The sequence below is a fragment of the Venturia canescens genome, chromosome 7 (assembly GCF_019457755.1).
Source record: "Venturia canescens isolate UGA chromosome 7, ASM1945775v1, whole genome shotgun sequence".
Taxonomy (NCBI): domain Eukaryota; kingdom Metazoa; phylum Arthropoda; class Insecta; order Hymenoptera; family Ichneumonidae; genus Venturia; species Venturia canescens.
The window spans coordinates 10,450,686-10,669,002 of record NC_057427.1 but is presented as its reverse complement, the minus strand read 5'-3'; the positions used below and the strand labels follow the sequence as shown (position 1 = coordinate 10,669,002).

The 218,317-nt window shown below is 42.9% G+C and overlaps 11 protein-coding genes and 1 long non-coding RNA gene across 19 annotated transcripts; 4 read left to right on the top strand and 8 right to left on the bottom strand.

Annotated features, from left to right (window-relative positions):
- Positions 1-11,702: 11,702 nt before the first annotated feature.
- LOC122414228 (uncharacterized) lies at positions 11,703-15,844 on the bottom strand. Its single transcript, XR_006261722.1, has 4 exons — positions 15,529-15,844; positions 15,125-15,425; positions 12,264-12,336; positions 11,703-12,114 (listed from the first exon to the last, which is right to left on the bottom strand). It is a non-coding gene; the product is annotated as an uncharacterized lncRNA (long non-coding RNA).
- An 810-nt stretch (positions 15,845-16,654) lies between these two features.
- On the top strand, positions 16,655-131,567 carry LOC122414227 (furin-like protease 1). Of its 4 annotated transcripts, XM_043425291.1 has the most exons (14): positions 16,655-17,148; positions 19,913-20,098; positions 108,023-108,241; positions 108,484-108,612; positions 108,839-109,004; positions 109,180-109,352; positions 112,688-113,105; positions 113,487-113,604; positions 113,879-113,960; positions 114,141-114,351; positions 116,496-116,711; positions 116,766-117,338; positions 120,159-120,452; positions 131,073-131,567. In XM_043425291.1, the coding sequence occupies exons 2-14, from the start codon at positions 19,940-19,942 to the stop codon at positions 131,528-131,530; spliced, it is 3,216 nt and encodes a 1,071-aa protein (XP_043281226.1). In that variant the 5' UTR covers positions 16,655-17,148; positions 19,913-19,939; the 3' UTR covers positions 131,531-131,567. The 4 variants fall into 4 exon arrangements, with proteins under 4 accessions (XP_043281226.1, XP_043281224.1, XP_043281223.1 ...); XM_043425290.1 differs by lacking the exons at positions 16,655-17,148; positions 116,496-116,711; positions 116,766-117,338 and adding exons at positions 18,515-18,590; positions 18,707-19,039; XM_043425289.1 differs by lacking the exons at positions 116,496-116,711; positions 116,766-117,338 and having other exon boundaries at positions 16,657-17,148.
- Positions 131,568-134,131: 2,564 nt separating this feature from the next.
- Dcr-2 (Endoribonuclease Dcr-2) lies at positions 134,132-144,415 on the top strand. Of its 2 annotated transcripts, XM_043423674.1 has the most exons (25): positions 134,132-134,284; positions 134,385-134,541; positions 134,888-135,065; positions 135,483-135,722; positions 135,843-136,131; positions 136,267-136,343; positions 136,430-136,533; positions 136,631-136,769; positions 137,062-137,192; positions 137,330-137,570; positions 138,200-138,454; positions 139,374-139,646; positions 139,756-139,929; positions 140,033-140,237; positions 140,320-140,635; positions 140,727-141,097; positions 141,199-141,344; positions 141,421-141,834; positions 141,931-142,146; positions 142,353-142,553; positions 142,645-142,726; positions 142,856-143,076; positions 143,251-143,422; positions 143,500-143,575; positions 143,785-144,415. In XM_043423674.1, exons 2-25 carry the CDS (start codon positions 134,396-134,398, stop codon positions 143,942-143,944), a joined length of 4,827 nt encoding a protein of 1,608 aa, XP_043279609.1. In that variant the 5' UTR covers positions 134,132-134,284; positions 134,385-134,395; the 3' UTR covers positions 143,945-144,415. The 2 variants fall into 2 exon arrangements, with proteins under 2 accessions (XP_043279609.1, XP_043279610.1); XM_043423675.1 differs by lacking the exon at positions 138,200-138,454.
- Positions 144,416-149,362: 4,947 nt separating this feature from the next.
- On the bottom strand, positions 149,363-152,092 carry LOC122413575 (microfibrillar-associated protein 1-like). Its single transcript, XM_043424011.1, has 4 exons — positions 151,686-152,092; positions 150,492-151,174; positions 150,113-150,279; positions 149,363-150,019 (listed from the first exon to the last, which is right to left on the bottom strand). Exons 1-4 carry the CDS (start codon positions 151,774-151,776, stop codon positions 149,584-149,586), a joined length of 1,377 nt encoding a protein of 458 aa, XP_043279946.1. The 5' UTR covers positions 151,777-152,092; the 3' UTR covers positions 149,363-149,583.
- A 2,811-nt stretch (positions 152,093-154,903) lies between these two features.
- LOC122413215 (microfibrillar-associated protein 1-like) lies at positions 154,904-158,190 on the bottom strand. Its single transcript, XM_043423405.1, has 4 exons — positions 157,689-158,190; positions 156,452-157,134; positions 156,074-156,240; positions 154,904-155,980 (listed from the first exon to the last, which is right to left on the bottom strand). Exons 1-4 carry the CDS (start codon positions 157,777-157,779, stop codon positions 155,545-155,547), a joined length of 1,377 nt encoding a protein of 458 aa, XP_043279340.1. The 5' UTR covers positions 157,780-158,190; the 3' UTR covers positions 154,904-155,544.
- Positions 158,191-158,252: 62 nt separating this feature from the next.
- On the top strand, positions 158,253-164,406 carry LOC122413213 (non-lysosomal glucosylceramidase). The gene is made up of 13 exons (XM_043423403.1): positions 158,253-158,565; positions 159,446-159,537; positions 159,920-160,106; positions 160,235-160,512; positions 160,648-160,881; positions 160,967-161,096; positions 161,500-161,745; positions 162,097-162,341; positions 162,508-162,766; positions 162,963-163,105; positions 163,249-163,355; positions 163,431-163,622; positions 164,085-164,406. The coding sequence occupies exons 1-13, from the start codon at positions 158,429-158,431 to the stop codon at positions 164,286-164,288; spliced, it is 2,454 nt and encodes an 817-aa protein (XP_043279338.1). The 5' UTR covers positions 158,253-158,428; the 3' UTR covers positions 164,289-164,406.
- A 400-nt stretch (positions 164,407-164,806) lies between these two features.
- On the bottom strand, positions 164,807-169,540 carry LOC122413214 (cytochrome P450 CYP12A2-like). The gene is made up of 8 exons (XM_043423404.1): positions 169,337-169,540; positions 168,389-168,632; positions 168,106-168,302; positions 166,418-166,619; positions 166,048-166,216; positions 165,696-165,947; positions 165,329-165,544; positions 164,807-165,152 (listed from the first exon to the last, which is right to left on the bottom strand). Exons 1-8 carry the CDS (start codon positions 169,527-169,529, stop codon positions 165,045-165,047), a joined length of 1,581 nt encoding a protein of 526 aa, XP_043279339.1. The 5' UTR covers positions 169,530-169,540; the 3' UTR covers positions 164,807-165,044.
- A 467-nt stretch (positions 169,541-170,007) lies between these two features.
- LOC122413593 (uncharacterized) lies at positions 170,008-178,817 on the top strand. Of its 3 annotated transcripts, XM_043424034.1 has the most exons (4): positions 170,008-170,239; positions 170,327-170,371; positions 177,516-178,163; positions 178,466-178,817. In XM_043424034.1, the coding sequence occupies exons 1-4, from the start codon at positions 170,171-170,173 to the stop codon at positions 178,715-178,717; spliced, it is 1,014 nt and encodes a 337-aa protein (XP_043279969.1). In that variant the 5' UTR covers positions 170,008-170,170; the 3' UTR covers positions 178,718-178,817. The 3 variants fall into 3 exon arrangements, with proteins under 3 accessions (XP_043279969.1, XP_043279970.1, XP_043279971.1); XM_043424035.1 differs by lacking the exon at positions 170,327-170,371; XM_043424036.1 differs by lacking the exons at positions 170,008-170,239; positions 170,327-170,371 and adding an exon at positions 174,793-176,758.
- A 3,177-nt stretch (positions 178,818-181,994) lies between these two features.
- Positions 181,995-185,999, bottom strand: LOC122413595 (pro-resilin-like). Its single transcript, XM_043424037.1, has 3 exons — positions 185,771-185,999; positions 183,628-183,950; positions 181,995-182,884 (listed from the first exon to the last, which is right to left on the bottom strand). Exons 2-3 carry the CDS (start codon positions 183,946-183,948, stop codon positions 182,615-182,617), a joined length of 591 nt encoding a protein of 196 aa, XP_043279972.1. The 5' UTR covers positions 183,949-183,950; positions 185,771-185,999; the 3' UTR covers positions 181,995-182,614.
- An 8,480-nt stretch (positions 186,000-194,479) lies between these two features.
- Positions 194,480-197,984, bottom strand: LOC122413175 (uncharacterized). Its single transcript, XM_043423348.1, has 5 exons — positions 197,684-197,984; positions 197,346-197,605; positions 195,085-195,153; positions 194,913-195,002; positions 194,480-194,644 (listed from the first exon to the last, which is right to left on the bottom strand). The coding sequence occupies exons 1-5, from the start codon at positions 197,982-197,984 to the stop codon at positions 194,570-194,572; spliced, it is 795 nt and encodes a 264-aa protein (XP_043279283.1). The 3' UTR covers positions 194,480-194,569.
- A 2,513-nt stretch (positions 197,985-200,497) lies between these two features.
- LOC122413401 (pro-resilin-like) lies at positions 200,498-202,885 on the bottom strand. 2 transcript variants are annotated; one of them, XM_043423719.1, is made up of 3 exons: positions 202,797-202,885; positions 201,407-201,538; positions 200,498-201,050 (listed from the first exon to the last, which is right to left on the bottom strand). In XM_043423719.1, exons 1-3 carry the CDS (start codon positions 202,806-202,808, stop codon positions 200,802-200,804), a joined length of 393 nt encoding a protein of 130 aa, XP_043279654.1. In that variant the 5' UTR covers positions 202,809-202,885; the 3' UTR covers positions 200,498-200,801. The 2 variants fall into 2 exon arrangements, with proteins under 2 accessions (XP_043279654.1, XP_043279655.1); XM_043423720.1 differs by lacking the exon at positions 202,797-202,885 and adding an exon at positions 201,637-201,709.
- A 617-nt stretch (positions 202,886-203,502) lies between these two features.
- Positions 203,503-206,644, bottom strand: resilin. Its single transcript, XM_043423192.1, has 4 exons — positions 206,542-206,644; positions 205,204-206,445; positions 204,572-205,130; positions 203,503-204,115 (listed from the first exon to the last, which is right to left on the bottom strand). The coding sequence occupies exons 1-4, from the start codon at positions 206,548-206,550 to the stop codon at positions 203,901-203,903; spliced, it is 2,025 nt and encodes a 674-aa protein (XP_043279127.1). The 5' UTR covers positions 206,551-206,644; the 3' UTR covers positions 203,503-203,900.
- Positions 206,645-218,317: the final 11,673 nt, after the last annotated feature.

Sequence of the window (218,317 nt, the reverse complement as noted above, 5' to 3'; positions counted from 1 at the left end):
ACAGAGTTGAGACTTTCTGGGCCTCGACGAGACTTTCATGCAACCGCAAACGCTTCGGTCAACCATCGAGGACGCCGCCGGTCGTTTTTTAATGCACTGAGAAATAATACTTTTGTTGCTTAGTCTAACGTCCCTTTGTGATAAATAAGGAATAGTTCATTTGTGCGAATCACTACATTTTTTTTTATGTGAATTAACTAAACGAGTGAAAGCAAATCTTTTGTTCGAACGACTCGAAACATTTGTTTATTTCTACTTAATTCACCTACACTTTTATGATATATTTATTTGAATATCAAGTGCTGAGGTATCCAAACGGTTTTGTTGAGAATGATAAATATTTTGTAAATCGAATCATACAGGTCAGTTTAATATAACCCAAAATTTGTTGAAATGCATTATTATATTAACCAACACTATTTGTGAAAAATAACAAATAATTTTGATCGAAAGAAAAGTTCAGTATATTTTATATCACTTTGTTAATTCAGCTGTAGCTTTTCCTACCACAACACAATCTACGGAGATTCGATATACAATTATTTTCGTCGTAACGAAATTGAACATTTTTCAAGTGTTTCAACCAAATTTTTGTCTCGGTGTGCAAATAATCACTTCGGACCGTAATTTTCACCGCATATCGAATGAAATGAAGCAAATTCAATCGATCCTCGGTGTGGTTCACTCCGCGAAATAAGCAAAGCCTATAAGAATAGTGGATGATTAAGATAATATTTTGCAACCGTTTCATACGCATGTTTTGTGCCCATCTTTACGTCGTTTGATATCAGGGAGCGTATTCACTTGCCAATAAGTTTTGCTACCCTCGGGAAAACACATGATGCTGGGACCAAGGACGAGATACGAGCCGTACGGAGCAAGTTTCCCGGGTGTACTAAGGCCACCAGAGGGCGGAGTTTCCAGGCACTCCCCGGAATCTCACCCGAGCCTCCCCCGATAACACTATAGCACAATTATGTTTGGCGTAGACGAGAGAGAGAGAGCTCGCACGAATCGTCGTGATCCCAACGAGTAATGGACCTGCGAGGAGCTTTAAAAAGGCAGCGGGAGAGAGAGAGAGAGAGAGAGAGAGAGAGAGAGAGAGAGAGAGAGAGAGAGAGAGAGAGAGAGAGAGAGAGAGAGAGAGAGAGAGAGAGAGAGAGAGAGAGCGAGGAAATGTAGGAATGGATCTATCGCGGGGGGAACGAAATGACATTGGGATACACGAGTCCCCCGGGAGTCGTGTGTACAGTTGATGGCATAAAAGTTGGCTCCGTGCGCCGCGATGTGAAAGGTTCGTGAGGTCGAGGCGGCGAACCCTCTGGCACTCGAGTTTTTCGGGTTCATTCGCTTGCGCGCGGGGTGACCTTACTTTTGTCTTGTCTTTTTCCCCCTCCCTTTGATCCTTCCTCGAAACGGAAAGAGAGAGAGAGAGAGAGAGAGGGAGAGAGAGAGAGAGAGAGAGAGAGAGCAGGCTCGGGGTGAATAAATCGATTGCTGCCATCTTTATTTACCTTCACTTATACACACTTTCATTTGGCACGTCCCCGCTACGTCGGGACAAAGAAACCAGAAAGTATGTTGTGCGATACGAAATAAAGAGAGAGTCATAAAAAAAAGGGAAGCGGAAAGTGGGATTGAGCTCGCGCACGGTGCTCCAGCCGAGAGGCAAACTCCCGACAAGTTTTTCGATCTTCTCTCGCTGTATCGCGAATAGCACCGTCTTTATTTCCTCTTTGGTTTCACATCCCCCGTACCCGTGCATCTTTGAGGTTTATGCGCGCGAGTATGAGGAGCGAAACGGCGAAGAAATAGAAGCGGTAAATACTTCATGAGAGTCCTTTTCCTCGCTCTCTCGTGTGGGTTAACTCCGCTCGCACAATCGAGTCGTCTGGCAAACTACCAAAGCCTCGCTCACTCTTTCGCCTCCTGCGCGATCGTGCTCTCGCTAAATGAGGGATTCAACTTTTACCGCGCGTTTCTTGAAGACGCGCATACCCCGACGACGAGGACTCCACGAGGGAGAGACTCGACGATGCGAGACCCTGGAATGAAAAAAACCCCAAAGTTATTCGGACTCTGGTGCTCCTGCAACGAAGCGATGAACGCGGCGAGAAACGAGATAAGAATTGTCGTGAAAAACGCTTCGGAAACGGAGAAAAAATTCTCGAGGTTTTCTTTCGTCGTCTTGACAAAATCTGAACTGATGAGCTTCGAGAATTTTTTCAATCCCGGAGTTTCGCTTCCCTCGCCAGAGTTCCATCGGCGCCCATAAAAGCACGACTCTCCTCGCCCAAACACCGAGCCGATCCGTCCGGCCACCGGTCCCGCCGCAATCGCGACTTCGCTCGAATGAGCCCTACTTGGGAGATCGCCAAAGTTGCACGGGCGTCGCGACCGCGACTCATTTTCACGTGGTTTTATAACAAACGTGCTGCTTATTTTTAGCTTCAGCTTAAGTGGAAACGATTGTTTCGTGAATGGTTATAGTCGGGGATGAAAGAAGCGAGTTGAAAAATTATTTGGCGTCTCGTGCGCGCCTTTGTGTCTCTCAGTATATACAGGGATTATAAAAAGCCGCGCGGAAGCTTCGTAACTCGTTTCGTTCGTTTCTCTCCTTTCCGCAAAATCACTCGGTCCACCGGAGACCCGAACCCACACACGCGCCTTTTTTCCAACTTTTAGTGTCATTCTCCACTCCGAAGCACCATATAAATAGACCCGCCACGTACCTACAAAGTCGGTATATGTACGCGTGGAATAAAATAGCCGTGAGAACGCTCGCGAGGCAGAGACCTCGGGGTAGTAAGTTGCAGGGAGTTTCTTTTGTAGCGAGTCCTCTCGCCAAGACCACCCCGGAAGTCGGGCGTTTATGCGCCCGAGTTTGCCTCCACCACCAGCCAAAAATGTAACTCGCCCATAAATTTTTATACCGAAACATCAGCACCGTGTACTCGCTACTTTACAGCGTCATTCCTGCTGGCGAAAGAGTGCAGTACTAATTATCGTTGAAGCATGCGAGGAGAGTGAAAATCACATCAGTGAAAAGCCTCGATTCCGATCGATAGTTACTAAAACCCTTGGGCCACTATTGACACACAAATTATTTCGGTCAAAGCGGCCCGCGCCAGGGTTACTCGAAACGAGGAAAGTTGATGCAGGTCCCCGCCTAATTTGCCACTGCGTTAATGATACCGTCGTTCCGCATACCCGTTTCCGGTTACATCCGAGCCAGCTCCGACCTTACCACGGCAATACAGTTTCCAAGCCTTTGATCATTGTGCGCAGTTCGCCACAATTGTACGTTTCGATTCTCCGCGCTCCGACTCTCTCCCAGTCGCAGCCACACGTCCAGCGATATTCCCGGGGGAACGAAATTGCACGTGGAAGCTCACAGACATCGAGATCGTATATTTAGAAAAATAAATACGAAGCTGCGACGAAAAGACACTGCGAAAAGTACCGACCAATGGAAAGTTTTGACCATCGATCAATCGCCCTCTCGCCGCATGCAAAATGCTGACGAGCCTCTCGCTCTCTCCCGTTGATACATGCGTTTGTGCACAGCAACGAGCCACTCGCCTCCAAACGCTTCTGTCCTTTCGCAGAATTTGCGAGGGAGAGAGAGAAGCTTTTGGAGCAAGCGAGCGTCGATATATGCGCCGCAACTAGCAATATCTATGCACGCGAACGTTCCTCATCGTTCTGCCTGCATGCGTTCTACCGAGTCTCTATCCGCTGCGCGACATCAAACGCGGCAATGAGCCCACTTCGCATACAACATCGAGAATAACAATAATCGTCGTTTACGAATTTGTAGAACGCGTTTGTAATTACGCGAATTCACGAATCCGATTTCCAACGAAATCTACGGCGGGGGGGGGAGGCTTTTTACTGATAGAGACGACGCTCTTTTCTCGGTGGTAAAGTGTCTTTTAAAAATCGACGAAACTCCGACGCGAGGCGTCCAAGCGAGAAGGGACGCTTCCGAACTCGAAGCCGCGAGCGAGGTCGAGATCGCGGATGCGTTGCCGGCACTCGCATTTTCGATTCGATCGTATCGAGTCGACGCAATTTTTGTACGCTGTGACGTTGCTTGCCAGAATTGGGGGAATTAAAACCGAAAGGTTGAGCGAGACCGAGCTCGACGATCGGACGAAAGTCTAAAAAAGCTTGGAATTCTCATTGAATTGGTAGCGCTCGAGAAAGAAATATGTTATTGGAAGTAATCCGGAGATGTGAAAAAAGTAGATAAATGTGTCGAGTACAACGAGAGCGTAGCGCGGGCGAGAGAAAACAAACGAGGAGTATAGGCAAATGTGCATCGCGCGCGTGCGAGGAGGGTGAGTGCAGAACAAACTTGTATTTCGAAGTGTAAGCTTCGCTCAAACAAAGTTCATTTGATTCACGGTTTAATTGAGGAATATTTGCTCGCAGAGCTCATCCGAGCTTTGAATGGAGCGCCGCCCCGGTGCATCGTGGTTTGTCCGGATACTTGATGCGTGCAAATGCCTCGCTCCCGCGCTCTCATCAAATCTCGCAACTCCCCGGCCTTCGTCGTTAGGCCGAATCTCAATGTCTCTCGTGTGCGTATGCTTCGAGAACACATGCTACGAGTTTGCTCTCGTGTTCGATGCGACTCGTGCCAAACAGTGGGGCCTTGGAATGAGAGGTGCGCCGAGGCCCGTGAAACGAAACGCCGCTTCTCATATGAAACACGTTCGACATCACTTTCCGCGGGCCCAGGTTCCTTTCATTTTACATCACAGCTTTGTTGTTACACTGGCAACGAATGCATTCGAAACTCCGTTTCTAGAAATCTCGGAGTAAAAAAGTCCGGTTGTACGCTTGGCTATTTATAGCTCGAAAATTATGAAAAATTGGGGTAATTCCGACCGCCTGTGGGAAATCTATTAATAACCAACCACACGATGAAATTACTAAATGAATTATCGATCTGTTTTACTGCTTGATATCTTGTTTACGATCTCCGATGTAAATTTGAACGAATAGATGAAAAGATTGCTAGATATTTAGCAAAAAACAGCTGAATTTTCGTATTTTTCAAAACAAAAATAACTTTTTTCTTTTCACATCGTTCGCTGCTACATTTAACCACTCGATATCCATACGTTGCTCTTTACGACGTTACTGAAGTTTGAACAAAATCAATCGACATGGGGTAGGAGCAGAACGTTCGGAATCCCCCCAAACGAGCCGTTCAAGGTCACCCCAAACTGCGAAATTTCACAAATTAATGAATAATTAAAAAACAGTAGAGCAAGCCCAAGTTTGAACCGCGTTAATGATTCTTATATGAAATAAGGATAATAAATTAACTTTTTTAATAACACTGTGACCGTTTATCCCGTAATTTAATCAATTTAATTTATGGGCAAAAGTAGATCAAAATGTACGAAATTTTATGATCGGTCTTGACTCGAAGAAAATAAATCGCTTCGTCACGCGAACATCGCGCACGAGTTCAAGTGCGCATGAAAATGGGGGTTTTGGAATACAAAGATACTGCGGTGTCCGGAATTATCTCACTCTTTCCCACTCAACGAATTTCAACGAGTCTCTTTCTCTCTCGAAATACGGAAAGCTCAAGATTAAAGTTCGACGTAAGATTGGGTAAAACGAAGCTCAGCGTTTTGTATTCCGGGGGATCGTTGAGCTCCTTCTGTACCGATATTCTGATCGACATCGAGCAAAAAAGTTTGAGAGGCCATAAAAAGCGCGAATGTCGGCAATTCTCCGGTCGAAATTTCGTCGCAGTTTATTTGACGATAATTTTGTCGCTTTTTGTTGCATCCGCTCATGCTTATAGTCATCAAAGACAATTCACGGTTTAATAAACGAGGCGATCGATCAAGCGCTCTTTCTTCTCCTGCGGCAGTTGGTGTGCGCGCCGGTGGAGGAGGGAGGAATGATGGACGAAAATAATTTCGAACCCGTTGGAAAGTGGAACGTCGTCTGCTGCTCTCGCGTTGCGTCACGTACACGTAATGCTGCGAATACGCGCGCATACGGGCGTCCCCGTAATTTTCTTTCTCTATGTCGCTCGCCGCGCGATCCCCGGCCCTACCCCGCCCTGCTCCTTCCTCCTCATTATTTGAGTTGCTCCATACCGGGAGAGTGAAACTGCGAGGCGGGGATGAATTATTTTATCTCGGGCCGCAGACGCGGCGGTGACGTTTCGATGGGCCAGCGGCAGATGGATTCGGTAGCGCGAAGTACGAAAACTCGCGGGGACGTCTGATCGGGAATGAAGTTTCAGTGAATAAAATATAATCGTCCGAGGCCCGAGCAGCGCGCTTTTCCAGGTGAGTTACGGCGACTTTTACTCTATGCAGAGCGAAACCGCCGTCGCGACGGCGAGCGGATATCTCTCGTGCGGATGTGTACGAGGAGATGACAGTTCGCAGACGTATACACAGCGGCAGAGGAATAGACGTTCGTCGACGTTGCGGCGACGCCGAGGTCCGCGAGATCGCCTCGACGACGGAAACGACTCTCGGTCTGCTCGCTCTTCCCTTGGCATATCCTCGGGCGCCGTTATAATGCGGGCTCCGCGGCGCAGCTTCGCGAACAATCAGGACGATGAGGGCACACAAAAACGTACGAAATTCTCAATTTATGGACACTTTTCTCCGCCTCGCGTACTCCCTTCGTACTTTATTCTCATTTGCCGTTGATTTTTTCGAGGCAATCGATCAAATACGCGGCGACGAAGGAGTGCCCCGACGCGGAGAGTACTTGAAAAATGGTCTCAACGACGAAGCAAAATTTCATCGTCTCCGAGACGTTTGCTCAAGAAATTTCGCATTTTATTAATTCACTCGACGCACTACTCCGAGCTCAGAAGAGTTTCGAGTGATCTGCGAGCTTCGGAGGGGCGATTATGGATTTTTGCGCTCTTTACCATCGTGAGATACCACGAGGGAACCAACCGTGGGTAAAGCAGGCCCAGGGCTTGGATCTTGTGCAGTTGCGGTTTTATTATTTTCTTCGTCTCGCATTGATTCGCGTTATTTCAAATAAGGAAACGCGGGCGATGAAGCGATTGATGTTTTCGGGAGAGCCGCCTGGAAAATGAGAAAGAGTGGAGAAGGCGAAAGTGCAAGAGTCGGAGCGAGGGCCGGGGAGGGCAAAGACGAAAAGAGAAAAAAGGCGAATCGCTAGGATCGCGGCCCCCCCAGGAAACGAGCAAGACGCATCGCGGTTGCGAAGAAGCTCAGCTTGCCACGGCCGAGAAGAGGAGGCACGAGACGACGAAGAAAAAGTCTCCTCCGCGCTCGCACGCAAGTGGCGAAAATGTTGTGGAGTAAGCTCAGCGAAAAGTGTGGAGAGCGAGACAGAGAGGAGGGGAAGGTAAAAGAGAGCGAATGCGTGAGAGCGACGGTGTGTGCACTGCGAGAAAAAAAAGAGGATGGAAAACGTCGTGGGACTCGCGCGCGAGTCCGGTGGTGGCGCGAGATGAAAGCGGAGAGATGCTGCGCTGCAGCGGAGCGAGCGAAAGGGCTTTACAGACGCTTCGTTGCGCGGTGGGGGGAAAGGAGGAAGGGAGAGAAAGAGCGAGAGCACCGCACCAGCGGCCCCGCCGCAGCAGCAGCACCGAGCGAAAGAACGAGAAAGTAAAATACTAGCTGCGGTATGCTTCCCAACGAGACTGAAATTGCGTGTAGAATAGCCATGCAGCAGCCTCAGTAGAAAACAGTTATACGTGCTCCGCCGTGGGTGTGCGATCTCACCTTCTTCCTCGCCTCGCGATCCTTTCATTATTTATTTCGTAAGAAAAGCGGCGAGTGCAGCTTCCCACTGCTCTCGCGCTCATATTTCCGGCGTCCTTCTCGCTAATGATCTGCCCATTATACGCGAGGGAATTCGATCAACGAGGAAACAGTTACGGAAATACGATCATACGCGAAGCGTCATTCCATCGCTCCACGTGCACTGCTTCCGTTCCCGAGCGCAGAAATAGCGACGCGGTCTCGTCTTTCCCCGTGTCGTTGTCACACAGGCCGAAGCTCCTACACGCCTCGCTCGTCGAACCGAAAATATGTGACGTTCGAACGACAATATAACTCGTGCTCATTACCAGTACTTCCATCGCTGCTGCTCGTGCTCCGGGGCTTCCGGTTTGACGATCGAAAACAGAGCGATCGACTGTGGCAATGTTTCGACCCGCTCGACCGGATTTTCCACCTTTTAATTAAAACTTGCGTTTATGGAAAGTTCGGGGACTCGCGAGTCAGAAAAATGTGCGCAGTGCCGAGAATCCCTCAGTGCTGATCCGATCGAAGATAAATAAAGGAGGGAAGATACCGTTTCACCAGGTATTCAGTTTTTCACGCTTGCTCAACCCAATTCGATCGATGCTTCAAACGTCCTGCCGTCATCCTCAAGAATTAGAATCCCCTCATTTATTCGTTCGCCTTCCAAGTGCCATATTTTTGGGAGAATTCTCTCGCACCGTAGCCGCAGCCTCCGCGAGCGTTGGTGGGTTCGCTAATGCAATCGTTTGCTTTTACAATCCGCGATAATGTTCCGTCAACATTTTTTGGCCTCGAGAGCTCATAGAAGCGTTCATTTTGGCATAAGAGTCTTCCACTCCCTCAAATAGCTCTCAACACTTCCGAGTCTGTTACTCGAACACAGTTATTTTTATTCTCCATTCCTCGAGCAATGAATCTTCCAAGATTTGCCATTAAATGTCGACTGTAAAAGCATCGAAGAATCCCCAAACGTCGATTACTTTTCGTCCATTTTATTTTCCAAGTTTTGTCCGTGCTTCTGGAAATCTGGTAACGCGGGGAAAGATTCCGGCGTCGAGCGATGTTTAGAGCGTCAAAAAGCGCCACCTCGGAAGTAGGGGGAGAGTTATATAGAGCGTGATCCATGCTCGCCGCGCGCGTACCCGTCGTCAACTGCAACTGTGCACGCCCGGCGTGCACGCTCGTATATTTTTGACAGAGTCGAGAGACACCGAGGAAGAGAGATAAACTTTACGAGCGACAGGGCGAACGTAATAGTCCCGAGCGCATATAGACACAGGTTTGGATGTTCTCGAGACAAATTTTATACGCGCATACGAACCACGTGTATCGACGTTGACACAAAATTGTACGCGATTCCGTAGTGCTTCCGAGTTCTCCTCTGCACGCCTCAAAAATACGTTTCTACAAAGTTTGGAGGGTGTGCAAAAAATTGGAACTTTCGTTTGGCAAGAAAGTCACGTGGGAGGAAAATATTATTTTTGGTGTAATGGAAAGAAAATTTTTCTCGCGAAGAAGCTTCGTTCGAGCTTCACTCTCCCACTTTTCAGTATTTCAAAATCTTTAAAGATCCGCGAATATTTATTGATTTCGATTTTCACTGAATCTCTTTCCAAAATCCGAAATTAATTTCAAGTTTTTTCACCAGTCGATCGTTCGCTTTCGTTGAATTTTTATCGAAATATTTATTCGTGCTCGGGAAAAATCTGACAAGCCTGAACGAATCTCAGGATTTTTGATGTTTAAAAAATCCAAAGTCGGAATACCGCGTCGGCCGTACGTAGGATCACGCGCAGCGACTGATCCGATTAAAACAATCGAAGAACAAGCCTCGAGGAATAATGACCGGGGTGCAGCGGAGCGTTCACCCTTCGCGTGTGTTTCACTCGACGAATAAAACTGCCGAGAGTTCTCCCTTTATCTCGGGGTTTCTTTGGTTCGTATCCGCGCGCCGAGAAGTCTTTTGCTCTCGTACTCCGAAGCCCGGATTCGGGCTTCGCAGGGAGGATTGCCTATTAACCCCTTTGCCTTTGGGCTGCCGCGGCGCTGTGCCAGCTGTCCGCGCTGCTGCTCCGGGCCTCGCGCTTCGACTCTCAGCCTCGCGGCATTCGTTTTTTACCCCCTTTTCGTTCTCCTTCGAGTCGACTCGCTGCGCGGCGTTCAGTTTCCTCAATATTTTCCACACGTCGTACAATTCTCTCGGTTTCGCTGCTACGCAATCAGCAACGGTGTGCGAGGCGTCTCGATGTCTCAGTCAATGACGAAGTATCCGCGTGGAAAAATGAATCGTTGCAAATCGCTCGCGAGGATTGTAGCTGGATGACAATGAGAGTTTTGTGGAAGCGTGCGGGCGAAGCAACTTTTCCCACGTCGACTGCGCTCATTGTCTTACGCGAAAACAACAATATAAAGCGAGTTTTAATTGTAGAGGAAAAACACGAGCGGAAAGAGCGGCGCTGCGTTGCGAAACGCGCACCGCAGATCGTGACCCATCGGAAATGCTTTCGGGAGCAAGAGCAGGCGAGCTCAAAGAAGCTGGAAAATAAACGAGAAAAGCTCGATTTCAACGTCGCTCCGACAGGGGGAACGCATTGGTCGCGGGATCGCAGCGAGAGCCAATGTCCCGAGGCCTGCCTCGAAAGCGTTATTCCCCGCTTTTCGAGGCCCCGATCTCAACAGATTCGCACGAAATCTGAGTGTTTGGCGATCCGAGAGGCGGCCTCCACGGGGGGATTGTTGACTCACGTTAATCGAAATCCGGCCAACAAAATGGCGCGTGACGATAGCTCCGGCGAGAGAAAAACCCAATCGGGCGACTCGGGGAGTCTGTCTTTTGTTCGGGAAGACTGTTGATTCGGGCGAGCTTAAGCACATGCACGCGCAAACACCCTCGTGCGCGGCGTGCCCTCTCCGAATGTGTGACACAGTTTGTCTGTGCACCGGCATTGTTGACAACTCGAGGGGGATCCGTTACCGAGCAGCGTGCTCCGCTCTCGATTAAAGCTGATCTATCGCTCGCTCTCGCTGTTGCGCCGGAGTGCCAAAGAGACCGAAGTAGATTCTCATTTTTATTATTCGAGCCACTAGAAACTTCGGGGGGGTGGAACGAGTCTTCCCGTTGCTCTCCGACTTTTCATTTTTCTCGACAAAAGTCGTGCGCGAAATCGCAACTTTTCGGGCCCTTTTGATTCGTCCTCGGTCATAGAGTCCATAAATTCCTCCCAATTTCTTAGCGAATCCTCGAATGCAGTTGACGCCATCAATCAGTCTTTTGTAACCTCCCTCGATCCAAGAGACGAAGAAAGTCCCCCGCGAAAAACGGTTTCGGCACGTCCCAAGTTAATCGTTCTTCCGATCGGCGACGTCCGAATCTCTCGATCACTCCCGATCGTTTCGCGGCCTCGAGGATATCGACGAATATTTCCTCGGAAGAGATTTCAACGTGCCACAGCACGCGATTCAGACATTTAAAACGCTGCGTCGGCTGAGAAAAATGGTTAAATAAAAAAGAAAAGAACCCTCGAGCCGGTCGCTTCGTAAATCTTCCTGTTTAAGGCCTTTTGTTAAACAACTCGTTCTCTATCGCAGACGTGCGATCGCCTTAAACACACCGGCCACGAATGCACACGAATACATAGGCCAACGGAGCGATCCATGGGCGAATACCTCCGGACAGGAGAGTAAGTACGGTGCACGCATAAAGGCATGACTTTGCTCTCCACGGTGCGCTGTGTACGCGAACTCTCGGCGCGTGTAACAACCGTCTCGGAGTCCGTGACCTCGCGTGTTCTCTCTTCCCCCCCCGCTCGCGTCTCCTCCTCTCGCCTTTACCAGCCCACGATACTAAAAAGATGGTGTGTGTGTTTTATAAATGAGAAAACCTAAGGAGGGGAAACCTTGGAGCGTAACCGCGCGAGGAGCAGGTTGCGTGTGAGTTTCATATTTATTCCGTGGAATGTTAATTCGAACGATTTTTCGTGTCGTATCGATCCGTCGCATCGCTCCACGGCGAGTGCTGTTGCGAATAAAACGAGCGTTTCCTCGCAGCGGCACATTCCTTCTCATCTCTCGCGCTAACCCCGTCCGTACTGTCATTCTTTCTTTATTTCTGTGTTCAAATAGGGTCGATGCCTGTGTCAGGGAAGCGACACGGCGGCGGGGAGGAACGAACGAGGCAAACGGATGGAACGCGCGGAGTTACGAATGTGCGGCTCCGATAGGCGATCGTAAGGCCACCGATGTGACGCCCGATCGATCCCAAATCCACCAACTCAGGTACGCGGTTTCGTTCTTCATAAATTATCGTTCAACGCCTTGCGTACGTCGCGAGCAGTGCCTGAAACGCGATAAAAGGAAAACTGTTTTTAGAAGAGATGGCAATAGAAAATAATAAAAATCATTTTTACACGTTGTCTATTAGAATTTAAACTTTGATTAAGATTTTTTCCGTTTTTTTCATTCAAAAATTACTTGATTCAAAATCACCTTCCCCGAAGCACTGCGAAAAAAAAGTTGCTCCACGGTTCGCATCGGTTCTTCTTGAAATGTTGATAGATATCTGGAAAACGTAAGAAAAAATGTTGTTAAATAACATTTGTAATAGTCCGTCGAGCCGGATTTTTGAAATTCGATCAATTTAGCAATTTACGGGAGTTTTAAAAAAGTTTGCATTTCCTGTAACAAATGCCACGCTTTAATTATCTTTATAAAATCTTTTAATCGCAATATCACAAATCCGACTGGACAGACTCTAGAGAAAACACTTTCGAATATTTACGAAAAAAAAGCATGAACAAAATACTAAAAACTGTACGAGTTATCCTGCAGACCGTGCCGGAAAAAGTAGCTTTGAGAAAAACACATTTAAGAAGGGAGGGGAATTTCAAAATGATAAGAATTTAGTAAAATTTGGCAAATGCATTCTTTTAAAATATATAAGACAATATAAATTTTTCAAGATTTTTCTACCACATAGCTTCGAGTATAATGGAACACTAAAGTTCACGTGCACAAGCATAGAGTTTCTACATATATACAGTTATACACCTCGTGCCTAAGAACTTGGATTTAACGCTCGATTACGCGATAACCATGTGGTAAAAAAATTCGAAAAAAATTGCATTTGTATATATTCGATGCCGAAGAATGTTATCACGAAATTTTATAAACTCCTTAAAGTTTCAAGTGCGCTAAAAACTTTCGATCTATCGAGAACTTTAACAATCGACTTTCGCAGAAATACGCCTAAACCTACAGAGAATAATGATCCGCGTAAAAAACCGATTTTTTGAAAATTCTGGACGCAAGGCCCTGAGGAATAACGGGGAGTGGAAACGAACGCGGAGGCATTAAAACGAATGCGACGTCAGAGAGGAGATTTTAGAACTCGGCAAAAGTGGATAAAAAGACTCGTGCCCGTCGCTGCGCTCCGATCCAACGAATGCATCGAATTGGAGAAAGATACGAGCGCGCGCCGTTCCCAGTATAGAGAGCTCTGAACCGATGCTCCGCCGTGACCTTTGATTCGAACGCTCTTGCGAGAGAGACTCGAGCCCGCATTTGTTTACCTCTGAAAAACTCGGCTGCCCGCGCGCGGCGCGGCCTCCTGACCGAATAATGAAAATCGAAAATGTAGGCTGCGCGCTGCTGACTCGGACACGTACCGGGAGTCTCGAGAAGTCCGCCGGATTATACGCAGAGCCGGGAGTTACAACGTTAACCGAAAGTGCTGAGGGCGCTCGGTTCCTCGGAACTTCCGGTTCGTCGAGGAGTGAAACCGCAGAACGGAAGTAAAATTCAAAGTTTGCGAGAAGGCGGCCAAGACGGGGGGGGGGGCGTCGCGTTACTGTTTCGGCTCGAGCGAGGCCGCGCGATCATCATAAAGTTTACGAGCTAAGAGACAGAGAGAAAATAGTGGAGTATGCTTGAAAATTATGATCGAGGAAAGAGCGATAGGTTTTACTTTGAAATGAGGGATATTTGGAGTTCCCGTCAACTCCACAGTCTCGAGAATATTCATCGAGATCTCGATTACCCTCAATGGATCCGGGATCGCGTTCAGCGCCCCACGGAGCAATCGATTCGCTCCGCGCAACTAAAAAATCACCTTAAAGAGGTCGCGCGCGCATTGTCGGAGGCAAAAAAAGCGGAGGAACGAGCTGAAAGGAAGTATGGAAAGCTGAAAAGACTCCGAGAGATTGAGGGCTGTCGTGATTATTTTGTGTGTTGAGAATCTCTCGATCCCCCAAGCCCGCTATGTCGGAATATAGAGTACAAGATCGAGCCACTGCTATGCGCATACCTCAGTCATCCGATACGCGTATATTCTACTGCGCGCTCAACGAAATATTCGATACCTGCACGAGAGCAGTATACTAGGGACACGAGTGGCATGCTCGACATCCTTTCAACACCGACGCGGCGGCATTGCTTCGAGTCGTTGCGTTGATCGGTTAATCCTGCCAATGACGGAGTTCGACACGCGACGTTGTTCTCTCGATTTTAATCATTTTCACAACGTTACGAAAGTTTTTTTCATTTTTGCCGAGCGAAGATTCTCCTCCGGGGTAATTTCGCTCCGCGACGATCGTCACGACACTTTGGCTGTGTTTCGAGCAGGAAATCTCGCAAAGTTGAGCCGCGGTGGGGCGATGTAAAATTTTTCATCCAGTGCGCCCCTCTCAGCTCGGAGTTTCGCAATTATTGGAAATTATTCACGCTCTTATTCCACAGAGTTCAAGTGTCCGATTGCCGTTAGCACTCGACGCGTCTCAACGTCCCCGCAAGCGTAAAAATCCGCACTCCCGCGAGGCCCCAGAGCCACAGTCCGCTTCGAGCTTCCGTCGGGAACTATTTTTTTTCGTCGAGTTTTTCTCGCTTGTTATTATTCACGGAGGATTCTCGTCCCAACGGGATCGCTTCCAGAGCTGTGGACAGGAACGTAGCTCGGATCGGGCTCTACGAGTATACGAGCCGAAAGGCGCACGGAAAAGCAATTCGAAACCTGAGAGTACACATAGTCTCTACTTTGTTGGGCGCACCCCCACGCTGTATGTACAACTGGCCTTTCCCGGGGGAACAAAGGCGTGCGGAGCAAGTCGCTCTCGCTCTCTCGCTCTCGTTTCGTTTTCAGCATTCTCGCGTTGCCGCCTGCCTAGATTTTTCACGAGATTCTCATTCCGCTCGCCCACTGGCCGATCGCACACTGGACGTCGTGAAGAAAGTGAAAGATACAAGGAAAGCGAGGGCAGAGGAGAATGGAAGAGTGAATAAAAAGACGAGTCTTTCTGCCATTAGACCTTACCGCTCCATCCACGCACCTTTTTCGCTTCATTCTCCGTCCGTACCTTGCCTTGCTTCCTCTGCCATCACCGTCCGTCCTTTGTCCCCCCTCCCCGTCGCTCTTTCTCTCTCTCTCTCTCCATCTCGGACGAAGCATATCCCGCATTCCCCGTAGCGCGCTCGTAGACTCGAGTAGACTCTTGGAACACGCTGTGCGAACCATTCGAACGTACTACTGCCGGGGGCCAGAAAAAAGAAAGAATCCCCTCCTTCCCGCACCGACAGTCGATGCCGGACATTCCATTGCGGAGGATAAGCGCCTTCCTTTTCATTTTTCTCGCTCAAACACATTTCTTTCGTCGATAACTACGAAAAGTTGTCTCGTTCTCGTTTTTCTTTTTCTTTGGCAATTTCGTTGGAAAAAAATCATTCGATCTAGCTGTGGAAACAAAAAATTTTCTTTCAGTACCGTTCGCTATTGGTTGCCAGACTCCGTGCAATGAAATGTAATTCCATCGAGTTCCTCACATCGAACTCTCCTCGCGTCTCAATCGTTATTGATAACCAGCACCTGAAAATAAAGGATCAAATATTTTCAAATTTAACAGCTTTTTCTTACCGATAGGAGAAATGTGTGCTCGAGTTTCGTTACGACGGAAAATCAATGCGAATAGTTACGAGGGAGGCGAATAAGAGGAAAAAAAATAGTCTCAAATGATGGAGCGAATGGGATCGTTGGCGCAGCCATTATAATGTTATATATATGTGTGTATATATAGTTCATATCGACGTGCATCAAGGAACGGTCGAGAGAATTGAAATGCACTTCGCTTCTTGTCCATCAATTCATCTGCCCCCCCCCCCCCTCCCGCCCCCCATGCCGCTTCTCGTCGTTCTTGTACATATACTGTTCTCCACCACCAATCCGTTCGATCCTATATAACAAGCCATTCATCGACTCGGAATGATTTTTCCTCAGAAAATCCCAGTAAACTGCTTGCAGTCTCAAGATTTTTTACATGCGTCGAGAGTTTCGTTCTTGATAAACGCGTCGCACAATTGAGCTGAGAGAAATGAAAGGTTATGTCGGTTTTTGTACGATATTTTGCTCGTACGCGCAGTACTTGATTTGATTACGAACGCTGTCTTGGGTCGAAAGAATCGATCGAATCACTGCACTGTTTCAGACCGTTTTGTATTGATTTTATTAGCACTAGTTCACTGCTTTTCACGAAATAAAATAGCTGGGGCGAAAATGCTCTTTGTCTTTTTTCCAATACGTTACGTGGTTACGTTTTGACGAATCGTCGCGAATTATTCACTCTTTGATACTCGGTGACTCAAGCATATGTTAAGAGTAATAATGTTACGCGGCATCAATCAAACGCGCATGAAATAGTGCGATGTAACGCTCAAATATTGGAACTCAATGATTCGCGATAGCAACTTGCGTTTTTCAATGTGTATATATACCAAAATGCGAGACGGAGAATACACGGATCCGTACGAGATGTTCTCTCGTGTCGAGCGCACGCGCCCTCTTACGCTTCGCCACTTAACCGTCGTTAACGTGAGCCGTGCGCTGGCTGCGCGTTTCAGTTCCCGGTCGTCGGGCGCGTGACTAACGTCAAACGGCTCCGCTGGCCAAACGCGTTGCTCCCGTACGAGCAGCGCGCGTGTGTTGCTTACGTTTCTCTCTCTCTCTCTTTCGCTCTCTTTTACTAGCAACTCGCATCACTTGTTATTCTCAATTATCACGGTCGTTCGCGCAAATTAATTGTCGTGTTGATCGAACATTTGCACGGACGATTAACAATTCGATAAATATACACGCGCATAAACGTCAATTTGTTTCTTCTATCATGTTACGAATACAAACATTATTTGACAAGAGTTGAAAACTTTTTATATTTTTGGATACGCGATGTTAGTCAACACACGTTTCGAAAACGTTTTTCTGAGGTTTTCTATCGATAATGCGAGTTTACTGCGTAAGTGCTACTTTTCCAGTGCTGTTGATGATTCTTCGAACGTGTTGATTTTCGTGACAGCATGCTGACGAAATACTACCGTTGAAATCGAAAATTCGGTACGTTTATCCTCATTCTATATTCGAAAAAAATGAAATTTTCGACAAGAGAACGTCAATGATTGTATCAAGACGCATCACTCATTTTATGATTTTTATCGCGTTATTTTAATGCCTCAAATTCGATTCCGTTATACAGACGAGGATATGGCCTTCGCTCTCGTTCGTGTAGTGTAGTCGTGTTGTTTTACCGTGTTTTACCTAGTGCCAGGGTTAATTGCAGCTCGATATCCGCAGACAGTTTTTTCCGCCAATCGCGCTCCGTTTGTTTTAGAAATTTAGCCATGCACGCAATTTTAAAAACTTTTAAAATTTCGATGCTTTCCCTCACCACAGATTATCGTCAAAGTGGGATATGAATTTTAGAAAAAATATAAGAAGCCTTTGTCAGCAGGTCTCGGCTCCAATCACGATTTTTTACTGCTGACTTGGTCATTTGAGTTTTATTCTGTAATTAAATTCTCTTTCTCCAATAGTGTGCGCGTCCGATTTGTGACTTGATTGGTATCGCGAACGAATTGAATAATCGAAAAAAATCCGATTCAGGCCCGACATATTTTTCACAGTCTGAATTCCAAAAACTATTGCATCATTTTTAGGATTAGAATTATACCGTTTATCGACGAACCAAACAAAATTTCGGTTTCATGCTAAAGTGTGATAAGAGGTCAGCGAAGCTTGCTGATAACCCGAAAAGCAGACCACGTTATCTCCCCTTGAGCGCGATATTCGTGACTTCGCAAAAAACAATATTTATTTTCATTATTGACATGTATCTTTTGAGCGATTATACACATTTTTTCTTTGTGCATAAAGCTGAAAAGCCATGTGACACGGTTTGTTTTCTTCAATTTTCGAGTCTCTTTCCAAAGTATCGAGATAATGTAATTCTGAGAAGTGGAGGTTAGGGTGCGACAGGTGATGTGATCGAACCACCAAAGATAACAAACTGCGCTCGCGAGTAGCTTTTTCTTGTACTCTCGTCATTTGAGTTTGCCCGTAATAAGTTTTAGCGTCGTTTCGTTTTATCGAAGATCGCAGGAGATTGTACCCTTAGAGGCCGCGCGGTCGTCTCGAGACACCACGTATACAGCTAAGAAAAGGTCTCGTGTTTTGCGAACGAAGCGTCAAAGAGAGGCCTCGCGCGATCATTTTGCTCTCTATAGCTTCCACGGCGCTATAGTCCGCTCTGCTGTAGTACCTCGATATAACGTCGCTGCGCCAGCGCCATCTCTTCTCGATTCCCTGCCCCCCCCCCCCCCACTCGTGTCTCGCGTGCTCCTCTCCTCGTTCCCTCTTGCGCCGTTTGGCGTTCGCCGCTAGTGCCGCACGCGGCGGTCAGTAGTTGTACGCGGACCGCGGGCTCGTTGTGTTCTGAGCGTAACGGAATACGGAAGTACGAGGAACGAGCGCACTCTTTCGCGCCTCGAATAACGCTCGGAGTACGCGTATTGTTGTACCCGTGATTTTTAATACGTTTTTTTTCATTACGAATTTCATGTGCACGTGCGCGCGCAAATGGCTCAATTTTATCGTCAATTTTTTTCCTATTTTATAGATGACGCGTTTTTCGTAACGTGGCGCGATACGTGAAATGCTAATAATAATTCATTCGCCTTCCGACCCAACGTTTTCGCGAATGTTTCCTCGACGACGTGTATTTTTCTCTCTCAACCACGTGTGCAACTAATAAGCTAAACTCGAAGATACCGTTCCTCCTCCGATCCATTTCATTCCGAGGGAATATACACCTCGATTTTTTAACGTTTTTTCGTCAATTCGCACCAATACTTTGTGCTGTTCGATTGATCAGTTTCACTGGAGAAAACAAAATTGATCGGTTTCGTCGGATATATCGAGAAAGGATACTTTATTGTGTAGCGAATGACAGGCAAATATTTTTTTTCATAACTCTAATTATTACTATTTTTCGAATCAACCGAAGGATTACACGATTTGAGAAAGTGAAGTGATCCAATGAGAATTTTCGGTACCTCCAATGGGATAAAGAGATTTGGAAAGATTCCAACGTTTCCGGGATATTGATTTTTGTTCGTGCATTTTTTATTTCACTCATAGTCTCGTCGGGTCTGCCTTTATCTTCGTTTTTATCACCATTTTCACGTGATTGAACTAGTCACAGTTCGATGACCTTGAAAGGTGTTCAGTCCGATACACGCGACTCGTGCGTAGAGATAAATTCAATGATACGAATGCTTCGCAGAATAATTTATCGGCTTCCTCGTTAATATTCGAATTGAAGGAATTAAAAAATCATTTCGATTCTGCGCCTTGGCACGTAACTCGAAAAGCAGTTTTTATATACGATCTTATTGAAGTCGTAGCCATTGCAACTTGGAAAGTGTTTATAATGTGGAGCGTTTTTACGTAAACGTGTATATCCAAAAATCACGACTTTCACTTGGCTCGGAGATACTGGCAGCTCTCATTGCTCCGAATAGAAAAAACTTTCCGTCTTATTTCATCATTGTCTCGAATGATTAATCACCTCGAAAGAGAGAACTCTTGTAACGATGCATGCGGATTCGATCGTATTATTCATCGAGTTGTGTCACCAACGTTCTACGAATTTCTCAATTTTTCATTCGATCAATTTTTTTTCTCGAATCGTTCGCGTACGTTAAAAATTCCTTAATGATTATCGATTTCAAATGAAACCAATGAAAATAAATAAGCAGGTGTATAGAAAAATGAGTGTTTAAGTTAAAATTAAGGTGTCGAATGACCGGAACGTTCATTTCAGTGCGGTTGTTCTCGTATTACAAGGATCATGTGCGTCGACAAGTGGATTTTGACTTTTGGTGTGGTCGCGTTCGGGATTCTCGGACGTGCTGAGGCCTGGACGCATCAGTGGGCTGCTCATATCGAGGGAGGTAGCAGAGTCGCGAGACAAGTCGCCGAGGATCATGGATTTATTTATGCCGATCCGGTCAGTTGAAATTTACATTTATTAGTCTCTATTTTATCGGTCTCGTTGGCGGCGATTCGACCGTTTCATTATTCCCCAGTGATTATTTCATTAAATTCTCTTCAAAATAGCATCGAACTTCATTTATCATTGGCGGAATAAAAAAAAAAAAAAAGAAACATTCTTTTTTGAATACTTTATGAGGAATATAAAGCGGCAATGGAATCATTGAATTTCTCAACCGTTCGGGGAATTCGTGGTTTTTTTGAGTTCGAAAACGCAACGACTTTCGTTTATCTTTTCAAACCGTTGAGCAGCCTTGAGCCGCTATTCCAAATAGAGGCGGACGCGCCTCGCAATTGCCGGTTCACCGTTCCGCGTCATTTTTCGTCCCTTTTTCCCTTCTTATCCAATATTAAATGGCAAATAAGCGGTGAAAGATCTCTCGCGTCGGAGTTAGCAGTCTCGCGAAATTTCAATCACTCTCGGTCCCCCGACCGCCCCTCTCGCACCTCACTCGTCCCCCCATCGTGCTTTCGTATATTTACTCGTTTACTGTAAATGGATATCTCAAGTGGCTGACGGATTCGCAACTGCTCTCGTCGCTCTCAACGCGCCAGCAGCCACAAATTCGTCAAAATTTAGCGCCTCGCGAATCGCGCTAGAGGTCGCTCGTGACCTAAAATTCCCTGCTCTTCTCCTTTCGTCCGTTTTTTCGATTCGTTGTCGTTGAACAATGAACTTTCGAGTCCGGCGTTACCGCTCGTATTTCCCAGTCATACATTCTATTGTTCCCACAAATATTTTACTCTATTTTCCCTCATTTTCAAAACTCTTTATCCCGATTCGAGAACTCTTTTCGCGCGTAGCTTTTGCGCTCGGCAAATTCTCGCAATACCCTCCCTCGGATTTCATCGTTTTTATTAATAAATACGTAAAGAACGAATCGACCGAAGCGTGACAGGGATCGCGGGAAAGGGCGACGACAGACATTTTAAAAAATGATCCGCCTCTTTTGTACCCCGGTGTGCGGTACAGCCGTTTTATTACGAAGACTTTTTCAACCGTCGAAATGAAAACAATGCACGACAGAATATATTATGAAGCCAAAAACTCATAAAAATGAGCATAAAACTCGAAATAACGTAATGCTCGTTTCAGGGAAACGAATGAATAAAAAGCATCGTCAGTCCTCATTACAACCGGAAGTACACCTTGCTGCGCCATAAAAAGACGCTGAAAAAAGTTTATCCAAAAATAACCCAATAACTTTCGTAGCAAAGGTCTCTCGGTACTTTTGTTTTTTCCTCTTTTTTTCCAGTCTAATCTTCAAAAAAGAAGGAAAAACTCTGCGAGATGCTATGAGTGAGCGGCGGCGGCTGCGGGCGGGGGGATAATATTTATTGGCTGGCGATACACCGTACGTGTTACGGGCGTTATTCATTCCGACACTTTTTGCCGGAAGTTGCCAGGTTGCGTGAAAGATTTGCAATCACGGTAGTTTGGAAAAATATTCTCGCGGTTATCGAGGCGCGATACACACGAAAAATAAGAGAAAATCCTCAAAACGCAACGAGCTGGGGCGAGAAGGAGGGGAAAAAACGCGTGAAGATGGAACGAATGAAAAAGCTGTCCGCGCGCAATAACGCGGACGTGTTCGTAATGAAAATGATAAAAAAAACGAAAGAAGAGAGAGAAAAAGATACTGAGACGACGCGAAACGTACGTCCTGTCGGTGGAACGAGCGGGGCCTCGAGCAGACTTTTAACTTCCTGTTCGTGAAATGATTTCCTCCAAGCCCCCAATACGGTCTCGCCGAAATTTCGGAGTTTCAAGTATTCGGCAAAAGTAGGGGAGGAGCGAAGAAACGAATGAACGAAAGGAGGCAACGAGCAGCGGCCGATTGTTTTTTCATTTTAACGACGTATCGTACGAAAGTCTAAATAATTATAAATTTATCAAATTTCGTGATAATGCTCTTCAACGTCAAGTGCGAAAACACAATTTTTTTCAAAATTTTCTTCTCCTTAGATATCGAGTGATTAATGACACTGAAGTTTGCAACGTTCAAGTTCAACGAAATTATGTGAAAAAACTCCCCAACAATTCCAGTAATTCTCTAATTCTGTTGCCTGCTTAATTTGCAACTCGTTGATTTTCAGTCTACACCGATGATTCGTGAAACTAATAACTGGTCAATTGCAAATTATATTTTCGTTTATTTCGTTGGACTTGAGCGTTGCAAACTTCAGCGTCGTAGTAATTACGCATTAAAGCAGATTTTTTATGCCCGGAATGCATATATGGAAACGCTAGCTTATACACGTGAACTTTAGTGATCAATTATTCGATAACTGTACAGAAGAAAAGTCTTAAAAATTTGTATTGTCAAATTTGGCACTAAAGAATTTTATTAAATTCTTATAATTTTGAAATTTTTTATATATTTAGCATGGTTTAGCATGGCAACATTGTAAGCCCGTACCCAAATATTCTTAAATATAAAAAAAACACTCGAAATTCGGCGGCTCGAATGGAAACTCGAACGAGGCTGTGCGGCGCGTGAAAATTTCTATCGATCGGCTAACATGTTCGGGAAGGAAAAAATGCAATCGTAATATTATCGCATGAGACCTTTGCTCCTTCAAGTTTATCGGTGAAAAAGCCTTCTGTATGCATGCGTACAGTCGGGAGTCAAAGTTCCTCGAATCGTAGCCGCTCATACATTTATACGCGCCGTTTTATGCTCCCCCCTCTCCTCGCTCTGATCTCTTCCATCTTTCTTGACGATTTTCCGGACGCAGGAAATCGAAGTTCGGATTTTCCAAGGGAGGTTCCCGCCCTCGACTCCCTTCGCTTTCGTACCTCGAATACACCCACGCAACACACATTCGCACGTTTTCTATGATACGTTTTGAGCGTACTCCCCGCGTCCTGCTTCGTCCTTCGTGGACTTGAACCACCACCACCGAGTGCGCACACACGACTGAGCACGGCGAGAATCTCTCGGCCTTCGTTAACGTCTTTCAGCTTTGGCAGCAACGAAATTTGGAAAAATCCACGTTTTTCGGAGGATTCCATTGCTGCACGAGATCTCGATGGAATTTTCATGATTCTTCACCGATTTTAAGACATTCGGATTATCAGTTACGAAACGGTCCGAATGCTTTCGCGCGTTAACGACTCCGAGTTCCTCGAGTTCGCACGTACATTTGTTTTCACGATCGTTGTACTCGCTCGCGCCCCCGTCTCTCATTAACGCGTTAAATCACGCGCCTAAATACAAATAAGAGCGGTAAACTGCTCCGGAGAATTTCCTGTATGAACTTTGTTCCCGGTTGCTCCACGAATCGTTATATTTTTTCATTCCCATACTCACGTTAATTGGAATACTCAAGAATTTCCAAAGTTTGCCCTACCTAAAAGCGTTTGCTCTTATTTTTAGAGTTCCTCGGTACATTCGTGCCCGGACATTTACACGATCACTTACACCGTTTAACTCCTCTCTTTGAGTCCTCAAACTCGCACGCGCATAATCGCTTCTCGCGAATTCATCGTCGTCGCGCGGTTCACTCGAAAAACCTCAAAATTCATCGGTTTTTACAGCTTTCGTGGAAACTAGATTTCTCGAGTGAAAGGTGACGATGCGACGTGGAAAGTTTGTCGGTGACGGGGCCAACTAATATTTTTTTGCGACCAACCAATGTGTCCAGATTCATTATTTTTATTTTTTCATTTTTTCACGTTTCCGATCGTGTTTCGATCAAGCTGGAAATAAAAATAATGAAAAAATGGCGTGTTTGACAGAATTTTATAATCCGCCGTTGCCACGCGAAATGAAAGATTCAAAAAGCCCGTTCGCCCGTCACGAATTCGCGTTCGCCAGTCGATTTTTCCGCGTAACCATTTCACCGGGACAATTACATGCTGGCGAATGCCGAGAGCAGCGATTGCTGACGGGAGTGTGTGCGTCCATGGGCTCGGAGCTCTCGAGGTCAATCCACCGTCAATTTGAGTAATTACCGCGGAGAAACGCGCACTGTTATGGACGTGTGACCTATTAGTTAGCCGCACATTATTCGCGAACGTGAATTACCGGCGGGATAGCTCACGAGAAAAAATCTAATATTCGAGGGGTTTGATCCGCTCTCAGTCGGAATAAAATTCTTTTGCATCGTCGTCCAACAAGTGCCAGCCATTTTTTCTCCTTCTATTTCGTCTGCGTTCGCTCCGCGGGCGAGGTTCGCGAGGCGAAAAAATGGATTTTCGTCTTCGTTCGCGAGCCGCGGCCGAACCGGGTCAAGCGGTATCGCGGGCTCGTATTTTTTAATTCCCTCAAGATTTAATAATATAATGAAGGATAAAAGCGGAGTTCGCTTCTCGTCTCTAGGCTTTGACCCGCTTTGTTTTCCTCCGTTGTCGCGCCGCGGATCACTCGAAAGGTCATCCAGGACATCGGCACGCGCGACATTCCTTCAATTATTTCATACCCTCGGGAGAGAAGCTCCATTTCTTTTGCGGAGTAATATTTTTTAAAATGAGAGAAAACCTGATCGATTCGTAGAAGCTTATTCTGTCTTCGGGATGCTGCGCCTCGCAATTTTCATCTCATTTTTCAAAGCATCCGGCATCCTGGATCGTTTCGAGCATCCTCGAGATCGTTTCGCTTGTTTTTCGAATCCGCTGATAATTCGCTCCGGATTGATAGTGTTTTTCCCCCTTTTTTCTGCTCCCCGAGGTAGACGAAAAGCTTCAAGCCCCGCGCACATTTCGTTATCTCCTGCGAGCTTTTTCCCCCCCCCACAACAATTCGATTCTATTCTATTCATAAAATGACGAAACGAGAGACGAGCCAAAGATTGGCGTTGCGAATAGGCAGTGCGCATAAAACCAGGGAATTTCGTGGTCGAAATTCGACGCAGTAGCAACCGTAAAAGCGAGCACGGGCCACCAGCACGCTTACGTTTTTATTGTATCTGCAATCATGACGTTAATTCAATTCGATTGTTCCCTTGCATACGTAAATACGTTTATCCGCACCAATGTATATTCTCTCAGCGTGCTTTTACCTACGCCGAGCTTTTGTTCCGCCATCTTTATCGATGTGTACGTAACCGACAGAACGAACGAACGGCAGCCAACGTACTTGAATCCACCACTTGTCAAAATGTTGCTTTTCCTTCTCCATTCGTTATCATACCTGTCACACCCGCCTGCCTGTTTCTCCCTGTAAACTACTATTCACTCGCACTTGCTATAAATTTTACGAATTCGTAATGGCCGCGCGTATCCCTACAGCCGTGGCTCATATTTATCGATACACTCGTCCTCGTCAAAAGGCTTCTCCTCTCGCGTGCCCTTCTATCGATCTCTCCGTCAGAGCTCGTAGATTATAGTTCTTCCCCCTCCCCTTTCATGCCTTCTCGCTCACTCCGTATGATTTATTGGATCGTGCGCGATCTATTGTTTCTTTATTTTCTAATCATCTCGGTGTGTATGTGCGATTGTGATCTAGTTTGTATGATCTACAATGAGCTGGGCATGTGTTTCGCGTATATTTTCAATAATTCTTGTATTAAAAGTGAAGTTGATATTATTTATTATAATCTTATTGTTAGTTGCACTATCTTGCTTTTGTTATTCACCTTACGAAGCTGAAGTTTGTAACGTTCGAGTCCAACGAAATGAAGGAAAAAAACATTTGTAATTGACCAATTTTTTATTTCACGAAGTATCGCGGTGCAGGTTGAAAAACTATGAATTGCAAATTCAGCAGGGAACGAAATTGAAGAATTACTGGAATAATTGGAGGCTTTTTAAAAATCATTTCGTTGGACTCCAACGTTGCAAACTTCAGCGTCGTTTCGACTTTTACTAATTACTCTTGTTCGTTTGGATGTCGGCGCTTTGCCTAGAAGTTTTATTAAGGTATAAACTTCATTAAGTATCAAATATCTCCCTCCCTCTGTCTCTTGCTCTCTCGACTCATACACTGAGAAAAAAATGGTCGATTCAATAGCAATTTAGGGTATTCGAAGAGTTTTCTTCATTCAACTGCAATGCTTTCGGAGAGAATGAATCTGCAGTTTGATCGAAAACTATTTTATTCATTTAATAATGCTTAATTAACCTTGTCGCGATCGTATATTTCATTGGCACGCCGTAATGCCACATTTCGTTGTTCCAATTACTTGTTTTACGACCCTGAAGTTTGCGACGTTCAAGTCTAACGAAATTAACGAAAAAACAAGATATTTTTCATTCACCAATTTTTTATATCACGAAATATCGATGCAGGTTGAAAAGCTATACGAATTGCAAATTCGGCAGGGAACGAAATTGGAAAGACGCTGCAATTATTAGAGGGTTTTTCACATCATTTCGTTGGACTCCAACGTTGCAAACTTCAGCTTCATCTTGTTTCTCTCAGTGTACCTGCTTCTGTTTTGCATATTGTCGGCTCATCTTCGTTCAATGTTACCTTTATTTTTTTATGATTTATGCTATTTTTTCTTATTTTGTCAAATTTTCATTGTGAACGGCTTTGTTGCCTGGAAGACGGTACTCACACAAATACATCTTATCAAGTCTCAAAATTTCAAACTCTCTCTCTCTCTCTCTCTCTCTCTCTCTCTCTCTCTCTCTCTCTCTCTCTCTCTCGGTTTATCGGGGTACGGAAAATAGAAGGAAACGCACGATTCGTGAAAGCGTGACGAATTCAAGAGTCGCATTTGTCCCGCAATCCATCGAGAGAGTATTCAATCGGAATTATATCTCTTTCGAGTCGTCGTCGTTCTCATGCGTTTCGTCGATCGTGTTCGTGAGACGCTGTCTCATGATCTCTATACACGTTTGTCGAGCGCGCGGGCTCGTGCACGATGATATTGCGTAACGTAATCGCTTCGAGTACCGTTATCATACGCTCTTCGTCGTACCATTACGACGGAGTGTGTTTATCAACTTTTATAAATTGTGCGCGTGTACGCGGGTGTTGCAACGACGCACGAATGTTCTCATTTAATATCCATCCGCATGGATAATGCGTTTTTTCAATCCCCGTTTCCTTGACACTTGTGTTGATCGATATCATTGATATTCCTTATCGCGAGACGTTATGGAAGGTTTATTCATAATCGGGCGATTGCCCAATCGACGTCGATGACGCATACCGCGCCTCGGGCCGGCCCTGCTGGCGCTCTTTCGGTCATTCGGTATTCCCAACTCGGCAAACTCGGACTCGGATTCTCAGGAATATTAGCTTTCCGGAAATCGCTCAATGACGCTCCGTCCATTCCGGATATCCTCGTTAGCCGTAACCCGAAATACGGAAACGCGAACGCGAAAGGACCATTTTCAAATGTGGTGTTACTGTTTATTAGGGTTTGCCGGTCTATCGCCGGAGCCCCGGCGGAGGCGAAGGCGCACACTCTCGTGCGCGCGCGCGCGCACACGATATTAGGCGAACCCGGATCACGAGCGAGCAAGAAACCTCGCATTATGAGCGGGATCCGTGTGTGCACGTGTTTGATGATGTATTTATACGAGCGAGTGAGAATTTTCTTGTGGTCGCTCTCGCGAGCATGTGAAAGTGCGAGCGAGGAAGTAGACGCTCGAGGGAGAAGGAAATAGAGAGAGAAAGGAGCCGTTTGACCGGTCGGAATTGTCCGTTTCTCTGGCTGTCTCACCTTGGCTGCCTCTCTCCAATCTCTCTCTCGCTTCCACTCTCGGTTTCTCGCGAGCCAGGATGTTGGCGAGTCCGCCAGCAGAGCTGGCGCGCCGTCGCTCTTCCAACTCCGAGTCCTCGAGGTGAATCTTTACACCGGGCACAAACCTCTGCCCGATGCTCCATCGCGGCGTCCGATTCTACGAATCAAGGATCCAGGCTTGAGCGGCGCAACTACATTTCGATGACTCCGCGCTTCGTCCCGCGATTTCGTTCGCCGATTAACTCGAATGAATTTTCACGTGCCGCGAATCGAAATAAATACACACGCGCGCTCTCCGTCTCGATTCATTTTAGCTACGATTCGTCATTTCGCGGGCCTTCGCGGACCGAATACTCGAATTTAATATCTGAATCGTAACTGTGGAGTTTCAGATTACGCCTGCGCAGGGAATCGAGCCACTTTGGTCGACGGTAACTCGAAACTTTGATGAACCAATGAATTTCATATTTTTTCACATTTCTGTCACAAACGACGTTCAAGAATCCTTTTTTCCGATTCATTTTAATCGATGCGAACGTTACTTCCGCGCGAAGACTCTCTTCGAATCTCAACCCGACGACGGACAGTAAAATATCGACGAATCACGAGCACGTCCTGTTGCCAAGAGCCACAGAAAATTGGCGTTCGAAAAAACGACGCAGAATCTTCCGATCCGTCCCAGATAACTCGGCATTTTTTAACTTTGTCAATAAATTATTCGTGGACCGAGAGCGAGCGATCCTGTCGGAAGATTCAATGAAAGTCAAGTGGCCTCGAGCCCCCGCGCACCACCGTTTAACTCTTTTCATCCACTCGATGCGATTTTTGACGTGGAATGTGCGCTCAGCTTCTTTAAACGGCGGAAAAAGTATTTCTATATCGAAGAATTATCCGGGTTTTCGATTTACCGAACTAATAAGGTTACGAGCTCTTGAAGGAGCTTCCCCGAGACACACACACACCCACACACATACACAAGAGAAGGAAGAAGAAAAATGTAAGCTTGTTTTTCATCGAACTGCATGCACCGGCGGGGCGCGCCCTCCGGAATCTACTCCGGAAAAGAGCTTTCATTGGCATTGTTCCTGAAGCTTTCTCGATAATAAAATACTCCATTATTCTACCAATTTCTGCGCCACATTCATCATGTAAAAGTTGCATACGTGCGTACACACCGAGAGCGAGTATTCGGTTTATGAGTAGTTATTAGCAGATAAAAAAATAAAGGCGATTCGCGAGGAACGCAGGGAGAGAGAAATATATCGGAAGCAATTTTTGCTCGTTCCGCGATTCGCAGTGCCCCCGAGCAGCGCTCGATAAACTGCCTCCTTTTTTCCCATTTCGTCTTTTCATTATTTATCTTCAGCACACGCAGTCGATACATTTTCCCCTTATTCCGAGCCAACTATCATTAAATATTGTTTATTTTACGTATCCCGGTCGAAAGTAGATTTGAAAAGCTTTTTTGTCCCTGCTCCATTATTCCAAGCATTTCCCTTCTTTGAGTTCCTTCATTCTTTTTTTTCTTTGCCCGATCCACGTCGCTGCGACGGCGTGGATCGAAAGTTCAGACGATTCGGGAAAGTCGTACAAACGCTTCATTGTTTTCCGGTATCGCGTTTGACGGCTCAACCCAACGATTTTGTCTTCTCCATTCGCCCTGCAATCCTCAGTACCGAATCTCGCTTGATTCAGATCCAATTTGGCAAACACGTGCGCCGCTACCCACATATCTACAGCCTCCGTAAATCTGTATAGATACAGATCCATGTACTTCGGAAGATACAGCAGAAAATGCGGGCTTGACGGGGGCCTGAGAAACTAGAGACGAGTAAAGTGCACCTGACGCTTCATCGAATTACGTCCGCCCATATGTATCGACCATATTCCTCCTCGCCGAATTGCTATCCAATTCTTCCTTTTACTACTTTGTTCTTGTACGAGTTTGCAATAATTCGACGCTTCCCTTTCCCTTTTCGATTCTTCATACGCAACGCTGTGACGTTTTTAAGGAGTTTCAAGCGTGCACACGGAGAGACTTGCAGCAAAAAGTCAAATAATGCAAAAGTTGGGGAACCATTACCACAGTTCATAGTAAATAACGCGCTGTACTATATCATAAATGAAGACCGAGAGAATTTTGATTAAAAACATAGTAAATAGTGAAATGATTTGATGAATGATGCTGAAGTTTCCAACGTTGGAGTCCAACGAAATGATCGAAAAAAACTCTCCAATAATTCCAGTAATTCTCCTATTTTGTTCCCTGCCAAATTTGCGATTCGCAGTTTTTCAAGCTGCACCAACGACTCGTGAAATAAAAAATTGGTGAATTACAAATGTTTTTTTTCGTTCATTTCGTTGAACTCGAACGTTGGAAACTTCAGCGTTGTTTTGATGAAAATTTAGGAGTTTCGTATTTTCCTTTTTACCGTACTGAATTTTGTTCAATAGCATAGCAAAATTAATGCGCCCACCAATTGCACGAGGCGTTGCGAATATAAACATGAAAATTAACTAGTGGCACATGGTAAAATTTCAAGGAATCGCTTCGTTGCATATGCGGACTTTGTAAAGTAAATCTTTGTCGAAAAGAAAATTTACTTGTTTTCGAACGGTACGACTCAACGATACAAACATTTTCGACATTTCACCAATTTTTAACATTTCACCAAAGACACGAGTGACGTTCGGATATCGATAGATCGTTCGATGTGAGAATGTCGCAGACCTAAGTTTTGCCTGTCGTACGTAGTAAAATTTGAGAGAACTGCTTTCGGCATCAAAATTACTGTGCACTTTGGCGAAATGTAATGGAATGGCGATTTACAACAACGCTGCTACAAAACATGGCAAATTTTTCTATCTATTCATCCGAAATATTCGTATAAAAGTGTATCTTGTTGGAAAATTATTTTCCAACTTTGCATTATACAATTTTTTAAGCAGAAAGTTTAGGACAGTATTAAACTGCTGGCGGAATATGCTGATGATTCATCGTCTCGAAATTGAGATATTTATTGCTAAAGTTCGCAATTTTTTTAAAGCTTCTATAAGAGCTCATGTTTAAGCAGGTGTCATTTTTAGCAATGAATATCTTGATTACCAGACGGTGAAACTTCTCCAAATTTTTTACACGTTATTAAGCGCTGTTCGACAAGATTCACACAAATTTTCAATCCGTTAACTTGGAAACGACGCTGAAGTTTGCAACAAAAAAAAACATTTGTAATTCTCCAATTTTTTATTTCACGAATCGTTGGTGCAGACTGAAAAACTACGAATTGCAAATTAAGCAGGTAAGAGAATTGGAGAATTACTGGAATCGTTGGGGAGTTTTTTCAGATCATTTCGTTGGACTCCAACGTTGCAAACTTCAGTGTCATAACTTGGAATAATAAAATCTAATGTATTTTTCGTATTGTTTTTTATACATACGTTGCTTGAACTTCCTTAACAGTTTGAACGTGAATCTTGTTGGATGTTGGCGCATTAATCGTTGGTTCGATCGTTGAGGAATCGTTACTTTTTTGGTTCGAACGAATAATTGTTTTTTCGTGATTTCTCTCGTCGATTGGCTGCGAGCTTTTGACGATGCTGAAGTTTGCAGCGTTGGAGTCCAACGAAATAATGTGAGAAGCCTCCAATAATTCCAGTAATTCTCCACTTTCGTTCCCTCTCGAATTTGCAATTCGTAGCTTTTCAAGCTGCATTGATATTTCGTGAAATAAAAAATGAGTGAATTACAAATGTTTTTTTCTTCCTCCATTTCGTTGGACTCGAACGTTGCAAACTTCAGCGTTGTGAGCTTTCGACGTATGAAAATCGTTCATTCGATGCGACCAGTCGAAGCAAAGCGACTTTGGGCTCGTATTTCTTTGGTTTTTTTTTTTCAAATTGCGGAGAACGAACGATAAATCGTAGCCATGATGAATCACACTCGAAATAATCAAGTCCGAAGTGTATTCGTCGATTTTCCATGAATCGACGAATAAATCAGACAAAAAGTGGTAAATCTTGACTGGCGATTTAGACGAAAGTGTTTGTACACGGGGGGGATAGGCTCGAGGGTTTTTCGTATCGAAAACCGTACGAAGGTCACTGATTTATTGGTTGAAATTGGAAAAATAGAGATCAGAAAATAAGGAAAAAAAAATTGAATTTCGTTGTCAAACGCAGGCAGCCCCGACCGCTTGATTGCCAATTCTCGGCTGGCTGCGTATGCGCGCGCGCCAAAAACGATTTTCGCACACATGCAGCACACGCGGTCGTTGCTGCTCAAGAGGATTGCCGTACGCAAATGAAAGTAGGATGAGACTGAAATCCAACTCGGGTCTGGTCGCGAGCAGAAATTCTCTCGGAACTTTGCCCAAGCGTTGAGAAGAACCTTATCGATTATTCGGCTCCTCATCTGACAGCCAGAAAAGCGAGCGCGTCGCTCCAGACGCGCTTTCTATCCGTCTACAACCGCATCCGCCGAAAGAGATCTCTCCCCGTCTCTTTCCTCCTCCTCCACATTTTTATCGTCTCGCACTTGTCCGCGCTGCTGCCTCTTGCCACGTTGGAAATGCCAAACGAGTCGTTGCACCCCCGAATCGAGGAATCAATAGCGTCCGCACACATTTGCTCTAAAGAAACGATTCCAACTCGCGCTCGCTCCTCGCCCCTTGGTTCTCCACTTTTCTAGCCACCGATTTTATCGCGCTTCCCTCGCCCCTTCTCACTACCGTTCAGTCTACACTCGCGATCCACTCGCGCGCGTTATCGTTTTACCTCCGCTATGTTTACACTTTTTAAGCCACGACTTTAGCTACGAGCTTTTAATGGGCGTTAAATAATCGCGATGCTGTTCCAGCGGTCGGGCAAAGCAATCCGAAGTCGAAATTTGAGAACGCGGAGCATCCTGCAATCGATTATTTTTCATCCGTCAATTTGGTTGACTGGGAAATCGCTCCCTCTCTGCTAACGCGACAAACGTATTCCCTCGCCGGCCAATTATCATAATTATTATTCCACGGGATGTTTTGCTCCGCGAGCCCACTCCCGACGACGCTAGAATTGCAATCCCGGAGGAGCTGCTCCCGGCTTTCGAATTTTATTGCACTCGTTTATAATTCGAGATTCACTTAATCATCTTGGTGGGAGGAATACCGACGTGAGTTTTGTACCAATGAATTTTTTGCCCGGCCTGGAGAGCACCGCTTTTTTGCACGGAGAATTGTCAAGTTGTCTTTCCCCAATGGGGGGGGGAGCATTGATTTTTGGCACGATTCCGAATCCGTAAGCCACAAGCTACTGCATTTTTATCTCCGTTCGGTGGTACAAGATTCCCTCGTTCGGGTTCCCTCTGTTTTCGTTAATTCAGCAAAATGTCGTTTGAAATTGTGGTCATTTCGCAAATATTCACCATCGAACGAAATTTCGAGGGAAACAACCCACCGGCAAAATATCGAATCGTGACGACGCTGAAGTCCAACGAAATGAAGGTAAAAAAACATTTGTAATTCATCCATTTTTTTACATCATTTCGTTGGATTCCAACGCCGCAAACTTCAGCGTCGTCGAATCGTGGATGACGCTGAAGTTTCCAACGTTGGAGTCCAACGAAATGATCGAAAAAAACTCTCCGATAATTCCAGTAATTCTCCTATTTTGTTCCCTGCCAAATTTGCGATTCGTAGTTTTTCAAGCTGCACCAACGATTCGTGAAATAAATAATTGGTGAATTAAAAACGTTTTTTTCGTTCATTTCGTTGGACTCCAACGTTGGAAACTTCAGCGTCGTAATCGTGGGGTCCTCGGGCTCGGAACAAATGCTGTAAATATGTGAATAAATTGACACAAATGAGAGGGTCAGTCGGTGGGAAAAAGACCGCCAATGACAGCTAAAGTGGTCGGAAAGTTATTCGAGGACGAAGTACGGAAGCTGCGACAACGGAGAGGAAACGATTGAGCGAAACATTTCAACAGCATCAGTAGAAAGAGGCACGAGTATATAGCGAGAGATTTTCGTTAAAGTGAAATAATGCGAAGACTCGATGCTGCTAAGGTTCGTGTTTACACACAAAACAAATGCAAACACGCTCGTCCAATGAATCGAATGAGACTGCAAACGAAATGAGATTCGAATGTTCGCCAGTAGAAATTTAGTTACGCAGCAGTGATGGACCGCGATGCAAATGCATCTTCTAATCTAATGGATTCGCCTCGAATTCGCGTTGAGTAAAGAGTCCCCTTAGAAGCCCCGTACTCGACGTCGATTGTGTTGGAGCGTTTCGCAAGTTCATTCAAACAGAATGTTTCATTTTTCACTTTCCGAGATCAACAAAATTCTCTTACGTTTATGCACGAACTACACGACGCTGAAGTTTGAACAAACGAAATGAAGGAAAAAAAAAGATTTGTAATTCACCAATTTTTGATTTCACGAAGCACTGTTGTACGTTGAAAAGCTACAAATTTCAAATTCGGCAGGAAAGAAAATTCGAAATTCACTGGAATTAATTTAGAAAGTTTTTTTACCTCGTTTCGTTGGACTCGAACGTTGAAACTTCAGCGTCATCGAATAACGAGTGTCGCGAGAGTCGTCTGCTCGAAATCTCCGCTCATTCCTCGTAAATCCTCGACTCCGATCTTCGGGGAATATTCTGCGTTGATGATGGAAACTGCGTAAACGCAACTTCCGACGCGTCGCAAAGATTTAATAACTCGAAGAGAGCTTCAATGGATCATGAACAACAATGATTCACTCGATTTTCATGCTCCAAAAAGTTTTTATCATTTTCATTCATTTTTCTTCACACTTTCAGCGATATTTTCTTTCACCGGGCACCAGAAAATTATTTTCATTTTCCTCCCGCCATCGCAACTTGGGATCTGAAAAAATGAAGAAATAATTGAAGCATTTTTCGACGAGCCACCAACCTGTGTAACCCTGCGATCCCTCTGATCTGTAGAAACAATATCCATGCTCGCTGGATACGCAATCCTCGCGAATTTTGCAATCACGCTTCCCAGCTCTCGGCGTGCTCGGTTTTAAGGGCGGCACGGACCGACATACCGGAGCCTCACCCTGCATATGCGTTCATCGCGGGAATGCAGGCTCGTTCTACTTTACGCAAATGCTGCATCGTCTGCGTTGCTGCTTCCTCTCTTTCTCCTTTGGATCGTTGTTTTTTCCCCACTTGATCTGCTTGCGTTATCGATGTCCTCGTGACAGCACGCTTCCGACTTTCCTTCGCCATTGAACTCTCGTATGATTTTCCTCACTAAAGTTTTCGCTCCTTTCCATTTTCGTCCGTCGATGTGATCTTTGGGTTTCGTACGTTTTTTTGGACTTGGAAGGCCGAGGATTCTTTTCGACGAAGAACGACGAAAGGCTTTCGCGACCGGGGAACGCGAGCGAAGATTCTTTCCGCTGAAAATTTAGTCTTTTCTACAAAACTCATTGTTTTGTGTGCACCGAAGTTTGTCGGGGATTTTACAGAGACGCATCGGCGCCCCTCTAGGGTGATGATAGTTTAGTGAGTTTACAAAGTTTTGCGGATTGGGGAACTGCAACTCCCGGTTTAGAATGCAGCTGAATGAAGGATAAGCAAGAAATAGGAAGCAATGAAGGCACCAGCGGAATGAAAAATGCACAGGCCAACTGCGCAGGCATCCTCCTGCGAAAAGTTTCCAAGTTTCGCTGAATTCGGTCAGATTTTTCTTGATACTCTTTCGACTTAATTTACAACAACGATTTTCATTAGCCACCGCCTCGTGTTCCTCGAATATTTTTACGGGGGCGGAATTAACTTCCGGGTAAGTTGGAGAACGGAAATTCACGCAACGAGAGAAAAATGGTGCTCGAATAAACAGCGGCGGGGAAACATAATTGAGCAGATGTTTTCGCGATCATCGACTCCAGTCTGAGAATCGACGAATTTGAATTTCCTGAAAGTATCCGGAGGGAATAAATTCAGGGAAAAAAACATGGAAGTTTCGAATTTCGAAGTGTGCAACGTTCGGAATGACTTTTTCATCGTGTTTTATGGAAACAGCCAGCAGTGAAAATACTCCCGGCCTTTTCAATCATTCTCTCGTTTCGCCGAATTTCCCCCCTCGGATTTGCATCCTGCAAATGTTCCGCGAAAGATGGCCTGAAAAAAAAAATATTGTTGTATCAGCATTTACATGCAAAATGGAACGAGGACGAGGAAAGTAGCTCGCGAACGCGTTCGAACGGAGCGGAGTGTGGCACCGATGACGGGCCGTCCAGAATATCAATCGCAGCCAATCGTCGCGCGACAATCGTTTTTTCGCTTTTCTCATCGTTTTGCTTTTCCCGTTTCATGAACGATGAAAACAATGGGGGTGACGAAGAAAGCATTAAATTTCGAGAATTTCTTTGACTCCTCGCATTTTTTGCATTTTCGTCATTGCTTCCGTAGAGTCGGGTGGCTAAATAATTTCCACTGCTGAGCTATTGCATGAATTATTCGCGCAGCACTCCATTGCATTAAATTCAAAATTCCGTGAGGTTCACCGAAATTCCAACATTATTTCAGGGTCTTCGTTCGCGCACGCGGAAATCCCAAAAATTTCCTAAATCAATGAAATTTTTGTCCCCCGTCGAGGATTGTGTATTTCAATTGAAAAACACCGAAAGCTGTGTCCAGAAAATTGGTCGAAAGAACCGTACGCAATGTTCAGCCTCCATCCCCATTCATTTCGATTTTACGGAGCAACTAGCGCGCCGTTACGAAGTTGAAAAAAATATTCGCTCCCCTCCGGCGAACTTTCCGGACCCGATTCCCCGGGATTTCTAGCATCCCGAGTGCACTTTGGAAGTAAATCCATTGCTATCAGCTCCCGAAAATAACTTTTGCGAATTTCGAAAAAAAGCTCTCCGATCCGGTCAATACGAGAGTACACCGCGCGAGTATGCGGATTGAAGAAACAGCGAACGCGAGCTGAGGCAGCATGGAAATGTTCGTTTCACGATTTATTCATTTTGGATGATATTTTTTTTCTTATTTCTCTATATCGTCCAAATCATTCCGTTAATTGGTCGGTGTCGTAAATTTCCATGGAAAAGCGCGATGAGCGTTGCTCGCGAGCTCGCCTCCGTTTTTGCCCCCTTTCTCTTTCGCTCTCTCCCGCTCCCGCGCGTTTATTCCAGTCATCTTTCCCTCTGCCCTTCATGGGGCATCGAGCAAATGAAAAAAATTGTGGCTCTCTTCGTGCCCGTGTGTGTGTCTGTGTACTTCATAGATATTTTTCTATCGCCGCACAGACGAACGAGCGAACTCTCGCGCTCGCACGTCGATCCCGCACCGGGTGAGAAAATGAACGCGAATTGCGGGCTTTTCGCCGGGTTAAGGGAAAAACCGGAGCCAGAACGAAAAGAGCAATCCTCGGGACGCGACGTCATTTTTTCGACCTCCTTTTTCGCTTATTTCCCTCTTTTTTCTCGCTCTCTTTTTATTCAACGTTTTTTTCGCCGATTCCTCAGGCCTCTATAATCGGACACTCGCTTCGCGGCTGATAAAATAATCTTTGGCTCTTACGCAAGATATCGCGCGTGCTCCTACTCGGCACGAGAACGCTGCTGCTGCTGCCACTGCAGAAGAACACTGCCATCAGAGACACGAATAAAGAGAGGGAGGGAGACGGAGCGTTTGCTATTATGCGACCTTTGAATACTCACCTTCAGCTTTGGGAAGTTGTCGCACGAAATTCTATGCAGATATATGTATATTAGTAATGCGATAGATTTACGTGGGCACACTTTGCGCTGAAGTTCTTAAGGAAACGCTGTTCAAATCGAGTTTACGGCATGATTTAATTTTCACCGTCGCATGCGCCTCCCCCCGTATCGCTTGACAATACCCCTACCGCGCTTTTAATTAGTTACGGTTTCACGATCGTTTGATGCACATTTCCGGCACCGATTTCCGGCACCGGGCTCGTCGAACCCTCCGATATTTATAGGGAAACAATCTGTTCTTTATCCCTCTTTTCCTGCACGATTAATTTAATATCGAAGACGTCAGGGGCAGTTGAATTTTTTGGAGGGCAAATATTGACGATCCGCCTCGCTTCGAATATTATTCTAAAAAGTTTGTCCTCACGAGCGGGGGAAGTAGGAAAAACAGCGAAGATCGTAAAATTCTTTTAATGCATTTCCTTACGGCCTAGCTTGGCGTATTACACTCGTAAAATTTTCTTCGAGCCACCAATAAATTTCGCATTTCATGAAGGTACACTAGTTTTTTAGGAGCCTCTGGAGTGTCACTCGTATCTTTTCGTGGCTTTGCAGAAGAATTAATAAAAGATATTCAATCTCCGGGTTTTAAGGCTCCGAAATATCGGCGCGATGATTGAACTTTGTTATATTACGAAACTATCAAGTACTACGAGGATTATGGAAAATTTCAAGATTTTATATTCGCATTATCGCTGCGTGGATCGCGCCAACGAATTTTCGTGAATTTACCATCGCCCCAGAATTTCTATTTCTCTTATTGCGTCACGCAATCGTTATCTCCCACGTGTCAACGTCAACGATATATTTACGCGCGTCCAGTCTTCTTTGTCTCTTATCTTTTGAACTAGCCAAACGGCCCGAGTTCGATCGAATGACTTTTCGTCCCACTTATTTTTTCTGCTCAATACTGTCTTCCGGATAAATAACTCTGCTCTAGATGCCCTCGTTGAATAATTTCAATTACACGCGTCCTTCGCTTATCTATCCAACAATAATCAAATCAATCGTCCCATTGAGTGCTAAAGTCAGCCGTTTGACTGGAAAAAAACGTTTCATTTGCTCTCCCGTTGCCTCGCAAGTCTTTTCCACTCCTCCAGAAAAATAGGCGCGCATCTCAAAGTTTTTTGTGTTATTATTCATGCCTCGAAAGAGAACCCGAGCTCCGTAAAGTCGCGCTCACCAGATTTCGTTGCGGTCAAAAGCAGTATCAGTGCCCCCCTCGCGTTCAAGTGCGATCGAAGACTGCCGCGCGCGTTTTTCCTCTCGGCTTTGTGCCCCCCCCTCCCCCCCCCTCCCCCCGTCCCCCCCACACAGCAGTGTGCCCGACAACACAGTTAACTTGAGCGTTCGAGATAGAAACTTTGCATTTTTCATCGTAATCGATAGCGCATGGAGTGTACACAAGGAAGTGGAGCAGTGAACGTACAGCACAGCGTCTCGCTTATATTCACTCAATGAGGAAATTTATAGCCACTTTACTTTCCGATGCGTGTGCTCGTACAGTTGGCGAGATGGTCCCGCGCTCACCAGCGTTTACCGGACCCTGAAAAAGACCCCTGGGGGAGCCTCGCTTCGCGGCTTTTTCGCGAGCCAACTTTTATCGAGGCGTTTACTAAACTTTGAGGACAGCTTTTGTAGCACGAAGTGTAATAGAAAACGCTGGATCGCAGCGCGCAGTCAAAGTGCTCTATAATCGAGGCGTATTTTCATAGATAAATGTTGGCCAATATTTGCTTGTACGGGCTTACCGGCTCAAAGGAAAAAATGTGTCTGTGCGATACGTTTTATATCAAAGGCTATGAAAGCTCGATTCTAACTCGTGCTCTCCACATGCGAGTCACACCGAAAAACTTCGATCCCATATCCTCCCGATCCGCGCGCAAACTCTTTCGACTTGTTTTTTCTCCAAAAATATTGATATTTTATTTTCTCCGAGTTTTTCGGTGCTCGATTAACTCGCAAGCTCCTCTCCACCGCGGAGCTAGTGGAACGAGAGACACTTTGCTTTTTCGAGCAATATATCTGTCGAAGCGTCGCAATTTTTCAATTGTTTTCATCCAAGTGATAGAAAAATGTTGAACTTCCCTGCTGTTGTGTGGCGTATGAAAAGAATTTTATCGTGGCAATAAAACGTTGTTGTCGTGTCCTTTGAAAAAGCCACGAAACTGCATAATAATCGAATCTCGTTTGGAAATAATAAAAAATCGAAATTCGGTGGTGCAGGAAGACGCGATATATTTTGTCTGCTTCGTGCGCCAACCTCTCTCCCTGTTCACGAATTCGCGGATCTCTCGAAAAATCCTACGCGAATTTTTTATCTGCTCTCTTTAGTTATCCGCCTGCTTCGTCTTTACATTCGCTTTTGTCTCCTTAATGAAGTGAAAAAAGGAGCAAGAATTAGGGTAGAAAGTGCTACGGGAGAATGAAAAGAGGGGAAAAACGTGTCTGGGTGTTTCGTAATGGGATGGTAATTCACTTTGGCTCTCAACTAAAAAATATACAGCTCGCTAATTGAATATGTCGAGTCGCTGAATGCTTTCGAGCTCACGAAAGCCGAAAGGAAAAGAAAGGCTGCGGGAGGAAGGAAAGAAATAAAACTCAGGATAGTGTCAACGAGGGAGAATATTAATTGAGGATATATATTAAGGAGAGGCGAGAGCACGTGTAAAGAAAATTTGGAAAGCTACCGAAGTGGATGATAAAGCCGAGGCGCATGCGCGAGGATCTATTCTCTCATTCCTTATTCCCGATCTTTTCGCGTCTTGTTTCTCCCGAATTATCTCCAACAATTCGAAAACCCGGAACCGGATTTTCTCTCGGTCTCACCGGAGCCCGCGTCGTTTCTTCCAGCTTACGAATCGCTCTCGCAGCTTGTCGATGCTCGTTTAATAGAAACTTTGTTTGACTCCCGATTCGACAGTGCTCAAACCGACCGCCAAATGCTCAGCTCTCGTTCAATAAGAGACAATCGCGCGTCGGGCACCACGCGAGCGTGCGAACGCATACAAAATATGCTATGCATGCTTCAGTCTACATACGCACGCACCGCGTATTTGCCGACGTAACGTAATGCGCGCCATATTTATTAGAGTATGCTTCCTTGGCCAGCGGGTATACAATTTGTACTCGAGTCGAGAGATGTTGTTAACCAGCCGCGTACGCGTGTGTCCGTGTGCGTTATCGAAGCACGCACTTGACTGTGCGATACTGTGCAACGACACCATGCGAACGCATTTCGTATACGTACGAATACAGGCGCGCGTGTTTATACGCACGTACGACAAATTACGAGCATTTCATGCTCCAGTGATACCCGAGAGCTTTGCTTCTCATGTATTTGTCCCCGCGTGGACGCAAATCCATGCGCGCGCGAGCGCGCGCCCGATTCTCTCGCTCTGTGGGTGTGTGTACGATTGTGTGTATATTGATACGCTCAGAAACGCTCCGCTTTGGCTCAATGAGCATTGACGCTGATGCTCGCATCGCCCATTGGCATTCGACCACGACCACAAAGTAAGCTCCCTCTCTGTTGTGTGTGTGTGTCAACACTCGTTAACTTCGGAAGTACACGAAACTCCGAAAAGAAAGACACGCGGGATCACCTCGCGTTTGGACAAACGAAATAATTAAATGCGAGCTCCCCTGGGGAGTGTTGGCTCCTGTACTTTATTCTCGTTTCAAACCAAGTGTTGGTTTTTATCTTCTCAGAAGCGCCCGCTTTTCTTCCTTTCTCGTTATATGCTCTCTCATTATTGGCTTTTACGAATTCTTCACTTTCTTCAATTATTCTTGAAATGAAAGTCTTGAAATTTACGCCGAGCTTAAATGGCCAGACGACTGACACGCGTATCAAATTTGAAAGGCTTCGTATTATTATTGATTATTGAGATACAAACGTGTTCAAACGTGAAGAAAAATAGACGAGGGTATAGGGACTAAAAAATCGTTTATCTTTCCATATTACGAATGAACGCTTCTTACAAAGTTTATGAAAAACGCACACAATAACGATTAAGTATACAACGAAGGTTTGGGAGAAGATTCGAAACGATTGATGTCTTACTAGTAATAAAGATATCTTACGATAAAGATTGAACGTAATTGGCAATGAGCACTCGCATAATCTCACATTTTTTTATTTCGGCATTTTGCTATTTTTTTTTTCATAAAGCTCATCCTGTCACAGCTTTCCGTCTTTTTATTAATACTTTTTTCTCGATCCATTTCCCTTTGCGCTCTCAAATGCGATTTTTAACATAAAAGCTACAGTATTTTCGCCATTTAACCAACGTCTTGTAATTTCATTCGCCAAAAGATAAGTTGAAAAAATTTGTTCACAATTTCGAATTGATAACTCTTATTGACATTAATTAAAAGTGATAACATCTTTAATTAGGAGGTGAAAAATTGATCCGGAATTTAGACACCCATAAAATACGACCGCGTCCGGGCACGATCTACCTTAATCGCGTACCTCCCTGCGGTGGATTAAGATTTCTGGAATGAAATATCAGTTGGAAAATAAGCATTTGGAGGCCCCGCGCGGGGAGCTCGCCTCACTCAGCTCATCGCACACTCGCTGCTGCTACTGCTTACATCTCTGCGTCGCGAGAGAGCTATGGATCCTCGCTGCTTCCTGCCTCTGCTGTTCTCGCTCGCTTAGTACCACTCCGAAAGCTGCTCGGTGGTGCTCCGTCGCATCCGCCGAGCTCGCGGAGAGAAACGCTCATCGATTTTCGGCCCAACCCTAGATGCTTCTCTCTGCTTTACTCTCCTGCGGCTCTGTGCCACCGCCAACGCCAACGCGCCGCTACCGCCGCCACCGCTCCGCGTTCCACGGTGACAAAGATGTCTATAGCCAAAGAGAAAATCTAGAGAGGGAGAGAAGAGGCTACGAAGGGAGAGAAAAATGGACGGAAAAACACCGCGCGGAGAAAACCAACCTCCGCGATTCTGAACTACCCCGTGCACACGCTTCTCTCCCCGCTGTGTATACGAGATTTTTCTCTTTATCCCTCGAGTCCCTACATTTCCACGCCACTCTACCATATTCTCGTTTCCATTAAATTCGTCCGTTTTATTCTACCTCTTGTTATATTCCTTGCTGGATTTATTCGTCCGACGAATTAGCAGCCACGAATCATTTTGTTTGTGTCTATTTTTGTTTTTTTTTCTTCCATTTGTTACATTTTGTTGCATCGACTTTATCTTCATTTATTCCTGTTTTCGTACATCTTGCGGTTTCCCGTAAATCTCTGCTCGCTGTGAGATCGTTTTTTGTGTGCTCGTTGCTAATGAGGCTCAAGACTTTGTCGTGAAGATTTTTCAAAGGCGATTCGACGAGAAATAAAATAGTCGCCGGATCATTTGATCTCGTTCGATCAAACCAATGAATCATTTCGCTTTACTTTCCTCGATGCGATCGTTGATTATTTACTTGCGAACGGTCAGGCGACCGAGCGATCGATCGGCAGGGATACACGCGCGCATTGAAATTTTGAAAGCTGATTTCTGCCCCACCGTTTAAACGATTTTTATGAAATTTCAGTTGCGAATACAGCGTGGGCCGACAAGAGGGGCTTTTGAAATTTTGTCTTCTTTTGGGTTTTTTTTATTACCATTTGAGTAGTCGTAGAATAACTCGAGTAACGTAGAATCGCAATTTGGCTGTGTCAGCCCAAAGGCAATAAAAAAAAAAAGACACGTTTTGAGATTCGTTGCATCGAAATCGATCATGAAATGAAGAAGAAAGAAGCTTTTAAAAATTTATTGAAAAACATTATCGACATTGGTATATATCGAAGTGTGCGCGACCATCAGTTTCTGAAAAGACAAACGAAGAAGCTTGGATAGAAATTGACGATTATTATAGAATCATAGATTATAACAGCGAAAGTTGTTGAGACATTTTCGAGTTCTTGGAATCATTTTTTGCTTTGTTAGAGTCCAACGAAACGATGTAAAAAAAGCCTCCAATAATTTCAGTAATTCTCCAATTTCGTTTCCTCTCGAGTTTGCAATCCGTAATTTTTCAAGCCGCACCGACACTTCGTAAAACGAAAAATTGGTGAATTACATAAATGTTTTTTCTTTCATTTCGCGTTTGAGTCCAACTTTGGAAACTTCAGCGTCGTATGTACTAACGATTTAATAGCAATTTCCAGGATTCTCTTGCTATAATTTCTCCATGAATTTGCCCCTAAACGAGGAGAAAGGGAACTTTGATGCGCTTGTTGATAGAGACTCTTGAAAGCATTGATTAAAAAAGCGTTTGAATTTTCAAGGGCCGAGTCGTTATCGTATCTCAACTCAAAGCACGATGCCCCGATGAGAATTCCGCCCGAAAATTTGGATCGCATTTATTGATCAGAGAAGGCGATTGAGAGCTGAAAAACTTTGGCGGCAGACGAGACAAATGCTCGCTTCGTTCTTGAGGATCAATTCGTATTCATCGCGCGTGAATAGACCGAAGAAGGAACGAGAGATAAAACGAATGCAAGTTGTTGTCACTCCCGAGCAAAGTTTCAATTATTATTCCGAGTGAGCTCGTGCACTCCGAAGATGCCGGTGCTGATAGTAACGCCGTCCAGAATAATGGCGAAACGGGAAAACGTCAAGGGGAAAAAATGAAAGAGAAAAAAGGCTTTCGACGTTGCGCCGCTTCCCACAACTCCTTAATAATTGTGTCAGACTCAATGTACGAGCACTCTTTAGCAAATTAATGTAGTTTTATCATCAACAATAGCTCCCCGTTTTCGTTCGCTCTTTTCGCATCGCGTCGCGTACCTAGAGTTGTAATTTCTTGCTGATCATTCCAGCAATAAATACCGCGGAAAATCCACCCGAACATTCGTCGATCTCCGTGTTTCCAGCACGGCTTTCTATACGAGCTTGCAAACTCTTTGAAAATTAAAAAACATCAAGCCCCATCGAGCCAAGCCAGCAGCTCTCTCAAAATCCGCATTTTATCTAGTGTACTTTGGACAAAAAAGGGAAGAAAAGAAAAATGAAAATTCCCTCGGAAGGCGAACGACGCGGCGATGCGCTCCGGCGCCAATTATGCATGCGCTGATCGCATGCATCCAAACGTGGGTGTTGTGTAAAAGTTAACAATCGTTCCGGCGTAATTGAGCTGGCTGTTAAATAACGTTTAATTGCTCACCAAGCGTGAAAGACTGATGAGCTCGCGCGCAGCCCAGTCCTGAAATAGCGAAATTTACACGCGCCCATTGTTCGCGCGGCATAACCTCGCAGAAACAAAATTGTCCTTGGCTCTCGCTGCGCGATGACCGAGAGATATTATTATTACTCTGTTTTTCCAATTAACCACGAATTGCCACGTTCAATTGCCACCTTTTTTTCACCGCGGCTAGACAGCTATTTTCCCTCTTGTTTTTCAGACTCCCCCCACCAGCTTCGCCTCTCAGCCTCCGCTATAAAAATCCTCTTTTTCTTCCTTTTCGACAAATTATCCAGAGCACTGAACACACCCAGTGCACGGGGATAAAAGAACGCGCGCCGATATACACCGTCGATTTTCAACGAGTCAATTTTCTCCGGCGCATCGCCCTCTACGCGCGGTAGCACACGAGCGAACAGAAAATCTTTCGATCAGCCCGTATCTCGAAGCACCGAAACTACTGCGTGCGTCAGATTTTTATGAAACCGCACATTCGCTCTGCTCGCCGTGAACGCACTGCGATCGACTCAGCGAAATATTCCAATATATAACGTCGCAAGCGCTATCGAATCAACGATTCTTTCCTCCATTTCGTACGCGACATGCCATCGGAATCCACCAAAGTTTAACGCGCGTTTTCACCAAAGTCTCGTTGAAGATGATCACTCGCACGTATAACTCACGCGCATAATGACGTTAACGCCCAGTCGCTAACGAGGCGGAGGCAAGCGAAGCTAAGAATGCGAGCGACCGAGTCCCTCTTCCTCGATCTCTTTCGCTGCTGCCGGCCTTTTTTACCAGCAGTCTTAAGCACCGTACCTTTCGGACTTTTCGCAATCTCGTGCATAAAAAAACAATAAAGATTGTGCCTTTTGCGTAACGAGTTTCCCACTCACGGGCAGATTCAAGTTGAACGATTAGCGAGAGAGAAAACACGAGTCTCGCCTGCGGTGATTATTGCGATGAAAATATCCGCTTGGATCTTCCACGGTGAAGGTCGATCCAACTATTTCCTCGAGTGTTTCATCCCCAGTACGAGATAGTACTCGTGTTCAGTAATTACGTCGATGAGATTCACACTTTTTAGTCTTTTACAATCGATTCGATTATGCCTCCACACGTGTTTCTTGCCGCGTTTCGATGATCGAATACATCGTGCATTCGTCGAAGCGCGCGTTATCGAGCAAGATAAGTCCGTGTGAACGATGCTTTCGATCAAACAAGCATTCGCGAAGTGAACGTCGTATATGCCACAGAAAAAATGTTTGCAATGAGCTCAAACGAAAGGGCTCGTGGAATTCCGCTTTGGAATGTACTCATGCAGGCTTTAGACATTTTCACCTTCATCCTTTCGTGTCTTCGCTATCGAGCATGATCACTGCCTATTTTCATACATCGACCAACACACCGCAAGGATTTTCAGTTTATTTTCTTCTCTCGTTTTTTTTTTTTTTTTTTTTTTTTCAATTTCATGCATAATGCCTGAATATTTGTGCATATGCGTCTCTGCACCTATATAAGCTCGTTGAAATATGTGGTGGCTGGGACCACGGAGCAAAAGGATGGTAAAGAGCAAGAGAGAGAGAGAGAGAGCGAGAACGAAGGGAAGAGCGGACGCGTACGTGAATGAAAAATCGGAATTTTTCAACAGGTACTCAGCGGGTTGTTTAGCTCTCGGACAGGAAAATCGTTGTATAGAAACGCCAAGGCTGTACCAGCGAGGCACCAATGTGGATAAAGCGCATACACTCGCTCGTACATATTGCCCAATCCTTTTGTGCATATCTACATGTACATTTTTTGATACAGTACACTTTCGAAGAGGGAGACATATTGGAGGACTCGGACGAACAGGGAGAGCAGTATCATATCTCACGCTTGAAATATCTAGAGCCATTCGATCGAGCGTTTTCATTCGAATTCCCATAACTAATTATCATTTTTGGTTTTTAGTTTTTTTTCCCAACCGACTCGAGTACGGTAGGATTGAAATATTGAGATTTTTGAATATATGACACGTCGAGTTTCATCATCAAATGTTGAGTATTTATATTTATTAATATGCTCTGAAAATTCGCTGGCTTTTTATCTCGGCTTTTCAATAATCGCGGACTCGTATGCACCCCTTGAAAAGAGGCTGCATGCGTGTAACTTTTTTGCTTCTTGTTTTTTACTTTTCTTTGCTTTTTTAGTTTTACCTCCCGAGCGACCTTTTCACGAGGTTGAAACATGCATGAACTCGAGTACCACCGCACGGGGGCAGACTCAATAATGAGTACAAGCTGCTTTAGTCTCTGTATATAACACGCTGATGAATATTCTTCGGGAAGACGCTAACACTCAATCCTCGATGTCTTCAAAGATTTGTTTTACCTTGTCTCAACGAAAGGAAATTGGGAGGAAAGAAAATATTGCGCTCCGAACTTGTAACGGATATCGAATCAAGGAAATTTGATTTGAAATATTAATCGTAATAAACTTTCCTTTTCTCCAAACAATTATTAAAACCAAGCTATTTAGAAATTTTTAAATTTAACAAATATTTATAAATCAAAATTGTTTCATTTATAAATTCAAGTTTTTTTCAAATGATGCAAGTGTAAGAGCACAGCCTCGATGCAGCTTAATTTCTTGACAGGGTGTCTAACGACCTGAAAAGTCATGAAAATTCTTAAATGTCATGAAATTACACTCGGACCTGAAAAAATCATTAAGTGTCATGAAAAATTACCAAACAACCTGATTTTTTAAGATCTCTGCAAGGCTCATTGTCATTGTCGATTTTTTGGTTTTCTTCAACATGATTTCAAAATTCGCGGGGTGGCGACAATGTCTGGTTCGTCAATACTCATCATTGATATAAAAACGAATATCGAATGAATAGTTTGTAAGAAAAAAAAGATTCTTTATTTCAAAATAAAATATCATTTCTTTGTTATTTTTATTGAATTTTTTTATAATTAAAAGATGAATAAAAAGTATCAGAACCATAAGAAAAGTCATGAAAAATTCCTGTTCCTTGACTTAAAAAGCCTTAAAAGTTATGAAATTTCTGTTCTGGTCAAAATTAGACACCCTGCTTGAGCTTCGCAAGATTGAATTCTCGTAGCCATGAATATTTTGCACACTTTCTTCGAACTATTCTCATTTACAATATTTTTTGATTATTTTGGTCGAAAGGAGTCGTCGCACAAGAGCTCGAATCAATGTTCCTTTTGAAAGATGTACTTTATCGATGAGTTTGGGGGGTTGTGGACAACGGAGAACGGAGCATTGAAAGGGTCAGCCAAAATTCGTGTGGCATCGAGAGGAGCTCGAACGTTGACGTATCCAACTGGTACATTTCATTTCATTCCCTCTCTTCCCCTTTCTCTTGTTCTCTTCCCAGCTAGTCCGCAGTTTAGTTGATTCCATCTATACACGTATATACGCGAGTACAAACGCTGTAAAATGTTGAAGTACGAAGCCACTGAAGTACACATGTTCGTATCACTCTGCATGTCCAACCGCACGAGAGCTATACAAATATCTTCGTACATGGGAATGCGTTCGTTCCAATTAAACTTCAATTTAATTCTCGATGTCAGGCATCATACCGGCCGCGTATTACGTTCGCTATATGGCTGAGAGCAAACACCTCTGGAATTAATCTTGGATATTAGTGGAGAAAAGTTATATTTATTCGGCCCCAGGAATACGAAAATCTCTATTTATATGAAAACTTGAGAAAAATCTTGATTTTTTATCGTTTAGAAGCTGTAAACGACGCTGAATTATCCAATTCACGAAATTGAATAATTACTGGAATTAACGGAGTGTTTTTTAAAAATTATTTCATTGGACCCCAACTTTGCAAACTTCAGCGTCATAAGTTCTACATGTACACACAGGCCTCAATTTTTCGTCGTCGAGTAATTAGAGACCTTCGCCTACAGAACCGAGACGATATTTGCTTCTCTCCCTTTCTCATTCCCTGCTGCTCGCACTCGTCTATTTTTCTTTGCTTTCCTACACTTCTTCTCTCTCTCTCTCTCTCTCTCGTGACTGTCTATATAAGTAGAACAAGACCACGGCGTAAGAGCTTCACTTAGCTCTTTGCTCATCGTCCTCACATTTTCCCTCAGGAGAACTAAAAGTATAGCGAGGAACGAAGAAAAGCTTTGTTTCTTCTCTTCACAATGAAACCACCGCCGCGCGCACTAGTTTACAAAACACAATAAATAGAGACACAGAAAACGCGTCGTCCGCTGAGCTTTCTATAGTACACGCCGCTCGCTATCCTCGATGCACCTTCTCGTTGCACTAACGTTAACGCACACGCAGCCCGACGCTTTATTGGTTCAACACACCTTCGAACATCAGTTAACACGTTCGAGACGCGGGAATAATCAGCTCTAAATGCAATAGCTTTCCGAAACATCCACGGAGAAAACGGATTCGTTTTGTATTGTCAAGAATGTATTATTTTTCAATAATTTTCAAAGTATTTAACCACCGATTAAAAACAGCATTATATTTTTTGAATTTTCCTATTTTTCCTCCCTTCAATTCTAAACAGCTTTATGTAAGCGAAAAGTGATGCACGTCAGAACTATATTTCGTTTTGCTTTCGAGGGTTATTCAGCATCGTCTCAGACTAGCACTTACTGACGATGTGAAAATGTATTGTGGATCACAAATTTTGACTGTCAGCATAGTAAATTCTATGACAAATGCACGATTATACACCGCGAATACGTGTGACATTTAACCAAACACGTAGTTTTTTTTCAGGGTTGCCCGAGCATACTTTGCAATACAAACATTTGAAGTGACTGAAAAGATTTTTTGCTATGCTTATAGAGACAAAGACTGTCGAGTCTTTTGAATAAAAAAATGTACAATTTTTTATTCAAATTCTTCTCCTTTCCTCTCGTCCCTCGCGCAAAGTTGAACATTAATTTTCACGATGAAATGTTATAATATATCGTCGAAGAGCCAATGTGACGAAGTATTTATTTAATGAAAATAACGGTTATGATAATTAACCGGATTTCGTTGTCGTTTCAGTCGAGAGTAGCGGCATTCGTGGTTGTGTATGCACGCTCTCGTGAAAATTCATTTTGTTTACGGGTCTTATTTAATTTATTTGGCTCGAATGGCTCGCGTGCGTGTGTTATACGATTTCCGCAATTACGAAAGTTTATCAGTGGCTTCGCGTAACGATCGAGTTATAGACGATATATAATTTGGTGGAGCGCGGGAGATATGCGGTATCCGGTGATTCGGTAAATGCAAATGTATTTTCCAACGCTGCTTTTCCGAGAGAGAGAGAGAGAGAAAGAAAGAAAGGGAAAAAAAAAACAATGCGTATAAAGTTGTTACGAGATTTTCTCGTTACCGTACGAATATTATCGGAAATTCGTTTGTTATTAGTTTGCTCGAGAGTTATAAAGCGCGCCCTCGCGTTTGCCTTTGCTATATTTATTCTGAAAATCGGAATGAGAATATAATTCGTCCCTCGGTGCTTATAACGTTTTAACCGTGTTTTAACGTCGTTTCTAAGGTTTGAAAAAAAAATAATAAATTCCCTCTCACTCGCCGTATTTTCGATAGTTTTACTCGCTGCTGAGCTGTGCGAACCACGAGAGACACTCTACGTTGTCATTCGGCTGCGACGAACTCAATAATAAAAGTCCGTCCCCCACCATTCCTCGTCCATTTCGTAATCGCAGTGTTTCCGCGTTTTTTCATTCGTTGCTGTAATTTCTAACGATTTTTTTTTCTCCTCCACGCGCTACATTGAATCAACTTCTTTCTCGCAGCGACGACAAAAACTTCAATGCTCACGTCAAAATAATCCTTTTCCATCATGCACTTTACGATGCTTCAACGATTCAGTGCGTCGTCGTCCCACTCCACTATGAAACACTCTCTCCATTAACCCACCGACTTTCGTTTGTTCGATATTTTATTTGTTAATTTAATGCTTGGCTTCGGGATCTATTCGGATGAGTTTGACGACGGGGCCTCCCTCCCGGTCCACGAAGTCCGTGCGCCCCCTGGCGCCTATACCAATAATAACTTTACTCATTAATAATAATACACATTTCGACTCTTTCTCCTTGTCGTCTCCCCCGGCCGAGTTATTAATTGCAGCAATATTAGCCAGGCTTCTCCATATATACTAATTGTAAAAACTTCGCTCTCTCTCTCTCTCTCTCTCTCGGTTTGCTCTCACTCGACGTCGCGGAGTCGTAGAAGTTTGCCCCGAGCTGTCTCCTCTCGTATAATCGTGGCATCAACCACCGCGCGCGCTTTCCACACACATTCCTTCATTTACATACGCGTACGTAAAACCGGCACGTTTGTACGCGAATACTTGTTGTCACGGGGATTTATCTCGACGACATGTTCTCATGAAGGGGAATGAATGTTTGCACACTGCATATATTAACACTCAAGATCAGCCCTGACATCCGCAGTGACCGGGTTCTGTCTTTAGATTCAGTAGGAAAAAAGCTCAACGATCCAGCGCTTCTCCCTCTCCCTCCCCCCCCCCCCCCTGCTCGACGTTTTTATCTTCGTTATCCTGTGCGGAGGCTTGACGAAAGGAATTTCGATGAAAATGGAATTTTTCGTAGCCCGTTTCTGAAAAAAGCCTCCGACGTAATCGTTACTTGATTGGTCTTAACGTGCACAAGTGCGCCGAGCTTAGTTCTCCGTGGAGCAGCAGCAGCAGCTTTCTTTGCATCTGCACACAGCTGCTGTTCACTCCGCGCCGTTGGGGAAGTTTTGTCCTTGCGTTGATCGTGTTTTCACTCGATCGAAGTTCCAGCCAAGTTTCCCACGTGGGAAGGAATTCGAGTTGCGTTTGTATTCGGAGGTGTCGATTTCGGAGGGCTGATGAAGCCGCAGTTGGCCTTCGGAGTCCAATTTGATTCGGAGCAGCTATTTATTGCTCGATGTTGAGAAAATATATTTGGTGCGAACAACACGAAAGTCTCGTTAAATCGGCGGAAATTTGGTTGAGCGAACGCTCCCCCTTCGCCTCGATTCGTCGATCCAACGAAAACGCGAGCATTTACAATCGACGATGAGAATCGCTATTCAGGGGATGCCCATAAAAACGGGGGCAAAGAGAAGAGAGGAGACTAAAGTTGAAGCGAATGTGCCGGCATAATCGGGAGCACGGGCGAGAAAGCTGCTCGCCCTCGTCGGATCGCAAGTAAATAATTGAATTCTCTAATATAGCGCGTCGTCGGGCTCGCAAAGGCCTTGGACAGCGATATATGAAATGCACAGTGTACGGCAGAGTTGGCGACATCGCGCGCCCGGCAGCCTGAGGGAGGCCACTAGTTACACAGAGAAACAGCGAGCTGCGCTACTCTACGCGGAGAAGAAGGGAGTGAAGAAGGGCAGAGCGAGTGTACTCCGAGGCCCTTAGCCCCTTTGCGGTGAGCTCGTTAAACGTCGTCCTGTCCGCGTGGCCTACGGTACTTAACTTTAAATTGTGTCGGGGCCAAGTTCTCTCTTCGCCCTCTCTCTCGCTCTCTTTCTGTCCGCGTTTCCTTCTTTCCGTCGTGTGCGGTGGCGACACTTCTCATCACTCGCTCCCATGTACCGCGAGATTCCATGCACAGGGGCCCGCGCGTTACACGATACTCGCGCCTCGTTCGGTTTCGCGCTACGTTTTCTCTCATCGCGCATCCCCCGAAACTCGGGCGCCGTGAAAATATTATTTCGAAAGCCTCAATCACAATTGAAAAAAGTATCACTTCGGTAGAGCTCATTTTATTTGAGTGCGCGGGACTTGAAAAGTGGAAGGTTTGAGGATCGTCGGTTTCGATGAGCTTTGAGGCTTAGTCACGAAAAAAGAGGAGGATCGCCTCGTGCAGAAGGAAGGTAAAGTTGGCGGTACGGGAACCGAAACCCGAAGCGAGGATTTTAACAAGGTTTTTCGTCCGAACTTCCTGGAGGGTTGTAATCGTTAGCGCTCCCGAGAATAAACGTTCTTTTACCACGCATTCTCCTGCGGTAGAGATGAGAATATGGAAAAAAGTAATGCGGAGCTGCTGGATAGAAAATATGCTTTAAAACATTTCGCTCTCCGTATACACGATCCCGCGAAAGCAAACATTTCTCGATTCTTATCTCCCTGGAATAAAGAATTGGGAATAGAAGCTTGTGGTAAAAAGGTTTTGGTAAGAAATTTAAAAGGACCCATCAATGATCGATGAGTCGGCCATCGAACCGAGCAGGTAACTCGATACGAACCTCTGCCGAAGCTTTTCACTCGCAATACGTTCCCTCAAACGGTAACTCAGCTCTTCGAACGAGTGAACATTAGGGACTCGGTAAATGCGCCCGAGAAATCGTCCCGAGGCTCAAATAAAAATGGCTATTTTTATAATTAAACGTCGCAGGCAAGCGTATGCATTTTATCATTATAAAAATTCATCAACCTCGTTCGCCCTCTCTCCATAAGGAGTTTTCCTCAATCTATACATTTACGTATTTAACATCGAAGCTCCTTTCCACCTCATCGAAATTCCTTTGAACTACGATTCCGCTTCTGCTGAATGATGCAACAAAAAAACCGCAGCAATTTCTGCCTCTCACTCCCAGCGGGTCGTTCCTTCCAATTCTAATGCAAATTTTCTTCGTAGCATTACATTTTCAGAAAGCAATTATTTCGCTGGAGAGGCGAATCATCTTTCGAAATTTATTCTTGAAAAGGTGAATGCGAATTTTCAGTTTTCATCTCGTGTTTCGCTGCATGTACTTCGTGCCAATCAAACGCATCGTTAGCCGAAGCTTGTTCTTGTGAATCCACGTGAATTTTTTCGCTTCATCGAAATAACTCGAGAATTACTATTTTTATGAATTCACTCAGTAATTTAACTTTCCAAGCGATTCTCCGGGCTTTACACGCGTCAAACAGGACGCGCGATTCTCGTATCACTGCTATTTCGAGATTTTCTTTCTCTTCCTTCTCCTCCATCTCTAGTTTTTGTTCTCGAGAGAGTAACACGTCAAATGTGATAGCGAATGTACGCCTTAGTGATCGCACGTGTGCCTGTGTGTGACCTGCATCATTCTTTCTGCTCGAGGTTATGCTCATCGCATGTAAAATACAGCATTGCAGTGAAAATCGATAGAGGAAGGCGCATTGGACGACGAGAGACATCCGGAATGAGGATGTACGAGATAAATATTACTCGAGGGAAAACCCATGTGAAAAGTGACGGATACACGCGGTTATACGTTCGAAGCGATCGACGAAAAAGCGTCGCATGCGTTGAGACCGGGCGCGGAGGAAGAAACATTCGTGCGGATCTCTTCGCGCTCGATATTCGCGTATGATCCTCAATAATTGGCACGAGAAAGATCCTGCTCGTGCGATTTCATTCGTGAAAAACTCCCCCGCCCGCCGGCTCTCTTGTTCGCGCGATGTCTACGTGCGCATTCCCGATATTTTCTGAATTTATCGGATATCGGATATGCACGTCACACTCGTTTTATTTTACTTCCTTCCACTATTTATTCTCACTTCATCCACTCTTGTCCTGGAGGATTTGCGATGCACGTTTTTCGCGCGTCGGGCCTGCGCGCCAAGACGACTTTCAATCGATGGCGAAAAACCGAGCGAGGAAAACCCACTCGAGAAAGCTCGCCTCTTTCTGTAATCCCGTTTGTTTTTCCTTTTTCTCGTTCCTCCTTGTACTTTGCTTTGCTTTTGTTTCGCAGAATTTTCGTTAATTTATCGCGATTTTCCGCATGTTTCAACTGAGATCGCACCTCATCGTACCTTTTTTTTTTTTCAATACGCGCATCGATGTTCGTCACTTCAATTGAGGATTCCACACTTTGTTTGATTCACGAATTTTCGCTGCTGCAGAAAACGATCCTTTTGTCTTCACATTTCGCAGCGACCGCAACGTCCACCAAAGATCGAGGCGCACTCGCGCGTGTGTTCGTACTTTCCAGCTAATTTATGGCACGGCTCGAGGCATGAATCTCCCGGAATTCTCAATGCTCGCTGCCGTACCTTTATTTCGCGATTCACAGCAGAGAGCATGACACTTTAAAGACAAACGCGAATCGCGAAGCGTCGCTCTTGCCCGTACCGCGATGCATTCGAGGTGGTGTGCAGGTGCGCCTCTGAACCGCGAGTTCCCGCGGCGAGGCTCGTTCGATTCAAAGTTACAAAAAAATTTGACATCAGCGACCACTTTCTTCGTGAATTCCGAATCGAAGAGTGCGCGCGCAAAAGCAGTTTTCCGTTGTCCAAGAAAATTTCCAAACCATTTCGGTTTTCCGAAAGCCCTTTTTCAAACAAAAAGCGAACCTCGCTGCTGCACCTTTCCCGCAGCCGTAGACAGCGCAGCGACGTGAGTGATTCGTCGGTGCGGATGTCGGGCGGCTCGGTTGCCAACTCCGACCTCGATTTCCTCGCCAAACAATCGGACAACTCCGATGTCTCCGATTGCACCGATCTCTCCCCGCGGAGACACAATATTCGCTGCTGGTCTCATACACACGTTTGTACGGAGCAGATAACGCGATAGAGTTGCGGCCAGAAGGGCGCATTGAATGGCTCTCCGAGTACATATACGAGAGATTTCTATAAAAGCATATTTCCCGCGGAGGTTGAAAATGTCAGACAACGTCTTCGGAACCGTATCGCAATCTCCTTCGCCCAAACAACTGCTCTTCGAAAGTGATCGCACGAGTGGAAAGGCTACGATGTAAGAGGATCCTCGTCAGTTTCCTGGGCTGTGCCTCATTCGTCTCTCAATCATTTATTTAACACTGCGGCAATGAACCGCACGAGACAGTGATACACGCGCGCTCCCCCTTCGTTTTCTACACTCGAGAAAATGTCTCCATCTCTGCAGCGTTGAAGAGCATCGTGTCGAGAAATAAGTCCACGAGATCACGTTTCCTCCGCGCCCTTCCGGCTCGCAGGTCGCTCTGTTTTTCCGCGGTTGCTGATTCTCGCCAACTCTTCGGCTCTTATCCGGATACTTTTTCGAGCTTCCAATCCGCTTTCATCGATCGAGGCACAGCATCCGGGGGTCAATATTTTCAGTGGACACGAGAAGCTTCGGAGCAGGAGAAAAGTCATCGTTTTCAATCGACGCGCGGCGCGAGGATCATTCGACGAATGCGATTTAACCATGAATCTTAAAAGCCCCGTCGCTTTTGACTCCCTCGATCGATATTGTCCCGAATCCGTGATAATTCAGCGCGTCCTGACCCATGTGCCTGCGATGTACACTGACATGGCAGTAAGCCAACGGTGGAACCGAGCTTCGTACATACGCCGCGCGGTGTGTGCGTCGGAAGAGTGATGCATCGCACGCTGGCGATGTAATGCACACGCGAGTGTGCAATTTAATCATGTGACGTCGATAGCTCGACGCTGATGATGCTCGGTGCGAGGGCGCGTGCACATGCCGCGTTTTAAATCAAACGAAAACATACCGCAACGGGAACTGAGCAGTATTATCCGACAAATTGCGCTTGTACGTTTCGAGTACGCATTTGTGCGGAGCCCTCGAAGGCCCGAGGAGGGCTCGACACCTCGAAATTTGCGTTTCAACGCTGGCCAGATCTCTGGGCAATGATCTGTCAAAACTGCGTCAATTTGGTCTCGACTGCGACGTTTCTTTCGCGAGTTTTTTCCACTTTTTGTCTCTTGCCCCGTCTCGAGTGGAGCCAACACGGCGACACCCTGTGCACAGTCGCACGAATGTCTCTGCTCGACACCGCAAAAGCTTCGTACTCTCCATATTACGAAATATATATTTGACAGACAGTACACCAATTGTCACGTTAATTGCGTTGACATGCGTTTGATAGCGTGGATATACAGAAGTTTGACAAATTATCTCCCAGCCTGCTCACCTCCTCATTTTCAATTGACCGACACTCGTCTCGCGCGCATTGTTTGCGTAACTGATTCAACACACGATGTGCCCGATTATGTAAAGGAAAAAAATATTAAACGCGAACGCAACGAGCTGGCGCTCGTCGCGTTTGCGTGCTTACCTGCGACCCGTGAGAAACTGAAGACGAGCAATACTGGAGGAAACGCAGCAGCGATCGAACGGACCCGAATTCCGTTCTCTTTCGCAATGGCATCTCCAAAATTAGCCAAAGTTTGAAACCCCACTGTTGTGGCATCCGAAAATCGGGGTCCGATAATTTCGACACTTTTCGTGCTGGCATTTGAGCGGTTACTCATCAAATTGTGGCTTCTTCAGGGTCCATTTTCATCTTTTGTTTACTGATGCAAACGAGAAAACTGGAGTCTTGTCAACGGTAGTTTCATTTCGATAGAAGAGACCAAACGTTCATTGAGAGTACGTGCACGTGTGTGTGTGTGTGTGTGTGCGCGTGTGTGTTGGAAGTGGCAAGGGGAGGGCGAAAATCGCACTTTATGCAGAAATTTCACTGCACGTTTGTGCATCTAAAAGCTATTATGAAGGGAGGTTGATTAAACTCAGAGAGTTGTGTGTTTGAAATAACCCAATTTGCGGCGAACCCATCCACAATTTTAGTTCAAACGAAATGATATTCCCGCTGACATAGTTCGATATCCCATTAAATGAGTTTCGTCTACATCCAGCCATTTTTCGAGAGCGATTTTATGCTGTTGGATAACTGAATAAATAACCTCGAGTCATTCGGGCCAATAAATATTGTAGATTATTTTTCGATGACGTAAATACTCAAAACATTGCTGTTACATGACTCCCCATTTAACGCTCGTGATCTTCAATGTATCCGCGCATCGTATGGGGCTTGAGCCCCTGGTAACACTCGCTCTGTCCGTGACTAATTTTTCGTGAAAATTCGTATTTATCGTGTCTCCTCTTTCGGCTCTCGTTCATCTTTATCTTCCCCCTCCCCCCCCCCCCCTCCCCCCTCCCTCACTCTTTCTCCTCGAAACGTCGAGATTGCAGCACGATCGAGTGCACTCGAGAGAGTGTCGGGTCGATTTAACGAAGCAACTCTCTCGCTCTGACTCTCGCTTGATTAGTGAGAAAGATAGAAAGCGAGAGGGAGACGAGGGACGGACGAAAAGAGGGAGAGAGAAAACGCTTTCGACAAGCACCTCTTCATCGACAATTTCTCGCTCACTCTGCCCCCGTCTCACTTTCCAACACCCTCCTCTGCTCCTTCACTCCTGTATTCTCCTCAGTAGCTTTTCCTCTTGTGTGCTTTCTCTCTCATCGTGCTTCTCACCCTCGGGGATTTCTCGCGAGCCGGTTAATCATCCGGCGCTCGTTTTTTATTTATACACGCGCATTGTCGGTTGAACTTGAATTTTCTAATTGAAATCTCGAATATTTTCTGGAACCTCTCATTTCCGTGTGCACAAAATGCATTCTCCAACGCCTTTTTTTATCGCAGATTATTATCACTGAAAATATGTGTAACGCATGCAATTTATGCAAATGAAATCTCGATTGCAGCTAATTTCGTGGCCCATTTAAACCTCCTCCGCGTTTGCTGTGTGACTAAACGGTCTTCGGGATCTTTCGACGATAAGCTTTACGGAAACTTTGTCTAACCAAATAACGCATGCACACCTCGGTGTATACACCGCGCTCTTAGGAACTCTACATTTTTGCACTTTACTTGCACGTTTAAACATCAATATTTATGGAAACTATAATGTCCATCCATTACCCCCTATCGCTCCACATTATTTTTCATTTATTCACGCTGATTATTCGCCTTCGGAAAATCAGAGACGACCACTAATTTTCGCGTTGCTTCGCAGCGATTCGTGAAATAACGAAGCACTCGAGTCCGGCCATTCGTTCTCGCCGATTTTCCTTCGGATTCGTTTCTCCGGAGTTTGGCAACGAACTTTGACCACATTCTTATCACCGGAGCAACTCTTACGCCTTCTCTGGCTTTGATGATGAATGAAAACGTTTCAAAAGCTCCGGGGCTTTAGTAACGACTCCCAAAAGTGCCTTTTTCGAGAATTCTTCGTGAGTGGAAGGCCAAGGGAATAATAGTAATCGAGAAAATGATCGAGCATTCGAAAATATACTTTGAAAATATTTATTTTTGTCGCTTGCGGCGAGTTTTCGAATACGGCGATCGCGTTGGCGATCGATTTTTTGGCAATTCACATTAGCTGGAGCCCTTGACGTTGCTGTGATACGATTTCGAAATGAAATTCAGCCCGCCTCACGCTCGTGCAGAAATGCCGACACTGTGGATCCTTCTTTTTTTTTTCTCTCTTCGTACGTACACGTGTACAGGAGCTCGTACAAGGTTTTATTCCGCTGGTGCATGGTATATGAAAAATCTCTACCTTTGGACGACGCTTTTAAGAGATGTGCACCGTAAAAATGGAAGCGAATGCGAAACGAGAGGTAAATGAATAAAAACTGAGGGCCGAGAGAAGAAAAAGAGTAAAAAAGTGAGATGCGGGAAAGAAGTCGGAGGGAGCGAGGGCAGGAGTGTCGCTATCCTTTAACTCCCCTGCGGGCCAACTCTCGTTAGCTGCAACGAGAGCCCGCAAAAACTTGCACACGCGGATCCGGACTGTTATATCTGAGAAAAAACGATTCAAATGAAAAAACATCCTTTAGTCGCCGCTCGAAAATCCTTTTTTTATGTCGTCGAATCTACATGAAGCATGAAAATCGGTAAATTAAAATGTCTCCTCGACGATTCGCAATATTACTTCGGCGAGATTGTTTTTTGTCCCTTTTTCAAGCGCGCCCAGAACCTTTTAAAGCCCACTTTTTAACGTTGATTTCTATTCTGCTTCGAATACATTTTATTTTATTATTTTTATCTCTTTCAGGTGAGTCCGATTAATTTATCGTTGGGGTATCACAGTCGCTTTAAACGGTGAGTTCGATCATTCCTAACTCGGAGATTTGGAGCCTCGCATCGAAATATATGCGATTAATGGTCGAAAAGTATTTCCAATTGCTGCTGCACTCACTATGGTTGGAAGAGCAGCAACGACGAGTGACGCTCAGCTCCTCAAACCTCCCGGATTATTCAATCATTTTTTCTTACCTCGAAATTATTCTGGATAAAAAGTAGCGAAAAAGTCATGAATGGAGATGGAACGAGAAGAGATGGGAATGCGGGGGATTGTCACAGTCGAGACCTTAAAGCCGAGGCACTTGAAACGTTCTCGCGAATCCTCTCCTTCCTACTTTATAGGTCAGCGACTTTAATTTTTACCCGGCCAGTCCAAATTTATAAGCGGATAATGAAAGTTCAGAGACGAAAGCTATGAGCCAGATTTCTCTTCGAGAAACTGCTCCTCGTCAAAAGCCTTAATCCGTTCAAATTTTTAAAGTCACTAAATCCAAGCAGTCTTGGGATCTTCGGATAAAAAATTCATGAGAATTCGAAATAATTTTGCTTCGAAGATTTCATGTCTCAATGGAAATTTAATCGAATTTTCGTTCTCGGATAACCTTTAAGCTCGAATCAATATGAAATGCTCGTCATCTTTACATTTTTCAAGCGAACAATCGATCTTCGTAATCAAAATTCACACGGACAAGCTTCACGATGTTACACGCTTGCGTACATAAATGTGCGATTCGTGAACGCCATTTTTCCTCTTCTTCGTGGCTTTTCTTCGTTTGTCTTTCGTCATGATAAACGCAATCGAGAAAACCACCAACTGCTCGCAGATATCTCGAATATAATGGCAGAGGAATGGCGCGTCCAAATAATGTTTCAACCGCCAATTGTCAGCCGGGCGAACTAACGACTTTTCACACCTTTTTCTCCAGCTTTTTTTATCATTTTGTACGTTAGTCTCGGCGAGAATTAACTCGCCAGGGTCGTTTTGTCATTTGTTTTAAAGCTATTGAATTTTAAATCCTCGACTGATGAATTAAAAAATACGAATCAGCTTCGAAGTTAGAAAATTCGCAAAATTTGAAAAAAAAAAAAAAAAAAAATTCAGTCATCAAAAATCCGCTCCAAAAACCGTATTTTCATAACGTTTTACGAGCTGCAGTATTACAAGGATTCGAGAAAATTTCAATTCGAGCAGGAATAATGTTTCGAAACGAAAGAAATTTTCATCCGAAGATTTAGAGAAATTGAAAAAAATTGAACTCGAGAAAAAATGATTAAAAACTCAACCCCCGAGATCATGAATTCGGTTTTCGTCGGCGACAAAAATTCGAACAAGCCAAAATTTCAGTGACCCGGAAATGCATAAATTGAAAAAATTCGACGATGAAGATAGTCGAAAAAAAGCGAGTGGATTGTGGCCGTAGTTGAAACTTTGTTCACATCCTTTACGAAGTATCTTTTTGACGTACAATCTCATTGGTCCATGCGGGACGAATTCAGTGACGGAGGAACCGCTCGAGTCCCACGCTGCCATGTGGTCGACGTTGTTTTTTCTCTCTCTTTTATCTCTTTCCCCGGCTCAGAAATACGATTCACCTTTATCCCCGAGGACACGCTCGACACGGAGGATAAGTGGGGCAAAAAGTTTTTAGCCAAGTATCCGAGCGTCTTGTCCGTGCGAGGTTGTGGTGGCAAAGAGAACATTTTCGAACATACTTGGCCGAGAGTGAGAAACGGATGCTGAAGTCCATCCGAATTCCCGTCTTTGCCCCCACCTTCTGCTCTAACGTCGTAATATTTTTCATGCATTAACCCGAAAAGGAGAGATTTCGGGCAGTCAAAGGTCGCCCTCGCACTCTGCATTAATATTCTTCTCGTCTTTCTCCTCCGCAGCTATCCACATTTTTTCGTTGTCCCGCGAGCTATTCCTGTCCCACAAGAGTTGACGAAACAAGCTTTTTTCGAAGGCCTTTTTCTCCGACGTGTTTTCCTTCGAACGATTATTTCGAATTGTTGTTGGCACACAACGAGCCTGGGGAAAATTGCGTTTCTCGGCAAGTCCTCGAGCCCCGACTCCTCCGGGGGATCCAAAGCGTTCGCGTTTCTCCGGTGGTAACAACCACTCGATGAAGATCGCACCAACCTTCTCGCGGGGATTTCACTTCAAAGAGAAACTGCAAACGTACATGTGCGAATAAAAAAGCTGCTTAATCCGATTGTTGTACACGAACGCCTCCGGCTGTTGCTCCATTAAAGTCACGGACTTAACGAACGAGCTCCTGTCATAACGGCTAACGTTATATAGTACCGTCCACTTGGAGGGCTTATCGAATCGTAAAAAAGTCGCTCAGTTTTTCTCAGCAGACTGTTACGAATTTATCCCGAGCTCAATCGAGAGGAATTCCCTTCTTTTTCTCTTCATCTTTATCCCCCTCGATATTTATCCTTTCCACGTTTTCCTCGTCTCAGTTTCCCCACAGGAATCTCCTGACGAATCAATTAACTCGTATTTCCCGTAAATGCATATAATCCGCCTGGAAAAATTGTGAAAATATAAACTCGCGGTAGCATCGTGCCAGCAGTTGGGGGAGGGAAAAATTGGTGCTTCGCGTAAACTCCGATTAAGCACGTACGCGTTGAAATCTCTCGCGGAGGAGGATATTGTCATCGTAATACGTGCCGGTTAATTCGGTTACCCGGATCTCGCGAGTGTGCGAGGAAAACCCAACCGGATGAGTTGAAATCCGCACAGCTTGACGGATCGAGCGTCACGGAGTGTTGTTCGTCACGGTACGAGTCCCGCAGTCCCGCGAAGATCCTTCTGATCTTCACATTTTTATAATCCCCCAACATTTATCGAGATTCGCTCATTTTTTCTATCTGAACCCCGATCGAAAATGGGCCACGTTTTGACCTCTTCTTTTCAACTCGATTCCCTCCAAAGCCCATTCAAGTATTTTCGTCCGGCTGCGTATACTTTGGGCATCGGTCGAATGATTAACGTTCATTGAAAAGGTGCACAATAGCGGAATGCCTCTTTAGCCATATCCAGATTGGCACGAGACGGTCACTTTTATTCATCGGTGAATCACATCGTATCGTATCGATCGTCGCTGTACACGCGACGCTCGTCCTCATTGCCTTCGATATTTTCTTCTTTCTGCTGTTTGTCCCACTTTCCGGAGCGCTTAATCAGCCCCGCGAGAGCACCACTGCGCCATGAAAAAATAGGAGAAATGTGAAAGGGTCAATGATTACATCGTATCGATGGGCGGTACGCGGAATCGGATGTGAGCGAAGCCTTTGATCCGATTTAATGAAATGTGTAAGTACTTGACGAGCTCGTTTGAATAAATGCGCGAGGGAGTGCTTACTCGAAGCGTTTTCATCATCGCTCTTCTCTCTCGGACTGCTGGTAATTCTGGTAATGCAGTCACCGAGGGAGATTGCCGGGTACATACGATTCGCACGACTCTCGGGAAACAGCCGGCGTGTTATTTGCTTTTAAATTGGAAGAAAAAATGTGGCATTCGCGAGGTGCAGATCCCGAGGGAGATTTGTAACGAGGGGTTATCCATTATATTGAGAAACAGTGAGAATTTTGCGGCTCTTTAAACGAAAAAATCGAGTCGTTGTTCCGACGGATTTATCGTCCGAAGCCTGCGGGTTGGCCGCGCGCTGGCTCCACCATTCAAAGAGGATTCGTCGATGGTTCAACCGATGTGCAAACACGAAACTGCTTGAAAAAAAATTGTCGCGTTGCGCATGCGGAGACTCGGTGGCTTAGCGATCTTACGAGTCAAGCAAAAAGATCGAAGGCGAACGTCGTTTCGTTGGTCGGGAGAGTGCGAAGCTTTTTGCCCCCTTTTCATTAATATGAAATCCGTCTCCTCAACTCATCGTTATACGCGACTGCTTTCGAGGAGGCGAAACTCGTCGGAGACTCGAGCTAGTCTGACTAAATTAAAACTTTTCCACTGCAGAGCGCCAAGACATTGATTCTACGAAGAATTTTCACTGGCGCGAAAGCAAGCGTCGTAGCGTCATTTGCCAATTAGTACCTTAATTTTCATTGTTTCCGATCTTTTTGCCTCGCGAGACAGCCCAACTAATTCTCGTAATTGGTTGCAACGTCAATTAAAGCACTTTTCAGCCTCGAACGCGGTGATAATTGAGCTTCTGTATTTGTGGCTCGATCATGAAATCGGCCGCGTTCTATTGCCACGCCATTTGACGTTATAACTTTCCAACTAATTAATCACTCCGAATCGCTTGAAACCTTGGAATAAATGAGCTCTTCGTGGCTCGTTGATTACGCCATCGGCTAATTTTCCGACAGTTTTAAAAATCGTGACGATCGCGCAGTTCCGTACGATCGTCGACGCCACATTTTCCAATCGGCAAATTATCTCCGCCCCCCTCGCCCTCCCGCGCTCGCTCTTTCTTCATTTTTCACTCTTCCATTCCATCGCGCTTTGCCCAGCGGGCGTCAATCTTCCATCGACGCGCGACCCGCAATCACAACTTTTATGCCATTCGATCGTGACAAATAAAGTCAGCCGGAGCCACAGAGCCGACACGCAGAGATTAACAGATCGGAGCGATTTGGTGCTCGATCTCATAGGGAATTGCGTTTGCCGCTCTTTCACTTCGGACCGACAACAGAATTGATCGCTCGTTAACGAGCCAAGCTTTTCTACCTGTACATATAGCCGGCAAGTCCGGCGTACCACTTTCGCCTTGTCGATCGAAACAGAGACCAGGTGGCCGGCTGTTTTGCCAACGGCAAACCCAGCAGGGAAAGGGAAGTGGGAAGAACGCGCGTTTATCATTGGCACCGCATCCTTGTGCGAAAGCTCGCAACAGAATGATTTATAACCAGAGAAAATCCTGCACACAGCGTTATATCGCGAGAAAGAGAAAAAAATCGAAAGCGATACACGCCACCGTACTGCGCACTGGCGAACCGCAAAGTTTCCCTAGGCTACAACTCTCCCAACGTGCCAGGGGCTCTCTTATTCACCATTTCGAGCGGTTCATTTGCAGCGATTTTAGCCCTGCAATATTTTTTATACTCAATGAAACTGTACCGACGAAAAAGCTCTTAACGGACCAAAATCTTCGCAGTTGTGGAGGCAGCCATTATTAGGAACAAAATTGCTGAACTGACACCAATATGGAATTTTCAGGCAAAGGGGGGGAGGTAATCGCGGTTTAATAAATCATGGGGCTAACCATCCGGAAAAGCCCCCACGAGCTGATGGCCCTTTTTTTCAATGGCTTGAGAAATTTTCTGCAATATTGGCTCTTCTAGCGCCAATCCTGACGTGTCAACGCGATCCGAGTATTTTTTCTACTCTGGAATTATCGATGTTTCTGATTAAATTGATTTTTCTGCTCATTCGCTCGAGCACGCAGGCTATCAACATTTCGGCATCGATTATCGGGAGGGAATATATTACAGCACGCTTCGGTGTTGATTTATTATCAGATGGAATCGCAGCCAACCTCGCTGGCTTATTTTCAAAAGTTTGGTGCAAACTTTTCATAAACTCGTAACTTTAAGATGAAACTTACCGAAGCTATCCGGGTTATCCTTATGCTGCGGGATGCGAGTTTCCTATACACTGCTCGATACACACTCGAAGAAGCTTTTCTCACCGTCCGAGTTGAAGAAATCCTGGGATAAGTTGAACGGGAATTTTATCTCGGTAATGATATTCCAGCACGCGGAGAAAACGCATTCGCTTTGTATTGTCAAGAGTATATTATTTTTCAATAATTTTCAAAGTCTTTAGCCACCGGCTACAAACAGCACAATATTTATTGAATTTTCCTATTTTTCGTCCCTTCAATTCTAAACAGCTTTATGTGCATAGCAAAAAGTGATGCACGTCAGAACTACACGATGCTGAAGTTTGCAACGTTGGAGTTCAACGAAATGATGTAAAAAGGCCTCCAACAATTCCAGTAACTCTCCAATTTCGTTCCCTCTCGAATTTACAATTCGTAGTTTTTCAAGCTGCACCGATACTTCGTGAAATAAAAAATGAGTGAATTGCAAATGCCTTTTTTCCTCCATTTCGTTGGACTCCAACGTTGCAAACTTCAGCGTTGTCAGAACTATATTTCGTTTTGTTTTCGAGCGTTATTCATCGTCTCAGACTAGCACTTAATGATGAGCGAAAATGTATTGTGAATCACAAATTTTGACTGTCAGCATAGTAAATTCTATGATAAATACACGAATATACACCAAATACGTGTGACATTTTATCAAACACAGTTTTCTTTCAGGGTTGGCCGAGCGTACTTTGCAATACAAACATTTGAAGTGACTGAAAAAATTTTTTGCTATGCTTATACACGGAGAGACTTTTATACGAATATTTCGGATGAATTTGCTAGATAAATTTGCTATGTTTTGTAGCAGTGCTGTTCTATATCGCCGTTCTATTACATTTCACCAAAGTGCATAGTAATTTTGATAACGAAAGCAGTTCTCTCAAATTTTACTATGTTTACGACAGGCAAAATTTAGGTCTGCGACATTCTTACATCGAACGATGTATCGATATCCGAATGTCACTCGCGTCTTTGGCGAAATGTTAAAAATTGGTGAATTGGACTGGGCAAATTTTTTGAAATTTTACTATGTGCCACTGCTGGTTAATTTTCATGTTTATAATCATATAATTGGTGGGCGAATGAATTTTGCTAACTTATTGAGCAAAATTCAGGGCGGTAAAAGGGAAAATACGAAACTATGCAATCTTTCGTATAGCACAGAGAAACGACTGCTATGTTATCTCCTAAATTTTCATCAAATCATTTCACTATTTACTATGTTTTTTATCAAAATTCGCTCGGTGTTAATTTTTGATATAGTACAGCGCGTTATTTACTATGAACTGCTGTGATAATGGTTCCCCAAACTTTTGCATTATTTGACACACTCCGTAGCGATTATTATTATAATATCGATGTGGTCCGACGTAACTATAAAAACATAGTAATTTTTGCTATAAAAGTCTCTCCGTGTAGAGAAAAAGACTGTTGAGTCTTTTGAATAAAAGTTATGGGCATTGGTCTTTTTACTATGGCGGATACAATAATTGTTATTACTGCTCTTCGAATTAATGCTGGAATCCAGTACGTATATACTGTCATTTTCGGCCTCGTTTTCTCTGTGCAGTGTGCGTACGCGAAGTTTCGTCGTCGGGTTTCGTAATCTTGAAATTTTGGTGTTCTTTTCTTCGCAGAATGACCTCTCGATAATGTCTCCATTGCGATCTCTGTTTTCGGTACAAATATGCCAATTTGTGCGATCGAGTATCATCAGAGACGCTGTGAATAATCGTGGAAAATTTCAGGATCGGCAATGCTCGTGATACCCGTAATTTCCATATTCGAGCGAGCACGTCAAATGTTTTTAACGGCAATTTGCTGTTTTGTCGTAATTTGCTCTGCTCCCCTGCGAACGTATCGTGTTTCGAAAAAAAGTCGGCGCGAGTGAGAAGAAATAAAAGAAAATATATCGTGAAATAGGAACGAACTTGCTCGAAATGTAATTAAACTCAGGCGCTCCACTGGTTAGTACGTGTAACGTACCGATAGCAAAAGACTGAAACGAGGCAAGAGGAAAAGCGAGTGGAAAAGGAAGAGAAAAAGCGAGATGAGGCTGCTTCTCTGTGGAAGGCGAAAGGATTCTCCGCTGAAACGATCCTGCAGAAATTGTGGACTCTCTTTCTCCCTCTCGCTTCTCCGACTACCCGTTTTTGACTTGCGACCGTGCGCACCCTCCTCTTTCTTTGCTGGCCAACGCGAGATTGAAGGGAGAAAAATCGAAACGCGAGAGAGAAAGATACCAGACACGAGAAAGAGTCCGTAGCATTCGAGACAGCGAGAGCAACGCAGAGGTGAATAACGCGAGTGTGCGAAAGAGGAGTATATAAAAGTGAATGAAACAAAAATAAAAGACCGAAACAGAGCGAAGATTGCAAGTTGATTGGATCAAGCTTCGGACATTATAGGATCAGTTTGACCGGGTCTTTAGCGAAAGCGTTATATATCAAGTGCAGAGAAAAACAGCACGCTGCAAAAAGGAATAAAAATCAATTTGTAGCCAAGTGATATCTTTCACGCTCCCCCCTCGCCCTCTCTCTTTCTCTGAAGCTCGTTTTGCTCTTTTCTCTTGTCATACGTCGAGTTTTTTTTTTTAAATTGCCTTGCTAATGGACAGTATTTCCCGTCCGCCAAGTAACTATCTCCACTGTACCGTGCGCGAGAATATAATTTATACTTGACGTTTTAAAAAGCATAAAAACTTGTGAGGAAAATCGTATTCCTCAAAGACATATCATCGCGTTGAAGCAATTATTTAAAGTATCATCCATATTTATCCTGAGATAATGATAACCTTAATAAGCGATGTTTCCTGTTTACACAAATTAGAAAGTCTCATTAGAACATAGCGGGGAGCAGGGGGAATTATATTCGTAGGAATATTAAAACTCGATATCGCATCGGTTGGTCGGTGAACGTGTTTTGAAATCCTCGGCTCTGCGTTCCGTGCGTTCTCACACGAGCGATTGTTCCAAATTTCGATCGATTATTTCTTCCTCGAATTCGGGGTATTCGATTATAATTGATTCTATTTGAATAAAATGTTTTTGATTGGCGAGCTCTTTTCGCGGTGCAATAATCGGGGCGGAAGGTTTCCAGGGTGATTGCTGGAAGCTTAACTACCTTTGAAATCCCTGCATGACCTCAACTGCAACGTCTGACCAGTAACGTATCACGACTACTTGCGGCAAGTACAAAACTGCGAAAGACCTTGCCTCATTTCCGAATTTTGCCTCTCGAATCGAGACTCTGTACGACATCGAATCCAGATGAGTCGGGAGCTATAATCGATTTTCCATCCTCGGAGATTACCCCGGCGACCGTATGTATTCATATACATGGGTCATTCCCCATCGAATCGACCCCTCCCCCCCCCCCCCCCATATACCAACGAGGACCAATCAAGAATGTATTATCGAAACAGTAATAAAGAACGGGAGAGAAATATTCATGAGAATCGTGGCTTCGGGTTTACTCGCGTGCGGCATAATGCACCGGAAATTATTCAATGAATTTTGCATCGTTGATGATAAAAAAAAAAAAAACGTACATTTCGTGATCGCGATGGGTGATTTTCATTGGAAAACTAATTTCCATCGTAACTCCGACGAAACAGTGAATTTGTGTTCTAATAATGTGCGATAATTTGACGATTTTTTAAATGACAAAAGTTCTTGGGATGTAACATCGAGCAACGTTGGAGACCAACGGAACGGTCTAAAAAAACTCTCCAATAATTCTAGTAACTCTCTAATTTTCTTCCATACCGAATTAGCAATTTCGTAGTTTTCAACTTACACCAATGATTTCGCGAAATAAAGAATAGGCCAATTGCAAATGTTTTTTTCCTCAATTTCGTTGGACTCCAAAGTTTCAAACTCGAAGCTGCGTACACATCGAGCTGCGAATTTCGGGATTATCACGAAAAACGTGTTTCTTCCACTTCCGCTCGCCCAGATACCGAGCAACCTTTCTTTCGCTCTCACTCACAGGACTTGAGGGAAGAAAAATAGTGAAGAGTTTCTGGACCATTTGCGAGCCCGGAACGAAAGGTCCATATGTACATTTGAGGCGGCGCTTGGCCAGTGGCTCGATTAATTCGTCCTCGTTCTCCTGCTTTCCACAGTCCTTCGTTCTCTGCCATTCCGAGCGAATTAAACCAGTCTTGTACACATATACGTTCCCCGCTGCTGTACATAGTACACGGGATAGGCTCATCCGCGACAGTCTCTACCGGTTGGCTTCTCTCTCCCTCCTCTACTTAATTTACTGCGATCTGTACACCTCTAAACTGCTAGAGATTCAAGTGTTGATGATATTCGAGTGGATTTTCTCTCTCATAGCAGCGTGAGCTTTCTCCTTCGCTCTCCCGCACTAGCTCTTGTTGATACGCTTCTCTTTTTTTTTATAAACACACAGAAACGTGCTTCCATGTTAGCAAATCAGTACACAGACGTCATGGGGCACAATCATCAAACGGATTCCTCAGAAGCGCCATTCTATTGACCGTACGGATTATTCAGCGTGTCCTGTAGGAGACTCCCATCGAGCTAGCCATCGAGCACTCAACAAGAATTCCAAACGCATTGCCCTGGACGTGCCGATCATTTGCTCTGCAAAGAGCGCTCCGCATTTTTTTTAAAGCTGCTGCGCCGTTTTACACGCGCTGTTTTTCTAACATTCGATCATTTGCGAACTCGTGCACAATTCGCATACTAAATTTTACTGGAGGAGCCAGTAGGACATTTAACGTAAAGCCTCTCGGAGTTGGCGCTGTCTGAAAACGTGCTTTATAGTTGTCGCAAAATAAAAGTGAGTACACGCGTTTGGTTTTCATACTCCAAACGTTACGTCCTTTAAAGGGAAGCTAATGTGATGTATTTAAGGTATTAGGTGCTAGATTAATTGGTAAATTTTCCTAATTTTAACCCCCCCAAGTACCTCGTGCTGCCCAAAATTAAAAAATTCGTATTTCTCAACAAAAAGATGTAAAATGTCACAATGGATTCGTAAACTAGAAAGTATTTTGAGGTTAAATTATGAAGGGAATAATTTTCCTTCAACGTCAGATAAGCCTCGGTCCGAGAGGATTGAAATCGGTGAGCACAAAGTAGCGATTTTTGGTGTCGGTGCAACGAACGCTCACTCTTACTGGCGCGCGTACAAACGCGTCGAAAGGATGAGAATCGAGTGACTCTCTGTTGAGGTGCGGAGACGATGGAAGAGGTCGGACACGACTGTTGAGCCTTGGAACCGTGGCGAAAGATTTCCTCGTAAATCCCGCTCAATAAAATATGTTGACGCGATGTTTTTACGGCAACAATCGTCGATGATTATTCCTCCGTAATGCAGTGACTGTATTGCGAGCTCCGCGATGCGCGTAAAAATTTTTCAAATTCGAGGAAATAAATGGAGGCGAGGCGGATATGTGAAAGGAAAAAGGAAAAATTGAGGAAAAGTGTGCGCGATAAAGAAAACGGATTGCTCGAGTGCGAACCACTCGAAGGATGTGCAACGTATTTTCTACTTTTTACATTCAAGAATCGCGCGCGTGGTGAAACGCTCTCGATGGAAGCTTCCCGCGAGCTGCTTTATATTCATATACATATAGCGAGCGATACGATTTCACGAACCAATTTTCCGACAGCACACGATGTGTTTGCATCCTGCAAGTCGAAGCTTCTTGCCACCGTGCGCGAGACACTCCGAAGCTATCCCTTCTCCGCCTCAATTTTTTTCCTCTCTACATCCTTCTTGCATACATAATATCCTGGAAGTTGAGAGACGGACGGAGAGGAGGAGATGCGAAGACGGAGAAAAAATATTTCCAGTCTCGTGTGCTGCTGTGATAATTTTCACGTTATTACATTCTCCTCGCGGCGCATGCACGCGGTGTCCCACTGCAATCTCGACACACGCTCATTCCTTTTTCATTTACAAACGTGAACATTGGAAAAATACTTTTTTTCATTCCAACATCGCGCCTTGGGCAATGAGGAGCTGACAAATGTTCGGCTTTTCGTGTCACATCCGTCAGGCAACTTTTTTTTCGTCACAGTGCGCTGACAGCGTCGGACGAATCGTCACTTCACGTTCGTGCCTCACCGGCCCCCCGCATTACCGTGTTTTTCTTCTGTAACAAAAGGTGCAAACGTTGATAAGCGTTTTTTATATGGAAGCTTACTCGCATTTGTATTAATCGTCCATCGACGATATGCGATTGAAAAATCCCATAATAAAAACATCTTTTAATCGAATTTATGATTCTGCGGAACGACAGTACTCGGTGCCGCTCGCGCCGTGTCGACCGCCCGGTGTGCAAACTCGGAAAGAAAATGTTTTCGGTTCCACCGCTCCCGAAAATCGAGCCAACAAAAAAACAAACGTTAAAAAGGGCGGATTAACAGCTTAATCAGATTCGGGCTTAGCGCTCGGTCGGTGTGTGCACGCTTCCAGATAAAATTCGCCTGCTTTTTCATCCCTTCGCAGCTTATTACTTTTCTAGCAATCGATATTCGGCATTTCAATCGAAAATTGAGAAACGCCGCTGGAATGAGCCTCGTTATCGGAGTTACCAACGCAGACAAAACCGGTCAGTTATAAACGAAAACGACGACGATGAAGAACGCTCGAGCGCAACATATCGATTATCGAACATTTACGAGAGAAAACTTCATCTTTGCAGACACTCTCGCGCTGTGCAACGTTGAATTTTGAGCTTGTGAGTTTAATCAACGGTTTATCACAGTCCGAATCGTCATTTCAGTATTCCGCATCGCATTAATATTATCATCGCCATGCCAACGAGAGAAATTTCCCTGGAATTATACGAGGCCACACGACCCCGGTATTGCTTCAGCCACCCTTTTTATCGATTATATTCTCTCGTGACAGGCAAATTTCGATCGATTCATTTACCAATAATGATTAAACTGGAACTTCCAATTTTTATCTCGTTGTCTTGTAAATTTCAAGTGGAATTTCCCCGTCGAATACTCCTCGCACGAGCACATGCGGGCTTCGTCGAACGAATTATTCGTTCTCGTATCTTGTTACTGGTTACCGAGTTGCAACAGACTTTCGTTAAATTAGCAGTAACGGCGATCGGGAGAAGAGGGGGAGCGTGATCTCCGTTGGGAAAACCGTGATTATTCATCGTGTGATTCCCTCTCGAATTGAAACATGCGAATCTTCCTCATTCCTCTATCGTATTAGTATTTTATTCAAATCGTATATCCAGCGATCAAACGCTGTTCCGGGATCACAAATTCCAATTGGAATTTCATTATTTCTTCGCCCATTTTTTATCCTATTTTGTAACAGCACAGTTATTTGTGACGAAATTGACATTCGAGATAAAAGTGCGGAGGAATTTCCGAGCACATTTATCCCCGCGTCGGTGCCCGCGGCTGCTTTTACAATGTATTTATCCACCGAAACGCCACTTTCCATAATGCATTGAATCCAAAGTACCGAGCTCCATTGAAATTTCTTCCTTCTGCATGGCTGTTCGTTCTCGGGAGCTTTTGCCATTTAAAAAATATTGAATAATTATTTTGAGAACTCGCCGACACGTAATTAGAAGAACGCCTCGGGACTCTTTTTTGTCAAAGACTTTTTTGGAATCATTTTCGTTCCGCTTGTCCCCGCCCCCCTTTCCTCTCTCGCTCGCCTCAAATGGAACGAACTTTAACTGGTAATTAAACTTTTCGTTCGCGACACTTATTCCCGATTTATATACGTAGACACCCGTAAGGTTACACCGGCGTTATTTATAACGCGCGTGGCACACTGCGCGGCTCCTGTTGAACTCGCCCCTCGCGTGTGCAAAGTATGTACTTGCTGGGAATGCAGTTTTCACGCGCACGGAGCATCCGGTTCGAGAAACAGAAGGGCGCGGTTTTCGGGCCGCGGCCCGCGAAGCCTAATGCTTGCTGCGGGCTTTTTAACTTTTATCAAACTTCCTTTACTTGTACGCGCTGACGCGCGTGTGACGTACACACTATTTTGCTGCTCCACAGGTTATTGCGGAAAAGTGTGTGCTGCTGCGAGGCCCGCCAGTAATTGCCTCCTGAAATTGCAACTAAGCTGTGTAATTTTGGCCCACACTCTTGTCGTTCTTGCTCTCCCACGCTCTCCACTTCTCGCTTACGAACTCTCCCCCCTTTTTCTCTAGCTACAGTACTCGACTGAGATTCAAACTTATTACTAATGAACGTTTTAGAGCTTTCTCCGGTCTCGACTGTGCAAATATTCTGCCAGGCTTGAAATACGGAGACGGTGAAAAGACGATTCTCAGATTCGAATTTATCTCGCAAATAATGGTCGAGCCGATAAACTGCTCTTTTGAATTTTGAAGTAGCTCAGCCGTTCGATAAAGCACGCTGAGGATCCACTTTTTTTTTATAATGATAAGCACAGTCCCAGGGCCTCTTAAGGGGCAAAATTTTGAATTATTTCATTGACAATTTTAAATTCTCAACGCACGACACCTTCTGCATGGGAAAACTCACAATAACATTAATTGTGAAAAAATTGTACGGTGTTCGAGCTTCGGAGAAGTTTGCATCGTGAAGAAAATCTATCGCAGATTCCGTTTCTTTAATGAATATATTACCTTACGGCACTTTTAAGAAAGAAAAGAGGAAAAAAGTTAAGTTTCTGACAGGTCGAAAGCGGATGCCAGTCATTACGTTGGACCGCTGGTAACGGCTCTGATTGAACTTTGGGCAAATTCGGGAATCACGGGAATTTCATTAAATTTACTTTTGAGACGGGCTCACGTACTTTTATTCGTCCAGTAGCTTCGCTTTTTTTTTAATGAATCTAAAGTGTCGGACTCAATCATTGACTAGTCGAGTCGAAGTATAGATTTCATCTTTTATGATATTTTTAAAGCATTTTATTACATTTTTATGATAAAAATATTCTCAATGTAAGTGTCTATTAATTTTATTAATAATTTAGACTTCAAATTAATAAAAATAAAGTAGTTGCAAACTTGACTAGTCATAGAACGGCCAAACTACCGTAAGCTCTTCGTTACGATGTCAGATTTGTCCCCGGGGTCTCGAATATCTTTTGCTGTCATTATTTTTCCGTGGTATTTTTTTAAAATAATCATTATTGAACTCGTCACGATGAATATTCAATGGCGGCATCGTTCGCGAGTATAACAACATCGATGAACGGTGAAAGTTATTTTTGTTTTGAAAGTCAATTATGTGCTCGAATGAAGCGAATATGGTGGGAAGTGCAACTGCTTTTGGTTGAAACGCCAGTGCAGGTGCAGGATGGGAGAGAATTGGGATTCGTTTAGCTCCAATTACCGCTCCATCTGTCTCTGTATTATTTCAACGTTTCATTTTCAGTTGCAAGAAATATAATATTTCCTCGAAATATTAAGTGACATAATGACGACGCGGAATGCTGAAATTTCAATTTTTCTAATGAAGCCGCACGCGCTCGATGATAAGAATTTTAATGATAAATCGTTGTCTTTCGTGCATTTATGCTCTTTCACCCAGCACAAACAAAGCATTTATCATAAATAATTCGCGCGGGCGCGCGCGTGCTGGTACAAAAGAAAAAAATCACACGCTTTGAGAGATTAATGTTCGTTGCGCGATTATCGCTGTTCCCCGGACGGTGCGGCGCACGTGTTTTGTTGCGCCGTCTTTTTTTCTTCGTTTTTTTCATCATTTTTCTTCTCTTTTGAAATACATATTTATGGCGAGGCCATCATATACTTGGCATTTTCGAAATGCAAACATTCTTATCGTCCACGTACGATCTGGCGAAATATACTCTTGTTGCGGGAATCCTCGGATTATATGCACGTTTGAAGAGGGCGCTTCGCATTGAAAAATAGCTCTCGGCTGCGGATACGCGAGCGCGAACGTTTATCCTCGTGCGCGCCAAGCAAAATGGCATAAATTTGTAAAGACGGTCTTTTTAAGATACATTTTCATTTAGATAATATCATAATTAAAACACAACTTTGTTTCGTCGATGTTTTTAATTGAAAAAGTTGAAACATTGATGGAAAGCGTACGACGAGGAGGAGCGACGTTGTCCCGCAGCTTTTATCGCCCTACCGTTCCCTCCTCAAAAGCATCGAACTTCCTGGGCTCGTCCTTTGAGTCCTGAGCAAGCGAGTTTTCTCGTTAATATTCAGTTTCGTCGCGGAGGAGCTCGCGGCGACAGCGGCCAAGTTGTTATCGACAGAAAAACATTCGTAACAACTTAGCGAATGAGTGAAACTCGAAAGAAAAAAAACGAGGACAACCACGACCCTTATTCGTACAGGCATGATTTTTCCTGTGGAATCTCAACGTGCTCAACTGCCACAGGGAAAGGGTCAACCGAGGAGACCGGTGTTGACGCTCGCCTCTCGTATTTATTCAGCACACACAAGCGAACTAGAGAAAATTCAATATTCGTAAAGCCTCACGACGGATTTTACAGCCGTTGATTTTTTCGTCTGCATCCAAACGCACAACGAACAATAGAAATTTCTTCATTTTTTTTGCCTGATTAAAACCCGTGGTCGCGCATCACACTCTCGTGTATATGTCAGCCGCATTATTTCGAGGACCCGAGGGGTTCAGGCCCGAGAATTTTTTAATGGAATTTTCTTCATCACTTTACGGTGCTGCACGAGTGCGCTGGTCAAGTACGAAAATGAAAAAATAAAAAAAAAATTTTAAAATAAAAAAACGAAGCGCGAATGAAAGATGAATTATACGCGGATTCGCTGCTTCACGTTTTCGCTCTCCTCCTCTTGGTTCAAAGTCTCCTCGCCCATCGTGCTTTTTCTCATTCCCGTGTTCAAGCTTCGCCCGCGATCATCGGATTTTCATTTTCGTTTCTACGGCTACGAAATTTAAGCTTTGAGAGAGAGGAGAGAGAGAGAAACTCGAATTTTGACGCACCAGAGTTTGTGACGACGTTCGAAAGTTCGTAGCCAGAGTGTAACGACGCACGATAACCCTGACTAATTGCTGCCTTTCTTCGGCACTGTTATCCAACGTATACATATTGTATTATCGCATCAAATGTATACGCACATACGGATACTTGAAATATTGGCCCGAACTGAAATACCCGCGATCGGTGTACACTCGTGCGCCTCGAAGCAGAACGAGCATAATGGGACTTTGTTCGCGTCGCGCTAATCGCGGTTTTGTCAAACTGCTTGAGCTCGCATTGTGGATTCTTCACAACAATCAGTGAACGTTTGAAAGCCGGGGAACACTCCTCGCCTCTCGACTTATTCTCGTTTGCATCGCGAAATAGTATCTCTCTCCATTTTTATCTCTTCATTGCTGCTACTCGGGAAACGGAAAACGGATTTTTTTTTTAAATCTTCGATACCTTGACACGCTCAACTAAATATTTTCTTTATCCAAGTAATCATCGCTTCAACGAGGCTCTAGCATGAGGCAACTTTGGTTGTAATATTCGGAATATTGTTGGCTGGAGAGGAAAAAATGGGTGAAAAGGTGCAACACAATATTCGAATTCCTCGACGAAATTTCGCTTTCGGTGGAATTTCCTATTCACGATCCTGCGGTATAAAAATCTGGGTGCTCTTTTCTGGGTACGATTTCGCTACAAGAATCTGAAAGAGGCGTGTTGGAATTTTAGTTTATTTAGAAGAAAATGAATGTACGACTCGCCCCGAATAATTTTGATTTTCTTCAAGTTTTCTTAGAACTCGATTTTTCTGTAAAACGACGCGACCCTCGTCGGGCATTTTCTCCGTTCTTTATCTCGCGCGATCCGAACGAGGCGCGCACATCCTCGTGCAAAGGGCTTTATGAGTGGGAGAGTATAAGCTCCGGTCACAAAGTCTGAGCATATTTGTTTCTGGTTGACGAGAGACAAAAGTCGCACCCTCTTTGCGAGAAGAAAGAAGGGAAAAGGCGATCCGGAGGTGCACCTTTCACGCGACTCTTTTCTCCCTTTTGCATGCTGCTACTTTTCACTTTCTTCACACTCTAAAAGGGAATACACGCCTCCCTTGTCTACCCCTTTTTACTCTCGCGCGCGACGCATAAAGCTCGGGGAAATGGATCCTACACACGTCACGAGCGTGTGTACCCGTGTGCGCTTTTCCGCTCGTACGAAACTAACAACGACGGATTCGAACTACGTACGTGCGCGGGCAACATCCACTCCAGATCATCCACTATAAACGTCTGCATACATAAATACGTATGAGGCGTTTCGAGTCGGATCACCTACCAACTCGAACGTCCTCGTCGCTCGTTCTAACTTTCGTTACCAACGCCTCTGCGACGCGGGAAGAAGAGTTAAAACGAAAGTGTTTGCAACAGGGTTGCCACGACGGGGACAAATCCAATGCGACTGGCGAGTGAATAAATTCGCAGTCGCAAAGCGGCAAATAAAAGAGAGAAAAGCTTGAAAAAAGGCACTTTTTTATGTTCGAACTTTTATAGAAGCGGCGAATGTTGTCTCAAAGCTCGTCAATTTGAGATAAAATATTGCAAGATTCGCGGTATTTGCGATAACGAGCCTTGCCATCGGAGATTCATGAGCGCAGGATTACAGTCGTTTGAGATTTCGTCGTTGTATTTTTGTGTATACGTGGATTTATTAATTCCGAGCTCGGGGTCGTTTGCACTAGACGTGGATGTATCATGCCGGAGCGGAGACATTAACGCGCACCCCTGTGGTGTCATTACGCGGAACGAGTTAGTTCTCACCCTCTTCTCGCGGTGCAAGCTCCGCTCGTGCCGATACAACGTTGAATTTCTCGCCGATGCTCACCCGCGTTATGACTTTCGGGGGCTTTTCTGGCCTCCCCTTTTTCTCAATTCTTTTCTCGCCGCGCTTAGCTTCAAGTTTTTTCGATCTCGAGCCTCCGGGAGAAAGTGGCGAGCGAAGTTGTTGATTGGAGTGAATAAAAGTAACGAAGAAATTGAGGGGATCGAGCTCGCCCGCGCTCTGCTGTCTGGCTCCGTCGCGTTTCACTAGAAGCCGTTGTGTCCGTCGCGGTCGAGTATGCGGAAAATTTGAAAACGGCCGAGCCCGGAACGCGCCGCTCCTGCGTTCCCGGCGATCCTTTCGTTCCAGCGGCTCATTTCGATCGATCGTTCCCCATTGAGGTTTACAAAAAAACTGGCAGAATCCGAGGGGCACCCAACGAGAGAACAGGCTCCGGGGAGTAGGCGCTCGTAAAGTTAATGTCTCACGCTCCGGTGCTGCGCGCCTCTTCATACGAGAATCGTTGACAATGGAAAAGCAAAATGGTAGTCAACGAGCGAGCGCAACGCCCGTGATCCGTTCCGTACGCAGCGAATTTTCATCGAACCCGAAGCAGAGAAGTTCAAAAATGAAGCGAATAAAAAAAAACGTCCTTGCTGCCTCCCGCATTCGTCGACAAACGTTGCCCCATTTTTCCCCGCACCCCTCGTGGCAGGCTGCATGCGTTGAGAATTTGTAAAATTTCATTCCGATTGTAATCCCGAGCGCGAGCAACGAGCCTGGCTATACAACAATGGAATTCAAGGAGCAGGCAAACAGTCTCTGCCCCCGTCGCTCCCCACCGCATCGTTTTAACCAAAGTGCACGCAGTTAAGCGTCGTTACGCGACCGTGAAAATCGTCCGAGGGTTCCCGTTAACTCACCGACCGTTGCAGTTTAAAAGCGAAAGAGAATAAATAAAAGAGCGAGAGAGAGAGAGAAAGCGTCGGAGCCATGCACTACTGCGGGCGAAAAGATCCGCGTGTAGAGCTTCCGCGCTGTGTACGTAACGCCACATAAGGACACCCCATACTTAATAGCACAGTGCATGCAGCAGGTTTATATTGTTTGGCGGCACGTGTGTTATACGTACGGAGCAAAATTATGTGTAATAGAGGGGTGAACCGTTGAGCCTGGTGTTGCTGCGGCCACTGACTGGGGAAGCTGCCGGAGCTCCGAATATTAGGCTCCTAATAGCGTCTGGACCATTACAGCGAGAACATGTTGGCCAAATTCTGGGCCTGTTTGCCGGAGGGAACGAAACCTTGCAAAATTACTCTCTTTATACGTGTGTTCACATAGATTTAATCCGCAGGTACATGCGGCCTCGTGTACGAGCAATTCGGGGTCGAATCTACAACTGCAATCGCCTCTATCTTCATTACGATTTTAATTCGTTTTTTTTTCAGGGTTTTTGTTCATTGAAGTGACTTCGAAATGGGTTTGCTTGCGCATTGAATTGATTTTATGGACCTTTTGACCTTTCGAGGTGCAGTTAAACTGGAATTAATTGAGTGATTAATCAGTCGGAATAATTCATTGAGGAGTTATCGAGAACGAAAATTCCCTGCGAGGTTTCTAGGTTCTTGATCGCTATTACAGGACTGTACGTAAACATTTGGCTCGTCCTGAAATTCATTTGATGATTTTTTAGTCAATTGTCCACAAGAACGATGAAAATATAAGCTTATTTCATATAAAGTTTGCTTTTGTGATAATAGTACTTATTTTCATGTTTTCATAAGAATTTTCATGAATTTTGATACATTAAAAAATATCCTGCGATAAAAATGGGGTTCTTACACCGACGCAGTGTCTCGCCGGATGGCACTCGAGTGATAAATAACAATGAGATGTTTCGCACAAACAGAGAACATAGATTTCCATCGAACAACAGACCCCGTCTTCACTTTTGAATAATTTTCCACTTTTTTGTAAGCTAGTTTCATTGTTAAACTGAATAAAAATAATATACATTTATACATTTGTATGGTGTTATTAGAAAATAAAAATATTGAAATCACTGATTTTCAAAAATATCGTTTAAACGTTCTCCTGAATGCAAAAGCAATAAACTTTTTCATCCCGTGTGATTTTTTTTCGTTCAAATATTATCCAATCTACCAAAATTTCGTACTTAAATGCCAATGTCGAATTTTGTGTTGACCCGTGTTATTTGGACGTTTACGATATGTTGGTTGGAAGTCGTGAAATAATCGCGTTCTCCGCGTTAAATTTTTTGTACTGAAATCCAACTTGATCGGAGGGTCCGATTGGTAGAAATGAGGGAAAAAAATGTGACTAGGCGGATGGCACGGGAGTGATTGAATCAACAAAAATCCCAAGTCCGAGCCTTTTACTAGAATCTGAATCCTGAATCATGGGCTTCCCTCGAGCAAGCGATGGGAACGGCAAAGTGAAAGGTGCGGTTTCTGTTTTCCGTATATCCCCGTTGAACTTGGACGGTGTAAAACTTGCCAACACAAATATTCCACTTGCACTAATAGCGGCTCGCTCGGTCTTTCATTTCGCCTTAATATAGAATTATGGGGCAAGCCTTGGTTTAAGTAATCCGATCAGCGGCCAAACGTTGCAGGCCGAAGCGCAACAGAAGCGGTGAATGTTTGATCGTTGATCGTATTACGTACGAGAAATCCAGGCTCCACCAATAATTTGCTTCCGAACCTGCCCTCTGCTCGGAGCTTTGCTCATCCCTTCGTGTACACACGAAATATTACGGGGTTGTTCTAACCTCCAAACGTCCTTCGGCGAATCTCCCTCCCTTCGTGTTCTCGACAATTAGAATTCTAACACCAAAAACTATTCCAAATCGGCTCCCCAAAATTCACCAACATCGGACTCGAGTTTCCATTCCAAAAATTTTCATCGAACCAAGACGGCCCTCTACATTCGATTCCCCCCATTCGCGCGACCCGCACCGCTAAAAATCTCTTACATTTGCCTGCCTGCCCCCCCCCCCCCCCCCCCCCCCCCTCCACCTCTTTCCCTAGCAGCTTCATGTGCCTCACTTGCCAAACATATGCGACGCCCCACTCGATGGACCACACGCGGGGAGGAAATGATGTATAGCGTTCTACTGCAATATTCGCTCGAGGGTTGCAAATTGCTCAAACGAGCCCACTAGTATTCTCACTACACACACCGAACGCACGTGGCCCCCTGGGCGTCCGCAGATATGCATGGGAGGGCCTGTGCGATATCGCACACGTTACATGCTCGATGAAAGAATCGCGATGAAATTTATTTGTTAACAATGACGCTGAAGTTTGGAACGTTGGAGTCCAGGGGAGTGAGGAAAAACGATTTTTGGAGTTTGACTATTTTTTATTTGACAAATTATTCGCGGAGGTTGAGAAATTTCGGATGGCAAATTCGGAGGGAGAGAGATGGGGGAGAATGAAAAATTGTTTTTTACGCTCATTTCGTTGGACTCTGACGCTGCAGGTGGAGCGTCGGATTTTCGTGCGTTTTCTTCGTAATTTGTCTCAACTGAGATCGCAGGATTCGTTATTTATGATGTTTGTTCTCCCTGTTCCAGGTGAGTTTACAATCTGGTGATAGGCGCAGCGACGAAGATGGAAGATGAGGAGTGAGTTTTTCATTTGGAATATTCGAAGGTGCTGGTAGCAAGGAAATGAGAAGAAATTGGAGCATTATTCGGCGTTTAATCTCCGATCCTCGCCGGATAATCTGTAAAAAGCTTCCGATTTAACGGATCGCGCGAGCCTGCACCGGCGTTTGTATGAAGAATAAGGAAGGGAAATAAAACTCGATCGATCGACGGGTAAGAAGACGTTAATGGGAGCGTTTCGCAACGGGGACTCGTAGAGCTTTGCGTCGAAGGTGCAAAGTTGCTCGTTCGTAGCGAGACGGAAAAGTGGCTGTTAAGATTTCGCTCGCATAAGTTGCGCGAGCGCACCCTTTATGCCCTCTTACGGCGTACGTGCGCCGATCGTTTTCTCGTTCGTGTCTCCGGGATCGTGTAGAAATAAAAAAGAAATTCTGTGCTGAGGGACGCTAATAAAGGGACGAGGCGCAAGTTCTTTTTGTGCTGCAAGCGTCTCGTCGACGGTCTCGAAGCATGCGCGACTCTGTAAGCCTCATTGGCAAGCTGCTTGCGAGGCCAATTAACCTTTCCACGTTTCGTTCCCACTCGATACGTTCCTCGCTCGGGGGAGGAATGAATAACGTCGACTTATCTTGCTTCGACTCGGACCCGTTTATCGTCGCTCGTTTTATGATCGATCGCTGATTAAAAATTCATATTTTTATCACTTTTATCGCGTATTTACACGACAAAACGAAATGACGTTCGACCTACTCGCTCATCGGCTGTACAAATTTTCAAACACCGTCGAATCTCGTTACGCGCTTACAAAACACAGCAAATATTTAATCGCCCTGGAGGCGCTGTTCGAACGGATGGAATTATGACAAACCCGATTTGCTTGCGCATATCGCGAGACTCTCAAATTTTCCACTATAACCACTTCTAAGCGTCCTTTATTCGCTCATGCCTGCAGACGCTTGTGGAAAATCAAGTCTCGTGTGCCGAGAGATTTGCCTGAAATAGGGGAAAAAACAGCACTCCGTGCACTCTCGTAAGTACGTCGTTTAAGCGTAAGTAACGCGCACTTGGGGAGAGACGAAATTTGAAAAGAAAACTTTGAAATTGAGTTTACAAATGCTTGCGACTCGGGCCGGGGGAACTCTTGCAACCTGAAATTTTACATACCCGAGAAAGAGTGACGTACTTAATAGAGGACAAATGGAAGTGCAAGCTGCGTTGAAACTACGTGGATATGTTAACTGCTAATCGCAACTTTTTAATCTCGTGGATACGAGTTTGAAGATACGCACACCGAGCCAAGAGTCTAGTCGGTTGGCACTTTTATCGAGTATTTTAGATAAAACTCATAAAATTCAACCACTTGCGGGCTCACTTTCGAGCCTTAAATACGTCGTTGAAAATGTTTCGTTCACCTTTCCTTTTTCTCTCATCCATTTGACAATTTTTCAACAGAAAGTTTGCAATTATTTGCATAAACGCGGTCCCACGAACGGGCGTTCAAATAATTAAACACAACCCAGTTTCAATGATCAGGGAAACTTGCTCGCAAACAAATGTGAAATTTATTATTGAATCGACCAATCGCACGACGACCAATATGCTGCCAGGTTTTTTTTTCAATGCACAAATAATTGCTGATAACAGGCGAAATACGATCGGGTGTCGAACGATCGATTGAACGATTCTGCCCACGAATATTCCCCCGAAACAATATTTCCAGCGCAAAAATTAGGCTAAATAATTGTCCGAGTCTTTATAAATTATGGAAAAAGGACGAAATTATTTTAAAATCTGTGAATAAACGATCCGGGATTTGAACTTATCAGCCGATAAGATTTCAAAAGAACGTTTGAAACTCACTGCTCGCGGGATGTTGAAATCGACGGGGGGATCGCGAGGGATAAACAGTTTTGTTAAACGCTACGTGCTCAACGAGAAAAGCATAGCAGCTTTGTAGTGTCGGTTCTTCAGCCCCGGCGAGAGAGACTGAGTGCCGCTATAAGTTTGCCATTCGAGTTTCATCTCTCTTTTTATTCTATCCACTTGCCCTTGTCGCTTGTCCTTTATTCCCTTTTCTTTTCGTTTTTTTCTTTGTTTCGTGGACTGTGAGTCCGCGCGCGGATCTACAGACATTTCGGAGAGCTTGGAGGAGGCGCGTGGAGTGCAAGAATGTCGGGAAACCAACAGTGGGAAAAGCGAGAGAAAGGCAGAGAGAGAGAGAGAGAGAGAGAGGAGAGCTGCAAAATCCTTCGAAGACTTGGACAATCTCTTTCTTATCTCGGTTACCTCAGTGTCCTCGAAAGCTGGCTTGTATTTTAGGAAAATCTCGATGCTGATTGTCCTGCTGCGCACAGCCGTGAGAAAAATACTCGAAGAGGGAAAAGGGTGAGTTTTCTCTCCGAGGGACACACAGCGACAGCGCGAGAGCTCCGTTCCGTACAAACTCGTTTTTTTCCTACGTGATCCGTTTAGATAAATGGCGATTTTTGAGACGTTCTTGCGGGGGCGGTGAAGATGAAGCTAAAACCGTCAAGATTTTCGAGAAAGTCGGATTCCCTCGCTTCGCGTGCCAATCCTTTTTCCCTTCTTTCACATTAAATTTCAACCACTTTGTCCAGTCTCTCAAAACGTTCTTTCCTCTCTCGCGTGTGTACTCCCCCCCCCCCCCCCCCTCCCCTTTCCCATAATCTAAAACAAAGACAGAAAATAATGGAGGAGAGATTTGTAACCGACTCACCGAAGTCTCAAGTGTCCGTCAGAGTTGGACTCTCGCGCACTTCCTTGACGCTTTGGCATCGTTGCGGTAGCAAAGCTCTTCTCACTACAAAGCTCTGCTTCTTATTCTCGAGAACACATACCTCAACTCTCGCCGCGAGTTTCAGAAAGTTGCTTTTGCTCTTCAGACATTGATTGCACTCACAACTCTCCTCCCCCTTCCTCCCCCTCTCCGTTCCTCCCTTTCGAGAGAAATATGAAGCGAGAGACGCCGAGCAGACAGAGAGAAAGGCTCGGACACATAAGCAGGAGCAGAAGCGTTCTTTGAGCGTATTACGTATTCGTACGTACGTGTCTTATGGAAAGACAGTCAGGACGAGTACGTTAAGCGTTTTCGCTTCTGCTGAAATGTGTGGGTGAGCAGCGAGCCGCATGTGTGCAATTTTAGTAGTACTGTGTGCTCAAGGTGGTAGGTGAAAAGCGGAAGGGAGAGGGACGGAGGGACGGAAAAAGAAATGGAAAGAGAGAGAGAGAGAGAACTCGAGTCTACCGTCGATTTGGTCTGTGTCAACATCCTCGACAAAATGAACTTCTATATTTGACTTTGCTTTATAAACAGACGCTATGCATCTCTTTCTTTCCCCCTTTGCTCTCTCCATCCTTCTCTCTCTCTCTCTCTCTCTCTCTCTCTCTTCTCTCTTCCTGCCACTACATTTTCAACTGTATTTTCGCATTTTTGAGGTAATAAAATTTGCCCGAAAATACCTGTGCAGTCTGATAAAGAGCTATTTAATCCTGGCAAGCGAATTGAAAGCAATTCCATTTGTCGAGATTCTATCGTGACATTGTCCCCTGCCCCTAAAAAAAAGCGAGTCAAACGTTTGCTTTACGGAAGGATTATGGATTTAACTCGCCCGTAATCTTCTATTTAAAGAATAAACTCCTTTTTCCACATTTTTCATAATTAATGAACCCGAATAAATTGAGCGATTTCGTCATTGTACGATTCATCTACTTTTTTGCCCCCTTTGCCCAAGCCTCGCCATCCCGTTCGAGGCCTCCTGACCACGTTTCGAACTCGACGTTTCAAGCAAAAAACAATGAATCCGTAGAAGGAGCTTTATATATTCGTGTACTGCGGAGCACTTTAGTTTGATCGCACCGATGAATTATTCCTACTTTCCCATCCTTCCTGTCACTTTTTCTCTTCTTTCTCGAAGGTGTAGCGCGGACGAGATGGTTTATAGGCATCCCGTTACAGAGAACGAGAGCGAGAGAGAGGGCAAGAGCTTTTTCGAATCTCTCTCATGTCTCCTCGGAAGATGTATGGACCCGCATCGGGATTAAATATAAACATATAAAAATGATACACATAGAGAAGCATAGAGACTCACGTGCACTTTCGCACATGGCGTTTGGGTAGTGGATCGAGCAGGTTCCTTTTATTTTGAAAATGGAGCTCGATACACACTCGCGCTGTATATATTTGTCCAAGGAACGCGCAGGTGTACACTCGGATTATCTTCAGCTCAGACCGGGGCCGCTTTACCAGGGTGAGCAATGTATCATCGAGTACCTGCGGAACGTCTCCGCGAAAACGTATCTCTATTACTGGAAAATTTCGAGGACGCGAGCACAGCGAAAAATCGATGGAAACGTCTGAATCTAAAATTATGTTTTAGTCTATTATTTAGTACGTTTTTCGAATCGGTATATGTTCGCTGGAATTATTAACCTTGAAGAGGGGTCGGCTCGAAACATCGACCGTTAGTTTGAAAAAATTACGATGTTGTGCACAAATTTGGTGTTAAAAAATGATCGATTTCAACGTAAAATTCCCCGTCCTTGAAACGTTAATCCTCGCAGACCGAGGCCTATTTCGCGTTGAGGGAAATAAATTATAATAAATTCGAAATTCGTTATTTTCAAATTAAATTTCAAACGAGTTACAATATTTTTTTTTTAAACGACTTCGTTCTTCGAGGTTCACGAACAAAACTGTCGCTTCTCTTGATATTTTATTTTTCTTCACTTTCACTTATTTTCTTAAGAAAGAGTCCTTCTTTTTATTATTGCATTTTAGAATGTGAGCATTTCGAATACGTTTTCTCTTTCATGTGCTCCGTTCCCACACTTCACAGTTTTACCTCAAAATACTTTCTAGTTTACGAATCCATTGTGACATTTTACATCTTCTTGTTGGGAAATACGAATTTTTTAATGTTGGGCATCGCCAGGTACTTGCGGGGGTAAGATCATAAAAATTTACCAATTAATCTAGCACCTACCTTTGATACATCATATTAGCTTCCCTTTGAAAGGACGAAGCAGTTTATCTCTTGGTTTAGGAGCGTCGATGGTGCAATCTAACCTTGCTTGATGGAACTGAGCAGTTAGAAGCCCGACCTTAGTGACCGATGCAGTTTTACGGGGCCTGGAAGCGCGTGTGTTGCATAGAAGCAAAACGTAATCTCCGAGAGGGTTAATCGAATGAATGTTTCATTGAAAAAAAAGTGGCGATCTGGTGTCGTTTTTATCTTTCGATAAAAACGTGGCAAAGCAAGCCCGGCCGGGATTTTGGAACGAAGTTTATTCGAATCGACTCCGTTTCAGGAGCTCCTCGAACGGAGTGTCACGAAAGTTTTGATCACTCGAGAGTCTTCACTTTCGTAAAATTTTTATATTTCAGCCACGCTCGTCATCTCCACTTCCTCCCCAATTTCGATACGTTTTCAATGAATTATTAGTTCGGAGAATCCGCCGCGGCGTAAATATCCGCGTCGTACACACAACTCGAGGGCAATATCGTCGAATGTTTCTCGTTGAACTGGAGAACGAGAAAGAACAAAAAGCAGGCACGAAGAGAGCGAAATGGGAGAGAAAGGGGTGAATTGTACAGTGTCGAGCGATGCTCTCGAAGCTGAAAGCCACCCTCTGATATCCATCAGTGTAAAAACCCTTGAGAAAAGTGGTTTTCCACCGTTACTTCGTTCGCTTTCGTCGCACACGTACACACCCCCCCGCCTGCCGGAGGTTCTTAAACTTTTACAATGAAGAGACAAAAAGCCACGGATTTGGCAACACGAGAATCCCGTTCGATGCGTTTTTGTGAAAATTTTACAACTCTTTTTCCTCCACATGTGTGCAGCGAAGCCAACAAGTTTTCACCGAACGCGTTCGATCGATCGGATCCACAAACCTCTTCGACTGCGTCACTCGCTAAAAAAAAGCCTCGAATTTGCTCGTTTGAAAATAAAAAATCCAAAATCGTTTGCAATCGCGGATGCTCTCCGAAGCGAGGAGTGTCTTCGTCCTCGTTTTTAAGAATCAAGAATGTAAATTGTGGCTCCGCCGCGGTAGTCGTAATCAAATTGTAAATTCGAAATACCGGAGATGACAAGATTCATATTGTAGTTGTTTGAGGTTGGAATAAAGTTGGCAAAATCCATTTCAGCCGGAGGTCCAAAAGTTGTTAAACCTCGCCGCGCGGAGTAACGCTGTAGCAAGCTTAATGGCATGCAAGTAGAAATTCCCTGTACGTATCAGGCGCAGACCCATTGAAGAAGCTCCCTCAGTAAATTCAACGGAACAACTCGCTCGGATGGTGGTGGGAGCGAGAGATTCGGAAGGAAAATGCATTCGGTATTTGAACACCCACAGACAGATGGGATTCTTGGATTCTTAACTCCCTTTCCTGGCGCGTTAGTGTCCCAAGTTGGCGTAATAGTTGAGTCAGAACCGCAAGACACCGCACGCCCGAGAATTTCTCCTCCACCTTTATCCACTCTCCCGCAGGCTTCCTCCTACTTCTGCATTTACCTAGCACCGATTGGATGAGTGACCGACTCCCGTACAACTCGCATCTCAAACCGCATCACTTTGCATACATACCAGTCCTCCTACATAAGACGTACATGCCGAATAATACGTCTGCAAACAGACCTTCAATTTACTGCAAAGTAAACGCAGCTTCGTCTCCTTTATGGCCATAGAAACCAGCCTGGTTCATGTGCGCGTTGCAAGCTACCGAAATAGTAAACACGTACGCGGACAATTGTGCTCCAAGCTCGCTGCTTTCGAACATTTTTATTCATTTTATCGATGCATTTTTGCCCTGGAAGCTGCCTCTTGGAGAGCTCGATTTTTCACGACATTTTGACCTAAGTTTTTTCTAGTAATTGGCGCAGAAGAGCGTACTTAAAATTTCTGTACTTTTTGTCTAGTTGAGAATCGCAGTTTATTTAAACGCATGAAAACCACAGAAGTGACTAAACTTCTGCTGTTGAACGAGGAATGAAAAAAAAAAAAAAAAAAAAAAAAAAAAGCGACGTGCATTCCCCTGTGAAAAGTTAGCCTCCGTACATTTGGTTTTTGGACAGTATACGTAATACACGAGCGATATATGGAAATAGTACGGAGCCTAAATCGTATTGGGAATTGTAATGCTTATTTTGGTGAAAGATTTATCAAAGTCCGTCGGTCCGCAGTGCTCGTGGAAGTTACAAAAGCAGTCGAACAAGCAGGCAGATGGAAAGACGAAGTTCTCAGCCCTGTAGGTTTATGTAAATCGAGACGGGCTATGCACATGAGTATTTTTGCATCGTTGCACACGGTAGAACAAAAATGGAGATTCTATCTTTGCCCGAGGCTCTTCCAACTTTTTCTTCTTCCTTTATTTTCCATGGGCGACGGAGAAGTCAATTTTCGAGGGTGGCAGTAAAAAATCTCGAAGCAAAAATTTCGAAATATCTTTTACAAAGTCGTCCAAACTCCCGCGATCTTTTGGTGGCTCTTTGACAACACAATTATCGGGTCCGCAAGACTGCTTACTCCGCCTCCAAACATCTTTTCGCGCAATTTTTCTCCCTCGTCGTCTCTCCTCATCAATAGCCTGTCAGATGAGTCGGAGGGGCCACGCAAACACGCTCAAGAGGTTGTCGACTTTTCTGGAGCTGAAATTTCCATACTCTTTCGATTACGTCGCGGCGTCTCGCGCTCATTCGATAATGAAGGTGAGAAACCTGGTGCATGAATAACCGGTTTAACGAGATCGCGACGCGTCCGAGTGATGAAAAATTAATGGCAAAACTAAGATAATTCGATACTTTCAATGCAGCTGATTTATCCGCGATATTCAATAGAAATATTCTCCCGCGAGGCAGCGATTAAATTCGCTACCGTTTACTCCGTTTTAACTAAATGTCCGCTTTCATGGCGGAGTTCATCTTATTAAGGTATGGAACGGTTGGGAGTTGAATACAGTAAATAAAAGTAGAGAAATGTCAATATTGATTAATAAAAGTCGAATTTTTCCAAGTGACGTTTCCGTTTTCCTCGACAAGAAATAAAGTTTTTCTCTTCGCTATCTTTGCAGATTATTCGTGCATGCACTGCCGGTATCTCGGACGTATGAAAATTGATTGCATGCACCAAAGTATCGTCGTCGTAGCTGCTGCGTCGCAATTGAAAAAGTAGTAGAAAAATCGTTGAAAACACAGCAGACTCTCCGAAGGTATTTTTCCGTCTGGAGAGAGAGAGAGAGAGAGAGAGAGAGAGAGAGAGAGAGAGAGCCGTGGAAAACGACTGCGAGTTTATTCGACGACTTACGTCGAATCGTCGGAGCGCTCGGCTAACATGCACAGCGATGTTTTCATACGCCGGAACGATTCGGAGACAAAGTTCCAACTGTCGGGAGGAGCGAACGTTTTCATGTCGCGAAGGGGAATCGCAAAATTTACCTTTTTCTTCACGTTCCCATGCACAAATACGAGCGCAACGATCCTCGCGTGCTCCACCGCCCCGAGCCCCTCGCGGAGTTTTAATTGCAACGACCCCCTCAGCCTAGTCATAGAAAGATGCGGGACGAAAAACTCGTAGATTCGACTCTCACCGTACCGCATTCGCCACGCGAAAACGTATTTATTTATTAATTAAATAAACGTTCGGTGCCCCGGAGAATATTTCTCGAATCCACAGGAAATATTATTAACCAAAAGTTTTCACGAACCACTCCCGAACGAATAGTAATTAACAGTTTTTTCTTCTCTCTTTTTTTCGCCAAAAGAGCGGAAATTGAGTCGCCAAACAGGAGCGAAAAAAGCTCGAAATATACTTCGAATAATGAATATTGCTGAAGGCTCCCCGTTTCAATTCGGTATTCAATGGGACGCACGAAGAATTAAAGAATTCTCTTTACATCGCGAGAACTAATGGAGTCACTTTTGCTTTGATATAAATGAGTTTTCCCCGCGAGGTTAAATGAATTGCATTATGTTGTGTACGCGAGGTTTCATGGTAACGCGATACTGTCACAGACCCACACACACACGCGCGCGAGCGCGTGTACGAGCGACGTCCACGTAATATATAGTAATTTCATCACGGAACAGACCGCAAGAGTGTGTCATGTGCGGGAGGCATTTTCGAAGCGAAAGAGCAGGACTCGCGCTGACGGAAGTTGAGTTCTCACCGGTCGCCGGCGACAATGTCCGGCAACCGGAAACGTGTCCGACACCCCGACGCTCACCCCCGTCCTCCCACAGCATTGCTCTCCTTGGCCGTCCGAAGAGCACTGCGAGAACGCTCTCTTCCATACAACCGGAAATTTGTTTCGAATCTGTGTGTCACACCGAGAGCTTCACATTTTGTTCCTTTCCCTCGACCCCCCAGAGCGTCAGTCGCCCCTCAGGCCCGCTCAATCTCTTCACATTTTCCAACATTTCCTCGGCTCCTCTATCGTTCAACCGGAAACTTTTTCTCGAACGAATTCTTCTCATTTCCGCTTCTTGCCTCTTTAACGCCCGCCCCCGTGTCCGCTTCGTATTGAGCTTTACACCACGCGCCGAGCAGCCCTCTCGAAATTCTGCTTTTCTCTTGCTTTTTTGACGGTTAGCTCTCAGCCGCCTCAGCAGCGTATTTTTATTATTTTGCCAAATCCTGAAAAACCACTTTCGCTTGAAATATTGCTGAAGTCGTCCTTCTAATGCAAAACTCTTTGTAGAAACGCTTCGAAAATGCTGCTGCAGGACCGAGCATCCCTTTCGTTGAAAATTTCGCTGTCTGGCCACATCCATGAATCTCGAGCTTCCAGAAACGGGGTCGGTTTCCATCCATTTTCACAACACCGAATCGTTCATCTGTCGAAACAACTTTTAGTCCCTTGGGAAGACACGTTTTTGACAATGGCATTGGAAACTTTCGCGCACAAAACACCATTTCCGGTAGTCACGATTTCTCGAGGCTCTATTCCTTCAAACAAAACGGAAATCGAACTGTACTTTGTTCATTTGTTTTAGAAAACTTGACAATAAAACTGTTTTTCAGTACGACCGATTATTGAACGTATATCATCACAAAACGACGGAGAATTTTGTCGATATTTCCCTGAAAAGCTACATCGGTACAGCGTCTGACTACTCAACGACCGTAACCACTTATTTTCCTTTATTTTCTGAGCCTCCTTCCCTGTCCTTGCACATAAAAATTCATGCTTCTGTATATCCTCTTTCCTATTTTTCCTACTCGCTCGTCGTAACTGAGGACGAGGGGGGAAGTTCATTTGCAAATTTTTTCCCTCCCCTTCAAAGCCCTGCCCCTCGACTTCTCCGACTTTATCGTCGCGTCGAGAGCCGAGAATTTCTTGGTCCGACATTTCACTCAGTCGCTGATTATTCTTTCTTATTTTCACTCTCGAACTCGATGCTTTTAACCTTCCGGAGTTTTATCAGAAAGTACCACAGTCGAGAGCACAACTCCTCCGTCTCCTTTCAGCCTCTAAACGCTTACTTTTTACCTTCGCTCTCCACTCGACTATCGGAATTATCGTTATCATCCTTCGACCCTCCCGCGCCGTCTCATTTACCAATCTCGCAGGTTCATCTCCTAACGAATGGCTTGTTAATCTTTTCTTATTCTAAAAATGGAGCTGTACTCGCGTAGCTTGTCTTTGCTTCGGACATTCTTGCGTATTTCATTCTCTTTCTGCTTAAATTTTGCAATTTTTCGTTGGCAAAAATGGGACTAAAAATATCGCGCCGAGGAAACTAAAACTGTAAATTTTCTTGTTGCTCAACCATTTTCCTTAAATCGAGGAGGACGGAAAAATAACTGGAAGACCAAAGCCGAGATTCTCCGAGTTTCGAATATTGTTAACAAAAGTTGCTCTCTTCTGTTACCGTTTTCGCGTGTCCTTTGCGATTAATTTTCAGATTGACCGGGATTCCGATACGTTGGAAAAAAATGTTTAAAGTTCAGTCTCACTGTTCTATATTTGCGGGCTGTCGGTATTGCGTCGCAGTGCAAAAAGGAAGCTCATCTCCGCGTGTTTCCCTTGTAAGAAAAGGCGTTTACGGCGAAGAGATTGAGAAGCAGGAGGTTTACGGCGTTAAGATTCTTTTGTGCGCGAGGTGAGGCATCGAGCAAAGAAATAGCCGGCCCTCAAACGTCAAGGGTTGAGGAGGAAAAAAGTGTGCGGAGAAAAGAGAGCATTGAATTTTGTGATGAGGATCGAACGCGAAGCCCGAAGAAGGAATATGAAGGGGCGCGGGGAAGGAAAAGGTAATGTTGAAAGAGCCTCGATAAGCTCCGTAAAAGCTCTCGAACTTCTTGCCAAGCGAACATCCCCTGTCATGAATGCACACACAAACACGTGTGTGATGCTTTAAAGGAGAAAACCTCGTGCTGGACGAAAGTGTCAAAGCGCCCAGCAGCAAGGAGTTTGCAAAAGACTTTGGAATTTTCTCGACGTTCACGAAAACTTGGCTCTGAAGGAATGTTCAACTTTCCAATCGATATAGACGTTAAATTCTTCACCGCCGTATATGAAAAGTCTCAAGCGACGTTGCGTTGGCTCCACGAGAGAGCTTCTTCCGAGGGGCCTTTTCGTCGCTCCTCCTCGCTTTCCTCCCGTCCCGATTCCTTCGCTCCCCGCTTCCCCGTTTAAACAACCCGGAGGCGTACAACTTTTTTGTTTAAACTTAAAAAAAGAATGTTGAAATAATTTCGATTTCGTGCCACCTTGAACCACTTCTTCGGACTCTTCTCACGTTTTATCGCCTTCCCCCAAAATTCTTTTTCGCCGTATTATTTTCCGGATTTACGCGGCCGAACAATTCTCACTGTTTTAACTCGAGAAATACAATAACGTAGAATGAAGTTTTGACAATACTGAAGACTCTCAAACATTACCGACAATACTCAAACTCCTTATTCGCGCAAAAGCTTTTCACTCTATTCTCAAGCTATATTATGCTTTCTGACGTCCGACCGATCCGCGGGAACAACATGCAAAAGTCGCACACCCCACGAAGCGAATGGTGTCGGAAAAACACGTGACTCGAGCGCCAAAGCCCTTATGCGAGGTGAAAAAGACAACTTACAACGGTTTTAAACGCACACGCGAAACGAAAGTACGCGCGATAAACTCGACGGCTTTTTTATAGCCGTGATACGAAAGCGTGACGCGTTTCGTAGCCGCGTACAGGAAAAAGATCGTTTTTTTCGTCCCCTCGATTTTTCTTTTTCTCTTAAAACTTGCTGCACATCCCGTTTCACGAGAAATACGCCAGCAGATGCGAAGACAAATTCGCACCGTTTCTCGTGTCGCATAAACCATTTGCGGATTTCGAAATAATTTTTAGGTTTGTGAGGAAATAATGTTTTTCTCATTTGTCGTATCGAGCCGTCGAGATTTGAGGCACTCGAGCCTACACCCGAGTCCGCATCGATCGTCCTGATTTTGTGCTTTTTATTCGATCGATCGTGTCGTGCTGATTTTGAGAGCTGCTAAAGAACGTGTTACTTAGAAGAACCTTCCGAATCTCGTTTATCGAGTTTGGGGAGGGCGGCGGCGGAAATTCTTGGATAATCTCCTTTAGTCCGTATAATTTTTTTCTTCGATCCATGGAATGTGGGAGTGCTCGAAGGTTTGGGGGCATCGGGAACTCCGATAATCCGCTTTATCTCTCTTCCACCAAATGTCACGGAAAGGGGTTCGCAGTCGATGGGGATTTGCGATTTTTTCGATCCTCCGACACGCTTTTTCTTGCTTTTAGTATAACGTTCTTGGTCCTTCGTTAATTCATCCTCGTCGTCCTCGTCGTCGTCGATGTCGTCGGTCTTGGGGATTGCGACGGAGTGTCTTTTGCCGTGGTCCGTGACTTGAGACGGGTCTCGAGCAGCGTGAGGTTCGACGAGCTCCTCAAAAATTTCGCGAACCGCGGCCTCCTGGAGTTTCTCCTCATCGGCGCGTTTGGATTTGAGGGATTTCATTTTCTCGTGGCTCCTCGTCGCTTCCTTCCATTCGAGATATTCGCGTTTAGCTTTTTCAACTTGTTCGTCGAGGAGGCTCGGCCGAGCCTTTTTCTTCGCTAATATGAAATTTTCGCCAGCAGCCGAGTCCTCGGGGTCTATCGGATCCAGCAAATGTCCGATTTCCTCGGGCGTTGCCACCTTCGGCAAATTCGCCAACATTTTTTCGATCATTATCTGCGTTTCCGAGTCCTCGGCCAACGTCTCGATCGGTTTCTCAGCCTCCGCATCTTTTTTCTTCCGAGCTCGTTCGGCCGCTGAAACAAGAAAAAATCATCCGACGAAATCAGCAGCGCGAACCCCACACTCTGATCAAAATTTGGCTGAAACCCTCGAAAAATGTTCAATGTAACAAACTTATTTTCAGTCCCATACGCACGACAAAATATTTGGTAAATTTCACAAAATAATCATTCAAATAGATAGCCGTTTGGATTAACAAAATTAAGGGTTATGTGACAATTTATTTGGTTCGTCATATCGATAAGATTTTGTTAATTAAGTTGCACGAAGAAAAAATCCAACTATCAAAACTATTTGTCATTTTCCACAAATAATGTTGGCTAAAATAATAATACATTTCAACGTCTTTTGAGTTACATTGAACCGAGCATTATGATTCGATTCCCAAAATCCTCAACAAAACCGTTTATATAAATCAGTGCTTGATATTCAAATCCATCATAATTAGTACGTGAATTAAGTAGAAATAAACAAACGTTTCGAGTTCTTCGAACAAAAGATTTGCTTTCACTCGTAAACTTAATTCGCATAAGCAAAGATCCTTATTAATCGCAAGCGGATGTCAGTTAGATCAAGCAACAAAATAAAAAAATTCTGCGAATATTCGCTGCTTTAAAAGCTCGATGCGGCACCAAAAAAGCTTCAAACTTTCCCCCGAAAAAATGCGTCCCTTCCTCTCCCAGTTCCATTCACATTTCGTCTGAATTTTGAATTCTGCGAAGAAGCATGGACCAGCACCCAACGATTGTTAGAAATGCAAATGCCGTAACTCATTCTATACGCGCGGCGTGTGTATCGATAGAGCCATTTCGTTGGATAGTTTCGACAAGGTATAATTGAATATCGTGTCGTCTCTTAGGTACATCTGCTGTAACTACGTATGTACGTGTACATAAACTGCATACATAAGACCGCGCGCGGACGAGTTTGAACCTACAAGAGTTAGACTACCCCGAACTATTGGAATAGCACTAAGCTATTCGACGATTAATTGATGCCTCGAGTTCCACAGTCGTGTATATATACGCGACGAGAGGAGGAGGTAACTACGAGAATAGCAAGTTAGCGTGTATCCAAGTCTTGGGAGTCGCGCCGTTACATCGAGACGCGCGTATAGCATTTCTCTGTTATTGACACTCGCTTCAAAACGTTTGTCAAGTATCCGAAATCTACTGCTCCAATTATCGCTATCGAAGCTTGTCTCTTGCATATCGGATTCGCTATTTTCTACGAGGAGTGATCAACTGTGTATACGAAATTTCAAATTCTAGGGAAATTTGACGATGAAACGCGGGTGCAGGGTCGAGGGAAGATTGAATTATTTTTTCGCTCTGTCGTACTTTCGCCTTTGCAGCGAGTCGATTAAATTCGAGCGGAGCACATGATTTTTTTCACGGTTTTTAAGGAGGGTGGATCACGACGATACAATGTTGCGATGCTAAACCATGTTAAAAATCTTAAGAATTTCATAAAATTTGGTAAATCTATTCTTTCAAAATATGTAAGACAATATAAATTTTTTTAGATTTTTCTACCCCATAGCTTTCGAGTAATTGAACACTAAAGTTCACGTGTATAAGCATAGAGTTTACAATTATACATTTCGTGCACAAGAACTCTGATTTAACGCTTAACTATGCGATAACCATGTGGTCAAAAAATTTGAAAAAAATTGTATTCGTATACTTGATGCCAAAGAATGTTATCACAAAATTTTATCAAATTCTGATTTTTTTTATATCGTCATCCGCCCTCCTTAATAGGAGGAAGAACAAAGTTGGATGGAATGAATGGGGCATGAGGAGGGAAGGGAAGGCGAGAGATAAAGTGTTTGTTACCAATTTCGTCGACGCAGCAAATATCCGGTTGGCAGACGTAATCGGCGCAGGGTTTTTTCATTTTGACTTTGAGCTGTTGCCGGGCCCCCAGTTTTTTCGTCTTCTTGCTCGGCTTTCCTCGGCTCTTATCTCTTATCGTTGGCTGCTTCGATTCCTCTTTCTCGTCGGTCACGCCTGTATCGTAGTCATGCTCGTCGCTTGTTTTGTCGATTTCGTCCTTCTGCTCGTTCATCTTCGAGGACGCACGTTTTTTCTCCTCCTCCGCCGCCGCTGCTTCTTTTTCTTTCTTTCGGTCCTCCTTAGTTTTTCGCACTATCACGATTTCCTCAATTCTCTCCTCAGCTTTTGCGAGCTTCCCAGCCGCTGAGCTCTTTCGTCCCTTAGCTTTGATGGACTCGCTCTTTTTATCCGAGCCGAGAAGACGCTTCGTTCCAGCGCCGCCCGTGTCCTTCTCGGCCTTGGACTCCTCGTGCTTTCTTCGTTTCGAGTCTCCTCGGACCGAGGGTTTTATTGCCTCGTCAGCCTCGTCGGTCGCCTCCTCTAGAGCCTGGATTTCCTCATATTTTTCGATTTCCTTAAATTTCACAAACAGCTATAAACATTTTCGATTTTCTCTGAATCCCCAGAGTAATAGCGACCTTCGAACCATCCTAATAACTACGAAAACAAAAAATCGAGTGGTACTCACGTTGTTAACTGTTTCGAAATAACGAGCCTCGGCTTCCTCGAGCTCAGGATCTCCGGCCCCCCGCGACACGCTCTCCCTCTTTTTCCCTGTAAATCTGCTCTTTCTCCCCTTATCCTCAACAGCCTTCGTATCCTTTTCCTCGCTTTTCCCATCCTTCGTGTCTTTTACACGAGGATCGTGAGCGATCGACTGCCATCTCTCTAAAGTTCAAAACCACATCCCACAAATGATCATCGTTAGTGTCTCGACAAATGAACGCCTAATCGATTCCTCCAATCGACCATAAAAAACTTCACACCATTAAAACTATTTTCCATGGAAAAATTCTTCCAGAATATTCCTTCCAGACGCTTGCCTCGAAATGGCTGACACCCGATGAGCCCGGTCTACCCCAAATAAACCGCCCCATGCATCCAAATATACGTATATTCCTGCAACTCCGTTATATTGTACGTATAATTTACTAGCCGAGTTTCTACGCACTGAACTACAATGTGTGAATGTACACGTTTTCTCTCTCTCTCTCTCTCTCTCCTCTTGCGATTCGAGTACAGAGGGGTTGTCTCTAACATAAATCCATTTTACGGCAGTTCCCGATTCGTACGAGAAACATCGTAGTATTATAGAGCCAGGCTTTGGGTTTTACTTCGTGTACAATAATATAGGGAGGGAGAACGCTTTATTAGAACGAACGTACATACACGACGCGATCTATGCCAAATGGGCTGTCGCGTTTGATCCTAAATTTCTGGTATTGTATCCACTGCGTTGCTTTTTTTCTCAGGGTTCGAATATTTCCGTTGCGATATCTTTCGTGCCTACGATAGTAGCGAATTTATCGAAATACCGACAAAAAATGGGGTACGAGATCCCGGTAGAGGAGCGGCGGAAAAACTACGTCGATTAGGTTTTGCTGCCTTGGATTAAAAGGTTCAGTTTTTTGCGGTAAATGATAGTTCAAGGTCCCCTGATAACTCACAATAAAATTAATTGTCAAAAATTGTACGGTTTTCGGGCTTTTCGGGCTTTCTTTAAAAAAGCATTGCCCTCAAATCAAATTTATTTTTGAAACTGACTCACGTACTTTTATTCGTCTAGCAGCTTCGCTTTTTTTTAACGAATTGACCATTCCTTTTTCCCGGTGCTATTACACCGATATAAACTTTCTTTCTCGCAATAAAAATGTTTCCTGGGCCATGTGTATTCAAAGTGTCACCGGTATCGACTCAATCATTAACCAGTCGAGTGGAATTATAAATTTTGTCTTTTAAAGCTTTTATTACATTCTTGCGATAAAAATATTCTCAACGTAAGCGTTTATTCATATTACGAATAATTTCGACTTGAATGAAATCAACATAAAGGAAAATTGACTAGTCATAGAACGGCCGAACTACTTCAATCGTTGCGTGGAGAGACGAAACGAAGGAATGAAAGTATTGAGGAACGGACCGGGTGTCGGACAATCGAGTGGAAAAAATTTTGGCAAGAGATCAAGTGTCTTTAACGATTCTTTTATGATTCACTTGATAACTTTCATATCGTATTTCCTGTTGGTGGATTCGTCAGTGTTTCCTTAGCAAAGCCTCGACACGCTTAATTTATTAAGGCTCGATCCGTCGGAGTATTACGATCGTTAGCTCAAGGCGCGCAACCGACCCTATCGATTTACCTCTGATCGCTGAAATTGGCTCCTCCGTCGGTTGAACCATGCTCAGTCTCTGTACAACACGAATCTCCTTCAAGCGATTGTCCACCGCTTTTACATAACGACTGCATCGATCCAGGTACTAGGGTTTCCGGCAATTAATCACAACTTAAGGACTATTCGACGGGCCCAATTGTCGCGCAATATCCCCTCGGTCTCGTGTCTCTCGGGCTTAAATCGTCTTACCGTAGTCACGAGGCTCTTGTCGTTCCGCATATTCGTTGTTAATGCTTCCGAAGACTCGACAAGATAAACGGCCCCGGCGTCATTCCCAACAGCCACGAGATTTCCCTCCTCGTGAGCCGTTATGGCTTGCAATCCGGACTCGCAAAGTCGTATTGTCTTTACCGGTGATTTCATACCGGCCAGTAGATCATAAATTTTCATTACTCCGCTCTCATCGATCAGGTAAAACACGGAGTACCTCGATGTGCTCCAGCAGCCACCGGTATACGCTATTTTGTCGCGTCTGTCATAATTCGATTGGAAAATTCATCTCGTCTGGCGAATTCAATTTTCCCACGGTTTCAATCCATTTTTTTCTCCGCTCAACGAACCGTGGCGAACGAATAATTTTGTTGATTCAAGTGAGCCGTTGGCGTCCACCGACTCGAGTCTTTGAACCGATCGTCATTCGTTTTGTTCTCCACGATCCGTTGATTCGACGTAAAAATATTGAAATTAATATTTATTGGAGTTCAATACTTGATCGAATTGAGATTTCCCTCTTTCGTATCCTCCGCCCATATCCTCGCGATCCACCCGCCGACGGTTAAAAAATTTTTCGTACTGAAAGGATTGCGATCGATCGCGATGACCGGACCAGCGTGGCACTTGAAGCGGAGGGCCAATTTCTCCTGAGCATTTTTGCCCTTCCTGGTGCCACTGACGACCACTCCGTTCTCCATGCCAGCCATGAATTTCGTCCCCATGGTAGGCTCGTACTGCAACGAGCAGACCCCGATCGCGCGCACGTGGTCGCCTCTCGCTGGATTCTCGAGATCCATCACGAGCGTTTCCGTTGGCTCACGCAATTTCCTCACATCCCACCATTTTATGGCTCCGCCGGTCGAGGCCGAAAAAAACTCCGTGTTCGTTTTCGAGTTTATCCAAAGCGCCAAGTTCGCTGGATTCCTCCAGACGTTCCATCAGAAACAATATTCATCGAGCTAACTCATCGTAATACCGGGCCCGAGCACACGCCCATCGAAACTCTTTTATAACCCTGGCAAATGGATTTATTTACCTGTGACTGAACTGCAGGTGGGATATTTGCACTGGTTTGTCGCCTTGACGTATGTCCCAATTGCATACTTGGCCTGACATCAGCCCACTGATGAGCATCGACGGATCTCGAGGATTGAATTCAACCGTTACCGATGGAGTCGATGCTTTCAAGGCTATGAAAGGCCTCGTGGGATTTTCTGTCAACGAATTCAACCTTCGATAAAAACAGGAGAAAACAGAATTGCGAAAAAGTTACGGCGCTCAACTTTGCAACGTTGGAATCCAACGAAATAAACGAAAAAAAAAAAAAACGAAAAAAAAAAAAACATTTGTAATTCACCAACTTTTTATTTCGTCAAGTACTGGGGCAGCTTGAAAAACTACGAATTGCAAATTCTACAGGAAAATAAATTGGAGAATAACTGGAATTATTGGAGGCTGTTTTACATCGTTTCGTTGGACTCGACCGTTGCAAACTTCAGCATCATAAAAAGCTGTTGTACTTGGAATAAGAAATGAAAGAACGATGATAAATAATCGGCTAGAATGACACTGAAATCGAAGTAAAGAATGGATTGGTTCATATTCTATCGAACGTTGATGGATGACCGATCGTAGAGAAAGAGAGGGAAAGAAATCACACCGATTTCCCATATATATGACCATGGATTTCGATCAATCGGTTCTCGTTCAAATTTCCTGGAACAATAGGCGACTGCGAGTCGTTTTCCACGGTCGGGTGACCACGAGAGATGTGTTATCGGTCTGACCAACGTCTGCGGATCTTCGTACACGTTAACCGCCCTGACGAAATTTGTCGTTCGGCGTATTAATCGGTTAGTCGGATATGGAGCTTTTTCGGCATTTGTTTTGTCTCGTATATCTCGCTCGCGATTGTGGGAGGTACGAGAGCTCACCTGACATCCAGCGGCAATACCAATTCGCTCATGACCATGTCGTCGAAAAAATTCTCGTAAATATTGACAGCATTGTTCTGGCGCACACAATGCTCCATCGACTGAAATGGGAGAGTTTTGTTTTCATTCCACCACTTTTTTAAATCGTAGTTATAAATATTCTTTCGTGACGCGGAAAGCTTCGTTGCTGGGCTTTGTGATAGACCGCGAGGTTCATCGTTTTTATACGCACTTCCATCAACTTCCTCATCTTTATTGGCCAAATGTCATCTTTTTCGATCCTCCGACGATATCTCGCAGTGACTTCCTGGTCTTTTGGATTCAGCTCTTTCGGCCAGCCGCCCTCGACGTGCGACATTCCACTCTCCTTCGTCGGCGCACTCGACGTTTGGGCCTGTAGTTTAAATACTTGAAAATTCATAAACTTTCCCGTTCGCACCGAACAGAAGGAGCGAGAGATCCAATGATGGGTATTTATCGAGTCGCCCTCAGGGGATCAGAGCTCCGAATGAATTTGCTGCTATTTTCATTGACAAAATTAACCTCGTGGAGCGCGAACTGCCTTGTATTTTGAGAGCCAACGTGGCATGGATTTCGATATACGTAATCGTCCATGAGTTGACGATCCGGAAGAATGTTCTCGTCGATCACCGGTCCCTCGTCGTCGAAAACGCATTGCTTGCCAAATTGCGAGCGCGTTTTCACGTGGACGTACTGAACGTGCATGATTTATCGCTCTCGCTCCCGTACGAACGGCCTCTTTTTCTCTCTCTATTTTGTAAGCCGCCTTCGAGATTTTTACTCCCCGCTATTTATTCAGCGAGGAAGACTTTTAAGCCGTTTCACACCACGCGAAGATCAACCCTTCGAGAAATAAAAGCAAAGAATTATCGTGCAACGGCTGCCAATTGCAGGCGACTCCGCCTCTTGAAATAGGAGCGCAGCAGCAGCAGCAGCGAACAATCGCTTCTCTTTTCTTTCTTCTCTCGGACCCATTATTCTCTCCTTTTTTTCTTCCATTACGGCCTCGTTCAGACTCATTGGAAAAGAGGAACATCGCGAAATTGCCCCCCGCGCGCGCGCGATACAAGGATCTCGATGAAACCCTCCGCCGCATTCGCATCGAACTCGATTCAAATTTTTCCTCGTCTCGCTTCTCTCTCCCCCCTCAATCGTAATTGGGCCCCTCTTTTCCCTTCTTTTTCTCTCTCTCCGTCTCCCTCCCCATTCATAACGCGTGAGTTCATAATATTTGGTGGTCCTTTACAAGAATTTCGTTAAGGTAGATCATTCCCGAAGGATCGTATTTTATGGGTGTCTAAATTGTGTCGATCTTTGCTCCCTAATTAAAGACATAATCACTTTAAATTCATGTCAGAGTTATTAACCCTTAAAGTCCACTCAAAGGGTTACTCCGAAATTGTGAATTAATTTTTTCAACTTACGGTGAATTAAATTACAAGCCATTTATCAATGAGGGATCCATCACTGACTGAACCCAATATTTCGTTCGTCCCTGGCGAAAATACTGTAGTTTTTATGTAAAAACTCGCATCGGAGAGCAAAGAGAAGATACAACGGGAAATGAATCAAGGAAAAAGTATTAATGAAAAGACGGAAAGCTGTGACAGGAATGAGCCAAGCCAAGGAGAAAAAAAATGCCGAAATAAACAAATGTGAGGTTACGCGAGTGCTCATTACCAATTTCGTTCAATCTTTAAGGTAATATATCTTTATCACTAGTAAGACAATCGTCTCGGATTTTTCCTCAAACCTTCGTTACGTACTTCAGTGTGTTATTGCGAACGTTTTAAACTTCGTAAGAAGCGTTCACTCGTTATATGGAAAGATAAACGATTTTTTATTATCTCAATAACCAATAAGACAAACCCTTTAAAATTTGACATGCGCGTGTCAGTCGACTACCCATTTAAACTCTGTCTAAATTCCAAGACTTTTTTAAAAAAGTCGTTTCGTGCATTAACTACCTTAACAAAGAGTAAAAATATCTTTATGAAAGGTGCTCGCTAATGGAGCAACGCTGACGAGAATTCCTTTCGACTCAGCAACCGGGAGAATAATGTGGTGTTTTTTATACACAAAAATATCGAGTCGCTCGAACGTTGTTTACGAGTATTTTGTGTCCTATCAAGAGCACGCTTCATTAGATTTCATATTTTTATGTCGTCTCGGCAGGCGGGTCTCCTTCGCCTCGTCCGACGTCGTCTCAGTATTTTTATTCATTTTCTTTTAATCGTAGAAAATCGAGCAGCGAAAGACATAACGCTCGAGTAAGTATCCTCGCAATCGATGCGGCTGCCACGTGAGAGATAGACGGCAGGATAAATCGACTCGGGGAGAAAAAGTGGCGGGGAAAGCCACGAGGCTAGGGAAAATCCTGGTTCGCTTTTCTTCCCCAACCGCCTCTCGTCCCCGCCGTTTTATCATTTACTTTGTTTTCTATATTTACATGAGAAACAAAATAGTGAAGTTTTCGAGTAGAAACATTTCACGTCACTCGTCGTTCGCCGCCGCCGCAGTGGTTAAGCGCTGAATTCACTGTGCGACGTGTATCGATACGAGAAAAACCTTTGGAAAAGCTTCGCCCTTCAGAGCCTTGGCTGCTGCTGCTGCTTCCGTTGTTTCCTCCCTCAACTGTCGTCGCACCAGCCTCACACAAAACTCATTTGCGTATTTCGAGAAATTATGTAAAAAATTTTAAAAAATATAAAATCCGATGAAAGAGTATTTAAAAGTTGGGCGTAAACGCCTGTTTCGGAGTTTCGTAACTTGAATGGACTTTTTCAAATCGAAGTGTATTTGCGTGAATAAAAAAGAGGAACGGAGCACCGAAGCTCCGGGAGAAACAATGCGTGCTATTAACACGACCAACTTTTCAGTCGAGAAGGTATTTTATTGAGATACTAAAAAATCGACTATAAGAATGAGGAAGTGCGTGTGAAAAGAGAAATAAAGGAGCGCGAGGGAAAAAGCAAAGAAGAAGGAACAAAAGGGATAAAAGCAATATAGTCTGATTTGAAAATGCATGCTATGACGCTGCCCTGAATTCTCGCGTTGAAAGCTTCGCCCCGCACTTTATATTTCTCACGTGTCTTTGCCTGTGCGTGTCAGTGTCGCGGTGGTAGGCTTGTGAGAGCACAAACTGCAAAAAATACTCAAGGCTCGTTTTCCATTCTTCATTTATTCCATTGTAGTTTGAGGTCTTGTAGGCCAATGGACACACGATAGGCATAATAATGCTCGCGCTTTTCATCCTACTTTTGCTATATCAAGGGCCACATTTCCATGAAGCTTCAAAAGGAATAACAATGAACTTGATTTTCTTGGGATTTGGAAGCTTTCGTGGCTCGTCTGGATAGAATTTTGTTTTTTTTTCGTACTGCTTTTGAGGATACTCGAAGTAGGGGAATAGGCTGAAAAGAATGACTTTTGAGAGCTCGCTCAACTCGGTATAAAATTCGATGAAAAACTCTCGGGAGAATGAAAGAAAAATGGTAAAGTTTCGAAACTCTGTTTCGAGGTGGTTGGGCTCTGGGAACGAAATAAGGAGAAAAATTGACACGTAATTTCGTTGATGAAAGCAGGTAATGAGAATTGTGAATGGCTCCTCGTCAACGCTCTCGAGATTATTAACAGCGAGTACAACGAATTCGAGAACGGCGTCTCGCCACCCGAGATCCACTGGTCAGGAGAACTCTTCGAAGAAACGCTGCTGCGACATTCGATCGATGAATGAATTTTCCGAGGTAACAGGATTCCCGATGTTATTCGCTCCCGGGGAAGGAAAGACCGCGGGATACAAACCACGCTTTAATAAAAAGCAGTCCGCGTTCCCGTTTGATGCGATTCTGAAAGCCTCGTTGAACGTGCAAAGCCGCCAATACGATTCGCCTTCAATCTCATTTTCATCCCGAGCGTTCTCCAATTTTTCCAATCATCGCGCCACCGAGAAAAAACTGTTCGATCGAATCATCTACGATGGTCGCGGCGCCGGTGGACGATTCGATTCGGGCTATTCACGAGGAGATAATGACCGAGCTAACGGGGAGGATAAGGGTGAAAAAAAAATAAGGAAAACAGGAGAAAAAAGTGTTCGCGTCGCGTCCCCAGAGACAGCGGACTCTCGAGCCAACCCATCGAGTCCTACGGAGAAAGAAAAAGTCTCGAGGGACTCTCGCATGTCGAAAACAGCTCACGCTTATCTTGCCGCTCAAACGGATACGGTTTCGAGCATCCCAAAGCCGGAGAAGTGCACCAGCGCAACAAAAATCGTTCGATCACTTTCTCCTCCTTCCGCTCCGCCTCCCGGCCCCTCTGCGAGTCGCCTCCGCGACAGTTCGACGAATGGACCATCTTCATCCGAGTTATCATCATCGGCGCAGGTGAACGAACCGAGGAATCTATCGAATACGGAAGAAATTCGTTATCCCCCTTGGAACGATCGCTCGGGAATGGGAGCATCGAGTCTCGATAACTCCAGACACTTGCAGACATCGGGAACCGTTGATCTTGCTGGGAACGATCCTTCGCTCCGGTCGCCAGAGTTTCCCCCGGGGAATCACGCGAGCCGCATTCCTCACGGTGAAAAAATGGGACAGTACTCAGCACCCGCGTTTCAAAGGGCCACGAAGGATCCGGCGCAAAGCGTTCCCCGCGAATCAGACGCCCCCAAATCCCCGAATCTCTCAGGTCGAACAGGCTCCGCTCCGAAGAAACGAGGCAAATGTTGCTTGGAGATAATCTCGAAAGAGTCGATGAAGAACTTCGCTCTAACCAAAGCCCCGAGATCCTCGGGCGATCCTTCCGCCTATTACTCCCCCAAGTTGACCGCTTCCGGGGATTGTTGCTTCGACAAATCTCGCTTTGAGAACAGGCTCAGCTTGCTCGAATTCGCCAACCGGAATCCCAACGCAGAATCGCTCAAGTACCGACTCAGCAAGTGTCCTCAAAAGTTGCACGAGATCTGGCACAACTTCGGCAAAGTCGGAGCTCCCGCAGTTCCCCCTGAGCCCGTGCTCAGAACGAATAAACATTCTCCGTCGCGCTCGTCCAAATGGATATTTCAAAGATACATACAAAAATCAGGGACCGAGAGGTACACCGAGACAGGAAAATGGCGACGGCAAAGTTACAACTTGCGACAACGTATTTACAAGTGTAACAAGCCTGAAAGCGAATCTAATCCCAGCATCGAACTCAATCCCCGGCCTCCAGCGATCGAAGACTCTCAACTATTCTCACTCTCGATAAAATCCGGAAAATTCGTCGACAAAGTAGGCGGTAAACGAGCTCGGTGCACGGGAAAACCGAAAAAAAATCTTTGCTCTAAAACTTACGAGATGAAGATGCAGGAATCGAGAAAAATGATAAACGCCGAGAAAAATCGTCGAAAAACATGTTATCGAAAATGTTTGTAAAACTCCGTGAGATTACACGCTCAATGAATAAAGAATGTCAGTACCAAAAGTAGTTCGGTCGTTATATCTGATAACGATAAGCACAGTTCCGGGGCCTCTTACGGGGCAAAATTTTGAATTATTTCATTTACAATTTTGAGTTTTTCTCCTGTGGGACAAATACTCAAACGATAATAACAATTGTGAAAAATTATGCGGTGTCCGAGCTTCGGAGCAGTTTATATCGTGAAGAGAATTTATCACAGATTCCGTTTCTTTAAAAAAAAAAATATTACCTTACTTTTAAGAAAGAAAAGATGAAAAAACTTGAGTTTTTGACGGGTCGAAAGCGGATGTCAGTCGTTACGTTGGACCGCTGGTAACAGCTGATTTGGGCAAATTCAGGAATCGCGAGAATTTCATCAAATTTATTTTTCAGACTGACTCACGTACTTTTATTCGTCTAGCAGCTTCGCTTTTTTAACGGATCGACTATTCTTTTTTCTCGGTGTCCATTACACCGATATAAACGTTCGTTCTCGCAATAAAAATGTTCCCTAGGTTACGTGTATTTAAGGAGGTTGAAGCGTATCTTATGTTAAAACTATTTTCCAACTTTGCACATTAAAAATTTTTAATCAGAAAGCTTAAGACAGTATTAAACTTCTGGCGGGATATGCCGATGATTCACCGTCGTGAAATTGAGATATTTATTGTTGAAGTTAGCAATTTTTTGAAAGCTTCCGTAAGAACTCATGTTTAACCTTGTCATTTTCAACAATGAATATCTCGATTACCAGGCGGTGAAACCTCTCCAAATTTTTCACACATAATTAAGCGCTGTTCAAGAAGATTCACGTAAATTTTCAATTCATTAATTTGGAATAATAAAATCTAATGTATTTTTCGCATCATGTCCTATATATATCGCTTCAACTTCCTTAAAGTGTCACCGGTATCGACTCGAATTTTATCTTTTATGACATTTTTAAAGCATTTTATTACATTCTTGTGACAAAAATATTCTCAGTGTAAATGTTTATTAATTTTATGAATAATTTTCACTTTAATTCAATCGACAGAAAGTTTTCTTGTCGCATTTGCTAATTTTTTCTGCGAGATCCTCCACCTTGTCGTTGTCGAAGAAGCACAAATTGATCAATTTTCGAAACTCCATTGAAACGGAAGAAATATCGTTGCACCGTTCCAGCGAGCAATGCAATTTCGATCTGTAACCGCACAAATTTCTACCCCTCGCTCGATCGAATGTCAGCATTGAAAATCCGATGCTTCGATAATGCGCAAATCTTCATGTTTTGAATGCAGTTTTTTCTTCAATAAAACTCCAAGAGTAGAAAATAAGAAAACGGAAGTGAACGTCGAAGGAAATTGAACCGTTTTTTTATTTCCAGATTATCGGAGATTGGCACCATTTGGTGCATCGATCTGTGAAGAAGAGGTCAACCGAGCCGCATTTAGAAGTGCATCGTCGACTGACGAAAGACCCAAGAGTTCGAAGAGCCGAACAGCAGCGAGCCAAGTCCCGATCGAAGAGGGATCTCATTGAGATATGTCCAGAGAGTCCGCAAATCTGGTTCAACGACAAGGGATGGCCCGTTACGTGGTACGCGGTGAGTAAACCTTCCGGTTAATTTTTCCTTCGACAAAAGCATCCTTCGTCTTTTATTTATTTATACCTACCGAAAAATTTGAATACCAATTTCCGCGTATTCTGAAAAAAATATTCATATCGAAAAATGCTCGTCGATCAGAATCCTTTCTACCTACTTTTTAATGCGAATTTCAATAAATTTACAAACATTCTTCCTCAAACAGCAACGAATGAATCATTGAAATTGTTATTTTGGTGTAGAACCGTGGCCATTGCCTCGACATGAATGTCATACCGGCCTGGCGCGAGGGCATCACCGGACGAGGAGTCGTCATCTCGATTCTCGACGACGGTCTCGAAACGGATCATCCGGACCTGATTGCCAATTACGTGAGTCAGATCGCATCACTTTCATCGCATCGTCAAACTTTTCTTCTCCCATCCTCGCGTGCATCGATCTCAATATTTGTGAACAAAATGCGCCTGTCGAAAGCATAAATGAATGAGTGCTAAAAATCACGTTTGAAAGTCGGGAAAAAATGAGTGAAAATTTATCTCATTTGATATCGTGAAACCGACGATATAACGAAAAAAAATTGTTTTTTTCTCGTTTCAGGATCGTTATGCGAGCTATGACGTAAATAGCCACGACGACGATCCAATGCCGAGATACGACATGATCGACAGTAATCGACACGGTACAAGATGCGCCGGTGAAGTTGCAGCGGCTGCGAACAATTCGATTTGTTCAGTCGGCATCGCGTACGGCGCTTCTATCGGTGGTGAGTCTGATTTTTTCAAAGTTTCAACTTTTTTTCATTTATTTTTCTATCGATCATCATTTCGAGTGGTCCAAAAGCATCGTGCATCTTCCCAGCAGCCGAAAATTTCGTATTTTTTCTCCCTCATAAGCGATGCATTTTTAACATTTTTTTCGTTGATTTGTCGCGGTTTCAGGCGTCCGAATGCTCGACGGTGATGTGACTGATGCTGTGGAAGCGAAATCCCTCAGTCACCATCCTCAACACATCGACATTTACAGCGCTTCTTGGGGTCCCGATGACGACGGCAAAACCGTTGATGGCCCTGGGGAGCTCGCGACCAGAGCTTTTAACGAAGGCATCACCAAGGTAAAACTCCCTCAACTCCTTCTTACGTATTTTTCAACACGGTCAATATTAAATAAAACGTTTCGATATTCGAGAGATGGGTTAAGGAGGGTGGATCACGAAATAAAAATAATCAGAATTTGATCAAATTTGGTTATAACATTCTTTCGCATCAAGTGTACAAATACAATTTATTTCAAATTTTTTTCCACATGGTTATCGCGTAATTGAGCGTTAAATTGAAGTTCTTATGCGCGAGATGTATAACTTGCATATATGTAAACTCTATGCTTATACACGTGAACTTTAGTGTTCAATTACTCGAGAGTTATGTGGTAGAAAAATCTAAAAAAATGTATTGTCTTATATATTTTTAAAGAATACATTTACCAAATTTTATGGAATTCTTATCATCAAAAAATTCTTAATATTTTTAACATGGTTCAGCATGGCAGCATTGTTTAACTTGGTAAACGTTAAACTTGGTCTAAAAGCGTTTTGAAAATTTAGCACTCATTTGACTAGAATGCAGTACAGGAGTTACCTTAATTTCCCAAATATCGGAGCTTGGGATTTTTTAGATTCTCTTCTCTCACGTAAGAAAGGTGTCGGTGTGCGGGTTCGTGCAATTTCCTCATCTTGCTATCTCCGAACAGCCTGGCTCGAACTCGACCTTCAAGAACGGATACTCTCGTCGGGTACAGGAGGCATCCAGTGCTCGCTATTGTGTTATCGTTAACGCGATCGGGCCTCTGGCTAAAGCGTACTGCTGCGATAAAAGCACTCTTCTCGTACGTCGAGGGAAAACAGGCTCCATTATTTCTTTGTTTTCGTACAATTTTGGTAGGAATAGGGAGGAGGAGAAAGGAAAGGTTGGGAGCTTTATTGGCGTACGGGTGGTGCTCCGCTGACGCGAGAGCGCTCCACCCGTAGCCCTCTGACAGACTTCTGTGGAACCAAAAATCGTGCTAGGGGGTAAGGCTGTTCCGTTAAAAAATAAATTTCAAAATGAGTTAAACATTTGGAATAACAACTGTTTGTGAGACATTTTGCACGAGAATCGAAATCGCGTCATATTTTCCAACTGCGAAAATGCGAAACTCTCGAAAATCGAGGATCAAGAAGTTTTCCTATTATCTGTCTCAGCGAGAAGGAGAAAACTTTTCAATTTCTCAAACGTTTCTACTCCGAACGATTTCCAGGCTCAAAGATCGAACGTGCCTTCTCTTTTCGCGTCTTAAAAACGTCGTAACTAAATGGGGAAAGGACTCGATCGCGACGTTTCTGTTCTCTTTTACACACTTGAACAAACTTTTATTCGCGTATTTTCAAAGTGACGATGAGTCCGAGCACCGCGCGGAGAATCTCGCGAGAAGTTGAGAGGAAGATCTGGGAAAAGAAATCTCGGCAACCGTTGACACAATAGCAAATCCATTGTGTCGAGCTCTTTTATTCTTCTTTGATCCCCGGCGTGAAGATTTAAAAACTCAACGATCGTTTACTCTTTTGAGAAGAGATTTCTGCTTTTTCGCACAAACTTTTTCATTCGACTTTCAATTGACCAAAAAAATTAATGTACCTGACTCTTGACACGTGAAATTCACTCCGCTCGTTAGCCTCGACAAAAGGTGGATCGGGTTTTCGACGCTGATGCGGAGGAGCCTCCCCCCGACTCTGCTCGAATATCTTCAGTCCTATTTTCATAATTTTCCATACAGCATCTCCCAAGATTGAGGAACTTTCGAGTATTCTGAAACTCAAGAAAGCCTCTCACATTTCACGAGAAACTTTATTGATTAATCGTCAAGTTTTCACCACATTCGAGACAGGCCCGTTCAAATCGCCTGCTCTTCTCATCAAAATGCACGATTTTTATATATTTCCTTCCCTACGAGATCAACGAGATAAAATTTTCCGAATTCGTTATCAACTGACCAAACTTTCCAATATTTCTTTACTGAGCTCCGCGATTAAATTTCATGCTCAGCTATTGTCGAAAAACTTTGAAATAATGATAAAAATTGCAGCTCGCACAAACTTTATTTTCCTTTTCTCTGATCGATCAGCTTCCACACATTTCCTGTTTGTTCGCCCCACGTTTCGACAAAGAAAACCACAATGAGAAAGAAAAAAAATCTTCAAAAAAGCGAAGGAATTTCGAATGGAAGGAAATATTCTGGTGGCTCCTCCAAAGCTTCCAAATTCGATTGAATCATCAAGGAAATCCCCGTCGTCATATTCATGTTTTATCATTTTTTTTGTCTCCTCGTATTAATTCACTTGAGCTATTAGGGGGGACGGAGCAGGACGAAGCAGCCCCGTGTAGGAGAACCTTCAAAGTTTCCTAATTGGCTGCTATTAAGTACCTCTGGTGGAACTCGACGAATCCATTTCGTTGAGGAGAGACGATCGCGCGGGATCCGAGACATTAGCATTTTAAAATTAGTTTCGCTGGTAAACTCTGTGCTCTCGAGCTTGTGCAGCCTGATGAAGTTGGGGCCTCGAAAAAGCATCAGCTTCCCATATAACACCCTCTCACAACCTTAAAATTACATGCAAATATTTCGCGGTAACTCGAAGTACCTGTGAGAGAGCACGCTAAAGTTACCCAATAAAGTCTAACTTTTGTCACTCCAAAGTTTATACGTACAGCAGTTATTACATAGGGTCAATGAACCCCCGTGCATTATACCGAGTCCGCGACAGCCAGGAACCCCGACACCGGAAATGGAGAAGAAATTGAAAAAATAAAATGAAACTAAAACGAAGATAACGCTGGGGAAAGAGATGTTATTAAAATGCAAAATATTCTTGGTTTAGTATCTTCGTGGATTTGACTTTTCACAGCTCGTTCAATTTCATTTATTTTCGTAAAATCTCTTTTCCCACGAAAGCACCCTTTCAATAATAAATGTTCATAAAACTTTTGTAAACTCATATAATCTGACTGCAACTTTATGCTCGGTACATTTATCATCAGAAGTAGTCATTGCTGATGTCTCCTGGTGCCGATCGAACAAATTCTCGATTCTCAAACCTTCTCCTCTGAATAGTTTTTACGTAATTTGTGAATTCGATCCATTTGAACGTTTTATTTCATCACGTAAAACTTCGGGGAAAAGAAACGTTGGATATTCTGGTTTTCACAAGACACGAAAAAAATTTGGCGATTCAACGAAACTTTGATCGATCCAAGGGCGCTTTTACCGCATTCGGAAATCCGTGAACGGAGCGACGATAATTTGGGTGTTGGATTCGACCGAGTTTCGGTTGAGGCGACATTTGACTTGGATGATTTCTCAAAAATGGATATTTCGAAAAATTCTGATTAATCGAACGATCACTTTTTCACGCAGGGCCGCAAGGGAAAGGGCTCGATATTCATCTGGGCGTCAGGAAACGGTGGTCGTGATCATGACAACTGCAACTGCGACGGTTACACCAACAGCATATGGACATTGTCGATAAGCAGCGCAACGGAAAACGGCCTTGTACCGTGGTACAGCGAGGCGTGTTCGTCAACCCTTGCAACAACCTACAGTTCAGGCTCAACCGGTGAGAGACAGGTTGTAACTACGGATTTACATCATCAGTGTACGAACAATCACACAGGGACCTCAGCCTCGGCACCCCTTGCCGCTGGAATCTGTGCTCTCGCCCTCGAAGCTAATCCGAATCTAACCTGGCGCGATATGCAACATATCGTTGTGAGAACAGCGAGACCTGAGAATCTCAAGGCACCTGATTGGATCACCAATGGCGTCCGCAGGAACGGTATGAAAATATCGTTTATTTTCATTTTTATCACCATTTTATTCGGCCTTCGGTTCAGTAGAAAATCTCACGTCGAAGTTCTGACGAAAAAATCTTTTCGAATAAATTTTTGATGATTTTCGAATAATTTACGAATATTTTGAGCTGTAGTCGAAAGTGTAACGCATGTTACACTCCGATAATTCCACTCCGATAATGCAAAAAAGGTTGAGATGAAATTTGATGGCGCAAGCGAATGTACGTGATCAAATAAATGCTCTGTTATTTATCAGTTGAATATTCAGGCTCGATGAGATTGTATCATTGGATTTACTAATTGTACGAAATTGTTGCTGATTCATTAGAAAATCAAATGAAATTGGGTTCGTTGGATGTTTGCAGTTAGTCACAGTTTCGGATATGGTCTGATGGACGCCGCTGCAATGGTTCGTTTGGCGAGGAAGTGGAAAACTGTACCGGAGCAAAAAAAGTGTGAAGTTTCGGCCCCATACTCGGGAAGGTTGGTTCATGGCAAATGATATTAAATCAATTGAACCCTCGGCCGTGCGCAGCGGTGCGATTTCGCCACTTGTCGTTCGTCAAAAGCTGTAGTCTCTTACCGATGATTCCATTTGATTGAATTACTCCTGATTTTCAAACTTTAAAACGAATTTCGAAATGACATTAATTGAATGAAAAACAATGAAATCCAATTATAATGGGAAAAGGAAATAAAATGATTCTCTTGTAAAAAAAATGTTAATCCACCGAACAATTGTTTGTTTTCGATCCAGGCAAATTCCAGCGAAAAGTCAACTGGTCCTCAAGTTGGACGTGAGAGAGTGTACCGAAGTCAATTACCTCGAGCACGTTCAGGTTCGTTGAACTTTTACAGGAATGGATGTATTTTTCGAGTCTTGAGAAACTTTAATTACCGAAGTGAAAATAATATCGTCGAATACGTGACACGATTCTGAATGAAAATACAAAAAAGGGAAGAGAGAGAGAGAGAGAGCAAGAGAATAAGAATAAAAGGATAAAAAATGTTGTACGCAGGCGAAAATATCGTTGACGGCAATGAGGAGAGGCGATCTTCAGATACAGCTGACTTCCCCTAACGGCACCAGAAGTACCCTGCTAGCGAAGAGGCCTCACGACAATTCAAAGGCCGGCTTCAATCAATGGCCATTCATGTCTGTGCATACGTGGGGTGAAATGCCTCACGGTGTATGGAAGTTGGAGATTCATAACGAAGGTCGATACCTCGGTAAGTTGCTCCTTCCATACTCCGGATTATCGATCATTCCCTGCTAACCCACAGATCTTCTCTTTCTCCTTCTCTCTCTCTCTCTCTTCTTTTTTCTCTATCCAGAGTCATGCGAATTTCGTACATGGGACAGCTCACATCGACTCGCCCTGGTGGACCGAACAGATGATGAGCGTGAAATCGCTGTCTTTGTGGGCACAAAATCGTGTTTTTTCCGAAACAACATTCGGGAATGTCGTTTTTTCGATTTTCTGACTTTTCCAGTCTCCTAACCACTTCGAAATTCCAATTCGTAAATATTCTACAGATAAATAAAGATTCTCAAAGTTAGGGAGCGAAGTTGCAGCGATCGTGCGCAGGGAATTCCCCATATTTTAATCGAGAGAACGCTCGAGAGAGAATTTGGAGAGTAGAAAGAGAGAACGAGAGAGAGAGAACGCAGCAGACGTTAGCCCACCACACGCCCATACAAGCGAAACTCCATTGTACTCGGAGGGCAAATTCTAACCTGGGAGAGATCGTTACGACCCTTTTGCCACTGCGGCAGCTCAACTAACGATAATTATAACACGCCTCGAGCTCATAATGAAAAGCAAAGAGAAGCATTTTCTCTTGCAGGAAAATTGATCGTGGCTTTACGTTAAATCGACCAACTCGATTTAACGTAACCGAGCGTGCATGAAAGTTCATCTAACGACGTAAACAAAGACTTTGCGACCTCTTTCATCTCGGCGAATATCATTTTCACTACCATTCAATAATGAAGTGTCAACTACTCTGCGTCAAACTATTATTCAAATATTTATTATCGAAATCAATTACACCGATTGCAAAAATATTGAAAAAAATCGGTGAACAATCTTTTCGAATGTAACAAGCGTGATCACGTCGAACGAACATTCCAAAGGAAATAAAATTCGTAACGGTGACTCCCTTTTAAATACGGGACGCGATATCTTGCCACACGAAATGACGTTTCTGGCTCTTGATATTTGGACATGATTTGAAAAAAATGAGTAAACTAGTAAAAAAATTTGATATTCGGCTCTCATAATTGCGGAGCAAACCAGACAATAATGAACTTTATTCGAGAAGAAAAGTCATCGCGAGCTCCCTTTTTTGGCCCATCGACGCGATTCTCCTTTAAGGCAGCGTCTCCAGCTCGCATTTTGCCGAATCACAACTCTGTGGCAGATTAGAGAAACCATTGTGACGGGGAGGATCCCCCATCGAGAGTGAACTAATTGATCGGCCAGGGTGGTCGTTGCGGCTGATTGAGGTGGTTTCCTCGAGACGCGATTCTCCTCAGTCGCTTATTACATACTCCGATACATGCGGTATCCTTCTCCGGGTAGGGAGCACAATGGTGCCTGTCAGAAACCTCCTTTCCGTGCCTCGATTGGCTCGATCAGACGTTCCAAGTAAATTTTGTCTTCAGTGGCGTGTTAAATTTTCCGATAATCCTTGTTTACCGTATAATCATGGTCAACGCTACGCTGCTGCTGTTATTTTTTATCGCCCCACGCTCTTCCCGCATCGAGACAGGTGCACCCGGACCATTTTCAGAGCTCGCTCAAATCTCAGTTGTATCGACATTTGTCCACGGAGAAACAAACGTTTGTTCGTCGACTTACTTTCACGAGGACGTAAAAAATCCACTTTTGTTCGGGAAATGAGACAAATTTTCTGGCATCCGATTAAATAAATGGCAGAATTAATCGTGTTCTCGTTACACCTTAACGCTAAATTGTTCGATGACCAATTTTTTCGTACTCGAGAGAGGCTTTTTCAATTGTGCAAATTCTTGCATCGGAAGGTACGGGGAAAGTGAAAACTTCGAGATCTGCCAATAATCTGGCGGTTGTCGAAGTTAGGGATAGAAAGTGTCGAGTATACGGATCCGTTTGGCTGCGCGGTCGTATATCGACTTGTGCAGTAGAAAAAGATTCACCGTGTCGACGCTACGTTACACGGGAGATTGATGTCCTCCTGAAAATATCGTTTGTCCGTTGTGTCTTCGCGCAAGTTTTCAGCGGATTTTTCCTATATTTTCGAAATTCGAATTCGCAGAAGGAGCGAACGGTGCGTTAACGAGATTTTTCTCTGTTTTTCCTTTTGCGGCATTTGCGGAAATATTTGAACAGGTCGAGCTACTTTGCACGAGTGGGCGTTGATATTTTACGGAACGTCGAGTCTCCCGGATCGACAGGAGTACGGTCTTTACAACGCGGCTCGAGTGAATCCGGCGAGGAAGCCGTTCGTCAAGGCGAGAGAGTCGATCGTCTCGAAGAACGCGTTGCTGAACGGTTACGCTGGGAAAATGAAGCAGAGTCAACACAGCAGCAGCAGCAGCAGCAGCAGCAGCAACAACAACAAAATGTCGAAAGCCCATGCGAGCGGGGGCGCGGTTGGAGCGAGCCAAGGATACACGATGACGTCGTCGGGGAACGGCTCCCCAAAAAAGAGCAAACTTCGTGGACAACACAAAAACGGCAAATCCGCGAATCGCGGAAGCTCCAGACCAACCGTACAAACTTTGCGCGGCTTGGCTCCGTACCGGGGAGGAAACGTTTTCAATCCCGGAGCCGATGATCGTGCCACCGTTATCGAAAGTACGAAACCCCGAGGAAAAAGCACTTTCCTTCCGCTCCAACAAACTACCAACAAACCCCGAACTCTTCTCACGAGCACCTTGAAAACTAGTGACTTTTTAACGCACCCAGCCAGACTGAGAGTCCCTCAAATCCCGACTGTTTCCTCCCTCCAACGTGGACTCATCCTCATGGAACCAGCGCCTGCCAAGTCGTCGACCAATCGCGTGCCTATCGTCTTTCAACAGTACCCTAAAATACAGCAATTGTATCCTCTGTATCCGGTTTACGCGGGAGCACGAGGTGCTGGACCCGAACACCCTTCGAGATTAAAAGGACTCGAATTGCTTCAGGACCAACAGTTTGACACGAGAAATCTTCATCTTCCGGACAAGGGTATTTCCCTGCAAGCTCTACGTCTGTTGAACTTTCTCGTTTTTTATTCACCCGCCACTACTGCATTGTTGTTTACCTTCTTTCATTTTTTTTTTCCATTATTTTGTTCATTCTTCCACAACGTTACTCCTCGGTTGGATAATTAGCGTCGACACAAATCATCGTGAAACGAAGGAACAACGCGATTCGTTCAACATTCGATTTATCGAATATTCTCAAACTTTACTTGCTAGATTCATTGTAGGAAGCAAAATTCAAAGATTCAACTAAAATAATGACTCGATTGAAACTGCATTTCAATGCAATCGCGACTATTTTTTTCAAACGTTTTGTATCGAGGTGAATTTCAGCGCGTTCACGAGTCGAAGGAAAATAAAAAATTAACAATTTTCAAACTTGTTCCTACGTTTCAGTTCCGAGTGGTTATTGCCACTGCGAATTTCAGCATTTTATTTGCTTCTTATACTTTCTTTGTTATTCGATTATTTTCGATCGAGTTTTTTTGGCTTGCTGATCTACAAGTTGAAATAGAATTTTGTAGTCGACGCACACAAATATCGCAGTTGCATGATTAACAAAAAATTGAGCCACCGAACCTCATTTTATTTTTCATTACTCAATGAACGGGGAGAATGCCCGATGAGAGTTTAATTGCTTTAATCATTCGAGCTTAAAGCCAATAACTTTATGTTCGAATAATCAAAATTTCAATCGCACTTTGAGAACCATCGAGATCCAATTATATTTTGTGAAATTACAGAAAACTCATAACATTTTGCAATAGTTGTTTCATGTATGAGCTTTATTGGAAAATATGAGGATTCCATAGAATTCATTTTACTGATCAAGCAATTTACGCCCGAAGCAGGGAAGAGCACGAAAATATAAAAGCAGCTAACAGTAGGTGCACTCGCGTCAAAAAAAAACAAAGAGTTCGATAGCGTAGATCGTTGCTTTCCATTTCTCGTAGTTTGCGTTCATTTTTCGTCGTAGGCAAATGCCAAAATCGCATATTTCCTTGAAACATTAGTATTTTATGGGAAGCCTCGAGTGTCGTAATGCGAGTGAGAAAATGTTGAATTTTAAGTAAGCCGAGTTGCGCCGAGCCTCTATTTTTCGGGTGAAAATGAATAATTCATCGTTATATTTCGTATTTTCATTTCTCCGCACTTTCAGCTTTCCGCACTCATATCCGAAGTATTTTCGTACCGGTTCTTCGCGGACGTGTGTTTCACTCGTTTTGATAAGCTTCATTTTGGACGGTGCCCGCGCGAGTTATCTCCACATTATTAATATATATTTATATACAGATAGGTGCATACGCTTTACGTTACACGGAGCGTCAACGCCAGTAGCAGAAGCAAAGCGACCGAGGCATCCCACATGCTCGTATCCGTGCTCCCCTCTTTCCCTTCTCCTCGTTAGATAACGCAGCCTCGGTAACTTTAATGAGCTTGATTGTATTCGAAACAGCGAGACAGTGTCTCGTGCGAACCGATTCTCGACGATAAATATACGATGCGGCAATTCGATGTTTTCCGTGGATCTCTCGAAATGAATTTATCGAAAGATTCTGGCCTCTCGATCTATGACGAAATTCGCGTTTTTATTTATCATTTTGCTTTCGTAAATTAATTTTTCAATGTTTCTCGATCACGTTCCAGAGAAACGAGCATAAAAAGCTTCCTCAAAGACCCAATAAACTAATTTATCCTACAAAAACAATTGATACTCGACCCACGCACGCGAACTATTCTCCCTTGATGCTTGAAAATAAAGCGATATTCGTATCAGTCCGTCGGCGCAGTATCACGGGGCTCATCAATTACATCGCATTAATTTTCATCATGACCCTACGCATAACTTGACTTGCTCAACTATCGCAACACCGGTGACCTCGAATTTGAGGCCGAGACAAGTTTGTTACACATTGATTAATTCATTCACGGCTGCACCAGCTTGCTTACGAGCATGCTTGACAAACAGGATGAAATTAAAACACGCGCCAGTTGATGTTTCCTCTGTAGATGTTTTCCTATTGTTATTGTGCACGTTCGTCGTTTTCCTCTTTCTCAAATGTCAAATATAACGAGATTAAATGATTCACCGAATTCTCGAACAGCCAGTGGCTTTAACAGAATTTTGAAACTTTTTTATTGGACAAAAGTAAGAGAAAAATTTGTAATAAGCTTCTCTTTTTCCAAAATACTAAAAATTGTTTAAATTCATTACCATCAGAAAGCAAAAAGGAGGGGAACAGGAAAGAAAAATCAAAAGTATCCCCAGTAACTGATCAGCAATTTCATTGCACTTTTGTTTTTCAATTCTTTTCTCGCATGTCGATCTCCTAAAACGCCGATTTTTTTTTTCCAATTTTCCTCAGTTCCCCGTAATGTTAATGCAATTAATTAATTGACACACGCAAAATTCTTTACATTTATCCGTCCGGTAAGTAAAAGAAGAAGACACTAAACATTCGTCGTTGCGAAACGTAACGCACGGATGGTCCGAGAGCCTGTGCGGCTCGTACGAGTGTTTAGTTTTGTGTGTTGTCTTTGTATAGAATAGTTGCGTGTGTGTGTGTGTGTGTTTATAAAAAGGCAAATTGATGTCGATTCGTATTTTGGTTGTAACGAAGCCGAGCAATCCTCGTAAAAACAGAAAATAATGTATTTTATTTGAAAGCGTAGATATTGAGGCGGTAGATTGTGTATATTTTGGTGCTCATTCGACAGCTGTCGGAGTTGACGAAAAGAAAGAATGAAAGGGCGGAGGATGATAAGCGCTCGAAAATAAATAAATGTTTTGTTTGTCCTTCAGACACTCTCGAGGAATGGAACATGGTGTTCTACGGGACGGAGAAAGCGTTGGATATCGACGAAGGACTTGACAAGGATAAGCCGATACCGATGCCGCCGGAAGTGCCGGAGATAGTTAACGAGAATACGGATACTTACGGAATCCGTCCGAACGTAGTGGACGCCGATGAGCTCCCGTGGACCGGGAGTCAAAAAGTCGATCAAATCTCACATCCGGAGGTGCAAAAACCAACTACGGAGAATCAGACGAGTGGGGCCGCCGGTTGCATACGTAACGATACTCGGGGTTGCCTAGGTGGGTGCCTCATCCTCATAATTCTTCTACTGTCTTTAAACAGTAATGAAATTGACAGCTGGAAAGAAAGCATCCTCGTCGTGCGAAGAACGAAAAGAAACGATGATTCGAGTAGTGTTTGTAGCGGTGCTACTGAATCTTCGTATTCGTCGTTGATAGCTTCGTCACAGTTTACATTTTCGTCCTGCTCGGCCTCGTTTTGCATCGACGAGAAAAACTTAACGAGACGAATTTATCGAAACCATTGCCAAAGCATCACGAGCTCCGTTAGCTTGGACAGTGCTCCGAGCATTCGATCCTCATGATAATTTTCGTTCTATAGATTTTTCATTTTTCGTCGGACGGTATAAAGGAGGGGGGGAGGGAAACGAGAGAACGCGAAGTATATAAGCACGAGGGAGAAATAAAAGCGGATAGATCAGATTAATTATAATACGCAAGACAATGAAATTTTAGTAGAATTCATAACAGTGAGAATACGAGTGAGCGTGTACATTTTGTGCGTGAATCGAAGGTATGACCTTTTCATTATTTATTCCGAGTCGAAATTTTTTTATTCCGAGAGTTATAAAAACACGTTTTTCCTCTGTTCAATGGTGACTGTTGCTCGTCGAGATTCGTGCGCATCTTGTGGCCAGGGAAAAAAAGCATTCGTTCGAAGCCCTGAAGGCTGTGAAAAAGTAGTTGCCTCGTAAATATTGAAATTTTTCGGACGAACTATCGTTTCCGGTGCATCACACGACAGTTTTTGTCCCTCATAAAATTACCTATCGAACGGGTCTTCACTTCTCTTTCGTATTCCGTCGGTCAGTAATCGTTGTGCATAAGTTAATTCACATGATAAAGAGTTTTGAAAAGTTTCAATCTCTCCGAGGCAGTAGTTCATATTTTTTCAAAGATCTCGTGCTTCGTGGTGTCTTTTTTTATTCGTAACGAGATGAAACGATCTGGAAAAGTAGTCGAGAATGAGAGACTCAACGATTCGGGATTCCGTCAGGAGTGCATGAGAAAACCGTTAAATCGTGGCCAACCATGAAAATAATACAATGACGTTTGAACAGTGATTTTGTGAAGCGAATATGATATTTATTCGGTTTCAACAAACCAGGATGTGATCGCATTTGCCAGTAGACAAAAGGAACGTTTACGAACGTACGACTACTTCGTACTCGTGCGAGAATAAATCAAGAGATCGAGAGCGAGAGGAGTGATAACGAGTGACGAAATAAAACGTTTCGCGCAACCTGTTTGACGTGTTTTACTAAACTTTTATACGAAAACGCTGTCCATAATTCACAATACGAAATAGGCGTCCGATTTTGTATTCTACGGGTACAATTATCGAGGAAATAAATCACGAACGAGATTAGAATAGAAGAAAGAGAGCGTTGGAAGCGCGAGGTCGGGGGAAAAATATCCCTGACAGCCAAAACAATCGAAAACTCGAATTTACGAAAAAGACCGGGGGTCGGGGGGGGGGGGGGGGGGGGGGAAGGAAAAACACAAACGGAGTGACGATTTGGAATAGCGACAGTGGAGCAACGGGCGTTATCAGGCTCTCGTTTTTTAGGTGCGTGTCGTTATCTCTGACAATAAACAAGTTCTCGAAACGAGGGAGCGGGTACGTGAAAAAGAAAAAAGAAGGTTCGAAAATTTAGGTTCGAAATGAATTTTCGTTCGGTTTCCATCACCACACGTGACACTTGCTCAAAACATCGTAGCCGTATACAAGAATATTAAGTAATCAAACGAAACGGATTATTTTGAATTGTCCACAAATGCCCTCCACACGTCGTCGACGATTATGGAAATATGGGAACTACGATAAAACACAAAATGAAAAAGGGATTGGAGCAATACTCGACAGTCACGAGCGAAAGAGTGACAGTTTCTAAGAACAATGGAAAATCGAATTCCTTCGTAAGTCATCACAATCCGAATCGTTCGAACGTCTTATCGCTTCGATTTATCATCTTCCTGTTTGTTTTTATGTTGTTTCACAAATCTTCGCGTACACGATAACAAGTGCAATTAAACCGTATTATAACCGTTCACTCGAATTTGACCCCCATAGCGTTGCCAAATATAAGTAAGTTACGAGACTCTACGAACTACAATACCGACTTGTGAGAATGAAGAAAATAGAGATGCGAGGTAACGAAGCAGGAGAGCAAAGAACCAACGACGCAGCGAATGAGGATAAAGGCTTTATTCGAAAGTTTCATCATTCGAAGAACCACTAATTAATCAGTATTATTCAATTCACGCATATTATACACCGCGAATAATTTTTAATACGAAATGTCTAATTAGAGTTTACGCGACTTTCAACAACTCCTGTAAATATGTGTGCGTTTTTTGACGTTTATACACTCTCGAGGGTGTTCGATATCTCGAGTAGCTAATTTAGAGCTCTCTCAAATTGTTTCAACGGCCAAGAATTATTTCGTCGACGTATCAAGGATTTTTTCAACATTCGAAAAATTCGTGTTCTCGTTAAAATATGTATATCATTGTAAGAACGCTCACGAGACTCCTTCGATTTACGAAAAACGCATTTTTGGTTCTTTCGAGTTTCCGATCACAGCCGCTCGATAAATCTGAACGAATTCAGCCATCTCTGGGACGTTACCGTGCAATATGGAAACAATTCAATAGTCTATTATCCAATCGATCCGTCAAATAATCGCGAACGATTTTTTCAAAGTTTTATCGTTTATTTTTGACTCGATTTTCTTACTTTTACAAAAACGTTTCAACATTTTTCGATTTTTCGATAAATTCTTCCTCATTATTTGAAAAATCAAATATAATTTTCAAAAATGCATGATGAAACTGTGAAAACTCGTTCAACTTTGCAGGAAGCGAGGTATTTTTATCAACCATCACGATATTTGGTTCAAACGCAATGTTAACTTCACAATCGTTTCTCAATCTCAGATGGTTGAAATTTCGCAGATTTACTGTCGAATTGTTCACTGAGAAACGTGTGGGATTCGTAATCGAATTCGCGTTGCGCTCTTTCGCCTAGAAAAGAACGCTAAATACGTAGGCATATAAACGAGTGTGGAGCTTGAAATCAGACTTCCGCCGGACAAACGTCTTCCTCGCACAATTCGGTTGTAAAATTTGATACTGTCGCCAATGACAGCTGGGGAAAAAAGCCTTTTTGTCAGCAACTCGTGTGTACTGTTAAAAGAGGTTATATTTACCGAATCAGCCAGTGCTAGCGACCCTTTGCATATTTGTTTCGTCTCGAACCGTGTGGACTGACGAGTTTCACGATGAAAATTTTAATTTCCGAAAAATACGTTGAATTTACACTTCACGATGCGTAAGAGACTCGGATCCTCTAATCAAGCATGACGGAACGTTGGATTGGACGATTCGTTTATAATTTGTCTCGTTCTTTTTATCATTAGCACGTATATTACTGAAAATACATATCTGTCGAGCATTTGTTGTTACATATATATGTATAGCGTCGATAAAACGCTCCATTGTTACGTTTGTTGCTTTGAAAATGTCGATTAAGATGGAGAGTGATTATTTTTTTCTCACTGCGTAACGCACTTTTCTTTGCGTTTCTTTATTACGTACACGAAAATAGAGACAGCAATATTTGATTCTGATTGGTGGAGGGGAATTGGAAACGGCGTGATGAAAAAAAAAGAGTAATATGAAACTCAATGTTCGTTGATCATTGTTTTTTACGATTTATTGAAACCACAGTGAAATTATTTGAACAAAACATTATTCGACGATTATTTCACAATGGGCGGAATTTTCATTGGCTTTATTTCGATCCATAACCTAAAATTTCGTGCAATAGTCAACTTACTTGATATTTCGCTTTGAGGTTAGGGCGGCGTGATAAATCACGATATTGCTGTAACATTCTTCTGGTTGCATATAGGAAGTAATGGAACGTTGAAAAATAAAGATCACGTCGGTATTTGTTCTCTGATAATTCGTCTGATCAGCGAATTATCGAACCTCGTTCATTTTAATTGTGATTACTTAGACGAATTATAGGTTATTTGTACAGATAATTATTATTTAGCGATTAAAAGCGACCAATATCCTGTTATTCAACTTTTTTCCCCTTTGTTCTTTCATTTTTTCGTCGATTAACAATCCTCCTTATATTGCACACATAATTTTAATATTTATATAATAATTAATGTTTTCGCTAGACGCTACCAAATATCGAAATGATTCCTCGACCTGTACTCGGTTTGTGTCGGGGAGGGAGGGAGGGAGGGAGGGAGGGAGAGAGAGAGAGAGAGAGAGAGAGAGCGAATGAGAGAATGAGCGAAAAAATTGCTCGTATTGCCCGAACAATGGGTCACGCGAAAAAATCCGTGTCAGTTGTCGTCGAACGTTCGGAACGTCAATCGGGAGAAATGAGTTCAAATTCACATTTGTAACAACGGCTTCGCACAAAAAAAAGACAAAAAAACCCTTGCGTTGACCCAACAAAGTGCTGCGAAGTTTTCGAGTGGACATATTTCCCTTCGTTTCAATATATACACAAATACATGCTAAATCTATGGTGCCAGGCTGCTGCTACTTCAGTGATAAACGTAAAACGAAAAAATTAGTGGAAAAAGAGGAAAAAAATGACAAACACACGAGAGCACGGTGTGAAACATAAATTTTCAATGATAAACTAAAACTAGAGCTTCAATAACCGGTTCCAATTGTTTAAAAAATAAACAAAAGCCAAGAAATATAAGTATGCAATGGTGACATTGACTGCGTGTGTGCGAGGATTTAATATATAACGAACAATTATCGATGTGAAAGTAAAAAGTTGGAGGTTCATAAAAAAACACAAAGGAAGACTGTGCCGACTGCGTTGTCTGCGTTCCCGGATAGCGCAGAGTCCACGCGAGTCTTTTCTCCCTTTTTTCGACAGGATAAATATATCTGCTCAAAAACGTGCATAAAAAATGAATAATTATTTCAAACGAAAGTAAACCGGGTTGAAAGTCACATTCGATCTTTAATCGTCAATTATTACTTTGAAGCGATGAATGCGTTTTAAATAAAAAAACAAAAAAACTGACAAACTAATAAACAAGAGTCAAACTTCGGCTTCAATGCCGGACAAAATGTTGTTGAAGGGCAAAATGGAGAAATCCAAACTCTGATGTAAACAGATGTATACATATATATATGTATGTATAGAAAAAATATAAATGAACACGAATATGTATATGCGTATCATCTGTATATATCTGTATACATAATAAAATATGTAACGTAATTTATTATAAAGAAAATCGCTGTAGCTGGGGATAACGAAGATTTTGAGCTGTATTTCGTAAACGAATATACGACGTATCTTCCAATTGTACAATATATATATGTATATTGCGGTGACAGCACGAAAGGGTCGAAAAATACGAAGCCATAGCCGGATCGATTATTTTTTCTCGCGTTTTTCACGATAAATATGAGAGAGAGAGAGAAAGATACGTGTCGAAAGAGCGCTGGTGAGAGACTGGCCCATGTTCCACTGTTCCATGTTGGTGGAGTTGTGGTTGAGGTTAGTGTCCGTTGTACGAGCAGCACGAGCGCTCTGTATCGGAACGTAGCTGAGTGTGTACGTGTGTGTGCGCGTGTGTGTGTGTACGTACTTGCGGGCGTGAGTGTGTAACGGATTGCGAGTTACAGAGAAACGGATGAAATACGTCGAAGTTGTGAGAACCGATCTTTCTTCGGAGTTTGCCATAAAGTAACTTATTTTTTCAATTAACCAATGCGAAAAATACAAGATAACGAGCGAGAGCGTTCATGTCATTGGATGAGAAATACTGAATAGAAACTGACGCGAGTTTTGACGAATATGATGAAAAAATTCGTAACCGAAACGAGAGGGAACTCGAGAATTGGAATCGCGTTTGAAAAAAACAGAGTGGACGCAGACATTTTTATCCCGTTCGTGCGCACCGCATCATCGATGTATCTACTGTAAATGTTTGTATATGTATAATGTAAAATGTATCTTTGCTTTAAAAGAAAGAAATCGATAAAAGAAAAAAAAAAACAAAAAAAAACAAAAAAAATAAGGAACAAGGAAAAAACAAACGTAAAAAAATTTTTAAAATCACGAACGGTCGACATATCCTAAGTTATAGAATTCACATTGAGGACTTATGCGCGCAGGAGGTGAAAGAGCGATATTCAAACTCGTTATCGTACGCACGCCATGTCGTTATTTCATCTCTGCCATTTCCGTTTCCACCAAGTCGTTCCTAAAATCGGAAAATAAATAATCAACGAGGAAAATAATAATAACAACAATAATAATAATACTTATAACGATAATAATAATATTAATAATAATAATAGTAATAATAATAGTCGAATATTTCATTCGAATTTGGTGGTATAACGCAAACGGCAGTGACGGACGAACGCGATTTGCGAGATTTCGCAACACCATATATACACTTGAAAAAAATTGAAGAAAAAAAAGAAAAAAAAATTCAACTTACGTGCATACATGTATAAATATACATGTATACGCATACACACATAAACTGAAAATACTATGAACCTTATATGCGAACGAAAAATTTGTATATCATGGATGAATTAAAGAGAGACGAGGATCCTGAATATATCGAGGCGCACGCTCTGTTCTGTTTTGATCTTTACATAAACGAGAAGAAAAAACATCACATTCTTTACCTTGTCACATCTCTCTATACTCTCAATAACTATTTTCTTCTGAATTTCCTCACTGTTTTTTTCCCCCATGAATTTTTGTTCTTCGGTTCAACAAAGGGTCTAGTGTTCTACAGTGTTTACTTTCTTTCCAAAGCCTAATGAGAATCACATCTATTATCATACGAATGATTTTATTCTATTAAAGTATTCACCACTCGACCGTTCGAAGGAAATCTGAAAACATTCAGACATCTGCGATATTATGATTCGAAATTTTTTATGCAACTTTGAGAGTCGATGAATTCTTGATTTATTTGATATAAAAAAAAAGAAAAAAAAAAGATAAAATAATGATCGAAATGATGAGAAATTTTTGAGAAAAGCGCGGAGAAAACTTCAGCAGGTTTATTCGAGGGAAAAACGGATTTCCGTTGAATCAGCTTTCTGAAAAATCACTAAATTCATTTTCGGTTTGAAAAAAAATGGTCCGTTGGTTTTTGGTTTTTCGGTTTAAAAATAGTCTGAATATTTTCAAATTTTTGTCGAAACGCGGAGTTTTGAAATAGCAATTCAGTGAAGTTGTTGGTCGAGAATTTGTGTCATGCATCTTTAACACGCGATCAGAAATAAGCAAAATTCGATTTTCATCAATACTCGTGATCACGAAACAAGTTTGTTTCGTTGTTTGGTTAATCTACCTACAAACTTCTATGGTTTTATTAAGCAACGACTAATAGTTTTTTCACACGAAATTGTTGGAAAAAACACAGATTTTGCAGATTTCCGATCACCATTATTTTATTATCTCACTACTTTTGTGTTCTTATTCCGCTCTCTCGACGTTCCGGATAAAACGAGAACGAGAAAAAACTCAATTGTTGCTCAAGAAAGCTTTCTCGAATCAGTGAAGAAAAAAAGATAATGCTTCTTCCAGTTATTGCGCAACGATTTGTTTTTCGCTCGAACTCGCCGGACGCGCACGTGTGTTCTCGGAAGTATCTTTCGACTGCGAGAAGCGTTGTGTTTCGTTTGAAATTTCTTCGGGTTTTCATTCGCTTACTCGCGTTGGTGTGAATTCAATGGTGAATCTTCGGCGCTTTGCTTATTCTTTGGGGTTTTTTAAAAATTATATTTATTCGTAATCCATCGTTTCAACTCCACGTTCTAAAGGATGAAATCCGTCAAGTTTATGAAGCCTATTTTTGCAGTGCATCGTCAAGAAGCTTTGCATAACAGTCTCTTTCACACGAGGGTACGTAAATTATGCGTGAAATTACACTTTTTTGCACTCTTTCTTTAGAATTTTCGAGATATTATCAGCTTTTCTGTTTGCCACGAAGAACTGGATGGAGGATCAAATGTAGACGTTATCCCAATGAGAAAGACGGAAATAGATTCCACGCTTTTGTTCAGCCATTCATTCGATTATGTGAAATGAAATAATTTCTCAATTCTTACGACACTTTTGTTCACTTTCATGAATCCTTTCATCATTTTTCGTAATGTTTTTCGACACAATCCGATCATATTGTTACAGTAACTTTTATTTCCTAATGTTTTTTCTACGAATAAAAGAAGCAACGAAAATGAGGGAACGAGCGTTGTACTTATTCGTGCTCGCGAGAGATTCCTCGCCATCCCCGCACTCCGCAGTATTCGCAAAAGTATTGTTCGTCAATAATTAACGATAGTTAAACCACGCAATAAAAGAATTGAGTCGCTCGAACGTCTCGATGTTAATGAGATTTACGACTCGCTCGTTTTGGTACACATCGGGGAAAAGAAAATGAATAACGAGAGAGAAAAGACCTTTGAGCGAGGACTGTCAATGCGAATCGGGCAGATGTATGGATTTCTCTCTTGAGCCACGTCTAGAAAAACAAAACGCCCATCCGCTCGATATGCATAGGACCAATAACCCGTCCCCTCGATCGTTTTTCACCGACACGGTGAGTCTTAGTTTTTCTCCAATCAAATCTGTGTACTTCTTTTTGTAGCCTGCTCAAAAAAATGTCTATTCTTCCACGTGTCTGCTTTTGCGTTTGTGTGCGTCTTTTTTTTTTCCTGGCACTATTCTTCTCTCGCTTTCCCTTTCTTCCGCTTGAATTATTCATCGAAAACCTTCGCTCTGCATAAATTCATCGTGGCTCAAGCCCTCTGGCTCTCCTCATCTATCTATGTACATTTATGCTTTCACCAGTAAATACGTCCGTCCACTACTTTATGGGACTCCGAGCTTTTTTCAACTTGCATGCATTTTTCTAATATTCTATCTATACATACAAGAGGGTGGGAAAGTGTGTGTGTGAGAAAAAGATCGTTCGAGATTGAAAATAATCGTCGAGGCAAATAACATTATTACGTTTCGTAACTGCAATGTGGCGATGTCATTATACCGAGAATATTTGGTTGAATGAATTCTGCAATATATTTTTATGTATATATGTGAATGAATTTTACTAGATTCCGGATACAAACGAATAACGGAATTTCCCAAGCGCGGAAAACAAAATTCATCCCGTTTTCGTGGTTGTTTAGCATCGCGGTTTTCTTTTGTGCCTGCACGCTGCATGTGTTTTTAAAATTCTTGTCTTTTCCCGCCCTCCGCCGGGGAACGTTCGTTCATTGTTACGTGCGACGTTGAAAGTAACGATTTTATTAGGAAATATTTGTATTAACTGATTTATTTCAAAGTTTCAATATTGATTTACGAGTTTGTGAAACTCCGTTGCATCCGTTTTAATTAGAACTAGCGCTGTGTGTACGATAATTTAATTATAAATCAATGCTCGTTGCGAATATTTACTTTGTATCGTTAGTGGATCAGTGCGATATTGTATGATATTGTAACTGCAATTTTTTCGCATTCGAGTGCATGTCTTTTCGATGTAAGCTTCATAATGGCAGTACCATTGTTGAGCTATTGATTAATTGAACTTTTTTTCAGCAAATTTTGGCTCAATTTTGACCGGATATTGTAAAACTTTAACAATGGGAACGTAAATATTAAAATCTTGGAGGATTTTCATCGTTCGCCTGGAAATAAGCGAGAGACATTTTTTCAATTCGCAAATATGATAAAAAATAAATGCCCGAGTGTTTTATTCAGCCTCGGGACATAAAACGTTTGGAAATTTCAACTGCCGGCGGGCCCCGGGACGTGTAATCGTAAAAATAGAGTTTTACGTTTATTTCGTCCCCATTTCGCTATAAAATACCTTTTAATAGTTCATTTCCGGTAGAGTATACCGCGAGAGGAGCAGCATCCCGCGGAGAACGATTCGAGAAAATTGTAGATTGCTTCATTAAGAGTAACGTAGTTGCGAAAACACGCCGCACGACGCGCCCCAAATTTTCATTGCTTTCTTTTACGACGGGCTCGGATAATGGCTCGTTTACTGCGATCATATTTTTATCCATTTTTTTCTTCTCCTTCCATCAAAATCGAGATTCATTGAATTTTCGTAAATATTTTAACACTTCTAATTTCATTTCTCATACCAAAATACCAAAGTATTTTTTTTTTTAATTCGAATTCGAGTTTATTTCACGCGATTATTGTTTTCCCCTTCGAATATTATTTACCCCTTCCATTTCAAAGCGTCTGACAGATTCCCATTATTTGGTCAGTGATTATTCGAATTGTTAGACAGACGCCTTTTCATCGCGTGATAAATTTTCTTCAAAAAGATTCCATCGGAACTTGGCTATTTACCGTGTATCAGTTCAGATGTCAAAACTCAACATAACCTCACTTTCGAGGCTCGTATGCTGAACGAAAGATTTTAGAAGATTGCCGAAAATGTGTAATTTCGTTTTGTGCCACTGGTTTTGGGACACCTTGTACAAGGGCGTATGATGAATATTTTGTTCGACACTGAACGAAAAAACAGAAAACTAACCTATCAATTCCACTAACCATGCGAATTGAACTTTCAGAGTGCGACCGAAGCGGACATCTGTACGAAGGTCTTTGTCTGACGGAATGTCCAAAAAATACGTATCCAGTGAGCGACGATCGAAAGAGTGTTTGTTCGATTTGTCACTACAGTTGCGAGAGCTGCAGCGGAGGATCGAACAACGAGTGTAAATCTTGTCACAGCGACGCAACTTTGATATCAATGTACAACGGTGACTCTCAATGCATACAAAAGTCTTTGGAATGGAAGAGTCAATCGACCAAATGGTTTTATTACATGTCGATACTTCTTGGACTCAACCTCACGTTGGCTGTTGGCGTCATTATTTATCTCTACCTATCGAGGATTGTTGAAAATCGAAATAATCAAAATGGCCTTTATAATTATAACAAATTGCTGTCACCCGAAGAGGAGAAAACGAAACACGAGGAGCAACTGTTACCAGCGCGAAACGGCTGTTTATCTGACAGTGACTAGTCCAACAAAATAAATAAAGAAACGTTACAAAAATGCACTTACACAATTATCACCTTTTTTTCCAAAACCACTTTCCCCATATCCAACGAATAATTACAAAGGTACAGGCTGCCCATTTTTTCGGTTAAAACGTCGCAAAATTGGCAAACTTCTGTCTAATTATTAAATTGAATATTCCGATATTACAAATTAATTTATTAAATAGACGTTTTTTCATATTTTTCACATGAAATATCAACAGCAAAAATCGACCTACGATACAGTGTTTGAAATTTTTGTTAGCACCAACTAAAACGGCATGCCAATGTCGTTTTAGTTGGTGCTAACATCTAATCCAAAACCCCAGAAATATTTAATATTAACAGAAGACTCAGGTATTGATCGAAACGCTATCCTTGTCACACTTTTATTATTATTATAAGATCGTAAAAACTCGAATACGAGCAAAATAAGGGAAAAGACTTAATCCTTGACACATACGCCATCCCATGAAACGGCCTACCCTTACTACGCTTCTAAAGGACCCATATAATAACCCAATGGATCAGAGAGAGAGAGAGAGAGAGAGAGAGAGAGAGAGTACGATCATCCGGAGCCTCGACGTTGCGACAATTCGGAACGGCGACCACCCACGACGCATCATTTAATAAAAGAACCCTTGTTACATCCAATTCGAAAACGATATTCATTATTAACAGAGACCCACAAGTATTGATCAACCTTTTCTCCCTGTCGTCATAAGGGGGACGATAAATACTTTTTCATCACCATTATAGTAAGACCAAAAAGAAAACCAATCTACGAATAAGAGACCCCAAATAGAGTAAAAGAAAAAGTCTAATCAAAAACCCTTTACTATACCCCTATAAAACCCCTATCGTAATACAATGAAGAGAAGGACATAACTGATATCCCTATAATTTGGAGACTGGAAGTCGCGACACAAGCCATAGGCGACTATCGATGACACCTACGCACCGATTAGCAAGACACCCGTTCAAGAGGGGTAAATACTCGGAGAAACTAGGCCACGATTTTATTGCAATCCTACGAATCAGAAGTAAGAATTTTCCCCACCATCGAAAAATTACAGAAGGACACCACCAGACAGAGGAACCCTTAGAGAGGGGTAACACTTAGGAGATCAGACCACAATCTTATCCACGAATCCGCAAAAAGAGGATTTTCCCCAGCATTGGAAAAATTGCAGGACACCACCGGACAGAGGAACCCTTAGAGAGGGGTAACAAGTATAAAACCTAAAACCCCCTGTATTACATCTCGGAGAGCAGTTCACCAGCAGTTCATCGGAGAGTTGGTCCAGAGAGTCCAGAGTTCGTTCGTCAGAGTTCGTCAGAGTTCAAAGCTCACGGCGCTACTTCTTATTAGCGCGTCAGTCAGAGGCTCTACTCCATCGGTACCCCCGTTCACTAAGTCCAAAATCTTCTATTTGGAACTTAGTCGAAAAACGCGAACAAACCAAGTCATAGTTACAATAATCCAATAACACCCCTCGTTTAAGTAACCAACGCTTTTCTGTGAACTTTTACCTCGATACACATAATTCAGAATTTGTACCTGCATCTACTAAGTACCTTATTCACCCGGAAATAAAGAAAACCGGGATATCAATTGTGATTAACATTGTACGTGTCAGTGTGAAATTGTAAACGTGTGTCGTGCAGCATTTGTGGGAACAATAAACCACCGGAAAATTAACCGACGTGAGTAACTAATATTCATCTCTTATAACGTCAAGCCCCGACACACGTAACTCCGGACCGTCCTCCCCCGACATTCTTTCCATACCAAACGACGAGGCTTCCGTCCCTGGGTAAAGGACTTTATTGTCTTGACCCGAAAGAGGAGTCATACGCGTGTTGCGTCCTCTCCAGTTCCGATGAGCTCCCGGGGACGTGACACCAACAACTGTATTTTGTTTTTCTGTTATGAACTATGAACGATTTCGTGAATATTTCGTTCCAATACGTGGATATCCAAAAAGAAATTCGCCGTGATCAATTTCAATTCCTATGCTGATATGTAAAACTGTAAAACTCATTTGGTCGACACGAATCTGATAAAAAGAAGGTTTGGTGGGAGGAGTTTTTGTGCAAAACATCCTGTTGAGACGTGCACTTTTTTCTGAGAACCGAGCAACTGATATCACGGCTTAGAGGACGCAATTTGAACGAAATTTCGGGTAATTTCGTGTAAACGCAGTTCGCTCTTTTCCCGGCTTTTGATCTTCTTGTTGATTAAAATGCGTCTCTTGATAAATTGTGCGATCAATCATTTGTACGCGGTCATCAATATTATTCGATGAATTTTCCTCTGAGCAGAGGTTTAAAATGAGAAATATACTTTTGCCGCTATAGCGAGACTATCAGATTATCTCAGAATTTGGGGAAACGGGATGTAGAGGATAAATAGATTTGGTGCAATTTAGTTGACAAATGAAAAGAGAACCAAATGCACACTTTTTCAGAAGGGTATTCCCCGTATTTTCTACATTCATTTTGTAAACTACGGTTATTTCCACTACAACGTGCAGTGTGAACTGTCCTCAAGATTTCCGTCAAGAGTTTCTTCCGTAGTGCTGATTGGCCGATCAGCAATTATTAATCAAATAGTCAGTCGTCACCGACGTCACTCCACTCTAGCCAGAGTGAGTGGTGAGCTGGTGAGTGAGGTGAGTCAGTCAGTTGGTGCTGGGATGTTTAGACGTGAACGACGTGAAGAACTGAGATCATTGTAGGTTATGTTTTACGTGAATTAACCGGAACCGGCTAATAAAATGCCCGTTAAACTTGCATCTAATCAATAAATTTTTGTTGTTTTTTTTATTCGAAAGATAACCTTACGATGGAGGATTTCACTCCAAGAGCTTATCAAATAGACCTTTACGAGAAAGCTGTCGCCCAAAATACTATTATTTACCTGCCGACGGGATCGGGAAAAACTTACATAGCAGTAATGCTCATAAAGAAATACAGCGATAGAGTGCAGTTGTGCGTATTTATTCATTATTTTTCTATGAATTAATTTATTTTTTTTCCACAAAGTTTTTTTCAATGATGTGTAGCAATATTTTGATATTCACAAAAAATTCAATTGTACTATAGCCAATTGCTTCGAAATTTTTTCATTGATTAAACGACTTATATCTCCTAAAGCCTCAGGTTATTCCCAAGTTCCTACATACATATGGAATAAACATCTGATTATTCGATCAAAAGTAATTGGCGATATAACAGTATTGATTAATCTTTTGTTGATTATTAAAAAAATTAACTTTCCTTCGTTAAGTTTTTATTTTTTTCAAGCTGATTGCAAATAAATTAATCCTCTTTTCAGGCCGTATAGTAAAGGCGGTAAACGCATCATTTTTGCGGTAAATACGGTCCCTTTGGTATCTCAGCAAAGCGAGTATATTGCCAGACACACAGGCCTCGCATGTAAAGGATTTTCAGGGGATATGGGTGTTGACTATTGGTCCAAAGAGGACTGGCTCAAAGAGATTGAAGACAATCAGGTCTAACGATATGTCAAATTCAGTATTTCATTGTATACGGTTATCCAAATTTCATAAGTATTCATAACGTTATCTTGAATAAGGTTGGTAAATTAGTGCCCGTTTTCTCCAACGTTAATCTGAGTTTAAACTCGGTTCATCCTATCTCGAAACTATATAAAAAAAATTGAACCGAGTTTGAACTGCGTCGGAGAAAACGGCCATAAAGGAGTTGAATATAAAAGTAATCATTCAAGAACAAAACATTCAATTGAGATCCAATTCAATGTTTACAAACTATATGAAAAAACTTAATAATAATGAGAAAATTCACATTCCATCTTTAAATATATGCGTAACACACTTTTCAATGCAATTTATTTTGAATGCGTTGTATTGGAGCGGAAGATTGTGAATTTAGTCTTATTTACTTTCAAGGTTCTTGTACTGGTGGCAGAAATATGTTTGTCCTTAATACAACATGGAATTATGCGATTGAGCGACATCTCTCTGCTTATTTTCGACGAGTGCCACAAAGCTGTTGGTAATCATCCCATGAGAAATATTATGAAAAGATTTGAGTCGTTTGACAGCAGCGAACATCCTAGGATATTGGGCTTGACTGCGACACTTTTGAATGCTAATGTCAAAGTTGAAAAAGTAGAAGCAACAATTCGGGTTCGTTTAAATATGAATGATTTTTTAAAACTGCTCATCGTTCAGATATAAAGAATAGAAATTGTCTGGCTTCAAAATGCTATTGAGAAAAAAAGAACGATTGTATCCATGCTTTTTTAGGATCTTGAAATCACTCTTCATTCTCGGGTTGCTACTGCAAATTCATATAACACGTTCCGAGAATACGGAAACCTGGACGAAAAATTTGTTCGGTACAATCCTCCCACAACTTATGGTATCGAAGTCGAGCTTGGATTACTTTTTGATTACGCAATTGGCATACTGGATACGATCAAGTTGAAAGGTTCTTTCGACTGCGAGTTGTCAAGCAAGGAGTTATCGCCAAAGCCAAAAAATTTGAGACTGAAAAATTTGATTGAAGACGCACGGGAGCACATTAACACAATGGGTAAAGACTCTGGTCGATTTTGATAAATCTCTGCAATGGATCTTTCGTATTGAACTTTGATTCTTATTTATAAATACAATAATTTCCCTGCTTCGATCAATAAATATTTGTATTTCAATGTAACAATGATCGTAGGATTGTATGGGGGCAGCAAATGTCTTCTTTTGCACATGATACAGCTAGAAAGTATGAAAAAAACAACTGACGATCTTGTGAGTATACGAGAATAAAGAATTTATTCTTATTGTTTTATTCAATGATACTGACTCGGTAAATGATAAAATCAATTATATTTTAGCAAACGATGACAATACTCGAATTTTTGATCACGCAATTGACGAAAATGCGAAAAATCATCGAACACAAAATGGACGGATATTCAGAGCTTAACAAGATATTCAAGTACGTTTATGCTCCATCATTTTCCACATACCGTTCGTGTGAAATGCTTATGTATTGCACAAACCAAATGAATGTGACCCTTTGAATTGTTGCACAGATTTTCTTCAGACCAAGTGTTAAAAACAGTGGAATCTTTGAAGCACTTTAACAGCACGAAAGATGACGAGCAAAAATTTTGTTGCATCGTATTTGTTCAACGGAGGGTTAGCGCACGTGTTTTATACAACATATTGAAGGTATTTTAATTTCAAAACTTTCTTCAATATTCCAGAAAAAATATTCTTATGCAAAGAGCTTTACGCTCAAATTCACTTTTAAACATTTTGTGACACATCAGGACTTAGGAATAAAAATCGTCACCTCATCCAGTACTAATGTTTCGCAATCGTTTTTTTTCCCCCTTTTTTTATTTCAAGATATGTCAAAATTCGTAAAGTTCGTTTGATTTTTTTACATATATTCAATATTTCAATAAAAATATCTATATTTCTGTATAACGTAAATGTTTTTTGGTGACTTGAAACATAGAACCTACAAAAACTAAACGAGCAGTACAGTTTTTTGGTTCCGGACTACATACTCGGATACACGAACAATCCGTACAAAAATCCACGGGAAGCCCTGTGTTTATCCAAGTGGAATAAGGAAGCTTTGCTGAGGTAAGATATATTTTTTTCGGAGACGAAGATAATAAATTATTCAAATATGCAAGGAAATTTGCGAAAAAGTGAGAAGAATTTTAGCATGTGTTTAGAGATTATTAAAAGTTGATGAAAGTTGATGAATTTTTTTGAAGATTCCGAAGTGGGCATTCTAATTGTCTAGTAGCAACAGACGTCGTTGATGAGGGCGTGGACGTGCCAACGTGCACGCTCATCGTCCGGTACGATCTTCCGTTAGATTTTCGAAGTTACGTTCAGAGCAAAGGACGAGCACGACACAAATCGAGTCGCTACATCATGCTAATTTCGAGCGAGGACAAAAGTTTCCCATCGAAACATAAAAATTTTCAGAGGGTCGAGAATCTCATGAAAATGGCAAGTATAAAAAACACCAATTTCTTCGATATCTTGTATACAATTGGCTCAGATTTTCTCATCGTTTCGACGGTCAGCCGAAAAAGACTGGTGCACAAAATTGATGGACAACCTAGATTTTCTCAAAATTGAAGTCTGCGTGATTTTATTTCAATTTTCCTGTCATGGTTTCTCGAAGCTCGAGTTATCTTTTTTGTCAAACTTTGTCTTGGAAAATTCCTTTTTTTTGGAACTTGCAATCACTTTTAAATTAAAATTCCGGGAAAACGGAATGAGGTTTTTTTCTTGCAAATGTTAAAATCGTACATAAGGCATCGTACACTGTTCATTAAAATCGATAATTTTGTAGCAAACATCTCTGGCTCCGATCTCATTACTTGAAGGTCTCTAAAGTTTTCAATACCACAGTGATTATTTACCGAAAAAAAGGTTTTTTTTAATATCAAATCCAGATTTCTTGAATCACTTTTCAACAAGACCTAGCTACTAGAAAAAATACCTAAATATTGAAAAAAATTTAGTGTTTTCCGAATTTTATGCATCAATGTCATTGAACGACCACATAAAAAAGTTTTATATTTTGTAACAATAATCTTGAAAATGACATCGGCCTATCTGCCACGTTAAAGGCTCTTATCGGACATACCGACGATCGTGAGGAAGTCTCCGCCGAAGAAATCGAAGAAAAGTTGTACAAAACTGAAACACCGCCGTACGTCGTCGTTGACGAGGACGGCAATAAGGCAACTGTTACCGACTTGTCCTCGATTGGTTTGATCAACCTCTATTGTGCCAATTTGATAAAATCCAAATTTATCAGTCTCACACCAACTTGGATATTGCATAAAAATCGCAGCGAAATAACTCCAGAGTTACGTTACAAGGTCAATCAGACATTTTGCAAATATCCTAATATACAAGGAGAGATGATCATTTAAAATTTGGTGCCCTTTGGTACCAAATTTTTTTCCAGCTTCTTACCACCGCACCGACTAACATTAATCTTGATACTTTTGGGTATTGCGGTGCCAATTTTTTTCATAGACTGTTGGAGCAATTGTACGAAGGTGTTTGGTAGATTTCTTATTTTAGAAACGCTTATAATTCTTTTCTTTCGAAGAAGCGATACGTGTAAAGGTAAACAAAATCTTTACAATACGTGGAGATCCTTATTGAGAAACGCCAAAACGGAAGCCAGCCTTATCTACCAAAATTTAACGGTCAAAAAGTACTGTTGGAACATAAATTTCCCTTAAAATGGGGGGAAAAAAATATCTTTCGAATTCTCGCACTAGATTTATGGATGAGTTTTCATGGGACTGAATCATGGCCTTCTACTTCTTTAAAAATAATATGAAATTTATGTTCACTATCGAAAAACCATCGTGCAAGAGCTTCAATAGTTCTCCCAAGAGCCTAGTTTTCTAAATAACTTTTATCAGTATGGGTGGATTTACTTAAAAAAATAAATGCTCGTAAGAGATTTTTCTAATTTTTTTTACACGCTTATTTAAATACATGTTTGTTTTCCATTTCCTGCATTTTCGAAGTACTGATCTTTCATACGTGCACCCGGATTTTCTTTTCTAAATGCAGCCTTGAATCTCGAAAGAGAGCCAAGATCATTGTCTCGTAACCACTGGTCTCTGTTTCAAACGGCTTGAAAATAGCACGCAAATACCGCTTATTCTCGAGAGTTCAAAATAACCATCTCTAATGTCATGAAAGTATTTCGATTGCGGAAATAATTAAGTAAAAAATAGCGAACTGAGGAGAACATTTTTCTTTTTGTTCAATCAATAGGTGTCTCTGACTCTACCTTCAGTATCGCCGCTCAATCACACTATCGAGGGTGACGTGAGGGACAGTATAGCAGAGGCAAAACGATCGGCTGCCTTGAAAGCATGCGTGGAACTCCATAAAATTGGCGAATTAACCAATCATTTGCTACCCGTGGAACCTAGTGCTGTTCTCGGTTGTAATGAACATTTGTTTCCACATTGGGAAGAAGAAAAATTTGATCCACACGTTGGAATACCTGGAACAGCAAGCAAAAAACGCATTCACCCGATAAAAGTTAATAGCAATTGAATTTATTCGGTTTTTTTTGCTTTTGAGCACTTTTATTTTTTAATTTAGAAAAAAATGTTCATGACTATTTTGTTTGTTTCTCTACGTCGACCAGCATCCCGAGTCTCTGAATGCAGCTTTTCCGGTATCCAAACGACCGCTTTATCTTCATTTGATTCAAGCGAAACCAAGTTATCCAAAGCCTTACGAGAATCGGCAATGGGTCTTTTACGAAATGTTGTGCGATGACGCTGGTTTTGGGTTGGTCACGACTAAACCTATACCACAGGTGAACAAATGAATCTGTGTTGTTGTCACGATTAGAGTTGTTTTATTCACAATCATATTCGATTTGTTAATTTTTCAATATGTACCTTTTTTATTTCTCGTAGATTCCAGGATTTCCGATATTCATGAACGTCGGTGAATTGAAAGTAAATTTGAAAGTAAATCACTCAGTTTTCGAAATGTCAGAAGAAAACATCGCCGAATTGGTACAGTTTCACTGGCTAATTTTTCACAAAGTCCTCAACATCATTAAAAGTTTCATGGTATTTGACACGGAGAATAAAAGCAACAGCTTCTTAGTCGTTCCGAGTGAGTATAGGGAAAAGGGACAAAATTGAATTATATTCACGATATATGAGTTATGATTACTAATTGCGAATCAACATTTTAGCCGATGCGAATGGAAATTTGTGCTGGTCGACAATTCAAAAGTATAAAATGATCGAGGAGACTCCACCTTCCGAACCATTGAACGTTTTCGAATACGATCAAGCTCTCATAAAGCCCAGCTATAGATCGTCGTCAAGCGTCTACGTTGTTACGCAAGTCTGTGACGATCTCATGGCTGAATCGCCATTTCCGAATGGCGATTATCACAGTTATATGCACTATTACAAGGATCGACACGGTCTGACTATTCGTAATCCCAAACAACCGATGCTCGAGGTCAAGGCCATTTCTAAAAAAATTGATTGCATAAGACCGAGGTAATGAAACTTGATGAAATTGACAGGTCGCAAAGGCCAGGAAAAGATAGCAACCTCATCAAATTCATTTTTTCACTTTTATTTTTACCAGAGGCATTAAAGCTGGATTGAGCAAAAGAAAATGTGCGGACATACTAGAAGATTTCGAGGAGCATTTCGTCGCTGAATTGTGTAACAGAACCAACTTTTCGGCTCTCTACTGGCTCAAAGCGAGTTATTTACCATCGGTGTTGCACAGAGTTTGTCAATTGCTCGTAGCCGAGGATCTTCGTGCACAAATCGTGAGAGAAGCGCGTCTTGGTGTTATGAAACTCGAAGGAGGTTCTCTTTGGCCTCCGGTCGTAATTAAATCCACCGACATCGATGAACACCCGGAACTTTTGCTCGAAGTATCGACCGCCGATGAATCATTCGTCGAGCTTTCTGCATCACCAATCGATATACCCGGTCCGGAAATTGACAGTCAGTACAGTTTCATTGTTTAAATTCTTGCGAAAATCATATTACGTGCAGCATCACAGTAGTGTTATTTTTAACGCAACGTTCGTTAAAATTTGTTGTAGCTCTCGAATCGAACCTTTATCCATGGAAAAAAGAATCTGAGCCAATAAACCTGTACGGGGATATTGAAAAAATTCAACTTATTGACATTGAATATTATCATCAATTTATGGCAACTCCATTGGGCACCGACGAAGATGAAATTTTGGTAAATTGTGGTACCGGTTATCAGAAAAATAATATTTTGAACGATTTTAAAGAAAACTACGAACTTTTTTTCGTAGAAAAAGCGAAACCGTTCTCAGCCATTTGCTACTAGGCCCAAGACGAAAGCGCCCGTATTGGAAATACTGAACAAAAATGATGAAGTCGGTCCGAGCCCGGCGGTTATAATGCAAGCCCTTACATCAAAATCGTCTCACGATGTTTTCGATCTCGAAAGACTCGAGACTCTCGGTGATTCTCTGTTGAAATTTGCCGTGTCCCTCTTTTTGTACGAGACTTATCCGGAGTACGGCGAAGGTCAGTTAACCGTGATAAAGGGGAAAATGGTTGGCAATCGGAATCTCTATTATTGCGGTACAAACAAACAAATACCTGGACGAATGAAAGTAGAGAGATTTGAACCAATGTGCAATTTCATATCACCCGCTTTTACCGTCATGCGACCGCTTCAAAATCTGTTGCTGAGCTCCGAGGTACTGCTTTTTTCCATCATTAGATGAATTAATCAATCATTTCAAATATCGTCCGTGATGTAATTTGGACTAAATATTTATATTGATATTTGACAGACATCGCCCAACGTTTTATACGAAATAATGATTCCATCGAACGAGCAATTAGCGGGCATCCCCTCAAATGCAACTCTCGTCAGAATGGAAGAAATCGTGTCGTCTTGGAACGAAGAGAATGCTCATACGGGAATGGAACCCTTTTTGGATGTACAAAGTGTACCCGACAAATCTGTATCGGATGGTGTTGAGGCTCTCATCGGTGTTTATCTTAACGTGAGTTAATTTTTCGAATCGCATGAAAAGGCTTTATTTGCCCAGCGGTTAAAGCGGGACAGCTGAGCATCTAGAGATAAAACCATCGTGTTACTTTCCAATGTTCGAAAAAAATGCTGGGCAAGACTTTCATCTTGCAACGATTGATGCTCAAATGATATTGGAGAGATATTCTCACAGTGATTTTTTATTTGCCTGTTCAACAGACAATGGGTCTTACGGGAGCTTTTAAAATCCTCACGTGGTTTAATATTCTTCCATTGGAACTACGGATCGACGATATCCTTCGGAAAGTTTCCAGGAGTCCGAGAATTGGAACTGGAAATCCAGACGATCACATGCCACAGGCCGACTATATCCAGAAACAGATAGGCTACAAATTCAATGATCGAGCTTATCTTTTGCAGGTAAATTCCCAACTTCGACTACTCTCATTTCTCATCACGTAAAAAAAAACAAGCATCTGTGTTTGAAAGTATAAACAATTTTGCATTTCAGGCATTTACACATCCGTCTTATACTCCCAATAACATTACACCCGGATACGAGAGATTGGAATTTCTCGGAGACGCCGTACTCGGTAACGATTTTTATCATTTATTTCGTCATACAACTGCTCTAACCCCCAGATTCGAGAATCAGGAATTTTTTTTATAATCAAACTAAAAATATTCCATACTGATTGAAGTGTTTTTCATCTGTTATCCAGATTTCTTAATAACGGTTCACATATACGAGTCGTGTGATTATTTGAGCCCTGGTGCTCTGACAGATTTGCGATCAGCTCTCGTCAACAACATTACCTTTGCATGTTTGGCCGTAAAATATGGTTTTCACACGGCCCTGATGGCGTACGCGCCAAAACTCCAAGAAATAATCGAGAGATTCGTTAAATTCCAAGCGGATCGAGATTTCATTGTGGACGATGAAGTAAGTCAACGAGTTTCCATAAAAACGAAAACAACTTTATTTTAATGCTATCATGTTTTTAAAACAATGAAGAAGTTACTATAAAATTGAATTATAAACAAAAATCGTTGAAATTGCAACATTCCGCGCTGAGTTCTCACATAGTCTGAACTAACAAGCAAATTTTCGCTGCAGTTACTTTGGATACTCCTAGAGGAAGAAGACTGCAAAATGGCGGAATTCGTAGATGTGCCAAAAATTTTAGGCGACTTGTTCGAATCGGTGATCGGGGCCATTTACCTCGACACCGGGAAAAATTTGCACAAAGTTTGGGAGATCGTGTACACCATGATGCAAAAAGAAATCAGTGAGTTGAATCTTGCGACTGTTACGAGGAAAAATAATGAATTGTCACTTCTAACGAGATTTTTAAAAAAATTTCAGCCACTTTCAGCAAGCAAGTGCCGAAACAGCCTATACGTGTTATTCACGAAACCCCCGGCGCAAATCCCAAATTTACGTAAGTATAAATTTTTAGATTTGAAGAATAAATTTGTCACAATTGTTTATCCTTTTCGAATTTCAGTCCTTGCGCATTGATAAGAACTGAAAAAATACTAATAATCTTTTACAGCTATGAAAGTTTGTGTACAAAATCCTGAAGATTATCAAACCACAGTATTATATTATTATTATTATATTCTATTGCGGCGTTATATCATATTTCAGGAATACATCGACGGTTGATGGAACGCAAACAGTAATGGTGACACTGGAGGTCACGATCGCCGGAAAAACGAAGACGTTTCATGGATTTGGAGCGAACAAGAAACAAGCTAAATGTGCTGCCGCTAAGCAAGCTCTCAAGTGCATCAGAAGCAACGTGTGAAATGTGTCGCTTCTTATTTTTCCTATCTTTCTATGATTTCACTTCCCATTTGTATATCTCGAAAAAATTTCTTTTTATATACTTAGAGTTTACAAGCTGCGATACCATAACATTCAGTTGTTTCGTTCATACGTTTGAGAAATTGAATATTCAGATTTCCTTTTGACACTAAAAAATTATAATTTTTATAGCTATTGAGTTGACCGTTCGATCAAACGTTGAGAGAAGATATTTGCGCAAAAATAACAATTTTATAGAGGACAAGAAGATCGACCCCTTCCGTTTCAATTTCATAAACTTTATTGTTCATTACATTGATGACATGTGATTAAACGTATCCCCAATTATTTAGTGATTACGATTACAATGTTACAATGTAAATTTGAGACACTTCCAGAATTAAATGGTGTTATAAATGGTACGATATGTAAATGAATGTTATGTGCAAAAAAATAAATATAATGCACCGAGGCTCAACCGACTTGCTTGATAAAATCTCCAATTTATTGTTTATTTTTTTCAATTGGTTATTTTGAGTTTTTTTAGTGACGGTCGGTCGAAATATTGTTTCTTCATTTTTACGGCTTGATTGTTATGAAACTTGAGGTTCTGGGCAGTCTCAGAAATCCAAGGAGAGTCGATCTGTGTAGTGTCCTGATCGACGAGATGAGTGTACTTCGTTCTTCCACTCCGTCCGAAGTTCTTAACTTGCATTATAAAAAATTAGAAAATTATAAATATTCTTCTTTTTCTATTGATCGGTCGAGCGAAAAGATATCATAAAATGAGGCAGGGTGTCAGTAGGTCACCAGACATTTTAGACCCCTCATTGTTCTCGTGTATATGCGAAAAATGCGGGGTCCAACTGCCCGGTAACGTACTGAAACCCTGCCATAAATGAGAAAACTTGTCTAGTCCGGTGCCCGGCTGACCAGAGATTTCCAGAGTGCGTCAGTGGCGCCAGCCAGCTTTGAAAAACCCAATAAAATTTTATGACTTAATTGTCTATAAACGGCGGGAATTCTTTTCCTATATAAAAACATGAAAGTATATTCAAATTTCTCGTTAAGAAATGTAAAATTTATTTGTTGGAACGGGATGTTATTTTTATCAGGGTTGAGACACCTCCTCCTATGTAGAAAGATCTACCTTTGCGTATAATATTATAATTTGCCATTGAGAAAGACTTGTTTTGTTTGAGCCGCGTTTTTTGAAGAGCGAGGATGTCGAGATTGATCAGAAATTTTTTTAGGTCATTTAGTTTAGATAATATGCTTCTGCAATTCCACTGACCTACTGAGAAGGATTTATTATTTGGAACCATAGATTATAGCATTTTCAAAAATTTCTCCGCCGTAGCAATTAAAGTTTCCGAGATTTCTGAATCACGAAATTTTTGGAGGATTACATTATGAAGAGTTTGATTGTACATTTGCATAAATACAAATTCTCGTCTTACAGATTTTTATAATTGTAGCTTCTGAATAGGGGAGCATGGAAGATCAATGGAAGAAATATTCTGATACAAATGCCGAGAAGATTTTTTACTTGTATTGAGTGGAGAATTATGGTTTTCTTTAGAAGCTCTCATTTTATCGGAGTTCATGATGTTGGAACGTGACATACCGGGTCTAGTGGTATCTTTTTTTCTTGAGTAAGAATGAGAGGGAGATTGCGCGTCTCACCTGTTTGGATTGTTCGAAAGAATCTTAGTGTCCGGAGAAATGTTTGTGATTATGTTGGATTGTTTTTGGAGCAAAGAGGGAAAATCGCAAAAATCGAAAAAAAAATTTTGCAGGCAGTAGACTATGAAAAAATTAGAAGTCTCGAAAATTTTCAAAATTTTTGAAAACGCAAAAATCGACTAAATAACCTCCCACGATTGGTTCGAAACATTTTTCATGCGATTCTGAGTCGAATGAGACAAAGTTGTAATGACCGAAAAAAAAAAAATTTCGAAGGCAATAGACTTCGAAAAAGGTTCGAAAATTTTGAAATTTTTCGAAAATCGCAAAAATCGACTAAAAGACCTCCCACGATTGGTTCGAAACATTTTTCATGCGATTCTGAGTCGAATGAGACAAAGTTGTAATGACCAAAAAAAAAAAAAAATTCGAAGGCAATAGACTTCGAAAAAAGTTTCGAAAATTTTGAACTTTTTCGAAAATCGCAAAAATCGTCTAAATGACCTCCCACGATTGGTTCGAAACATTTTTCATACGATTCTGAGTCGAATGAGACAAATTTGTAATGACCGAAAAAAAAAAAAATTTCGAAGGCAATAGACTTCGAAAAAGGTTCGAAAATTTTGAAATTTTTCGAAAATCGCAAAAATCGACTAAATGACCTCCCACGATTGGTTCGAAACATTTTTCATGCGATTCTGAGTCGAATGAGACAAAGTTGTAATGACCAAAAAAAAAAAAAAAATTCGAAGGCAATGACTTCGAAAAAAGTTTCGAAAATTTTGAACTTTTTCGAAAATCACAAAAATCGTCTAAATGACCTCCCACGATTGGTTCGAAACATTTTTCATGCGATTCTGAGTCGAATGAGACAAAGTTGTAATGACCGAAAAAAAAAAATTTCGAAGGCAATAGACTTCGAAAAAGGTTCGAAAATTTTGAAATTTTTCGAAAATCGCAAAAATCGACTAAATGACCTCCCACGATTGGTTCGAAACATTTTTCATGCGATTCTGAGTCGAATGAGACAAAGTTGTAATGACCAAAAAAAAAAAAAAAAATTCGAAGGCAATAGACTTCGAAAAAAGTTTCGAAAATTTTGAACTTTTTCGAAAATCGCAAAAATCGTCTAAATGACCTCCCACGATTGGTTCGAAACATTTTTCATACGATTCTGAGTCGAATGAGACAAAGTTGTAATGACCGAAAAAAAAAAAAATTTCGAAGGCAATAGACTTCGAAAAAAGTTTGGAAAATTTTGAACTTTTTCGAAAATCGCAAAAACCGGCTAAATGGCCTCCCACGATTGGTTCGAAACATTTTTCATACGATTCTGAGTCGAATGAGACAAAGTTGTAATGACCGAAAAAAAAAAAAATTTCGAAGGCAATATACTTCGAAAAAAGTTTGGAAAATTTTGAACTTTTTCGAAAATCGTAAAAATCGACTAAATGACCTCCCACGATTGGTTCGAAACATTTTTCATACGATTCTGAGTCGAATGAGACAAAGTTGTAATGACCGAAAAAAAAAAAATTTCGAAGGCAATAGACTTCGAAAAAAGTTTGGAAAATTTTGAACTTTTTCGAAAATCGCAAAAATCGACTAAATGACCTCCCACTATTGGTTCGAAACATTTTTCACGTGATTCTGATTCTGAGATTAAGTCTGATCGACCTTTCTAATGAGACGCTCGAGATCTAGAACATGTATTTCAGGAGGGAAAACCTTTAGTCCTTCTAGTACCTCTTTGTTAGACAAAGACGAGTCAACACCCTTAATTAAACCCGGAGTAGACACGCGGTGGTCAGGAACAAACGCAATCTAGTTTGGATTTACCAGGTGAATTTCATTTTCTATTGAATTATTAGCCGCTTCAGCGTTTTTAAATATTACATTAATGCGGTCATTGCCACAGGGTTTTATTTCAAGCAAATCCTTATTGAATTTAGAAAAGGCTTTACCAATGCTTATAGGACAGAGGTTTCCTTCGTTGTTATCAAGAATAGTGTCCATTACTTCGATTAAAAAAGGTTCTGACGAGTCGGGATGGTAACGATATTCCATTTGTCTACAGATATGCACAGGTATTGGGTATCTCGACGCGAGGATTTTTTTGAAGCCCCTTGCTGGGAGCCAAAGCGGGAAGTTTCGGGAGAAGATGAAACTTCACGATCCCTCTTGCCTCTTGCACGGGCAGGAGGGGGTATGGTGGCAAATCAGTGTTTTAAGGCCTTTGACAGATATTATTTAAATTTCCCTTTGTTTTTGTGCTTTAGTGAAATCTATATCGGTTCTGTTGTAACAGTATTGTTTATTCGTTTCTTTATTATTGTTACTTAGATTGAATTTGTTTTGTAGTACAAGTATATGTGTATATACATATATTCATTATGTACTCGCGGAATAATAGGACGAAAGAAGACTATTTACAGATATACAATTCAGTTGTAAGGCGCAAATAGTGTTGAATTCTATGTAATGGCTCTCGAAGAGAAAGAGAGCGAGAGACGAAAAGATTTCGGAAGCAATAAAAGTTGAAAAGTGGACAATGAGTTTTTTACCTTTTCCTGTTCCAAATCATTGTATTATCTCAGCATAGAATCCCACTTATCTTGACGAGAAGAGACATGTGATCATGAATATTTAACTAAATGAATAAATTATTTATTACGAACTTATCGACAAAGAACTTACTTACGAACTTATCGTTGTTGTAGTTTTTTTTCTTTATTTTTTTCTGCATTATAGTAATCGCGTAAAACATTGAAAGATACTTATATTGACTATATTACATGCGTTAAAGAGAGACGATGATATAGAAGAACAGATAGAGAGAGAAAAAAACAAAGTGATATATCGAACTTAAAGAGTTTACAAGAATGGAGAGAGGAAAAATTCTTCATTTAATTGTCTATTTGGGGACAGGATGATCCGCGACCAGTTAGCCGAAAATTAAGGTTCATAAATTAAACGGTTGAACGAGAAAGAAGACAATTTAAGTTTTACCATACATAGATAAATAAATAGACTTAATAACTAGCATAGGTTTGAGCATATTCATTTTTATTTTCGAAAGCTATCGTAGAGAGGTAAAATTAGATCGATCTCACCTCGTGTTTGAAATTATGGAGCCTGTAGAACGAAGATAGAAAAGCCTGTATTTGAAGTTGGATATGATAATATTCAACCTTTTCAGAGAAGAAACAACTCGGGCACGGTATTTTCGAGATTTAGAGGTATGATGGTAAGCGATTTCATTTATTACGATACTAATAGGACAGATGAACTGGTACAAGTGATGGGTATAGAGAAGTTTTAAATTCAAGAGATTTGAGGTACGTCCGCACGGCAGCTGAGTCTGTTTGTGAATCTCGTACGAAAGAAACAAGCTAAATGCGCTGTTGCTAAGCAAGCTCTCAAGTGCATCATCAGAAGCAACGTGTAAAATGTGTCGCTTCTTATTTTTCCTATATTTCTTTGATTTCATTTCGCATTTGTATGTCTCGAAAAAATTTCTTTTTATATAGATAGAGTTTACAAGCTGCAATACCTAACATTCAGTGGTTTCGTTCATACGTTTGAGAAATTGAATATTCAGATCTCCTTTTGATACTAAAAAATTCTGATTTTTATAGCTATTGAGTTGACCGTTCGAACAAACGTCGAAAGATATTTGCTCTAAATTAAACAATCTAATAGAGGACAAGAAGATGCGATATCAACGCCTTCCGTTTTAATTTCATAGATTTTATTGTTCACTACATTATTGACATGTTATTAATCGTATTCTCAATTATTTGTGATGACGATTACAATGTTATAATGTAAACCTGAGACATTTCCAAAATGAAATGGTGTTATAAATAGTAAGATATGTAAATGAACGTTATGTACAAAAAAATAAATATAATGCACCGAGGCTCAACCAATTTATTGTTTATTTTATTTGTTTCAATTGGTGATTTTGAGTTTTTTTAGTGACGGTCGGTCGAAGTATTGTTTCATTCCTGCAGCCTGATTGTTATGAAACTTTAGGTTCTGGGCAGTCTCAGAAATCCAAGGTGAGTCGAACTGTGTAGTATCTTGATCGACGAGATGAGTATACTTAGTTCTTCCACTCCGTCCGAAGTTCTTAACTTGCATTACCTTTGGCAATACAGTTTTATCGAAGTGATCTTCAAGCGTAGCTCCGGAGAAGTCACGCTTGAATATCGTGTCATCACGATCAAGATAAAAGGCACCGCGATGATAATATTTTTGCAAAAATTTATATTTTCCCTTTGCTGCTTTATTTGTTATTGTCTTTGGATTAAGACGTGCCTCTTGTCGTCTCTCCTCTTCCGTCATATTTCGGATCCTCTCGATTTCTAATCGTTCTTTCTCGATTCTAAAATGAAAAATTTGTCGAAATTATTGACGTGTTTTTATTCAGGTGAAGGGAATAAAGTTGAAGCATGTATGAAAAGTATTGAACACTCACGTTTCTCTTTCTTCTCTATCGCGTTTGATTCTCTTGAGCTCCCGCAATTTCCACGCCTCGTACTCAACCTCGTCGTTCTCGTCGTCAGTGCAGACGTCGTCGAGTTTGCACTCTTGATCTGTACTCTTCGGCAATTGAGTCTCTTTGCGAATCACCTCTTCTACCATCTAAATAGAAAAAAAGTCAGTATTTGAGTAGACGTTGGGTCATGGTATGCAAGAAATCAAAAAGTAGATTGTTTGGCTTTCCTGCAAAAGCCGACCTAACGATTCTTCTATCATTGCGTAGATTTATTTTCGAGTTGGAATTACGTTTTGAATGTGATTAAATTATCAAATATGTTATTACGTTCGAAAATAATAATTCGTCTCAAACTTACTCTTAACGTTTGCCTTTTTCGTTCGTCTGATAATTTTTTTGCTTCGGCTTCGGCCTGTTTTTGCTTGATAGCCTCCTTCTCTTTTTCCATGACAGTGATACGATCTCTTTTCCGTACAAAAACAGGTTTCAAACGTGGTCCAGTCTCTTCCTCGGAATCGGTATATTCCTCGTACTCAGAACTCTCGTCAGAGCTCTCGCCAGACTTGTCTTCGTCGATGTTTTGAGCAAGTTCCTCGTCGACTTCCTTATTTGAAAGAAGTCTCTGTTTCAGAGCCACACGGCGTCTCTCAATTTCTGTGTCAGATAATTCTTCATCCTCGGACGAATCGGAACTGTCCAGTTTGATTCGCTCTCTCGCTCTTTCCGGTTCTGTTTCCAGAATTTCTGGTTCGTGAATTTGACGATGGCGTTCTGGAGAAGCTTCTGATTCTCTTTCTCGTTGTCGCTTCAATCGTGTTAGTCTACGAAGACGAGGATCATCTTCCTCGCGTTCTCTTGGCGAGGCATGCGAAGGTGCTACCTGAGTTGATCCACTTTCATCCTCTTCATAAGATTTGTGGGCATATTTGTCAATGAAATCATCCTCCTCTGATTCTTCTTCTGAACTTGCTGCAGGAGCATAATCAGGACGCTTGCCGGACACGTATCGATGAACTTTGACTTTTTTCATAGACACCTCACCTATTCATACAAAAACACAGATTAATAATTATTTAAACAGGACTTTCATGAGATAAGTGTAAAAATCAAGCAAAATGCAATAATCGAAACCACTGCTATTTGTACTAATAATCCAGAATATAACAATACTATTCAATGGTAGTGTTAACATTTGTAGTACAAATAGCGACTACTCAAACGCTTTTACGATTTAACAATGTTTGTGGTTCATCAAATTTTATCTTTTATTTCTCAACTTCTCATAAAATCCTAGTCTAATTCTGACAATAAAAGGACTTTTAAAGTATCATAGTTAGATAAAGCAAGCTCCGCTAATTTGAAAGTTTTGCTGGGATCGTTACTTAACGATTTTATGTAATATTTTTTCACAATACACAATGAAAATCAATAATCTTTCTTACAGACCAGATGGTCAATTATTTTTTTTCATTAATTATTTATGTAACCCTAAAATCTTTGGGGCCGTTAGAGTGTTGGATGCTTTCGCTCCGTTGATTGCGCATAAATTTACCTTTGTCATTTTTGATAGGAACAGCACCAGCCGTACTCTGTATACCCATGGGTGCGGGTGCTAAAGAATTATTCGTTACGAAGTAATCCATCGTGTTGAGTTGCACAGATATTCGGTATACACAAATCCGTAAGAACGAGGTTAGGTTTTTCAAAGTTTTACGAAATGTTTGTTCCGTTGTGTATAATTAACTCAAACGTTTCTTCAGAACTTCACTGTTTGAGAGGAAATCTGTCGTAACGAGAATCGATACACGGTTGCAATAAATTTTTAAGAAAAAACTTTGCAATAACAGTTGTGTTTGTTCTTTCGATACGTCTGTTCTCGCTTGCTGCACTTGTAGCACACTCTGCGTCTGCGACTCTGCGACTGCGACCTGCGACTCTGCACTCTCAGCGAGTAGAGGTCTGACCCTACAGATCCCCCACTCTTCTTATTTGGCATCGCAGTGTCGAATTCATAGCCACTTACAGACACGAACGAGGTGAAAGCGTACACCGCGTACACTGGGTAGTAGACCTGTGGCACCTGTGGCACCTACGACCAAATTGGAGGGGATGGTCGAGACATTGTGCCGACGGCGCCAATTTTGACCGCATAAAGCGTTTGCGTTGAAATAATAACCTTACTTCTCCTACATAGAAACACACATATATATATATAATGAAAAGAAAATTCTGAACAAAAATAGTGAATGTAAGCCTATCGAATTCTTATTCTGAGATGATATTAATCGCTGGGTGTAGTTATTTTCCATGGACCATTTATCCTTCAAACTCTTCTGATGAGCATGTATAATTTTTTTTTTACGTTATTCGAAATACTTTATTTGAATCATTGGTTCAGCGTTCGATCGTCAATTTGAGATTCTCGGGTACAATCCCCTTATTTATATATATACTTTTTTTTATTTGGGAAAAACTCTTTGGCAAAATAATTTGTCTTTTTCAATAGTTTCGTATGTGAATGATCAATTTTCGCAATAGAAAATCAAAATTCCTAATTGTTATTATGATTTGATGCAAGAAAATCATCGATCATCATCGACTTGTTCATAAGAGCTGTCAACGAAGTTTTTCGATAGGCGTCGATTTCAGAATTGAGCCGCGGAAAGGTCTATTATACATTTGATTTTTTTTTTTCAATCAAAATTGAAAACCATCCAGTCAAATTTGATTTTCGTTGTGTAAAAAACCCACAAGTTCAATAGTTATTCATAGGGCGAAAAATAATTTATGAAAGCGAACGAAAATGGAGAAATCGGAAAAAAATTGAATCTATAATAATTAAAAGAATCGTTTGAAAGAAAATTCGAATTCATTTGAAGTAGTTCGCCTGTCGCTAGATTTATGTTTTTTCAAATATTTAGCGTCGAGTCGGTGCCGCGTCTCTTGATTTCAAGAGTTTGGAAATAAATCAAGAGGCACAGTAGTGACTGGACGCCCAGTATTAAAAGAAAATTAGAAAATTAGAAATGTTAATTTGCATGAAAATTTTTCATTAAAATCGATCATTTTGTAGAGAACATTTCGATGACTTCGATCTCATTACTTGAAGGTCTTTAAGGTCTTCATTGTCACAGTGATTGTTTACTGAAAAAAATATTTTTTTTCAACATCACGTTAAAGGCTCTAATCGGACATACCGACGATCATGAGGATCCACCTACCGAACCATTGAACGTTTTCAAATACGATCAAGCTCTCGCGTGATGCCCAGCTATAGATCGTCGTCAAGCGTCTACGTTGTTACGCAAGTCTGTGACGACCTCATGGCTGAATTCCCATTTCCGAATAGCGAATATCACAGTTATCACCATCTCCCAAACTTTGCGCAAGTTTCTCCCGGTGTCGAGGCAAATGGCCTCGATTACCGATTCGAAAAAGTCGCCTAAAACTTTTGGCACATCTACAAATTCCGCCATTTTGCCGTATTTTTCCTCGCGGAGTATTCAAAGTAATTGCAGGGAAAATTTGCTTGTTAGTTCAGACTATGTGAGAACTCAGCACGGAATGTTGAAATTTTAACGATTTTTGTTTATATTTCAATTTTATAGTAACTTTTTCATTGTTTTAAAAACATGATAGCATTAAAATGCAGTTGTTTTCGTTTTTATGGGAACTCGTTGACTTACTTCATCGCCGACAATGAAATCTCGATCCGTTTGAAATTTAACGAATGTTTCGATTATTTCTTGGAGTTTTGGCGCGTATGCCATTAGGGCCGTGTAAAAACCATATTTTACGGGCCAAAGAAGCAAAGGTAAAGGCTTTTTCTACCGAAAAAGTTGGTAATTTTCTTTAAAATCGTACAAAATCATATTTTTTTATAACCGGTACAACAATTTACCAAAATTTCATCTTCGTAGGTACCCAATAGAGTTGTCATACATTAATTATAATAATCAATGTCAATAAGTTGAATTTTGTTAATATCCCCGTACAGGTTTATTGGTTCAGATTATTTTTTCCATGGATAAAGGTTCGATTCGAGAGCTACGACAAATTTTAACGAACGTTGCATGTACACCATGATGCAAAAAGAAATCAGTGAATTGAATCTTGCGATTGTTACGAGAAAAAATAATGAATTGTCACTTGTAATGGGAGTTTTTTAAAATTTTCAGCCACTTTCAGCAAGCAAGTGTCGAAACAGCCAATTTGTGTTATTCACGAAACCCCTGGCGCAAATCCCAAATTTACGTATAAGTACAAATTTTTAGATTTGAAGAATAAATTTGTCACAATTTTTTATCCCTTTCAAATTTCAGTCCTTGCGCATTGATAAGAACTGAAAAAATACTGACAATCTTTTACAGCTATGAAAGCTTGTGTGCAAAATCCTGAAGATTATCAAACCACATTATATCATATTTCAGGTTGATCTCATTGACGGTTGATGGAACGCAAACAGTAATGGTGACACTGGAGGTCACGATCGCCGGAAAAACGAAGACGTTTCGTGGATTTGGAGCGAACAAGAAACAAGCTAAATGTACTGCCGCTAAGCAAGCTCTCAAGTGCATCAGAAGCAACGCGTGAAATGTGTAGCTTTTTATCTTTCCCATCTTTCTATGATTTCATTTCCCATTTGTATATCTCGAAAAAGTTTCTTTTTATATACATAGAGTTTACAACCTGCAATACCTAACATTCAGTTGTTTCGTTCTTTAATGAAATATTGTTAGAGAATAACAGAAAGATTGCATTAGACGGTCAAACATTTCAACGAAAGTTTATTTCGAGATATGCGAGTCTCATTAGATTTCGCATTTACACACTTTTCATACTCGGGTCGAACTGACGAGAGCGTTCCTCGTCAACCGTCGTCAATTTTAAGTCGAATCGGAGCAATACTCCTTACAATATTTTACGTCTCGGTATCTTCACGTATACCACTCACAATTAGAACGCACACACGCACAGACACCCATACGTACAATCGCATCCTACATTCACACCACAATATTCAGATTTTCTTTTGACACAAAAAAATTATAAAAATAGCTATCGAGTTAACCGTTCGATCAAACGTTGAAAGAAGATATTAGACAATATCTTCGCAATATTAAACAATTTAATAGAGGACGAGCAGACGCGATATTAGCCCCTTCCGTTTTAATTTCATTGACTTTGTTGTTCATTAGATCAATAACATGTGATTAAACGTATTCTCAATTATTTGTAACGACGATTACAATGTTACAATGTAAACCTGAGACATTTCCATAATTAAATAGTGTTATAATTAGTTAGATTATGTAAATGAACGTTATGTACAAAAAAATAAATATAATGTATACCGAGGCTCAACCGAGTTTCTTGATAAAATTTCCAATTTATTGTTTATTTTATTTGTTTCAATTGGTGGTTTTGAGTTTTTTTAGTGACGGTCGGTCGAAGTATTGTTTCATTCCTGCAGCCTGATTGTTATGAAACTTTAGGTTCTGGGCAGTCTCAGAAATCCAAGGTGAGTCGAACTGTGTAGTATCTTGATCGACGAGATGAGTATACTTAGTTCTTCCACTCCGTCCGAAGTTCTTAACTTGCATTACCTTTGGCAATACAGTTTTATCGAAGTGATCTTCAAGCGTAGCTCCGGAGAAGTCACGCTTGAATATCGTGTCATCACGATCAAGATAAAAGGCACCGCGATGATAATATTTTTGCAAAAATTTATATTTTCCCTTCGCTGCTTTATTTGTTATTGTCTTTGGATTAAGACGTGCCTCTTGTCGTCTCTCCTCTTCCGTCATATTTCGGATCCTCTCGATTTCTAATCGTTCTTTCTCGATTCTAAAATGAAAAATTTGTCGAAATTATTGACGTGTTTTTATTCAGGTGAAGGGAATAAAGTTGAAGAATGTATGAAAAGTATTGAACACTCACGTTTCTCTTTCTTCTCTATCGCGTTTGATTCTCTTGAGCTCCCGCAATTTCCACGCCTCGTACTCAACCTCGTCGTTCTCGTCGTCAGTGCAGACGTCGTCGAGTTTGCACTCTTGATCTGTACTCTTCGGCAATTGAGTCTCTTTGCGAATCACCTCTTCCACCATCTAAATGAAAAAAAGTGAGTATTTGAGTAGATGTTGGGTCATGGTATGCAAGAAATCAAAAAGTAGATTGTTTGGCTTTCCTGCAAAAGCCGACCTAACGATTCTTCTATCATTGCGTAGATTTATTTTCGAATTGGAGTTACGTTTTGAAAGTTATTAAATTATCAAACATGTTATTGCATTTGAAAATGATAATTCGTCTCAAACTTACTCTTAACGTTTGCCTTTTCCGTTCGTCTGATAATTTCTTTGCTTCGGCTTCGGCCTGTTTTTGCTTGATAGCCTCCTTCTCTTTTTCCATGACAGTGATACGATCTCTTTTCCGTACAAAAACAGGTTTCAAACGTGGTCCAGTCTCTTCCTCGGAATCGGTATATTCCTCGTACTCGGAACTCTCGTCAGAGCTCTCGCCAGACTTGTCTTCGTCGATGTTTTGAGTAAGTTCCTCGTCGACTTCCTTATTTGAAAGAAGTCTCTGTTTCAGAGCCACACGGCGTCTCTCAATTTCTGTGTCAGATAATTCTTCATCCTCGGATGAATCGGAACTGTCCAGTTTGATTCGCTCTCTCGCTCTTTCCGGTTCTGTTTCCAGAATTTCTGGTTCGTGAATTTGACGATGGCGTTCTGGAGAAGCTTCTGATTCTCTTTCTCGTTGTCGCTCTAACCGTGTTAGTCTACGAAGACGAGGATCATCTTCCTCATGCTCTCTTGGCAATGCATGCGAAGGAACCACTTGATTTGATCCACTTTCACTCTCTTCATAAGATTTGTGGGCGCATTTGTCAATGAAATCATCTTCCTCTGATTCTTCTTCTGAACTTGCTGCAGGAGCATAATCAGGACGCTTGCCGGACACGTATCGATGAACTTTGACTTTTTTCATAGACACCTCACCTATTCAAACAAAAACAAAAGTTAATAATAATTTAAACAGGATTTGGAAAATTTGAGACTTTCATGAGATAAGTATAAAAATCAAGCAAAATGCAATAATCGAAACCACTGTTATTTGTACTAATAATCCAGAATATAACAATACTATTAAATGGTAGTGTTAGCATTTGTAGTACAAATAGCGACTCCTCAAACGCTTTTACGATTTAACAATGTTTTTGGTCCATCAAATTATATCTTTTATTTCTCAACTTTTCATAAAATCATAGTCTAATTCTGACAATAAAAGGTCTTTTAAAGTATCATAGTTAGATAAAGCAAGCTCCGCTAATTTGAAAGTTTTGCTGGGATCGTTACTTAACGATTCTATGTAATATTTTTTATATATTTTTTCACAATACACAATAAAAATCAATAATCTTTCTTACAGACCAAATGGTCAATTAACTTTCTTCATTCATTATTTATGTAACCCTAAAAATTGTATTTATGTAACCCTAAAATTCTTTGGGGCCGTTAGTGTTAGATACCCCGCTGATTGGGCATAAATTTACCTTTGTCATTCTTGACAGGAACAGCACCAGCCGTACTCTGTATACCCATGGGTGCGGGTGCTAAAGAATTATTCGTTACGAAGTAATCCATCGTGCTGAGTTGCACAGATATTCGGTATACAAAAATCCGTAAGAACGAGGTTAGGTTTTTTAGTTTTACGAAATGTTCGTTCCGATGTGTAGTATAATTTACTCAAACGTTTCTTCACAAGTTCATTGTTTGAGAGGAAATCTGTCGTAACAAGAATCGATACAGCGTTGTAATAAATTTTTGAGAAAAAACTTTGCAATAACAGTTGTGCCTGTTCCCTCAAGTCCTATCAATTTTCACTGACGATTGCGACGGTTGGTCAACGACTTTTAACGAATTTTGAATTTTTGATTGAACGAATATTCTTCGTTTTCTTCGTCGGATCGAGGGCGAAGGAGAGGGGGGGAAACATTTGCACTACCACCAACAACAAACACCACTACACTACACTAAACTCGAACTTCAGGCTGTACAAAACAACACTATGATACGCGCGCAATACTTCGGATATGCCAAGGGAGGGGTTAAAATTCAGTGTGATAGTAAATTCCGACAGATTTGCATCGCTGATTGTATTACGGTATTATGCTATTACACTGAAAAACGGAGATCTTTCGATGAATTCAGTGATCGTATGGATATAGAAAAAAAAGTTATTGTTAAATACTTGACGTATAATTGAAGGGAAAATTAATATAAAAAAAGAAACATGGACACGGGCGGTATTACTGAGATACCACGGTACGGCTTTAAGGTCCGTCTTGATCACGAATTCCCTGAAAAATGGTCGCCTAGTTGTCGGCTACGGCTTAGTCAATTGTATAATATTGTAGTGACGAGCTGGAGGTTAGTGATAAATTTTATATTTTGTATTCCGGTGCACGTTTTTATTTATACACGAATTGATTGTGTGTTTGTACCATCAACTGCCCCATCTGCAAACTTGACGCTATCTAATTCGATCTTTTGTGTCAACTTGCATGTCTGTTTTGTTTCTACTCGCAGTGTAAGGTAAACCGCATAAAAAAATAAAATGCAAAATGAAAAAGGAATGTAAATAACATTTCTTATCAGAGATCAGAAGGTCCATGGGAACCGTGGGCTGATGGACTGATAAAAAAGGGACCTCCTTAAATTAATGTTTAACAGTATCGCGCTATAGTTACTTTATAATCGAATAAACGAAATTTTGGGTGCACATTAATCAAACATTTATTGTTTTCATAAAATCGATTGCATCGAGAACTAAGTCCACGTATAACCGTTCAGTGGTCACGAATGATTCAATAATATCTGAGTATGGTCATTAGATGATTAAATAACTTGACTAAATACCGACGGTTGTCGCTTGTACTTTTAATTTATGCAATGCGACCAGCATGTCGGTGCACAGTCGTGTACCGACGTTCGTTAAAATTCTAGGGAAACCAACGGGTTTAAGTACCGATTGTCGATAATATCGAAATGAGTTTGCGACGCAAGTACCTCCGCAGCGAGACAATCGATCCTGTAACACTATTTTTTCTGTTATCATCGTCGATAAACTAGTATACTGTGATAGAGTTTTTCTCCAGCTGATAATTTCGTAGCTGTATTATTTTAGCTGGCGCCACTAACACTATTTTTAACCTCGAAAAATGGAAATTGGAATTCTTTTGAGTTAGAGAAATATATGATACAAAGAAAGATAAAAACACGTTAGACAAGAGACGAAAATTATTTTCAGATATGTATTTTATTATTGGAACGCTGTGAAGCGGAAGAAGAAATTGCCGTGCATGGACTTTTTCTATCCCAGGACTGGAATGCGAATTTACGGTTTGTTACACAATTTGAGCGGTATTAAAAATATCGAGGGAATATATAGCGAGAGAAACTCATCAGGTTCAAGAGATGAATTTTCCGAAACGGTCAAAATAACGCGCTATCGTAAGCGAGCAAACCCATAGCTCGTGCGTTTGCGGTTGCCGAAAATAATGTGATTCTTGAATTAGTAATATATCGTTTCGATATGATTTTCCGATATTTAATAAATCCACGAGAAAGATAGTTTTCCGATGAATCATTTTATCGAGTATTATTTCAGTGAATATTAAGTGAAAAATCATACAATTTCGAGGTTATGGTACGGATGAATTGGCGCCGAAATTTATTGACGTTTCTTAATATATAAATAGAAAGAATGATATTGTGTAAAAAGGTGCACCGATCGGCGGATTGGGAGCAGGTACGATGGGACGAGGTTTTAAAGGTGAATTTTGCCGTAACGGTCTAGTACCCGGAATTTATCAATATAACATCGTAGATGCGAATCGTTTTATCGTTACGATCAGGAGCACAGATGGGAATACACTTTATCAGCGAGTTTTGTCGCCGGGTTCGAGCCGGTAAGAGACCTCTCGATCAATTTTATGTACACATATAAAATCCACCGTATACACGAGAGTCGTCGAGCGCTCCAAATATCGCGTTCTATTTATTAAATTAAACATTATTCCTTTCGTTCGGAGATCAGAAAGCGAAAAAATCTGTCCAGTTGGGACTGGAACTACGATGGCAAGGATGCTTTTTACACAGCGCTTTATCCACGTTCGTGGACTGTTTACGAAATACCTCAATTTCAACTCAGGCTTATTTGTCGTCAAATATCTCCGGTCATACCACACAATTACAAAGACAGCTCGCTACCCTGCGCCATTTTTGTTTGGCAAATCGACAATTCGTCCAATCGTGATTTCGACATCAGCATTACGTTCGTCTTTCAAAGTGGACAAGGCAACGAAAACAGCGAAGGTACGATTTAGTCACTTTGCGGTTAGAAATCGTTCTGTGTTTTTCAAGGGCTTTTGACCGTGAATCTCGATTTAGACAAAAACGTTGTTTGAATCTGAATTTGGGAAGAAGAAAGTGACAAACGATCGTTGACAGGTGACAAATGGAACGAGTCATTCGAGTACGAGGATGATACGATTGGTGTGATGATACACCAGCAGTTGAATTCGATGCCGTGCACATATGCGGTCGCTGGGAGGTCACGAAGCGGTGTTTTCATATCGCGCAAGGTTAATTTCGACCCGTCCGGCGATGGCCGCGATTTGTGGACGTCTTTAAATGACACGGGAAAACTTGACTCCCGAGCGGAAAAAAATAGCGAAAAAACAAGTACGAAATATTTAATATATGGGAGTGAAAACGCTTCGTTAAAACTTCGTTATGCCCGATTCGGCCTTTCGTGTTATTGCTTCAGAAAAAGAAACAGCTTGTGCTGTTTGCGCTTCGACTTTCGTCGCGGCAGGAGAAACGCGTGACGCGGAATTCAGTCTGGTTTGGGACATGCCGAAAATTCACTTCGTGGACAATCGCCGAGAATGGATGAGGTTCGTAATTGCATTTTTAATTGAATTTTTACGAATAAATATCACACGATCGTTTATTGAAATTTCGCACAGGAAAACAGGTGTTTTGGGGCATTTCTTTCTTCTAATTTTCGATAAAAAATCGTAATTTTCTGTTTTATCGCACGCAAACTAACGCTGGTAAGGCTGGGCTGCATATTTCCTTCTTTTCGATCGTACCCTAACCTCCGAACACTCTCATTTTCATTTCAGACATCCCGACAGCCTCGCGAGTGCGCGCAACGACATTTTTCTTTGAGTTCGAAGCCCCGAATGAAAATAATAGAACACTCGAGTCGATCATCTCATTAATCCACTTTTTTCATCGCGGTACGTCCGACTTTTTTAAAACACGCATCGAATCCTGGAAAACTTGAAATTTTAGATTTTACACGACGTATTTCCACGACGACGAAAAATCCGTTGCTCCGGAGATATCGAATTATGCTTTGAAGAATTATGCCTCCTGGGAAAACGATATACACAAGTGGCAGAGCGAAGTATTGGACGATGAGGCCTTGCCGGATTGGTACAAAAGTGCATTGTTCAACGAATTGTATTACGTCGCTGACGGTGGAACCGTTTGGTTACGTCCGAGCGAAAATGATCACTTCCCCGTGACCGATCCCCGGTGAATTTCAATTTAATTTTCACTCCATCGATTTTAAGGCTTCTCGAGATTGCATTCAATGCTTTTGAGGATTTTAACCTTTTTTTCTTCGAATCAAAACTCTGAATTGAGCGTCATCGAGTTTTGTTTTTTTCCATCAGAGACAATATTTTATTGGTCAGATCGAAATATAGAAATTTCGCGAGTCTCGGAAGTCACGAATTTCCTTCGTCTCTGTTTTTCTAAGATTTTACTTTCGTTTTTATGAAAATTCCAGTTTTATCATTGAATAACGTCTCGAGTTATGTCTTCATGAGTTTTGATTTAGTTTTCAATTGTGATGATTTACGACGAGGATATTTTATAAATCAGGCACAAGTACGGACGCTTCGCGTATCTGGAAGGTCACGAATACAGAATGTACAACACTTACGATGTTAATTTTTACGCGTCTTTCGCTCTTGCGAGTTTATGGCCGAATTTGGAAGCCTCGTTGCAGTACGAGGTTCGTGATGCCGTACAAAAAACGCACGATGAATCGCGAACGCTGATTTTCCGTGGTGGTAAAGCCGCGAGGAAGGTCGCAGGTTCCGTGCCTCACGACATGGGCGATCCCTGTTAGTAAGAGCGTACAATAAATCACGGTAAAACGAGACTTGACCGTTATTTTTTGTTTCTCCAAGCCGTTAAAATTATCTCAAAACGTTTTTTTTTTCAACAACTTTCGCGTCCTTTATTATTGGTTTGTGAAGGAATAAAAAAGCATAATGTTTTCGTCCCCAGCGGAGGAGCCATTCGAACGGATAAATGCTTACCCGATCCACGACGTTTCCAACTGGAAAGATTTGAATCCAAAATTCGTCTTAAGCTGTTATCGGGACTACGCGATGACCGGCAATTCACAGCAGCTGAAAGATTTTTGGGTGACCTTGAAAGAAGTTATTGAACATTCGATGAGGTCGGACAAGGACGGGGACGGTCTTATCGAGAATTCGGGAATTCCGGATCATACTTACGACCTTTGGATGCCCGAGGGCCCGAGGTAAAATGATAAAGAAATGAATGATGAAACGTTCCTGCTCTCCTCACAGCCGGAGAATATGCAAAATTTTATTGAATATCTTGATAAAATATTTTCGAGCTTTCTCCTTGAAAATTCAATATACGATTGATACACCTTTTCCAATATCTTAACCCCTCGCTGCTGCTGCTGCTGCTGATTTTTTTTTTATTCGAAGCTCGTATTGCGGAAGCTTGTGGCTCGGAGCTCTCAGGTGCTTTACAAAAATTGCCGAGATTCTCGATCATAAAGAGACGGCTATGGAATATGAAGCTGTATTGGCCAAGGCTAGTGAGGCCTTTCAGGAAAAACTGTGGAATGGCAAGTTTCATCAAATATTCCCAATCGATTTCGTACACTCGTACAATTGCCAGTAAAGAAATCCGTTCATTTTTTTTTTATTCCGAGGACTCAATAGGCTGAAAGAAATAATCGATTTTCGTTGCTTCTTCTGGAATTTTCAGGTCATTATTATAACTTCGACAGCAGCAAATCGATACATCAGAAAGTAATAATGAGCGATCAACTCTGCGGACAATGGTATCTCCAGGCCTGCGGATTCGGTCACGAAGTATGTGATCGTTTGAAAAGAATTTTTAAAAAATGCTGTCGGAAAAACTCTGATAAAACGCCTATTTCTCGGCAGATTTTCCCCGAGGATCGCGTTAAGTCGGCTCTGCGGGTGATTTTTCACAATAACGTCATTAAGTTTAAGGACGGTCAACAAGGAGCCGTTAATGGTTACGTTCCGGGGGTTGGTATAGACACTGTAACGGTACAGAGCGAAGAAATGTGGACCGGAGTCACTTATGGTTTAGCTGCTCTGATGATACACGAGGTGAATATTAATGGGAGTAAAACAAAATTACTTTGTCGGGTTATACTGACAACAGAAATTTGTTGACTCAACTAAATGTTTCTTGATGATTTCAACGACTTTTCGTTGTATCGGACCACATTCGTTTGAGTCAGCGAATCAGGTGATGGGCTCAAACAAATTTTTGCGGGGATAAAGAACTGAATTATTGCTCTTCGGACCAACAGTTTTTTTTTTAGTTTGATATTTTAATTTTCTATTCGTCCAAGCGTAAGAATTTTCGTCGCATCGATTTACCCACAGAATCGACGTTCTGCCCTTCAGTAATATTCAATGCAAAATGTTTTTGTAAACTGAGCTGAAAGCGCTGTAAAATAGACGATCGAAGAATATCGCTGCCCTTATTTTTCTTATTTTCTTTTGAAATGTTGTTTTATTAATAATAGCAATAATAATGTGAATAACAAATCGGGATGTGAACAGGGCATGATCGAGGAAGGTTTTCAAACTGCAGAGGGTGTTTATAGAACGGTATACGAGAAAATAGGTCTTGGCTTCGAAACTCCCGAGGCGCTACAAGAGAACAAGGTTTATCGTTCCATTGGTTATATGAGGCCTCTGGCTATTTGGGGAATTCAGCACGCTTGGAAGATTCACAAGGAGAGATCAGCGGCGGCCACAGGATAATAGCGAAGTTACGATACTTTTTTTCAACATCATTATTATCACTGTATTTATTGGTCATTTGATATTTGCACTTTTCTCAGTATGAAACATAATAATAAACATTGTGTACGTCGACAAAGTCGTCGTTTTTATCACCGTACACTCCTTGCTCATCGGTCGGTTGATCTTAATTTCGACATAGTCTGAACCTGAGTTCGAAAACTTCGAGAAAACTTGACTTTTTTCAAAGGTCTATCAAACAATAGGAAAACTTGCGCAAACGAGGTTATATTTTCAGCTGAATTTTTGATTACGAAAATTCGAACGATGTCGGTTTCGAGCTGCTAATACGAACTGTCGGCGGACACCGCGGTTCCAAATGTTTTCGAAAACCCTGAATACTTGGTTTTGTCATAATTTAACAACAACAGCAGTTCAGATGAGAAACATAAATGTAGCGACTGAAGATGCTGAGAATTTTCGATATTTGGACTCTTAATGTTTTGACCTTTTGGGACTCTTCAATAACCTAACGCATGTCAGAGATATTAAAATTTTATTATTTCGTTACATCGATAAACGGTGCATTTTTGTGCACATTTTTTATGTGCATTCGTTTTTCGTTTCATTGTCATTTTCTAGCGATAGCCGGTTTACTTAAAACTCATAGAAAACTCAATGACACCTTGACATTGAAGATTAACTTTGAAAACTGAATTTCACTTAAAGCGGACGTTTGTCATGAATTATTACGCATGAAAATAGCTTCAATGGTTTCTACAAATCGATCAATGTGAACTCCAGGGGCGAGTCAATCGTATTAATGAAACGAGTTTTAATCTTAAGGGGTGGTTCTTTCCATTCCACTTTGAAATTTCTGAAAACCTGTGTACGAAAAAAAAAAAAAAAAACAAGTTAAAATATCATTATATAATTTTGTTATGAAAAGTGAAAAATGAAGGTTGAATCGAATAATTGAACGGGCGGAAAAATACGATTTTCTCTTGCATATTGTTCGGGTATTTGGTGCTCGTTCAGCGAGTTTTGGAATCGTCGTTAACCTTCAACGCGAGAGTTTCGATCTCAAGTTGAGCGAATCTTCGACCGATACAAGTGCGCGCACCGAAGCCGAACGGCATGTAGACAAACGGGTGAGTATCCTTCGCCGAAGCTACGCCCTTGCTGTCACGTAGCCATCTTTCGGGTAGGAAAGCTTCAGGATTTGGGAAATGCGCGGATTCCTGAGAAAGCAGCCCGTGAATAGCCAAGACGTTGATCTGAGGCAGAAAAAAGGGGGAAAAAAATGTTTTCCTTCGTCACGAAGAATAAAATAAACGAGGAATTTAATCTCCTCTCGAGTAATCGCTTGGCAGTTTTGCACCGGCAACTGCAAAATAATCTCGCTCTATTTGGAGATTTTGAACTTACACCAGCTGGGATCTCGTAGCCACCGATCACTACGTCTTTCGTCATCGTTCTCAGATTTGCAAACGCGATCGGTGAAAGTCTCAGAGACTCTTTGACGCACGCTTTTAAATACGGTATTTTACTCTTCAGTATTTCGTACGTGACCGGCGAATTTTTATCCGGCAAAGCTCTCAAAACTTCTTCCCTCAATTTTTCCTGAACCGGGGGATTCGACGCGATGTAATACAACATCGAACCGGCCGTGTTGCTCGTCTGTAACATCATTTTTTCAACTCCGCATGGAAACATTAATCGGTGGAAAATTAGCGATTTTCACAGATCGATTTCAACACGAATGATTGACTTTTTTTACCGTATCAATACCCCCGGCCAACATGTCCAGTGCTAATATGTAGCCCGTTCCCTCGTCGATGTTGAGCGAGTTTTCCAGAATACTTTTGTGTCGTGCCCTGTCTCTTTTTTCTTCCTCGTTACGCGCATTGAATCTCTCCTTTGCCGCGTCTACGTACTTCACTGAAATGCTGCCAACAAACGGGCGGTTTCTGTTCATTAATTTTCGATTTTTCAACGCCGGTTTTGCCACTTAATTCTGTTACTTTGACCCACTTTATTGTACGCTATTACTTATGTTGCATTCAAATTCCCGTAAAGTTAACTTAACGTAAAGATTCGAAATTAGGAATTTGAGGTGCGTTCGAGTGAAAAACCAGTGGCAGACGCACCTAGTTATTGAGTCTAGTGCAGCAAAGAGCCTTCTCAACTTCCGCGTTTTGTAATATTTCCACAAAGACGGTTTGACTTCGAGGACGAAAAACGAATCGAACATTACGTGCACAGCGTTTATCATTCTCTGCGGATCAGAATCCGGGCTGAGATCGTCGCTCAGGCAGCCCATCCGATGGTCCAGGGCTATTGCGCATATCGCTGGAAAACATCAAAATCTTATAACGATTCCTTCGTAATTGATTAGAATCATTGAAAAAATTGTAAAATACAGTTTCATTGCAGATAAATATGGCCAAATTGAAGATAGGAATTTTGAAGTTCTAGAGACAATTTTCGTGGGTGCAAATTCGCACCAGTGTCGTGACTGCGGGTTAATTATACTTTGAAATATAAGGGAAAGAGCATAAAAAGGCTTCGCTTCGTAAGTGAAACTACGAAGCAATGTTTCCCAATAGTTGTACCAATCCTTGATACGCCTTGGGCATACTTCATCGAGTACAATTTATTCTCGGGGTTGTAATGTCGATGGAAAAAACGTATAAACTCTCCCTCCCTCCCTCTCTCGATTCTGAATGAAGCTCGTATAATTACTCGCGGGCTTTCTGTCTGCGGGGTATTCCGCAAAGAAATCTCATTAATCCCGTAAACTCGGTTGGTCAATAATGGAAAAGGATGAAAAGGAAACAAAGAGTAAGAAAGAGATCTCGACGCGTAACGGCACAGAGCGAAACTCGGCGAAGTCGGTGCAAGGCCAACTGGATCGTTGGTTCGAAAGAAGTAACCGACGTTTCTGTGACTCGGACAACGCGAATGATATTCCCTCATAATGTACACGCGGAGGCCAAAATGCGGAAGCAGTTTTTTTTCGTAATATCGGAATTTGGAGCGAGCGCAGAGTGCAAGGTAAAAGTTAATCATGCTAAAGTTATGCCAGCAGGCTAGATCAGACTCGGAAAGAGGAAGAAAAAATCTCGAAACAAGGTACGAGTGTAGAGGAAGAAAAAAGGAATGAATCCTGGTGAGGAATGAAATTGCGAAAATTGGTATTCCGTACTTGCGAGATTGGAGCGCAGCCGGGGAGCGAAAGTTTTTTTAAAAAATATCATATTTTTCATTATCTAATGAAAAGGAGAGAGGAGAAAAATACTGCGCGGAAATATGAAAGGAGGCAGAGCGGAAGGGAGAGAGAGAAAGAGAGAAGTGAAAAGACGAGGCAAAAACTCATATTATGTAGATATAAAGTCCTCCGCCTCTTTGTCTCGTTTACTCATAAAACTTTATACTGGTTCGCTCTAATGGGTCACAACTTATTTCACGACGCCAGCTGATCTCGTTTACATTTCTCGCCTACTTTGTTTTTTCATAATCTCGTATTCCAAGCGTTATTATTTATCTTTTCGCACTGCCGTGCTACCAGCAGAGGCGCATTTTGTTACTTATCATCGCTTCTACGTGACTTTTGTAAATTGATTTAATTCAGCGAGGCTTTACTCGGGGCTTCCTACCAAAGCTCAAGTTTCTCGGACCTTCATGAGAAACATCATCAAGAAAAATCGATCAAGAAAGTACGCTCTCGGCTGAAAATAAAAGTTTACGAATCCGCTCGTCGATATTTACTGCCATCGAGACGCCTCCCTTTGGGGAGTTTGCGCTAATAAATATGTGCCGAGCGATTTGAACTTACATTCGAGCGCCCATTTATGCATCTCGTTGTTGAAACTTGGGGGCAACTTCAAAGTTTCTGCGTCTCGGAGTTTGCGCATTTTTTCAACGAATTCACCGGAAACTTGATCCACCTGAGCTACGTGGGGCATTATGGCATGTGGCTGCATCATGTACGGATTGACGTTGCTCCGAAATTTGTGCCACGCTTCCCCCTGGCTGTCCTTTTTTCAAATGATACTCTATGAAAACCAAGCTGTTTTTATAAAAATGATCGTACTTGCTCTCATTATGAAATAGCACACCTCGATGCCAGTCCAAGGTAACCGTTGAACATGCTCGCGTTCATTTCGCGATGTACTTTCAATGTTTCCATCGTGAGTCTACTCGGGAATGGACCTTCGACGCGATACATTTTCTCGCAATCTTCAACATTGAAGAGATACACCGTTGGTGACCGAGTCCAAATATCCTCGAGTCTGACAATGTCACCAAAATCTTGTCGCAGCATCTGCAATATCGTTTTTGAGCGTACGCTCCCATATCTGCCTGGATAAATGATGAAATTTTTCAAAATAAAGAAACCGAATGCAGGCAGAATTGAGCATTTTGCTTATTTTCACAGCAGGCTTCGCCACAAAAGATTTTTATAAACGTTCTGAATCAAGGTAATTTCAAAAATTATTCAAATTATCGTTAATGATCAGTTAAAAAATATATGGTTACGATATTTTACTAAAATTTCATAATTCCTCGTAATTTTGGAATTTTTATATTTTTCCTTCTGCATACGCCCCTGCTAGAATACAAATGAACGCTCAGAAGCGCGAGAACCTTGAAATTCTCCGACTCAAATTTCCATACGATTTTTATTACAATCATTTTTTTCTCAAAAACTAGACGGTGGATCGTATTTTTTTTCAATTTTTTCTTCAGAAGATAGTCTAACAGTGTGCTTTTTAAAATCAAAATGGTAAGAACCGTTCTTAAGTTATTTTGATACACATTTTTTGTTTGACGATTACCATGTTGTGCTCGGATGGAGAAACCATAGAACTTTAACCTGCGATATCTCAAAAACTATAGGGTACAAATACTTTTTTTTTTTTTTAATCGATTCGTTAGATTTTTCTGTGAGACGTATATTTTTTTCAAAATTTCCGTAAGAAATCGGGTTTCGGTATTGAACGCAAGCTCAATTAGAGATTCAGATTTTTCGGTGAGTATTTTATATTTTCTGCAAGTCTCAATACCTATTCCGGGTATGAATCTGAAGAGGTTGCCCACTAATGGCAGCCCCTTTGGTCCCGGAATGTCCTTGAAGGGGCGTATCGCATTAAAATTTTTCTCGCTTTCGGCAGCAACCGGGCAGACGTCCGCAGTCGAATTGCTCCTCGTGCTTCTTCCAATGTCTTTGATTTTTCCGATGACACGCCTCGGCTGCATTTTCGAAAGGATCGTCATACCTCTAACTGGAGAAACAAACGAAAATGAAAGTTAACGAGCGATCGACTCATCCGAAAACGAAGATTACAAACGATGATTGGAAGTTTAACATTTTAAGATTACAAACGATGATCGGCAGTCTTCAATCCACACAATTAAAAAAAGCATCAACGGGGCCAGCTCGGAACGAATAAAAAGTTGGAAAAAACGCTCCTCATTTTCATTCTTCCAACAATTTTAGTTTTCAATCTTAACGCATTTGAGCGAAGACGAAGTTTTCGAATCACCTGAACTCTTCGGGTCAGTGGTAAATCTGGAAAAGTGTTCTCATCCTCATTAGCCTGCGCAGACACACTTCGCGATCTCCCGTAACGTCGCAAATAGACGCGACGTTGCGAACAAGCTGCGATAAACTCGTTCCGCGAATGTGCAACGCACTCGCGGTGTTCATTGCGCGCATACACGCGTACGCAGGATGGCACCGAGTTTTATTGAGATTAAACGACGATAGATGCGAATCGCACCGCGCGATACTAAATTTTTATTCGCATCAGTTAACTACTCTGGTTTTTCCACGTCCACTCGTCAAACAGAATCGCTTGCAATTTGTCGTGCCACGTTTATGGTAGTGCAATTGATTAATGAATCAAAATATCAACGTCAGTTGTGTACTGCATGCAGAGAGAGTGGGAGGGATTTCCGGACGCAGGGTAAATACGGACACCGCAATATCTTTATATTCCGTTAACCCCGTTTCCACGCACTCGAACTCATGCGATAGTCCTATCGATGTTTAGTGTACTCACATTATTCGAAGCGCCAAGCGATTTATTTCCTTCGAGGTAAGATCAGTCACAAAATTTCGTACATTTTGATCTCATTTTTGCCTATACATTAAACTGATGAAACTACGGGGATAAACGGTTTCAATGTTATTCAAAAAATTCATTTAAGGACTTTCGGCACAGTCGATAAAACCTTGTCGCGCTAAGCCATGTTAAGAACATAAAAAAATTCAAAAAGTTCAGAATTTTATAAAATTTGGTGAACATATATTCTTTAGCACCAAATTCGACAATACATATTTTTATTTACATTTTTCTTCTACACCGTTATCGAGTAATTGAACTCGGAAGATCAAGCGTATGAGCATAGCGTTTCAATATTATATAAGTATACATTCCGGGCATAAGAAGTTTGCTTTAATGCTTTATTACTCGATAACTATGTAGAAGAAAAGTTCGAAAAAAATTGAGCTTTTGCACGTTACGTTGAAGAACATTATCTCCAAGTTCTATCAATTTCTTAACATTTGTTAACAGGTATCGAAACTCCTTAATATCCCCATTTCATATAAGAATTTGAATAAGAAGTTTGGGGGAATTCCGGACGTTCTGCTTTTACCCCATATCGATTGATTTTGTTCAAATTTCAGTAACGTCGTAAATATACATACGAAAGAAAACACCAACGTACAAAATTGAGTGCACAAATGTAGCAGTGAACGATGTAAAAACGAAAAAGTTATTTTTTTTTTGAAAAATATGGAAATTCACCATCCGAAGACTGGATTGTGTGAATCGAGTGTGAAATTTGGGCTCACAAAGTTACACAAGCGAAAGTACGAGTCGAAAATATGTTTGCGCTATGTGTAGCAATTTTAATGCAATCTAGATTCAGCCCAAGGGCCGTCCGGAATCACCCCGGGGGTTCGGGCCAAGTCCGAATTTTACGGAGTGTTGTTTTTTGCTAAATACCTAGCAATTTTTAAATCTATTTGTTAAAATTTGCATCGGAAATCGTAAACAAGATATCAAGGAATAAAATAGACCGAAAATCTATTTTGTTATTTTATCATGTGGTTGGTTATTAATTAATTTCCCTTAAGCGGTCGGTAGGAGCTTAATGAAATGAGAAAGCTCGACAACGATTTCGCAAGTTCTGAAGCCCCGTTCCCCAACCAACGAGTTTAGTTGCATCCATTTATTTGCGGTTCCGTAAATCACATCACCATCTACGATAATTCAACCGACACGCCACGATAGTTGAATAAAAAATATTTCATCAAATATTTTTCATTCAACGTTTCCCCAGAGTCCGACAGATTCCCCGATGTAAATTTCATCGAATAAATTCAATGAATTTCTATATGTTGAATCGAGGCAATAGGCAATGTGCAGATTATCGTGCTCTATTATTTGATCCGTGAGCAAGCACATCCTTGTCCCGTGATCGGTGACTAATCAATGTGGGTCTATAGAACACTCTTGTTCGTCGGAATCATCCTCTTATCTCGCTCCCTATTATAAATACGAATTCGGGCGTTCCTCCTCAAACGCGTGTCGATAATTTCTCAGGCATTTCGAGCAAGTCTGAGGCTGGTTTTGCTGCTCCAAAATAGTTATAGAGCTTTTTTGCTTCGTTTGTTCGGTTACTCATCGTACAGTAACGTTATTAAGAAGAATTTACTTCGAGCAGCATCGAGGGATCAGCACCGAGCAAAAGATGCTCTTGCAAGTTCGAATAAAAGTCGTTTGTCAAATTTTCATAAAAGTTTCTTCAACAAAATAAAATATTCTTCCGCTCCGTTAATCTGTTACAGTCGAAAACAATGGCAAGCGCAAAAAATTGAGGAAAAATTTGGCGTCATGGTCTCCACCGATTTGCAGTTATCATAAACAGTTGATTAGAGATAAAAAAGTAATGATGAACGAACGACATGGACGAGGTGAATTCCGTACGAAAGGGCGCGTAGAATTAATCCAACTATGCAGTGCGGCCCTTCATCGAGGCTTCGACGAACACGAAGCATTGATTGACCGTCATATTGGATTGGCATTAGGGGCAGGGGGGAGGATCAACATGGAGCAAGTGTACACAGAAGCGACGTTCGCTCGTCGGTTCTCGATGCCAAGGACCGATGATGCACAACGAGCAACCACAATATATTCCAAGATGACGATGCGGGTGATCGGCAGCCAGTTTTCGAGTGCTTAAGCTCGGGCATATTGCACGTCACAGAGATCGAGTCGTTGACAATTCCACTTGAATTTATAATGGATCTTGAATGAAGGGGAGAGAGCTCTGATGAAATAACCGCGGTTAATCCAATGAATTAGTGGCTCTTATAAAAAGAGCGGAGAGTCTGCTCGCACGGGAGTGCGATCAGAAAAAATAACGTTTTCAAGATAATTGCAAGATGAAAAAGAGGCACAAAATTGATTTCTTGAACCCACGGTAAAGACGATCCTCCCGAGGCCCGATTTGCATATCCCTCATTCCTCTTTCTCTCTCTCTCTCTCTCTCTCAGCCTCGAAAAAAGATATCGACTTTCGATGATCGCGCGTCTATCCAGCACCGGCCAATTTTCCAAGCCCCGCGACGTATGCAGTTGGCCATAGATATACCTCGACGCATCCTTTTGTCAGGTCGTGTTCCCTCGATGAGTATTATCCGTCGTATATCATTGATCCGGCGATCATCATTTGGAGTTTGGAGCGCGGAGCCCCGGAGGATATCGTCAGGAGGATCCAGCGAGACCTTAAGGTCCCAAAGTCACGCGAACCTTTCGCCCGATCCACCTCTATTAGAGAACATTTCACGCTCCCTCGTTCTAGTGTGTGTGTATACGTAAGAATATAATATAAATGGGGCTCCCGAGCACAGAGAGATATAAAGGTGTTATATACACGTACCTACCGAAACGTTTTGAGGAACAGAGGCGAAGATCGCGTGGACGCCAAGAGTAAAAGCAATCTTCACCTACGTATCTATGCTAATGAGAAATATTACGCTTGAAACACAATGAGGATAGCTACGAGAGTCTGTCTCTACGTGCCCGAATACTAATTTTCTCCCTTCCACGCGAGACGTAAATCCTCCGTAGACGATTGCATTAGCACAAACGCACTCGTCAATTTCAAGCACATCAACTTGGATGAATTAATCATTCGTCCGATTCGCGAACGCCCTTAATCGTGTCTCGTCATTCCGGAATCGGAGGTTCGAGTCTCGACTGTGAAAATTCTGTGAGAAGTTACTCAGGATTAATGATTCCTGCCCCATCGAAGATGCCTTCCTGTCGAGTGTTGACGTCTCATGAAGTTTTTGTTCTCACGCGTCCGAGCATACGTTTCCATATACTTTTTTGGAAATAATCTCTCGCCCTGGGCAGCTGCAACTTTTCTTCCCGATTTCCCATCCCCCCGCGCAGGACTTCTTCGAGCCGTTGCGTCGCGTTGATAAATAAATATCGTAATTGATGCAATTCTCGGTTTGTTCTTTCCGGTACAACGCACTCGGAGGCGACTTTCGAAATGGCTGCAAGGATCCCCTTATCCCCGCGGTGATCAGTGATGAATAGCCCAATTACAGCTCATTTAGTTCATCCAAAAATATGATAAATCATGCAATTTTTAGTTATGTGCGAATACATGCGGCTGCGGACATAAATATGCACGCGGCTACGTACGTATTTACAATCGCGATTAATCTTGACAAGTTTTTGTGGATTTGAGGAAGTTATATATTACACGAGAAATCGTAAATCGCGTCGGTGTAACGAGTCGCGGTGAGGGCCTTGAGACGTATGAAATCATTGTGCGAAGCACTCGCACATACGCACGCGCGGCGGCGGAGGCGCCATAAGATGCGAATAAAGAGAAAGATCGCCGAGTCCGAGGATCGAGCTAGCGATCGGTATGCGTTAATGGAAAGAGAAATGGGCAAGGTTCCCGGGGCGCGAGGGATGATCGAGTGCGAGATCTTCATGAACGTCCGAGCTCTCTATCGCCCCTTCTCCCTTCTCCTCCGCTTACTTAATCCTCTAAATTCTTTGTAGCCTCTTTCGATCGAGCATAATAACGACGCTCTTTATTATTATTGATTATTCACAGGCGCGTTAATGTCTACAGAGCCACGCATATTACGTTACAAAGATGCGGCGGGATGGCCTTGCTCTCGATGTTACAGTTGGAGGTTACGCAAACCCGGCGAATGTCCGACTCTCTTGTTCGCCCCGCTCCCCTTTCCCGGATCGCTGCTCCATCAGCCGCCGATTCACTAATGAACCTTACTGTGTAGAAGGCTTGGTGCAAATTCGAATCGGAGCTTGTAAATTTGGCCCATTCATGCTTCTTAGACCACCGAGTCTATGCACACACCGATTTGCGGAGCTCGCGCGCACGAATCTTGAGTTTGTCGCTACATTTGTGAGCATTGTCAAAGAGGAAAGGTAGTTTAGAAGCAATTACTTGCGCCTGAGAGCTCGATCAATTATGACGCACCCTTCGATCTCGATAAGGTTGCAACGCAAGCCGTTGGGATCTTTGAACTTTGGAGCGCGTTTGCAAACTCGGTCATGATACACATCGGTGCGCGCTCTTCGTCCTGACAAGCGAGGCTCCAAAATGCGAGGATTTTATTTTGAGAAAATAGTTATTCGTCCTTGAATGTTATGTGCTTCCGAAGAATGTATCGGCACGCGGATCAGCTGAAGTTCAATTCTTCGAAACTTTGACCGAGGCTGATGTAATGGCCGAAATTCACGCCGGAGAAGAATTTTCGGAGCAGATTCGCCAGCCTCGGAGTTTCATCTCGTTCATCATCGCTATTATTGCACAGTCTTCCGCCTCGTGTGCAAACGATCGTCGGCGATGTCAGCCCCCCACCAGTTCTCTCGTCAAAGTACCTCTCATTATCCCCGTCTTTATTTTTTATTCCGCATTTACAAGCGCGAAGATAAATAACTCTCGCGGTTGCTAACATACGGAAAGGCGTAACCCACGCGGTTTAGGACTCCGAGGGATGATGATTTACGACTCTCGTGTTTACGACACATCGAGGCTCTCTCAAAGCGATCGGCACAATCATTGTGGTCAATTGACAATGGAAATCGCTCTTGTTACGAAAGATTCACGTGTGTGCTATTGAAAATAATCTTTCGCGTGTTTTCTTGAGCGAGGGACAAAGAGAGAGAGAGAGAGAGAAAAAACAAGGAATTGGCTATTGAGCGAAATAGTAAATATGCAATTGGGACTTAATGAAGAGAAAATTACCGTCGTTTTGTTCGCTTCCATCGTATCCAAGTTCCATCGGTAAAAACACTTGTCTCCTCGATCCGTTTTTGTTTCACTGACCATTAATATTCATTTTTCTTTAAAAAATCTTGACTTCCATACTTGGTTTCTCCCGTGCGCCTGTATCCATAGAAAAATATAACTTTAGTTTCGTACTCACAAATAACTAAAAAGCAGAAGCACATTCTCGAAAATCCACAGTATTTTTCGTCCCAACTCTCGAAGGTCCGTTTCTCTTCTTCTCGGCGTGAATAAAAAAGTAAGAGCAACGATTCCGGCGTATTCGTATAGCTGATTGGAGCGTCGTTGTTCTCATTGAAGGGCCATTGTCCAAAGTTAGACAATCGTAAGGCGAGCAGGTCAGTCATATCTCTTTGTTCATGGGCTGAAGATTCGAAACATCTTTCGTTCGATTGCTCCATGCGCGCGAGTGCTCTCTCGCTCCCTGCTCTTATTCTTTTTCCTGGGAGAAGAGCTCGCTGATAAAAACGTGAAAAACCATCCCTCCAACCGGCTCTTTGGTTGGTTATTTTGCGGAGTTAACTCCATGGAAGTCTATCGCCGTAATAATTGAGACGAGCGAGGAGAGAAGACAAAAGGACAAGAATCTCACGCATCATATGTTCTCGCATTAAAAACAAGAATGAGATGGATCCGTTAAAAGGAGAGGTCGCGCGGCTCGCCAGGACGGCCATGCTCAGCGAAGCATTCACTTTTATACACTTTACCGTGACCGGGTAGTTGGCTCGCATCACACTTTACATGTATTTATCCGTGTACATGAGTACGAGTTGCGTGCTCTAACGTACAGTCGCGCACATGGACACGCACGTACACGGAGAGACGCACAGACGCGCCGTGAATTTAACTACACGAAATCGGAGCTCTAGCAACGAAATGTATTCACATTCAAAGAAGAGTGAGTCCACCCTCCCTCCCTCCAATCTTCATGCTTTCGTGGCAGCAGCATCCTACCGAATATACAAGTTTGAACGAACGGAAAACGCTCCAAAGACTTCGGCCACAAACACGCACGGAGCCCCGCACGCACCCACATATTCAAGCACTGCTATTTCTGTGCACATATAAAAGGAGGCTTCAAGCTCCATGCCAAATCAAATCAAGACGTGCCCTCATAGAGGAAACATGAAGGTAAGGACGGAATAAGAGGATTTAGCTTTTAGTGGAAAAGACTATCAGTCCAAGTCAAAAGCCAAAGGGAAAGAGCGACGGAGATAGAAACCCCGGGCTTGCAAGGGTTAAACATGAAAGCTTACCATTTCTAGTGTACGATTTCATGTTTCAACATTTCTCTAGGCAAAAGCTTTCGCTACCTTTCGTAACGAGTATTTTAGCTTCTTCGAAGCGCGTACGAATTTCATCCTCGCCATCCTCCGTCTTGTAAAGCTTCTTTTTCAATATTACACCTTCCGTAAATCTTCTTATTACTCGTTAACGTTGAATCAACGTTTATGTAAGATGCACCGAGTTCTACGAGCTTAAAGTGCCTGAAATATCAACTTCGTTGTTATACGATATGTTGGGTAATTGCTGCTCCGTTTTTATCTTCATTTATCGTTGATTCATCACTCGATTCTTCTTGTTTTCTTTTTCACTTTATTCCACTCAGATTCTCGATGAAATCACCCTCTGCGAGGACGGAGGGGACTCAAAAAAAATAAATATTAGAAAAAATCTCTCATTTGACTGCTCTCAGATAGCTAAGATGAAAAATGATGATTCGAGAGCTGTATAGTGACTGTTAGAAATTTAAGGACTCGAGTAATCCAATGGAAAGTTTATTCAGAGCTCAGACTTTCGTCCGAACGGTGAAATAATGTTGAAAAGTCATGAAATTTGAATGGGTTTTGTGTCTCAAAGTGGTATTTTTTGTTTTTGAAAACTGCAGATTCCATTGGTTCTGGTTTGCTCACTGATGAGCTTGGCACACGGTAGCCTGGAGCCAGCTGGCTACAGGCCTCCTGGCACACATCCCCAAACGAGATACTTGCCACCTTCGTCGAGCAATCATCGCACGAATAATCGCTACACATCCTCGTCGCCGAATGTCTCAGGCCAAAACGTGGCCGAATTGAGGCAAGAATTGTCGTCGAGTTTTTCGTTGCCGCTGCAAAAGGAGCCCTTACCTTTCTCAAACTATTTGCCAGCTAATCGACAATCCTCCGATCCAAGCGAGCATCAATCGAGCGTTGAGAATCGTTGGAACAGTGCTAAGCCTTCGTACGAACCGTCCCGCGAGATTCAACCGAGCCTCACCGAAGCTATACCCCTGAATAATTATCTTCCACTCAAAGACGAACTGAGTTCTTCGGAACTTTATCCACCGATTGCGGACAAGAGTAACTTCGCTAGTGATCCAACGACTTCCCACCTTCCGTCAACTTTCTCGAGTCACCATGATTTCTTATCGCGCGAAGCACAGTCGGGGGTTGACAGTGCCTATCGACAGGTCGTAATTAGCGACAAACTTTCGTCTCGGTACGGTTATCAAAATTCTGGATCGTCCGGCTATCGCTACCCGTCGTCGGAGCATCAAGTGAGTAATCAGAATTCACGAGACTCTGCTTTCCAAGTGCATTTTTCACTCCTGTCTCGGAGACTCGATTGTTCAACTGTCATTCGCGTATTTGACGAGACTAATTAGACGGAATTTTGTACTTTTACGAAATGATATCTCAACGAGCCTGCTGCGCTTGGCTCGCGAAGAATTTATTCAGTCGACATAAAGTAACTTGACTCAGCGAAGGCTGCGCGCGCGTTTACCATAATTTTTCGATTTACTTTCCTCGAATCTATTGTTTACACCTCGTCACGTATTCTTTTGTTCACGCCATCAAGGAACCGGCAAAGTACCAGTTCGAGTACGAGGTCAAGGACCATTATGGCAACGATTATGGCCACAAGGAGACCCGAAACGGCGAAAATACTCAGGGCGTTTACAAAGTACTTTTACCGGATGGACGGAGGCAAGTTGTTCATTATGAAGCCGACAGCCATGGATACAGGCCAATTATAACTTACGAAGAAGCCGAGTCCGGCTCCTATCCGCGACAATCGACGACACTGAATAATCATGGATATCAGTACTAAATCGAAAACAGTCTTCCTCCTGGTGTCGTGGCACGATCTTTTCTCTCTTGAGTTTATTGTGTTACGAATACTTGTAAAATAAAATGCTCTCGAATCAAAAGCTCCGTGTCTCATTATTCGCTCCCACTGATCGCGAGTCACCTGAAAAGATTCTTAAAGGCGTGAAAACTGGCCGAGTATTATCGAGTGTGGATTTCCTCCTTACCACTTATTTCGTGAGCTCCTTTTTCAGCTTTTCTGATCCAAGGAGCCAACATTTTCGAATTTTCACGAGAAAAACTTTTTCATGAAAAAAGTTTCAGCGACTTTATTGTAATCAGCATTTTCAATCGAGTCCATCCAAAAGTTCGTTAACCACGAAATGATCAGAAAGCCGATTTTTAACTGCGACGGCACAAGATCGAAAATACCTAAAATTCCAAATCCTCCGCACAGAATTGCTTTGATTCCAGCACCCTCCTGCCATCCTGAGCTGCGACCGAGTCGTTACAGCAATTGGAGTTCGCTTGCTTTTGCAAGAATAGTTAATGCAAGGGGAGCCGCGGACACAGCTGGTTCTCCATACATACAAATATGCTGATGCAAATTCGGATGTCGTACGAACGAACGTAAACAACGTAGGGTTTCGGTGGCTCCAATTCCGTTTGGATAACGTCGCGCTTGCTTTCGCACGTGTCATAATCTCATTGGACGGTTAGAATGAAGCGAGGTGTGGAGATAGGTATGGTGAGATATATAGCAGGAATAATACGAGGAGTATAAGAGAGCCCATGAGCCGAGAACTCTGGGCTGGATGAACTTGGATATTTCACTCATCACTTTCACATCCTCCGCCTGCTGCTTCGGAATGTTTATGTCGAGGGATATAATTGCGTCAAGCGCGGGGTTACGCCGACTTCTGGGGCTCGATCCTCAAATGGAAGAATGTCGGAGCGTGATAGCTCTATATAGTTATTTACGAGTGAGAGAGCCGCCACCGTAGATTCGCTGAGGCATCTGAATTCGTAATTAACAAATTCCTGAAGCATCTCTGATATCGCTGCATTTTCTTCGCTCGCTCGTTGATTTCGCGGCTCACTCCCGCAGCCTCCGATCGGTTTTCATTCTCTCGTATCTCCTCTGTTTCCTTCACACATTTCAAAAAGGTACGCACGATGAAGTCCTTCTCGCTGGATATTTTTCGAGTTGCCATTTTGCGGGAAGGAAGACAGAAATCGAACGATGCCGATGCGCTCTTGCTGGAAAAATCCTCCGCTTTTCGGCCGCGTCGTTCGACGAGCGCGCGGGGAATTCCGTTGATTTTATGGAACAATCGACTTTGCCATGGCTTGCCGGTGCTCACGGTCCGGTTGGCGACCCGAGCAGCTCGAACGAACCTGAAGCTCGGATCTTGTAGAGGAAGATGAGATTTTTTGGTCGAGATAGAAAAACGCGTGAAACGATCGAGTACTGGCGTTTTGGGGCGATTTATCACTGATTATTTTCATATTTATTGTACTCTCATGACGATGATGATGGGCGAGACGAATGGTGGTGGGGATAACTCGAGTTTGATATGCGCAGCTGTCAGAGTTGGCTATGGAAGGGCTAAACAACCATGCACGGTTTTACTTCTCGCACCGAATCCCTGGCTGTGCGGCTCGTTCTGTAAAACATTTTTTTCAAGCTGCGCGCGTTTATGAGAGTACTTGGCAGCGAGAGCGACTACGTTGGAGTTTTTCTTTGAATATGTTAACGCTTTGAGGCGAGCGCGAAAGCGCGCGCGCCCATTTTCTCCGTTCGTGTCTGAAAGTTTAGCTGCGCGTATAGAGGGGGCTCTGGATTCCCGTCCGCGTGTGTACCATACGCAAGGCTGCTTTATCGTGAAAAGAAGAAGAAAAAGAAGAGAGAGAGAGAAAAGCCCCGTCCTTTGCCCAGGGAAAACGGCCATTAGGACAACCCTAAGAGGTGGAAATTCCCAGAGTGAGGAAGAAAAAACTGCGCTATGGGTGCTAAAAAAAATGAACGGAAACGCACTGAGAGAGGGCGTAGGTCGGGTGGAAGTTCAAAGCAGCACAGAATCCTGCACCGCTGCTGCCCTCTGACTTGCTTGAGTTTTCATCGCCCGTCCTGGACCGCTCTACCACTCCCCCGTGCGCTTTTTCTTTGCTTTCCTTACACGTGTGTCCCGATCCAAAATCGGAGTGAATACACGCTTATGTGAAATTAAGTATCTGCGCGATGAAAGTAAACGCGCGGGCGAAACGAATTTCATTCGCTAGACGGCTCCACATGAAAAGTCCTTTGCAAAACATTTCGCCCCTTTCTTTGTGCTTTTTCACTTTGTAAATGATGTTAATTTATACATTCACCGTACGTACGCACTCCTTCACGACTTTTCGTTCATGCGATTCGTACTCGTTTGCTCGCTAACTTTTTTAGGCTGCATAACTTATTGCGATCAAAGCAGTTTGATGTTTCTTTGATTCGCATGGCTTATTTCTCGAGCTAATCGCTGCGGAAGTTCATAAACATTTAATGATCGTCGATGCTGGAAAAAAAAATGTAAAAAAAAAACTGGAATTTATCGAATAATTCCCAAGAGTTCAAGCTTCCGATTGAATTTCGCGTGAAAAAGCCCGACATAAATATATATGTTAGTGGGTAATGCTGGGTCAAAGTAGAATCCTTTGACGTGGGTTCTCGCCGTTTTTAGCGTGGCTCGTTTGATAGCTAAAAGCAGGACGTGGGAATTACAAAAGCCAGAAGAAAATTTCTCCAATTGCCCCGAGTTTTTCCGCGGACGCGGCTATATAATGTGTGTTTCCGTCGTTGTGAGCGGGCGGGCGGGCGGGCGGGCGCTCCATCGATCACAAATTAAATTCATTACAGAAGACTTCGCGAGGTTCGCGGCTCATTAGCGGAGTTACAGCAATTGGGAAGCCCATCAATGGGCTATTATGAAGCTTCATTAGAGAGCAACACGCTAATTGATATAAAAGTATTATGAATGGATCCGTGAGATCGGGAGCTGACGTCGAAGCACCTTTGTATTCGCAACACTTTATTATCGCTCCGACAATTTTTCTTTCCAACAAGCGTAAAAATCTTTCGAAAACCGCACCGAAGGTACTCGAAGCGACCCGATTTATTTCTGGCAACGATTAAAACCTCAGATTTTCTGGTGTCGCCACCGCCGCGTTTACCGAATATTTTCGACCATTTAATCGCGATAACGAATGTATTAATAATCCACTTCGAGAAGATGCTTCAATGGGGAGTAATTAAAAAATTGTCATTGGATGAAATCGATTTATTCGTACGTGTGTGTATCATCATCGTAGTTCAACTACGCGGTACAAAATTCGCTCCACTATACAACTCGTATGTTGGCCGTAACATTAATGAGATAAAATCGAACGAAATACAAAATATCGTGTACACGACCGGAGGCTAAATTACAGAAAAAATATCCTTCGAAGCTACGTTCCATTTTTTTACACGCTCCACAGTTTTATGGCAATGAAAAATGGGAGGTTTGGGAATTAACGCTTTGCGCATGTGTATACAGTAAAAAAGAAGATTAAAAAACAGATATTTATAGGTGAGTACATAAATAGAGGGCAAGGGACGATGGAGATGAAAGAATCGTGTGTGTTCGTGGCTGTGTGTGTGTGTGTGTTTTTTCGTGCGATTTCGCGCTCGAGCGCGATCATATTGAATTTTTGATGAAACCTCATAGTTTTAACAACGCCATGATCTTCAGCATGCCATTCCGGATCACTCGATCGCACAGTAACAATAATAATAGTAATGGTAATCGTAAGTACTTGGCCCTTTGTTGTTCCGTATTCGTGCGTCCATTTTAGGTTTTTTCTTTTTTTTTTTTTTAAATACATAAACAGATATTTATTGTTATTAATAACGATAACCGTTGTTTCCGGCTGGGTAGCCACCGGGATTGTTTCCGCTCGGTCCCCCGATGCCGGTGCCTTCCTGGACGTAAGTGACTTTCGGCCGGAAACCATTTTGGTCGGCCTCGTATTCGACGGTCTGACGACGGCCGTCCGGCAGAAGAACGTAATAGACGCCACGCGTTACGTCACCATCCCGGCTCTCTTTGTGGCCAAAGTCGTTACCGGAAGCGATGTCGTTTACCATGTATTCGAAGTCGTATCGCGCCGGACCCTTTTTTTGCATTCACATACATACACAGATCATGAGAAAAATGAACTCAAGATATGCGCACTCGAAGCTTACGGAGCTTTGCAACGAGCGGGAATAAAGGGCGGGACTTGGATAAAACCTCGGTACATTACGAGTCGGAAGCGAAATTTCCGAGTTTACTTCGACCCTCGTTGATACACTTTTCTGACACGAGCGCCCGAACTTGTGCGCGTATGCGTGCCCGACTGAGCCCTTAATACGGTATACTTACCGCCACATCAACCACGAACCTTGTTAACCGCGGTCAGTGAGAATTGAAACGAAAGGATCGTTGACTAGAAAACCCGAGCTAATTCGAGCCGAACGTCTTTGATGTACGCACCCGAAGTATTATTTTCACGCACTTTCTTCAACTCGATTATTCCACAATGAGCCAAAGTGTCGGAGCTCAACAGCGCGGAGGCTTAAGAGGACGGATCAGCCGGTATAACGCAGCCGCGAGTGCGAGAGAGACAGCTGCGCATTTCGAAATGAAAATTCTTCGACACAGTTTGGCCGATGAAAAAAAGGCTCCGTCAGCCGATTTTTGCCCTCGTAACGCGCTGGCTGACAGAGCCTTTTTTAAACCGGTCAAACCGTCTCAAAGAATTTCGATTTCGAAAATCCCGAGCGAACTCACTCGACTGATCCAAACTCTTAAACTTGAACAATAACATTCGACGGTAACATAGTGTGAAAGAAATAATTAGAGAAACGCAACTCACATTGCTAGATCCATCATCGTAAGGTCGATTGCCTGTGCCAGGAGCACCGTACTGCTGATTTGGCGGAAGGTATTGATTAGTAGAGTACGGGCTACCCGGAGCACTTGGAGCAGTTTGAATCGGTCTTGCGTATGTGCTCGCACCCCCAAAAGCGTTGTAGCCCTGTCCGGCTGGGGAGTTAGCGCCGTTTCTCTGCGGTGGTCCGTATTGCTGATCTGGCGGTAGGTAAGCCTGGTGCTGCTGGCTCACCGGTGGTTCCGGTCTGCCAGAGATCCCGACCACGAATAACGTCAGTGCTATCGCTGCTTCCGCCACGAGCATTTCTGTGTGTAACGAGACCACGGGATATAGACATAGGCTGGGGCTCCATGAATATCTACAAACTATACGCATGCACTTGGATATTGCACAAGTATATAGCCGCGATCATACGAGCGTGTAATAGTCGTATAATATATTACGACCCCTTGCACTGCTCGGCTTAATAATTGCATCGCTTTAACGTTCCGTCGAGTCTCGGCTTGCGAGGGTAATTAGCATTGCTCATTCTCTCTCTGCTGCCATCGGTAATTGGCTAAAAACGTGAAGCCTCCCGTGATGAGAATGAACAGCGAGGGGGTCCCGGCTCTCTCGCGCGGGAGGGGACCAAAGGAAACTTTCGCTTGCCCGCGGAGCACTTTTCGCACCTGCGTCCTCAGACGAAATCGGAAGTTGCGCCGCTCGAGTTCTGTCTCCGTGCGCCGAGGATCTTTCCACAAAGATGCGCTTGTAGCGGCATTGACAACTTTCGAGGCTCATTATTTTTCGGTTCGTCGGGTCGAGCCGGCTCGATTACGCACGAAGATAAGAGAAGCAATGGGGAAATCGATCCTTCCAATATCCTCGAGGTCTCGCACCTCCCCGCGCTCGCGGCTAACCTCCCGCGTCACGGGAAAGTCTGTACGCGTACTTTGACGTACACGCACGTATCGCGATGGCCCCATGGCCTGGATGAGATGCATCTCGAGAACTCGGACCATCGCCGGGATTTGCGCAACGGACCAAACGAAACGTTGGTTAACGAATCGAAAAGATTTTATGCATGTATTCCGGGCCTTCGTAGGCAAAAGTCTATTATTTTCGAGACGTTAGCTTCCTACATTAGCGCGAAAGAACCGTGACTCAACACCGATGATATGCTTCGATTTTCATTATCTGTTCTTGCCACTCACGTATGCAACGTTCGATAAGATAAATTCGTTTAAAATTTATTGGGTTTTTAATTTTACTGCCAAAACTATAGCAGCGAAGATTTTTCGTGATTTCTGACCTCTGAAGATATTTCGTACTTGGCTTAAGAAACACGTTTGGCTCAATTTTAGTCTAACGAATCGTAAATTACTATGAAAATTGATAATTTTATTGAAAAATATACGATGCGAAAGATCGGACTTAATGTAAACGAGTGTGTATTGTGTTAGGTAGGTAGCGGGGGCTCCCAATGTACCGAACTAACCGAACGTTCGCGGAGGTCTATCGCATCATCGAAGGTACACGCACGAGAGAATATCCCTCGACGGTTGCGGGATATATTTCCATAAGTTTGCGGGTTTCGTAAGAGAAAGGTGTTCGTCTCGTCGGATCCCCCCCGATGTGAAACCGCGAGAGTGCATCGTGAATAATGGAGCAATTTAACGAGAAAGGTGTGCTCGGTATCGGCAAATTGTTATCACGCTCCCGTTTTGTCACTTTCCTCGAGCGCTCCACGCTCGAGCGTTCGTTACACGCGAAGATAAACATTCTCGCGTCATCCTCGTCGGGCCCTATTTTTAATTCGATTTTCTTTCGGTTATCATGAAATTGAGTGATCGGCACTTTTGCCTCCGCGGATAGAGACCGATTTTCGGGCAGTTGTGTCGTCGCATTTTCTTATCGCTCGATCGCCCCCTTCCGCTCCGCGGCCAATCGCTCATAACCTATTTATCAAGGAATTTGTTCCCGTGGCGAGGCTATTCCGAGCCGTTGCCTTTCCCAAGAAACAATGAAATATTTCTCAATCATAATTGAGCGAAACTGAGAACATTTTTATACAGTTTTGACAACCCCGGAAGGCAGGCTTACCCACAGTACTGATGAGAATATCGATTTTTACTGAGATACTCACTGCTGTCGATCGGTGGAATTAGAAATAAAAGAAATGTGAAAATCCTCCGCACGGATGTTCCTCGAACTTTAGGGCACGCGAACACGTCGTGAATGAATTCGATGAGAATCGTTCGATCGAGCTTCACATCGATCTCTATCCGTGCAGATATTTCGGAGTAAATCGACAACGCGTACGCCTCTTCCTCGCTCGTCTGTCAACTTGTTTGTTGATCCTTATGGGAGATGACTATGGTGCAGAGTGCGAGGTATCATCTGCCTTGGACGGATTTTATACTTTCGCGAGCGAGCCTCGCTTTGCCCCCCTGAAAGGTACGTGGAAATCATCCTATACAAACGTTCACCGATATATGTAACATCACGAGCAAGGCCGTTGCGCCATCGTCCGAATCACTTATACAACCTTAATTGTGAGCCGCTTGTAAACAGACACACACGCGAGCGAGCACTCGTTACAATAAACATTGATGAAGAAGCTTAAAAAACGAGAGGGAGCGCGACGGAGGAAGGCGTTTTTGGGGGTGGCTCCCCGTTCGAGTCTTCGCACTTTCGATCACGCGACGAGTAACGTCCTTCTCGAGTTTGTTCGTCTCTCCTCGCCCATTAACGCACGACCGCCTCGTCTATTTTTTCACAATCATCCATCCCCGTGTACCGAACCAATAATTGCCTCTTTTTTTTCTTCATCGCGCACCATTTGTTTTCTCCAATTGCCTACGTCTGCTTGCACCTCCGCCGCCACGTGATCTCTATATACATACGCAAATGCAGCGTTTTAATCGATCGATTTCTTGGATAATTCTCCTCTGCACAGTTCGATATGTCGAGGCCAGATTATTATGAAAGCGATTTCAAGAGAGCCGGTCAATCATTTTTGACGTTCGCTCATTCTCTCCTCGCCTCGATTCGTCCATTCGCGTCTCAAAAATATTTCGAGTTCATTACAAACTTGGGAGTCGCGAGTTTCTGGATTTTCGGCGCTTCGCGCGTCCTGCTGCCACTCGGGACTCGCGTTTTCTTCGTAATTTCGATCATTTTATTTCCATGTTTCCTACGATTTCTTAATTCTCACGCGGTCGTTAATTACTTCCGAAAAAATAGACTCGCCTGTCGTCGAATACGTTACACATCGTCGTGGTTAAAGTGGCAAATTAAGCGAGTCGCTTTATTCGATATTTAAAAGTTTGAAAGGGCGACGCATGCGACGAAACTCTCACTTAATTATGCAATCTGGCCCGAATATATTAATTAGCGAAATTCGGTGGGTATGCGCGCATTCGTTTATGCATTACGCTCGCGCGGTTTAAGTCGAGCATCTCGCGTCGAAAAATCGGTTTCGGCGTACCTTATTTTCTCTCGCGCTACTCATTTTCGGAGATATGATTTCCCTTTCCCGGTGCGAGTACGAGGGTCTCTTTCCGCCTCCAGTTTTATGAAGATATACGAGCGTGGCTTGGATTATTACGTGAAATCGTTTGCGACTGCAAATCTTTGTGTGCAGTCATTTTTACGTTTATTTTTCCTCTTCTCGCTTTTATTATTTCTCCCCGCAGATGGCCGGGCGTCAAGCGGCGCGTATCCCGGAGATCTCGTATCTCCCCGCAATAAACAGTCTCAGATTATCTTTTTGCCCCTCATTAAATCCCCCGGTCGCTCTCATTAATCGCGTTTCGGCCTCGCTCCTTTTCTCTTTCGTTATCCGAAATTTCGCAGCGACTAAACAATTATTCCAAACTTCTTTTTAATCTCGAGGACTTCTCCGTCCGAAAAAATCCACTGGGTCGTCTGCCCATTCGGCGGTTCCACAGCGCACATTCGTCGCCAATGAATTCCCCTTTTCCCTCGATGATTAAACGACCCTATTCGTTATTGCAACAGAAACGAAGCGGTCCGCGCTTCAAATTTTCCATCACTTTATTCCGCTGCGCGCGCGTTTCTCTTTACCTCCAAAACCAGAGAACAAACTCGCCCGTTCGCGCGGGTCCTCGCTCCTCCAGGAGGAATTCAGTCCTTGAATATGCAACTCTCGCTGTACTATGAAATTGTTATGAATTCATAGAGCTCGACAGACTTAATATGTTGTGGAGTGCACACGAATCGTGGGCCTCTAGGAGGGAGGGGCACGGGCGGAGGCAACCGAGAGTTTTCACGTCGCAGAACCGTTGCCTGCGTATGTTTAGGTCGCGTCCTCGTATTAACCTGGAAGCGTCAGTCCTACCGGGTGTTTCATGTGGAAAAATTATTTTTTCAGAAAAGGAACGGGAAACGATTCTTCCGGGGTTAATTCGATGCCCGAATGAGTTGTGCTCGTGCCCGAGGGTTACGCAGTTCGGTGGCTCATACGTGGCGTGAACGTGTCGAGAGAATATGCAAGATCGAGAGCTGGGGACTGAAAATTTATAGTCGAGTAATGAGTGCTCGCGAGGGGATGAGATTCGACGCTTGCCAGTTGCAGGGGTGGTCGATAAATTAAAAAAGACGCAGAACCCTCGCACGCGATGCTCGAAGAGTGGACACACTCGTGCGACTCGCCCCCCCCGCATTCTGCAGCAATAATTCGTGGCTCGATTCTTTTACAGTTACATTTTTTCCGATTACGTGCTTCTTCCAACGTCGTCTTTTCTATCGCAATGTGAAATTTCCGGTTGATCATATTTGGAGTATTTTTCGATAGGAGAAAATGATTTTCCCCTCAAATTCCGTCTCGTCCGCTCATTTTCTTCTCCACTCTGGGCTCCTCGCTCCTTACAAATTTTATTTGCTCGAGCCATGTAAACACGCGCGCGCGCTCCCATAAAATTGATATTGGAAAATGAAATGTTCGCTGCTCTCAGCACGAAGGGCAGGGGAAAAGAAAATTAAGGAAGAAAAAAGACAAACGAAGGTAAAATCGTAGGTCAGGGCTCGAAAAGCTTTCGAGGCTTTCGCCTCCACGTTCTTTTAATCCGAACGCAATGATTCCGGTCACTTGCTATTCCCCTCTACGCGTTCGCACCTAAATAAATGAAATCAAAGTAAACGTTGGGCTCGCCACGATCCCGAGCGCGGTTTCCTCAAAGCTTCGACCGAGTGTTTTTCCTCCTGAATTTTTCATCCGCTTAAATGCACAGGGAAAAAGACTGTTCGTTAGCCCAGCTACACCTGGCGGATCTCACGCGCGCAGCACGATGAAAATAACCAGGTGCCGCGATGAAATTTTGATTGAGCGGTTCATCGGCAGCGTTTATCTTCATTTCATAACTATAATTTTGACCAATTATATAAAACGTATTCGAATTTTCGATCTGCCCGTATAAATGTGCATGCGGGAGCCCCTAGTTGGATGGAGTCGTTAAGGGAGGGGTAAATAAAAATGGATCAGTCGATTACGAGGCTGCCTATCGCTGGAGAATGCATTGTCCGTTTCTTCCAGGTGTCTTGCGAGAAGGTGGAGAACACGTGTCAGAGAGTAAGGCACAAGATGAAAAATCCGAAGAGACGGGAAATTGTGCATCGTCTCGTTACGTAATTCATCAGAGCTGTGTCGGCGTCGTAAGGTTTGCGTGTACCGAAGAAAGCAATTATAATGGCCGGTGAGCAAGCTCGCGAGATTCGTGGCGACTGCTCCGTCCCGCTATCTCACTATTTTTTACTCTCCCAGCAGCAGCAGCAGCATCAGCGTAGAACATGCTCGTAATACTCATCATACGATTAATCTTTAAGCGATTCAATTTCACCGCGTCCTCAGAGTCCCGCGCGCGATCTCTTTTGTTTCCCCGAAGGTGTATTACGATCCACGAATTTATGCGAAATATCGCGAGCTGAGACATCCAAAAGGCCTGTGCGAAGAGCATTATGCATATTTACGAGTCGAAATAATTGCTCGAATTTTTAGCTGAGTTCGAAGTCATCATCGGGCAAATAAGAGGCGATCGTGCGATGGAAGCAAAGCCTCTTTCTTTCGTTCCTTTCTGCACAATCGGTCATGATGAAACGACGATGACGGGGGTCCCAATGACTCCATTTGTGCAATAAATTTTATAAATTAGAGAAGTTCGTTGGAGAAGCTTGCGGGGACAGTATTCAACGACCGGCAAAAAAGGACGTAAAGTTTAAACGTCGTCGGAATATTCAATCGATTCATCTAATCTCGATGGTTTTAGTTCTATTTGCTTCTTGACTCTGAAAAAATAGTATTTCAGTTGTACAAGATCGAGAAGGTGATTTCTTGAGGTGATCACGTTTTTTTCCACTTGATTTACATTTCGTCAAGATTTTATCAAGATTTTCTTTACACTTGACACTTTTGTTGGAACAATTGCATTTGTGTGTGATAAACTCTATTCTCTGTTCAATCGATCGCTCGTGTTGTTCTCCATTATCAGTCAATCTCGTAACGAACTTCCTCCTCAAACTTACCGTGTCGATAACCTCAACTCTAGTGTTATCTCGCATCGATCAGTTCTCAAATTTTCATCTTTGAGTATAAGACACGATACACCATCGTCTGACACGAGTCCCGCAGAGATTTTCTTCTCGTGTGAGTTAAGTCTCGCTCCAGATCAATAATCATATTAAATTCCAACTTGATCGCTGTATTCTAATAAAACTTTTGCTTCATTTCAGAAGTCAAAATGGAATGAACGAAATGAGAATGGGCTTGACGGCCAGGCGGATTCATGTTTCGATAATCGAGCGAGGAGCGTGTGCTCGAGGCATGCGGATCCTCCGCCCTTTCGTCACTGCGCCTGCTTCGCGATAGCGTATACAAGCTTGGCCTAACGCAGGCGAGTGTTGCAAGAAGACTGATCCCCGCGGAGTTGATCGGAATCGTAATCGGCTCCCGGTGCTTGAGCTCATCAGCGTTCGCGGAGATTGGACATGACTCCGTTTGGATTTCATTTTCAATAACTAAATCATATTCCTATTGAGCTCAGGTGCGTTCGCTTAACTCGTAGGTGAAAAAAATGTGTTTGACGAAAGGAAAAAAAGTTGCATTGATTCTATTCACCGAGCGAAATCATTATGTTCGTTCCAATAGATTTCCTCGCCGCTTTTTCCTCCCTGTGGCTCTCCGTTTGCATGCGTTAACGGAGAATGAAAATCGAGCGAATGCGCTCGCATAATAGATGGCGCGCATCAATCGGTTTCCTCGCTCGACGCTGGGCCCGGCCGACGTAATTGCTTCACATCGCGATCACATCATCATAAACATTATGCTCGTGCACGTATTCATCGGCGTGCTTCATACACGTATGTGCGAGCACGGATGTGTGCGGGGGGCTCGGGTCTTCATAAAGATGAGTTTGAGTGTTACATCGCGTAGATAAAAGTCTTTATACATAAGCGGATCTTCTCTCGCTCTACATATGTATCTTACACGCTTCGTAGGAGTCTAAAACCTCCGAGAGAACTCGGTTAATTTCTAAACCGTACAAAATGTTCTTCTCCCCCCCCCCCCCCCCGGCCCCCCGGCCGCTCCGCCGCATCTCCCGGGGGCTCTATGTGTGTACCATTTTTTTTCTCTCTCGCCTGCTGCTGCTCCTGCCTCCCCCTTCACCGCCGCCCTCTTTATTATGCAACGAATATCCATCCCCACGCCCGGTCTTCTCTGGCCACGTGTGTGCGTGCGCGCGCGTGCAAGTGTGTCCGTGTGTGCTTTCTTTTATCTTCTCATCTGCTCTACAACGCCTTGTACGAGAGCGCGAGTAAATGTACTCATCTCTATGGACGTTTGTGCTCACTCTTGTCCTTTTTCCCTTTCCTTTGCCCTCCTCGCCTTCGCGCGAATGTCTAGTGAAGCGAGAATCGCGCTAAATTTCGTAATCTTGCCATTCCGAAGGAAAGGAGATCCTCCGAGTATGTGCCACATGCAAATAACCCAAGATTTAGTCTCGACACTTTTTAACTTCGTCTATCGCGATCTCTCGCGCGGCCCGGCTCACGTGCGTGTACGCCAACCTCAAAGTACGTATTCCGAACGCCGGATTCTGGTGAAGGGGACACTTTTCGGGTACACCATTTAAGGCGATCATCCATGCTCGACTCAATCACGATACGCTTTAGTTTCTTTATTTTTTATGGACCTTTTGCCAAGGTTTACGCACGCTTGCTTATTACGGAGAATCGTCGTATCTCTTTCGCCCACCGACAAATCCCTCGGCTAATTAACTGTCGCATCGAATTTTTGACACCTCTGAAAACATTGTTTTATTCACGAGAGTTTCAGTCGCGTTGGGAAATCGCGTCGAGAGTGTCTCAACTCAACAGAATTATGCTGCGTCATTTTTATATTCGTTTCAATTAAGATCAACTCCGGTAAGTGCTATGAAACAATCGATATAAATAGTGCGCAAGTTGCGTTGGAGGTTTCGCGCGAGGCGATGCCAAAAGGGAATTTATTCACTCGCATTTAATGGCTCTCGTCAATGGCCTCCCATTCGATTTGTATCGACAACGCGAACTGCCTTTATTCGCGTGCGCAACGCTCGGAAGATTTGCGAGTGACTCGCTCAGCGAATCTCTTTCTGATTGATGACGATGCGAAAAATAATTGAATCTTATCATCCCGAAGTTGGGGCAATTGATTTAGAAAGCAGATTCAATCGCTCGTCTGATCGACATGGAAGTTAGAAAAATTATAGGCTCCGTTTGCATCTCGTAATTGATCTGGGAGATCGGGCATTTTTTTTGCGTGCTCGTGGTCAGTCGAGCTGACCTTCTTCCAGGACGAGTTCAGCTCCGGGGTTATAGGGCCGGTGTCGAAACGCGATCTTTAAAACATAAAAATAAGTCGAAGAGCGTATTTCCAATTCGAAGAGGTCATTGCAGGGGACTCAGTCCTTTCGGCCACTGGAATAATAATTAACCGACGAGTTCCTTCGTCTTCGTCCTCGTACGACACGCGGTGCATTTGAAGCGAACCGCGCACGTTTGATGAAAAATATTAAGGGATAAAAGAGGAAAAAATTCATTGCGAGTCTCGTGATCTCGAGGAGCGCCGCGGTATCGGCAAATTTAGGTTCCTCGTTACTTTTTATTATATCTACGAAATTGTGGTCATGCCTCGCGAAACGTTATTACTTCGTGGGCCTCTCTTTCTCTTGATACTGCAAATAAAAAAGGAGGCAATTGCAAAGTAACGTGCTGCACGCGCGCTCATCATTCTTCCCCTTCTTCCCTTTCGCTACTCTCTTTCCCTCATATCTTCCTCGCCCCTTCTTCTTCTTCTTCTTCTTCTTCGTCTCAATCCCTCGACGAGAATGAAGAGGACCTTATGCGCTCCCTGCTCTTACGCCATACATTGGTCAAACAAAATTTCAAGAGTTTTCCCGTTGTACAGTCACTTCAGCCTTTTCGTTCGCACCCAGTTTTTCGGGAGATTCGACTTGTTTTTCCTTCACTGATTAGCATCGATACAGTTTTTTAAATGCACGATTGTTTATCGAAACTTGACAGAGTATAGTCAACGAAATGAATTCCAAGTGCAAACATCGTGAAATAGAAATCTCAAAAGTTGTTGCGAAAATCATGAAGATGAAAATATCAATAGAATTAGCGAGCTTTCCAACGGAGCATTGTGTCCGAGGAACATCGAGAAGCAGCATTCATTTTTGGTCCATTCTGGGATCGAGTGCAGGCTCTAGCTCTGAAGTTCGGAGGGTTCAATTGATTCGACTGTACCATCGAAGCTAACTTGGGAGTCGATAAGGTGAGTGCATATTGCATGCATCTCGGGAGAATTCGGGGCCGGAGCCTGAGAAATCTTTTCCTCGGTGTTTTATGTTGCGATACATGCGCCGTAACTTTTTTTACCGATAATAAAAAAAGAGAAAAACAACCGTGAAGAACCAAGTACCCGAGAATATTCGGCAAAGCATCGAATAAATTAATACCTTTCGAGAAGCAGCGACGAGGGAATACGATTATATATACTCGACGTTATTCGTCCTCGTCTTCGCCCGCGCACCAGCGTTTATGTACGAAAAATGCGAAAACTTTCACGCACGCGTATCTCCGCATGTGGATGCTCAATGGAGGATTGTGGCAGTGAATCGTAAATGCATGGTGCAGCTTCTGCTAGTGCATTCACGCTGATGATGATGATATGACTCCCACGGTGCATCTCATCCCACAATGTTCAGATTTCCACTCGATTCGTTTTTTTGTCGAAACGCGATGATTCTTGCGTGCGAACAACGGAAAGCATGCACGCAGCACCGAGCAAACAAATTTCTCGCTATTTAACAACATTTTTCTCGGATCAGTAAAGCGCGGAGAACGAGGTCCCTCGACCCAAAAATTCGTTGATTCGATGCCTTCGCTCCTTCATCGTTGATCAAACAAAATATTTGTTGAATCAACATTTTTTCTCAGTTTTTTCCAATTTCGAACACCTCCACACGATCTCAAAGCGTTAAATTGTGAGAGTTGTGGTCTCTGAGAAAAAAACTATCGGTTTAGTTCGATCAAAACGATTCTATTGACAGTAATTTTGCCATCGATCGCAGGACCAGACGCGAGGCTGCTTCCAGATTCGTTACCTTCGGTCCAGGCCCCGCGGTATTTTGTAACTCGAAACTTTTTCTGCTGAGAGAACATCGTCTTGAGAATCGTACAAGGTGATCGGCTCGGGATGGATCGGATCTTGTTCGTCTACTTTGAAAAAAACGTGACTAAACGAACGTTCGGTTTTTAATGAGATTTTTTTTCTCTTATATTTATTACTACAAACGTGACAATAATTGGTAACAAAATGAATGAAACTTGAATAGATTTGTTTTTCGAGCTCGATTGAGATGTACAATTGCCTGGTGTGTATTCAGTTTGGATTTTCGTCACAGGATCCCGTGGGCCGAGATACGACGATGAGGTAAGCTGTCAGACCGACGATAATCTTGAATGAAAAGTTATTGGTTTCATGATTAATTAACTTTGAGTTCTCTATAAATTGAACGAGAATTAATGAAAGCATTCGCGAGCAAATTCGCGTTGGCAAACGCATGCAGGCGCGTCTTCCAATTAAAAAGCTTCGTAATAATTGAGTCTCGAGTTGTCCGACAGCAGTTATGCAAGCTCATCATTATTATTTCTATAAGTCGTTGTTGTTGTTGTCGTCGTCGTTTTTTGTATTTATTAATAAAAGCAGTCTTTCATCTCTTCACCATTTTCAATGCCGCATAATCGATAACGAAGAAATTGTTCGCAGTCAGTTGAAGATTCCTGGCCTCGATCTGTCGAACCAACAAGTCCGTCTGAAACGTTTTTTCTATTCATTATTATTTCCATTGGCGATGAGAAAAAAGAAGAGCTTATTGAACGAGGAAATGATCGAACCTCTTGCTTGAGTGGATGATGATCGACGTCCGTCCATTTCTCCCGCAGCAATCGGCCTGCAAGCTTCGCCTGTACGTTTATACATAAATTCGATTTGTAAAAAAGCAGCTTCTTCAAATAACGTTGAAAACCATTTTCATCGAGAATATTAGCGACTCTCTTTCGCCTGCTGCGATTGAACGTCGAGATATTCATCTTAAGGAGATTCACTTTTTTCATTCGTTACGAATAAATTGTATTGAAAAGCATAAAATGACGAATGAAGTCTGCGAAGGTCTTCGAAGGGCTTGTGATCCATGACATTTTAAAAATGATCACGCTTCTAACGTATTCTACAACGATTTCGTCACGAAGGATCCTATCACGATTTTTTTGCTCCTTTGAAATTAGACCGAAATGAATCGTATCGCTTCATCGATTCGATTCCATCGATTATCGTCGTCGATTGCGTCGTCTCGTCGAACGGTTTTTCGCACCGTTACAAACTCGTAACTATAAATAAACTGAGATTAAAGTTTCGCGCAGATTGCTCTCGCTCGGTGCTGCTTCAGAAACAATCGCCCTTTGAGTCGCGCTTTTGACAGACAATATTGTATTACATTTAAATAGAGCGCGCGGTAAACTTGTTTGGATTTTCCGTCAGTATAGAGCGAGCGGAGACGAGCAGTTTGTAGAGTCATCGTGAATGGATTTGGTCGGCGAGTCATCGACGATTACGTGAACGCGGAACACACATGGACGCGCGTACTCCGCGAGGAGGTTATCTAAAAGTCGTTCTAAAGCGAAGAGGCGATAGCGCGAAGCCTCAAACTGCTTAACTCTTGAAAAAGAGCAGGCTTTCGTGGGAGCTCAGGATTAGAGGTTTGCTCGAGCAAATGCCTGCGAATCCGTGCGAATTTATCGATCGCGATGGAAATCATAAAATTCATTGGGGATCGTGCACAGAATGCGATCTCGAAGGGTGAAGCTCGTGTCGGTTACGCGACATTGCGGCTCGTCAGGATTTCTAACGATGATGCGAACGTTCGCATGCATTTACAGTTATCTTTGCTCCCGTTGGTACACGCGACAGCGTCTAGACACGTGGACTAATCAAATAAGAATTAACAGAAATTTGACCCAAGTCTGTGATCCTGCTGAGTCTCGAAGACCAACGCATCATTCAGTGACGTTTCAGTCCCTGGCACTTATTCATGCGGGAAGAAACGATGCGATTTTTGAACAATGAAGAAATATGGAGCTTTGTGGAAGAATAGTGCAACTTCAAGGTCACCACTGGGAACGCACGATCCACGATGAAGCGACGACGCATCATGCAACAATAAATGGAAAGCCTTGAATCGCATTAAAAATCACCATTTTTTTCACCCATTTTGACCTTTTTACCTTGTGAAATAATCAAAGATCGCGGCCTTGGTACGCGATCAATCATCGTTACGGGATTAGAAAAGTGGTGAGATATCACTTTCGATCTAACTTAGTAGATCACTTGTGTATAAAACAGCCTACGCTCTGTTCAGCTCTTCGGTCATCCTTTTTTCTTTTACTCTTACTCTTACCGTAATATCTTTCGAAATATCAAGCATCCCGAGTGGCTCACTCTCCATACTTTAGCAGCAATGTGAGCTCGCGAGACTCATCAGTGCAACAAAAAGGGGCACAGATCAGCTCGCTCGCCCTCTCTCTTTCTTTCTCAGCATCAACTAGAAATCCGTGAGCGTGTGACGCGCGCAGTACGTTTTGCAACTCAAGAATTTCCGTCTCGGAAGGATCTTCAATCAACACCGACGCACTTTACGAGCGGCAACGACGAAACTCCGAGGAAGAAAAAAAGCGTAGAAAAAAATGGATGAAACAAAAGTGGTGCCTTCTCGCGATCTGGATTGATGATCGTCTCGCTAAACGGCCCACTTTTTTCGTCAATTCGATTTTGTCAAAGGCCATGACCGACATTTTCCTTTTTTCGATTTTTTCTTCCTTCCCGTTGTTTTTTCTTTCTCAAATCGCAGACCGATACCGCCATAATTATCGCCCGCGAACGTAATACTTTGCCAAAGTGATTTTTGGGCAAAAAAATATGGCGAATCGCTCCAATGACTTTGGCGTTCGCGCGTCGAGGACGCTCGGCTCTTACGCGTCGTCCTTTGCTCTTTCCGTCTACTCGAAAGCCTCATTTTTCGTGAGAAATCCCATTGTGATAATGAATTAATAAAGGTGTCGTGCGCATTGTGCTAATGGCGTGGGATCGCAAATGGGTTTACCTGTAACGTCACGCTGTGACAACTATTGATCACGTAAACGTATTTGCCGAGGTAGAAAACCAGCCACAGGGCATCGACTGCCGTGTCAATCGAATTTTTCGAATTACCCAAAGTCAGGGATATTGATCGCAAATAAAAACAACTAGCGACGAAATAAACGGTGAAACTCGTTAGGATAACGATTCCGTAAGCTTCGCTCAAATTCGTTGCAGCGTTTACGAGCTTCTCGTGACTTTTGTTTATCAGTCGCAGTCTAAAAACTGGGTAAAATAGAAACGACGGAGCGATCACATGCGAAGATTCTTACGGACGTTAAAATTCGACGATCAAAAATTTACCATTATTCATGTCCGCTTCGAGGTTACTCGAACTACTTTTCTGGAAAATTTTCATCGTCGGAATAACTTGGTTGATCACTTCGAAACGTCGTCGAATTTTCGCCATAAGTATTGCAAAACTTGCTATAGCGATACTGTTGACAAACTGAGGATAAGAGTTGACGATCCAGACGAAAACGAAGTTGTGCGTCGTGCCGGGCAAAGCTTGTGGAAAATATTCGAGGAGGTTGAAGAGAATCGTCCAGAAAATGACTTCGGTCAGTTGGGCGAAATCCATCCTCGCGAACTGCGTGAAATCCATGCCCAGGTTAACGAGTTTGAATTTCTCGTCAACGATACTGAGCTCAGTGCCCGTGTGGACAATTTTTCGGGTGTTTTTCAGCCCCGAGACGATCATTATTTTCATGAAAATTGGGTTGAAATAAGCCTGCAGTATTCGCAGTGTGCTCGACTTTGAATAGACCCGCATAGTTTCGTACATTTCGATAAACTCGCCAATCGTCATTGCATATAAATAACAATAAAGGACGTGCACGAGGATCGCGTAAACGTAGCCGGGGAACATTCTCGTGAAAATCACCGGTGCCCGGAGCCCTGCAACAAACGTGATCGATGAGACTCGTAAATAAAAGTAGAAACGTTCGAAGCTTCGAAGATGATTTTTCACGAAGTATAAAACTTGTAGAATATAAAAAAATTACTAAATTTTCGTATCAGGCGATTGAAAGAATGCGATAGAGTGATGAATCGAGGGGAGAGAAACCGCTGAAATGAAATGTACTCACCGATGAGTCCTGTAATGAAAAACACTCCGTCGCTCTCAGCGAACGTATTTTTCGCGTCAACGATCCTCATGCCGGAAAATCTCGTAGTCGAGTTCACAAATAATACGGGAATTTATTGATCGGTAAAGGTGTACGGGGACTTGTGTGCTTTTTGAATAAAAAGCTACGACTGGACGGAAACTCTCGATTGCAAGAGTTGGAGGAATCGTGACTCCTCCGTCACAAAATGCAACACGTTGTCATGGCTCCTGTATCAACAATTATCCGTGCGCGTATGCATTAATAAATAAAACATCGGGGCGATAGAGTGTCATGCGAGCTTTTCAACCTTGATAGGAATGAGCGATGAATAGTTAATCAATCACGAACGTAGGGCAAGAGAAATTCGAGATGAATTATAACAGTGGCTCTGCTCTTGTCAGTTTGTCGTGGCTAATATAAAATTATTCACCCTCGAATCAATGTTATTTTAGTACGATATCGTTCGTCTTGTTTGCTCTTAAAATCATTAAATATGCTTCCGCGATTATTGAGCACCGACGGGAACGATTTTATATTTTGACCTTTCGATATTTTTATATTTGGCTAATCCTGCGGCAAATCGACTTCGGAATTTGCACATTCTCGTGCTCTGAAAACACCATCGTTCGAGTGCATGCTACTTCGATTATTCAATAATCCCAGTCTGGTGATCGACTCCTCATTGGCATTGGGGAGCGAGCGACGGAAACGAGGAAAGTAAAAACCCGAAGAAAACGAAAATCACAAAAATCAGCAGAGCCTTTGAAAATTGTTGTTTCCATTCGCCAATTTGTGTGTTGTTTCGGAAACTCAGAAAAGTGTCGAAATGAACGAGGACGGAAATAAAAATGTGCCCAGTCGTTATGGAATGTTGCCTACACTCACGAATAAATAATATACACACGGCACATAAAATATGGAGAGAGATAGTGGCGCGATGACACTGTCGCGTCGATCGGTCGCCCATACATAACCGCACAGCGCCAGACCGACTATCGACAATGTGGCTTTTCAATTATTTTCGTTCGACAAACACGCATTACAACGAGAGCTTTTACCTCTCTCTCTCGCTCGATTTTCCATTGAATTTACGGAATAACCGAGTGATATTTAATCAATCGACTTTTCTCGCGACGATATTTCAACAGTCACCCTTTTTACAGATATTATTTAATGCAGGCTTTTGTTCGAGGCGCAGCAATTTCGCGATTCTTCACTCGAACCTCCGAAATTTAATATCACATTATCTGATGGCATCGGTGTACGGTATCATCGAATTTGTTTCGGTGAGAGGACATTTTATTGAAAATAAGAGAATAATTATTCGCTTCAAAGCGATTAAATGAATTAGAGATGCAAGTAATGAATTGTGGGATTAATCATTGATTTTTATCTGCGAATATATGCAGGGAAGATTCGATCGTTCATTTTTCGGATTTTTTTTTAAATTCGGCCTGTCGGAGGTTGAAATTTAGAAAGAGAAGCTCAAACGTTCGGAATTTGTTGAAACAGGCGATCCTTTCGCTGAAGTATCCGTTGAGGTACTCGCGCGCATGAACGAGGACAGTGTCGAGCTCTCGTGGTAAAACACGAAATTACATCGAGATCTGGAACGAATGTCTTCAGCAACCGAGCACGATTACTGGCAGCCAGTAAGCTCCGTTTGCCGATTTTTCTTCCTCTACTTTCCTTTTCAAAATAAATTAATAACTTTCCGATTGCATCGATTCATTTATACTTTTTCTAAAGTTGTACCAATTCCCGTAGAAAAAATGCTGGGAATGAGGTTTTTAAAAAAGGCATTTCGAAGCACTTGAAATCGCAGAATGTGCTTTCCACGTTTGAATTTTCGTCCAGTTCCGAGTTTCGTTGGAGGATTAATTTTCCAGCTTATTCTTCAGCGTTGGAATATCAAAGTTTTGAGGAAAATTCAGAGGCAAGTGTCACGCTGTTTTTGTCTTTTTCATTGAATTTTTATTCGTTTTTGTCTCTCGTGTGGCTGGTAAAGTCGAGATTTGCGATGCAAATACAGTAAGTACGGTTCGTGCCTTTACATAATGTGATTTCAAATACTTTAATGAAGCATAAAAATCACAAAGATTGATGAAAAAATTATTTTTCAACCGGGGACGATTTACAGTCTGTGAGAGTATTCGTGACAGCGAGAACAATTTCGTTAACGTGACTATAATAATTATACAACTAAATAATAATAATAATAATAATAACAATCACAATAAAATAAAAAGCATCGATATTTAATAGTCTCACGGGAATCGAAAAAAGTGTTTAATATTATCATAATCGATGAATTATTTATATTTGTAGCCTTCGTCACCGCCGGACGAAGGTGCTGGGTAGGTCGCTGTACCTTCGTACCGTATTATGGGCCGATAACCTCCCGCGTCAGCGATATAATCGACTATTTGAGTTCTGCCGTCGGGCAGTAAGACGTGATAAGTGCCTTTGGCTTCCTCGTCTTTGCGCATTTCGCGGTGACCGAAATCCAAGCCGACCGCGGCGTCTTGGACTTCGTACGAAAATTCATAGTTGGCTGGATCCTGAGTAAAAAACGTAGAATTTTTTAGTTCAATTTGGCTCATCGAGATGACGATTTCAGTTGAAAGAGAGCTTCTTTGGCGAGAGAACAAGCGGCTAAATACGAGCAAAAGTCTAGCGCATGAATCACGACTTTTTCGTCGCCGTAAAAAAGCTTGCTGCACAATGCTTTGTCGTAATCTCTCGAGATTAACAGCTCGAGCTTTCGGTCTGGCAGGAGAGGAATGTGGAAACCACTTCCTTGCGGAAGGGGCTCAAATCTCGCGCAAAATTACGAGGCAGTCATGTGCTCGTTTCGAGTAAAAATAATCCACGCGTTTCAACCTCCGATCCTTTTTTTCCTCGTTTTTTCTCTTACCCCTGCCCAATCGTCCGGATGGCCACCACCGCCGCCTCCACCTGGTGCTCTGCCTCCGCTCGGTGGCAAGTACGCTGGGCCTTGCGGCTCGCTTCGAATCGTCCCTACCATCATCGCCAGCAGGGTCGCAATCTGTCCGGTTTAAACAAAAATAAAACAATAGTTAAATGAGTGCAGTGGCACTTGGAATATGAGAGAGGAGCGGATGGCTATTTTCTTGAAATTCATACGATCGAGTGAGGGATGTAAATGAATCATAGGAACGGGGCAACGAACTCGTTTCACTCGGATTTATGCCGCTGCTTTCTGACACACTCTTCGACTTATGGTTGCAATGTTAACAGCATGAGTCGACTTCTCAAACTTCAAAGGGATCCTCAGAGAGGCTTGGAATATTCCAAGCAGAAAAGTTACAGCGAGATGTGATTGTCATCAAAGTTAATTTCTTCGTTCATAGACGAATCTATAAAGTAAGAGCGTATTTTGTAAATAATCGATGTTCGGCGATCATGCTTTGTGAGGGAGATTCTTAAGCGACGTTTTTTTGACAGGAAGATCTAAATATCGCATGGCATGGCAAGTCCCCATACGTGAAAGTGTTACAAGTTAAATGAAGAGTCGTGATCGAGGAAGTTCTGTCTTTTCGAAGTTTTCCCCATCATTATATATATATACGTAGTTATATTAATGTAAATGTTGGCACTTAAAGTTTGCTGCAGAATTTCTAAGCACGTGAAAACCAAGAGAATACTGGATAGACATTTAAATAGCCTTCCGGGCATCGAGCATTGATTAACGCCGAGTGGCAGCAGTAGCTCGGCAAGGTTGAGGCGGTCGGGGCTCCAAGAGTTCCTTGGAGATGTGTGCTATTGATGGTGAAATAGGAATAAAGGTACTCGGAGGAGAAATGGAGAACAAGAGAGAAAGAGGGCCGAGTAAAGATAGAGTGGAGAAGAAAAAGGTTGGGTGGGGCCGAGGGCTTGCATACTTGGGTATGCAGATGACCCGTTCCTTAAGCCAAGTAGTTGCAAATTATTGTTTGAGCAGCTCCCGAGGGTGCTTGCTATTGTAGACTCCCAAGGCTTCGGTCCCTCGTTCGCTTTTCCGGTTTGAATAACGCATAAAGTTTTGGCGAAGCGGATGCTTTGTTGTTTTCTTTTTTAACATGAAGCACATCGTTGCACATAATCACTCTATTAAAAATATGGACAGATGTATAGGCGATTTGTGAATGCACAAAAACTCCGCGATTAACGATGAATTCGACAAATTATCCGATCGTTTGATCAATGTGAAACGACGTCACTTCGAAAACGAATATTTTTTGCCTTTCATGCTCTCCAAACGAAGCGCGGTATTGTTTTTTTTTTGCAGGATTAACGATACCCACCTTGAGAAGCATGAGAAGTTTTTTGGTCCCGTGATCAACGAAAGAATGATGAATAATTTGAGATACAGTAAAAATGTGTCTTTGGAGAAATGAACTATGAGACAGAAGGAAGAAATGTGACTCGCGTTGCCTTTATACCTCGAGGATTCGCATTTCTGTACTTCTTCGTGCTCGTTCTCTCCCTACCCGGGGAAAGGCAGAGCAAAGAAGGAGGCTCGCAATTGTAATGAAGATTGAAACATAGTCATTTGGTTGTAGCGTCATGTTGATATAGCACGAAATGTACGACCGTTATTATGTCTCATAATCCAACCGCAATATTTTCGAGACGACTGAGAAACCTGGGCCCAGAGCCGCGTCATCTCCTGCTCACAAGAGCAACGTCCTGCATCGAGGGGATTTTTTCCCGCTTCTTCTTCTTTCCTTTCCTTCCTTCAAACGTCTATATATAACTCTCGTTCTCCTCACCGAGTTCCTGATTCCTCGGGCAATACTCATCGCCGACAATCTCGGCGTATTTCACAATTCCTCGACCCCTCCCCTTTGACGATCCCTGACGAAGTACGTTTTGTAAAGACCAGCAGCGCGAGCCAGAAATATGCGGATTCGAAGGAATAAAGACAGTTAAAGGAAATGCTTAAGGGAAGTTACCGAAGAGAGAATTCTTTTTCTCGGATATTTCTCATTGAATTTACTATTTGTACGCTTTAATCCTCATATATACGGCGTATAAAGCATTTTCATCGACAATATTTTGGAGTCTATGTATACATACGCACGAAACAATGCATATAAGTATAAAATAACGTATATAAGTATCAATAGAAGAATATTAACATAAATAAGATCATGTGAGTTTCGTGAGTAATAACAAAATGTTGATAACGATATCGAGGGTTGAACAGATGATGAAAAAACTCGTAGGACCTCACGTTGGAACGTTGATACGAATGGCGAGCCGCAGCAATATTCGTAAATGAGACCCACGTGGAATAATGTGATTGAGCTAAGAGTTTCGCGAGTCATAATGTGGAAGGAGTTAATCCGCAGTTGAGATTATTCCCCTCGCATCGTTAACGTCGCAACCGTTGTAGTGAATTTTCATCAGTATTGATATCCACCGTTGGCTTCGGCATCACCTCCGCTACCGGATGGATAACCACCGCCGCCGCTGCCACCGCCCCCGGAGCCGGAGAAGCCTCCGCTGCTCGGTCCGCCAGACGAATATCCACCGTTACCACCGTTCTGGCCACTGGGAGCGTTGTTACCAGCATCGCCGAAACCGCCGCCAGGTCGGCCTGATGGGTAGCCGCCGGCTCCTGTAACGTCGTCGTTATTTATCGTTTCGTGGCTCCGTACTGTGCACTATTCAGACTGCCTCTCGGTCTCTACAGTTGCACACGTTCACACTTGGATACGTATTCACTCGTATAAAGCTAGAGGAGGGAAATCTCCGTGTGGTGATTTAATTTAGCTCGATATACATTCGTTATGCGAGACCTCTGTAACTCACTCGCTCTCTTTCTCTGTTCCTCTGGGGCGCGGAGGGCGATGGAACAACGGTGGCACGAAATCGCCTCAAAGTTTTGGGGCTCGATACAACTACGGAGTCGAGTGAGTGCTACTGTGTTCTGAGTTTACGAAGAGACGTGGGTGTTGCTACATGCATGGAGGGGATGATGTAGGAAAATTCATTTGCGCGTCATCGGGACATGGAATTCCAGGGGAGTTAAGATTGAATATTTCAAGCTTCGGAGGTTTGTTTTATTACTCACCGTTTCCTGATGAACTGCTTCCACCTCTGAAGCTTTCGGCGCCCCCGTTGGATGGGCCACCCGAGGCATAGCCGCCATTAGCATTGCTCGATCCGCCGAAACCACCGCCGTTATTTCCACCAGCTTCCTGGCCGGATGGGTAGCCTCCGTTTCCACCGCCGAAGCCTCCATTTGGTCCGCCCGATGAGTATCCTCCGCCGTTATTAGAGTCTCCGAATCCAGCTCCGCCGTTGCCGCGGTTGTTTCCCGAGCCTGAAGGTCCGCCGGACGGATAGCCAGATGAGTCGCCGCCAGGTCCTCCTGAACTGTATCCATCGTCTCCGGGTCCGCCCGAACTGTATCCATCACCGCCAGCGGCGTTGGCTTCGCCCTCGTATCTTATCTGCGGCTTGAAGCCGTCCTGGTCTGCTTCGTATTCGACAATCTGTTTTCTTCCATCTGGTAATAGAACGTTGAACATTCCTTGTGCACGATCGCCGTCGCGGCTCTCCGTTTGCCCGAATTCCGTTCCGGTTTCGGCGTCCTTGACTTCATAATTGAACTCGTACTTGGCTGGTTCCTGTTTTAATGGTGGATTCTCATAATTGATGCACTAAACGACCGAATGAGTTTAATTACGATGAAGAACTTACGGTGCTCTCTTCCTCCTGGCCTCCGGGTCCACCGCTTCCGTAACCCTCTGCTCCTCCATTGCCACCGTTACCGAATGGATTTGAGCCAGCGTTGTCACCGGGTCCCCCTGACGGGTAACCAGCGCCGCCTCCAAATCCGTTGTTCCCAGGTGCTCCAGCCGCTGGAGGCACGTAACTGTTCGGTGGGCTTCCACCTCCGTTCAAACTCGAAGGGTTATTTCCACCGGGTCTGTTTCCTCCGCCGTTGCCGTTGCCGCCTCCAGGTGCTCCGTAGCTGTTCGAAGGTCTTCCAGCTCCGTTGCCATTGCCGCCTCCCGGTGCGCCGTAACTATTGGAAGGTCTGCCGGCTCCGTTACCATTGCCGCCTCCTGGAGCTCCATAACTATTGGAAGGTCTACCACCGCCGTTACCACCGGAGCCCTGGCCGCCTTGTCCACCATTGCCATTTCCCGGTGCCCCATAGCTGCTGGAAGGTCTTCCACCTCCATTGCCTCCGAAATTCTGTCCTCCTTGTCCCCCGTTACCGTTTCCAGGAGCTCCATAACTGCTAGAGGGTCTTCCACCTCCATTACCACCGGAGCCCTGACCTCCTTGGCCTCCATTACCATTCCCGGGTGCTCCATAACTGCTCGAAGGTCTTCCGCCTCCGTTACCACCAAAGCCCTGTCCCCCTTGGCCATTGCCTTGTCCAGGCGCTCCATAACTACTGGAAGGCCTTCCCCCTCCGTTGCCGTTTCTTCCTCCTTGTCCCCCGGATCCAAAGCCATTACCACCGCCACCAGGAGCTCCGTACGAGTTCGAAGGCTGCTGTGAACCACCACCAAAGTCTCCGAACCCACCGCCCGGAGGACCATACGAGTCCGATGGACGTCCACCAGCTCCTCCGTTGTTTCCGAAACCTTGTCCCCCTCCACCGCCGCCATTTCCACCAGAGCTGCCGCGGTCGGGTGGCCCGTAGCTGTTGGAGGGTCTGCCACCCCCGTTTCCTCCACCGTTACCCCCGAAGCCGCCACCGCCACCGCCCCGAGGACCAGACCCATTTCCACCGCCATTTCCACCGCCATTTCCACGACCGCCAGAGCCTAAGGGATTGCTTCCTCCAAATCCTGGTGGTCCGTACTGGCTGGATGGTCCGCCATTGCCACCACCGTTACCTCCACCGCGACCTGGTGGAAGATAAGAGTTGACCGGTGGCTCGGGTCTCGCCAACACGACGACGATCACCGTAGCTCCTAACAGCAACTGATAAAAATGTCTTCAATTTATTTAGTTCTTCAACTTTTAAATGAAACTTCAAAACTCAAGGCAACAAGAACATTTACGTAAATGCAAACTCACTTTAAACATTTTCACTTGAATTTAAGCTTATCGGGGGACGCCTCTTTATCTAATATATATACACGTTTGCATATAGTATTGTACGATAAAGTTTATCAACGCCTCTCCTATCACTCGAGTCTCTGAGCTTTAAACTCAAATTCGTTACGTTTAATCTCTCCCTCTCTTTCTCTCTTCGGTTTTCGGTCTCTTGCTCCACCCTGCAGTTCGCTGCTAGAGTGGTTTGCCGCGAATGACAAACCTGGATACCTCTAATCCGCTTTATATATATTCGAACTGGCTATACAACAAACAAACACACGTGCACACTAATACAAGAGAGCGCGTGTGTTCTGATGTTACTACGAGTCAAGCAGACGAGCACACACGGTAGTAACATCCCAGAGTGAAGATTCTAAATCATGGATTTAGTCCAAAAGGGGGGAAAGAGATTTATCCGTGAATAACGCTTGTAAGCGTGTGTCACACCGGTGAATCCTGGTATCGGTGATGACGACGAGGATGCCAACGACCAGGAGGCTCTGCCGAACGGCGGGGCAGGAGGGACTTTACTTCTCTTCTATAGGCATTGGCACACGTACGCTTATATATACAGACAAACGTATGTAGCCCAACGCGAGTTGTAAGACCCGCGAGAAGAGGATCCTAGTAGCATCCTCGAGATAACGAGAGACTCTCTCGGCTATTCAGTCCCGTGTATTTTCGTATATCAGAGTTGGGTCTACCGGTGTGTGTTCGCTCGCTCGCATGCGTGTGTGTGTGTTTGTGTGTGTGCAAGCCCAACTGCTCTGATTTACCATCCGACATCAACCGTACGTGTTCCCTTTCCTCCTCCGCGAAATCCTTCATTCTCGTCTATCATACACTCTTATTCTCGAATCCTCTATTCGCACATCTCGTCATACATATTCTCGCGTCCTCGACTATTGCGCCAATTCTATAACACGTGTGTGTACCGAAGAAAAGTTGTTTGGAAACTAGGATCCTCGCTGTTGACAAGCCGAAACATCGAACTCGAAAAAAAATCATTAATTATTGTGCTATCTCCAACGTTCCGAGGAACGGGCCTCGTCGAATGCCCCATTTACTCTGACGCTTACTTCGACAATGTTACAAAACGAACAGCCCAAAAGTTTCGTGAATTCATGACCATGAATCATTCGCTTCATAAATTTATGTACTTTTACATTAACGAGGTCAACTCGCATTCATTTTTTGGGGATTTTTCGCCATTTTCTTGCGGTGAGGAAAAAAAGACTTTTGACATTTAGAGGGTTTAATTTTTGCGTTCTGATATCTCGGGTAGATTCGATGTAAAACTCTCGGTTGATCTGAGAAGAAGAAACCAAAGAGCGTTTTGATTTGTAAAGCAGTGGCTATCGCCTGGACTAAAATCATACAGAAGTATTAAAAATCGAAGGATTTTCGGGCCTTGAAAGATCTTTGAAAATCAAAAGTTTGTGACGAATCTTCAAATTTCTCAAAGTCCATGGTTTTTTTTTCGTTCCGGCAAAAAATCGCGAAACATCCGGCTGCCTTTCTTCCTCTAGAGGCCTGCATCAAGAATACTTTTTGGGTCGGATACCGGCGACGAGTTTTTCATGCTATTGGAAAAGGAGCATTTTCTTTCAAGTTAACACACAGCTCGGAATCGCTGAGGCTTTTCCCGATGAAATTCGGTTGATTGTTAATATTAGAGGTATCACGTCGAGTAGTAGCATTGTAAGAGTGACTACCGTGCACTCGAAGCGAGCGATCGAGTGCACCGAATCACTACCGTGGAATCGAGCGATTTCTTTCTCTCTCTCTTTGCCTTTCGTGTTCCAAGTATATCACGCTGAGAGATGCGGCGTTGCGAATCACTTTCGCAATATACGTGTATACCGGCTCCCTGTCTGCGTTGACTCACTTGTCTTCGATTGTAGATACTTGAGCGCGAGTAAACGGAGATTTTCGTATATGTATGTTTATATAATTTGCTGGAATATTATAAAAGGCATTATCGTTGAAGACTTCCGCCTGCGGAGTCGAGCAAGTTGGGGCCTTTTGTTTGCCAGCTCCGCTCATAAATCGGCGCATACGTGCGCTCGGGGAATAACTCGTTGACTAACTTTATGGGAGCGATGCGTGTGCGAGAGCCACTTTTCATCCCTGTGGACGTTTGGAAATGTGATCCCGATCGAAATTGACGGCTGATCGAGAACTTCGACCAATCTCTCGAGCGACATGATGTTTTTTCTATTTTTTATATATTTTTTTTACTTCCTCAGCCCGAGCGTTGGTTTTTCTTTCTGTGTTCCGATGCAATCGTTATTCCTCGAGCCCTCACTCGTAAGGATTATGAATGCTTCTCGAGCCAATCAATTACGAAGATTCGTCTGACGGACGACAAGAGTTGGAGAAACCTGCCATTTTGCAAGATATTTAGAGACGTTTGTCGTTGGTTTCGATAGTTTTAAGCTCCGAAGACCGATATTTAGCATCGCAGCCTCGTCAGACTCGCATCAAATTTTTCTTTGACGAGTTTTAACCTGAGTATACAGATGCGCGTAATAACGAAAGAAAATGAGTCTGCGCATCGCGTAAGAACGCTATTCGTGTGTTTAGGATGCAAATTAGTCGAAGAGAGCCCTGCTGAGGTGCACCACCACCCGTGATGAACCGCATTGCGAGCGCCGAGGCCAGGGCGCTCCTCTATTTCTCGCGGAGCTGCAAAAATTGAAGGAGTATAATCGCGAGGGGGTTAGTCGAGTCGAGCACCCTGCTTTCCATCTTCGGGAGTGATTTTTTCGCCGAATTTACATACTTTTTTCTTCAATCTTCTTGCGGAGGAGGAACACGCGGCGCGTGTTTTAGTAGCATAAAAAATATCTCTTCGGGGATGATGATTTGGAGCGGAGGAAACTCGATGCAGACTAATTAGCGAGGATCGTAGAAAATAATCAACGGAACGAGGCATCGAAATATGGAAAGAAAAATATTTGCGGTCGATTTCTAATACGATTATTGTAACCGTCACGCGATGATTAACGATGCAAAGCAAGTCTGCACCGACGCGTTTTCATCCTGAAATCATTCGGTTCCTACGAGACTGCATTTTCGACGCGATCGCGTACGAAATCGCTCCAATAAAATACAAGTGTGTGTCACAGTAATTAATATGAATGTTTACAGAAAAGAAATAAAATAAAACAAAAAAGCCCACATACACGTGGTCTTGGATGTGTTGCGCTCAAAAGCGGATACTTTGTGCAATCACGTGCTGGCGCTTGGCTGTTGCATAGCGAAGCATCTCATGCGGTGCTCTCGATGCCAACGTGGGACGCTTTTTATCTCCCTCCTCGCCGACACTTTGACGAGATATAGGATATGGGATACACGTAGGCTCTTTGCAAGAATTGCGTCACGAACACTTTATTGAAACTACACTTTCTATGGATACACAAGCGCGAGGGAAGACGAAAAAATATAGGAAAGTTAAAATTCAATAGAATATAGCGCACCTATCTATGGATGAGGAGACTAAACACCATTTATATCTGTATTCGTATATTTATGAGGCATTAAAATTAGATAATATCGATCGTAAACATCGATATAACCGTAACGATGTTTTTCACATTGATTTCGTCGTAATGACATACGCCATGAGGGATAGAAAAATCAAGGCGGATTCGAAGTACTCGTCGATAGTTCAACGATCAACTGCTCCATCATTTTTATCCGGTTTACATGTGAAAAGTACGTGCGAAAAGTAACATCGGTCGACATTTTTCCCACAGAACTGCCTCCGACTCGAAGCCACGGGGAAAACAATTCTGCAGGTGCTGTAAAGCTTCTTCTAAGCGAATTAAGGTATCATCGAGTTTTGCTTCGGTAACCCTGTCAGTCTTCATTGACGTGCATGCACCAACGCTTCTCGACAATTTAATCATCGATGGAATCACGACTGGGGGAAAAAGCTCATCGCTTCAGGGCTCCTGGTTCGCTCGCGGGAGCTGTGAAAATTCATTTTTCCTTTCCAGGACCGAAATACGCTTTTCTGTTGCGATTGATTCTGAAGGTGCACGCGCTTTTGTAATACCACGAATTAGATCATCCGCGCCAAAAGGCCTCGCGGACGAGAGACTTTCGAGCGCGACATGCCGCATTCGTAAATCCGTTTTACCTCGATCCTCTCTCACCCAATTCACATACGAACAATCGGCAATATCTTACAAGGATAAACGTAAAATATGATCTCGTTATGCGAGGAATCCGTATCGAGTTCTCCGCGCGCCCCTTTTCTCATCGCAATTCGTTTATTCGAAGCTACTTCCGGTCGCGCAAACAAAAAGGATTAGTAAATCCTACGACTCTTTCGGCTCGTTCCTCCAACACGTGTAACTCTGTCATTGATATTCGATTTTACAATAACCCGACTGAGGATCGCGTTGCGTCACCTTTTTCGCGATTTTTTTACCGCTGAAACGATCACCATCAATTATCATTAATCATAACTATTACCACACAACAACATATTCGACGTACAAAAATATGCTTTTTTAACACGAGAACACACAGTCCCAATTACAAATCACTCCCCACGTACATTTGACGTGAAAAAAAAAAATAAAAAAACCAAAAACCAATACAGGAACGTTTCGTTCTCCGGCGTAGAAAAACTTGTCGTTCTTCTTCAACTTACACTCGCTCCTTCTCCCTTTTCTACTTGTTTTTACTGTTGTTATTATCGTTCCTCTTTCTCTCGTTTATGCGATATCCACTTATGCAATCACGAGCCTCCTCATGTGATCTAATTTAACGCTCGTACATCGATCTCTTCGAGTATATTTATGTATGTATATTATATTACGTGCTATTCGTACATACACCTACGAAGAGCACATGTGCAGAAAGGATCCGGCGACGGTGGCTCGCCAAGTCCCCGTTCGTCTCGCTTGCGACACCTCGCTCATCCGTATTACTTTGCACTCTCATCATATGTTTATGTACCTCTTCGCGTATGTGTGTGTACACTCGCTGTTCTCTGTTTTGCTCTCCGGTGAATATGGGTACTATAAATACTCGTGATTTTACCAGTATGCCAGCATTATCCTGTTGAACCTGATACACATCGTTTCTCGACGAGCAGCAGCTCGCGCTGCGATCGTCATTTCATCATATTTCGCGTTTGAATTTTTATATCCTGTTTATAATGGAAAAAGAGGGGGGGGGAAATGGGGGGAAAGATGATTGATCTTTAGGGAAGTATTTCCGCGTTTTATCTACCTTGAGGGAGTAGTACTTCTTTCGTGTGGGAATAATATTTTTCTTTGTGTCGATGCTCGGATCGTAGCTCGACACGATTTAGCTTGAATTTGCATCACGACGCTCAAGTTTGCAACTTTGGAGTCCACGAAACGAAGGGAATAAAGATTTGTAATTAACCAATTTTTCGTTTCACGAATAATCGGTGTACGTTGGAAACCACAAATTTGAAAAATTCAGCAGGGAAGAAAATTGAAGATTTACTGGAATTATTCGAGTTTTTTAAAATCATTTCGTTGGACTCCAACGTTGCAAACTTCAGCGTCGTCGAATCGGGGGCTCGTGAGAATTGGTACGAGCAGCTTGACTTTTGACGAAGAATATTTAGTACCCGGCTTTGGAGAGATTCATCGAAAAACTGTATGGAATAAAATGGTGTTTGAACTTGAACTCCCACCCCCCGGCGTCACCGGCTGCTGGTCTCGGTGAATTTTCCTCTTGGATGTCAGATATACGTCACATGTTCCCTCGAAAGCTCTTGTACGCTCGTACGCTTGTCCACTTGGAGGAAAAGTACATATTGCACCAACGAGATTGAGCGTCACGAACGATGAGGGAACACATTCGCGGAGGCAGATGAGAGAGGACGAGAGAGAAAGAGACTTTGAAGGCGAGAGGGGAAAAGGAGAAGGAGAAAAAGGACGATGGCGCTATTGTGCATGCGGTGTGCGACTGAATTGTACCAGCGGTGGCGACCTCTGCACAGGAGCGTGCCATCACTACTGCGGTCTCTCGCCTCCACCGTCTCTCCCTCCCTCTCTCTTCCTCTCTGTGATCGATTGTTCGATGCGCTTGGAATTGGAAATGAAAGTGCACCCCATAAGCTTTCAAATCTACAAGGCTTTCCAATGCAACTGAACTCTCCGGTAACACGATCAATTCATCTCTCGTTGCAACGTATTTAATGATTAGTCGAACGAGTTCCACCGGGAACAAAAATCCAACGACAACCTGCTTTCAGTTGTTCCACGAGCCTTCGAAGCCTGCACTCGTGGGAATTCAAATTTCGTTATTTCAACTCTAATTTTCAAGGTGAAAATGAAATTCAAAATGCAGAAATAAGTAGATCGTTTTCGGGCGAAATTTCCTGCCCAATCACGCGGTGGTGTTTGAATTGATCAGCGAAGAAAATTCAACGAAACAAAAGTCATTTCGAATATTCTTCAAATTTCACCGCTGCGAATTCGCTCCGGTGTACGACTTGAAAGCTCACGACCTTCGAATTGAGTCCCACCTGAGTATATCGCACGTAAGATCATCCTTGTCGAGATGAAGTGTTAACATCGGAAAAATGTGGATATTAAGCGTTGCACAATAACGGAGGAACTTTATTCGCGTTTTCGAAAGTCGGTGTATTTGCTTTAGCTGACAAGAGCAGTATCGCTGCTCGCCATAGCTTTGTGCGGAGTTGTAACGTTTCATAAAATATTGCAAGCTCGCAACCGGTCATTTTTCCCCCGGCATATCGTTCTTTCAAAAAGCGCCTTCTCTGCTGAGAGATAAAAACATGGACCACGAGGGGATACGCGAGGAGCAAAGGGCCCTGACGTATCGAGCAGAGGAAAAACGTGTCAGATAAAAGTTGCTCTTTGCGGTCACGTTCTTTCTCTTCAACAAACGCACCGATCCTCCTCCTTTTCCTCCTTCGAGCTTCCGAATTTCGATCGACTCCTTTTTCCTGCATAACTTTATTCCAGACTCGCGATTTCACATACATCCAATTGAATAAATAACTCCACTGGAATTTAACGCCAGTTCGATGATTGTTAATCGACGTATTACTTCCGGAGGAAGTAATAAGTCGATTTTTCATTTCTCGAATAATTTTCCCTCGAGAATGTTTCGCCTCACTCATAATACGTTCCGTTAATTTCCCTTCGTAAGTTATTGAAAACTGATCAATTTTCCTCAATTCGTAATTTGCTTTGCAAATATTCCTTATTCGATTATTTGTAATTTGGTTTCATTTTCTACGAATGAAATTAACTCTCACGACGGATATCCACTTTAGAGGTTTTTAACCAAATAATCTTATAAAAAAGTTTTGATTTCCGGTTGAAAATTGTGAGAAGGACGAAATTGTGAAAAGGACTATTTGCGAGAAGGTTAACCTAGCTTTACTTCAAACACCAATAAAGGATATTACAATGGCAACGTTGCCAAGTGTGTGCTTTGCTTACAATTTTTATATGGAGAAAACTATAGAGTCGTTGACGATGTATAATCTAATATGGAGAATACTGCAGAGTCGTTGACGATATAATTTTTCAGTTTTCACGAATTCCTGTGCCATGAAATATTTATGTACCGGTAATTATTTTCCTTAAAATCGATAACACGAATATTCGACACCGATAAACGTAAATCAGAAATGAGTAAAATATTTTTGGGCTCTTTTTTTACTCCAAAGTCATAATCGATTAAGTATGTAAATGATTGTAAATGGAAAAATGGTGGAGAAATTATTCACCGCGAGCTCGGTGGCTGGTATTTGGCGTAGAATTGGCGACAAGAGCATGCACACGCGCACACAAAGAATGTAAATACATAAACATTCTATGGTTGACGAATGTAGGGGGTACGATAAAAAGGAAGGAAAGTTGGAGAAGCCGGTGCGGAAAAAGAGGCGTAAAAAACTTGGTGAAAGCATACGAGTATGAAGAATCGCTCTGAACTTTTTCACGAGCAAACTACTCGAAGGTTTGTCCTTTTCTCGCGTCTTTTCTTTCCCCAGTTTGCTCTTCTTCGCAGGCTTTTCTGTTTTTCGTCCCGTATATATTCCCGCCATTTGTACGTTTTTTTAAAACCATTCTTTTTTCCCTCCATTTATTGTTTTTCTTTCACACGCGATACGCGCGCGCGGTCGACGAAGCCCTTAGGTGCGCGGCAGGTCTGTCAAAAAACGTCGCAAACTATGCACACACAGACACATCGCGGACTATTTTTCTCCGAATTTTTGTATTTTTTGTTTATTTCATACTTTGGAGAGTTTTCGTTGCGTTGCTTGTCCTTCCAAGCTTTTTCTCGCTGCTCTCGTGAGGCAAGCGATAAAATTCTTGAAACACGCATTTGTAACTGTCGTCGAGGTTCCCACCCTGCGGAACAGGCACGTCACAAAGGGCCACACAAATAAACGACGCACGAAAGAGCTCTTCAAGTACTTTCATTTGGAAAAGAATTGGAAGAGCTACCGGAAAACTAAGAATTTGCTGAAAGGCATACGCCCGGAAAAGAGCATACGCGACGCGAGAAACGCAAAATGAAAGTTTCCTGTTCAACAGTCCTCTGGTTTCTGGAAAGACGACTTTCTTTGCAGCTCTCGACAAATTTGACAAATTTTCTCTCCATTCTTCGGAGATAAAACTCTGATGACGTTTTCCCAAAACAGAGGAAGCAACAGAGTCGAAAAAACTTGCGTAAAATGTGACGAATCCACGTCGCTCACAATGACACGCGGAACGAATCCATCGGCTGCTGATTGGCTGATAATGCTTCGAAGATTTGATCGCTTCTGCGGAAATCTCCGATATCGTGAATTATATTTTTACTAATCAACGAACCCCCACGGACATACACATTTGGAATGTATTTGAGGATTAATCGGATAATACGCAAAATTTACACAGTGGAAAATCCCAAAGGATTCTCTCCCGGGCATCGCTGTTGGTTCTCGTCGTTACTTTTACGTGACGAGTTTCCCATATAGACCTCCACATCGTTGAGCAAATGTTTCCTGGTAGCTCTTCCCCGGTCTATTCCCTCGTATGCAAAGGTCTCGAGTTTGCCCCGAGGCAAGGTTTGGCCATCTTACCGGGTACTCTCATTCCCTCTAAAAGCTGGATTAGCCCCCGTAACCCCCCGAGGTTTTGCCGTGAGACACGAGAGACTGGTGAAAAAAGCGAGCGTTGCCTTTTCGTGGGGATGAATAGTTGAAAAATAGCGGTTTTAAAAAAGGCATTTTCGATGGAGCTGCTTAAAGCTCGGTCGATTAAATATCACTCGGAGGAAAAGTGAACAATGGCGGAATTCATAAAATATTTATTGACAGGGCAATACAATTGGAGGCTTTCCGGTCACGGCTATTCGGCAATTATCGCTAATCATAAATTGAAGGGTGCTAACGAAATGGCTGCATCGTTTTGATCGTTTGCGGAACGAGCTTCTCTACCGCAAGGTAAATAGTTGCGTTGCTAATAATTTCTGGTAAATGTCGTCATTCAGCTGATCGAGTATCGAGTAATGTGCGTTCCATAACAGCAAGAAAATCGCCCTCGCTGTCGTATATATTGGGGGGTGGAAGGTAAAATGTAATTGGAGTCTTTGATGCATGGTATTACCGGAACGGGATTAGTTTTACTCGATTCATTAGTGTGCTGGATGGAATTAGTTTATCGCTTCGATCACCCAGCGTCTTTTGCGACGCGCCACATTGAAAAATAGACTTCACACTTGCACAAATTCACGGATTTCTGTGTTCGAGAAATAAATAGGGGCTGGAAATTACGGAACAGCAATTCACCAAGAATTCTCCCCCTCGTCCGGATATTTCGAACGACTCCGCACTCGTGTGGATGTGTATCAAAACCTTTCACCCTTTCAGCTAGACACGCCCTACGGCTAAATGAATCAACAAAGGGCTAACCCGAAATCGTGGCTGTGCAAGCCTCGCATTCATATTCTCCGTTCTCGATGATCTCCCTCCCCTGCGCCCGGTTTCCCTCGAGTCTCGTACACCGGAAAATTCAATTTCCTAATTCGTCTGTGAAATTGACAGTCCGTTTAACAACCCTGTAATCATGGCCTGAATGGCATTTATGGTGTCGCAATTCATATGGCGCGTTCGAATAATATTCAACGAGTGCAGCGGCCTCCAAATCCGATATTTGTTGTTCAAAATTTCATGGGGAAATCCGAGTCCGATAATTGCGTACAGATTTTTTTGGTAGAATGCCTCGCTTCGGGAGGAAAAATACGACGCCTCTTGATACGACGCCGAATTTACCGGAGTCCGGTCCACTTGGAGAAACGTTGCTTCGTTTTCTTTTTTCTTGTTCGAAACGAACTTCGGTGTCGCCCGGCAACCGGGAAAATAAAGCCGGACGAAGCTACGCTCCCGATGCATGTGTCCCATTATCGAATTACATTGCATTGTGGAAACTGTGGAAAGGGAAAATGTTGGCTTGTATGGGGAATTATAACAAGGACGCTGAGGGGCCAAGCTATTTTGGTACAAGGATCCTTTCCGACTTTTCTTCTTTCCTTTTGCCGAGACATAATGAGAAGACCGCTGCTGGCAACAGAGCAGGGACGATTCTATGTCTGCGTTCCACTGTTTTTACGTCTCGTCATTCTCTCAGTTTTTTCCCTCTCCGAGGATCTGACCTCTGAGGAAAAACGAGCAGATGCTGCTGGCCTCCGTTCGCACTTGAAATGAAAAAAAACCGATGCGCCCTCGTTCCTCTCGTTTATTTTTCAACTCTTTGCGGGAAATAAAAAGTAAACGAATTCTCGACTTCTGAATGACGACGCAAAGTTATTTCGAGCCAATATCTCGCTGGAAGAACTCGAAACGGGCGGATAAATAATTCCGTCGGTATATATTGTCAATTGGTAGGTAATAATTTTTCTGCGGCCTCGACCAAAGTTATTTATTCTTCTGAAGGAAAAAATGTAATATTCCTCGTTCATTGCGGTGTCATTCACTCGCACCCTCCGCCGAGGCCCCCTATTTCTATGTACATTTTCGAGTAATCAATTCGGAGCGGCGATTCACGAGGACGATTGAAAATCGATAAACGAATTTCTTCCGGGGGCCTCGCGCGCCCGCGTGGTTCGATGGACAAGAGAAATTAAATAAGAAAAAAGGGGATGGGAAGTAGGGCATTCTCGCTCCGGAAAATTGCTCGCTCGCTATAGAACGGTTGTGTAATTTCGTGCGTCCGGAATCAGGTCGAAGGAGACTCCGCGCGAACGTTTTTTTCCACATTTTATAATGTAATAACTCGTTACATTCGAATTTAAATTTTCTCAAGTTCGCTTCGTTGCGAGTTGCCCTACGCGAAGCTTCGTGGCAGCTGTCAGCTTTCGTTTTTTCCTGCTCGCTGTACGAAAAAGTTCTCGTCGAAATGCTCTGCCGCTAATCGAGACGAGCATATTTTCGAATAAACAAAACTCTGAGTCATGACATCTACCACGAGCACGCATATTGCGGCAGCAGAGTTTCAACTCGACTGGAAAATTGTCATTATATTCCGTTAAGCACTCTGACACGAACGAACATCCAGATATTTTTTCATCATGCCGCGTCCCTCGTGATTAAAAAAGAATGCTGTTACTGTGTATACAGACATCGCAGAAATATCATTTATTTTATGGCTTTCGTGACTCCTGTTTTGCTGCCCGCTCGTAATCGCTGCTCGCTGAGTGTTCGCACACCCGGAATTTGACTCTTCTGCGCCAAGTCCAC

Coding starts and splice junctions, on each gene's coding strand:
- Dcr-2 (XM_043423674.1), top strand. CDS start 134,396: ATGGAGGATTTCACTCCAAGAGCTTATCAAATAGACCTTTACGAGAAA. Junction 137,193..137,329: donor AATAAGGAAGCTTTGCTGAG/GTAAGATATATT, acceptor ATTTTTTTGAAG/ATTCCGAAGTGGGCATTCTA. Junction 142,147..142,352: donor TCATCGGTGTTTATCTTAAC/GTGAGTTAATTT, acceptor CCTGTTCAACAG/ACAATGGGTCTTACGGGAGC.
- LOC122413595 (XM_043424037.1), bottom strand. CDS start 183,948: ATGCTCGTGGCGGAAGCAGCGATAGCACTGACGTTATTCGTGGTCGGG. Junction 182,885..183,627: donor ACGATGATGGATCTAGCAAT/GTGAGTTGCGTT, acceptor ATGCAAAAAAAG/GGTCCGGCGCGATACGACTT.
- LOC122414227 (XM_043425291.1), top strand. CDS start 19,940: ATGTGCGTCGACAAGTGGATTTTGACTTTTGGTGTGGTCGCGTTCGGG. Junction 113,605..113,878: donor TCGGCCCCATACTCGGGAAG/GTTGGTTCATGG, acceptor TTTTCGATCCAG/GCAAATTCCAGCGAAAAGTC. Junction 120,453..131,072: donor CGATACTCGGGGTTGCCTAG/GTGGGTGCCTCA, acceptor TTGAACTTTCAG/AGTGCGACCGAAGCGGACAT.
- LOC122413593 (XM_043424034.1), top strand. CDS start 170,171: ATGAATCAAAATATCAACGTCAGTTGTGTACTGCATGCAGAGAGAGTG. Junction 170,240..170,326: donor GAGGGATTTCCGGACGCAGG/GTAAATACGGAC, acceptor ATCGATGTTTAG/TGTACTCACATTATTCGAAG. Junction 170,372..177,515: donor AGCGATTTATTTCCTTCGAG/GTAAGATCAGTC, acceptor TGAAAACTGCAG/ATTCCATTGGTTCTGGTTTG.
- LOC122413214 (XM_043423404.1), bottom strand. CDS start 169,529: ATGCAGCCGAGGCGTGTCATCGGAAAAATCAAAGACATTGGAAGAAGC. Junction 166,620..168,105: donor GCATAAATGGGCGCTCGAAT/GTAAGTTCAAAT, acceptor GATGTTTTCCAG/CGATATGCGCAATAGCCCTG. Junction 165,545..165,695: donor GCTACGAGATCCCAGCTGGT/GTAAGTTCAAAA, acceptor TTTCTGCCTCAG/ATCAACGTCTTGGCTATTCA.
- LOC122413175 (XM_043423348.1), bottom strand. CDS start 197,984: ATGGATTTCACGCAGTTCGCGAGGATGGATTTCGCCCAACTGACCGAA. Junction 195,154..197,345: donor GTCACAGCGTGACGTTACAG/GTAAACCCATTT, acceptor ATAAACGTACAG/GCGAAGCTTGCAGGCCGATT. Junction 194,645..194,912: donor ATTATGCGGCATTGAAAATG/GTGAAGAGATGA, acceptor TTTTCATTCAAG/ATTATCGTCGGTCTGACAGC.
- LOC122413213 (XM_043423403.1), top strand. CDS start 158,429: ATGGACACGGGCGGTATTACTGAGATACCACGGTACGGCTTTAAGGTC. Junction 158,566..159,445: donor ATTGTAGTGACGAGCTGGAG/GTTAGTGATAAA, acceptor AATTATTTTCAG/ATATGTATTTTATTATTGGA. Junction 160,107..160,234: donor TTGTCGCCGGGTTCGAGCCG/GTAAGAGACCTC, acceptor TTCGGAGATCAG/AAAGCGAAAAAATCTGTCCA.
- LOC122413575 (XM_043424011.1), bottom strand. CDS start 151,776: ATGGATTACTTCGTAACGAATAATTCTTTAGCACCCGCACCCATGGGT. Junction 150,280..150,491: donor GAAAAAGGCAAACGTTAAGA/GTAAGTTTGAGA, acceptor TTTTCTATTTAG/ATGGTAGAAGAGGTGATTCG. Junction 150,020..150,112: donor GATAGAGAAGAAAGAGAAAC/GTGAGTGTTCAA, acceptor TTTTCATTTTAG/AATCGAGAAAGAACGATTAG.
- LOC122413215 (XM_043423405.1), bottom strand. CDS start 157,779: ATGGATTACTTCGTAACGAATAATTCTTTAGCACCCGCACCCATGGGT. Junction 157,135..157,688: donor TCCTGTCAAGAATGACAAAG/GTAAATTTATGC, acceptor TTGTTTGAATAG/GTGAGGTGTCTATGAAAAAA. Junction 156,241..156,451: donor GGAAAAGGCAAACGTTAAGA/GTAAGTTTGAGA, acceptor TTTTTCATTTAG/ATGGTGGAAGAGGTGATTCG.
- LOC122413401 (XM_043423719.1), bottom strand. Junction 201,051..201,406: donor ATCCGGACGATTGGGCAGGG/GTAAGAGAAAAA, acceptor TTTTTTACTCAG/GATCCAGCCAACTATGAATT.
- resilin (XM_043423192.1), bottom strand. Junction 205,131..205,203: donor GCCAGGAGGAAGAGAGCACC/GTAAGTTCTTCA, acceptor CCATTAAAACAG/GAACCAGCCAAGTACGAGTT. Junction 204,116..204,571: donor AAGCAGTTCATCAGGAAACG/GTGAGTAATAAA, acceptor ACGACGTTACAG/GAGCCGGCGGCTACCCATCA.